The following is a 288,358-nucleotide window of genomic DNA, read 5'->3' as shown; positions in this document are numbered from 1 at the left end:
TGCAAACTCTGGTTTTTGTCTAACACTCTCACATGCATCATTATCCCTAGTTTAGCCAAAATGTGATTGTTATTATTTTGCTGTGGTTGATTCTTGTACTTCACTCAAGCCTAGCACCGATCTGTTTCATATGTTCTCAGTCAATGCCACGAATAGATACTGGTGACAAAGATTTAGCTTTGTTTGGACAGCTTTTGTGCAAGTGCAAACATTCAGAGCATGAAATCTAATGAGATTGGCAGGCCTTGCAAAATTAAAGGCAGATGGCAGGGCTTCAAACAATCACAGTGCAAATCCTTCGCCATGTACCATGATACATAAGACATGTCTCCACCTTCCGCTGCTGTCACTTCAATTGCAGGAAGTGGGAGGAGGGGACATGAGGTCGTTTGTGCCTTGTAACACAGGGATTCTGCAAAACAGGAATTAAGCAGGACGACCCCGTGCCAATTTTGTTGTGGGGGTGGGGGTTCAAGTAGTTCTTGACTGTAGCTCAAGATTTTCCATTGACGTGATCCTGCTACAGGGGCTAAAGTATGTTGAAACTAGGTCCTTCCGGACAGATGGCAACAATATGATTGCACCAGCCAGCTATCACATTTGGTTGCCATCTGGTTCCACCAGCTCGTGTATTCCCTCAAGCAGAAATAGATCAACCCAAAGCCATAGCCAATCCATCATGAAAAACACCTGTACATAAGTATGCTTGCACTGTTTAAATAAACTTAAAATCTGAAAAACATTTTAGGCTTAATTCAGGATTAGGCCCCACCAGACTTCCTAATGGGCCAGGGTTGTCATATTAACTGCATATTATGAACCTAAGTTGATGATGATGATGATATTATTATTATTATTATTATTATTATTATTACACACATGGGAAGGAGACATTCCCTTCCTACTTTCAAAGGCAGGGATTTTTTTTCAGTGGAACTCAGTTCCAACACCTCTCAGATGAGCACCATTTCCATTTTAAGAAAACAAGGGAGGCATTCATGGTGAGTTCTGGCACCCCTTTTTCTATAAAAATAGCACTTGGTGGGAGGGCAAACTTTTCATGGGTGCTGACATAAATTTTCACAAGCACTATTGCACCATTTCACTGATACCACATAGTGAGCAGGTCCAGGTGTCTGAGGGCCATAATTTGCATTTAAAGATGGCCCTGGATTTCTGTGTGATCATGCTTACATTGTATTTTCTTCCCTATGTCCTCTTGAAAAAGGGCCAGGTAGTTACTACCAGCAGATTGTCATAGATCTCAGAAAGATCAGATATAATGGTATCCAAGGCTACCTAATATTTACACACAGCCATGTCTGTTGAGAAACATCATTTAGCAAGAGTGCATCTGCTTCAGCACTCATGATCTAGATAACATACATTCAGCGAAGGTCTCTTGTATAATAGGACTGATTATGTACACCCAGTGGACTTGCATTAAATGTGCTTTACAGCTCAGGAAATGCCATACCTTAGTCCATTATGAGCCTCTCAAAAATTAAATAAGGATTTTCCACCTTTCAAGGCATTTGAGACAATCTGATTATAAATCAAGCAACCTACTGTCATAAATAGGCCTTTATGGAAATATTTCAGTATGTACAGTGCATACTTTGTTATAACAAGCAATTTACACACTCAGAAAGGCTATTATACAAGGGATTAGGATGATAATTAAGTACCTGAGACTATTAAACCTCGTCCTTAACACAGTCTAAAGAACAGGGCACTTTATGTGAAATGTATACCTAGAATATAATGGGGCTCATTGTTGGTAAGTGCCAAGAGATAGCAGTTTTAATTCACTGATATAATCTTACAGCAGCAAACTCTGTTATGAGAGAAGACGTGTTCATGAAATTAGAGGGATCTGAAGAACAAAAAGTATTAGTTTAATGAAATACACTAATTAAAATAAACCATCTTAGCAAGCGGAAGGCACTTTTATACCCTCAGCCTTAAAAGCAGAGAGTGTACTTTGCTTTAGGTAGAAAGAATTGAAGGGTGCAAATTGGCACTCATTAGTGCATACCTTCCAACATTTCTCTGATGAAAATAGGGACATCCCATTCCATAACGACAATTTTACATAATATCCCACCCATCTTACTGGGTTGCCCCAGCTACTCTGGGCAGCTTCCAACATACAGTATATAAAAACATAATTAAACATTTAAGAAAACCTTCCCTATACAGGATTGCCTTCAGGTGGCTCGGAAGTCGGATAACTCCATATCCTCCAACATTTCTCTAATGAAAACAGGGGTGTCATAAGGAAAAGTGGGACATTCTGGAATCAAATCAGAAACCGGGACGGCTTCTCTAAATCAGGGACATCCCTGGGAAATAGGGACACTTGGGGGGTCTGTCAGTGACTTTCTGAACAATATGTAGGCCTATTAAATTCAGAACTAAAGTTGCAGAAGCTTTCCACCAGGTTGGTGAAGAGACAGTATAATTGTAGCAGAGGCAACATTGCAAAGGTCTGTAGCAAACAAATATTTGGTTTAACAGAAAAACAAAGACATATACTGTCTAGAAGCAATGGCTCCTGTCCATCTAGAAGCAAGTCTGCAAGTTAGTGACACAAATGGTGGTGCCATCAGGCCAGGACTTTGGGGTAGATGTCCAATACAATGAGCAGGAAGGCCCTCGATGCAGCAAAGCAGACTTAACACATCAAGGTAAAATCTAAAGACGGGGGTATCCCAGAAGACCATTAAGTCCCAAGTCAAAGGGTGCTTTTGCATTACATAGCTGCAACCACTGACCTCAAATGAGAGACTAGACTACAGGCAGGAGTCAAATGAAGAAATAGCTTCAACCTCATCAGCCTTGTGGATAGTGCCAGATGTGGTTAACATTGACATCAAAACATTCATCCAGTCAATTCAGTAGATGAGTATTGCAATGAAGATAGAGATATGTACATCTGTGTAGACAAAGTGCACAGAAAGCTACTTTCATTCATCAATCTCTCTTGTGGGATCAGGGCAATAGAGTTGGAGGGAAAAAGGAAGCCTTGATGTTTGGCTAATCTTGTTTAATGGGGCTCACTTCCTTACCATATTTAAATTTAAAGATAGGGGGCAGTTCGTGTCTCTCTTTGTCACCATGTCAAAGCAAAACTGCATTCTTTTATGATCTGGTGTATGTCTCCACTCTGTTCCCTTTTATCCTGAATATCATATGACATTAGGGTTGCCACCACTTAGTCATCATTCTTCTGGGCTGTTCATTTTCAGGAGCTGTGTGAATAACTCATTTTAAACTTGCTTTGTATATTTGTTTGCTTCATTTACCAAAATCCATGTACCATTTGATGGCAGTAAAACTTATAAGCAGTGTACAATAAACACAAAAATTGTCAATAAGAAACACTTAACAACAATTTTAAACTTAAAAAAAATAAAATTAACAGTAAAACATATTAAAACCCATCAAGATATACATATAGTCATGTAGATGTTGATGTTCTTTGATGAGGTTATAGTCTTTGGCTAGTACATCAAAAGTTTATGATGATGCTTTTCATTCTTTTTATTGTGCAGAATTTTGCACAAACAGATCTCAATCTACCTTCAGTTTTAGAAATATGTGCTTAACAAGGGAGAGGAAGGATTTGAGAGGAAGAATAAAGCCCCAGTAAGTACGTTTTAATGGGAACATTAATAGTGCATTGTTGATACCTTATCATGTCTGAACTGAAAACAGATATTGTGGTTTAGGATAGTAAGGGTCTGGAGCAGCTACGTAATCTGTTTTCCAATTCCACAATAATTAACTGAAACAATTAAAATAATGCTACTATATATGCATAGTGACAATATGGCCGCAATAAGCCTCTTGGCACCCTCAGTGTTTTTATCCATTCATATGGTGAGCAGCTGGACTGTCCATAAGTTGTCCAATGACAAAGTAGCAAGCAATGCTGACTCACCTGAGAGTACCAGTTCCCCTTGGTTTCACTCACATACCTCCAACTTGTCTCTCAGGTATATATCTTGTCTGTAACAACTGTCAGGAGTTGGCAAGCCAGAACAAGATCTGTTTGGAGGACCAGACACCACCCTCTATTGATAGTGAAAGGTAAGTGTCCTGGCCTTCAGCTAAGGTGCTGTTGGATGTGGGGAAATAAAGTCCTCTGTATCCCAATGTATCAGGACAACCCCTTTCATTTAGTGGCAGCCTTCAGTTTTTCAATGTTCAAATGCTGCTTAAAAATAGCAGAGGTCATATCTGTTACTAATGTATGTCTGTGTGTTTTGTTCATGTATATGTGAGTTTTGTACAATAAGCTACATTGTTTGTTTCAATTAATTTGCACAAGGGTGTACAATGGCAGAGACCTCCACTACAATACCATGAATGGCAAAGACAGCTCCTGCTTGCATTTGATTCCTGCAGCTTGCAGAATCCCTGGGTGTATTGCATTAGGATTTTAACATAATACAAAAATGAGCTCTGGACCATTCATTTGCCTGAGGAAATAAAAATAGGGAAACAGAAAACTACTGCAAGACTTGTAGAGTTTTCACAGAGCTCAAATCATATCACATACCAGTTTCTGCTAAATGTTCACATCAAGGCCTCAGCCACATATACAATCTATGGCTTTTTGTTCCACCCTCAAAAATACCAGATACCCACACCTGACATATGAACATAATTCTAGTTTTTGAGATCCAAGATATACTGGGGAATGGAAGGGGGAGAAGTCTATGCCAAAGAAGTGTGGGTTTGATGCAACTCCAAAGGGTTTGCACCAAATATTGAGAAGGAAAGCAAGCTAATTTTTACAGAGATTTTCAGCTCTGTGGAAGCAAGAGGAAGCCTGTTGTTGAACAAAGCCCAGAATACGGCTGCAGGAGGGTCATTTTTATGGGATGACAAACAAAGGAAAGGTTTTTTTGCCTCTTGTCCTTGGGGACGTCTGCTTTTAGTATGCATTTCCAGAGCAATACTGTTACTCTTCCAAACTGAATTGCAAAACGGCATTTCTAGTCTTGTCGAAGATTTGAAGATGTTTTGAAAGCATTGGCCTTTTTTTTAAAAAAAATCTGCTTTTATGAGGAAGACCACAATTTTGCATTATGTGCGCATGTGCGCATGTGAGTGCATGTGCTGTAATTTAAAGGAAGTCTCACTTTCAGAGAAAAACCACGAGTGGTGTGAATAATATGGTTATGGCTTCCTCCCGTTTGGCAGGGCAATAGGAGTTCAGCAGAAGCCAGCCGCTGTGGTTTGACTCTCTCCCTGATAATGACAGACCTTCCCTCCACCTCAGGAAAACGCAACACTCTAAAAACAAGGAGGAAGAAAAGGAGAGCCATTTCCTTGCCAACACCGGTAGCCGGGAGGCCTGGAATGATGCCATAAGATACCCTGCTATTTATTGCCCATTTCCACACCATAGGAAGCAAGGCAAATGCTTGCCAAAAATAAGAAAAGAAACCCTCCCTGATTCCTGTTTGACTTAACATTTGACAGGACAAAGTCAAGGATAATTCTAGCTCTCTCTGTTTGGAAGTTTCATGCTTCCCTTTCCTTTGCTCCTTAGAAGCAAATGGGATTTTAGGGTATCAGTGCTTTCAAATGAGAAGGTGATCGGTTCGTATTTGGATTTAACTTGCATTCCTTTTGTATTTTGCTCACATTGCTCTCCTGCAAAAATATGTAAAGCACTACATCAATATTAACTATTAACTATGATCTCAATTACTTCTGCATACAACTCCATGCAGTTGCACAGCTTCTGTTACTATATACGTAGATTCTCCCAGGTTCCTACAAGAAACCACTTGCACTGTTCATTGTACATGGCTGATGACCAACTACAACAAATTTGCATGGAATCCCTGCCACAATAAAAGGTCTATTTAATGAACACAATTTTATCCCCTCTTTCTGCAGTTCCACCCTGGATAAGTTAGAGCAGGGGTCCCCAAACTTTTTGACTCTGGAAGCGCATTGGGAAATCTAAGAAACGGTAATGAGCACCACAAAACACCCATTTCACAGAAGAAAAACTGGCAATGCTCACAAGCCCACCCCACACCAAACAACAGGCAAAATAACTACACATAATAATAAATAATAATAATAATAATAATAATAATAATAATAATAAAGCACGCACAAAATATCAGGCAACCCCAACACTACCACCAAGCACTATCATGAGGTGGATTATAGTCTCACTAATAGCCATATTCTGATTGCATCCTGACACATTACATTCTGACACTATCACTTAGTAGTAGCTTCATTTGGCTTTTAGGTAAGGTCAAAGGTAAAGGACCCCTGGACGGTTAAGTCCAGTCAAAGGCAACTATGGGGTTGTGGCGTATATCTTGCTTTCAGGCAGAGGGAGCCGAAGTTTGTCCACAGACAGCTCTCTGGGTCACGTGGCCAGCATGACTAAACCACTTCTGGCGCAACGGTACACCGTGATGGAAACCAGAGCGCATGGAAACGCCGTTTACCTTCCTACTGCAGTGGTACCTATTTATCTACTTGCACTGGCATGCTTTCGAACTGCTAGGTTGGCAGGAGCTGGGACCGAACAACGGGAGCTCACCCCATCACGGGGATTTGAATTGCTGACCTTCTGATCGGCAAGCCCAAGAGGCTCAGTGGCATAGTGTGGGTTGCCAGTGCCTGGGGCCACACAAAAGGAGTGGGTGGGAGGGAGGGAGGAAAATGGATGGAGTATGCATGAGTACTCAATGCCTAACAGCACCCGTGTCACCCAGGAAATCACAGCTGCAGAGATAAGAAAAGTTGTTCCATTGTCTGGAGAGGTCGCTTCCAGAGCTCAGTGACGGAAATGCACAGCTGTATTGAGGCACTACTGGGTGCTGAAATTTTGCACCCCTAATAATTTTGTGCCTCAGCAACCACCCCTGTAGCCCACCTCCCATGCTATGGCACTGCCAAATGTTGAGAATGGAGATTGAGTGGCTATATTAAGCATACACAGAAGAGTTACAGGTAGGTAGCCGTGTTGGTCTGGCATAGTCGAAATAAAATAAAAAGAATTTCCCCTCCTTCCAGTAGCAACTTAGAGACCAACTAAGTTTGTCATAGGTATGAGCTTCCGTGTGTATCTGAAGAAGTGTGCATGCACACAAATGCTCATACCAATGACAAACTTAGTTGGTCTCTAAGGTGCTACTGGAAGGGGGGGATTTTGTTTCGAATACACAGAAGAGGTTATTCCATTATACATCCACCTACTCAACACCACTGGCTCATGCACACTGCAGTATTCAACTCATTTGTGGCGCTCCCAGTCAATCTGCTTTGCGTAAACTGGTGATGATGTGGAATTCATGGGAAAGGAATTGTGACCTGGCTAGATGCTTGGGCACATAACCACTGTACCATACACCAACAGAAATAGAAATACTTTATTGTCACTGTACCACTTGTTTACAGTGAGATTAAACAAGATACCCCTTCCCCCAATCTCTCAGTCCTTGTTACACTCTGTGTGCTGTCGTACGACCACCAACCTTGAACGTCATCTGCAATGTTGCTGTCTTCCATTCAGCAGCCTCACGGCCCATGGGTAGAAACTGTTCTTTAACCTGTATCTTTGTGTGAACAGTTGCATTCTTTTTATTTGGAAGCTTGAGTGGAAACAATGCAAAGGAGCTATCCAGCTCCCTTACTTGCCTTCTGCAAAGTCTAATTTCCTCTATAAACTAGCTAGATTATTCCCAGGGGTGTGTGTGTGTGTGTGTGTGTGTGTGTGTGTGTGTGTGTGTGTTACGGTAAGGAATGACACTAATCAATCAAGCTGACGATTCTTCCTTGCCTGACTATGCAGAAGAAAATGCCATTTATTCACCATAATTCAGGAAGATAAAAGACTGATATGCTTATTTGAAAGCCATGTATGGGATCTTGAGCTCCTTGGAGGGAAGGTGGGATATAAATCAAATAAATAAGCATACCTTGAAAGCAGCTCCTCATCCTTTCTTCTGTCTTTCTCTGGTGCATGGCTGGCCCTGTGCAGGAAGATGTACAACTGCCTAGAAAAAGACCCAAAAGAGATGGAGATTGCATTGGGGCTGGGGAAAGCCATGGCTATAGGATCATTTATTTATTTTTGTCCTTGAGCTGTAAGAAGTGCTTTATATTCCCATGGAGTGCTGTTAGAAAATTCCCTGGACCGGGGGAAACAGAAAACCATTGTGAACACATGTACCTTCTCTTTGAAATTGCTAGGGTTGCAAGCTGGTCTGGTTCTCCAGATGGATATAGCACTGTGCATTTTTACAGTGTTTGAACTTGCCCCGCTTAGAATTCAATTTCCTCTTCTGATAGGCACACAGGTAAATATTGCCAATGGCTCTAATGTATATTTGTCCGTCTTGAACACCCCACGGAAATATTGTTGCTGTGTGCAATTGACACAAAGAACTGTATATATAATGTATAATAATCACCTGGCATCCTCTATCAAACTTTTTAGGAGCCATCAAATTTGATTTCCCCTTCGCACAGTAAAACAGCAAGAGGAAACTTTAATAGAATGCATTATGCAACAGGTTCTATAAAAACAGCAGACCCGGACCGGCACTGCAGCACTTCCTTCCGGAGACCCAATAACTTGTGCTGAAAGGATACTTGCTGGCTACCATGGCAACTGCAAGAGATGACACTAAGGGAAAAACAGCAACAAAAGGATCTCTTTTTTTGTCCTCAGGAAAACAAGGTCTGGCTTCAGACTTGTGATACAGTGTGAATGCAGAGAAAGAGAGAAAAAACCAGTTAGCAATTCCACTCAGGTTCCAGTGACATTGCAAAGCTTCAATGTGTGCTGTGCAGTTTTGCTCTTTAGCTTTGTGCAGGGGGGGGAGGGGGACATTTAGCAAATGTGTTTTTGAAACTGATGTGAGTTTCAGTGCCTGTCTGCATGCAAAATCTCCTTCCAATCCCGCTTTCCCACAAAACATTTTTACTTCTTTTGTCACTTTTAACTGTAAAAGGCTCCTTTGTCTTTCTGAGTCTGTCATGCTCTGCATTTCATTGCCCAGGAGACAGCTGTTTTCAAGGCCTTTCTAAAGTGGGGGAGGAGGTAGTAAACAACTCCAAAGCTTAGACAGGGGCACACAAACATTACCAGGCTGATCATCCTCATCCGCCACAGAGGGAAACAGCCAGAGCCTCCTCAATACACTTTAGGGAAACCAAAGATTTACAAGAATCACAGAACTTGAAGCAGGGAAGAGCCAAAGGACAACAGAATAAACTCTCATTGATTTTAGAAGCAGGGTTGGCCATATATTGACATTCTCTCTTTTTTTTGTAGAGTCATTAATACTCTTTGGCTCATTATTCTCCAATATTGGCTGCTTCTTATGATCAAGAATAAGAAAATTAGATATACAGCTTTTAAAACAACAACATCTAGCTATCTAAAATTGCAATCTGTCAGGATCAGACAGCTCCCCAGATTATTTCCTTCTTTTTCTGGGCACAAGAGAAATAGACATGATGCTTTTGAATCATAGAATTGTAGAGTTGGAAAGGACCACGAGGGTCATCTAGTCCAATGCCTTGCAATGCAGGAATCATTTGCCCCAACGTGGGGCTCAAACTCACAACCCTGAGATTAAGAGGCACATTCTCATTGTCATGAATGTCAAATTATTTCACCTGGAAAACAATCTGCTTTCTTTACCATATCCATTGCATCACTACAGGTTATCAGTGCTGACATGGAAACTTTCATATTGGAGAAAATTAAGTATTGGCATTTCTTATGGTTCCATGCTTTATATGAATGGCCTTTGCAAACAAAATATATTGTTTTTATGACATTTGCTGGTGATACAAAGCTGAGGTACCATATCTTCAATATATATGAAGACCTGGAAGTTTTTAACACATTAACTGGATGACATTATGGACTAATGGAACCGGGGTGCAATGTAGTACTGTTGTCAATTTAAGAACTAGCAATGAGAACTGTTGATATGGAAAGGATCAACAACTGAACCACAGAAAATGAAAGAGTCCTGGAAGTCTCTGGAATACTTTAGATGTTCAAAAGATGGAACAAGAAGAGAATCACATGTGACGTCCACTTCCCAGATATCCAGTTTTATCTTAGGGAAAGGTGCATTTTACCCATTGAGATACATATGTTCTCTTCTTGCATTGGAATAATGCATATGGCTCTAATGCAACTATGGGTGGTGGTGACTATGCTCTGCCTTCACAGTTGGATGCAATGATGCTTCTGAACACCAGTTCCTAGAAGCTTCAGGAGGAGAGAATTGTCTTGTGCTCAGGTTCTGCCTGCAAGTTTCCCACAAGGATCTGTTTAGCTACTGTGAGAACAGGATGCTGGATTAGAAGGGCTGCTGGCCTGATTCAGCAGGCTTTCTTATGTTCTTAGCATTCTAGTAAGAAGAAATGTCCAATCACTAGGGAAGTCATCAGCTTCAAGATCCTCCCCCAAAACATTTGGGAGGACAGACAACTTTATTCAGAGAGCCTCCACATAACAGTTTTATGAAGGGGCCAAGCGGACATGATGCCAAATGTTCAATTCATAATTGCTTGGTTTTTTTTATTAAAAAAACAACAACCTGGTTTGGAACTGTGACAGGAGGAACTTACCGTATTTTTCGCTCCATAAGACACAATTTTTTCCTCCTAAAAAATAAGAGGAAATGTCTGTGCATCTTATAGAGCAAACGCGTGGGCCCTGGAGCCGACTTGCCCAGGGGCAAAAGGCAGATCGTGCTTTTTTTTTTTTTTAGAAAGAGCTAAAGGCTAACAAGAACTAAAGAGAGTGTTGAAAGGAACCCGCTCAGCAGCTGATTGCAAGAGATGGGGAGGGAGATAACGGAGCTAGCTCCCTTCCCGCCCTGCCCGGCCCCTTGCCTAGGCCTCAATTGTTGTCTGCAGAGGGAGACACGTGACTGTCTGATTAGATTATCTGTCTGGAAACTGTAGAAATGGGTCCCTTTCCTTTCCTAGAGAAGCTGCAGAACTGTGAGTTGAACCCCATAAAAACAGGATTTTCCCCTTTGCAAGGAAACTCAACTTTGAGCTGATCCTAAAAAATGTAGCTTTTCCCCTTTGCAAAAAAGATGCACAATTGTGAGCTGACCCCACCCCCCAAAAATGGGGCTTTTCCCATTTGCAAAAAAAGCTGCACAAAAGCTGATCCTAAAAAAAATATATGGAGCTTTCCCCCTTTGCAAAAGAAGCTTCCTCAAATATTTAATGGGGGGGGGGCGGCAAAGGCACCTAGGCCTCTAGGAGATGGCTGCTATGCCTAGGACAATTCAAGAAAGCAAAATATTTTTTTCCTTGCTTTCCTCCTCTAAAAAACTAGGTGCGTCCTATGGTCAGGTGCATCCTATGGAGCGAAAAATACGGTGATGTTTCCCCACCGCCACAGTCCTAATCCACATCAAAGTGCCCCCATAGCTACTATTTGCATCCTGAAAACAGCTCCCATTGGCACCATTGCTTCCTTTCCTTTGATATTCTCATTTTTAAGTTTTTTATGAAGAGGATTCTTAGAAGGATATCTTTTAATCGTTTTATGTGTTTCCACTATTAATGTATGTTGAGTGAATCTCTGGGTGCATTCAGATAGCACTTGATTCCATTTCCCCAACATTTCCTTACTTGATGCTTGCTGTGTTTTATGTGATCTTTTATCAGGCATAAAAGTCACTTCTGGTCATGGCCCGTGGTCCAGTCTTTTTGGATGAACATTCAAATTTCTGAACATCTCAGAAATTGGCACCATTGTCAGAACTGTGATTCAACCCAGTTCTGCCCCATGCCTTTTAACTGGTTTAAAGGGAATAATCAATCTATTTTTCTGAAACCTCTTTTAACGTTCTTGCTGCCTGATTGGTGGCTGATCAAGGAGGGAAGGATACTTTGAATATCACCCCTGGCGATAGGTTTTAGAAAGTTCTTCACAGAGCCCTTCCGAAAAACTCACTCCATATCTCAAAGTTCTTTGAGGAGATGCAGAGCTGGAAGACGTTCACCCTGTTTGGTAGACTTTTTATCATTTATTTGAATAAACAGCTTGAAAGGAACTTTCCTAGGTATGATTTTCCTGGAAACATTTGTGACCCTGAACCCCTTCTTTATATTTCAAAGTCTTGGTACCTTCAATCTTTCTTTAAGGCAGTGTTTCTCAACCTTTTTTGGACCAAGGCACACTTGTTCCATGAAAAAAATCACGAGGCACACCACCATTAAAAAAGTTAAAAAAGTTAACTCTGTGCCGCCCTATATTGACTATATAATTATGACTGTAAGAAACACTTGCCAATTGCTGTGTTGGTTGCAATCTCCTGTAATAAGGCTTCACAAGCCGCTGATTTCTCTGCCAGCACAATCCTTTGCTCAGCAAGTTTCAGGTTGAGCTCATCCAGCCAGCTTCTTTAAGTTTGTCTAAAACCACCCTCCCGTGGTAGTGGCTGTTGAGAGCTGCGCTCGCCCTGCGTCGTGACCCGGCCAGCTTCCTTTCCAGCGGGTCAATGCCATTTATTGGTGGCCACCAGGCACGTGACAATGCAAATCGCCCTTCTCGTCGCCGCACGTCGTGGCACACCAGCCAGCGTCTCGCGGCACACTAGTGTGCCGCGGAACAGCGGTTGAAAAACGCTGCTTTAAGGGACCCTTTATTCTGTTGTAACTGCCTTATGTTGTAACTTTAACCTGTACCAGTGAATTAATTCATGGTTGGTTGGTTTTGTTGTTGTTATACTATAAACATTAATAAAATATAATTTGAAGAGCACAGCTGCTCAGCTGGGGAAATAGTATTTTCCAAGGAACTGTTAATTTCATTTCATTCTTTTAAAACATTTCTCTTTCTAGGTCAGGAAATTGCAAAACCAAACATTGCCTCCATTCTGGAAGATGCCTCCTGATATGTCCTTCCCCCTCACCCACCATCGAAAGAGCTGCAACTCTGAAACAGTATTGTAAAATTGCACTTTAATTAAAAGGAAAGGTAAAATCTCTTAGAAGTTCGTCATAGTTTGTTTTGGGATTAGATGCTCACTATCAAGTTGTGGCACATACTAAACCCTACTAACGCAGAGTTGGGGAAAATTTATAAAACAAAGGATTTGAGAACTCTCTCTTCCTTTGAAAGAAAAAACCTTCCAAGCTTCAAAACTCTTCCTGAGGCCTCTGCATTTGACATGTAGCAATAGATCGCTTGCTCTGAATCCTGTATGTCTGAGCCAATGTCATAAATATAGTATATGCTTCCTCCTTGCAAGTGAAAGAATGAAATCTAATCCATTGCAAATGACTTCACGGGGATATGAGCAGAAGTGTCATTTCAAACAAAAAGTCAGGCCTGTTGCATATTGCATTGGTTCTGAGCACACTGCAGTTTGTCTTTTACCTGCTCATAGCTTTTTCATGCACAGCATTGGTGCAGGGCCAAACGTTTTAGCCAGTTGTCTGGTATCTATCCAGAATAGCTTCACTGAAAGCTAATCAATTAACAGTGGTTTAAGAGGCAGCACAATCTTGCCCATAGACTGCTGATCATTTCAACTCCCAGAACAAATTTGTAAAGGATAGGAAACACATTAGCAGTGCAAAGTAAATAACTAGGGTACAATTCCAGCACAAATAATTACGTTGCCTTCTTACAGCATGTGCACAGCTTGAAGTGGATGCAGTATTTTCTTTATATGTCCATTAAGAGCAAAAAGTTGCTGTGACTGCATTTCAGTTGGCGATGAAGTCATTCCTGTGCAAGGTCTACCTGTTGTGAGGGCAGTTTGGGAAGCCAAGAGTTCCCATGTTGAGAGGAGGAAATCCTTTGACCATTCAAAGATGTTGGCTTACCAACATCTTTTGAGTAACATCCACTTTTGCTGCAATTTAGGGTCCTCGCTTTCTCATGAGGGAAACAATTTGCAAGTACTGTACAGTATTTTACACTCTCATTCATCCTTACAGTGGCATTATGAAATTAGACATTACTCATATCAAAGAACTACAGAGGTCTTTGATAGGAAGGCTGAAACAGATTCTGTGTGCCTCAAGTGCAACTGATCTCCACATGGCTGGATTTAGCGGTAGGTTTGGGGCTGGGCTCAAGGTGTGGCTGTCACAAGCAATGTACCAAATCAGGAGTGGCTAACCTATGGCCCTCCAGATGTTGTAGGACAACAACTCCCATCACTCCTGACCATTGGCCATGCTAGCTAGGGCTGACGGCAGTTGGAGTTCAGTGACACAGGATTGACACCTCTGTACTGAACTATCCACTCAATTGCTGAAATAGTAGAATTGCAAAGGTGGAAGGGATCCTGAGGGTCATTGAGTCCAGCCCCCTGCAACACAGGGATCTTTTCCCAATGTGGGGCTCAATCTCATGACCCTGAGTTTAAGAGTCCCATGCTGTACCAACTTGCCAGATAGGCAACATTAACCTTTGTGGCATGTGCTGTTTTAATGTTCGTCTTCTTTCTTTTTTGCAGGAAAAAATACAATGGGTTGTAGTCAACTAAATTTTACTCAGGGTATAACTATTGAAATTCATGGACCTAAGTTAGTTATGCCCATGAATCTCAAAGGGGCTTCTCTGAGTAAAAGTAAAACACAGGGCTTTTCTGTTGCAGTACTGGCACCTCTTTTTTCTTTTTGCTGCCCATGGTATCAATGTTAGAATGGATATTAAATACCATAAAACTGGCAGATGCAACCCATTTGGTTCATGGATGAGTAAAGAAGTTTAAGCCAAATGATATGATGAGGAGCATGAAGGTGCCATCATCATTCACAAGGACAGTTCCCTGCCCTGAGGAGCTTACAATAGAAAAACCCGGTCAAAACAACAGAGGGAGGGGGAGCAGGGCTAAACAAGAATTGAATTAGTTACAGTTGTCCACACTTAGGCTTTGTTACATGCTGAGTTACAGTATGGCATGAGAACTAGGGTTTGTGCCAAAGGATGAATGAAAAAGTAGGTTTTATGGGGGGTTTCTGATTTGAATCCACTGGACCACACCAGCTGCCTATGATTTATTACTATATTGAAACTCACTTAACAACTTGCTAAAATACAAAAACAGAATAAAACTATTAAGGATAGCTGGGCAGGCAAGAGTTAGTTGACCCAACATCTTCCTCCATCACAGCCCACTGCAATATATTCTACATATATCCAACATGACATTCGGTCAGGCCCAGTAGTTCTGCTTCTAAAAACTGACCACTACTCCTTCATAGTCTCACTTTGTATTTTTATCAGCCCCTTAGATTTCTGCTCACCACACATCTTTAGAGCCCCATGGGAACGTACTGTTCCAAAGTATACTTAACTGAAATCAATGGACATAAACCAGCATAGAAGTCACTAGATATTGAAATCAGCCTCCGCTCATTCTGTATTTTAAAATAAAAAGATGTGAGACGAGCAGTATTTTGATGAGTCAGCCATATAATTAAGAGATTTTGAGGCGGACTTAATAGATCCTGCTACTAATTGCAATAACTCAGCTCAATACCATTGGGTAGTTGAGTTTTACAAAATACTGCTAGTCCAGCAAACTGTTTTGCTGACTACACTGCAGGCTTCATTAACTGAACTGCAAAGCCTTTGACAAGAAACATGTACTCTGCTAATCACGCAGTATAGCCTCGTTCCCTGACCTATAAAAGGAAATTGTTGCTTTTGTGAATATGTGGCGTGTGTGTGTGCACACACACATATAATTCACACTGTCAAGATACTGTACAAAATAAGCCTTCATAAATTTAAAAGTCAATGCATAAGACCTACAATGCAGTCTTTTAGTTCCCTTCAGTACTTGACATGCAAAGTTCCATTTTCTAGATGCAAAAACTGAAGGGAACTAAAATCAGTGCAAAAGAAGAAGAATGCACAGCAACTTTAAGCAAGTTTATGCAGACATAAATTCCACCATGCTCAGATGGTTACAGCTAGAATCCTATACCCACCCACTTATCCTTACTTCAGATTGCACTGTCATTTTTTTCAGACTTTGGTTGCAAGATACTGTGTATACTACCATACAGGCAACCTCATTTGGCCCCCGGTCCTGAAGTTCCCCTACTCCTGACACAGGACATGGGGCTGAGAAGAAGGAAATGGAAGCCTAAACCCAAAGATCCTCAGCCAATGGTTCTTTAGTAGCACCCAGTTATTTTTATCTATTTGTTGGTTTCATTTTTATCCCAACCTTTATCACTAAAAAATGATCCCAGAGTGGTTACATACATAAAATATAATAAAGTGATAACAAACTTATTTATTTATATCCTGCCTTTCCTCCAGGGAACTTAAGGTGGCATACATGGTTTTCCCTCTCAATTCCTCCCCATTTTATCCTCACAGCAACCCTGTGAGGTAAATTAGGCAAAGAGACAGTGACTGGCCCATAGTCACTTCATAGCTATGAGCTTCATAGCTGAGTGGGAATTTGTACCCCTGTCTCCTAGGTCCTAGTCCAGCACTCTAACCACTACACCAGGCATCCCCAAACTTCGGTCCTCCAGATGTTTTGGACTACAATTCCCATCATCCCTGACCACTGGTCCTCTTAGCTAGGGATCATGGGAGTTGTAGGCCAAAACATCTGGAGGGCCGCAGTTTGGGGATGCCTGCACTACAGTATACTGTCTCTCAAACAAGTAGAATATTAAGCAGTCTAAAATTCATAAATATCACAGCCTCACTATCTCCATACAAATATGAGTGGCCTATCTGATTTTATCACAATTGCAAGTCTCTTGGGAAATAATATGCATATGCATCTGACAGCCCCTCCAGACGACCAGCAATACAAACGTTGCCAATTTACTCTAATTGAAGCTATGCTGTGTCATATGTGCTTAAATGGTCGATCTGTCTTGAGGTAATTATACCTCTGTGTAGCCTTCTGTCAGAATTAAACTCAGATGGAACGCTCAGGGAACAGTCCACATTTGTTAACAATTAGACACAATCACATCTCCCCCCCCCCTTATTCAGATAGAGCAAAAGATGGTTGGGTAGAGATGCTGATGAATTTGTAGAAGAAATCAGATGGCACAACCACAACCACTCATCAATATGACTTTTTTCTATTTAGTGGTGCAGCGGCGTAATTTTAGACCCTAGACTTAATGAGCCTAGGACGGCCCCCATTTAGACAGCCATGTGTATTGCTTCAGTTGCGAAGCCCACAACATTTCTCTTCTCCATCCCCCACTGACAATCCATGTTTTACAACTGCTTCTACATTCCTGAGACGTCAAGCTTACAGGTCAACCTTCTACTTCTTTTTTACTTTTTACTACAACTCCAAGACTTACCGACTGGAAACAGGTACAAAAGCCAAACACTTAAATAAAAGAATCCTGTGTTTTCCAGAAACTAGTTTTCTGAACCCAGGAATTTGTCCTGACTATTTACAGGACTGAGAGGTTTATTGGGTTTTCTGCTTCGGGAACTCAAGCGGTAACAAACTTGATGGACTTTTATTTCATATCCATTCTTGAGAATCACTAATTCCATTCAAAAGACCCACCTGATTAAATGAATTACATGAGTAGTCAGAACTGTCAAGGATCCCTGAAGCCTTAGCCAGCATGGCCAATGGTCAAGGCTGAAGGGAGCTGTTCCCAACTTAATAAGCTCCAGGTCCGTGTTCCTTAACAGGTGACCTTTTCGGTTTCTATGGCCAGCCCATTTTGCCCATTCTGATGTCATAGCCTTGTGTGAGCCTTACTAAATCTGGCAGGTGGCTGTTCATGCTTTAGTCACAGCAGCCGTAAATAATTATTCCTTCCAGCAGTAAGTGCACATACATAGTATAGAAAGGCAAGATTATAGCTGACACTGGTTTATGTTAAAATTGATGGCTTTTGTCATAGAGGAGCTGCCCAACCATTTCATTCTTTTTGTACTAATTTAGGAGCTCATTGCTGAGAAGATATTACCTGCATCTTTGTCATTGGAAGGCATAGAAGGCAATGCATATCATCTGGCTTAAAGTCGAGAGACTCAATTTTGGAGTTATCATATACAGTGGTGTCTCGCTAGACGAATTTAATTCGTTCCACGGGTCTTTTCTTATAATGAAAAATTAGTCTAGCGAATCCCATAGGAATGCATTGAATTTTTTTTTTGGATTTTTTTTTTTTTGCCCATAGGAACGCATTAATTGAATTTCAATGCATTCCTATGGGAAACCGCGATTCGCTAGACGAATTTTTCATAAAACAAATTCATCTAGCGAGGCAACCTCCGCTCAAAAAATCCTTTCGTTAAGTGGAAATTTCGTTAAGCAGGGCATTCGTTAAGCGAGGCACCACTGTAAACTGAACATTTTACTTTCCCACACCACTGATACTCCACAATTCGATTGCATTATATATATGGTTGTTTGATTGGCCTTTTTTAGCATTTTAGTCCAGCAACGTACTTAAATTCAGAGTTTGGTACACAGAGCTTGCTAGAGCTGTTGTTGGCATCCGTATGTCTCAACAGACAATGGAGTGTACCTCGGGGATTGAAGTCAAACTGCTATGTTAGCAACACCAAAGTGACCTTCCCAAGGCGCAAGCCTGGGCAGTGTGTATGGAGGCCCTGGGATGCCCAGGTGACAAAATCCCTCTCTCAGCCTTGCTGATGTGGTCCAAAGGAAAGGAAAGCAATACATTCCCCACCAACTTGGCTGCAGGCATACAAGGAACCACCCAACTATCTTAGGGTAAATCCAGCATGTAGGAGATGGTTGTGGTGGTTTTATTTTCTTTTTGACGAAGTGAACTCATTGTTTGAAGGCAGTTCTTTAAGGCAAGTCTGCATTTATGGCAACCACCTGATGTATTGCTTTATTTGATTCAATCAGTTCATTAAATTATCCTGAGTTACCTGCAATAACTACGAGAAGAAGAGAGAAGTATATTTCAGCAGAAAAATCTACAAGTCTGGTAAATGTTATCAGAACTTTTGTTTTCTCTCTCAAAGCATTCTCAACTTTTCTTTTCTTTTGGTTTTCTTTTTTATTATTTATTTATTTATTTCTAAACCAGAAAAAAGAAGAAAAAACCATAATACAAACTTTAAATTCAAAAATACAAACAATGAGTTCATTTTCTAACATAGGTCTATTACATAAATTGCCTCTATTGAAATAAAAATGTGGATCATTACTCTAAACTTCTCTTTACTATATATGAAGTTAGAAAATTTATATTCTAAATAATATTATAAATTCCCACAAACCCCACACTCCCCCTCACCCATGTGTGATGTCAAAGTTTTACTTCTTCCATCTTGTTGTGTTATTTCGATTTAGTAATTGTCCAGTTAATTCTATTATTCTTTTCTTACTTACCCCTGTGCATTTTACGCATTATCTATTATTATTTCAATTCAGGAACAATATTTTTTTCATGTATTCCTTCACTCCATCCCATTCTTTGATTATTTTCTGATTCGTATGGCCTCTAATAATTGCCATCAATTTTGCCATTTCTACAAATTTATTTTGCCATTCTGACACTGATGGGATTTACTCCGTCTTCCAGTTCTTTCCAATCAATATTCTGGCCGCTGCAGTCTCATAAAGGAATACACTTCTCTTATCTCTGAGGGTGTCATTGGCTATGAATCCTAACAAGAAAGCCTCTGTTTTTTTGGTAAATGAAGTCTTAAAAAAATTTCAGCTCATCATATACCTCATTCCAGAATCATTTTATAATTTTGCATCCCCACCATATATGATAAAAAAGTTCACACTTCCCTCTTGTATCTCCAAGCATATATTTGATTGCTTTTTATAAATCATAGCCATTCTTTCCGGGGTGAGATACCAGCGATAAAACATCTTCATCATATTCTCTTTTATCACGTAACAGGCTGTGAAGTTCATATCAACCTTCTGCAACCTTTCCCAGCTTTCCGTTCGTATTGCTTTTCATGCCACATGAATGTTTTCAGTCTGCTCAACAACTATATTACTGGTCGTTCCAGTCAGTTGTTTTCCTACAAAACTGTGCTCCAGTCTTGGTTAATGTTTGCCCAGAAATATGTAATTGCGGACTTCCTCCTCATAAACCGTTCCAGAGTGCAGGCTGCCATCCTCCCATGCTATTATTATCTTTGTGCCTCCCGGCTAATGTAGGGTGTGCTTTCGCACCTAGATGAAAGATAACCCTTTCATTCCCACATCCCCGAGCCCGTAGGATTACTTCCTACCTACTGCAGCTGCATCTAAAGCTGCTGAATTGCAAAGATTAGAAGTGCATTTCTCATACCCTAGAATGAACATGATTCGGTGCTAGCATTACCCACATAAACAGGTGGCTAAATAGCTCAGTTGTGTGGTTCTGTTCTCCCTCTTTGAACTACTTATGACTGGACTTAAGTCCTTCTGCAAGAAGTTGTTGCAACATTTGGCATCGTTCTGGAGGCCAGACTTACCACCACCATTTCCACCTTCCAATATCGGTGCTACTACGGTATTGCAATTGGTGCTGCTTTGCCTCTTCTATTGACCCAGTGTTTGCATTAGTAGCCATGCCACACAAGACATTTGCATTACTCTATAGCAGTCTTCACTAACCTGGTGCTCTCCAGTTCTTTTGGACTTGAATTCTCATCAGTTCAAGCCAGCATGCCAAAGGGCACCAGATTGGCAAAAGAAGCTATAGAGCAGTGTTTTTCAACCTTGGGTTCCCAGAGGTTGTTGGACTATAACTCTGATCACCCTTAACCATTGAGAGGATTCAAAGTTGCAGAACACTACTGTGGAAGACCAAGGTCCTCTCCTGCCTTTTATCTCACAGAGTTTATGGGTGTTACGGATCCATATTACAGCAAAAACTTGAAATTGTTTCTGACAGGAAGGTTTTCTTGTGAAACAGGGCAAAGTCAATACTGCTGTAATACAAGCCGATAAATAGGTTCAATTGGCTTCGGGAACGAACCCAAATATTTTATCTGTTGTAAGGGATCTACTAAGTTTTAAAGTGCATCAAGAACAAGAATTACGTAAAAGGTCCAACAAAAGTTTGGCAATTATAATATGAAAAGATTGTGGTGACGCCTTCCACCTTTAAACATACCTCCTATGTTTTGACCAGCAAGCTGTTTCATCCTTTAAAAAATGTCAGCTTAAAGACGTTGAAATAGGTGTAGAAAAATCATATTAAAGGATTAAGCATCAAATGCTGGTGTGTTGATGTGATAAGAAATTCTTCACTCAAGAAATCATTGACTTTGCATTCCTAAGAGGATCTTTTCCCCTATAATAAAGTGTTCAGTTGTCAACAGCAGTTCTAAGTTTCATACAACTCTTGACCAAAGTCACAATTCAAAGAGAATGTCTCCTAAGCAAGGATTTGTGCAAGGGACGCTCCCTACCCCTTCGCAACGAAGTGGGAAGACTTTGCAGGAAACACTTTCTCATTGGCTATGCTCTCACACAGCTCATGAGGCAAAACTAAGCTCACTTAATAATACACTAGATGAACATAGATACCCATACTTGTAAAACATGGACTGTGTCCATATAATTATACAGGAAATTGTTTTTGAATAACAAATGAGATCATGTCATCAATGGTGATGCAGGTAGTCATCAGTCTACTGCCTTTCTTTAATGTGCATAGTTATTAGAATTTGAAAAACATTGACTTTGAGGTTTTCCCACACCTTAGAACAATATGGCTTATCTGCTCAGTAGCAAAAAAGTTTCACATCAGGTGCTGTCACTAAGTCGCTAAGGTCTAACTGAGTCGATGCAATACACCTGTGTTGGGGCATACAATTCATAATACAGTGGAACCTCAGTTCCTGAACGTCTCTGTTGTCGTATGTTTTGGCTCCTGAATGCCGAAAGCCTGGAAGTAACTGCTCTGGTTTTCGGAAACTGAATGTGCTACGGGGCTTCCGTTTTGAGTTTCCCTATTGTATTAAGGCTTCCGCTTTCAGTTTTTGGACATTTCAGAAGTCGAACGGTCTTCTGGAATGGATTACGTTCGAAAACCAAGGTTCTGCTATATAAGCATTTAATAATATTTTTAAAACATATGAGCTAACTATGCTGAACAAGCAAACCTGAGTAGTGAAGGCTCCCAAAGTTCAGAAAACGGAAACATGACCCTTATTGGCAGGTTTAAATGCCAAGATCCCATCTCATAATCAATGCCTGGGTGGCAGTTGGCTGAAAAGGAGGCAGTTGGCGAGATGGGCCAAGAAGTTACAACAACAGCAAAACAATGGTTCTGTGGGAAACCTTGTAAATAACCGTAAATAAACTTCCATTGTTAATGTTTTAGTAACCCCCTCCCCTTTGCTATTTGGATAGGTGGAGGAATTCAGCAGCAATCTTCTTGTTGTGCGAGACAATTCCTATTTAAGCTGGAGGCAGCACTCTCAAGCCATATGAGGTAATTTTCCTTGCCTAACTAGTCCAGTCTTGCTCAGGTTCTACCAACCTGTGTTTATGGGCTTTTCTGAAGCAAAACCATCAAAGACTCCGTCATATGGGTCCTCGGGCTGGACTGGCACCATGAGAGAGGTGAGATAAGTGCTAACAATCTACCCCTTAATTCAAACAACAGCTTTCTTCTCTTATTAATTACACTTCATGTCCTCTCCAACCTTCCCTCATTGGACTAGTTACTTGCTAGAGGGATCATATGTTATTGGCTGAGCATATGCTCTGTGCAGAAGGTCTCGGATTCATTCCCTGACATACCCAGTTAAAGGGATCCGGTTGCAGGCAGTGTGAAAGATTTCTGCCTGGAAAACCACTGCCAGTCAGAGTCAATACAGGGTTAAGTGTCTAACCTGATAAAAGACAACTTCCTTTGTCCCAGTATGAGCCACTCATAAATCCACAGCAGAGCATTACACATTACAGTTTTGGCCTCAGTGTTCCACCTGCAAAATGGGAACAACAGTGGCATTGTGAGGGGAAATGAGATACAGGTTCTAAAATCCTTGAAAGTTTTTTTTTAAGCACTTTAGGAGAGGTGGAGAACCCGTAACCCTATATATGGTACATGCTTAGCTCTGGATTTTTCTGGTCTCTTGCTACTAGCACACATCAGCTGTTCGGCAGGGAAAAGCTAAGAGGGGGAAAGGTTTTGATATTGTGAAAAGAGTGCAGCTGTAGCTCCTTTCTCTGCAAGAATATCAAAGCAGAGGAGAAAACATTTAAGCAGAGATGTATTAGATTTGAATTTCTTCAAAAAGTGTTGATGTTTTTCCATTGCATGCATGCAGCACTTTGGCGATGCAATTGCATTTGGAAGTTTGAAGCTCTGAAGAACTGCAAGGTGGGGCTTCAGCACAGCTGTGCATTCATGGTATTTGTGTTCTTCTACAGGGATTACCAAATTCTTTCGCACAGTCAGGACTTCACAGTCTATGAAGAAAATGCGTTAAACTCGAGTGGGGTCACGAACGATTGAATATATGCCTTTGTTTCCATGAGAAACAGCTTTCTTTGCATGTATATGTGATTGTGTTTATGTGTCTGGTGTGTCCCACCCACTTTTGGATCTGATCCCACTCACTACAGGAATGTGTCCTCAATACTTTTGCACTTGAGTAAAGCATCACTTGGCCTGAAAAGTTCCTCATCCCTGCACTATAGGAATGGTTGCTACTTATTATCAATCAATGCCAACATCTGCCTTAAAGTACTCTACACAATTGCAAGTGCTTTCATCACTCTGTAGTATTTCTGTTTAATTACTGTATCATGAAAGTCCAGGCAAAATTAAGAAACTCCAATTAAGTTTTAAAATCTGAATTCTCACACTGAGGTCAGCAGATTTCCTTTGACTAGAAGATTATGCCATTTTTTCCTTTTGTTTATGTCCTGTTAGATCTCATGGAACAAAACAAACTCATTCTTCTTGATTGGAGTGCAGTTGGTTCATTACAGCTCAGCTGGCATTGTTGTTGTTGTTGTTGTTGTTGTTGTTGTTGTTGTTATTATTATTATTATTATACCCCGCCCATCTGGCTGTGTTTCCTCAGCCACTCTGGGCGGCTCCCAACAGAGGACTCTAAAAACAGAATAAAACTTCAAACATTAAAAACTTCCCGAAACAGGGCTGCCTTCAGATGTCTTCTAAAAGTCAGATAGTAGTTTTGATACCACAGGAGGTTGTGGTTTAGACAACTTGTACAGTCAGCCTCTGCAGGATGATTCACGCACTAGGTGAAATATTCAACAGGTTGTGGGCTTCAGACCCTATTGACCAGCTCCTAAATTGGTGGTCTCACAACAGATGCAGTATTTTAATGTCCAGTATGAGCCATAAGCCTCTTCTTTCAACACCCGCACTCTCACCACTCGGAGATTGGGGTGGCATGCAACATTATAAATACAGCATTGCTAGTGAAGTACTGCAGCATCTATAGAACATTATACACCTAATGCCCCAACCAGTAAATCAATAAAACTGTTTGCTGGTTGCATAAGAACAGTCACACATTGTTTGCACAGGGAAATAATCAACATGAATTGCATCCAAGTATGAGACTTACAAAGGCACAAGACAGGATGTGAAGGGAGAGCCCGGGGCAGGGCAGAAGGGGGGGAAAGAAAACATCAGTGGCTCTGAGGTAACACCAGTTTTCCAATTCACAAAGTCCCTCAGCAGCTTTCATTCACCTCTTGAGAAATGACAGAAATCAGGAAACATGACTTTGGGTCGAATGCTTTTGTCGTGGTCTATCAAAAACAAAAAACAAAAACCAGAATAATACCAGAAAATTACTGGAAACTGCACATTGAACTTCGCCACTGGCAAGGATCCCAGTCAAACAGAAATGTTAAAGTTCTTTTCCTACATGGGGCCTCCTGTATCGGGGTGTCCCTACAGACCTATAGGTGGTTGCAACAGGTTGGAGTAGGGGCCTTTTGCCAGAAAAACAAGCCTTGGCCAGTATTATTTCCTATTGCCTATCTTGTTTATTAAAGACCTCTTTTAATTTATTTTTTTGTCATGGCATGCCTGGCTTTGTTGAAAGATGCTGAAGTCCCATGGGAGGTGGGGGTGGGACCCTCCATAATTACCACGCTCACCCTTGTTTACTTCCAAGAATTTTGTTAAGTATTTAACCACTTTGAAAGAGGAGTATGTCTCCCTGGCATACGGATGCCTAAATAAATAAATAAACATTAACTATTCATCTGCAGAACAGCATAAAGCATGTAGACAAGAATTAGAAGTGGTCAGCTCCATTGCTAAGCAAAAGGTCTGGTTTCAAATAATAGCTTGTGAATTCTGACACTGTCTCCACCATAGACAAGAGAAAAAGTTTGCCACCCAAACTTTAAAACGTGTTTTCTTAAAGAATAGCAGTCAGAAACAAAGCATGCAGGAGAAGTAACGTAATATTATTAGCCTGTTCTAGAGTGCTCAATGACTGCAGAATGGCAGTGGAGATTTTCCACTTCCAGATGAGAAATGATCAAAAGGCTGGCCTCTTTACAAATTTGTTTTGTTTCTGTCTAAGAAAACACAATTTGCACGCAAGCAAATAAACTGTTTCATTATACAAACTAAAGGATCGATGTGAACCAGATAAACTCCAAGTTAGACTGCTGAGGAAACAAACTTGCAGCTAAGTCGCAACACAGGTTAACCCCCTAGACCGAATCAGTAAATCACTCTAGAATCTGCATCTTCCATGGTGGGAGTGGGAGAGGAAAGATTTGCTTGATACAATTTAAAGGGCTCATGCCATACAGTCTGCCACCTTTAACTGTTAGAACTATTAGGCCAGGCATCCCCAAACTTCGGCCCTCCAGATGTTTTGGACTACAATCCCCATCATCCCTGACCACTGGTCCTGTTAGCTAGGGATCATGGGAGTTGTAGGCCAAAACATCTGGAGGGCCGCAGTTTGGGGATGCCTGTATTAGGCAACTACAGTTGTTGTTGTTGTTGTTGTTGTTGTTTAGTCATTTAGTCGTGTCCGACTCTTTGTGACGCAACTACAGTAGGCTACTCAAAACTATCATCTGAAAACAAGCAAAGCAATACACTATTACCAGTTTTTATTACTCTTTTAAAATTCAAACAATTCAGGGAAAATATGAAATATGAACTGCATAATCTTCCAATATACTTTTTGGCAACGTTAGTTCTGCAGCAGTGCTACCCTATGTCTATTAAAAAGCAGGTCCCATTGAGTTCAGTGGGGTTTCCTTCCAGTAAAGTGTAAAGGATTGCAGTCTAAGAGAGAGCTGAATTTTCCAAGTACTGTAGGAAAGGGGGGGGGGGCTGGAGACAGAAAATAAAACAAAGACCTAAAAGAACATAGGACTATATGTGTGAATGTTTTTACACTATTTATCTACCCTCAAAGCATGGCTGTGACCTTATCCATTTTGCTCCTGCTACTTTCCAGCATCTACCATGATCAATACCACATTTTATTGGAACACAAGTTTTTCCCCCACTCACAATTTCCACATTTGTAAGCATTATCATTTGTCAAGCTTGTGACTGCTTCAAAGACAGTTTCAGCCAAAGTTCTAAAGATGGATCACATTTGTACTATACTAGCATTGCAAGAGGCAGGTAAAAGCAACATAAACAATTAATAGCAGCAATTATTTTTAAGCTTTTTCTACAAAAACTGTGCTTGAACAACCTTTGTGTTTCTGTAGGGAAGTAATAAATACAATTTTGGCAAACATCAGGAATAGTTTTGTGTTTCCAGTATACTTTTAAATGCATTCTGAGGATCTATCCTTTCTTCAATTTGCAAAGGACTATTTTCAGTTTGTTGGATGGAGAGATGGTTCAAAGGCAATAGTTTTGCTGCCTGACCCTGTGCCTGTTTTTGAAATATATCTTTCTGCTTTTGAAATATTGGGGACATCTTATCCAACAACGAGTGAGATTTAAAGCAATATCTTCCATTCTAAATTCTCTCTTTTTCTCCCCTCCCACCCCCCTCACAACCCAATAGCAGGAAATCAGTGCTGTTACCCTATGGGGGGGAAATCCAGCAGAGGCCTAACAGAGGGAACATTCAGGGTTGGTTTTTATCCACTTTGCATGCTACTGGCAAGCCAAAGATTAGATAATGAAAGTACCAAAAGATTAGCTTCATAAGGAAAGGAGAAATATTTGCACGTCTTCTTCCTAACATGCATGCCTATGACGTGAAAGGCATGCCACACGGCACTCTGCAACTTCAAATGTGGTGTCTGACCCAATTGTCCATGCAGGCGGGGAGCAAGCTGGGTACACATGCCCTGGGCCTCGGAGGCCTAAGCTGGCCGGGAGGTTTTGCCAGGAAGTGGCTACTTTTTGGTATGAGGTTCATACCTTTGTTCTAACAAGACTTCTACCCGGGGCTGCAGTCAAGCTCTGCACAAGCTTGATTGCTGTTTCTCTCTCTGAGCAGTTGGATTACAGCTAGCCCCGTTTACAAATTCATGTAATAAAACTTAAAGGGGAATGGGAAGTGATTTAGCTTCCAAAGGCCGGAGAGTAGAAATGCAAACCACTATTAGTAGCAGTATTCTTGTTATTATTTTTATATGTGTAATGGGTGTTCGCTAAACATAATAAATCAAACTGAACTGGACTGGTATCATTGGTAAGCAGTTTTCATGGGCAGGTACCCATCTTCAAGCAGGCAGCCTTACAGAAGGGCCATAGCTCAGTGGTGGAATATTTACTTTGCATGCAGAAGGTTCCAGGTACAATTCCTGGAATCTCCAGGTAGGACTGGGAAGGATTCCTTCCTGAATCCCTGGACAGCTGCTGCCTGTCAGTGTAGACAGTGTTGCTCTAGATGGCCATTGGTCTGACTTTATATAAGGCAGCTTCCTATACTCCTAGTCACAGTAAGTAATATCCTCATTGCTTCTTCCACCGTAATTCATGTGCAATTGCTTCTAATGCATTTATTCAACGAGAACTGCAAAATTGAAATGAAATATACTATCTCCTCCATTATGCGCATATAAGGGGATTTTTGGAAAGACCTTTCCCTTTACGGCATTGGTTATTTTGCCAATATAATTTAGAGGATTTAGCAGATTCTGTAGCCCATCATAACTTTCCATTCCGGATTATCAAAGTGACCCCAAACACATGCAAAATGAGCATTTGGTCAGCATACCTTTTATTTTTTGCCAAAAAGCAATGGAAAATATAAGCATCTCTCACACTTATCTTCCTAATCTCCTGAGTATGATATATATTTCCCCACATTGAGTCACATGGCTGGGCAACCAGGGAATCTCAGTTTCAGGGGCCTGCACTAGCCTGTCAAAAGAATCAAATTACAAGGAATGTTGATGTACTTCTACACTAAGGAGAAATGGAGGGAAGAATGAATAGGTTTTGTAAGACTTTTGTAGAGAGCACTTGCCCCAAACATTGAAAGGAAGCCTTGCTGGCTCTTGTATCACCAGAAACAGAACTAAAATGTTTGATCCATTTTATATGCATGGATCAAAAAATATTTTACTTAGGAAGTTGTCTAAAGTGCATACAGAATCTCATATTTTATTTAGATTGAAAAAACCTACAGCACATGTAGCTAATTTTCTGCATTAACAGCCTGATGTCCTGAAAGACTAATCCAGTATTTAAAGCAATGTCAGAACAGGAAAGGGTAGAAGTAAAAAAAGAATTAATCATAAAGACATAATACGTGTTAAGAAATGTCTCTTGCTGGGAAATACAAAAAAATTCAAGGAATGAAAGGGTGGAAGCCAAATAAGGCATGTTGGAGCATCCTGTCATTAACCCATCTTACATATAACAACTTCAATATACACGTTCTCCTCAAATGCAGAATACTATTTATTTAGCTGCTATCATTTCACTTTAATACATACTGGTAAGTATGGAACATCAATCTTTCAAATAGGTCAAACAATATTATAATGAACTAGGCACAGTTGATACCGTAGGTAAGTTCTAGTGAAAGTGGTCTAAACCACTGAGCCTCTTGGGCTTGCTGATCGGAAGGTCGGCAGTTTGAATCCATGCGACAGGGTGAGCCCCAGTGCTCTGTCCCAGCTCCTGCCAACCTAGCAGTTCAAAAGCACGTATTTAAAAGAGTCATCCCCCCCCCATGTTGATGGGCTTTCTATGTGGGGCTTATCTGCCCCCCCCCGGTATTTTATTAAGGATGGAAGAGGGAGGGAAGGAAGGAAGAAATAGAGAGAGGGATAACTCATATTTGTGGGTGCCTCTTGGTGACGCTGTGATGCTGGAACTCTGCAGTAGGAGGACGGGCGGGTCGGGCAGGTGAGAGGGGGTGGCAGGCCGGGCAAGGGCGAAGCAAGGCATGGCCGCAGTCACGACGGCTCCGAGGCGTTGCTGCATATCAGCATAATATTTCAACCATGTTGTGGGTTCAAGCCCCACCTTAGGAAAAATTCCTGCATTGCAGGGGGTTGGACTAGATGACCCTTGTGGTCCCTTCCGACTACAATTCTATGATTCTATTGATATATAGCCATAGCATATGCATCATTCTGCTTTCTTGAATTGTCCTACTCCTAGGCATAGCAGTCAACTCCTAGAGGCATAGGTGCCTCCCCCCCCCCCAATTACTGGTAAATACTGTATTTGAAAGAGTCATCCCCCCCCATGTTGATGGGCTTTCTATGTGGGGCTTATCTCCCCCCCCCCGTATTTTATTAAGAATGGAAGAGAGAGGGAAGGGAGGGAGTTGCCCCACTAACTGAGTGATAATTTTCAATCTGCATGGAAACAGGCAGTGGCAACTAAAATCTCATCCCTGGACTTCTCTCTAGGTCTTCTACTCAGCATGGGATATGATCAGGCCAAAGCACTCATTAAGCAATGTGTAGCAGACACAGAGCACCAATTGGATCTAGCCAGGACCCCAACTTTTAGTGCCAATGAATCCATCAGGTACCCTGCCTCCCCCGTGGCATATCTAACTAAACTCAAAGTCCCAAAGCATCGGAGGGCCTTTACCCTGGCACGATGTCATGCCCTCCCCTCGGCTGTCATTGAAGGTTGATATAGGAAGATTGCTTACTCGGAAAGACAATGCCCATGTGATTCTGGACAAATAGAAACAACAGAGCACGTGCTTCTCCAGTGCCTATATTATAGAGACATTCATATTAGCCTCATCTCCCCACTACTCCATAAGTATCCAGGGCGCACAAGACTATTCTATACCTCCCTGCTGCTTTCAGATACCAACCCTGCTACAACATACAATGTTGCCAGGTTCTGCATACCGGTAGTAGCGCTCAAAATTCATCAGAAGATGACCTGTGCCACAAAATAGATTTAATGAACACTCATATCAGAATGCTTTGCAAATTGATATCCACAGCCTTTTATATACTAACCTTTTATGCTCTTCCACATCCTTTTAATACTCCTAACCCTTCTTTTAGTTTCTTTTACCGGTAGCTTCTTTTAGATTCTTATAGTATTTTCTATATATCTTCTGTTTTAATCATTTTAGCTTTCCAAAATGTTTTACAGATTTTTAAATGTTTGTACTCCACCCTACTTATGCTAGTCTATGACCGTAATGAAGATTTGATTGCACTGCATTGCATTGCATCTATTCCAAGGTGTGATCCAGACCTCCCAGACAGTGACCAAGCAAGGTGCATTAAACATAGCATCACAGCATCACAGCGGCTGCTCCATGTGGCAAATTTTGGATGTGTTGCAGTTGGGCGACAAGCTGCAAGCAGTCTGCAAGATACTTCAAAGACAAACTTGTTCTGCATTCTAGCAACTTAAGACATCATTATCGTGACCAATTCAGTCAGGCTGTGCAGTGCTACACCTGGCATAGCTACCAAGTCTCCCACTGAAATAATAATAATAATTTAAAAAAATTATTTATACCCCACCCTCCCCAGTCAAAACCGGGCTCAGGGCAGCTAACACCAATAAAAAATGTGGGATCAACAGCGGCGCAGCAGCGGTAGTCGCTTCTACGCATGTCCGGACATGCGTCGAAGCGACTTCCGGTGCCGCGCTACCCATGTCTGGGCACCGGAAATCGGGCGGCACCAGGACCCAAAATGGAGCCTCCCTGGCAGGTAGGAAATCCGGGGGATTTACGAGATTTTTCCCAATCTGGGCTGCCAGCGGGAAACGGTTTAAAATACGGGGGTTTCCCGTGAAAAACGGGAGACTTGGCAGCTATGACATCTGTCCCAGTATTATGGGATCATTTTCCATTGATGAAGCCTGCTAACATGGACAGGATACTTGCAGTAATGTGTCCAACCACATACCCCCCCCGGCTGGTTAAAGGTAGCCGGAGTAGGATCCAATGGTGTGTAATTAACTACTGACCAGTCACTAATACCCATTTTAGTGGGGGAGGTGGGGGTGACAGGGACTGCGGTCCATGAGCTTCATTCAGATGATCCGCAACATGTGTATAAAGAGCACTTAGATGTTGGAATTCTATGGAATTCAAACTGTATTACAATAAAACACAATAATAAATAAATAAACCAATAAAAATACAATTAGAAGTCATATAGCATCTACCACAGTGCATTGCAATGGCTGCAACAAGCTGAAAAATCGTTTTAAAAAAAAAGGTCCATCAAGACAACCAGCAATTTTCAAGTCATCTATAGGAGCAGGGAGTTTTGGAAACACTGGCACGGGTCTTCCTGGTGCCATCTTCACAGAAGAGAAGGCAAATAGCAGCAGTCGACCCTGCAGCCAGGCAACAGCTGATTGGGTTTGATTTTGCTTTGCTTTTTCAGATTTTCCCAGCACTGGCAAAACAGGAAGTCACTCTCAAAAACGGGAGGGGTGCATTCTGGTTGAGGGAAACACCATGTGAATGATGGCCAGAAATTCCTGACTCAAAACTCATACTAAAGCCCAGTGTGAACAAGCCCCTATTTTATATTCTGCTGATCCATGACCAGTAAGTGGAAGGCTGGAAGGAGACTTGAATTAGGAATGTGCCAGGTTGCACCGCACACTCTTAGCAACTATGCCAAACCATGTAGATAGCCATAGTAAGTATAGCTTTAAAATAAAATACAGCACGAAAATGTCCCATATCAATATCATAGATTGAGGGGGAGGGGGAGGGGGGAAAGTAGCTTTACTACTTAATAAATAGGGTCTTTTGTCTTTAGGATGGAAATGTTAGAGAGCCATTTCTAAAGCACAGTTCTATGCACACTTGTTAGCAATTGCCTGTTCCCAACTAGCAATTTGCAATCAATTGTTGCTTAATGGTGATGGAACAAAAGGGGGGGATTTGAAAAGTGTATATATATATATTTTCTTGCTCTCCTATACCCAAATACCTTGAGTTTTTCCATGCCAATGGCATTTGGCAATTATAATCACACAGTAAAATACCTAAGGTTAATGAGTAACCTCAAAAGGAAGTTACTTCACATAATGACAGCAATTTCTCTGAACTAAATGTTAATAATAAGGCCTGTAATACAGTAAGAAGGAAATGGTGGCAACTGGCAACTGGTAAATGGAACCCCGTTGCCTAGTAACAAGTCCTTAAGGTATGAGCTTTTTCCTTTCTTCCTTTCTTTCTTTCTTTCTTTCTTTCTTTCTTTCTTTCTTTCTTTCTCTTTCTTTCTTCTCTCTCTCTCTCTCTCTCTCTCTCTCTCTCTCTCTCTCTCTCTCTCTTAAAAGCAGCAAGGAAAACATTTCCAGCCTGAGCTGATTGTGAAAAGTACACATTTTATAACTCCAACAAAGTTCCCCTAAGCAGGAAAATAGTAGGAATGGCCTTAGTTTTATTAACAACCAGCCCAGACACTTTATTTAAAAAAGTTAACAGTACAGTTAAAAGGCCCGCCTTAGTGTGTGATAATCAGTTGAAAAGAGACATGGTAGAAGACAAAGAAAAATAATAATTAGATCACAAAAGTAGTTTGAATCCACTATTCATGCAGCACCTTTGTGTTAAAAGCATTAAATAACCAAGCAATGATGCAAAGGGCTAGATCGCACCCTTTTCAGAGATATAATAATAATATAATAACAACCCAAAGGGTTGTACAACCACCTGCACTTCAGTAAAATTTCAGGAGGCTGTCTCACTTGAGTCAAACAAACAAGGCCCTCCAGCCACGAGAAGCGTGCGCTAAATAAGAAGCCATGCTTTCCCCAAACTGAGTGCTTTTTAACCCTGCAAGCTACTTAGTAGTGGCAAAATGTTTGGGGTTTCAGGTGATACTGGGTGCTTCCAGATGTGTGGGATCTGTTCTCCCAAATCATTCCATTATTTTGCAGTGTCTCCATGATGTCGTTGGCATCAAGACACAAGCCCATTCCACCACTACCCTCTGCCCATTTCTGGGGGAAGGGGGGGTGAATCTGAGAAGTAAAAAATCAAAAACAAAAACCACCTGCTGGCAATAACCCATTTGCAGTATGTACCAATCAATTCACAAATTTAGCTCTGTCTGGAAGCGACCTAGTCTGAAACCTCATACTAAGGCTTCACATTTTATGGTTTGTTTTTTTCCTTCTATCACATCCTTCTACATTGCCCTAAGTTAGAAGATCTGGCATTTGTGGAAAGACAATGGGTTGCCCATGCAGAAGCCTAGCTCTTGGGAAATGGACCAATGTGCTTCAGAGCCTGGTATATCAGGATGATGGGAGAAAGGTGAGGCTAACAGAATGGATATACTGTATTGCTTGTTTATACCCTAAAGACACAAGCCAGTCAATTCATACTGCAGAAAGGGCTACAAGGGTGTCACACGACAGCAACTGTCCATTCATGCCTCTTTCTCCAAATGACCCTTAGAATGGGACAAGCAAGACCGAATGCAGATAGCCACCTACTGTATGCAACATCTGCTATTCAGAGATATACGGCCTCTGAGCATATGGCTACTGATTGACCTAACCTGCATAAGCATAGGCCAAGCACTGAGCTACATTTTGAAAAGTCACATAATGGTATCCCTTCCTAGGCAGTTATCAGTTAAAACCAAAAGTGGGAGAGGGAAAACATTTTTTTAACCCCCGTAAAAACAAAAATTCCCTGCATGTAGAAAACCAGCACACCAGGAAGAGGACTGTGGCAGTAAGCCCCACTGAAGAGAGTAGGACTTACTTCTGAGTACATAGGATTGCAGGCCCTGGTTTCTATTTCTTAGAGTGAGCAATTATTCCCATTCACTGTCTCCACACTGTCCTTGTTGTTTATTTTATTTATGAGTTGCTTCCCATGAGGCATTCCGACTTGCAAAATAAGAAGAAAACTGCTAGATATGTTTTTAAAAAGTTAAAATAACCGCTTATATAAAACTTTTTTTAAAAAAATTACAGACACACAACACAGTTTAAAACAAGAATAGAACATATACATTCAAATCCAATACAGATAGATATCCCAAATTAGAAGCCTTCTTGAAAGAGGACCCTCTTTAGCAGGCATCCCCTCCCCAAACAAAAACAATAGAGAAGGTGCCTGTCTGATTTGTTACTGCAGAGAATTTCAAAGGTAGGGGTTGTCACACTAAAGGCTCAATTCTGACATCTTGTGGAACGGACCTCTGTATGGGATGGTATCTGCTCTGGCCGAACACAGCGATTGGTTGGCATTGTATGTACAGTGATGCTACGTTTTAAGTGCCTGTTTATATCTTTCAAACATCGTTCCCTTTAATTAACCCGTTTCTAAATTCCATTGACTCCACATCTGCATTCTTCTTCTTCCTACTAAAATAAGATGTTCAAATCCCTTTATCATTTTAGTTGAACTTTTCCAGCTCTTTGATAATCTCTGAAAAACAAGCTGGTATGCACTACAATACACAATTTTCTAAAAGTTGGTGGTGTCTTTTTATCTAATGGCATTATGATACTTGCCCCCCCTCCCTTTTAACCTTCAATCCCTTCCCAATTATTTCTGACAGTGAATTTGGTTCCTGTTTCCCCCCACCCCACCCCCACTGCGGAAGCGCCCCAAGCTGCGAATTTCAGAGAGCTATCATAAGCTGTGCAGTGTTATGTCTACAGGAAGAATGTGTAGTTCTCACATGTCTGTGTTTACAGGAAGTGGTTCAGTGTATAAGGGTTAAAAAATATCACAAGAATACAACATTCTCATTGCTCAGGAATGAAAAGCAATAGAATACTTCCTGGATAAAAGTACACAAGAGTCAAGAAAAGCAGGGCAGATTTCACTCAATCAGCTTCCAGTTGGGGGACTATTATTATCCACCTTGAGGGAACCCAATGGTTTGGGCAGGGGTTCCTAAAATGTGGTTCGTGGACCACCAGCAATCCACAAGCTACATACTGGTGTTCCAACTAATGCGTCTGTGGATTTGTGGTTGAAGACAAAAGATTGCATTAAGTATCCATATTGATATTTAATAGTCTTGCTATTGCTTCTTTTATTTCTTATATTGCATCTTGTATTACAGTCTAAATAATATGGAATTCAACTTGTAATATAATAAAATACAATGTATAAAAATGAAAGGACTAAGAGACAATGAAACACCATACAGCATCCAACACAGGACACCACATTTGCTACGGCGGACCGAAAAATCATTAAGTGGTCTGCCAACACCCTCAGCAATTTTCAGGTGCTCTGTGTACGAGAGAAAATTTGGGAACAACTGGTCTGGGGATCAGAGTTTTGGGATAATCCCCTCTCAGCATTAAGGCACATTGGGTGACCATGGGCCAGGGACACCCTCCCAGCCTAAGCCATCTTATATGGTTCTTGTGAGGATAATGTACAGTAGTAGGAAGACAAAAACACCAAACCTGCCCTGAATAACTGGAGGCGGCTGAGAAATAAATGAAACAAAGTGTTATTAACTTTTAGTTCATCATGTCATAAATATCGCGCCAAGGTAGCTTCATTAAGGGTCTCAGTTCCCATTCCTGTGAGTGACATCATGTTAGCTGCAGAACTTGGGAGCCGCAGAATCTAGAGAAGGTATGAACGTAAATACAGCTTACATGAAAAAACTTCCAATTTAAACGTCTTAAGTAAGTACAGGTGTTTTGTGGTTGCTACTTGCTGATCTGGCAGCAGTTGTTAGTCATTTGATCAGAAGGCCCATCTGCAAAGATCTAAAAGATAAAAGCTTTGATTGTCTGGCCTTTATATTTGTCTGGCTCCTCTTCACTCATTCTTGCGAACTGACAAAGCTTCCAAGCAGTAAGAGAAACCTACCCAAGCCGTGCTGCTTAACAGATGTGCAAAAACTGAGCTGCTGCAATATGTAGTTGATAGTTTGATTAACTGTTCCTAATGGAAATCACAGACTTCATACTCCTTACAGTTACAGGGTATAATTTCAAGAGGGGTTGTTTGGGGTTTTTTTTAAGTTTGTCATAAGCTTTTCTCTGGGTGATACTTGAGTTAGCTTACAAACAAACTAACACACTCCCCTTACACATCTTCCTGGCTGTGTGGAATATTCTTCTCCCTATCTGGGGTGTGTTAAGGGTCTGGATGTGTGCAATGCCAGCTGCTGTCAGAGAAGGTACGGGTGGTCCTAGGACATCCAGGCTGTTTTTCAGGATCTGCACTGATCTCATCCTATCAGAAGGAGGAAAGCGCCTGAGGGGATTTAAACAGGTTTGCACTGCACATACATTAGGATTCATTTTCTGAAAAAGTTAGGGACTCAAGAATCAGGAGTTCAGAACAAACACACAGCCAATGGGGAAGAAAGTAGAAATGGGGAAAGTCAGGAACACATGGTAGGTTGTTCTAAGAATCCATATGTCTGCACAGGTTCAAAAACCATGACCATCCTTGGAGTCCAGAAGGAAACAAGTTAATAAGCTGCATACAATATGGTGCTATCTATAGCAGGTATGTCTAACATTGCACCTCAAAGAATGAATGGCGAGTGTGCTTTTGCAAACAGAGGAAGATGTGTCATTCACTCCTATTTCCCAGACAACTGAGTGGATCAAGAAGTTAGTTCTCCCAATGGAAGGTGTATAAATTGATGTCGCCCAGGGTGTTGGGACCTGCACTTTCATAAACATGTTAAAAAGTCAAATATGTGGGGCGATACCAATGTGGTTAAAAGAAAAAGGAGCTGCAACAGAACTCCAAAAGGATCTTTCTGAACTGAGTGAATGGGCGGTAAAATGGGAAACTGCAAGTCAAAGTATGCAAGTGTAAAGTGATCCACATTGTAGCAATAAATAAACAAATAAATATGTATGTATGTATGTATGCTTGTGAGATTTGAACAGACAGTGACTGACCAGGCAGACACCTCAGGGTCCTAGTGGAGAGACCAATGAAGATGTCAACCCAGTGTTTAGCAGCTATGAACATGGCAAATGCCATAGGAGGGATCGCTAGAAAAGGAGATTGAAAATAAAATTCCCAATATCATAATGCTGTTATACAAATCTGTTGTACGACTTTTCTTCAGATACCGTGTACAGTTCTGGGTGCCTCAGCTCAGAAAGGATTTTGTAGAGTTGGAAAAGGTTCAGAAAAGGGCAACCAGGTCGGACAAGGGATTGGACAACTCCTCTACGAGGAAAGATTATAACCACTTAGACTCTTGGAGAGTTGGAAAATATTATGCAGTTTAGTAATGTAAATAAACAAACCAACAAATATTTGGGGCTTTTCAGATGGGGGGGAGATGAAAAAGGGGAGACATACATGGTAGAGGGTGTGTAAAATTATGCATGTTGTGCAGAAAGAAGGTAAAGGAAAGTCCCACTCCCTGTCTCATAATACCAGAACCCAGGACCATCAACGGAAGTTGAATGTTGGGAGTTTCAGGGCAGACAAAGGAAAGTATTTTATCACTCAGCATGTAGTCAAGTTATGAAATTAACTCCTACTAGATGTAGTGATAGCCTTATATTCTATGAATTTGACTACTGGTAATCCATGGGGTCACGAAGAGTCGGACATGATAAACGACTAAACAACAGCAATCCTATTTTAAGGCCATCCAAATAGATGGTTGTCAATGGCTACTACTGCGCTCATTTCACACGCTAGCAAGGTTATGCTTAGAATTCTACAAGGCAGCAGGCTTAAGCAGAATGTGGACCAAGAACTCCCAGAAGTGCAAGCTGGATTTTGAACGGACAGAGGAACCAGAGACCAAATTGCAAACATGTGCTGGATTATGGAGAAAGCTAGAGAGTTCCAGAAAAACATCTACTTCTGCTTCATTGACTATGCAAAAGCCTTTGACTGTGTCGACCACAGCAAACTATGGTTCTTAAAGAAATGGGAGTGCCTGATCACCTCATCTGTCTCCTGAGAAATCTCTCTGTGGGACAAGAAGCTACAGTTAGAACTGGATATGGAATAATTGATTGGTTCAAAATTGGGAAAGGAGTACGACAAGGCTGTATATTGTTTCCCTGCTTATTTAACATATATGCAGAATTCATCATGCGAAAGGCTGGACTGGAGGAATCCCAAACCGGAATTAAGATTGCCGGAAGAAATATCAACAACCGCAGATATGCTGATGACACAACCTTGATGGCAGAAAGTGAGGAGGAATTAAATAACCTTTTAATGAGGGTGAAAGAGGAGAGTGCAAAATATGGTCTGAAGCTCTACATAAAAAAACTAAGATCATGGCCACTGGTCCCATCACATCCTGGCAAATAGAAGGGGAAGAAATGGAAGCAGTGAGAGATTTTACTTTCCTGGGTTCCATGATCACTGCAGATGGTGACAGCAGTCACGAAATTAAATTTAGCAAAGAGTAAACAAGGGTCTGTTGTCTTTGTCCATGGAGTTTTCTTGGCAAAATACTGGAGTGGTTTGCCAGTTCCTTCTCCAGGACAGTTCCTTCTCCAATGACAAACCTAGACAGCATCTTAAAAAGCAGAGACATCACCTTGCCGACAAAAGTCCGTATAGTTAAAGCTATGGTTTTCCCAGTAGTGATGTATGGAAGTGAGAGCTGGACCATAAAGAAGGCTAATCGCCGAAGAATTGGTGCTTTTGAATTATGGTGCTGGAGGAGACTCTTGAGAGTCCCATGGACTGCAAGAAGATTAAACCTATCCATTCTGAAGGAAATCAGCCCTGAGTGCTCACTGGAAGGACAGATCCTGAAGCTGAGGCTCCAATACTTTGGCCACCTCATGAGAAGAGAAGCCTCCCTGGAAAAGACCCTGATGAGGGCACAAGGAGAAGGGGACAATAGAGATGGTTGGACAGTGTTCTCTAAGCTACCAACATGAGTCTGACCAAAGTGTGGGAGGCAGTGGAAGACATGAGTGCTTGGCGTGCGCTGGTCCATGGGGTCACGAAGAGTCGGACACGACTAAACGACTAAACAACAACTACAACAATGGCTACTAGACACAACAGCTTTGCTCTTGGAGGGAGCATGCCTCTGAATACCAGTTGCTGGGAACTGCCAAGTGAGGAAATAACTAGAGAGCTTGCCATAGGCATCTGGTTGGCGACCGTAAGGAAAGGATGCTACCCTTAGATTGGGCTCTTCTTAGGTTTAGTCCATGGGCATTGAAGTTGCCTGCCTTCATGTGGATTGCAGAAAGAAGATACTGGCCATCCTTGGTGGTACCGTCCAATAATAAAGTACATTTATATAAAAACAGATATACGGACCATCTCTAATGATCTCAAAATGTACAATTTGATCCTATGACAACTCTACTGGGATACTTACAGTGGTGGCTGGTGCCCATTGGGAGTGCTGGAGTGGCAGGCATGGAGGCCAACAGTAGGTGGCACCGGAGGCAGAACTGACTAATTCTACTTTTGCCCCCATCCTCATCTCTGTCAAGCTCCGCAGTGGCAACAATGTGAGAAATGCCACCCCTTGGACTGGATGAAAGTAAGAAGGTAGCAAAGAGCTAATGTGGAACTTGTTAACAGCAGCATGGGTGCTGATAGCATAAAAAGGAGGGATTGTGCTCCATCAACGTTGAAAGAGTGGTTGGAAAAGTTTTGTATTTTTTTAAAGAAATGGCCAAACTCATAAAATTTGTGTGGCTAAGGGATGGAGAATTTCAGGAATAACTGGCTCTCATTTACTAAATTCATAAAAACTAGATACAATCTGGATATTGACAAAGGCATAGGGTATCACTCTGGTAAAAAAAAAAAAAACCACCGGGAGAACTGCAAGCTTTTTATTTAACTTGTTATAAAAAATGAGTATCTATGTTTACATAAATACCATATACTATATACATTGTATTTATTCATTATTCAAAGTTTCATTACTCAGCTACTGTCCAATATTTATGGAATTTGTTTTCAAATACTTTTTTTATTTAATAAAATAGACTATTCTTCAGATTATTTTGCCTTTTAAATAGTATTCTCTTTTAATCACCACCTCTCTTTTGAGTATTGGTGGAAAGTTAATGTTTGACTAGACTAGGCTTGGATTCTATTTTCTCTCTGCATTGCTAACAATTCTTTTGAGTGACATCGAGTCTAAGCATAGTCATGGTTAAATGCATTCAACAACAGCTGGGAAAATGGGTCACTTGTTGACAGCTGACTAACCCCATTTCAGAGTGAAAGCACAGGATGTGTTCCAATGGCTCGACATCCGAAGGGATTTTTTTTCTTTCTTTCTTAAATAACTTACAATGCTTTCTCTAGGGAATGACAAATTTCTCATTTCCAGGACATGGTAAAGCAGCCGAAATAACCACTTCTAGGAAATTCTCATCAGGCTTCAAGAACCAGTGGGCCTGTCTATTTTCACGCGCACACACATACAAATGCAAAAATACTCTTTTTTTTTTTAAAAAAAGAGAGCCCACAATGACTTTGATAAAGTATGCTTGAATAAGAGTCCCTTGTAAGCTGAATCTACACCATTTCTGAATCAGCCCTCAAAAAGAGTCAGCAGAAAGTATTGGGAATCTATCCCTTCCCCTCCACCTTATGTTAAGCATGCAACATCCTTAGTCAGTGACAGAAACAGAAGTGTTTGTTGCGCAACAATAAAACATACCCAGGCTCGAAACACGCATAGAAAGTGATGGAGAGGACCATTTCCTTCTTAGTCTTTGCCCAATAATTGGGGGTCTAGGTGCCAATTTCTTTTCTGGGGGCCTCCTGTGGTCACAGGCCGAAATTTCGCAGGTAACACTACAGCATTCTGAAAACCGCAACTTAATGCCAGGCAAAGCTCCACCAACTTGTTGTGTGTGCAGGTTTGCCAGGTTAAAACACACACTGCAGATTTACTCCCGGTGGGTAGGGGGTGAGGAGCGCAGGGGCAGAATGTGGTCCAGTCCAGAAATAAAACTACTCGCTTATCAAGTTGGCCAATGAATTGTCTTCCCATCTCTCAGACAAAGACGTGAGTAAGGAAAGAATTCAAGAAGAAGGCTACCTTAAATGGTTGAAAGAAGACAAAATACCCCCCTTCCTCATTTAAGACAAAAACAAAGGGGTTTTTTTTTGTTTTGTTTTTTTGCACCATCTGTCCATGTCTTTGCTCCACACTGAGAGGATTTGTGAGGGATTGAAGTGCACCTTATAGACTAAAAAAATCATTGGCGGCTGCTTAAGCCCTGTTGCCCAGACAATGGCAAGGCCCGAGAATCCCCTTCCTCCTTCGTCCCTGCCTTCCTTCCTGTTGAGTGTTCTGCCTGACTAAACAAACTAAATGTGCCTAACTCCCCTCTTGCAGCAAGTGGACTTGACCGGAGCTAAAACCAACAAAGACGGATTCTGATGGGAGCTGCCCAAGCGCTGGGCACAGAGTCAACAAGCAGGTCTCATTGAAATGCTAATGAGGCCATGTACTCCACAGCACCTCCAGTGTCCTTAACTTTTCAACCCCACCCCCACCCCAGCCAACAGCAAGCTTTTCAAGCTGCTCTAATGACTCACTAGGCTAAGCCCAGTGGCCTATACTCAACAGCTGAAAGGGTTTGCAGGGTTATCACGTTCAGCAGGATTTCACGGCAAATCCTCCTCATCTGCCATTATTTTTTTGTTTTTGTTTATTGATATACTGCTATATAATAAAAAAATATACCAAAGCAGGTTACAGAAGGCTTTATTTGCAATCACTTACTGCTATCCCAAAGTGCCTAGATTTACTGAATGGGTAAAAAAGGTAAAGGTAAAGGACCCCTGACAGTTAAGTCCAGTCACGAACGACTCTGGAGTTGCAGCGCTCATCTCGCTTTACAGGCCGAGGGAGCCGACGTTTGTCCCCAGACAGTTTTTCCGTGTCATGTGGCCACTGGCCAGCATGACTAAGCCGCTTCTGGTGACAGCAGAGCAGCACACAGAAACGCAATCTTTTTGCAAACTGCTTCAAGGGTGGGTATTTTTTTTATTAAAAAAAACAAGGTGTGTATACATTATATGAAATAAATAAATATGTTTAAAATTGTGCATTGGAAAAAGAAGACATTCAGACACACAAAACAATCAATTGTTTCTGGTGCCTTTTCATTTACCATCAAATCTCTCTGCAGTTCTTGCAAGATAGTGCAATTTACCTACCAAAGACACTATAAAAAAAAAAAAAGTCCCGTTGCCATTCACAGGGACATTGTAGAGGGATTCACCATATGCATGCAGCCAGATGCCCAGAAGTGCGGATGTGTTGACTTCTTCGTTAAGGCAGTAGTGATACACTGGGCTACAGACTTTGGATATAATATCCAACTTTCATCCTGGGAAAAGTTATGGAAAGAGGAAATAAAATTTACTGCATGCTGTTCATTGAAAGAAAATTATATTAAAATTATGTATTGCTGGTATCTAACACCGATTAAAATTGCTAAAATGTACTGGCTCCCTCAGCCAATAAAGCGAGATGAGCGCCGCAACCCCATAGTCGTCCGCGACTGGACTTAACGGTCAGGGGTTCCTTTACCTTTTTACTAAACAAGTTCTAATCTGTGTTGGAAATGTAAAGAGAAAGAGGGTACTTTTTACCATATGTGGTGGACATGTAAATTGGTAAAGGAAATGATATATAATGAGTTAAAGGAAATGTTTAAAAATACAATTGTTAAAAAACCAGAAGCCTTTTTACTAGGAATTATAGGTGAAGAGTTCCCAAGAGAAGATAAAAGACTTTTTATGTATGCAACAATGGCAGTGAAAGTGATACTAGCCCAGAGATAGAAGGAAGGAGAAATACCAACGAAAGAAGAATGACAGATGAAACTGATGGAAAATGCGGAAATGGCGAAACTGACGAGGAAGATCCGAAACCAGGAAGATCAAGTATTTTCTAAAGACTGGAATAAATACGTAATTCACTTAAAAGACCACTGTAAACAGTTAAAATCTTTGGCAGGGATGTAAATACACTTGTAATGTGGAGTTGATTTAATCATAATTATGGTTTTATAATAGCTAGATAAGGGTAAAAGATGCAGTAAAATTTAATCTTAAAGATGGAACCCATGGAGGGATGGGAGGTCTAAATTTTAAAGAACTCTGTATTTTAATGTTTGAAATCACTATGTTTTATATGTATAAAAACTTCAAAAACTTAATCAAAAATTAAAAAAGAAGAAGTGTGGGTGTGGTTCAGTTGTGGATGCCCAATCATTGTATCTTAAGAAAGTCTTGAACCAAGAAGGTGCTGAATTCAAGACAGTTCAGTCCAGAAGGTACACACTTTGACTTAAAACAGTTATTCAAAAGTTGGTTTCTCATCCTGCCATGATGGGTTTGTTTCATTGTTTGTGCTTAGACATATGGCTGCACTCTATAGCATCAAAGGTTTCATGCATCATTTTGTTTCTACCTCTTCCCCTCCTAAAGCTTGATCTTATGAGCTTTTGCATACTTGGGTTTTTGCTACCGCTCTCAGGGAGGCTACAAAAGACTTAGTTTTGTTTTTTTCCCAGGCAATAAATGGCAGCAGAATTTTTGCCCCACTCCTGCTATAGAACAACTATGTTTGTTTTTAGCTATTGTAAATAAAGGTTTTTTAAAAAATATTGTTTGTATGTGTGTGCTTTTAATAAAGGGAGAGAGGGAGGGAAAGATTTGTTATCTGTCTGGGTGAAAAGCATGGGGCTCATAGTCGGAATAGAGATGGTAAAAAAAAAGTACAAAACTGGATCCTATCCAACAGGACATAAACCCAGAAGAATTGCTTGGTCTTGTGATATAAATAGATGTTATATAATAATTGTTATCTTCTCCAAAGGTTTACAGTCATACACAGCAGCACTGCTCCAAAGTCTGAGTGTAATGAGTTGTTGCTCTGACTTTCAGTGCAGGCTCAGTTGGGTGGCAATTCAATGCTCAAAGAGCCCCACGCTTCATGGAGTACCAATCTTTGTAGTGTCATACCTTGGAAGTCGAACAGAATCCGTTCTGGAAGTCTGTTCGACTTCCAAAGCATTCGGAAACCAAAGTGCGGCTTCTGATTGGCTGCAGGAAGCTCCTGCAGCCAATCAGAAACCTCAGAAGCCCCGTCAGACATTTGGTTTCCAAAGAACGTTCGCAAACAGGAACAATCACTTCCGGGTTTGCAGCGTTCGGGAGCCAAAACGTCCGAGTACCAAGGGGTTTGGAATCCAAGGTATGATTGTATTCCTCAAGGAAAGATGTCAAATGGCTTTACCATTTAAACTTGGAGGCTGCTGCGGTTTCACAGCTATACGAGATTTAAGATGGATATCATCTGACTTTGCAGCACAATGGTATACTTTTGCTTATCATGCATCTGATGACCGGGAGGAGGGGTGGAGAGAGAAAAAATAATCCAGAATAAATCTGTTAGTCTTTAAGGTGCCAACAATTTAAAGTAATAGACCTAAATTAGTTGTAAGTATAACATGTTGGACACAGGTGGCGCTGTGGTTAAACCACTGAGCCTAGGGCTTGCTGATCAGAAGGTCGGTGGTTCGAATCCCTGTGACGGGGTGAGCTCCCGTTGCTTGGTCCCAGCTCCTGCCAACCTAGCAGTTCGAAAGCACGTCAAAATGCAAGTAGATAAATAGGAACCGCTACAGCGGGAAGGTAAACGGTGTTTCCATGTGCTGCTCTGGTTCGCCAGAAGTGGCTTTGTCATGCTGGCCACATGACCTGGAAGCTATACGCTGGCTCCCTCGGCCAATAATGCGAGATGAGCGCGCAACCCCAGAGTCGGTCACGACTGGACCTAATGGTCAGGGGTCCCTTTACCTTTACCTTTATAACATGTTGGATACAACCCTTTGTTGTCGTTTTCTTCTAAGAGACTCTCAGGACTACTCCTCTCAAAACAGTTACCCTTCCGAAAAGAGAAAGAGAAATTCCAGCGTGCTCAAAATAAGGAACAGATTACAGGTATCAGAATAAAGACTGGAAGCTTTATAAAACATTTTAAACAAAGGGAAGATGAGAAAGAAAGAAAGAAAGAAAGAAAGAAAGAAAGAAAGAAAGAAAGAAAGAAAGAAAGAAAGAAAGAAAGAAAGAAAGCACACTTTTCCATTTACAGGTAGGTAGCCGTGTTGGTCTGAGTCGAAGCAAAATAAAAAAATTCCTTCAGTAGCACCTTAAAGACCAACTAAGTTTATATTTTGGTATGAGCTTTCGTGTGCATGCACACTTCTTCAGATACACTTTTCCATGTAAATTACTTCACAACAGTTTTAAACTACAGGACTGCCCTCCCCACCTCCAAAACTGAACCCCCAGGCATTTGAAGGAAATGCCAGGAGAAGAACAAGTGACTCATGTTTCTTCTGACGCTACTTCCGGGTCTCGTTTGAAGGAAGGAGATGCACAAATCCCCTGTGGGGAAAAACATGTGTTCTTTCATCACAGGGAGATACAATCACATCTCCCGGAGATGTCCATCTTTCACTTCCTATGAAACCCAGAAGCAAGGGTCACTTGTTTTTCAACTCTTCCCTCTTTGTTTGAGCATCCAAAGAGGCCCTAAGCTTCTTCCAGAATTGGAATTTACCAATAAATGTTACTGTACAATAGCTTTTACCTGACCCAAAACCCTTTAGATAGGTCAGGCTGTAAATCTCTTTAGCATAAGCAAAGGCAGGAAACAACGCCTCTAGCTGGAGCAATGCAGGAGGAAAAACAGCTCTGCCTCTGGATGTTTTATGGTGTGGCCTCTTATACCTTAACACACCACTATTAGCATATTGCTGCAATCACCAATGGCACTTTCCCCTTTAACTTCCCCTTGAATTGCCATCTAAGCTCATCAAATGCTTCTGATAAATGGAAGCCAGCCTTTGCTTTTACTACAGTGCTCGGCAATGCAGATAAATTCTGGGGCTCAGACACATTCTCTCTGCTGGCCCCACTATCAAGAATGGAAGAAAAGTCAGCTGAGGAACCCAGTGTGATTTTTATAGAAAGTGTACTCTATTGGTAGAAATACAATAAGGTTATCTGTTTGGGGGATTTGTTTGAAATGAATATAATATGAAATCCAGTAATATGTTGGGGGGATTAGGAGGGGAAAGATCATATTTGCCAAGCAAACCAATTTATCTTATATCAAATATCCTGCACTGAAGGGAATTGCACCAAGTCCATCCTAACAAGAATCCCAGCATGGGAAGATCAGCAATGCTTCAACTGGAGATAGATATACAGGTATAGATTATACAGATAAAGATATATGCCAATTAGCAACTGTGCCTTTTGCTCTGGCATGATGAAACTGATCTCCCTGTTATTCTTGCCTTGTGTGTCTTGTCTTTTAAACTGCAGGGACATCTTATATTTATTTATGAACAGGGCCTAGTTAATGCAGGCATTCTAGAAATAATTAACAACTATCACCATGGTGTTTTGCTTTTGTTTCTGTCAATCATATACAAGCAGAAGTGTTGGAAAGGGCCCCACCGCTGCCACCTGAAACTCAGTGTATCTTTGGGCTAGATGAAGAAGGGGCTCAGAGCTACTGGTATAGCCCTTCCCCATGTTTAGGGGGGATGTGCATCCTGTTTTACAAAGGATACTGCTCTGGCAGAGGGCCGTCCTCTTTCTGAAGGCAACCTCTTTTTCAGGTGTGGGAAACCTTCTCCAGATGTTATTGAACTACAACTCCCATCATCCCTGACCATTAGCCATGTAGCTGATGGGAATTATAGTTCAGCAACTTCTGGGTGACCAATGTTTCCCTGTTCCTGTTTTATTTGAAGGGTGGTTTAGTATAACTCCAGTTTAAATATTTTTCAAAAGAAGGGGGGCTTGAAGTTGCCCATACCTGGACCTGGACCGCAGGCTGAGAAAGTATCCATGGTCACTTTCCCACTGTGATGAGATGTATTTAAAAAGAAATTATGCAGCCCACACTTCCTCCCAAGGAGCCCATGGTGGAAAATATGTCAGTACTAAAACAATGTAATTAAAACTTCTAAAACCAGTTTAAAACAACCTCCTAAAAGGAATCACTTATTCTCAAAACTAATGATTTCATGGTTTCCAGGGATAGATCTTTCGGCCATCAAATGCCTGGGTAAACAGGAAAGTTTAAAAAAAGTTCCCTAAATGTTAAGAATGAAGCAGAATGATGGGAGGGCATTCCACAAATGGAGCACCACCACTGATAAGGCCCTGTTACAGGTCAGTCACTACCAACTGGGCCAATGGCAGCACCAGGAGGTGGGAGAGAGGCAACTGGCTGGGAGAGGAAGAGTGGGGCACCCAGCCCCCTGCCCCATTGAAGAAGCTACCATCTCTAAACTCATACTTCTGGGAAGCGTTTACCTCAGGATTAGGTTCAGCTGAGGTTGTAGGCCAGGCACAGGCAAACTCGGCCCTCCAGCTGTTTTGGGACTACAACTTCCATCATCCCTAGCTAACAGGGCCAGTGGCAAGGGATGATGGGAGTTGTAGTCCCAAAACATCTGGAGGGCCGAGTTTGCTTATGCCTGTTGTAGACCATCTGCCTGAGTGGCTGCAGCTGTTCAGGATAGTCCCCGAACCAGTGCACTTTCCACTGGTGCTGGGGAAAGGAGAATATAAAGACACCCTGATGGGGATAGTGGGGGGGGTGAGGTATGTGGGGTAGGATTAAGATCAGGCACCCCCAAACTTCAGCCCTCCAGATGTTTTGGACTACAATTCCCATCTTCCCTGACCACTGGTCCTGTTAGCTAGGGATCATGGGAGTTGTAGGCCAAAACATCTGGAGGGCCACAATTTGGGGATGCCTGATTAAGATTATTAAAATGCCCTTTACTGGGCATGGTTTTGTGTGTGGCATGGTGTCCTTTCGGGGGGGGGCTGTTGTGTTTTCCTTCAGACCGTTTCCAGGGTGAGAGACTGTATGCGGTCCAAGTGAAAAAGTGGTTTCATGTGCCTTGAGTGAGGGTCCAACCCGCCATGGAAAAGTGCCCTTCTTGGGTGGGAGGCAGGAAGGATTGTTTAGCCTGTGTCCCAGGTGAGAGCATTTGTTCTGGTTCAGTCTTGTCTAGTGTAACTCTTTGCCACTGTGCTACATGCAATCCCATAGAGAGGGATTTCCCACAGGGCCAAGCAGACACCCTGCTATGGAAGCGGGGCAGGGGGAGGTGTTTTCTCAAAGGCTGCGTAATCCCCGCAATAATACAAAACACGCTGCCCTGCTCTCAAGCAGCTCCCATACATTCCAGCCAGATTGCACCCGCAGTTAATTATAAACGTGCAAGATGAGGGAAGCCCTGCTCTTTAACTCAGCTTTCTCATAAACACACCACTGTTTCTTAAAGGCTTTTTAATAAAATACAGGGGGGGGGAGAAGCAAATGCGCTCGATGTTGATTATTATTATTCTTGAGCACCCAGATTTTGGCGTTTTTCTTGAATCTCCTGCAGAGGAAGATGAGGCACTGCAGCGGCAGCAGGTGCAGTTTGATTCACAACCGAGCTGACCTTCTGTAGGAGCATGGCAGGAATTTCAAATAGGATTAGCCACCCCAGACAAGAAAAAGGTCACAGGACATTTCCACTGGAAATTCTCATGCAAATAGGCCTTTTGAGACGCATGACGGTTTTTTTCCACACACATCAAATAGCTATGCATACAGAAAAAAGGAAATACTGAAACATGATGGCTAATGTATGTTAATCTTGTGAAGGTGTTGACTTCCCAGAAAATGTCAGGCTGCCAAAGGATAAGGGCATCACAGACCCCGCCTAGAAGAGAGTTCTAGCAATATTAGGACCTTGCAGAGCTGTGCAAAGGAGCGGGGCTTGTGTATTTTGATTCCCCTTCTTATTTCTGGTATTTTCTGTGTTAAGGTTTAAATTATGGGGAGAGGGGGAATCCATTTGCCTCAGTTTGAGCCCTGTTGGAGGTAATGTACTTGCTTTAGATCTCAAACATTGCCGTAGTTACTCGGTGGTAAGGGAAAGCACTCAAAACATGCTCAGAGGCACTATCCTCTTTACTCTTATATTGAAAGTAGAGTCCTGGGCAATGGAAAACAGTTTGGGGAAGTCAGATTCTTGCTATCTTCATCTCCAATAAGAACATGAGCTGTACTGGATCAGGCCAATCAAGTCCAACATCCTGTTCTCACAGTGGCCAGCCAGATGCTTATGGAAAGCCCACAAGCAGGATCTGAGTATAATAGCACTCTCCCTGCTTGTGATTCCCAGAGACTGTTATTCAGAGACAAATGGCTTCCAAAGGTGGAGACAGAGCAGAGCCATCATGGCTACCGGCCCTATTTTCTAATGGGCAATGTTTCTGAGGAGAGCAACTGTGGCATTCTGAAGGCGAGGCAGTTCGTCTTCTTCTCTATCCAGTGACTGAATGGTGCCAAACCAAGCTAGAAGCATGCCACTCCAACAAAATGTCACTGGAATCTATTCTTTTAGATTAATTATAAGGTTGTATTGGAGTCGTGTTTGAGCGAGAGCACAATTACAGACACTTAATGTAAGTTTGAGGGCTTGGCAAGCTGAAGGCCTCAACTCCTATTTGGGGGAATGGGGTGAAATTGGTAGTAGTCCAACCTTTATAGACGTTCATCCTTTACACCCCATTTGCTGTCTAGAACACATCATATCAACTGCCATCATATCAACTGTGTCTCCTTGGGATGAAGTATATTAGGTTTACCATGTTCTTGGGTTTAGGAGAGGACACCTACCCCAGATTGAGATGAAGAATTTCCTTTGAGAAATGCTGTGGGTTGAATCCCAGCTCCTCCCACCGTCTATCCAAGAAAGATCAGTAGTAGGTATGGGATTGGGCATGAGAAAAATGGTAGATACTCTGAACATGTTTAGATAAACTACGTTTCTGAATCCCACCCACCCAGAAAAGTTCATGACTGAAGCTGGAGCTCCCTGAAGAGAGTGCCATATTCTTAGAAGGGTGAACCGATGAGTTTCATTCTTTCAGATAAAGGCCTCACTCTCCCTCATCACAGATGGATGTGTGCCTGAATGAATTACATAGTAATAGTGTGATAGGAAGGCCTTTTTGCCACTTTGCCCTGGTACAAATTAAGCCACGACAGGGATGGTGTTCTACTAAACAAAGACTTTTAAAAAGAAGTTAGGACTACTGTTAAAATTATGTCAGTTTGGAGTAGGTTAGAAATTATTTTAAAAGCTTTGAATTTGAATTTTTCAATTCAAATGCCAGTTAGAAGTAGGTCACATGATGTAGGTTGGGAGGAAGATCTCAGGTATGGAAAGATGAAATAGCATTGATTTAAATGCCATTGGCTTCTTTGCTCTGGCTATCATGAAGGGAGATATGGGGGTGGGGGAGAGGCCTTTTGTCCAGTGTTAATTTGAGGACTTTATTTTTTAGGATACGGTAGAAGGAGGCCCTTCTCAATATGAATGAAAACATCAGCACAGGAAATTTTTTTAGCTCCCTCTGAGAAAAGTCAGCCTTGGAAAGAAATGTGTACCATTTGAATTCACAAAACATTTGAAAGGTAATGATTCTTAAATTAAAACGGCAAATTATGTACCAGGACAAAAAGCTTTTTCCACCCTGATGGGTCTTAACAAGAGCAATAAACCATGTCTAACTGCACCAATATATAGCTACCATCAGCATATTGCTAAGCTACTGCACTTCTTGCTAAATCGGTTTCCTCTTAATTTGCCCTCATTGCTGAAACAGAGGGGGGAAATGTAACATAGTTTTTACAAAGCCTACAAATATGAAAGGGTGAAAAGAGCTGAGAGATGCAAAAGGGCGGGAGCTTATCCCTTATGTACACATTTACTTATTTCACTGCCATATCTGGGACATTCCCTATATTTCAAAATAAGGAAAAGAGCAAGCATTGCAGTAAAAGTTTGCTGCTTAGAGTACTATGTATCTCAGCCGCTCTGCTTACTTAGTTTCCATAGAAGGGTGTTTTTGGCAAAATATAAACTTGCAAGAGATTTCCAAAATCCACAGTTGGGCAATATATTAGGATTATCCAGAATGCAACAATATCATGGCATGCTTTTGCATTTTTCAGAATTTTTCATCAAGCAAGATATGGCACAGGGCAATGCAGTGGGGTTCATTTTCTTAATTTGACAAGGAACAATACGTTTGTTTACGGAGTTTTGTCTTATGTGACAGCTGAATTTCCCAAGCTGGTGCTATTTAATGACACCTCCTGAGTTCACCAAATTACCAAGGATAATGGTTCAGTCTGGACCAGTCATTATTTTTTTATTTAAGTAAGCAGATTGTCATTTAAAAGCCAGCTAATGCTATTTAAGCAGATGGTAATCTGCTTCTAGTTTGTAGAACATTTCTTGAAGGGCAGTGGCACCCCTTTTGGGGGCTTGTTTGTTTGGCATAAACTACACACGATCATTTGATTTGAAATCTGTTTTATAATAAGGCATCTGCTTTCACTTTATAAACACTAAGTCCAGGGGTCGGCAAGGTTTACCGGCCATGGGCCGGATCAGCCCCACGGAGATCATCAGTGGGCCAGACTGGTGCAGTGCGATGCCGGAAATCGCATCTGCACATGTCCGCGGCGCCAGAAATCACTGTGCGCATGCCCAGGTGCTGGAAATTGCACCTGCGCAGAAGCAATTTTCAGTGTCTGGAAATGTGCAGATGCGATTTCCTGCATCTGTGCATGTGCAGACATGATTTCCAGCGCTGCTTGGTGAGTCCCTGCACTGCACTGCACTGGTTTAGCTCAGCGCATGGGGGGACTCAGCGAGCAGGTGGCTCGGTTTGGGGGCAGCTCGTGGGCTGGTAAAACGGCCTTCATGGGCTGCATCCGGCCCATGGGCCGCACATTGCCGACCCCTTACTAAGTCTTTGCTACAAGGACTGCAATAGACCAGGAGGCGCCTTCCCCATCCTAGTACCCTTCCAGATGTTTTGCACTACAACTCCCATAAGTCTTAGCCAGCATGGCCAATGACGGAAGCTGAAATCCAAAATATCTAGAGGGCACCAGGTTGGGGGAGGCTGAACTATACTTATCACTTAAGGCTTGAGAGGACAGTAAAGAGCCTGTAGGCCAGAACTGTGACCCTCCAGATAATGTTGGACTACAACTTCCATCAGCACTAGCTACCATGGCCAGTAGTTAGAGGTGATGGGATTTGTAGTCCAGCAACCTCTGGAAAGACACAGATTCTCCATCCGTGCTGTAGATTTCGCAGTTTGCATTGATTTTTTAAAAAAAAATTATTGAGGATTTTCTTGGTTTACAAAGGTAATGCAGTGTCTCATATTTTTTCCATTGTTATACATCTTGCTTGTTGAGACATTAGGAGGAAGGGGGTAGAGGTGGGTGGGGTGGGTGGGATGCCTGTGTTTCTGTTTTCCTAGATATATGTATGGGTTCAGTGTCAGCGTTGTTTGTGCGGGTTCTCTGTTGTTCGCTTGTACTCCTTTGTTGTTGAGAGAGGTTGGGGGTTGGCGTAGGGTGTGGGTGTTCATTTGTGGATGGCTGTGGTGGTCTTTGGTTTCTTGTGTGAGTGGGGTGGGTGGGTGCGCAGTTTGCATTGATGTGGATGCAGGTATTACTGGTGAGGGGGTTAATGGAAGATAATCCAAATTTGGATTACGGTAAGATAAGAAATTAATCGTTAAGGACGGACTGGGGAAATAGAAGAACAGAAAAAGAGAAGCAGATTTCAGAATGAAATAGTCACGTTGATATTTATGTGTTTGAAGTACTTGTATTCCTGTTCCTGCCTTCTGCCTGGCCCTCTCAGTCCCATGGCAGACCAGCCACCACTGTGTTCCATCTTTACCATTAGTCCATGAAGACACCTCTGCACTCTCATTTTACTTTACGAATTTGTCTTTTTCAAGCAATCCCAAAAGGGAGAGGGGGAGAGAAAAAGGGCTCAACTAAGCCAGATCTTTCCAAAGCACACTTCCTTGGAATATAGATCTACTGAAATCAATGAGACTTGCTTATGAGTAAATATGCATCCTGATTCTAAGCACGTTCTCTTCATTTTTCTTGCAGATTTTTTTTTAATCACAACTCTTCAGAAAGGTGGAAAAGGCCATCTACCAGGAGGTCGTCGTATATCTCCAAGCATGTGATTTTACTTTGCGATGTACCGTTATTTAACTCGCACGCATGATTTATCGTGGCCCACAAAGGCTGCTCTGCAATATTCCAGCATCTCTCTCCGCCCCCTTGCCATCCCACACGGAGCCTTAGCTGAACTAAAAATTTCGCAAACCTTTACATTGTTCTTCCTGACACCGGATCAGCAAAGACAAAAAGCAACTGCCAGCTCAAAAGCAACCCGGTGATAGAGCCTGGTGCTATCTAATCAAGGGCAAAAGGTCACTTCCGAACAACTGGGCAATAAAAGATTATTTCCAGCCACAAAACAGAAAGACTCCATGGTGGATGCTTGAAAGAGGAGGGGTGGAAGGAGGGCAAAAGGGCTCCCGTCTGTGGGAGGAAGTGCATTGAATAAAGCCAGCAGACAGGAACCATCTGGGCTCTGAGCGTGGTCTGTTCTTAAGAAGACAGAGAAAGCCCCCTCAGAGGGGCCAGTGACTCCATGCAATGGTTCAAACTTTTGTTGTAATTTAAAAGCTGCTTTCCCAGGCACCAAGAAATTGGAAAATACAACTTTCCCAACACAGGGTCTGAGGGACGCATCTTATCGCATGCTGACTGCAAGACACATCCCTCATTTTTTATACGGCTCTTATTTAAAAGGTTGGATCCTAAGAAGTCAGTAAATTGGAATTCCTGGCTGTTAAGAATCTGATAAGCATGAATGCACATTATATTTTAAATTCAGGAACGGTCTCTTTGCCTTTCTTGCTAAAATACCCTTCCTAGTTAGGTGGCCTCATCAGGTGAAAGCAAGGAAACGAAAGGAAAGATTAGCTAACTAGTTGCCTACAAAACAGCAGAATGGCAAGTATTTCCACACAAATAGCACTGAAAGTTCATGAGAGACATACATAGTCACTTTACCTTGCTGAACAATCAGGAGGTTCTAAGCAGTTCAGACAGACAAATATTCATTCTTGAGGGCCCAAATATTCACAAGGCAACAAGTAAAAACCTGCACACTGTGATGGATGGCTGTTCCCCCTACCTACTCCTACATGCACAGTTTTGGAAAGGAGATGGAAAGTCATTTAACCATTCTTTACATTAACAGTCACCATTGGTTAGCAACAGAGAAAAGTTCAACTCAGAAGCTCAGCTTGATACACATTCATTTCAACATAGGAACAGCTTCAATGGACGTCATGGTAAGCCTGGAGATTGGTTGGGGCCTAAACAAGAGTTACCTGCTGTCAGCAGGTGGATAATTTCTATATCTTTCTGCTGTGAAGCGGTAAATCACATGGCAATATGGGAGGGCTCCAACCTTAAGCACACACTAAACAAGGCCAGAGAGGAACTGGTGACTCTCCAGATTTGTTAGACTCCAAGACACCATCATCCCAGACCACTGGTCATTCTGGCTGGTGTGGATTTATCCAACAATATCTGGAGAGACACAGGTTCCCCAACCAGGGCCTCTCTCCATGTGAACCTACCCAGACCCTCATATCATCTTCTGAAGCCCTTCTTCAGGGGCCTCCTCCACAAGACATCCAGAGTCAGGGCCGTCTCTAGGCCCGGGTCTGGTGGCGCGGGGCGCCAGGCCACCAAGGGTGCCGCTGCCCCCACTGCGCCCGCGGAGAGGCGCGGCAGAGGCAGCCACAGGCGCGCCTCTCAGCTGTTCAGCGGCTTCAGCCCGCTCTCCGGAGGCGGGCGGGCCTGGGGCCGCCTCCGCCGTGCGCAGGGGTGTCGCAACAGGGGACGGGCAGCGCCTCCTGGCCCAGGGCCGGGCCTATGGCCAGGCTGGGTGGCGCAGGGCGCCAGCCCTCCAGGTGGCAGCTGTGCTGCGCGCTGCGCCCGCCACACTGGGAAACGGGGCGGGGGCGCCGGAGGGATCCGTCGCACCAGGGCGCCAGGTATGCTGAAGACGGCCCTGCAGAGAGTGGCAACATGCAAATATACAGTGGCTCCACATTTGTGGAATGCTCTTCCCAGGGAGGGTCGTCTGGCACCTTCGTTATACACTCTTGGGTGCCAGGCAAAATGGTCCTCTTCAACCAGGCCTTCGGCTGATTGACATCTGATGCCCTTTTAAATGTGTGGTGGTGGTGGTGGGGTTGTTTTTGTTCTTATTTTTATTATGCACTTCATGTTTTTATATTGTAATTTTGTGTTGTGAATTGCTCTGAGATCTATAGATGAAGGGTGGTATACAAGTTTAATAAACAACAACAACAACAGACCAAGTCCTGCTTCTGAGCAAACACATTTACAAAAAAAGCTACAGTAAAAAAATAAACAAAACCCAGTTCCCTATGCACCAAAGGACATAAGCCAGTCACATGAGATCAAAGGGACATGGAAGACTTTCCAAATGTGAAAAGGGGATGTTTTAATCTCTACCAACTTTTGGAAGAGGTGAATCAAAGAAAGGAGTTTTGGTCTCAGTACCTGTGGACAATGCCAGAAAGGATATTCTATCTTCAACTATACTATAATTGTATTGCAACACTTCACAAAAAGTCCCCTTACGCATGGCTACTTATCTGTTGATTCCACTGAAAACCATTCTTTTTGAGGTGTTGTGAGGTCCTATGAAAGTTCTGCCTGTGGCAATGGCACATTCACACATCTGATGCTGCAGTCATCAGGCCATGGACAAGGATGCCACAATGCCACATAAATTGTGAACAACCATACTGCCAGAATAAAGTATGAAGCAGGCTAGACTCATCTCACCAGAAGACGTCACCTTTATTCTTGAGAGCGCAGTTTCCATGGAAGAAGAACTTTGGGGCCTAAAACTCTGACAACATCCTTTCCAATTTTCTTTTCCCCCAGTCAAGCCAAAAACAATTTTGTTGTCATCTTATTTTTGACCAGGTTTTTACTGGGTGCTCTTTAAAAATTATAGATTGCCTAGCCTCTAACTCATTGCTACTTCTTTTCGCCTTTCGGTCCTTGTAAATGGCAACTATTTTCTTATAAAGGGATGTGAGCCCTTGTAAGCTGTGGGACCCAGGCAATTGGCTCAGTGCAGCAGAGCTAAGTTATGAAACAGGAAACTGTGATGTCATGTCTAGTAAAGCATCAAAAAGCACCTTGTTTAAAATAGAAATATCAGATGAGATCATTACTTTTTTTTCTTAACATATTCTATTTTTTGGCATAACACCCACCTATCTAAGAGTCATTGTAAAAAGAACACTGTAAAGACTACCCAGAATCCAACCATGGTGTCAAATATTCCTATGAGCATCACTTGTTTTGGCAAATGAGGTTTCATTGGAAAACATGAAAGGAACATCAGTTTTACGTATAAGGAGCATATGCCACTCTCAGGAAGAACAAATGGTCTGAATTAGGATAGGCATTTGATAGAAACCGAAAATCCTACCATACATTTAGAATTTTATTCAACTCGTATGTGGCCAATTTTATCATTGCCATATTTGAGGGTGGCGTGGGAAGAGAGACTAACAGGCTTGACACTGATGGACCATTATTCTGATCTAGTCAAAGTGAAGCAGCATTGAGTTCAACAGGAAAGAGTCTAGCAAGTGTTTAACTTTCCCAACGCAATCAGCAGACCTTAAATGTTGATTTCATTGGAAAAGTAAAACATTCCGGTTTACACCATTCATTGGACAACTGAAAGTTGTGTCCCTGGCAACCTTGAAATTGTTAGCTTGAGAGTAGATTATTGCTTTTAGGAGTTTTAAACTGCTAAAAGGTTGTTTTAGCCAGTTATCTTTGGAAATGTATTTTGGAATGCGCAGGTTAAAAATCGAATACATAAATAAAATATGGAAAGCTATGGGGTGGATCATAATCATGGTCCATCTGTATTGGTCATGTGATAATCCCCCTCCCTCCGACTCTAACAATGGGCAAATTGTGTCAGCTGGTTGATGAACTGATGTCAGGAAGAACTCAACAGAGCACTGGATACCCAAATTATCCTGATTGGGCCCACAACTCTGCCTCACAAATTCTTCCAACATAGCCCTAAGTGAAAATTTATTCCCTAGTCAAGTGGTCTAAGGGAAACATTACAAGGCAGGCTTTTTTTAAAAAAAAAAAAGAGACTTGAAGTTTAGCTCCAACACCAACAGTCTTTGGAAGTTTGGTCTACACAGTTTGAATCTTGGAATCAAGTAGCTATGTGTGGGCACGTCACTTGCTAAAATATTGGTTTACTCTTTAATGCTATGGCTGAATTCAGCACACAGTTCTCCATTATCCTATGGCTCAGACTATGATAACCATCAATACTTTCTTTACTAAAGAATAATTAAGATAATTTGGAGAAGAAACCTAGTTCATAAATTTGAGAATATTATTTTCTCTCTCTAATGGATTTCATGTAACATTTTAAAAATGTAAAATATTATCTCCTGCTCTTCTGCTAAAGCAACATTCAGAGTTTTATCTGGTTAGAGTATTTTGGGAACTTTGGTTTGGAAAAAAAGAAGAAGTAAGGACAAATCTATAGATTTGTTTTGATAGTATCACTTTAGTTTGTTTGCCTACTGATAAGTTATATGAATAAAAAAGATCACCATAGACCAGATAAAATGTAGGCAACTAGGTTTTCACTTACCAGCACTGTACCATAGATTGCCTAATGTGAAATCAGGTGCACATGCCAAAAAACACCACCTCCAAACTCTCTCTCTCACACACACACACAGGCTCAGGGAAGAAGTTTGCTTTCCCTGCTGAAACTGGAGGATTTATTGCTGTTATGCAGGTGCAGAAGGTCACAGAGTTGTGTCCTAAGAGGGAATAGGCTTCTGGGTGAAAGGACATTTACAGCTGCATATTTGGCACCAGCCTGGTCCCGTTTTCCCCACACCAGAAAAGAGCTCTTGTTTCCAAGAAATGCAGATGTTTTCTGAAGAACCAGTGCAGTCCAGTTCACAAAGTTAGGGCTGATTCATACATTCATGTACATCATTGATTTTTATTTGGGGGGGGTCACTTTTACTACTGCAGAAATGACAGCTGGGGGCTGGCATGTGCTGATGCCATCAGAAAGTACCGTGTTTGAGGTGATGTGCAAATGCTGGGAGGGACCATACACAGGTCAGAACTTGATGCTGCAGTCATTCAATGATGAACACACATGTTAGTGGATCCCCAAACCTGGATCTGGTTGACCACGGTGCCACTTTTGCTGTGGACTCAATATGTAGCTTTGAACAACCCCCTGCCTGTTGTTATAACCTCTGTTGATATTTAAGATGTTTCTCTGAGGAACACAGTGAAGATTTGAAAACACTTTCTAAATAGCTGTCTATAAGAAATGAGTGAAAAACTATTTCTACTGTACATAATTTCAACACCAATTCATAGTGCTGTAAAAGTTTATCTGCTAACATAAAAAAAATAAGTGATAAGATTGTAAAGCACGTAACATTGTTTGTCCTCAGTAGACACAATAGCCAAAGCAACATAATGCTCAGTATCAGTCAATAGATTCTTTAAAAAACCACATACAGTAAATCCAATCCACACTTTGTCTGAAATAAACAATACCCCACACCTCTTCCATCCCACTGTCATTAATACGAATGCTAGATATCATCATGTCTAGAAGTCAACTTCCTCCATTTCAGAAAACAAACGTTTCCCAACCCCTAACAAAAAATGCAACAAACCAAAACCTCATTAAAAAAAACTAATTGAACAAAACTCTCCCCATACACACATGATTTTCTCCCTGAGGAGGTGAAGCAAGAGAAGAAATAAATCACACCTGACAGACGTTAGTTATGCCACAACACATGATAGGAGGGCACTCATAACCTGGTGATGTGAGCGTGGAAAAGAGAGAATTCAGGCATCCCCAAACTTCGGCCCTCCAGATATTTTGGACTACAGTTCCCATCTTCCCTGACCAGTGGTGCTGTTAGCTAGGGATCATGGGAGTTGTGGGCCAAAACATCTGGAGGGCTGCAGTTTGGGGATGCCTGGAATAGATTGGCTGGGGAAACCCAGCTGGATGGACGGGGTACAAATAAATTATTATTATTTCCAGGACTAGTGGCTTTACCATTCAGTTCAACTTCAACAGAGGCAGCTCTACAGGAACTCATACACTCCAGTAGCATAGATGGAAGCCTGGTGTGCTGCAAATCTGAAAAGCCACAGAGGGCTAGAGACTGCTATCAACTCAAGCCGGATCAGTGCTTGAGGGAGCAGGATTCTGGCCACCCTACCTTTTGACAACTTCTCTGCTCCTTTTTTCAGAGGGTTACGAAAGACCACAAGTTGACCACAACTGGTGGATTTCAGAGAGTGAGGCTTCCCCCACCCTAACAATTTGACCACTGATACATTTACAAGTTTTTAGTGTAATACCCAGTTACAGGTAGGTAGCCGTGTTGGTCTGACGTAGCCTAAACAAAATAAAAAAATTCCTTCCAGCAGCACCTTAGAGACCAACAAGTTTGTCATTGGTATGAGCTTTCGTGTGCATGCACACTTCTTCAGATACCCCGTTATTTTGTGATGTTTAACAGTATCCAGCAACTATAAATAAAGTATACGTAAAAACCCCTATTAATGAATATACATACAGTGGTACCTCGACTTACGAACGACTCAACAACCGAATTTTTTGACTTATGAATGGGGCAAATGGCCGCACGCTTACGAATTTCTCGACATCCGAATGGAAACTGTGGCAGTTTTAGATAGAGTTTTTTTTTACTTACGAATTTTTAGATGGGGTTGCTTCGACTTACAAATTTTTCTGTTTCCAATGCATTCCTATGGGAAATCGCGTTTCCAATGGCGCTTTTCAACTTACGGATTTTTCGACCTATGAAGGTGCCTTCGGAACGGATTAAATTCGTAAGTCGAGGCACTACTGTAATAAGTAAATACTTCCTTCCCATACCTGATCAGCAAACAATTAAAAATGGGGAGTGGAATAGCAGAGCACACCTGCAAAAAAAGATACCAGATTGATGAACAAAGTTGGACTGCATATCACTTTCTCTAATAGTGAATGCAGGTGATGAAAGCTGACTGAAATGCAGATCATATAGGGCTAAGGAGAAACAAAAGACAGATATTCGCATGCTTGGGGAATCTCCCCTCCTCCAATGGAGATTCAGCATACCAATGAGAAACAGAAAATTAGAATTTAATATTTTGGTGGAGAGTATGACTGACAGACATTCTGAATAGGAAGACTTCTGTTGAGTAAACACATACTGCAACACCTTGTTGCAGGCCCCAATTGTTTAAGTATAAATTCGCATGTTTCAAGAGGATGAACTTTTAAAAAGCAAACAAGGCAGACTGATCTCGTGCAGTTGTGTTGGTTTTTCCAACAAACTGCTTCACTCTCGCTTTTGCATTTGGGGTGTGTGTGTAAAATTCTCCTCCAGCCAGTTCCCGAGAGCCACATTTACTAATGCAAAGACAGTGACAGCAGGAACTTACTGCAGCTTTTGAACTGGCATATAGAAGAATCTTTCAAGCTTTTATCAGCTCAAAAAAAAAGGAGGGGGAGAAGGGAAGCAAACATTATCTATTGTTAATTACCTGTAAAGTAGGGCTTTAGCCACTTCCCCTGTTCCTAAGAGCTCTGAAGTGAAACCTGAAAGAAGCCACCCATTGTTTTCTATTGTGCAAGAGCCAGAAGCAAATAGGGCTCAGATTGCAGCTCTGAAAAGCAACAGGAAATTGGCGCACAGCTAATCTGCCCCGAACTATTCATAGTAACAAAAGGCTACATTCCTGCTAAAACATTCCCCATTAGAAATCCAAGGCAGATCTTGGAAGAACGACCGCGGAATAAATTTGTGGAAATAAAAGGTTTTTAATTAAAAGACTGGGATCTGGGCATAAGTTGCTGACCATGAAAGTAACACGTATTATGTATTTTTTCCCCTTCAGCAGGGACAGTCTGTTGCAGCAAAAACAACAAAGGAGTCCCGTGGCAACTTAAAGACTAACAAAATTATTTATATGGCATAAGCTTTTGTGGACTAAAGCCCAGGTTGTCAGACACTGGTCGATAACAATTGTTAAAGTCTTCTAAGATGCCACAGAAGGCTTTGATGCATTATGTATGCCTCATCCTCTTTACAACCCACTCCCCAAAAGCCAAATGTTCAGGAGCATTGTTATCTTGCATGAGATTCTGAAGGCCAGACCAGCTGTGGCCCTCATAACTCCACCTTTGGAAGCCATCTAATAGGGCCAAGTACAAGCAATACAGAGAGCAATTAGTGTATTGTTCAATTATTCAATAATGAAACATATAGGTACAGTCTAGGTAGAGTCTTCCTTTCAGGAGCACCTTAGAGGAGCCTGCCACGGTAGGCCTACGCCTCATCTAGGCTAGCATCCTGTTCTCACAGTGGCCAACTTCATTCCCCATATGATGATGTAGCTGTTTTACTCTCTCCCTGTGGGCCTCTAGATGTTGCTGAACTATGACTCCCATCATCTCTGACTACTGGCCATACAGGCTGTTGGGGGCTGGGATTCCAGCAACACCTGAAGGGTCTATAGGATCCCCATCTCTTCTCTACAAGTGGAGTACATAAGGTGAAGCCCAGTCTTCTATTTGCACAAAGGGAAACATTGGTCATAAAACACTCTATGGCAGGGGTGGCCAACTCCCAACAAACTGCGATCTACTCACAGAGTTAAAGACTGGCAGTGATCTACCCCCTTTTGGGGGGTTCAGGTCAAAGTCGTTGAGCTTTTTTTAGGGAAGAGGGAAGCCCATTTCTTGGGTGTTCAGGTCAAAGTTTTTGAGCTTTTTTTATTAGGAAGGAAAGCCCTGTTGTGTGGGGTTCAGGTCAAACTTGTTGAGCTTCTTTTAGGGAAGAGGGAAGGCCCGTTTTTTTGGGGGGGGGTGTGAAGGGCCAAAATGTTGAGTTTTTTTAGGGGAGCCCAAGTTGTTCAGCTTCTTTGGGAGGAGCCACTGATCTACCAGTGATCTACCACAGACGTCCAGTGATCTACCGGTAGATCACGATCTACCTGTTGGACGTGCCTGCTCTATGGGGATGATCAGGAACTCACCTGCCAAGTACTTTTAATGACAAGATGTATTTGCAATTGTAGGGCCAGTGCATTGCTTAATTATCTACTGTAACTTGGACTGCAATCATAAGCACAATGGGACATTTCCCATTGAACGCAATGGAACTTTTGAGTTAGGCATGAATAGGATCAAGCTGCTATCACTTCTAGCAATGCTTAATTGCAGCTGGCTAAACTATGTATCCCAGGTAACTTTGAATCAATGCAGAATGTTTTATTACTTTCTGCAGCATTCCAGCACCTTAACTTTCATCAGGTTCTACTTCTACACATGGAATGAGCAAAGCTTCATGTGTCTCCATTTAATTTTCCTCTGATTTAAAGTGTCTTTGTTTTAGAAGGCTGGGTATATACAGTATATAATCAGTGTTTTGCTAACCATATTTCTTGTTGGCTTCATAACTTCATTAAAAGTAAAATGCATATATTTTACTATTTTAATGTGAATAAAGCTCTAGAAATGTGGCTCTAGAATTCAAAAGAACTAGCCATTATACATCCTTTAGTTCATGTGAGCAAGCAATGTTCTGTTCATGGATAGCCATTTTTATCATTAACTTAGAACCCAGCATCTCATCCCATGATGTGTCCTCTCATAGAGATGATTTATAAGAGAAAAGCATTCATTTATGGAAATACATAATGTGGACCATTCTGTCACTATGATGAAGATGTGGAAAATTAACTGGCAAAAATGAAGTGTCTGATGGGAGAGCCTCTGTAAGCTTCAACTCTTCTCTTGGAGAGATAACTGGTGTCCGCATCTTCAGAACTGTAGCATTTTGGCTCATTAATAATTGTTCCAATGTTCACCACAGATACTTTAGCTGGGCAGTCTTGAATAAGAACTCATCACATCTTGTCAGAGATCTCTAAAGGGATTTTCAAGCCATTTCTGACAGGCCTCTATACACATTTCTTCAATTCCATATTAATACCATTGTTATTTTTTTTAAAAAAAAACAAACCCCACAGCAATTAGCCACACAATTTAAACCAACGCATTGTTGCATGAAGTATATGAAGAAATCAAAAGGAAATGCTTTTTTAAAAAATGAAAAGAACCTAACAGCTTGGTTGCCTTTCATTCAGTGATCACCACAGCTGGAAGGCAGCACCTATAAATCACAGCCAATAAGTTGATTCCTTGCATTATCTTCACTCACTGAGCCTCAGGATGAATTCACACATCAGCTCTGAGAAAGTGATTTAGATGGATCTATGCAGAGTCAAGTACCTCCTGCAGCATTCCTGTTATTGCTTTACCAGATACCCAGAGCGCAGCCACCGTGTTGCAAACTCTCTTAATACGCTCAGACCACATTCTCAACATGCTAACCTGGGTGTGTGAAAAAGCCTACAGTAAAAAGGAAATATATCTGTTCCATGTGGCTATTTCAAATGCCAGTTAATTAAAAAATTGGCTAGGGCAGTTGTTCATTTCAGGAGTGCTATTTTGCAAATCAGAACATTAATCTGTCAACCATATAAAGAGATTTCATTTCCATATCCGGCACCTGTCCTAGCAAGCTCATCTTCCAAGCTCTGTCTTTTCTTCAGACAGACAAAAATGCTAGCATTTAAAGCACCAATGTGGAGAACCTGTAGTCAGGGACGATGGGTCCAGCAACTTTTGGAGAGCCTCAAGTTCCCAATCTCTGATTTAAAGACTAGTGCAGCTAGCAAAACCATAAATTGACAAAAAAAAATAAACAAATAAAAACCTAAATTATTTGCCTTTTGATAGACCTGGAAACCAGTTTGCAACCACCTTTTTAAAAAAACAACATTATAGTAATACCAGTTTTGATTCAAACAAAAAAGAACCAATCCACTGATTTACATAGATGAAAGCATTCCCAATATTGTCAAAATATGAGAACTCACTAGCTTGGTTATTATCCACATTACCAGCATTTCATTTAGCTTAGACCCATTGCAAAGTGTTGAAACAAGCTTCTTAGCAGAAATATCTCTTGCATGGGCTCTCTAAAAAACCTGCAAGTGATCAAGTTACCAAGTTTTGATACTTACTGTTAACATGCTTTCAAACCAAAGTGGGTTTCAGCAGCCCACCACCTCTGTATGGTTGCTGGAAAACCCAAGGAAAGAAGCAGGCGCTCATGCTAGCCTTGCTATTACTTGCTTGGAGGCTACAGACACCCTTTCCTACAGGTGCCATGCATCAGCCTCTCAAAATTGGCTTCTCTCACCCACCTGAATCTATTTACTGATTTTACTTGCAAAGAATGTCTGTACTGTAACAACCAACACTAAGAGGGAGAAAAATATTGAACAGCATAAACCAACAATGGCATTCATAAAACAAGTGCAAAATTTAATCTAACCACTGTGTTATAGGGCTAGAAATCAGGTTTAAGTCCTGTTCACGTGACAGAAGAATCTCTTTCATATCCTTCTTTTAATTTAGCGGGAAAATGCATTGAAGGATTCCCATTCATGGGAACCCACACCAAATATTGTGCTCTTGGCACTGGGAAAGGATTTTGAATACCACCATCACGTAACACCTTGTTTCTTCTTACAAAATGTACCCATGGAGTCTGGTTCAAATTTACATTTGCACACAGGAACCTGACTTCTACAAAAATCAGACCACTTATCCACCCAATTCAGTATTTTCTGCACTACAAGTACCATTCCTGTAGCATCAGAATCTTTGTCATTCAAAAACAAAATTCAATCCAAGACGTAGTTACACACTGTCTCATTACCTACCCTGTCAGAACACTTCAGTCTCAATTTTGTACCTGGTGGCAACATGCTATGGATTCTTTCCTTAATGAGACTTTGGGGCGAAGCCATGCCTGCCTGACATTTTAATATTGACCAGCAGTGCTGTAAATAAACCCAATGGGCTATAGCAGCAAGCTTGATATCCTTCCTCAAATGTCCATATCGTTACCTTGGGAAGTAGTGGTACCTCGGGTTACAAACGCTTCGGGTTACAAACTCCGCTAACCCAGAAATAGTACCTCAGGTTAAGAACTTTGCTTCAGGATGAGAACAGAAACCGTGCGGCGGCAGCGTGGCGGCCCGATTAGCTAAAGTGGTGCTTCAGGTTAAGGACAGTTTCAGGTTAAGAACGGACCTCTGGAACGAATTAAGTTCTTAACCAGAGGTACCACTGTACTGAAAAAGTTTCCAACCAAGTCTAAGGCTGGGGTAGCCAGGGTGACTGCCAAACGCTGTTGAATTACAACACTGGCTACATTTGATCTCAGGCATTCTCAGTATATACACCTTAACTACCACACAGAGCTAAGACCAATAAATTCCCCAGGTAATCAATGGGTATTTCATTACCCTCATGAAAATATGTGGGAGCATGCAAGATCTAAACGAATAGAGAACTCATCATTAGACAGAAGAGCAGCGTAACTGATCCCCCAGCAGTGTGGTTTAGACTAAACATACTGCAATGTTAAAGTATTATATGGTGCATATGAAGAGCTTGTTGAAAATTATATATAGCAACTAGTGTTTGTTTGTTTGTATGTATGTATGTATGTATGTATGTATGTATGTATGTATGTATGACACATAACAGTATCCAATTTGGGAGAAGTGCTAGTTCCCTGCCTATGACAAAACAGCCACGTGCAACTTCAGTCATGTGCTGATTCCACCATTCAGCATACATTACATGTGCCAGCTTCTGATGCTCCTTAAAAGCAGAGGCTGAATTAAGTGCCTGCTTGATTGTAGGCAAAGATCCATGCTACTTAGATTTCTCTAGTTCAGGCATAGGCAACCTTGGCTCTCCAGATGTTTTGGAACTACAACTCCCATGATCCCTGACCACTGGCCCTGTTAGCTAGGGATCATGGGAGTTGTAGTTCCAAAACATCTGGAGAGCCAAGGTTGCCTATACCTGCTTTAGTTGCTTTTCCTGCTGGTTCCCATGTTCAATTGTTGTGAAGTAATAGCCCTAATAATAGATCTAGAAAAATAGCTGCAAACAAACATGCCACTTCAAAAAAACAAAAACAAAAAAACAAAAAAAGGATCGATCATTATAGCACTCTGTAACTTCCTAGATAGAAAAACTGAATGCTAGGAATAAATTACCGGTACCCAATTTTTCTTGGGTTGGTGGTTTGCTTGTTTTTAATAGTCTCAACAGTATTAGTTGTGCAGGAAATAAAAACCAAACAGTCCATTGACCAAGTTACATAATCTGAAAATAATTGTGGCTCAAGTGTTCACATATGAATGTTCTGTTTTAGACTAGCCTGTGCAGTTAAAAAGAAAAAAGCCTGAAAACTAGCAGGTCCAATCCAAATTATAAGCAAATGAATAAAACAGCAATGCTCTTAAAAACTGGTATATCTCATAATTGGCATTGCTCAAAGTTTAGTTCGCAACTACTATCCTAAACGCAACTTTTCACATCTATCATAGCAAACTCAAATGACATTTTACAATGTTCATCATATGCCCAAAGTATGGTATCTTGTGCATTTTGAACAGATACAGGAGCTTGCATTCTAGACAGTAACCACAACAGCAACACAAAAGCAATCTGTATGAAATACTCCCATTTCACAGACAAAACATACTGTGAGTATTGTGAAAATATATTCCCAAATGAGAAGCACAATCACAAGGGGGCATTGAGTGCAACAGTGAAAAACAGATGTGTAAAGAATGGATCATATCAAAAGATACTAAGAAAAAATATCACAACATCCTTCATGTGAAAGAGATGATTTTATGAAAAGCAATTGGAGAATTGGGAAATGAGATGCTGTTTATTAGCCAAGGACCTTGATAAATTATGAGCATTATGGAGATTGTATTATGTTGCTGTTTTCAGAGATCTCTCCTCTTTCTATCCCCACCAAATAGATGATCAGTGCTAAAAGGAAGAGTAGATTCAGTCTCCTATACAAAAACCAAATGTGTTGTGGTAGCTGACTGTGCTTATGTGGTTTTCAATGTTGGGGGTTTTCTCATCACCACAATCTCTTGTACGTGCAGGGTCATATCTGTTTCCGAAACAGAAAACCACACGCAAAATCCTGTATCTGCACTTACACCTGACAAATTAGGTTGCTTGTACAAAATGCCGAGACGACATCAACCCACAACTTTAAGAAAATATCCATACTTTTACTAGATAAACTGTTCTGACTTTTTCCCTTACAAAAGGTGCAACTTTTAAGGTCAAGTAACTGACCTTAGAGTGAGCATTTTTACACAAACATTTTTAATAAACCAACAAAGAAAGAACACACTGAATGTGTCGCTGTTGCTTCAGTCGCAAGAGCTGGACTCACTTGAATCTTCTACAAGACCGAAGAGGAAGATTCTGGAAACCACTGCTTAGCAACATATGCTTTCTTGAGAAACTTAAAATAAGGAAGGTTGTTTGTATGGGCACTGCAGTTCCCACTAAACCTCAAAAGGTACAATACTATGTCCCAACTCCAGCTGTGGACAACAGAGTAGAACAGTGCCAAAAGATAGACTGGCGGAGCAAATTCTGTATTAAATTTTTTGTGGAACCATCTGGCAGGTAATAGCGGTGAACGAACAAAAGCCCCATTGGGTCACAAGAATTAGGAATGCCCAGAAGCTCCTTCAACTACTGGACTTTATTAACACAAAGTACTTTTGTTATTCTGAGTCTTAGTTTTTTATTCAGATGCAAACTTGAAAATAGATGCATTTTCTTCAGCTGATATGCAATTCAATCAACAGACATGTTGCTGCTAATTTGGCACGATTGGCATTTCAGAAAAAGAAAGCACTTTAAACTGCTGATGGTAAATGGAAGTTTCCATAATGCCTCCCGAGGAAGTGAAACAGAAGACTCCAGTTGCCATACCAAAAAAGAGTAGAAAAGAGATTTAGCACCATAGGTCATTTTGGAAACAGGGGTGGGGAACCTGTGGTTCTCCGTAAGTTGTTGGACTCCCCTCTCCTATCAGTCCTAGCCAGTGGTCAAGGATGATGGGAGTGGTAGTCCAACATCATCTTGGGGGGGGCACCGGTTGCCCACTTGTCTTGTAAATACCAATGAGTGGGGTGGATAAGAGTCATTTGCACATTTCATGAAATTAGCAGAGGCCAAATTGTGATTGGTTCGGAAGCTGTTCTTATTTATTTTATTAAGGATTTTCTTGGTTAGCTGTTCTTATTTTGAAGTACGCTTATGGCCTGAAGGTTAAGTCGAACTTTTTTGGGGGGGGGGCAGAATCACGATGGTCCTTCACAGGCATAGGGCAATTTTTGCGGTCCCATTTTACACTTGGAGCCATGAGGACTGCAAACTTTTAAAGACAATGCAAAAATTTGTAAGTAGTCCACAGAAACATCATTGGGGGTCCACATGTTTTCCAGCCCAAACAAAATATATGAATGCTGTGAAATATATCAGTTATACTGCTATTAACAACTTACTGTTATATTAAAAAATAAAGAACCCAAGAGACGTTTTCATTAATTATTATATTTTCTGCATTATAGTTTAACATATGTACTTTCTTCGTGTCACCCTTATTTTCGTTAAGTATTGGTATTTTGTTATATTCAGACAGGAGTACATTTTTGGAACAGTCCTTTGTAATAAATATCATAAAATAATAGAAATTCACATAATAAATATTCTTTACAATAAAAAAGTTTTAACAGACCTTTGTCTTAAAAATAGTCAGAATTCAACTTTGTGTTTTTACATAAAATATACAAAAAGCACCACAATTTGTGGCTAAGGCAATAAAAACAGAGGATTAAAGTTATTGAGCAGAGTAGAGTTAAATGTCATTAAACCACAGAATAGAAGTGTTAAGAGATCCAAGAATGTTTACACAATTTAAACTGTATGATACCTGAACAGTATTACTCAGATGTGCAGAAATCAATAACTTTAGCATCAAAAGAAGAGGGGGGGAAGGGGGGAGTGAAAACTTAGGACCTTGTACAAATCTGAAAGCTATAGAAACCAATGAAGAAAGCTGTAGTCCTAGAATCATAGAATTGTAGTTGGAAGGGTTATCTAGTCCAACCCCCTGCAATTCAGGAATCTAAGCTAAAGCATCACAATATACTCATAGCATTTCTAGTGAATGTGGTGGGTGTGTTTGTGTGTGTTGGAAATCCAAGCTAGATTTTTATTTTATTTTTTTGCAATACGGATCACGGAATTTTAAAAGAACTGTTGAGATGGTAGCAAAAGCCAGGATGGTTACAATCCATAAAGACAGCAGGACTAGGTTTGCTAAATTTTAACCCAACTATTTTTTAAAAAATGCTTTCTTTTCTTCAAAGCTTCATAATTCAGCTCTTTCACACACACAAATACTTTGAAATAATCACTTGGAAGCCACTAAAAATTAAGTTTTAAAAAATTGTTATAGAGGACAAACAAAAACAGCATCTTTGGAAAGTTGCTTGCAGAGCAAACGGCTTCAGAAAAACCCAATTCCCTCATTACTTCTTTCAGGAATGGATTACTCACAAACCTGAATGATGACTTGCCATATTGGGAGATTAGATGCAAGTACCTGGGCTACCCTTACCCAAAGACCAGGGGGGGGGAAAAAACCCCAGATTTGCCTTTTGCTGAGAGAAGCTATGGTGTGAGAAGAGGATCATTTGTGTATGTAAGTAAGGAAAAAAAGATAGGGGGGAAGGTTGGGGGGGGGCAAAGACAGAAAAGCCAGCCACAACCTGAACGACAGTCTGAGGAACTCAACCTTTCCCCGCACCCCCATAAATCAGGAGGGCTTGCCTTGACCCCTCGAGGGGCAACTTTCCAGCTTACAATAAACTGTGTTGGAGTTCTTGCACCTGCAACCTGGGCGATTGATCCGGTCATAACACCCTCGGCACAGTTTCAGGCATCCTTTTGCCGGAGGATAGCAGAGCAGGCAAGGCAATACCAAGGTCATGGCTCCCATGCACAAGTACCTAGTCCAGCAATGTGACTGGGAACAAGAGCAAGGGTTATCTGCGTAGGAGTCCCCTTCATCGTCGTTGGAACAGTGGTAGAAGATCCCTTTGACCAGGCACATGCAGGTGCCGTATTCCACCATGCTCTCAGCCGAGCACAAGCACTGCCTGTTGCAGGCCAAGCAAGAGGGCAAGGCCCTGGGGGCTGTGCACTCCCCACACTTGCACTTCCCGCACTGTTCGCAGATAAACTTGTGCTGGGCCAGGTCCTCTTTCAGAGGACTCTTCAGGTCCTCCACGACCAGAGAGGATGGCTTGGGCTGCGTCCAGATGGGCCTTTCCAACCTGTGGCCTGGCCCTGGCCTGCACGGGGGCGACCTCAGGAGCAGGCCCTGCTCCGAGGAAGCGCTGCTGTTACTTCCAGAACTGGCCGCGCTGCCGGTGCTCGTCGACCTGCTGAGCACAGGAGCCCTCGCGTTGTGTTGGTGCAGCGCATGCCCCGGGTGGCTGGGCCGGTGCTCGTAATTGTTATTCACATTAATCGGTATGTTTTCATGAGTCCTTTCATGCTTCTCTTGCCTGGGAGCTGTCCGTGGGGCAGACTTCTTCACCACAGATGGGCCCTCTGTGTATTCGTTGCTGCCCCTGATCGTCTTGATCTGGTCTAGAGACAAGATAGTAGGGGGCTGAAGCTCTCTTTCATAGTCCACCCTTTGCCGGCTGTCCAAAGGCGGCTGCTGAAGGACCACTAATGAACTGCCACTTCCATGCTGACCTTGGGACTCCATCTGTTGTGTTCTCTATTTCTGGCATTCACCAGGAACCTGGCATGCATCGGAAATCCTAAAAGAGAGGCACAGAGAGAAAAACAAGAGTTGAAAAGGGAGACGTCAGCTGCTTCTCCTGAAACGGAAACACACAACACAACACACACACCAAAAGCAAAAAATAAAACACACCACCCAAACAAATAAAAACATTTTATGGCAAGCCACAAATTGGCCTAACTACCTATTAACAATATCCCAGGATGGAATTACACAGGCTCCAAGCAAAAGGGCACATAGCAGTTTAAAACAAATACGTATGTGTTACTTGAGTAGATATTGTAAAGAAAGCACACAGAAGGTTAACTTACAGTTTAAGGAACGAAACAAAAATCTTTCATGTTTGCATACCTTTGCTTTCCAAGTATGAAGTTATGAGCGTTATGCACGCGCATTTTATTCTTATAGTTATTTCATGCTACATCAAACATAACCTGAAGCTACTTCAGGTACATTCCCACTAATGTCTAACCACTGACTGCAACATAAAATGTGCAGTGGCACACACTGAGCTTCAAGGCCACATTACAGAATCACATTCATGCCCCCAAACTGCAAGACCTGTAAGAAGTTCTTGCCCGTTTTCGCTGTCAAAGCCACATTCCAATACCAAGGCTGATTTTAAACTCAAATTCAGCATAGCTGCCTTTTTAACTGCTATTCCATGACGCCTGAAGCATATTAGCAATGGGGAAAGCATGTGAAGAATTTTTTCTTTTCTGGGAGTAAATATCTCTTTCCAAAAAAATAAAAAATCTAGCACGCTCATTAAAGCAAAACACCAGATGTAAACATCCTGTTACACAATAGGCTTCCAAGTATTCTTGGACCATAAGGCAGGGTGTGAAAGGAGGGAGGTGGAGGCAGGAAAGGGTTGCAGCAGAAAAGATAAGACAAATAAAGTATGGCATTTAATCAGTTGTTTGGGAAGATTATGTGCACCTTCATGTGAAAAGTATGTTATCTGCTGCACAAAATAAAAGGGAGGGGAGGAATAGTTGGGCAGGATTCAAAATGGCGCATATCAGACCAGATAGACATAAATATTTGTTTTGTTTGAACCATCTTGGATCTCTTGGGACCACTATTGCATCCACAGTTGCAAGACACTACTGACGTGGTCATCTGTTAATTTCTGGGGAAGCTTTTTTTTTTTTTAGTGACAAGTGTGCTGTTCAAAATATTTTTTTCAAAAAGAGTGAAACACTTGATTTGAAAAATTTCCCACACATTCCTCCCAAAGCAATAGGTTAATGTAATGTTACATTTTGCTCTATGTAACACACTGGGTATTTTAGCAGCAGTTTTACATAGATCATACCAGCAAGAAAGGTCAGCTGGACGAGTCCATTTTAGGCATAATGCAGCAAAGACTGAGTCTCCTGAAGGAGTTCATAACTGCGGAAATTTTGTGCCAGATAGCAGCTCACATGCTTAAGCGCTGCACACACCAGATGCCTTAGTTTTAAAATGCTGCTTCCATGCCTTTATGGAGGTTCATTAAGGTGGGCCACAAATATAGAACCTTAAATGCGATCTATTCCGACCCCCTGATCAAAATAATAGTGGTGTTTATAAATAAATGTGGGTCTGCCATTCAGTAATTAGACAAAAGGAAGTAAGGAAGGAAGCAACCAACATTTAGTTTCCAACAGCTAATGTCAGGAAAACTGTACTGTCTCACAGCTGAAGGAACACAACATCTCCCCCCCCCCCCCGGTGTTCTTCTCCAAGACATTTTAAAAACACCCCAAAAGAAATCATGCAGTTAACTTAAAAGAGGGAAGAATAAGTTTCTTTAATCAGAACATGTGGGGAGGGGGAAGCAAGGGACCGCACCTCACCTATCACCTGTTCCAGGTGTAGAGAGTGCAAGACAAAGAGCTCTGCTCAACTCAATCACACCTTATCTGCCTCACACAAGTTTTCCTTTTCATAGGCATTTATAAAGAGCACAAGAGAATTCTTTCTATTGTTGTCCTTTATTAAGAGTTAGCAGCTTTGAGCCATTCTTTGAACCAGACAGGGTTCTTGGGGTGTTAACTGCTACAGAGCTTCTTAGAAGAAGGGTGGGATGGAATTGCTTGCAAAAATCACACACACGAAAACCAGCCAGGGATCCTATCAGTATTTCCTCCTAAGCAAATCCCAAAGTGTTCACGGAGCCTTAGAACAAGCCTTTAGGATTGCAGCCTTAATTATTCCAACAAAATAAAAAGGCAGGATGTAGACAACACAAGCAGCAGTTCAGTACAATCCTATAGTTACATAGAAGTAAATGTTACTGTGTTCCACAGGGCTTGCACCCATGTAAAGTATACACAGGACTGCAGTCTGTGACATCTATCATCTATCTAATATTCTTAACTCCCCACCCAAAAAAGGCTTCCTTGTAAGACATCAGCCCTGTGTTTCTAGCAGCAGCCTTCGCATTTGAAAGCGGGGCAGGGGGGGGGAGAGAGAGAGAGAGAGAGAGAGAGAAATGCTGTAAAAACTCAGCACTGAATGGACTCTCAAAGAGAAAATGAGAAGCACCAAGGGCAGCACTGCCCACTCTGCAACCCGATCTCAATGGAGGCGATGAATGCAGAGCTGACAGAGAGGAAGAGGAAAAAGTTATGAATGAAAACAAGGGATTATTCCCCCCCCCCCGCCTACCCACCCACCCCATTTGCAGGAGGAGGGGAAACTGCTGAGGTTACCATTACCTCAGGGGGACGGACTTTCCAGTACTTAAAGCTGAACTGCACACTCCTTTCTCTACCTTTCAAGACCAATATGAAAGTTGTGTGTGCTAGTTTGAGCATGCAGGGATTTTTCCCCCTCTTCCCCCCCCTGCTTTCTGAGGAGGCGGAGTGGAAGGATGGGGGAAGCCTTTTTATCTTTGTCTTACCCACCATTTCCTCCTTGCAGCCTCCACGCCTTTCTACTGACCTGCTAAAATCTCACCCAGACTCAAAAGGGGAAATCCCTCCCTTGCTGACTACATTCAACGAAGCAGCGCACACTCACACCACCAAGCAACAGCAGCAGGGAAAGGAATAATCTCTCTACGCTCTAACCACCAGTTGCAGCTACACAGACAAACAATATTTTTGAACGCTTGCTGAAAAACTACAGATAATACTAAGGATGGCTGGAATTTCCACCTGCCTCTCTAGCACATTAAGAGAGACCATCTCTGCCTTGCAAGCGTGCTAGACCTCAGACTAAACTATTTCACACAGATCCCTGAAAACTCCCATTCTGCCCATGAACCTGCACTGGCTAAATTGCACCAGAGCTCCCTCCAGATACAGGATGTTAAGAGGCACCTAATCCTCATTAAACAACTTGAGAATGGGCAAGCAACCCCAGGTGGAACCCAAGCCCTCTGCGCACTATGCGAAGGTGCAAGCGAGTGTTGATCCCGTGGGATTCAAAACCAAGTATAAATCCCAACCCATGCCTACACAATACTGGAGTTAAGACAATGCAGCCATAATTCAAAAGTCACCCAAGCCACATAATGATCACTTCTTTCGGTGTAAACAAGCCCGCAGATAATGCCAAATAGGTTTCATGTCATTGCAACAAACATCAATGAATGTGTCGGCTGCCTTAGTGGGAGAACGCATGTAAAAAAACAACAACACGCACACACAGGGTCTCACATCTTAAGCCAGAGATTTTGAGGAAGTGCATTAGCTACCGTAGTTCTCCCGCCAGAAGCACCTGGCAGCAGCAGAGGTCGGCCCTCCCCTCTCCCCTGCTTTGATCCACCAGTGTTCCCCCCCCCCGGGCTTTCCCTATTCCTTTCTTGCCCGCAGCAACAAGTTCAGAAATCTCGCCCGGGCGCGTTGCCGAACAGCAGAAAACCAGCCGAGCCCCCCCCCCAAGCGCCTGGGGAAAGAGGACGTGCGTCGTGTGGGAAACAGCCTTGGCCGCCGCCGCCAGCCCCCCACCCCACCTCACCGCGAGGGGAAGGGGAACCAGCAGGACACCTGCTAACCCCTCGGGCTCCCCCGGCGCGAAACCAGGCGGCGGCAGGATCCATATTGCGAAGTGGAGGCAGAAGAGGACGGGCGCAAACTTACGTCTTCCAAGGGCCGATCCGCGCGAAAGCTTTGCCCTGCTAGGTTAGATCCATAGGGCAGCGGGGCTCCGGTAAGTCTCCACGCGCCCAGGCGCCGCAATCCTCGCTCGTGGCCCCCGAGACCAGCTTCTTCGGCGCCCGCCTTTCCTGCTGCCGAGGCTACGGAGCGGCCGCGACGCCCTCGCGCGCAAGGAAATCCGCCTCGCCGGCTCGCCAAACACCTCTCCTGCCGAAGCACGCACATTCAAGGGGGTGCCCTACACGCGCCCCTCCTCGAGCTGGTTGTCCATGAGCCAAGCAGGGTTTTCTCCCAGGAGCAGCGACAAGCAATCCGGTGCGGGAGGGGGGTGGAGGCTGGAGGGGGAAGAAGAGGCGTCTCCGGCTGCCAGGTAAAAAAGGAGACCGAGCTGCTTTTGCAACGGCTGTCGCTCGCTCTGCAGCAATGCAAAGGCACGCAGCTTGGAGAGGGGTCGCCTGGAAGCAGCGGAGGAGGTGGGGAGCGAAGAGTGTTTGCAAAGTGAGCTTGCTTCTGCTGCTGCTGCCGCCCCGGCGGTTCCCTCCTGCTTTCCTCCAAGTTGGAGCGTTCTTCCCCCCTGTTTCTTTCTCCCCCTCCCTCTCTCCTTTGGAGGCGCACGATTTCCCCTCCCAAGTAAAGCGCGCGTGCAGGCGAGCGAGTCCAACTGCTTCCTCGACTCGGAGCTCTTTTTCACATGGTCCTTCGCCCGCAGCTCCCCTCTCCTCTTAGACGGGGAGAGGGAGAGAAGAGAACGTGCAACGGGAACGCCTGGGAGAATAACAATAAAAATAATTTTTTTAAAAAAAAAACACGATCTGAGCAAGGGGTTAAGAAAATAAAGCACTGCAGGCACGAGGAGAGTGAATTCCATATGTAAGGGAAATGGGGAGGGAGGCAATGGATTCTGCAAAGCTGCCATGTGCTTTCTGGTACAGACTGGTTGACAGGCTTGCTACACCACCAGCATGGCGGGGCGGGGGGACAGACCCCGCGGATATAATGCAAATCGGGGGTACACACACACACGATCTTTGCACCAGAGGAGCAAACGATCCACTTGCATGGGGCGGGGTGGGGGGCTGCGGATTGCCGCGTCGTCTTCGCTCGAGGCTACTCGGAAGGCTCGCAATGCACAACGCATTTAAGTCGCTGCATCGGACACCAGATCGCAGTGAAATGATACAAGGACGTATTTTTGAAAGCGCTTTTTAAGCGAGCGGTAGGCTGCACGCCAGTCGTCCGCCTAGCTCAGCCGATATGCACGGGCACCGAGCAGCACCTGAGCTACTTCCGAAATGCCTCGCGCGCAAAAATAGCGGGGGGGGGGAGTCCTCCAGATCACGCTTACCGAACGAACAGGTTCAGAGTCCTTTTGCAAAGCCCAATCGCGGCAGCTGGAGGTAAATCCAAGGACGCAGCCCGTCGCCTGCCGTTGTTGCCGCCGCCTGCTGCTATCCCTTCGCCAACTGCTCTGCGCTTTCGCGTTGCTGTTTCAGAATGAGCCGAGCCGAGTTTCTGGCAGCGCCGAGCCCCCACCTCAGCCTCGCGTCACGCCTCCAATGATGTCAATCTGTCACTCAGGAAGCGGACGGGAAAACCTGGGCTGGATTTCTCCCCCCCTCCCCCGCTTCTGTTTTATACGTCTTGCTTATTCTTTCCCATTCATTCATGCGTTTACCAGTGTTTGTTTACCAACCTTCTGCGTTTCTTTTGCATACCGCGAAAAAAGCAACGCAGACGGCCTTCCCTATGGCGTTAGTCATTCACAGACTGTGGAAGGTTTACGGGTGCAAAACTCAAAAAGTCCTAAAGTACCTATCAAGTTGACTTCACCCCAAACAGTTCTTTTTTTGCTCATTCCAATGACCTGTGTACTCACGAGTTGGGGGGGGGCTGTTCACCCTTTCCGTCAGCAGAGCATACACGCATATATTGAGAAATGTACTCCATTGAATTGAAGCACTTAAATCCAAGTAACTGGGTATAGGATTCCAGCCTTAATTATTGTAATTATAGAACCTGGTCATTCTTTCGAATTAATTTACCTAGAAAGAGCATGCAGTTTATTTATTTTATTTAAATATCTACTCCTTAACTACAACAGTCTCCAAGTGGTTTACAGAGATTGTGCTCTTATAGCACAATTATGCACATGTTTACTTAGAAGTAAATTGTACTATATTCCCTAGTAAATGAGGATTCAGATTTATTGACATTTAATCCTAACCTTAAGCTAAAGGATCAAAATTGATACTGCTAATTTAAACAATAAATGTAAGTCCAATTAAATTATGCGAATATAATTTTGACTCATGAATGCTTTGCATGACAGTGCTTGTTTTATTTATTAACTTTATTTCATCCTCTGGAATTGTACAGTTGTGTAAAATAGAATTTAGTCAATTAAAATTTTCTGCTCACAAATGCAGTAAAAAAAAAAGCCGAGGTAAAAGTAAATTAACTGTCCAGCTTCTAGGTATACAGTATAATGAGAATAAACACCATCTTGTTCTTCTACCCAGATAGCAAAATGTCTTGGGCATGACATAAACAACTAGCAATCCCTCTCAACCTCAATAAAAATCAAGCCCAGATTGGCCTGAATTGGTTTGGAATCGGGGCACTATTAGCTTCCTGCCAAAATTGATTGACATCAATGCAGTTTCAAAAGATAGAATTTTGAATCAAGATTGTGGATTCAGTCTTAAGAGGGGGTCTAAATGTTTGGAACAGTTCAGTGAACCATCTTCATTCAAAATGGCATCTGATGGTATCCAAACAGACTCAGTCGCTGCTCAATCTTCAGAACTGACATGCCAAATTGGGTGACAATATCTTCAAAGGTGTCCCAATCAGTTCAGTTTGGAATGGTTCAGTCTGCCAACTTGATTCAACATGGTGCCCAACAGTATACAGTCATAGACCAAAACCTGCTCCTTCATATTAGCATAGTCTGGGATGTTTCGGTCCACTATCTTGATTCAATATGGGGTCCAATGGTATCCAAACATAAACAAAAACTGGCTCCTCCATCTTGGGAAATGTGATGCCCAATTGGGTGATGATATTACAATAGATTTATGAATGCATAGAGGACAGACGGACAAACAACTTTCCAAAATACAGTAATTGCTGCTACTATCACCACCAAAGTCAGGGGTCACATTTTCTGGGGCTATAGAAATTTGTGACATGTTTAAGGACTGTAGATTTGACAGTACCTGTATTTGCTGGGAGAATGATGAAAGGAGGTGGTTGCTCTAATTGTAGTTGACAAAGGCACCAGAGGAAATCTATCATGACTGATAAATAGCACATCTTTTTTTTATTTTTTAAAAAATCATTTTTATTAAATTTTCTACTTTAACAATCCAATCCAATCATATTAAATATTCCAAATTATACATATACATATCAAATAATCCAAATTATAATTCTGCCAAATTATATTTTTGGGGGGACTTCCCATGCTTCAAGTTCAGAGGGCTCTGATCATCATCATAGTTCTACCACATTTCATAATCATTTCCAGTGGTTCCTCTATTTCTTTCTGTTGTTATCCTTCATTCTTTCGCAGCCTCTGAGTTGTTCCCACAAGCGAGTTAAAACAAACAATGATGTGTTTCTGTGTGGATTTTATGTCTATGATTCCCTTCCATAAGTTTGCAATATCTCCTCACACGCTGGTGTTTCTACCGAATCAATCCAAAAGTCTTTTCACTGCTGGGAGCCGCCATCTTCACATAGTTCCGATAAAATCAAGTTGCAAGGGCCGGTTGCAAGGGCGTAGCCAGGATCAAAACTAGGGGGGGGCAAGCCATGATCATTCAGGGGCGGGGCCACAAAGTGGGAACGTGGGTGGGGCTACAGGGCCAGCTGGCCTGACGACATCGTGGTGGTGGCAGCGGCGGCAGCGGCCACCTTGTGCTTCTGGGGCTGGCAACGGTGGCGGCTACCCTGCTTGGCTGGAGAGGACGGGAGGGTCGGGCAGGCAAGAGGGGGTGACAGGGTGGGCGAGGGCAAGGCAAGGCACGGCCGCAGTCACGACGGCTCCGAGGCGTTGCTGCATATCAGCATAATATTTCAACCATGTTGTGGGTTCAAGCCCCACCTTAGGAAAAAATTCCTGCATTGCAGGGGGTTGGACTAGATGACCCTTGTGGTCCCTTCCGACTACAATTCTATGATTCTATTGATATATTGCCATAGCATATGCATCATTCTGCTTTCTTGAATTGTCCTACTCCTAGGCATAGCAGCCAACTCCTAGAGGCCTAGGTGCCTCCCCCCCCCCAAATACTAGTAAATACCGTATGTGAAAGAGTCATCCCCCCCATGTTGATGGGCTTTCTATGTGGGGCTTATCTGCCCCCCCCCATATTTTATTAAGAATGGAAGAGGGAGGGAAGGAAGGAAGAAATAGAGAGAGGGATAACTCATATTTGTGGGTGCCTCTGGGTGACGCTGTGATGCTGGAACTCTGCAGCAAGAGGACGGGAGGGTCGGGCAGGCGAGAGGGGGTGGCAGGGCGGGTGAGGGCGAGGGAAGGCACGGCCGCAGTCACGACAGCTCCGAGGCGTTGCTGCATATCAGCATAATATTTCAACCATGTTGTGGGTTCAAGCCCCACCTTGGGGGGAAAATCCTGCATTGCAGGGGGTTGGACTAGATGACCCTTGTGGTCCCTTCCGACTACAATTCTATGATTCCATTGATATATTACCATAGCATATGCATCATTCTGCTTTCTTGAATTGTCCTACTCCTAGGCATAGCAGCCAAATCCTAGAGGCCTAGGTGCCTCTCCCCCCCCCCAATTACTGGTAAATACCGTATTTGAAAGAGTCACCCCCCCCCCCATTTTGATGGGCTTTCTATGTGGGGCTTATATGCCCCCCCCAGTATTTTATTAAGGATGGAAGAGGGAGGGAAGGAAGGAATAATAGAGAGAGGGATACCTCATATTTGTGGGTGCCTCTGGGTGATGCTGTGAAGCTGGAACTCTGCAGCAAGAGGATGGGAGGGTCAGGCAGGGGAGAGGGGGTGGCAGGGCAGGCGAGGGCGAGGCAAGACAGGGCCGCAGTCTCGATGGCTCCGAGGCGTTGCTGCATATCAGCATAATATTTCAACCATGTTGTGGGTTCAAGCCCCACATTGGGGAAAAATTCCTGCATTGCAGGGGGTTGGACTAGATGACCCTTGTGGTCCCTTCAGACTACAATTCCATGATTCTATTGATATATTACCATAGCATATGCATCATTCTGCTTTCTTGAATTGTCCTACTCCTAGGCATAGCAGCCAACTCCTAGAGGCCTAGGTGCCTCCCCCCCCCAAATACTAGTAAATACCGTATGTGAAAGAGTCATCCCCCCCATGTTGATGGGCTTTCTATGTGGGGCTTATCTGCCCCCCATATTTTATTAAGAATGGAAGAGGGAGGGAAGGAAGGAAGAAATAGAGAGAGGGATAACTCATATTTGTGGGTGCCTCTGGGTGACGCTGTGATGCTGGAACTCTGCAGCAAGAGGACGGGAGGGTCGGGCAGGCGAGAGGGGGTGGCAGGGCGGGTGAGGGCGAGGGAAGGCACGGCCGCAGTCACGACAGCTCCGAGGCGTTGCTGCATATCAGCATAATATTTCAACCATGTTGTGGGTTCAAGCCCCACCTTGGGGGGAAAATCCTGCATTGCAGGGGGTTGGACTAGATGACCCTTGTGGTCCCTTCCGACTACAATTCTATGATTCCATTGATATATTACCATAGCATATGCATCATTCTGCTTTCTTGAATTGTCCTACTCCTAGGCATAGCAGCCAAATCCTAGAGGCCTAGGTGCCTCTCCCCCCCCCAATTACTGGTAAATACCGTATTTGAAAGAGTCACCCCCCCCCATTTTGATGGGCTTTCTATGTGGGGCTTATATGCCCCCCCCAGTATTTTATTAAGGATGGAAGAGGGAGGGAAGGAAGGAATAATAGAGAGAGGGATACCTCATATTTGTGGGTGCCTCTGGGTGATGCTGTGAAGCTGGAACTCTGCAGCAAGAGGATGGGAGGGTCGGGCAGGGGAGAGGGGGTGGCAGGGCAGGCGAGGGCGAGGCAAGACAGGGCCGCAGTCTCGATGGCTCCGAGGCGTTGCTGCATATCAGCATAATATTTCAACCATGTTGTGGGTTCAAGCCCCACATTGGGGAAAAATTCCTGCATTGCAGGGGGTTGGACTAGATAACCCTTGTGGTCCCTTCCGACTACAATTCCATGATTCTATTGATATATTACCATAGCATATGCATGATTCTGCTTTCTTGAATTGTCCTAGGCATAGCAGCCAACTCCTAGAGGCCTAGGTGCCTCCCCCCCCAAAAGAAATTACTGGTAAATACTGTATTTTAAAGAGTCCTCCCCCCCCATGTTGATGGGCTTTCTATGTGGGGCTTATCTGCCCCCCCCCAGTATTTTATTGAGGATGGAAGAGGGAGGAAAGGAAGGAAGAAATAGAGAGAGGGATAACTCACATTTGTGGGTGCCTCTGGGTGACGCTGTGATGTACAGGAGCCTTGTAAGCAGCTTTCTCTCTGCTTGATTTACAGCAGGCACGTCCAACAGGTAGATTGTGATCTACCAGTAGATCACTGGATGTCTGTGGTAGATCACTGCTAGATCACTGGCACCCCTAAAAAAAGCTCACCCAAATTTTTCCTCCTCCCTAAAAAAAGCTGAACTATGACCTGAAGCCCTAAACAAAAATGGGCCTCCCTCTCTCCTAAAAGAAGCTCAACAAGTTTGACCTAAACCCCCCAAAACAGGGCTTCCCTTCCTTAAAAAAACTCAACAGCTTTGACCTGAACCCCCCAAAAGGGGGTAGATCACTCCCAGTTTTTAACTCTGTGAGTAGATCAGAGTCTCTTGGGAGGTGGCCACCCCTGATTTACAGTATACAGATGCAGGAGGAGGGGCAGACTGGAACACCAATGCTTTTTATAAACATCACTGTGTCTATCAAAGCTACAGCCCCCCCCCTTCTTATTCACTTCCTTTTAGCCTTGCAGGGCCACCTTAGTCAAATTGAATCCTCTGCACCCTCATTAAATCGCCAATAGAACTGTTAATGCGATCCCTGAATGCCCATTAACAACTCCCACTGAATAACAATAGGGTGAATAGGGTGGACCTTGCCTGAAGGGATATTCTGCTCCATTGTCTTAACTGCTTAAGTACTGGTAGCCACTTTGCTTTATTTATTTGATGTGTTTTTGTTACAGCTGTGTTCCCGCCCCCAGCAAGTGGAGAGCTGCTCTTGCTAAAGCAAAGCCCTTTCCACTTCAGTTTTTGGAGGGGCAAAGTATTGGTTATGGTCTGTAAAATACAATAATTTTTTGCTTCTAGGGGGGGGCAGCTGCCCCCTCCTGCCCCCCCCTGTCTACACCCATGACCGGTTGCATCAAACATTAGCCTTTCCAGGGGAGATTTACCAAATCAAACTGGAAATACAAATATAATGACATATTAAAGGCTCACCTCCCCCTATGACTATTTATAATTCTGCAGCCTGGTCTTGACTTCCAATATGGCGGATTTCCAAATTAAAACTGCGACACTACTCCCACAAAGATTCCAGGAAACCGCCCAAGGTTTTTTAACAAGACTCCAGCAGCTAATGAGATCCTGATTCTGTCTGATGTCAACAAATTAGAGAATCTTTTACCCTCTTCCAAGCATATCAAAGATCAAAAGCCTTAATTATACAGTGGACGCTTGGGTTGCAAACGTGGTCCGTGCGAAAGGCACGTTCGCAACCCGCAGTGCGCGGGTTGCAATTCGGCGCGTTTGCGCATGCCGAAACCTGGAAGTAACCCGTTCTGGTATTTCCAGGTTCGGCGCAGAGCGCAACCCAAAAAGATGCAACCTGAAGCAGCTGTAACCCGAGGTATGACTGTATAATATTTTCATTTCCAGAGTTTTTAATTTTAAAGCCCTATTACCGGTATGTCAAGGAATACCAAACTTTCCAGTCTCGCTTGTTATAGATATTGTAAATGGTTCTTCTGGGTTTTTTTTGGCCAAGTAATATAATGAAGCAAAATACAATAATAAGAGAGGCTCGCGCCCCCCCTTCCTTTCCGTTCTAACATACCAACTTAGATGTTAAACCTTCTTCCACTCAGTCTTTTTTGGGACCTCAGTGGCTGGGTTGATTAGCAGACTGATAAATAGCACATCACTTATAAATTGCACAACCGAGGTAGAAATCTTGCCCATTTTTCCTCAAGCAGAAGCCACTCCCTGGGTGTGGAGTAAATTATCAAAGGAAGTGGGAAAGCTTTGCACTAATTTAAATAGATTGCTTTGTGTATGTTTATATTGTCCATTTGCTAGTGAAGACCTGGGATCTTTCTAATGAGGCTGTCTGGAACAAATCAGTTTACGGACTCTTCTAACATGCCCTGCATCTCTTAGAACTGGAATGTCCATTATCCTTTAGGTCAGGGATCCCCAAACTAAGGCCCGGGGGCCGGATGCGGCCCAATCGCCTTCTAAATCTGGCCCACGGAAGGTCCGGGAATCAGCATGTTTTTACATGAGTAGAATGTGTCCTTTTATTTAAAATGCATCTCTGGGTTATTTATGGGGCATAGGAATTCGTTCATCCCCCCCCAAAAAAATATAGTGCGGCCCCCCACAAGGTCTGAGGGACAGTGGTCCGGCCCCCTGCTGAAAAAGTTTGCTGACCCGAGCTTTAGGTGGTGTAATATGTCTCTGTCAGTTGAGCAAAGTCTCAAGGGTACCTCAGTGCTGTGCGTCTGTCTGTTTGAGAGAATCAGGTTTGCTATTTTGGGACACCCCAAATTTGCCAATCCTTCTGCTACTCTTTACTAATCCGAACAGCCAACAGAAGGTTAGCCTGTTCATTGTAGGTGCCACAATCCACAGAATTCTGACTCAATGATAAAGGGTTCAACCAATAGGACAGGAAGCTGCACTTGGAACAAGTCCTCGTCTGATGGTGATATAATAAAATTATTAATCAGGGATAGAAAACCAAGGCTGCCTTCTGTGGGCAAGTCCAGATAGGTGCTTTTTGTTGCAAATGGGTCACTCAGATCACATTTTTTCTGTGTGCATGATTGGCACACCACTCTCCACACACTTTTTCATAGGTATCATTCTGCTGTTTCCCATCCACAACAGTGGGAGGTCCATGATGCAATATTCCCATGCTCTTTCTAGCCCCTCTCCTGTTACTCCTCCTCCACCCCCTGCTACATTTTACCATTCGGAGCATGTGTGCAGGTGTTTCTGCACCTGTGCACACACACCTTTAATTTCCCCCCATCGAAAGAACACTGTCACACATTAACAGCCCCTCATTACGTTCATTTCCATTAGAGGTTTTTTTTAAAGTATTAATATAGAGGTATTGTGCAAGACTGATATTTTGTTATGCCACAGTTCTGATAGCTATCGGTTCCGATAAGGAGATCTTTGGGCAGTTATTATCACCATTCAGATTTATGCACTGTGATTACAGTCTCCAAGCGAGGCTTCCTCAAACTCGGCCCTCCAAATGTTTTGAGACTACAATTCGCATCATCCCTGACCACTGGTCCTGCTAGCTAGGGATCATGAGAGTTGTAGGCCAAAAGCATCTGGAGGGCTGAGTTTGAGGAAGCCTGCTCCAAGGTAATTCCCCACATGTGTTGAAATCTTCACAGAACAGCACTGCCGAACTACGCTGATGAAATCCCAACATGTGCTCAATGTGCAGCATGTGGAAATGGGCATGCTGCTAGGTTATGCTCAGGTAAAAAGCAAATGGAAGTTTGGATGCAGCAATAGGAACCACCCAATGAAACATCACCACACATGTGACAGCCCCCTGCCCTCCAAAACCCCAAAATTGTGCTAATGAGTTTTCACAACAGCAGTGGATGTGTGGATAGATAATGGATCATTTTTGCTTAGCAGATTTTCCAAGTAAAAGGAAATCTGGAATAAAAAGCATTTTGATTATGACAACATTCTATGACGGTACAAAACACCTGCATGCATGAAGTCCACAATAAACCTGCATCTGGAAGCACCTGTTGCCACAGCTTCAAGCTTGAAGAATGGTTGGTTTGTTTATTTAAATTGTTTCTAAACTGCACTTTGTCCAATGGATTCCAGGATGGTGAAAGATAAACATAATCCATGATTCATACAAATACAATAAAAAACAGTACCCATGGGTGAGCAAATCCTACTTCCTTTTCTTTCCTGCTTGTCCCAATCTCCTTGGTTCCTTCTTTCCAGATGACAGTCTCTAGCCCTGACTAATTATGCTTCTACTTCATGTTCCCTCACCATTCTTTATAGCAAAGCAGTGACATCAGAACTGTCCTAACAGCAGCGCTGACAAACCCCCCAGCCTCAGCATATGTGTATGATGCGTCAATTGTGCATAAACACGCAGTATACATTAAACTGACCCATAGATTCTGCCCTTTTGATGCCACAGAAAGTGGGACATGGTGACTGTTTATTGTTTGAACACTTCTGGCCAAATCAATGTAGCACGGAATAGGCAATTGCATTTCCTGCTTTTAGGCATAGCCCTCAGGGAACAAGGCCTCAGCATTTTTCATGGGATCTGAAAGAGACAGTTGCCATGTGCCATATTAACCATATGGCACGCACAAAGGATTGGTTAAAGTTCATTAATGATATCTATTGATATATATATATATATATAATGAAGGAGAAGGCTTTACTGGATTCTCTAATTCTTGTTAGTCAATGCAAATACTTACCAATATAATTCATGGACTGGGATTCACAAATAGCAAATACAGGAATCCAGAACGGTTGGCTTGTTCTATGAATGGCATTCTTATCACTAATGAAATCTGAATTTGCAGTTGACTCCTGAAAGGCAGAAAATCTTACAAGGATTTGGAAGCAAGTGGGAGAACGTTCAAGCTGAGGGCACAGTCTCATGACTGGTCTTTCCCATTCCTTCCATGTGTATGATGTGCAGGGTAAATGAGTTGCTAATTGCTGTAAATAGGGATTCATTTCCCCCAGTTTTCCCAGTAGTGATGTATGGAAGTGAGAGCTGGACCATAAAGAAGGCTGATCACCGAAGAATTGATGCTTTTGAATTATGGTGCTGGAGGAGACTCATGAGAGTCCCATGGACTGCAAGAAGATCAAACCTATCCATTCTTAAGGAAATCAGCCCTGAGTGCTCACTGGAAGGACATATCGTGAAGCTGAGGCTCCAATACTTTGGCCACCTCATGAGAAAAGAAGAATCATTGGAAAAGACCCTGATGTTGGAAAAGATTGAGGGCACTAGGAGAAGGGGACAACAGAGGACGAGATGGTTGGACAGTGTTCTCGAAGCTATGAACATGAGTTTGACCAAACTGCGGGAGGCAGTGCAAGACAGGAGTGCCTGGCGTGCTATGGTCCACGGGGTCACAAAGAGTCGGACACGACTAAACGACTAAACAACAACAAGGGATTCATTGCCATAAGCACACCTGTCAGTTGATCAACACAAGGGCAATGTGGGAACATGCACGTCTGGCGGAAACTACCACTGGAAGTATTTTAGTACCTTATTAACACTCCTTCATTGAAGCAGTTCCTAGAATGAATATACAGATCTTTACTCGTGCAAAGGAGAATACTTAAATATGAGAAGCAGGTTCGCCAGAAATACATTATATGATCACATAGTTATGCTCTAGAAAAAGTTTACAATGCATTTGCATGCATGCACAAAGAAACACAGTCTCTTTATACACACAGGCAAGGAACATGCAGAGACGTACAGTTCCTCTCACACTCATACAGAAAACTCTCCCTCCATCTGATCCTGCTGCAGCTGCTACAGCTATGAATATTGCTGGGCTTCTAATTTTGCATTACACATGGATGCACAGAGGGGAAGCAATGGAAAACTAGGTAGGTGTAAGAAATCTGACTTTTGTCTCCCTCACACAGCAAAAGCACCCAAACCAGTCGGAGAAGTCTGTATGCCTTTATCTAACCAAAGAAGAATTCTGATTATGTACTTCATTCACCAGTTTATATTCCTATAACTTCCATCAAAACCTAACTGTTCATGCCATTTATTTACAAAAAGTTCAGCTGTAACCTGAAGCTTCAAGTGAGAAAACCATGGAAAAACAGACATCTGAAACTGCCCCTTCCCATGTGCTGAAAAAAAGTAACTACCTAGGGGTAAACCTTCCTTCATTTTTTTAATAGTTGGGAAATAATTTACTGCACCAAGGATTTAGCCTCACAATGGTAATATTGTGGTCAAAGAAGTTAAAAGATTTCAAAGCATTTTGTAGATATGAATGCTGAAGGTGGGCTAGGATTTTTCTCCAAATGACAATATACCCATAAACACACGCCACCCCTTCCTTAATCTATCCCTCTCTTCCTTGCTAATTTCTTTCCACCCATGATAATAAGGGGGGGGAATCCTCCTGTTTTAGAGATTTATGCTCATCATAATCAATGTCTTGCAAAATTGGTGCAAAAATAAAAAAAACCACCCCAGCACTTGTGTTGTCTTCCAGTTCTTTCTGGGAAATGAGAAGGCGGGGGGGGGGGGGACCTTAACAAAGCTTTCTGTGATCAATTGTGTTATCAAGGCACTTGGCACTACCAGCTGATTCTGACTTACTATTAATCTCTCAGGAAAATAAAACATTCCTTTGTAGTTAAAAGTCTAACCAGTTACTACAGTGTGTTTTCTCTCAGTAAAAGCAGCTTCCACACACACACACACACAAAATGCACATACTGTAGTGAAATCTTGAATAGAATCAGACGGTGATAACTAGTTGTTTCAGTGTTGCTTAAAGCAAATCAATCTTTTAAAGCAATATTTCTCCTAAGTGCCATAAATGCAATATATATTATTATCAGGTTTAGCAGTTTTTAAATTAGTATTTATTAATTACACAAAAGCAAGATTAGGCTGCATCGAAACAGTGCTTTTGGGTTTTTCCTTTTACTTCTCTTCAAATAAATCCAGTGTTACATGCTCCATTGTCATATTTGGAACAGTAGCTCAATGTCTTTTCATAGGGGAAAATGCAGTTAAGGATGAGGGTGAAGACAGATGAAACGTTTTCGGCATGGTGGAAGTGGTTTTACTGTTTTCAGGGCAGTGAAAGGGGCATTCAAACCACATCCATTTCTGTCTTCACCCTTTACAAAGCTCCTAAGAACACTTACATCAATGCTGGTCTGTCTTTACGAAGCTCCTAAGAACACTTACATCAGTGCTGACCCTATCTTTGGTCTGATAGAGTCATCTTTGTTTTGCTTAAAGGAAGTATTTTGGGTGCTCTCCAAGGTTATACTGTATGGTCAAATGTAATGTCCATGCATTTCCCGCCCACCTCCCACCCACGTAGCCACTATTCCAATCTTGGAGAGAATATAGAAATTTCCAAGGTATGTGATGGAAGTGCTGAAACATTTCAGATGAATAAATTACCTGTTGTGTGTTGGGGGTGGAATTAGATGAACAATTTTGCAACTAAAGACTGTAAATACATTGGGAAGATGTCCCTGGGGAAATGTATGACTTGCAGCCAGATCCTGTGCACGTTTAGTTGGAAGTATACAGTATTTCACTGTTTCCAACAGGCTTAACTTCCAGGGTGTGGGTAAGATTACAGCCTCAGCATACGGTGAAAGTGCTGGAAAGAAGACAAAAGTCTGTATCCAATGCTGCAGGAGCAGTGTTTTCCAGGAGCAATGGGATGACTGCCCCCTCCTCTCTTCCCCTCTGTATAAACCCCAAATCCTCCAACCACCCGGAACTGGTTTTAAGGATGTGCACAGCACTGTTCAGTCTTCCTTTGATGGAAGTTGCTGATATGGCCCACATAACTCTTAAATAGTTTTGTAGAAACTCTTTTTTGCTTTTATTGCACCTTGGTGGTGGTGGTGGTGGGGAAATGATATAAAAGTTTAAAGGTGGAATGAATGAAAGTAAACTCTGAGATAAAATGTAAAGAACAGCACACACACACACACACACACACACACACAACTCTGATATGAATTCCCATAGATGGAAATGTTATAAAATTATGATTAAAATTTTGGCAGCAATAACTCAGGTATGATTGTTTTTTACTTAAGGGCAGGCATGATGCCTCCTGCACTTTCCGCCACTGCTCCAACTCAAGCCAGGTACATTTCAGGTTATCAAGTTTCACAACAGGAATTTGGAAGAAAAAGGCCTAGCAATCTTTGCCAAATGCAATGTCTCTATTGAGTGACTCACTCTGTTGCCCAGATTTTTCCTAATTTGGGTACAACAGTTGGTACCTGAAATAGACCTGATTAGAATGTAGATACTTAAGGCCCAGGATGAGTAATAAATCGAAAATAGCCACCGGAGCAGGACCAGCATGTGGGAGAGAATGAAAAAAGAAGAGGAGGGAAGTGTGCCAGCAAACCTGACAAATTAGCGAGTTCTTCTTCGTGTAAAGCCTGCTGGGCCATCTTAAGGAGTGGCAGCAACAAACTAGGAAGTCTCTCTAAGCACGCACGTGCTCTGGCAAGCATGAGTGCATAAACATCTTTCCTGAGCTTCGTGTTCAGGAAGCGCATTGGGCTTCGTGACAAGTTACCCCCAGAAATAGTGTCCTTTGGTTTATTTGAACACCTCTCATGGAACTAGGGTCCTGAAAAAAATCTGACTTGCTCTTCCCTTTTGTTAGGGGTGGGCTGTGGGTAGTGGTCTTGAGAGAGTCAGGAGTAGGAACTGGGACCCAGGAGAAAAGGGCAGTCAGGTTCTAAGGTTAAACCAGAAGGCAGGAAGAGAGATCACATCAAGCACCAGGATAATACACCATGCCCCTGGCTTGTGCAGCACTATTGCCAACAAACACTTGTTGTGGTTGGGCCAGGTGGACAGAAGACGAGGAGTCAGTGTGGCATGTCCTGTATCGGGAAGTTTTTAATGTTTTATGTTTTAGTATGTTCTGATATGTGCTGTGAGCTGCCCAGAGTGGCTGGGGAAACCCAGCCAGAAGGGTGGGGGTATAAATAATAAAATAATTGTTATTATAACACCAGGTGGGACTAAACTGAGGTTCATGCTGCTTCTGCAGCAGGAAGGTGTGGGAATTAAAAAGGGGTTTAAAGAGATCTGATGAGCACCCTTAGTCTTTGGAGGCCAGCTATGAAGAGTTTAGGGTCCTTAGCCTGGCTATGGAGCATCCTTTTGGATAACCTGCCCAAACTTGTGGGTCCCTGAGCAAGGTTGGGTCAGGTTGGTCTCTTTATTTACCTATCTGTGGGGTGTGGACAGGGAAATTTCTGGGACACAAAAAAGGCATGGAGTGCCACATATGGCACCTGAATTCAAGTTTCCCCAAACTCTGCTTTAAATTACCGATTTGTGTTGGTTCTAAAGCAGATAAGGGGAACCTGTGGCCTCCATACATTATTGGATTACAGCTATTCAGCTTATAAAAGAGCCCATGGAGTCACATTATACAATGTATAATTCTCAAAGTGAATGTAGCCCACTCTGTTGATGATAGCTGTCATAGAACTTCTGCAAAGAATCTGGAATTCGAGGAGTCACAATAGCCAAGGCTTGTTGGAAATGCCGTCCCACAATGCATTTTGCTTGTATATCTTCCTGAAGGGCAAGAAGTGCAGCTTCCCTGCAAACCGCAGTTATCTGAAAAAGAAATATATGTATTTAAATAACAAGATTTATTGCTGGAACATTTTATCTGCTGAGGACTGGTGGCAGAGGACAGACGCAGAATGAAACAGAAGGCCACATTCATAATTTTCTTGAGCATCTATGGAAGCCTCTGCAAAAAATCGTTCCAAGCCTGGCAAAATCCACCAACAACACATTTATGTTCTGATGTTTGTTATTGCATCATACACTGCCCTCTTATATAAATAAAATATGCACATGGCAGATGCTCAATTAAAAATACACCAACTGATGGCAAACAATTCAGTAAGCATTCCAGAAACGAGAGGAAGACTATCAAATCTTTTGTGGCTGCTTTCTTGTCTCAAACTGTAACTTTAAAAAAAAGGTGGAGGGAAGGGGGAAGGAAAAGCATACAATTCAAAAAGAAAAGCAGGAAGGAAGAAAAAGTGTGGAAAAGAAGACTACTAATATCTTAAAGCCTGAGATGGGTTTTTAAGCTCTCTGGACTTCAGACAGCGGAAACAGCCTCATGTTAATGTCATTCTAAAGACACATTACTGTGGTGAAAAGCGCTTGAGGAATGAACAGGGGGACCACGATTTTCAGTGTAAGAGGGAAAACAAGTGATTGATATTGACTGCACCCTTGTGTGTCTAAATGAAAGAGCCAGCTGAAATGCATTTGTCAGCCATTCAGTATATTTTCCTTGTTTGTTCACTTGCTGAAAAGACTTCCACCGCCCATGCAGGACTAATGGCTGCCAAAGTCTTTTAGTAGCTTTTTAGGGGATTTAGCATGTGTTTAGCATGCCTTCAGAGAAGAAGAAGAAAAAGCATGGATTTGGACATCTTTGTCAAGTTACTACAATATTGCTGTTAGTTCTGATCAGTGCTCTGCTGTTCTGCATTTTAATGTTTTAGAGCACAGTGAAGACATTAAAGGAAAGAAGAAAAGAAAGAATCACACACATTGCCACCTCACAGGTTAAAGTCTATGTATGCAAGTTAACGTAGGGAGCACAGTCACAGGAACCCATGTTTATTAGTTCCTAAACTCAGAAAACACCCCACAAAGCCTGATAATTTCTCAAGTAACACATACAGTACCTTGATATGTTTTCATTGTTTGCTCACTTGTTTTTTTTTACACCAAAGAGCAAACATTTCACCGAAAGTCTTATTCATGCCTGTCAGAGGTTGTTGCGACTACTCTAGAGTAACGACTCTCCACATGCTTGTCTTTTAACAGTCTTTATTGGTGCACTCTATTTACAGTGTAACGGGGTGTTGGAAACATGTCTTCTTATTCCGATGCAGAATCCGGCACTGCCCCCCTGCGCGATTTCCCCCAACATAAGAGTTGCGGGACAGTGAATCTCCTCCCCTTTCTTCTCCTCCGTAATTCCGGAACCGGGGGAAAAGGTCTACGCTCCGTGCTTTCCCTTTCCCCCCTTTCCCCTCCTCTCTCTTCCCGCCTGTGGAGCAGGGGCTCTCCCATGCTGCTAGAGACCTGGCACTCTCTCTCCGTTTCCTGACTAGCCTCTTCAGAGCCCGCGCTTCCCTCGCTGCTTGGGGAGGAGCTACTTCTGATGAGAGGGGGAAGTACTCTATACTCTCTTCCCCTTACAATGCCACTGCATTTATAACTCAAAATGAACATGAACATCAAAAATCAGAATTGTGTGTGAGCAATATATTCTTCCAGTGGTCACATGAACTCAAAGGTCACATGAAGCACACTCACGACCAGCTTTTCTGCTACATACTTCATGTTTCCAGTGATTACGTCAGGGGTTGTCAACCTGGTCCCTACCACCCACTAGTGGGCGTTTCAGCATTCTAGGTGGGCAGTAGGGGGTACTATGGCACAAGCTGAATCCTCCTTCCATCGAGCACTGGTAAGGAAATTTTACCATTAAGAAAGATGCATTAGTGGGCGGTAGGTATAAAAAGGTTGACTACCCCTGGGTTACATAAGCAATGTTATATGAAAAACTGGTAACCAAAACTTGGTTGCAACACTGCACCCAGTCTCAGAGCATCTGTAATGGGGTGATGGAGGTCTGCCCAACAATCTAAGTAGGGGCATTTGAGTAACAATGACACATACATATAAAGCATCAAAGTATTTGGATTATTTCTGAGAGTCTGATCCAGTGTGGCCGGTGATGCACAGCCTTCACTGGAGAAGATGCTAATGAGGATAGGTAGTAGAAGAATCTCACATGTAGAACAAGATGTTCAAGAGGGATGAAGCTTCAAAGTATAGAATGGGAACTAACTAAGAATGGAATGGAAATGCAGACAGCAGTGAAGAGAGGACACATCTGTACTATCCTGCACACTAACCCAAAGTACTGTGGATGACATGCAGCAGCTCACGGCTTAGCACATGCAGCTGCCAGTGAGTGGTGAAGGCTCAGCACTGCAGGATGCAGGCAGAACATGCGCTCAAGCAAGACTCTTAACCTCTAAAATTCCCAGCCAGGTCATTCATGCAATTCAGCAAGCCTACTTGCCACAGCTTGTAGCCCTGAGAAAGAGGCGGTTGTGGCCAGCTAGCAGCAGCCACCCCATGTCAGGGTCAGCAGTGAGTGGTGTGTATACATGTGGGTGAGACACAATGTCTGCCTGCCTGTCTCAAGAAAGTCACATCCCACATGTCAGCATGCAAAGAGAGCAAAGACGCTGCTTCCTGCATGTTCAGTTTCTGAAGTGCTTTCTATATGCTCATCTACAGCCTGTAGCTTGGATTACTAGTGATCCCTCAACATGCATTTTCAGCTCTCGATGTCATGTACCAGTATTACCTTACTATCTTTGACACAAGCTAAGCCTCATCTGTAAAATGGGTAATTTTTTTCCCTGGAATGTCTTCAAAATGCTTACGTCTCCAACAAAATTAAGTGTATGTATACAATGGTTGGTGACAGGAACTTTACACACAATCATTAAATGCATAGCTGCCAAGTATCCCGTATCCGCCGGGAAAACCCCTTTTTTCTTACTGTTTCCCGGCGGTCTCCCGTTTGGTGATAAATCCCGGCATTCTCCCTTAAATTCGCTTCTTCCCGGCGGCCATTTTTCTGGTGCCGCTTTGCCCTTCTATGGGCACCAGAAAATGGCGGCGCCGGCGCCGGAAGTCGCTTCCGCGCATGACCGGAAGTTGCGTGGTGCGACTTCCGTTGGAGCTTCGCCCTTTTATCGGCATCAGAAAATGGTGGCGCCGGAAGTCGCTTTTACGTGTTTCCGGTCATGCGCGGAAGCGACTTCCGGCGCTGGCGCCGCCATTTTCTGATGCCCATAGAAGGGCGAAGCGCCACCGGAAGTTGCGTCACGCAACTTCCGGTCATGCGCGCGCTGCCGATCCCGGATCTTTACGACCCGGACTTGGCAGCTATGATTAAATGTGCTTCTTAGATGAGCATCTTCTGCGCATTTTGCCCATTAAAAATGGGATGCCAACCCTAAGCAACACATTGAGCCCTGCTGTTGGGCTCTATTCAGGTGTCAGAATGGTTCATTTAAAGAATCAGCAATCCTGTCTATTAGGATTCAGTCAGTCAACTATTTCGCAGAAGGGAAAACACAACAGTGGTGATACTTGCTTTAAATGGCAAGATCTAATAATAAGAATTATTATTAGATCTTGGAAGGACAGATCCTGTGAGTGGTGAAGGCTCAGCACTGCAGATTGCAGGCAGAACATGCGCTCACTGCAGGATGCAGGCAGCACATCCTGCTCACTGGAAGGACAGATCCTGAAGCGGAGGCTCCAATACTTTGGCCACCTCATGAGAAGAGAAGACTCCCTGGAAAAGACCCTGATGTTGGGAAAGATTGAGGGCAGAAGGAGAAGGGGACGACAGAGGACGAGATGGTTGGACAGTGTTCTCGAAGCTACGAACATGAGTTTGACCAAACTGCGGGAGGCAGTGGAAGACAGGAGTGCCTGGTGTGCTATGGTCCATGGGATCATGAAGAGTCGGACACGACTAAACAACAACAACAACAATATGTTATTAGTGCCTATCTTATTCCTGGGCATGTTTTGCAATACCAATCTTTGTGTGCGTGTGTGCGTGCATGCACACGCACAAAGAACTAGAATATTTGACACTTGACATTTCAACAGGACTAACATGTCCAAGCAAAAATGCCACAGGAACAGGGTGCAGCACACATCCATGCAATAGCAGTATAGCCCTAGTTTATATATGTATCAATGGGAAATTTGTCATTTATTTTAGTGAGGCTTAGAAGACACCCTAGTTGTTTTGATCTCAAATTATTTTCTAAAGTTACTAATGAATAAAAAAGAACACAGAGAATAGAGACCAATAGTAATATTTAGAGAGGGGGTTCTAATTGTGTCGATCATTTTCAGCTTCTAGGTGAAAAATACTCTCAGGTATCAATTATTCTACTCCTGAAGCCATGGACTGATAACCTAACAATTCATCTGCCAGGATGAATCAGATGAGATGAATAGCTGATTCAGCTTGCTTGAGTCAGGTCCATTGTGGTTTTAAGCACTAACTTTTTTTCCAAAGGGCTGAAAGTCCTTTTCAGCTTCTTTGTATTTGAAGTGCTCCAAAAAAACTTTAAAGAATACCAAGAGACGGGGTGGGCAGGGTGGTAGTGGGGAGAAATGAGCTTCTGTGTTTAAAGTCTTAGGTATTTTTTTAAGAGTGGCTTGGTTAATGCATCCTCTGCCGGGAACACCTGTGAACTATTGAATTTAATTGGGCTGCAGCTGGTGCAGATTGTATGTGCAGCGACTGGCAGCCCGATAAACCCGTCTCTTACATTGTGTTGCATTTTCCTTTCCCTTTCATTCAAGCTTGTCATCCCCCCCACCCCGCCCCCCCCAGATGGTTACAACAGACCGTGTGAGAAAGGGATTAGGGACCTGGAGCAGATTGGCATCCTGTGGTGGTTTGTGAATAGTGCAAATTGTGGAGCTTTCCCGGATGACGACTACCTGCAAGAGTGCGGGCTAGCTTGCCGCACACACACTCCTAAGCACGTCTAAAAGTAGGATTAGAGAGTGGGAACATCAGCTTTCCCACTCAGCATGAATGACCGTGAAAAGGCTTCAGAATTAGACCTTTCAAACAATGACGAAACCCCAAGGGTCCAATCTGAAAAGGTACCCCCCCAACTCAAGTCTTTTCTGTGACTGACTCTTACTAAATCAGTCATATGCACCTGCTTACATCACAAAAAAGTCCTCATCACAAATAAACCCCAAATCAGACCCCGAATAAAAAAAGTCAACATAAAGGAGAGGAAGTTTAAGGCTGCCATAGTTTCTCTGGACAAGGAATTAGGAGGTCAAAAATCGTAATTTGTTACTTAAGGTATCTCTCCTACATCCTGCTAAGAAACTCCATATAAGTTTTAAAAAGTCAGGTCTAGCTTCAGTCTTCTTTCATTCACCCCCCCCCCCATTCCTGAGTTCTGGAGTACATTGTATGCGGATGACACACAGCTCTGCTTCTCTTTTACACCTGCAGGTGTGGCAGGAGATGCACTACTAGACCGTTTTCTTGCCTCAGCAACTGACCAGATGAGAATCAACAATACTGAAACTCAAGCCAGATAAGATTGAGGCACTGCTAATCGGTGGTTCCCTAGACCGGATGGATGGATGGAAGGAAGGAAGGTGGCCTGCTCTTGATGGGGTTACACTCCCTCTGAAGGAACAGGTATGAGACATGGGGGTTCTTCTTGATTCATTGCTATTGCTGGATGCTCAGGTGGCCTCAGTGGCACATCCACTTCAGCTGGTGGTCCAGCTGTGGCCCTATATAGACAGCAATACTCTAACTTCTGTTGTCTATGCTCTGGTAACCTCTAGGTTAGACTACTGCAACACGTTTTACATGGGGCTGCCTCTGAAGATGGTTTGGAATCTTCAGCTGGTGCAGAATTCAGTGGCTAGGTTGCTCACTGGGGCGAGATGGTTTGAGCATGTAACTCCAATTCTTCCTTGAATACACTGGCTGCCAATTAATTTGCAGGCCCAATTCAAAGTGCTGGTTATGCCCTATAAGGTCTTAAACAGCTTAGCACAGCAGCTCCCCAAGGACCTCCTTGCTCCATATGAACCAACCTAGACCCTGCAATCATAATCCGAGGCCTTTCTTTATGTGTCTCCTCCGTGAGAGGTCTGGAGAGAAAGGGGAGGCCAATGAATAGCCGCATGTGAAAATTGAGCCCTTCTATTTGATCTTTCGAAACATATTATATTATTAAGCCTAGAGGAAAACACACATATAGGATCTCAGAATTGCATACCAGCTTTGAAGAAATACTGAAATTATCAACAAAATAGTAGTAATTTATGCCCTAGAGCCACAACTGAAGGCTAAGTGACTTTGGGAAAATATTGTCATATGAACTTAAGTTTACAGCTTTTGCAAATATCACATGTACTTTATAAAAATAAGATCCGTTTTGTGTCTATATGTATGCTTATCAAATATCCACATGATACTTGTTTATCTCTACTGATGCTTATCTAGTTGTCATGTGTTTGCACAGACCCAGTAAATGAGAGACAGATGAACTGTGTTCCCAGAATTAACACATGGACCATGCAATAAACAGAGAAGATTATTTGTGTTAGGCTTTTTATGAGGTTATGCCAAATCCTTGTACACTGCATAAAGGGTCTTTTAGAAAGATCATGCTCATTCTCAATCATTCTGATAAGAATTAACACCCACAAGGTATGTTCTGAATGTAGCTACAGGGCTAGTTTCCCTTTCTTCTGTTGTGATTTTTCAACTATACATGAAACCTTTCCAAGCAATATATTAAATGTAAATTCCAATTTAACATTTGTAACTACAAGCTCTAAATGCAGCTGCTTTCCAAAACATACTGATTTGATACAGATCCCATCATTCTGGCAAAGGCATGGCAGGACTGCACCTTTAACAAAAGAATTCTGTAACAAAAACAAGTTTGCACATGCTGGGATGGAATATTTTTAAACAACAAGCCCTGCCAAGTGCTAGTTTCAGCTGTATTTGTGGAACACAACTGCATACATGCACTTCAGAATGAAACTAAGTTTCATTTCTGGAACCCATCTTTGGAATAATTACTTTTTTGAGAAAACCTACAAATTAAGCCACATATTCACTTTAATACCCTTGTGTTATCTCTAGTACAGGCACATTCATATACCTGGATATATAAGCTCTTGTGTGTACTGTATGTAGGGGGTATCACTTTCAAGACCAGGCAGATCATAGGGTCATATATCTCAGCACTCAAAGGATCTCATTGGGAAACACTTGTCAGCTGTGGTCAGTACAGTTCAAGATGATGATGACTGACAGAGTCAAAGGCAAGCTGAAAAGATGACAGACTAGAAGGCAAACCATATTTTGAAACACTGCAGGAACCAAGTATGAGTAAGCCTATGGACAAGAAGATTAAGTGGTGACACTTTAAATAAAAAAGAAAGCAGAAGTTAAAAAATTGAAGTGTCCAGACTATGGGAGAATATATTTATGTTCTCATAAATTCTTATTCTTAAAATAAGGTCATCAATGCAATAAGTTGCTTAAGGAAGCTATGCACTTTCTCAGCTCAAACTTAGAAGTCCTATCACAGATCTCCCACATCTTCTAATTTGGCCATAATTCTTATGTCCATTGATACAATGAGTCAGAAATTAGAGCTAATTTTTATAGATAACATTTCCCTAAATACCAGGTTGTACACATACTATATTGATGGCATTCAGATTTTGGTTAAAGTTTGTGGCCAGAATAGGGACAGAGAAGTGTCTCCAATTTCCAACTTGCTGGAAACCTTGGGTGGTTATAGTGCATGTGTCTTTTCCCAAGAAATTCATAAAAGAGATGCCAGCTGCAGGCAACCATCAAAAACACTTTCTGGAAAGCTGAAGAGCAGGAAGATTGCAAAGCTCTAAAATCATCACTGCCAGAATATATAATGTTCCCTCTAAGAGATGAAAGTTTCTGCATTGGGTTATGAGCAGAAAGATGTGTTTTGGCCACAAGCTTGTATGCCATGATGAAAAGCACAACACTTACCTGCCCCCCAAAATGTGGAATAACAAATACAAGTCCAACTCCAACCCCCTACACCAGGCACCCCCAAACTTCAGCCCTCCAGATGTTTTGGATTACAATTCCAATCTTCCCCGACCACTGGTCCTGTCAGCTAGGGATCATGGGAGTTGTAGGCCAAAACATCTGGAGGGCCGCAGTTTGGGGATGCCTGCCCTACACCATCACTCTAAAGGCAGGAAAGAGATAGCTAAAAGATGGATGACAATGTCAGTTTTTCCTCAGGGTGTAAATCAATGGAAATAAATGTTTTCTGCTATTATGGGAATTAAGAAGTGTGTGTGTGTGTTTTCTTTGCACAGATCTTAGCAATTAAAGAATTCTTATAATACAGCTATTAAAAGAATGAAGAAATATGGAGGTCGGGCGGCGGGGGGCAGCGGCGGCTGAACTACTAGATTGGCATGTGGATTCTAAAAAACTGATGCATCCATGCATGGCTTTGTCAAGAACAAACTCTGTTTATCTTTGTTTTTCAGTCCCCTACCTTGTCCAACATACACAAGTCAGACAGGCATAATACCAGTACATTTCCAAGACTGTATGACGTTTGTGTTATTTTTGTGCTAAAGAGATTTGACAACATCTTTGAAAGGATCAAGGGGATCAAGCTTCAGAGTTTCTGTTGGCTTCCTTCACACAACAGTTCTATATTTACTCAGATAGGAATGTTAAAGATAGGTACATAAAACCACTGGCTTATCTGTATCGTGGATTTTATGAGCAAGGCAGTGCTATGATTCTCCAGATATGAAGTGTAGCCCAGGCCATTAGGACTTCCATGATTTTGAGTTCACATGGCCTTCCCTATGAAGCATGAGTCTCATAAACTCCATCCTTCTCATTAAGCTAGATTCTGTACTTGGAAAATTCTTTGCACAGCTGTATTTCTTGTACTGTGGCTGCCTTGCAGCATCCATCTCCCAAGCTAGAACCTGGAAGAAGTAAGGGAGGAATTGGAGAGAAAGTGAGGGTTCCAGTTCTTTGTGCCTATCCTAATAGCTTAGGTAGGATTAACAGGGAAGGGTTCTGGGTGTTTGCTCTTTTGCCACAACCATTTCCACAGCCCTACCTAAAACCATACAGGGAAGTGTGCAGCTACCCAGGGAGGTAACATAGAGGCAACTCCTTGGAGGTGTGAGGAGATTAATTACTGGATTCCTTCTCCTTAGCTTTACTCATCACAGAAGAAATGTAGAGGAGTTGTCAATGATTATAATAATGCTATTATTGCATGGTTATGATTGTGGAGTTTCTTGTATTGTCTTTTTTACCTTGATTTTTTTGATTGTGATTTGTAAACCACTTAAGATTTCTGTTGAAATATGAAGCGGTTAAGTAAGTTAATGAACTTAAGAATAAAAAGAAGTGACAGCAACATCTACCCTGTTTCATGAAGATGCACTTAGAGAATCATAGAGTTGGAAGAGACCACAAGGGCCATCCAGTCCAACCCCCTGCCAAGCAGGAAGCACCATCAAAGCATTCCTGACAGATGGTTGTCAAGCCTCTGGTTAAAGACCTCCCAAGAAGGAGACCCCGCCACACTCCTTGGCAGCAAATTCCACTGTCGAACAGCTCTTACTGTCAGGAAGTTCTTCCTAATGTTTAGGTGGAATCTTCTTTCTTGTAGTTTGAATCCATTGCTCCGTGTCAGCTTCTCTGGAGCAGCAGAAAACAACCTTTCTCCCTCCTCAATATGGCATCCTTTTATATATTTGAACATGGCTATCATATCACCTGGCATCGTTTCCAGGCCTTTGACCATTTTGGTTGCCCTCTGGACAGGTCCCAGCTTGTCAGTATCCTTCTTGAACTGTGGTGCCCAGAACTGGACACAGAGCATCTGGTATTCTGACCAGAGCAGAATACAGTGGTACTATTACTTCCCTTGATCTAGATGCTATACTCCTATTGATGCAGCCCAGAATTACATTGGCTTTTTTAGCTGCTACATCACACTGTTGACTCATGTCAAGTTTGTGGTCTACCAAGTCTCCTAGACCCTTTTCACATGTACTGCTCTCAAGCCAGGTGTCATCTATCCTGTATTTGTGCCTTTCATTTTTTTTTTTTTGCCCAAGTGTAGTACTTTACATTTCTCCCTGTTAAAATCCATTTTGTTTGCTTTGGCCCAGTTCTCTAATCTGTTAAGGTCATTTTGAAGTGTGACCCTGTCCTCTGGGGTATTAGCCACCCCTCCCAATTTGGTGTCGTCTGCAAACTTGCTCAGGATGCCCTCAAGCCCATCATCCAAGTCATTGATAAAGATGTTGAATAAGACTGGGCCCAAGACAGAACCCTGTGGGACCCCACTAGTCACTTCTCTCCAGGATGAAGAGGAGCCATTGATGAAAAATGTCTGGCTTGTAACTAATATAGGGCTCCTGTGAAAATATCAAAGAATATAAGCAAGTGACCTTGAGAAAGACAGAGCAGATAGGGGAGAGAGCATGACCAACTGAAGGGAAGTTCAACAGCATTAGCATTTAGAAGCGTTTAAGTGTAAACATAAAGATAACTCAGATTTGCAGTCACCAGATTCACACATAGGAATAATTAGAACTTCAGAATGCTAAAATGTTCTGCTAACAAACATGATGCACTGCTATCCATTGCTGGCTTCCTCCAAAGATTTAATGTACTGCATAACATTCCAGATTATTCAAAAACTCCTGAAACTAACATTTTCCAGTTCAGACCATTAAAGAGGAAGAAAGCAGGGGGTTCTTTCACCCCAAAACATATACAATATTAAAATTTCATTGCCAAACATATATGTGATGTGCTTTCCAGAGTTAATTTTTAATTTCCTGACTATACCGCATGTGAAATTTTCAAATACTTTTGGCACTCGTTTCATGACATATGTGCACCTTATTGCAGGAAAGCAGAGTCAGCCCGATATGGAAGACTCCAGACTAATTGAACAATCCGTGTGACTATAAATGTTTCAAACTGAGTTTCAGGAAACAACAAAACGTTACAATCCAAAAAGAATTACAAATGCAGTATAATGGTTGCCACACACTTCTCAAAATCGGCTCCACAGTAAGAGAAGGCAGGTGTTTTAGCCAGCTTACATACAAAACTGATGATTTTCTGTTCATGTTTATAAAAGCCACAATTCATAACTGACAGAAGGCTGTGAAACTTGGCACCTTCCCTCCTACATAAGATTTCCCCCATGTATTCAATTTATTTTGCTTTACTTTAAGTCACCCTAATTATGCCAGCATCTTCAGCTGATGATTGTATTAGTCCTGAAACAGTCCCTAAACAAATGAGAGCTTTGACTTCCATTGTTAAAAGTCCTGCTTCCAATTTTTGGAGTAGGAAATTAAATAACTTACAAATGAAATACTGGGCTTAGGACCAAACATTTGAACATCGCCCTGTCCTTTTCAGAGCAAGGAGGAAGCGGCTGCTGCAGAAGGGACAAGCCAAGAGAAATAATGTTTAACCTCAGACCCATGTGAAAGTGATTTGAGATAATCGAAGGAGTCTGCAAATATGCTAAAAATGGGACCACATATTAACAGAAGAGCTATACCAGGAAGTGAGAAATGCACTGGGCCCTTATCTTCACGAGAGCTATGTGGGGAAAGTGCTGCTATGGCAGGAGTAGTAGTGAAGAAATCTCTTTTTAATTTAAAACTACAAGATCATGATAACCTGTCAAGTCCTTTTCCTGTGTCAAGGCTTGGTATACAAAGGAACATGGATTTCATTTTTTTTAAAATTAATTTTTATTGATTTTGCATATTAACAAAGCAAAAAAAATAAACACATAAACAAAAAAATAACATATTTTCCTCCTTCTTCCGACCCACCCCCCATGAGATCCCTCCTGCCACCAGGTATTCCCATGGACAGTGCGCAGTCGAAGGTGGTGCTTCTTATAGTTGGGCTTGTCCCCACCCCCCTCCTCTCCCCAGAACCCCCCCCTGCCACCGAGAGATCCTAGGGATATAAGAAGAGAGCGGGTGGGTATTCACCCAACTATTTATCTAAACTTGATCAAAAATCATCCAAAAAGAGAAGAAAAAAAAACCACAGGAATAATTAATAGAAAAAAAAAAAAGAAGAAAAAAGAACAGCTGCAAAAAAAGAAAAAACAAAAAAAAACAAAAAAAACAAAAAGGAACAATTATTAATTATTCCTTTCTTTTTCTTTTTTTTTAAATCATTGTCTTATTATGGGCTTCCCCTACCTCCCCCTTTTTCTGATTTTCATTTTTAACTCCATTTTAGCAGTTTTTTTCTCATATTCCCCATTCTATTTCCCAAACTCTCTAAACTTACTTCAATAATATCCTTATTTCTATTAAATTTATTTTCTAACATCTTTTCCCATTCCCTCCCTCCCCTCCTCCCCCCCAGCCCTCCCTCTGCCACCGAGAGCCCCAGAGGAGAGAAAGGGAGAGGCAATGGTTCTTTTTCCAATTGGGACTTCCCTCCCTCCCCGCCCTCCCCACCCCAGGAGCCCCCCCTGCCACCAGGAGCTCCCCGCGCGCAGAGGGCCGACAAGAGGTCCAGAACCCCCAACCGTCCCTTCAATCATTCATCTTACCAAATTCTCTTTTTTGGTACTTCTAAATAACTCCTAAATCTTATTCCTAACTTATCAATTTTCCTTTTTTTTCTTTCCCATGCCCCAATTTCCCCCCCAGAACTCCCATAATTTTAAAAACCTTTTTACATTCCCAATTCTAGATTTTATCTTAATCCTCAATTCTTTCCTCTCTATCCCCTGATCCCGGCCTTCCCCTTCCAGTCCAGCAAGTCTAAAGTCCGTGATCCAGTTTCCAGTCCTTTTATATCCATCCTATTAAACAACAAATATTCCTCCTTCATCCCACCCCCTTCCTGTCTAATTTTTCAATCCAATCTTCTCTGTTCTCTCCCCCCCATAAGTCCCTTCTTCTTTGCATGATGTTTTTCTTGTGAGTTTTTTGTCTCTTCAAAAATTCTTGCTTGTTCCCCTCCTGAGGGGGGTTAATTCCACTCTCAGCTAAGTCTTTATTCATTGGCAAGTCCTGTATTTCATCATCATTTACTTCAATTGTGTTGTAAATCGGTTCATCTGTCTGTTTTTCCTCATGCACCATTTCTTGAAGTATTTCATTCTCCTGTAAATCTTGATCTTGGTTTGTTCCTTCCAATTGTTGTTGAGTCTTATACATATTAATTCTCATTTCCCACAAGATTCTCAAAACTTTCTCCTGGAAGCCAGGTGTGTAATCTTCTGTTGGCATTTTTCTAGCTTTTCAAGGGCAGAGCAAGACTTGGAAAACAGGAAGTGGTTACAAGTTGCAGTTCTTCCACCTAGCCCAAACTGGATCCAGTATATTCTCAAATATCGAACCAAAAGTTTTAAAATGTCAGTTCCTTCCTTTTCACTCACCCCATTATATTCCACTCGCTGTTCTGTTCGGGGTGCCGAATTTCGGGGTACAGAGGGGGTCTCTTCTTCAGCTAAATATGTTTGCAGGGATTCTTATTGTCTATAACAGTTCTCCCCCCTAACCCTGCCTCAGGAGGAGAGTCTTTAGTCAGTCCTTGGAGATATTCAAACAATAAAGTTTTTGGCCCCCGGCACTGGGATTCCTCCTTAAGCTGCTTTCCTTATTAGATCAGTAAGGGGGAGATCGGCTTCCGTTTTTTAAATCTCACCCCCATTCCAAATCTCAAATCCAATTTTAAATCTTTGAGTCCTTTTTACTCACGTTCTCTCAATTTCCTGACTTCTTCTTTGGAAAAATCCAGCGCTCTCCGCCTCCGGCACGGAGCTTCTCCCTGCGAGGGTAGCGATGGTGCTCCAAAATGGCCCCCGCGACTGCGACCCTTCTCGCTCCGGAGCTCTTATTAGAGCCTACCGGAGAGTTGGGGAGTCGGGATTGGGGCGCTGCTTGGCTATTTCTGCCCCCAGAACGCGCGATCTGGGGTTCTTTGGGGTGCAGCGGCGCTCCCGCTGCTTCCCCCTCCCTTGCAGAGACGGGTCGCCTCGGAGCTCGAGACGGACCCCGCCGGACGGCGCTGGCGCTGAACCGGAAGCCCAGGAACATGGATTTCAATTACAGGAACAAAGGCTGCATTCCTAAGCACACATAAAAGCATAAGAACCACCTGCTGGATCAGGCCAATGTACCATATAGTACAGCATCCTGTTCTCACAGGAGCCAACCAGATGCCTATGAGCAATTCTCAAGACAGACCCAAGCACAAAAGTACTCTCCCCTCCCATGGTTTCCAGCAACTGGTATTCAGAAGCATTATCTGACTGACTGTGTAGGCAGAGCACAGCCATTGTGGCTAGTAGCCACTGAGAACCTTACCCTGCATGAATTTGTCTAATCCTCTTTTAAAGCCATCCAAGTTGGTGGCCATTGCTGCCTCCTGCGAGAGTGAGTTCCATAGTGTAACTATGCATTGTATGAAGAAATGCTTTCTTTTATCTGTCTGGTATCTTTCAACATTCAGCTTCATTGGATTTCCATAAGTCCTACTGCTCTCTATCCATTTTATCCATGCCATTACAAACTTCTATCATGTCACCTCTTACTCACCTTTTCTCTAAACAAAAACGTTCCACATACTGGGAAATATAACCCATTAAGTTCCATAGGGCTTGTTTCTGAGCAAACACACACAAGGTTACACTGTAAGCTTATTTTTTTAAACGTTAGACTAATTTCCATTGTTGAAGAAGTGTGCAAGTTTTCAAGTCACACAGGATGTTTTTAAGATGTTTTACAGGTAGGTGAAAGCCACAGAAGCTGATATTCAAATAACACAAGTTCAGTCACCTCATATATACAGGGACGGCTTAATCATTATCTCTAGTGGCGCACGGTGCCACAGCACTGGGCTCCTAGGGGCGCCAAGCTGGCTCTTTTGCTGCAAGCTCTGCATGAGTTCAGGGCCAAGCGAGGCACTGAGGCAGCTGCCCGGCTCCTCCCTGCGCTTCTGGGATTGGCATAGGGCTGCCAAGGGGCCTGCCCAGTGGCTTCATCATGCTGAGAGGGGCTTTCTCCAGCTTCCTCAGGCTTCCAGTGAGGCTCCGAGTCCCCGCCCTGCCCCGAAAGGAGGAGGAGGCAAGGACTGCATCCCTCCCAGCCCCACGTCCCCTTTTGCTGCCTTCCTGGGCAGCTCCTCCTGGATCCAAACTTGTAGGTGCCAAATAACACAACAGATGTGGGGATCCTATTCTAGCTCTATTTTTTTGCCACCTTCAATCAAAGGAAGAGACTATCCTTTCGTAATTTAATATTTGAATAATTTAACAGTTAATATTTTTCCATATGGTACAGAGGACAACTTAAAAACCAAACATAAAAAGTAGCCAAGAAAGAAACCATCTGGGCAGATAACAGGCCTGAATTTTAATGTATTTTGGTCTATGATGGTATCAAGCATGCAGGTCTTACAGGGTGATAAACAATCCCCCCTCCCAAGAATGTTTCCACCATAAATTCATTTACACTAATGCCTATAGATAAGCTGGCCCAATGTTGTTTTAGTATTCAGTTAAGCAGCAAATAATTCAATTTTGCTTGTGGGAAACTATTTCCTAAGTACCTCCTGCTACACACTGTGCTAGCAGTGGTTGTGTAAGAAATTAATTAAAGTGTTCCTGTTGCAAAACATTCTGGAGGATGAACAAAAGCACAGTGAAATGCAAGTAAACAAAGGAGGGTAAAATATGCTTACCAAATGTTCAATTTTTTGGCTGGGCTGTATACTAATTTTTTGCATTAAAGGCTTCCATAATTAAAAACAAAACAGCAGCAGCAGGAAGAGGAGGCAGTACAATCAGCAGAGATAGGCTATCCTCAATTCAAGACCTGGGTCAGGATCCTAAGAGCTACTAGCCTGGGTCCTAGCCTCTCAACAGCCAGGGCATCCTGGCTGGGGTTTTTGACTTTTTGATTTAAGCATCTAACTTTAAGGATGTATCATAAACTAGTTTTTAATAATCCCCTCTATTTGGTAAGGGCTGCTGTTGTCCCAAGTGGGCAGGATAATCTAGTTTATGGAACAACTTGTACAGTTCTTTGGATGTGTACCCCAGTGAACTTAGCTCCACTGAACACGCTTCCCATGTGGAACCTAGACTGTTCTAAGTGTAGTAATGGAGTTTATGGAACAACTTGTACAGTGTAGTAATGGAGACATCAAGCTGTTCACTGTTTAACCGGCCCACAAGCCGCCCCTGAACCAAACCAAACCGAGCTGCCTGCTCGGTGAGTCCCCGCGCAGTGCACTAAACTGGCGCAGCACGGCGCAGGGACTCTCTTCCACGCTTTTAATTAAATTGAACACATTTGTTATATTTTCTCAGAATATTTATTTTCTCAGAAAAATAATGTACACACACACACACGGTTCATCTGGAAGCTGTATCATTTTTCTGGTTTCATAAACATAAGATGACAAGTTTGTACTCATTAGTCAAGGTATTGGAGGGCTACTACTTTTGCATCTGGGCATTATGCAATTCTTTGTTTACATGCTGTTGCTTTGTTTATAAGGTGTAGAAAGAGTACTGACTTATATCAGGGCATTGTAACATTCCCTCCATTACATTCTGTTAAACATTCTGTTTAACCATCTGGTGTGGCGATTTAAAAGAACAAGGATTCCAGCATCCATTTCTTTACTACAGAAATGACACAGTGGGATTCATTTCCAGATAAAGGATTACGGGCAGACTGCTTTCTTACAAACTTATCTAAACTCTGTCTACTCCACAACATCAACACAATATTTGATGAGTAAAGCTGTTGGCAACACTAGGGCAACATCACAAACCATTGTGATACAGTAGGGCTGCAGGCAGTGCCAATTTTGAAATCCATAGTAAAGTTGGGATTAGTACAGATTTCCAAACCAAAGGTGACGTTCACATGCCATTTCATTTGCTGCACTCCCTGCACGATGAAATTCTTATGTAACTTCAATCTACTTTAAAGCTCTTTGGGATGAGACAAAAGATCCATCTAGTCTAGCATCCTGTTCCCCACAGTGGTCCACCAGAAGCTTCTAGGGACATGGAGGCAACCTCAGTTTCCCATTGTTGACAACAGCAAGTGGTACCCAGAGAGGCCTTTGATTCTAGAGGTGCTAATATTATTTATTTGATTTCTTACTTCCGTTTACCACAAGGTCCAAGGGTGGGTTGCAGCAATTTAAAATACAGTATTAAGATCAGTCTAAAACAAATACAGTTGAAGTAATAGGATGGGCCCTAAAATATATGGTAGCATATAGGTATCATGACTTGTAGTCACTGGTAGGCTTATCCTCCATGAATTTGTCTAATCCCGTTTTAAAGCCATCTCAGCCAGTGGCCATTACTACATTTTATGGTATCAGTGTCTTGTATTATACATACATGAACTCGACAAAGCTAAGCACTCAATGGGTAAAGTAGAATATGTTGATAAATCTCTCCCATTGCAATCAATGGTATGTATGTGCAATTTGGGTTGCCTCCTTTCCATAGGCTCTACTGTGCATCAGCATGAGTTGTAAATAGCAACATAAAACAAGCTTTGTTGAAAAGCTCCCCACAACCACACCTAGGGAGGAACTACATATCTTGACAAAGTATGTTCCCAAACTTGTTTCCTGAGATAATGCAAATGGAGGAACATTTGTAGGGAATAAGTGGTAGATGGGGAGCTTAACTTTATCCAAACACGCCAATTTCCTCCCACAAATGCCCTCCAGAAGCCATTATCTCTGGTCTTGAAACCCAGGTGGGGAAATAGGGTTTTTTTTTTAGGGAGTGGGAAGCTGAATGCTAAATTGGTGGGTGCAGGAGAGTTAAGAGCACACACATGCTGTCAATTTTCCCATTACAAGACAAACAAACCCAGAGTTAGCAACCCCAATCCTTGTCTTGAAATGTGCTGTTCTACCTCTGCTTTATTTACCTACTTTGTGTATGGTAGTCATACCATATGCTATTACATAGCTTTATGCAAACAGTGTATGCAAACTGCACTTTAAGTTGTTTGAACTTCATTGTTTATTTCCTTTTACCTACTCTAACCCGCCAAAAAAGACCACTGAAAAATTGTACATGGTTAATAATCTTTCATAACCTTCATATTTTTATCAAACTAATGAAGAAATATACGACTGTGTGAGCCTATGTTGAAGTGGTATTGGTACCCTCTGCTGTGTTAAAGCTTTTAGATGGATATACGGTCTTAATACTTAACAGTGATGTGTCTTGTGGGTTCACTTGGGATGGGAGGATGTTATTTCCACTTACTTTATTCCATCATGCAACTCTTTGGAGATCTATGGGAATGTCCCTTCCACTTTCCTGTCTAGGATGTATGCTCCTTTACTTCTTCCATAGGAGAAATGGTGTTTGGAGCAGCCCATTTTGCAACCAACCACTTTTGTAAACCTGCAGTTCCTTGTTACTGGGTGTTTCATGATCCATGATTAAATTGGGATGATCTGCACAGGAATCTTGGGTGTATTCAGGGAGAGTGTTCAATTTTCACTTCTCACACATTTACATGACCCACCATGTCTGTATTGCACATTCCCTTATTTGCCCAATCAATACTACATGCAAAACAGGATTCAACAAATATACCATTGTGAATACTAGTAATGCTTGCAGTAAGTACAAATCAACACCTGCCATTCTGGTTAAGAAATAAATGTATCTTTAAATGGCATTAGTAGTGCAAAGCATATTTTTAAAAGATTCCTATCAATTGCAATTTTGCAAGTCAGTTCTACAGATCAAGCATACAATTAGTTTCTCTAAAATATTCCCTTTGCTATGTTGGAATGGCCCTTCTTGAAATCAATCACATGTAAGCACTATACCAAGCGGAATTAGGATGGAGAACTATAAATTGCATGAACCAAAAATGTTTCTTATTCTTTCTTATACTGCTGCAGCAACATAAACAAAATAGTCCCAGTACGTTAGCTTGTCAGAAAACAACATGCTTCTTAAACCATATGGCTATTATAATGATGTTTGTAACATGTAGCCAAATCACACAATGTAACTTGAGCAATTGTCTACATTCTATAGACTTCTGGCAACTAAAAATATTTCTCAGTACTATGTTTTTGGGTCAGTTTACACTATACTTTAAATAATTGATTACAATAGGTATGGTTTATTTTAAAGCATTATTCCTCATCATTTCAGAATCGCATCATCAGGTAAGCACACAAAAAGCTGCCATATGATAATTCTTGGCAGAATAATACTGCCATTCATACATTTCTGGCTCTTCTACAATCTCACACCTGAAGATGTACATGGCCAGAATAATTATAAAGGCTTCAGCTTTACTCCTTCTACTGAAGTATTAAGTATTGAATTTAATGCACCTTAACCAGGTTATAGCTTTGACCATGCACAGTTAAACAGATTGAATGAAATATTGAAGAGTTAACAGCCACTTATTAAATACCCAAAATGGGGTTTATTTTTACTGACTTTCATTGATTTTACTGTTGTAGTTGCACTATATATGTGTGACCTTGTAAGCCCCTCCTTAAAAAGGTTGCATAAAAGTATTTTAAATAAATAGTAAGCAGATGTTTTTCCTCTGTATCCACACTCCTTTTGGTTCAAATTGTGAGCTTGGGTACTTTTCTCTCACATGTAATGTCTTTATTCATACAGACAATGGGTAAGAAAAGCTCTAACATGATGAGAATAGCTGCCCCCAAAGTCTATCATGGAAGCTGAGGGTCCCTTCTGCGCAAATTTTTGGGTCATGCAGGGGGCTGGAAGGAGAAGAGAAGAGAAACCGGAAATCTCATTGTGCATGCAGATTTCCATTGTGCAAGCAGTCATAACTGGATGTCACCCAATGTTATTAAATTCTTTTCTGGTTTGTTTTCTTAACAAACAGTGAAGTTATATGGGCAATCACCTGCTTTAGGAAGTGTGCTTTGTGAGCCCAATGTATGAACTCATTCTGTACTGTACCGCAGAACAGGAGGAGAAACAGCAGCAAAACAAAGATGAATGACTGCTACCAAACATCAAACTCAGAACGCAATCCTGTCTGTTATCACAGCTCTAATATTAGTATGTATATTTGCTTCTGCTGCCAAATGTTATCAGTGTTGTTCTGACATGCAGGGAACAACCTGTTCTACACGGATAATAACTGGGTAGGAAATGGCTCCCGTTTATCTTTGTGACACTCATAAGGTAATTTTATCCACCGTGGATATCATAACGTAAATGATGATCATTTGAAAACACTTGGGATACTTGGGTTTCTGACAAAACTAAAGCCCTATCTTCAATCAGAAATGAGCAGGAGGATGTGGTGGTAGATCTCAAAATGCCTTGGGTTATCAAAATATTTGAGGTATGAGACATGCACACCTGTTCTGTTTTGTATATAAGTCTCTCAGAGCTGAGGGCTCAGGCATAATATTGAAAAAGACAAAGTGGAGGAGATCTATGGCTTTCAAATTCACTCAGAATTGTTAGTCAATAGTTTGAACTTGATTTTTTTAAAAAAACCAATGCCTAAAACTACGTAATTGGGTTAAAACTGGGAAATCAATGAAAATAAAATTGGCAAAAAGGAAAAGAAGAAAAGGAGGCAGGGTGTAATGGGCTGTAAAAGGTGCACAGAGGTCAGGAATGTAACCTGGTGCAGAATTGCCATTGTCTGTACCACGTAATACTACTTCTTTTAATTAGTGGTATTTATTTTATGGGATAAAATGAGTAAAGAAATCAAGGCAATTTTTTTTCAAGGGCATTACAATTAATCATATCCTTTCAGACAAGAGGGAAAGCAGTACAGGCTCTAGAAAGGCTTCAGTGTGGATGCCGCGTTGAAATGAATGAAATCTGGCAGAGTAGCTCTTGGTGGATGCTGGCCAATATGCACAACCAGAATGCCTTCACAGTGGGTGAATCAGCAGTAAAAGCTGTGGTTCCACACACCTTCACTATTTCCTAACGCTAAATATCTTCATATCATGACTTTAAAAGCTCTGCAGACATGTTACATTTGGCTACAGCCTCTGTACATGCAGGAACAGCCAAGTCCAGTCAGGAGGTTTCTTAACTTGAAACGCTCAATTAATTACTGCAATATATACAGCACAGATTTATGGCTTATCAGGGAAGAAGTTCAAAACATAACATCTTTTGTGACAACCAGATCTTCATTTTTTTCAGAAAATAATTATATTCTAGAAAGAGTTTATCTGAATAAGACAGATGGCTGATTAAAAGGCAGGCGTTAGAGGATGAACAGATTATAAAAGGCAGTATTAAAAATGAAAGGCCACCCCTCTCTTAACCAACCATCCAAACTATCTGGCGTAGTTTATCATATATCAGAGGATCTCAGGATTTTCCACATACTCATTTAATCTCCACAACAACCCTGTGAGGTAGGTTAGGTTGAGAGGCAGTGACTAGCCCAAGGCCACCCAGTGAGCTTCATGGCTGAGTGAGGATTTGAGCCTTGGTCTCCCAAGTCCTAGTTTAGCACTCTGTACCTAGTTTAGCACACTGCACCGGCTCTTATAATCTCATCCTTTAGGTTAGTGCACTGGTGTTTTAAGGTGTGTGTTTGACTGCACTTTACAGCTTGCCTGTCAACAAATGGTGCCAAAGCAAATTACAAAAAATGTCACAATTAAAACAGGTACAATTGACGTTATAATAATAAAATAAAACCACAGAGCAACCCATAACCATATGGCTTGATCACATGGCTTATTGTTTGATCTTGTTGAAATTTATTGCTTGAATAAAATGACATGATCTGTTTATTTTAATGAAGAGCCATTAATAAATACCTATGTGGCTTTCAGCTGATGGTGTCAACAAATCTGTGAAAGGTAGAAGTATGAGAGCCCAGAACACGTAGAAGTTCCTATCTTATACAAATATACGGTACATGTTTCTTTATATGCAGCACTTGGCCCTTGTGACTGGGAATTTCATTCAAACTAATATACCATGTTTTTTTAAAGCAAGCCAATACATATTTTTAGCTTTGACTATGCAATGAGGCTGATACCCCCAAAGTCCCACCGATTTTATTATTCTTGTTTATTATTTATACATTAGACTACCTCTAATGAGAAAGCCAAAGAGAACCGTTTTGTAATTTGGATGCAGAACAAAGCAACCTGTTTTCTGATAAAGAGTGGTATGTGTATGTGTGGAGAGAGAGAGAGAGTAATGTAAATTGCTTAGAGCAGATTACTAGAGCTTCCTTATAAGCATTTTTTTAATTAAGAAAATGTCTTTTAGCTTATCACTGAAAAGCTTGGGATACCTTCTTTACAACTTCCAATAGCAGGTGCTTGACCAAGTGAATAACATACAAATAATGGTGCCTGTGAAAGATTGAGGGCACTAGGAGAAAGGGACGACAGAGGACAAGATGGTTGGACAGTGTTCTCGAAGCTACGAACATGAGTTTGACCAAACTGCGGGAGGCAGTGCGAGACAGGAGTGCCTGGCGTGCTATGGTCCATGGGGTCACGAAGAGTCGGACACGACTAAACGACTAAACAACAACAATGGTGCCTGTAGTCCAGGGGTCCCCAAACAAAGGCCTGGGGGCCAGATGCAGCCCAATCACCTTCTAAATCCAGCCCACAGATGGTCCGGGAATCAGCATGTTTTTACATGAGTAGAATGTGTCCTTTTATTTAAAATGCATCTCTGGGTTATTTGTGGGGCATAGGAATTTGTTCATATTTTCCCCCAAAATATAGTCCGGCCCCCCACAAGGTCTGAGGGACAGTGGACCGGCCCCCTGCTGAAAAATTTTGCTGACCCCTGCTGTAGTCTATAACACGGAATAGTCCAAGACCAAGCAGTTTCCCAGAAACAAGACTAAGTCTTTGTTTTTGTGGGGGCTTTTGGTTATTGGCTTTAAAGTCAATATAGCATATATGTATGCTCTTGCTTTCTGTCAAGCATATACTCTGCAAAGCTTGTACTTCCAGCACTATAAACTTAAAGAGCGGCAAGTCTTTCTGATTATTTGGGTTACCTGATCTAGCATAACCATGACATATAATCAGGTACCTTGTACCTAAAAAATCCCTGACAGAGGCTAACTACTTAATAATTTATAGCAGACCCTCTTCAAACTACAATACACACCCAGCACTTTGGGGAGGGGATGGACAGACTGATTAACTAGGCCAAACTGGTACCCAGGAACAATCTATTGTAGGACCAACCAACTTAGAAGGCAAAATGAAGGCTACTGTTGTCACTTATAATTTCTAGCTGAAGCCCCTCAAACATTTCACCAATGATCTATCTATAGCACATCCTGAAAAATGATACTTCCCTTTCACGGGGCTTGAGCGGTAGCACCGTACTTGCTTACTGACAGCCCTCAATCTAAAACTGCTGCTCATCACCACCACCAACAGGTCACATAACAGGGATATGGACCCAGGGACTATAGGAGACAAGAGATGTCATCTTTGTCTACCTACTCTGGACCTTATAATATGCTCCACAGCATCAGGCATTCATTCACCTGCTCATCTTCAGTGTAATTTATTATTATTATTATTATTATTATTATTATTAACCTTTTCCCCATACGGGATTCAAGGTGGCTTACATATAAAAATAAGAACTGCTAAGACTAAGAGCATAGAAATAACAATCATTAAAAAACAAACAAATATGTCACCAGAAATGACATCTGAATGGTATCTGAAGATGGTCTCTAAGGTGTTGCTGGAAGGAATTTTTTTCTTTTGTTTCGACTAAGTCAGACCAACACGGCTACCTACATGTAACCAGAAATGACAGTAATCTAAAGCTGATGGGGGGTACATTTCAATCTCTCCTGGCAATGTGTTAAGTGGCTTTAGAGTGGCAATCTTGGCAACTGCAATGTGAAAATGACTGAATTCATGAAGAGGGTCAGTGGACTCATTTGTGGGCTCAACTGAGACAAAGGATTATTAGCACATTGTGTGTGTCAATTGCATTATCAATACCAAACAAATGTTTTGTGAATTACCACTGCTAAGCAGAGGCAGTGATAATTACTCAATTTTCTCCATTTCATTTCCCTCAATTTTCTCCAATTTATTTCCCCATTTACAGTTTCCTCTTATACAGTAAACACAAGCCATATAGATAGATATTGGGGTTGAGATACTGTAATTCCTGATAATACTTCATGCATCTGATGAAATTGGACTGTAGTCTTCAAAAAGCTTATGTTGTAATAAATATGTTACCAAAAAGCTCTTTGTAGCTTTCCCGACAGTTATGTATCCTAGAAAATGTTCAATGAATGAGGCTCTAGTTTACAAACTTTTGTATGATGCTTGTGCCACTGCAGATGACTTTACAGTTTTTCCTATTGATTAAATTTCAGCAAGGTAGACTGTTAAATTCATTGCATTTCAGTAGGTACAATGTACACTTTTCTCTCTTTTTTCTTTTGTCTTTTTAAAGTTTGAAAGTTTAGTACAAACAGATATGTACTAAGAGGTAGGGAGAACAAAGAGGTCTGGGTGAGCACCTCAGCCTCTTTTCTTTTGGCTCTGACCCCCCCCCCCCCCCGGCCGGCCTGACCATTGACCTGGCCAGAGGGTGGGTCAGAGGCCAACCAGAGCCGGTGGGTGCCCCCCCGCCCAGGTGAGCCCCGCCTGGTGATGCAAACACCGCCCATCTGTGGGAATGGGAGGGTGGATATCTGAACTCTCTATCAAATACTCTATTACCTTCCACATAAAAATAAATTTGGTTACAGCAAAACCATCTCAATTACCACACTGCCTTCAAGAGAAAAAATAGATTTCTATTGAAAATGTTTGTGTTCTGATTTGAATTGTTTTTACACATCAAATATAGCATGATTAGACACCGAAGTCCGAAGCAGATCATTTTAAATCAAGTATCTATAATGATAATCTATAAAGGCAGATTGTGGGAAAGACCCCTGGTGCTATCAAGCTGGGCCTGATGGAAGCAGCTAAATGGCTGACTAGGGTGTTAGTTCAGCATAAACATCCTATCTTAATTAGCCTTCCAACCTTCAGGTAGTTATATAACCTAATGCCAACAAGAGTAAGAATGCAAATCTCAGTAGTAACTGGATGTCAAGGAAGTGGTAGAGTCCACATAAAATTGCTCCTTTAAAAAGGGGGAGGATCTTTTTCTAAAAACCTTGAATTTAATAATGAATAATGCATGATTAAAAAAATTAATTTAAAATAGTGTAAAATAACTGATGGGAAATTTTTTTCAAAATGAAGTCCCAAGAACTACTGTTCCCACCACACTCATTTTTACACCTTGGCCATGCCCACTTTGACATGAGGACCCTGCAGAGTTGATCATGGGTTAATGTGGCTCTCAGTCTGAAAAAGGTTAGCCACCCCACCTACCCCCACAACATAAAAGTGCTGCATGCAGAAAACACCAGGCATTTCACTATTTGCTACAAGAACTAAGATTATGATAGTACGGTAACTATTTCTTGAAGAGAGTAAAACTGCTCCCAAGGAGCATGAAAAATTCTCAAGGCTCGCCAGTGTAATTTGATTTGTATTTTTTTTAATGAACTTGATAAAAATAGCCAAATAAATATTAAATATGAAACTTACTTAAAAACAATTAAAAAGCCAGCCTGTAAAAACAAACAATAGCAACTTCCGAAAGAGACCATTTCCTTCTAGAAATAAATTCCCAACAGCTTATAAACAGCAACATGTTTTTCCTTTACTGGGAACCACTGCTAAGTCAGAGGACAATAAAGAAGCATGCCCCCAGGGAAGACTGGGATGGGGGGGGAGGGGAAGCACAGCTGGATGATAGATTGCTACTTTCCGACTTTCTTTTGTAGCCTCTACTAAGTGACAGCAGCCCCCGTGGTGCTGGCGACACACTTCCTTCTCCTGCATTCTACACAGAAGAGTTTTTGAGAACTTTATGTGAACAAATGGAGGACGGTGGGGAAGATGGAGGAGATATAAAATTAGTAAACAGCAAGTGAAGACCTGTGAAAATCCACTAACGTGTATTTCCTCCTTTGCAGTATAGTATTCATACCGATTCCATATTCTCAAGCACATGCATATAGATGCCTACCTGGTGGCTAAGCATATTCCCCAATAGGTTTCTTGACCGGGGGGGGGGGGTAGGGCATCCAGTTTTTAAATAATATGGAGTTTAATCAAAAAATCTTATAGGGAAATCCCTCACCTTCTGGCCTGATTCTGCTAACTCAGAATCTGGACCAGGATACAAGGATGTGGTCTCATTTTGCCAGTTGTGGGCTATTCCCCCTCCAGGGCAAAGAATTCAATCCAGTGTTTCTCTTGTCTCCAGGACGGGGGGGGGGGGGGGAAGAGACAAGTGTATCCCCTCTCTCCTCCTTCCTGGATAGCTGACTGCTGCCTCCTTCGACAATATTTGGAAGAGGTTCACATAATTCCATTATTACTTGACACTAGTGGTGGGGCGGTCTGGGGGGCAGGAAAGAAAAGTGGCGAGGCAGTCTCAGTTCTCTGCTGGCATCATACAGGCATTCTACAGATACACATCAAGCAAGTTTATCAAGCTTCCTATCAATTTCTTTATAGTACAGCTACAGAAATTTGAGCTATTGAATGAAAGTGCAACAAGGCCCACACATTTCTTTAAGGCTTCGTGTGTGAGAGAGGCTGATATAATGGATTATAATAAGTACTGTTATACTACATTTTTCCTGTGCTACATTTTTCCTGTGTATGAACAGTCAAGGTTGTGTTGCAAATGTAATTGAGAGTGAGAGAGTCTGATGTTTACTTGGAAGTATGTTTACTTGGAAACTCAATGGGGCTTTTCCCGAAAAAGATTGTAAGCGACTCCTGAACCAGAATGGAAATGTAATACAGGAATACCTCTTGGGATGTTTGGGGGCGGGGGTTGTAGTTTCCAAAATAAAATGATCCCCAGTGCTCAGCAACAGGCATGTTTGCCTATGAATTTTGCAAACAGGTTTTATGTTTTCCTTGATTTTTATGAAACAAACAGACGAAATACTGTATAGTAGAACTCGGTGCAGAGTCATTTCCAGTAATAAAACTGTCTACGTTTTCTTTACTGAATGTAAGAGGTGGTTGAAATCAGCAGCATCCTTCCTCTGGACTTACATTTAATCAGATGTGCTTTAAGATTGAGGTGAGAGTTGAGCTCTACAATATATGACTTCATGGCAACACAAAGATGCCTTCCTGACATCAAATAAGCACCATTGGTGCAGCATGAGTGAAAGTTGATCAGCATTTTGTTGTGCATGCTGTGTGCCACCCTTGTGAGTTATTGCTCGGCAAGGAAGATAGAATTTACACCAAGTCCTCTAGGTATAAGTGATAGATTTATAGTTTCTACTTTGGTAGGCATGGTTATATGATATGCCATATAACATGATGCCAGCCTTGGCTCTCACACTATAAACTGTCTGCCATAAAGTTAAGACTGTCTCACATCTTAATTTTCCATAAACATATGTACCTCAAAGAGATGCACTATACTATAAAGCAGGATGTTTCAGTTTTTATTGTTCTCAGCAGAATGTTTCACACACATGCTTGACCAGCTCACGAGAGTTGTGTTTATAACTACTTCTGAATTTTAAAAGGAATTTGCTTCAGAATTGGAAGGAGGAGATGATAACTAGGCTCTGGTTTTCAGAAATGTTTAAATGCTATTTTCTTTCATAGAAATCTTATAATTTATTCTATATATTTCCTCCATAGTTCGGAGAGAAGAGATTTAGGACAAAGCAGATCAGTCGTCCTTTTAATTTGAAAAGAAAAATGATGTAATAAACTTCTTTTAAAAGTCATAGTTAGAATAAGGATCAGCATACGTGCTTATTAAAAGAAGGAATCAAGTCTCTATTCTGCCAAGACATGTTTCATCTAAACTCACCCTTTTATTGTAGATAATGTATGATAATTACAATTATATTATCCTTTCCGGATAAGAGTGTTTCCGAATGACAGAATTAGCAACCTGACATCTGTCAGGATTCACATGATTTCATTTTTACTTGCAACAAACAGTTCTTTAGGGCTTCGTGTGCAATTTTAATTACAACACCAGAAAGCAAATTAAGAAAGCCTATGCTGAGCTTTATAGAATAAGCAGCACTAGTTTTATTGAGACAAAATGTGTGCAATTTAAAGCTGGAAATTACTAAGATGAAGCGATCCCTAAGAAACTTACACCACTTTCCCTAAAATATCCATTTTTAAAATGATAATTTTGAAGTAGTGAATCAAAGCTTTTATTTTATAAGAAATGACGTAACATAGCAGCTACTGAACTCCTATAAGTAAACTAGCTTGGTGCCTAAATAACCCTAAAAAAGATGAATTTTAGAAATCATGGCTGAGTTTAAAGGGCTGCATAGGGAACATTATTATTATTATTATTATTATTATTATTATTATTATTATTAAGTTTAATGCAGTCTCCATGCAAACAAACAAACAAACAAACAATTATGGCATTAAGATTATAGCATCATTTTACATAATCTTAAGGCATTAATGGTCAATATAAGCTCTCCACAAACATGGTTGCAAAATTGGTGGGATAAATTTGCTATCTATTTCCCTTATGTATGAAAAGAAGGGGGAACCAGACTTCATCAAACGTGTTTCTCTTTATAACACCTTTTGCTAACACTTCTACCGGTAAGCCCAGTTAGGGGATAGGGAGCTTTTTATAGGCATTAAGACCCTTCTGATGCACCAGCTTCCTACCACAATTCCCTATACTACCCTGAAAGTCATGAAACCCCTTAGAATGGCATGTGATGCAGTTGTGTATAAAAAAGAGGAAATCCAAGAAATGCATGCACAAAAATATTTGGTTACTCGGGACTTCTGGACCCTGAACCTTGTGATTAAGCAAAGAACTACCCAACATAATACTGTATCATTAACACTACTTCAAATCTCATTTGCAAGAATCTTTAGAAATTCTGAAGGCTGAAAGTAAGCTTAAAACTTCTGTTCATTGGCATAAGAACTATTACTTCATTTCAATTGCTGTTTCTGTGGACTGATGAAAGGGAGAGGAATGTAAAAATTAAACACTATAAGGTGATTTATGCTTTCTACCTTTTCATTAGCTCATCATCTTCTCTAACTCTTGTTCCTTCAGTGGAAAGAAAAGGGGAACATTTGTGCTCAATATCCTGCTGCAGACTTGTTACATCAAAAGGCATGCAATCAGAAATGTTCATCGCAAAGTTGATCAGAATAGAAGAAAAAGGTTTCTCTCCCAAATGAAACTAGAGATTACAGGTAGCAAGGAAACTAATAACAAACACACTATGAGATACAGCTACCAGTGCTCCTTTATTTGGAGGACTGAGGGTGGAATTGCCTCTGCCTCTCACTTCTATGGCAAGTTATTTCTTGTACATGGGCTTTCTTGTCTAAGCTATGCAGCTATTACTTTTAAAAACTACTTTCAAAGCTAGTCAACGAGAAATCTAAACATGAGGCACAACTAGGATTTTCTTCTTTTTCTGGGATAGATGGCAGTCTGCTTTGGAAACTACGGTGTGTTTCCTCACAATCTTTTCAGAAGAAAGCAACCTAAGTACAATATTGGACAGACTGTTTATTTTGGATGTCAGTTTATTGGTTGTTGTTTTTTTTATAAAAAAAAAACCTGTTAAGCAAACAAATTCATTTCCAGCAAGTTCATGCTAATTTAATATATAATTCTTTTTTTAAAAAAAACCACAATCACCTGTTTACTAATTCCATAATATTTTATAATTCTGGAAAACTGCTTTCACTGAGCAAAATCTGGTAACTATTTCAGATAAATATTGACTGATTATACTCTCTTACTTACATGGATGTATCTATGGAAGATGTTGTTTGTTGTTATATGGAAAATGAAAACCAGTAAGGTGCGTTAAAAAATAATAATTCAGCACTACGTGAATAGTAAAGTATTTGCACTGCTTACAGCCCTGATAACTGGGGTTGCAATAATTCTGCTTTTTGCTATAAGCGGTTGCCATAAATCAAGTATCCTGAAGTTATCAACTAAAGTGATTCCTTTTTGGTGTAAAATGTAAAATGGTAAGGCAGGGAACTAGAGATATAATGAGATAACGCTTGTTAATGAAACAATGGTCTGAAAAGCTCCTCTAAAAGGCTCTAAGAAATGGCTATTGTGGTTTTCATATAAACATACACACACATATAAATGTAGTGTTATATATAAATTTAGTGAGACAATTTCTGGGTGTTAGTTGCAGTTCTATTGGCCTCTACCACCAATTCTGAACAACAAATGGTAAGGTCAATCAGTACATATATACCATATGCAGACACATTATATATAGATCTACACACTCACTGTGATTACCAGATAAAGCCCTCTTGGTTGTGCTTTGTCCTGTGAATATTCATATTATGACCCCCTGATGACAGGCTTTCTTTGTGGTGGCCCCCTTATGGAATGGTCTCTCCTGGATAGCTGGCAGGTGCCAAATAGTACAGATATTATATTTGCTAGTAAAAAAAACACCTATCTGTTCACTCTGTCCTTCCTGGATCTTTTATATGTTATAGTCATTTTTATTGTTCATTACATAAGGCAGGTGTAAATCTTTATACTCTAATGATGTTTAATGTGTTTTAGTGGATTATATTATTTTTATATTATCTTGGTGACACCTGGTTTAAAGATGGATTTTACAATTTAAATAAAGAAATATGAAATCACTACAACGAGTAGGGATTTAATAATGGTAACTCATCCGTTACTGCTGCACTGGTCAACTTTTCATTTTGTACATCATTGTAATCCAACAGACAGCTGTTCTCTCAGAGCACATCTACATATGACTGTCTCATGTTCTCAATTCAGTGGACAACCAGAAATATACAAAGCAGTTCTTGATAATACACATACCACAAGTGGGGTGCCACAGGGTTCTGTCCTGGGCCTGTTGTTGTTCAACGTCTTTATAAACAACTTGGATTAAGGAATTGAGGGGATGCTCATCAAATTTGCAGATGACACCAAACTGGGAGGGGTAGCCAAGTGTTTTCTTGATTAGGTCAAAATTATTATCTACTTGCATGACAGAAATTAACATGAAACTCATGTGGCGCTGTGGGTTAAACAACAGAGCCTAGGGCTTGCCAATCAGAAGGTCAGCGGTTCGAATCCCTGCGACGGGGTGAGCTCCATTGCTCGGTCCCAGCTCCTGCCAACCTAGCAGTTCGAAAGCATGTCAAAGTGCAAGTAGATAATTAAGTACCGCTACAGTGGGAAGGTAAACGGCGTTTCCGTGTGCTGCTCTGGTTCACCAGAAGCGGCTTTGTCATGCTGGCCACATGACCTGGAAGCTGTACGCTGGCTCCCTCGGCCAATAACGTGAGATGAGCGCTGCTACCCCAAAGTCAGTCACGACTGGACCTAATGGTCAGGGGTCCCTTTACCTTTACCATGTAGAAATCATCATTTGCTATGGGCCTTGATCTTTCAGCGCAAATCACAGCATGCACACATTATTTATGTAATCTGCACACAGGTTTCACATTAAGTGCTACACAGAAATGCTTTCACTATAGTTTTTGGTTCTTGTTTTTTAAATGTGTGAAGAATTTCCACAAGTGTACCTAGGGTCCTTGTACCACTGGCAAGGAGCTGTATTGGCACTGTCACCCCAGAAAAAATCACTTTACCGCAATAGCCACATTAGAAATTACTATTTTATGTGACCCAACTACTCAAAGTGTCTGCAATGCAGACAAGGTGAAGAGGAACGGCAAAAGAATTTGCATGTCTTTGTGCCACAGTGGAAGATTGGGAAGCTTCTCCCGTCCCGCATTTGATCTCGCCCTGATAGCGGTGGCACAATACCACACACATACTGTATACATCCTACATGCCATAGTCTGATAGGTAATTTTTGCATGCCATTACCCCCCCCCCCCCCCCCGGCCACCAGTTCCACCAACTACTAGGTATGCTTCTGATATGGATTAGAAAGACAGATCTGACCAACGGACTGCACGGCCTTGACAGCAATTTGTTCCTCAATGTGTAAAATGCCATTTCACTTATGATGTTATGAGGAGGAACACAAACAAGATGGTAAAATACAAATACAGGAAATCAAACATATAGTAATAATTATTAGGATTTCACACTTTCATATGTTCTTACCTCTGCTCCTGAATACTTCTGTGTTTGTTGGACAAGCTCATCCATGTGGACCTCCTCAGACACAGGCATGGCGGAAAACTGGATTTTAAATATTTCTTTACGAGTGGCTGCATCAGGCAAAGGCACGTATATGATTCTGTCAATTCGACCAGGTCGCATCAAAGCCTAAGGTGATTAAAAAAATCAGTTTCTTGGATCAGAAGGAAGCTGACAAAGAAAATGACTTACATAATTATTTTCCTCTGATTAATTGTTACAGCAGCTTTTTGACATAGGAATTAAATCTCCATCACAAAAGTTACATAAGATATAATGCGCAAGTGGCCACTGAGTTTCTGAAATGTGTAACAGGAAGGTGATTTGCACAGCGGCTTTCTAATAGGCATACTGAGAGCAAAACAGACACCTCATCTTTATGTGCCTTTTCTAATATTTGCATCAGGTAAGTAAAACAGGAGGAAGTAGTAAGTGTAACACCTAACGCAGGGTTCCTGCTAAAAAATGCAGCCCATGCCACATTCTCCACAACATATAGGCCAAATTATTTGTTTGTTTGTTAAAAATTATCTGAGCCAGTTTTCAGAGGTAAAGAAAAATGTAAACAAACAAGAATTTAACTGCATACAGTAAAAAACAATAAAGAATAAAATACTACCATAAGTAAAAACAAAAGAGGCAATCAAAATACCGAAGAGACTACCTACTGATCAACCTTAAAACTTGCCTAGGTAAATAAATGAGTTTTGACATGGTGTCACCACAAGGTGAACATCACTGACCCTACTTAACATTACTGACTGCTGCTAGCTGGAAGTGCACAAAGCATGATGGATGTTTCCCATGCAGTGACTTCTTACGAACACCAATCCTCATTGAACCAAGACCTAGTACTAATGAACTCCCAGTGACACAAGAGTTGCTGCGACACTGTTCCTTCCTTGGAAACCCCAGACAGGTGATGCTCACACAAGGAGGAATTGCCGCACCATCATATCCAGCATTCTTGTGTTCACAGGATACAACCCTGTTGCGGTAGCTCTCTTGTTGCTGTAATGAAATGAATAGGGGGCCTTAGGTCACACACACACCATGTATTTAAAGTACTCTTATGCCACTCTTAAAACAGTCATGGCTTCCCATGCTGAAAGTTGATAGATCCCTCCCAAAACTACTATTCCATGCACCATTAACCAACTACAGCTCCCAGGTTGTTGTTTTTTGTGGGGGGAGCCAAGACTCTTGTAAGAGTAGTACAAGTGTGGTTTAAAGGTATGGTTTGAATATGGCCTTAGTTGTCAAAAGGATTGCAGCTTATGGGCCATCATGTATTGGACAATGCACATCGGACAATGCGCACAAAGCGAATGCGGCAGAGTCCAGTACACATGATATCCTTTTAACTATGTTCAACCTTGTGGAATTGGCCCCATGGTGATGGCACAATTGGGTGTGGGTAGAATTCCAGTTGTCTGAATCCTTCCTTATTAGACTTTATAAATACAAAAAAATACATTTTAATTTGCTGATAAACATTGCCATCTTGTTAAAAAACAAACAAACAACCCCACATCCACAACAGCTTGCATGCAAATTCAGAATTTTAAACACATTTTCAGCTGGATATGTTTAAGGCACAGCACGTAACCCAAGTTGTTTTTTATGTTATAGTTCTCCCTTGGGCAGTGTAGTTTGAGTTCCAGTTGACTAGAGATATTGCACGGTTGTCCTGGGCTCTCAGCCAATAAGACTTTTCCCAGCCTGATCATGTCAGTGAAAGTCACGCTGAAAAATAGTAGGAAGAAGCTTTCCTTCCTGCACAGCATTGATCAAGTTAACACCCTTCCTAGAGTTTCTTTAAAAAGACTATTGTGAGTACTCTGGGGTGGAAAAAATGTATTGTGCATGCTAAGAGATGTCCTGTTATTTTTAAAAGAAAAGCGCACATATTCTCAGCTAAGGAAACTATACAGTAAGTTCAGTGCAGCCGCCCAAAGGATCATCAGAGTGTTTCCTTAAAGTCTCAACAAGCTAGGAGATATAACTGCCAGCTCATTGTTCAGTCAAGTCACATTTATATCAGGATGCCGCTTTGGAATTTTTAACATTTTGGCACCTTTCCAGTATCCCTTTAGGTGCACGCAGTAGGCATGCATGCTTTTTTTAAAGCAGCAGCAGCAGCAATTCAGCATGGCTTATGGCAAAGGCAATTACACCCTCCTGCTTCATTCTCTTAGGATTTCTGAATATAATTGTGAGGGGGGGGCAGGTTTGTGTGTGCGCATTTTGTTTTGCATAGCATCTAAACTTGAAGGATTGGGGGGAGGGTCACTGAATAGCTTTTATTTTCCTTTTCAGGGGGAAAATTGTTATCTTTCCTTTTCCAAATACTTACAAAAGGATGTGGCAAGAAGCAGCAGTGCCCACTGAGTAGAAATCAGGGTGAGCCACAGTAGGTGGAGCCTGATCTAATGAGAGGCCGAGCCAACTAATTCTAGTCTTCTCCCCAAGACTTTTTAAGGTTGGGGCAGTGCCTCCCCCCCCCCAATGGATAAGCCTCTATTGGAAGAGAAGGGAAGAGACAGAGCATTCCAATTCCAAATCCAGTACAGTACAGATACTAACTGGAATAAAAAGAAAATCCACCTTGAAGGCTTGTTGAAAGAGCAACAGGCACGGAAAAGACAAGAGAGATAAATGGCACCCGTCTTAAATCTAATGGGAGGGAGCTCCAATGATACTGCCACACCCTGATGCTGACATAGTGCAGAACAGACCTCTTGATAAAATGTTATCTACAGGATTCCCTCTCCTTTAGAAGGCAGTGATCAATTGGGTATATAAGGGATGAGATAAAAGTATCTTTTATACTGAGCAGTAGAAAATAAGAAAACATATTTTTGGCCTTCCAACTACCGGTATGTTCCAGATTTAGAAGCTAGTTTATTTTCTTCCAGAGAACCCAATAGGAGTAGCTGAGAACTGAGTTGGCTCCTTTTTTTTTAAATCCCATTTTTTCATCTGCTTAAGAGCCAAACACCACACCGTGTTGGGGTTCCACAGTTAATATATTAAATGCAATTTTGATATGCTAATTAACAAGTGCTAATTTTGACCAGGGCCATGATGTGATTGGCGGGTGTGTGAGAGCTTTTTGCTCCCACCATGATTACTTTACTTCAGTTCCCCACTCAGCTGCTATTAGGCACAGAGAGGAAGATGCAAGAGCTGTAGCGCATCTGTCCTGCATGCAGAAGGTTTCAAGTTCAATTCCCAGCATGTCTAGGTAGAGTTGAGAGCATCCCGTTTCTGAAACTCTGGAGAAGCTGCTGCCAGTCAGTGTGGATAAGTATGAGCTCGATCTACCAGTGCTCTGACTCTGTATAAGGCAGCTTCCTGTGTTTCTAACCCAGCTATGTCTTTCGCTTCACAGCTGATAGCAGCTCCAGAATGTGTATGCGATTCACAATCTCTCTCTCTCTCTCTCTCTCTCTCTCTGTGTGTGTGTGTGTGTGTGTGTGTGTGTGATTCAGATCAGGGCCATGGCATGGGAAGAACTGCCCTCATCATATACCCCTGGGGTGGCTTTTACGTTGCAAATCCCAAACAAGTAGTTTGTATGATGAGAATGTTAGGCGATTATGACCAATAGAGAAATGTTGGGAACTGACTATTTTAGACAGAGACAGGAATAGAATTATTTTAAAGAATCAGGCTGTACAACATTTCTGTCATGTCAGCCTTGCTCAAGACCTGAAGCATTGTGCAAACTGACAAGAAAAGACTTGATGTGTTTGACAGCAGGTGTTCAGGAAGAATCTGCAGTATCAAGTGGCAGTAAGGCACAGTCAACAAAGCAGAAACATTTTACATGGCTATTACCCAAAAGTATTAATAAAAGTTGGGGGGGGGGAGAAAAACAGGTGACTTGATGTTCCTAGCAAGATTCGACAACTCAGGAGGAGTGGATATTTATCTGAAAGGAGTCCAAGGAGGGCAGATTGATGAGATCAATGTAAACAAATAAACACATCAATTAGCAAAGAGTAAACAAGGGTCTGTTGTCTTTGTCCATGGAGTTTTCTTGGCAAAATACTGGAGTGGTTTGCCAGTTCCTTCTCCAGGACAGTTCCTTCTCCAATGACAAACCTAGACAGCATCTTAAAAAGCAGGGACATCACCTTGCCGACAAAGGTTCGTACTGTATAGTTAAAGCTATGGTTTTCCCAGTAGTGATGTATGGAAGTGAGAGCTGGAGCATAAAGAAGGCTGATCACCGAAGAATTGATGCTTTTGAATTATGGTGCTGGAGGAGACTCTTGAGAGTCCCATGGACTGCAAGAAGATTAAACCTATCCATTCTGAAGGAAATCAGCCCTGAGTGCTCCCTGGAAGGACAGATCGTGAAGCTGAGGCTCCAATACTTTGGCCACCTCATGAGAAGAGAAGACTCCCTGGAAAAGACCCTGATGCTGGGAAAGATTGAGGGCACAAGGAGAAGGGGACGACAGAGGACAAGATGGTTGGACAGTGTTCTCGAAGCGACCAACATGAGTTTGACCAAACTGTGGGAGGCAGTTGAAGACAGGAGTGCCTGGCGTGCTCTGGTCCATGGGGTCACAAAGAGTCGGACACAACTAAACGACTAAACAACAAACAAGGGTCTATGCTGGATTTATGTGCATCCAATAGTTAAATGTGATTTGTTAATACTGTATTATATTGCAAAGCAGGTTATCACAGTGGACGAGAAGAGTAAGGGTCACAAATCATGCATTTAGGAAAGGTTTCCAAGAGCTGGGTTGAAAGAAATAAACAGAGCTGGGGAAGAGACAACAGAGTGCTATTTAAAACCTTAATGAAATTTGTCTGCAATCCTATGCACAGCTACCTAGGAGTAAGCCCTACTGAAAACAGAAGACTTATAGATATGTCTAGGATTGTGACGTTATGTTAATGGTGTGCTACTGCTGCCTCTCCTCTCCTGTAGAGTTATTTTGAAGGAGGAATGGTGAAGCACCTCTAACATAAAATAATGGATGAGTGAGGACTTATTATTTACTGATCTGGTATTAAGCAACAGCACACACAGGCTGGTGAAGCACAGCAGTCGGGCAACAATGAACACAGCCATGGGAAGGGTGAGAGCAAGAAAGAAGGTACACATATCAAGGGACATATTAGACCAGGGGTAGGAACCTAAGGCCCATGGGCCTCAAACGCTGCCCTAAACAGGCACAGCACGGCACGGGGACTCGTTCCGCGGCACCAGAAATTGCATCTGTGCATATGCAGACACTGAAAATCGCGGGTGCACGTGCTCACACACATGCACACACCGGCCCACAGAGGGATCTCTGCTGTAGTGAACCAGCCCAGGCGAGGTGAACCTTGCTGACAACTGTACAGTGGTACCTCGACGTACGAACGACTCAACAACCGAATTTTTCGACTTACGAATGGGGGTAATGGCTGCACGCTTACGAATGTCTCGACATCCGGAAAAAACTGCGGCCGTTTTAGATAGGGATTTTTCAACTTACCGATTTTTAGATAGGATTTTTTTCAACTTACGAATTTTTCCGTTTTCAATGCATTCCCATGGGAAATCGCGTTTCCAATGGCGTTTTTCGACTTACAAATTTTTCAACTTATGAAGGTGCCTTCGGAATGGATTAAATTCGTAAGTCGAGGCACCACTGTATTAGACAGATGACTTCTTCTTTTGCCCTTTCAGTGCCTGTTGAAGACATTCCTCTTTCAAAGAGCTGTTCTAAGTGGAGATTTTTTAAATACTATTGAGTATCTGTATTGGATTTGAACTGATTATATATGTGTATTTTGCTGTTGTTTTAAATTGTGTGTTTGTGTGCGTAATTGTTTCAACTGTCTTTACAGACTCAAATGTTTTAACAATGCAATCATTCTATGTATTGTAAATGTGTATTATAAATTGCTTTGGGACGGGACAGCTCATAGGAAGAAATTAATAAATCATATAAATAATAACATTCAAACAGAGGTGGTGGTGATGTCACTGAATCAACATGGCAAACTGGGAGCTTTCCTCCAAGCTCTGCAAAAAACCTTTTGAAATGGCCTGAAAATGATGACGAAACCTGCCACAAGATTTAATACTGATTTGTTATAACCCAGAGCACTCAAGGTGCAAAGAAAATAGATATTATCAACTACTCAAACATTAATTTAGTGGACAGGGCCTGGCAGCCCAATGTGACTCTAACAACCTGATAATGGCACCAAAACTCCCTAGGTTGTGGAAAGAAGATCTGGTGCTTTTCAAATGTATTTTTGAACAATTTAAGGAGGAAATGTCTGCTGACGCTCCATCCATTAAAAGAAAAGGTAGAAAGCATGAAGGATTCCATTATAGACACACACTAATGTTTCCTTTTTGAGTCAGCTTAGGGTAGCCACCCCAACCTTAAGCCCCAGATGTTGTTTGACTACAACTGAAATCACCCTTTGAAGAGTCAATTTAACTAGAACAGGGCAGTTTTAATCATTTTAAGATAATACCAAGTGTGGAACAGTTTTCATAATTTAAAATAATAATATTTTAATAGTGAATTTTATGTGTTTTATTTATTCATAAAATATGCTGCTTAATACAACGAAATCCAAGTTTACATAAAAATATTCAATCAACTTGAATTGAATGTTGAAAACAACATTAAATAAAGCTGACTAAAAACAAGATAAAAACAAAACACAACTATAAATCACACAAAAAAAAACCTGAACAGTGCACAAAACAAGTCCAAGTAATCTTAAATGTTTTAATAAGACATTTAAAGGTCACTGCAGTCTCCATCTCACAAATTACCCAACAAAGGGGATTCCAGATTGTGGGTTCTATTACCAAGAAGGCCTACTTCCATGTTGTCACCAAGTGTTGATCAAATGGCCGTGGAATGATTGGCAGAGTCTCCTCGTAAGTTCTTAAAGATCAGCTTGGTCTGTACCAGTGGGGGGGGGTGTCGTTTGTATTTAGCGTGTTTTTAAAAACTTGCATTAGTTATTGTACCGTATTATTTCAGAAAACATCTGAAGCCAGCCCTGTTCAGAAGTTTTAATGTCTGACTTTTTTATTTTTTATATTTTGCTGGAAGCTGCTTAGAGTGGCTGGGGAAACCCAGCCAGATGGGTGGGGTATAAACATAAACATAACAGTAGTAATTCCACTAGTGCAACCCCCACCCATTGCCCCATTCCTAGCATAGCAGAACAGCAAAATAAAATAGACACCTTGAACCAGCAGAAGTGTTGCATACTGTTGTGCACTGGTATACTGGTATCCATGTGTGCTATTGCTTGCTCAACACCAATAGCCTGCACAATAATCTTTCCTTCTTACATTAACATAGTTACACCCTGAGTACAGGTAACTCACAACCTACATGCATTTAACTTGTCCATGTTCAGCTTTATGTGCTTGGCTAAATAAATAAATAAATAAATAAATAAATGGGTGTGTGTAGAAAGGGGGTGGGTAAAAACCACATTGGCACCCACCCACCATTGAACCCAATGTGTTTTGACTATTCGTGATTTTGGCTTTAGACGCAATCCCCATAATCTCCAGAACATAAACCCAGAATAATTTGAGAGTCGCTTGTATAGTAATGATGCAATCCTTTATCCATGTATTTGAGAGTAACTTGATTACTCTCAAATAAATGTGGCGCTGTGGGTTAAACCACTGAGCCTAGCGCTTGCTGATCAGAAGGTCGGCGGTTCAAATCCCTGTGACGGGGTGAGCTCCCATTGCTCGGTCCCAGCTCCTGCCAACCTAGCAGTTCAAAAGCACGTCAAAAATGCAAGTAAATAGGAACCGCTACAGCGGGAAGGTAAAGGGCGTTTCCTTCTGCTGTTCTGGCTCGCCAGAAGTGGTTTTGTCATGCTGGCCACATGACCTGGAAGCTATACGCCGGCTCCCTCGGCCAATAATGCGAGATGAGCGCGCAACCCCAGAGTCGGTCACGACTGGACCTAATGGTCAGGGGTCCCTTTACCTTTACCTTTAACTGCATTAAACTTCATTAGACTTACTTCTGAGAACATCTAAATAGGATTTCAATGTAAATTTCACTTCCTAGCCCTTGACTGCAGTTGTTGGCCAGGTAACGAATCTATCCCTGATTTCTAGTAGAATTATTTTCAGTAAAGTTAAAATTAGCTGAAAGGGGGCCAGGGGAGGACTCTATTAACAGGTAATGCCCTTTAAAAAATTGTACATTTACATATGAGAGTCCTCTGGTCTCCCAGAAAAGAACCGCTAAGCCTCAGCAATGCTTTATTATTATTATTATTATTATTATTATTATTATTATTATTATTATTATTATTATTATTATTTTAAAAAGCAACTTTTGAGGTGGGGGTTTAAAAGAACCCCTTTAAGAAAAGATAACAATTATATGTAATGAAACCTGGAACCAGACTCTTCTGGCAATTAATCACCCAGGAGCCGTTGCAATCCTGCAGGCTGTTTCTGACAGATTCCGAGTTCTTTACAGGAATCACCAGGGATAAGATGTGCCTGGGCTGGCTTCTGACAGCGACTGCTCATATATAAAGTGCTCAAATTTTAATAATAGGGGAAAAGATACACAGACACGCAATATGCATATGTGTGTGTGCATGATCATGCACGAAACATGTTATCCAAAATCCAGAACAACTGTTTAACTCATATTGGGCAAGATTTAATTTTTTTAAAAGAAATCTTTTCTTAGCAAAATACAGCTCTCCATCACTTAACAAAGATACTTCCTGTTTTCAAGCAGTTTGGAAGGCATGACTTCCAACCCAAATACTTAGTTTGGCAAGCTCTTACTGTGTTGATAGATGCTTTTATAACCGCTTCATTCCACCTGAAGTTTCAGTACAAAAGCAGAGTCCTTCCACACACCCACTTTCTCCTTCTTGGGGTGGGGCAAGGGGAAAGAAGGAAATTGAAGGAATATTATCACAGCAGTGCAATAATAGCAGTTACCTTAACACCAGCAATATGTGGACATGTGCCTTCACAAAATGACACATTTGAAAGAGAAAAATGACATTATTTGCAAGGAAAGAATGAACAGCAGATCCCAGAGAAAATACAAGTATTCAAAGCAGAACTTGTGCACAAGCCAATGACTTTAGACTTGTAAATTAAGATGAGTTCACTGCATACAAACCAGTCTCATGCTCAAACACTGCTAGAACACAGGACTGTCTCCTCAAAGAAGCAGAAATCATCTTTAATTAACCCTTCTCTTTTCACAAATCATTTTCTAATAAACACAGACACAGTCAGAAACAAGCACCCTTCTTTCACTGATCATCTGCATCTCTCTGTTTTCCCCCAATCTGAAATCAATGGGTTTGTGCCAGTAAATGAAGATGGGAATCAAAATGTGGTTTTAAAATCCCAGCTATAAACATATGACTAACTCATGTAAGTTTAAAAAACAAAACAGACAGCAGCCATTCTTGGCAATCCACTTGACTTGCTTTGTTTGGCTTCCCTTGTTCTCATTCTCTTTCCCCACAACAAAGGAAGGAGAAAATATGTGATTCCTGCTTTTCTGAAGGAAAACAGAGTAACCTTAGCTGAAGAACACAAAGAAGAGGAGGAAATACCAAGCAGATTACAGGGAAAGGCAGGTGATTTACAAGACGGAATAGCACTACAGGACAGAACCAAAATATGCAGAGAACTGTAAAGGTAAAGGACCCCTGACAGTTAAGTCCAGTCGCAAATTACTCTGGGGTTATGACGCTCATCTCACTTTACAGGCTGAGGGAGCTGGTGTTCGCCTGCATGTGGCCAGCATGACTAAGCCGCTTCTGGTGAAACCAGAGCAGTGCACGGAAACGCCGTTTACCTTCCTATTTATCTACTTGCACTTTGACGTGCTTTTGAACTGCTAGGTTAGCAGGAGCTGGGACCGAACAACAGGAGCTCACCCCGTAACAGGGATTCGAACCACCGACCTTCCAATCGGCAAGCCCACTGTTTACACCACAGCGCCCCCTGCGCCCCATGCAGAGAACTGTAGAAGGGGACCAACATTTGGAGTCTCACTACAGTGTGTCATCCAGGAGAATTAGCCATCACTTGGTTACTGTTTACTCCTTGTACAGATTGGTAAAGGGGCAACCCCAAGTTCCTCTACTCCTGGTCTTCAAAAACAGTACTTTAGTTATGTCCTAACTCAGGCACCCCCAAACTGCGGCCCTCCAGATGTTTTGGCCTACAACTCCCATGATCCCTAGATAACAGTACCAGTGGTTGGGGAAGATGGGAATTGTAGTCCAAAACATCTGGAGGGCCGAAGTTTGGGGATGCCTGTCCTAACTAGATACATCCATCAAAAGGGTGAACATTCAGGGGGTTGGCCCTAAAGTGGCTGTGGGAGAAAGGGAGCCCAATAAATTGGCATAGACACAGCCAATGCATGCTTGGACTACACATTGCTGTGTTGTTGGACTACAACTTCCCTTATCCTTGATCACGCTACTTTAGGATGATAGGAATTGTAATCCAAAAACATCTGGAGTCAACCATATGTTGCCTATCTCTGCATACACTCTTAAATCAAACTCCTTTAATGTTCAGCGCCCAGACTAAATTCCAGAGAGACTTAATTTCCGCGATCCAACACATACATAACACACCACAGGGATTATTAATAAATGTGCTTGTACCTAGGCAATCAGGGAACTCCTATCACATCTCCAAATGACTTGAAGTGGCACATTTTTACAAGTCAACAGGGCCACTACTTGGGGGTAGCTAAGTATAAAAAAAGACCCAGTTCTAACACTCATTTTCATTCTGTAAAGTAATTCTTCTGGGAATGGTACAAACACAGGAGCTGCATGTCAACTGTTCCCTTAATCGCTGATTGATTCCAACAATGCTTTGCATGAGAATTGTCAATAAAACTACCTTGTGAATCAACCATAAGGTACACAGGGATAACATCATTTATAACTCGAAAGCCAAACATAGGGATGGCAACTGGCAGCCTTGAGACAAAGCTGTCCCCCAAAGGGGGTTAGTCACTTGGACTCACAGTTGTTCAACACAAAAGTGAAAGTAGAGCAACTTTGGTGGAATCTTGTCTACCACTTTTTACCTGCTTGTAAAAGTGGCTCTCTGACAAAGCTGGACACTTACAGAAGTCCCAACAAGTGTGTAAAACAGACACCGTTATCAGATTCCTGAAATACTTTTGGACAGGTGAGAATAAAAATGCTTTTAAATAGCAACTTCATCTCTTTCAGAGTATGGTTTTAGTTACAGGTAGGTAGCCGTGTTGGTCTGAGTCGAAACAAAATAAAAAAATTCCTTCAGTAGCACCTTAAAGACCAACTAAGTTTTTATTTTGGTATGAGCTTTCGTGTGCATGCACACTTCGTCAGATACCTATGTATGGTTTGTGAAGGACAAACACTTTCCAAATGGAAGCCTTGAACGTTACTGATGTCCAGTCCAGACAGTACATTTTTTGTTCATGAGAACATTCTCACTGTCCCTGGGTATGGACTCCCATGGACAAATGTGATGAATAGACACAACGATCAGAGACAAAGTCAGCAAGTTTTTCTAGTTGCCAGGATCAGAGTGGTTACAGCTGATCACTCTGTTCACATATCTATGCTTGTCTACATTAGTTGAGTTTTTTGGGACAATGAGAACTGTTTGCAGGGGCAAAAAGTGTACTGTGAAAGCCCTGAGATTTCTTCCAAGTCTCAATTATTTTCAAAGGCTATTTTGCACATGTGGGGAAATATTCCTACTCCAGGAAAAATGTGACTTAAAAATGTAGTTTGTATACATTGACTCCATTGACATTATAAGTTTTACAAATTAAAAGTATTAATAACATAGGTCATCAAGACCTAAAATAAATGGAAGAGGAAGGAAATCAATTCCCGCAGAAACAATTACTACTAGATCAGTGCTACCAAAGTTCTTCCCACAATAGCAATACATCTGCAGAACAGAAACCTCCCGATTCTGATATCTGCTCTCAGCACAGCTGTGTGCAATTCTGCATAACAGCTCAAGAATTTCACAATTCAGCTGGTTTCATAATTTTTGCAAGATTTACTATCCCACTTGACAGCCATGGGATTCTCTGCGAGTAGAGAAATTCCCAAGACAAAAACATTGGCACAAACACCCAAATGCTGCATTTTGTCCTGCTCGCCTTCCTCCCTGCGCATACCAACTCCCTGTGCACAATTCCAGCCTGTCATTGGCCACACAGTACGTCATATTTTATTTCAAAGGTGGAAGTCTTGGTGACATCAATTCAATCATATACTCAGGCCAAGCGGAACTGCTGACACTACAGCTGTGCATAATTATGGGGTTCTGCCTTGCAAATAAATCTGGACTTTGCTTATTGTCCTTACTCTGTTTGGCAAAAGAGAAAAATTAGATCTAAACATGCATAGCACTGTGCAACATGCCTACACCTTTAGGGTTCCCCTATTTTCAAAATTATTTCAACTGCCTCAAAAGAGATGACAAATTTTTAATTGCATGGTCCAGAAGAAAAGAAAAACAACTCGCTCCATGTGAAAGAGTTGGTTAGCATATGGTAATTATTCACAGCATTCCCCTTACACACACACTGTTCACTAACACCACAACCTTGTTTCATCTGCAGCTGTGGAATTTCATTTTCATTTTCTTTTTTTTCTTTTCCTAAAGAGAACTCTTCCCTCCACTTCATAAGCCATAAATCTGTTGAAACAGACCACTTGGGAAAAATCTGCATTCCAGACAAAAGGGAAAGAGGTATGATTGGAAAAGGGATTGGTGAGCGTATTTACAGCTCGCTCTGTAGGGCTATTAACCAAATCTTTAATGGCAATCACAAAACATACTATAAAACAAAGTTAACACCACTATTCCAAGTATATGCCTACTATGCAACCGTATATTTTATCCTGCACAAGGAGAGAAGCATGAGAAATCATACACTACACAAAATATAAAGTATGCAACTTATAACCATTAAAATCAATGAGTGTTTTAGGGTAGACTCCAAGCAGGATGTGGCTTGCATCCAAATTGTAACAAAGTCATTGTTATGATACTAGGCACTTTGTAACTTCCATCCACAAAGACCAGAGCACTTCCAAAAGCATCAATTATACCTCCTCTAAATAGCTGCACTTTTTTATGCAGACGGAGATGTAAGATGGCTTAAAATGTGATCCTAAGCAGCATATAAGCAGTTCGACTGAAATCAATAGGACAGTCAGTGACATAATGACTATGATCCAAAAAGCATGTTGCATGCTACAGAAAGGCTTCTGCTAATGGCCACTGCTGATAAAGTGATCCAGACTACTGTGTGCTTCTCTGGCTCACAACCAATGCCTTTAGGATCAGGGCAGTAGTAATGATGTACTTGAGAATTTACACTGTGTAATGGCTTCAGGCTGAATACATTCAAGATGAAAATTTGTTTTGATACAGGGTGGCTCGTTGTTGTTGTTGTTGTTAATAGCATTATCATTGCTTTTACAAGCAATAATGCTTTTGTTAATAGCATTATCATAGCTTTTACAAGAACTGACTTTTTATAAGGGTCTAAAAATATGTCTCTTATTAACATTCAAATCAATATACACCAACACTTAGGAGATTATTATCCACTTCCATTTCTTTCAGTTATACAACCTGATCTGACGAAGTGGCAACAAAATGTTTATAGTAGCTACAAACTGTAATAAAGGCAGACTACATTTTAATAACATTTTTGTTTTTGCTCTAATTTTGACTGGCAATAAAAATATGCAAAACATAGTCTTCTGCCACTTCCTAACTTCTAAAATTAACAAAAAGTACAATATTAAGGTGATGTTGTTGTTGTTTTTTTAAAAAAAGAGAGTTAGCATAATTCATTTCTGGAATTGTTTCCCAAATTTATAGTTTACTTCATTAAATTTCAATAAAACAGGTTTAAGAGATAATAAATACAGCAAAAGCATTTAATCTCTAAGCATTAATTTAAACAATACCTGTGGCCCCACATACTCTTAATGTGAAGTAACTTAAAAGCAAATCCCCAGGAATTATTGTCAAACAATGGCATGATTATCAAAGCAAATCATTTTACATTAATTGCAAGTTGTAGAAGGCAAAACACATGCAATTTATTCTGCCCTTCTTCCAAAACAGTTTTCATTCAGGAATGCCAAATAAATGGACTTAAAACACGGCACGTGGCTATACAATTACATAGGCTCTTTACAGGTGCCAAGTACAGTACAGTATGTTGAATCACACCTATACTGAAATCCCCAAAGGCTCCTGTCTTGAAGGAATTAACTGGTCTGTTAATCTAAAGAAAATCTTTTACATGAATCCAGGAGCTGCATTAAAAAACAACAACTGTAGGAGTATAAATCATGGAATTTAAAATCAGTATTATTTTTAATACTACCTTTTCATTTCAATTCCAAAAGCATATCCAGACATTCAAAATAAAGGCGAGGAAGAAATTTCAAATCTTTGACCAAACAAGATGTGATAGCAGAACTGCCAAAATCGTGTCAAAAGGGAGAACACAGTTACACATGAAGTTAGACCACTGGTCTATTAGCACATAATTTTTTACAGCAAACCTCCTGACCTAGTGCACTCCAGATATTTTGAGCAACTTCCACCAACTGTAGCCTGCATGACTGGATTGTGGGAGCTGTCAAGGATTATGAGAGATGTAGCCCAAAACATCAGGACACCAGTTTAGGAGTCTACACTGCCTGAAAGTAACTTTCTAGGGCTTCACACAAGGAGTCTTTCCTATTTCAATGTTAGGGACTGAAACTGTCTTGTACAAACTGCTAAGCAGACCCACCCTACAAAAGCAACTACAGTATCCCAAAGACACAGATGTTGAACTACTACTAACACTTTTCTGAAGGGGACTGATTGCCTGATCCCTCCTCCTATTTAAATGTGATTCTTGGCTAATAGAGCTTTTATTCTGCAGTGGAACTAATGCCTACACAATCCTCCAAATAAAGTTTAACCTGCATTCCTGCAACTAGAGCTAAAGAGTGATTAATAAATGCATTCACAGTCAGAAAGTTAAACCCTATCCTAAACAAACAGAAATGGGAAGTTCATGTGGAAGATGAATTGACAGAACAATGCATATCCTTTTCAATTTCTTTTATAAGCACCTTACTTAGTCCCTCAAGGCAAGCTGCCCAGCCTTTCTTATTGTCTGAACATGTTACCGTGAACACTTCAGTATCTTCCATATATAACACAATGAGAGGTTGTCCTTGGCTAGTCTAACACAATTTTAGAAGCAGAGACTGGGATATAAGCCAAACACTTAAGGCAGAATCCTGAACACATTAAAGCTATTCCCACTGCTGCTTGAAAACAGCAGTTTTAGATATGAAAAACTTTTTAAAAAAAATCTACACACTGCTTCTCCTTCAGACCAGTAAGGCTGAATACCTTCCTGCGCTGGAAATTAAGCGCAGTATAGACCATTCCAAAGGAAACTCTATGGCAAGCGTCCAAAGTGAAGGTATAAACTTTCTCCCCTAGAGTTTATTGGAGAACAGTGATGGAGAGTAGGCTAATTTGGTCAGTGCAAAATTATTGGGTCACTGGCAAGGGATGGAAATGGGAAGTTGTTTAGGAAGCAGTGCTCAATACAGAAGAACAAAAAAAGTAGTATGGTTTGATGTAGTGTGATCTAAAGGCAAAAACCTTGGTGTAAAAAGTTGGGGGGGGCCCTCATTTTGTTGCCCTAGTAGAATTTGTTCCTTAAGAAAACATAAAAACGAGACACACCCCTTAAACTCCAATCAACTTAGGGTTCTGAACATTTCCATATCACCCACATCATGTTTGATCAAATTCATCTCATTACCTTCTGCACCAACATTTGCAATTTTTTTTTGCACTTTTACAACAATAAACACTACAAATCCCATGGTTTTGTGTCAGGAAATACAGAATATCCATGTTCAATAAGCATAATGTGCAATATCTTTATTCTTCTATTAATATTTATAATTATTACAGTGGGACCTCGGTTTTCAAACGTCTCCATTGACGAACGTTTCAGAACTCGAACGCCGTAAACCTGGAAGTAAATGCTTTGGTTTTTGAACGTGCCTCAGAAGTCTAACATGAAACGTGGCTTCCATATTAAGATTTCTATTTTGAGGTTTCTGTTTTGAGTTTTCGGTTTTCGAATGTTTCGGAATGGTCTTCCGGAATGGATTACGTTCGAAAACCGAGGTACCACTATATTACATTTATATCCCACCTGGATCTTCAAGGAGTTCAAGGTGGCATATATGGTTCTCCCTCTACCCATTCAATCCTAACACCTTGTGAGGTTAGGTGAAGAGGCAGTGACTGGCCCAAGTGAGCTCCATGACCAAGTGGGGATTTGAACCCTGATCTCCCAGAGTTCTGATACAGATTTTAACATTCCAGAGAAAACAAACTTCATGTTTCCAGTTCTGACAGTGGGTGCTTGGTACAGGGAAATGTAACCTGTAAAATTTATTTACACTATTTCAGAACTGCCTTTCAGCAACCCCTGGGTGGCTTTAAAATAGGATTAGACAAGTTCATGGAAAATAAGGCTACCTCCACTATTGGAGATTGTACGCTTCTGAACACCAGTTGCTCTGGAGCAGAAGTGCAGAGAGTGCTGCTGCACTCGGATTCTGCTTACGAGCTTCCCAGAGGCATATCGTTGGCTACTGAGAGAACAAGACAGTGGGCTAGATGGGCTTGATCCAGGAGGGCTCTCCTTATACTATTATAGGAAAAGCAGTAGCAATCAGCGAAGAGCAACTATGCCTCCAGTAACTGAGCCACAGCTGCATACTGGGACAGAGAAGGGGAGGGGATGAGGCATTTTCGCCATGACAGCAGGAGCACTGGGTTGGCTCTGCCAGCACATTTGCACCCCTCCATCCCATGCATTATGTAGCAGCGGATCAGCCAGGAGGTGGTCAGGTGAGCAGCCTCACTGCACTGCCTGATATGGAAGGAAAGCAATACCTCTGCAACTGAATGGTTCCATATAATCCAAGCCAACAAAACAAATAGAAAATACAGATACACCACAGATGAACAAGGAGATGATCATTAGCAGGAAAAAATGCACTCTGGAAGGAAATATTTAAACTGCTATTTCTTAACAGATTTTCCTGACATATATGGACCCAGAAATAGAGCTCACTAGCAGATTTCCCATGCCAAATTCTGGACGGTTGGGATGAATCATTCTGATTCTTAAAAGAACACGACGTTCAAGCTTTATAACGGTAGGATACTGCTTTTACCCTCCACCTTAACTACAGAGGTGCTCCCATTCCTGTATAATTTTAATTTGAATAGCTTAAATCCTTAAGGCACTCCTACGATAGCAGAGTTTATAAAGAAATCTAATCCAATGAAATGCATGCAGTTTGACACAAAAAACTTTGAGACTTTAGTATTCATTTCCAGGAGAAAACTTAACCCTCACTTGTATTTAACTCTTAATGTGATGTACAGGGGTTAACACAGTTCAGTACTTTTCCTGGTAACTTTGGAAGAATGTCAACATCCAGCTACCTTTGCATAAGCATCAAAACCGAAAAAAGTTAGCTGAAGGGAAGAGATAGTGGGTGTGGATTAACAATGGTGAGTCATATGAACATCCCAAGCAAAAAAGCGTTGAGCCTTTGATGAGGTATGTGAAGAATGAGCCACAAAGTAAAACATTTCTCAGTGGCCAGCATCCTAAGAGGTGGAAAGGACATGCACTCATTTTTGCATTATGCTAATGAAAAATAGCATGCGAAAGTAAACAAAGTTCCCTTATAAGCTACAACCCAATGCATGCTTTCTTGACAGAAAGTTCTAGTGAACTTTCAGGACTAAACATGCATTGTACTGAAAATGATCTACAAGCTCTTAAGCCTGTGCATTAAACATAAAGTTCTCTTATAAGCTACAACCCAATGCATGCTTTCTTGACAGAAAGTTCTAGGAACTTCTAGGACTAAGCTTGAGCATTAAAAAAAAAGTCCATGAGCAAACGTTGTCAAAATTTAGAATATTCTTTAAACCCAGCCTTGGTGTTTCCTCCTCAAACACTGTAAACACGATGGAAAAAGCACGATGGAAAGATTTTCTACCATAATAAAAATTCAGAATAAGCTTATTTGCCTAAAAGGTGAAGGCAAAAACATCACATAAAATGACAAAAAGGCACAGAATAAAAGAACAAAACCACATTCTACTGAACATGCAAGCATTTGTTGGAATTGAAGTGGAATTTGCTGCTGCATTTTAGCTTCATTAATGCCACCAGAAGAGACAGCAATGAAAGAATAAACCTCTTTGCATGGAGCTTTGCATATGCAGCAGAGATTCTGGATCAGAACTATATTCTACCCTGCTTTAAATTAAATTATTTCAAACATGGAACCATGCTTGTCTTGCTCAGAAACATCTAAAGCTTTCAAAATGATGCATGATTGGAGCACTGAACAAACTGCAAGAGATCCTAAAAGTTTTAGGTGAAAATTTGTACACCAGTTGACCCAGGGGTCGGCAACCTAAGGCCCATGGGCCGGAGGCGGCCCACAGAGGCTGTTTAACCGGCCCACAAGCCGCCCCCGAACCAAACCAAACCGAGCTGCCTGCTCGGTGAGTCCCCGCGCAGTGCGCTAAACTGGCGCAGCACGGCGCAGGGACTCTCTTCCACAGCTCCGGAAATCGCTTCTGCGTGTGTTCAGACACAGGAACATATGCAGCGCCAAAAATTGCTTCTGCACATGCCCAGTCGCCGAAAATTGCTTCTGCACAGGCACGATTTTCTGCATCTGGGCATGTGCAGACGCAAATTCCGGCATCGCACTGTGCCAGTCCGGCCCACGGAGGATCTCTGCGGGAGTGAACTGGCCCATGCCCGGTAAGCCTTGCTGACCCCTGAGTTGACCTCTTGTAAGGAATTGCAATTGAGGCTCGGTAAGCTCAAGGCTAACACCAATGCTATCTCCATTATTATTATTATGTGTACAAAACATATATGATTTTATGTACATGAATTATTACAAGGTTAAAAAGCCCCAAACTAATTAAGACCAGAGCATGACTAAAACACACCAAAAAAGCCATCAAAAGGAATTGCAATACTGTTTGATGCTTCTCTATTGGCAATGTGCCTCGCCCAATTTCTTAGAGGAAAAACAAATGTTTCTAACTACATGTGCATATTTAAACACTGAAGCTCAGCAAGGCCAAACCCAGTTCCATGAATAAATGTCAACAAGCTTAAGTTATGCACTGAACATTTCTTCCAAAATAATTTACATTTTTATCTCTGATAATTTACCCATAAAATGAAGCCAGATTACATGTATCATCTTCCAAGGAATGAGTAATTGGATACACCACATAACAGAAAATCCGTACACAAGAGTAAATCCACTGAAATCTTCAGTTATTTATGTCAATTGATTTCAGTGGGCCAGCTCTTGAGTCTGACTAACAGCGGATATCACCCTAGGTCAGGAGTGGGAATCTGCTGGGAGTGGAACTCAAGCATCATCTGAAGGTACACAAGTTTCCCTTCCCTGTCCTAGGTGCTTTGCTTTGCACGTGAAAAGGGTTTCTGGTCTTCAGCTCAACAGAAATGCAAAGCACTTCTGGTCCATTTCTGTATTCATGAAGAACTGTAACAATTCTAAAAAAAAAATCATAGGCAATATTATGAGACAGAAGAAAGCAATTCATCAGGCTCTACTATGAATCCATTTGCATTATGTAACTAGGACTTATGAGCATATTTCTCTTTGTCTCCTTAGCCAGAACTCTGTAGATTTCTTTCTTTAATTTGCTCTAAATTTTCTTAAGGTATCCAAAGAACTGATTTGAGGAAGGGTGGTTCTTTATTTAGATTTTCTAGTTCTCTCACTGCTGCATTTCAAAAAAACATTAGCCATTGAAGGCAGTCCATACATGAATCCATATGAAGGTGGGGGGAAAAAAACTTATCTAGATTTTAATTCAAAACATAGCATCATAGACAAATTGATGGATTATTGGACTAACAATGGCTATTAGCTATTATTACACATGGAGCAGAAGTTAGTAAGACACTGGAGTCCAACAACTTCTAGATGTATCGTAAGAGCAATTTAGCATGAACCAGCAGGGTCCCTATGCTCACCTGTGGATCAGAGTGGCTGGGGAAACACAGCCAAATGGGCGGGAAATAAATAAATGAATTATTATTATTATTATTATTATTATTATTATTATTATTATTATTACCTTCAGATGCCCATTCCCATCAGCCAGTATGGCCAATAATCAGGGATTATGGGAGTTGTAGTCTGGGAACATCTGGAGGGCCACAGGTTCCCCAACCATGATTTAGAATAAATGCAACTCTGAAAACCATATGCTACAATGTAAACTTCCCGTGAACTCTGTTTGGCTGCTGTTGCTGCACAACAGCAATTTTGGAATTACCCACCATGGCAATTCCCATTTACGCCTAGGTACGTGTTTTAGATATGAATTAAGAGGCTTCCAAAAATTGCTATTAATGGGTAAACATGTATTTTGTGAACCTATAACATTTATGTGTACATGTATACAGGGACACATGTTCATAGCTCCTGTTTTCCAAGCCTCAACAGGAACTGAACTCCCTTCTCCATCCCCCCGCCCTTTATTTTTTACATAGCAGAAAACCTCACTAACCTCTCCCATCTCTGCATACAAGGGAACATGAATTCTCAGGTGCCTGGAAGCCACAGAAGTTTGGCAAACTATTTGGCTCCATTTTAAATATTATGCTGATTATACAAAGCATAGAGAACAAGTTCTACTTTGTAAATACAATTAACAATTGTTAAATACATGCCATTGACACTCAAATGTCTTATTTTAACAATTTAATCTCTGAGCTGTTTTTGGATTCTCTCTCTCTCTTTTAACCTAATAAGGAAATAAATGATGAATCTGCTGCCTTATCTTCTGCCTGCTCTCAAAACACACATAACAAAGTTCCCAAAAGGAGGCCAAGGCTTTGAGAAGTGGAAGCTCACATGTGGGCTCAAAACATGTGTTAAAACATCTGAACAGGTAACTATTTTCTGAAAAGAGAGCCAGGGTTTCTTAGTAGATCCCAACTTGGATATTTCAGTCAAAGAGCTTATCACCATGATCCTTCCTGTGGCTCCAAGTTACTCCATAGCAGGCATGTCCAACAGGTAGATCGTGATCTACCGGTAGATCACTGGACGTCTGTGGTAGATCACCGGTAGATCAGTGGCTCCCCCCAAAAAAGCTAAAAAACTTTGGCTTACCTAAAAAAGCTCAACATCTTTGCCCTGCACCCCTAAAATGACTTGAACCACCCAAAATAGGGCTTTCCTTCCTTTTTTTTTTTAAAAAAAGCTCAATGTCGCTTTTACGTGAATCCCCCAAAACAGGGCTTTCCTTCCTAAAAAAAACTCAACAACTTTGACCTGAACCCACAAAAAGGGGGTAGATCACTGCCAGTTTTTAACTCTGTGAGTAGATCACAGTCTCTTGGAAGTTGGCCACCCCTGCTCCATAGTAACCAGGTTCACAGAGAGAAGTCTTCCTTTGACTTTGACAGAGCAAATCTAAAGGCAGAAGTCCATGCTACAGGTAAGATCCAGGAATGCAATTTGTGAGTGACTCTGGGCATAAGGCAAAGGAAGGAGATGAAAATGGAGTTGGTGTGAGCATTGATAATGTGTTTGGAGAGATCTAAGAGCTATGATACATTGCTATAAATAAGCAAAAGGGATGGATACTGGTAGCAGAGAAAAAAGAATAATAACAATAGCAGTCAACAGATAAAGGCAAGGCAAGATATGAGGCAGCTACTCATAGCAATACTCTGTTACACAGAAAGAATCACATTCATATGTCAGGAACAAAAAAAAAGTGTACTTATTGCTGCCCTATCCAAAATAGTATCTCCTGAGGCTAAAGAGTGAGGAGACAAAAAAGGACTTAGGCAGGCAGTCTATTGCACTTGTGGCTCATTCTGAAGGCAAGGTGGAGGGCTAAGCCAAAGCACACCAGAATTCAAGATGGGAGGCAATCACACCTCCATGGGGCAGTGCTTGTGGGTCTATCTCCTGGCAAGTGGAAGATAGCTGCTTTAACCCAAAATTATCCTCATGCTCCTGCTGCCAAAAGATAGTTTTAAAGTCATATTTTGGTTTCAGTGTTGTTTCCAAATGCATGCTCAGATGAACATCCAAATGACCATTCTCAAATGTGTGACCTTAGTAGCACAGTTATGCCCTTGAATGGGGGTCTCCACAAAAACTGCCAATGAGACCCCCCTGATCAGGCCTGTTATCTTAGCATGGGTGGGGTGTTAGGGTACTTTAACCTTTTGTTGTTATAGTCCTAATCTGCATCAAGGGAGGTGGGGGATTTGCATTACAAAAAAGAGGTCCCATTCATTTTAATGGAACTTTTTTTGCAACAAAAATTACCTCCATGCAGGCCCCATTGAGGACCACAGAACAGCGAATGGTTTGAGGCCCCCAATGCATGCATCTTGGGATCCAAATCCAAACCAGAAGGTGTGTATGGAGGAAATCCTGCACTCAAGAACTAAACAATTAAGGTGCTGTATAGCCTGACCATGCATTACTTTTTAAAAATAACTTCCATAATGCTGTACCTATACTTAAAGGTTAACTATAATTTATTTATGGATGGCCTATTTTTCTGGTATTTCTTTTTGTTCCCTGACAGTGCTCCTGCCCAGTCTCACCCCTGGACCATTAATTCTTACTGAAGAGCTATAGATGAGCCATCTTCAATCTAGTGCAACTCCCACTATACCTGATCATTGGCCATGTTGGCTGTGGCTGATGGAAGTTGAACCTGGAAAGTGCCAGGTTTCTGAAGGCTGCTTCATATGTATGGAAATCTAGCTCTGGTGGTGGAACTTAACTCAATGACTTGTAGGAACCTTCTACTTTGCTATCAATCCAGCCCATTTTATGAAGTGCAAACCAAAGTTTTATAACAAAGGAATAGCTATGCTACAGAGCACAGCTGTATTATTTCCTGCTGACAAAATATGAACATGGGATCTGGCGTTTATAAAAATGAAACCCCAATTAGCTGCAGGCACTTTACATGAGCCCTAAGCTATCTTCTGGCAATACAGCCAGGTGAAACAGATACTACACCCCCTAGATAAATAGAGCTGAGTGAGGGAGTGAAGTGAATTGCTGACACTTCCGGGTTTGAAAGGAGACAGCCACTGTGTTCAGCTCCTTTCCAGGTCAGACTGGCTGTCGCCACTAATACTGACAGGAAAAGTGAGCAAGATGTAACTTGGGGAATGCTTACAGAGGATGATAGGGCCAGAAAAAAGGGGAAAGACCAATGTATCAGACCTGCTGCACCCACTTTTTGCTCCTGTTTTCGATGAAAAACAAAAGTTCTTCTATAAAGCCATTCACTTACGAGTTCAACATTAGCATAGGTTTCAGATAAGATTGTCAGGTCTTCTGGAGTAACTCAGGAGGTAAAGCTTTGGTGTTTAGTGGTGGTGCTTTTTAGAACTGAGGGTAAAAACTGACAGTGCCTAAAATATATATTTTTCAAAGAATTCTGAGGTCTCTTCTAATTTATCACAGAATTCCAAAAAAAAATATTTTAGCAGGTTTATTGCAATCAAGCAGTATATTCATTTCATTAAATCAACATCCAGCCTAATTTTAATTTATCTTTTAAAAATTCCCACCCATGTTATTTTGTATAACATCTAGCATGATAAAGAGTTCTGGAGAACCAGAAATACTGCCACTGTTTTGCGATGTTTCGATTGCTGAACTGAGGATTTCAAAATACTTTAATGACACTTCTCTTGGTGTGCACACCTAGGTTACTTTCTACCCCCAGAGAGACACAGCTGAGCACAGAAAAACATTCTGGACAAAGAAGTTAAACTCTGGAATGAGAAAGAAGGCTGGGGGTGGGCTCTCTGGGGGAAGAAAGCTTGCCTGAGTTTTGGCTTCCTGCCCTGACATTTCAACCTTTCCCCTTGAGATCCTGAGAATTAAACTCCTAAACTTTTTAGTCAGATCCTATCTGCTGAGGCCATTAAGCTTTTCTATATGCCACTTGTAGGGAGGGCCATGATTTGCACACAGAAGGTTCCAAGTTCATCTCCTGATAGGCTTGAGAATGACCCCCATCGGAAACCCTGGTGATCTGTTGCCTCTCACTGTAGCGAATACTGAGCTAGAGGGACAGCTTCCTACGTTATCTTCAACATTTGCTAGGTGTGTCAGATCATCTAGGCCATCCAAGGTAGTGGTGATGATTGGCTGCAAAGAGATAGGATCCCTGAATCAATCAATAGAAAAGCAATGTGGCTCAGAAGGCTGTTGTAGAGCAAACTGGTGCCTTCTAGATGTTGTTGGAAAACAACTCCCATCAAAACAATTACAGATGATATGATAAGATCACACCACCACATGTGGTGGACCTGCAAAAAAGTGGCCATGTTCCGGGAGTCAGTATTTGGGGAAGTTCATGCCAGAACAGGACAAAACAGTGTTAAATCACATGGGGGATAACATGAACCTTCATTTCAAACATACTATTGGTCAGTTATTGATGACAGCTAAGCTAGTAGCAACAGGCTATTGAGAATTTCTGGAAGGAGCACCAATTGTCATATAGTACAAGAAAGCATAGCAGTTAGTTTTGGTAGAAAAATTGACTAACAAATTAAAACTTGTGAGGATTTTGAAATGAAATAGTCCATAGCTACAAACATTTGAATTGGAAACATCAGTTGATGAATTTGTTACCAAGAATGGATTGTGAAGCCTGTACAGTTTATAGTCTCTCTCATAAGAACCTTGAGACAGCAGAAGGAGGTCAGTCATTACTATGTATCTTCCTGGATTTTAAAAATATTTTTATAGTTTTCTCATGCTACAGATAATCAAAGAACAGTAAAACAAACAAACCATTCCCTGCCCTCAGCAGGAAATGAGATGATAGATTACCATGAGGTCAGCAACCCTTAGAACGACACAATTCCAGTCATTTTTCCAAATGAATAAGCAAATTATAATTTAAAATTACACTAGTCAGAAATTTTGCACTGTGAGGGAGGTTCCTTCACATTGTCTTTTGCTGTATGTATAATAAAGATATACCAGTTTATTGTAAATGTGTCATTCTCTGCAGATATGGATCCAAATTTGCAATTTACTTATTTCATTCCTATCCTACCTTTCCTCCAAGGAGCTCCTCCTCCTATTTTATCCTTCCAATAACCATCCGAGGAAATCTAGGCTGAGAGATAGCATGAAGCTCAAGGTCACCCAGCTAGCTTCATGGCTGAGTAGAGATCTAAACCTGATTCTCCCTGGTCCTAGTATGAGACTGTGACTACAATACACACACACCCTTTTGCTAAGGTCTCATTAGCTGGATTTGAGCAACCAATTTAAATGAATTTATTTTCTCCTTAACTTCCAATGAGATCAGGAACATTGATTTTGTCCCCCCCCCCCCCCTCATGTTATTCTCACAACTCTGCAAATTAGGATGAAGAACAGTGACTGGCCCAAAGCCATTCAGTTAACTTCACAACAGAGTGCTAATTTGTTACCAGTCTACCTTTCTTCTATCCACTATATATCATACTCTCCAACATTTCTCCAATGAAAATAGGGACGTCCCATTCCATAATGATAATTTTACTGTTTATACCCCACACATCTTACTGGGTTGCCCCAGCCACCCTGGGCAGCTTCCAACATATATAAAAACATAATAAAAGATTAAACATTAAAAAACTTCCCTATACAGGATTGCCTTCAGACAGCTCTAGAGTTGGATAGCTTTATAACCTCTAACATTTCTCCAATGAAAAAAATGGCTTCTCTAAATCAGGGACACCCCTGGAAAATAAGGATACTTGGAGGGTTTGCTGTATCACACTGACAACATCACATTTGTAAATTACATACGGAATACTGTGACACACCTCACATGACATTGGACACTTGTAATTCTATAGAAATACACATATTTAAGGGGGGGAAATTGATGCTGAGATTTGAGAAATGGTTACACCACTTTCATCAACCTCAGATAAGTGCGATTTCCAGTACAACAGGTTCTTTCTAAATTGATGTGAAGCGAGTTCACATCAATTTTGCACTGTGTAAGAGGAAACTACACTTCATGGGGTGTAGAATCTGGCTCTTAATCATATTTATTTAGCATCTTGAGAATTAGGGTCACAAGAAAATGGTGAGCCTTTGCCAGCTTCTGAAATAGATGCCTTAAAAATAATCTCACCAAGTATACAGAACACGGACAACTACTTGATGTTGGCTTTAGTCTGACATTCTTATATTTCAATAGCCTAGGATCAAAATGCTATTAGTTTAAGACGCTTTAAAGCTCTAACAAATTCACTTGTTCTCAAAACTCATGTAAATGCTAAATTAAGGTTTGTGCCTTAACTGACATACCATATAATGTTTGTTTATATCCCACCTTTTTGCCAGAACTGAGAATCAAAGTGGCTCGCAAAATTTAAACCAACGTGTATAAAACACAGATTATTATTTTTCACTAAAAACATATAAAAAATAATAGTTAAAATGTAACAAAACTTTAATAGAATTAAAACAATGTAAAAACAAATAATGCAGATAGTAATAACAGCACAACAGTACTAAAAGCCCTTTCCTTAAAAACAGTCAGTTCCCAAAAGACTGCTAGGATAAAACCATCTTCACCTCCCAGTGGAAGGACAATGAGGGAGCCAGTCAAGCCTCTCTAGATAGGGAGATCCAAAGTCTGGGAGAAGGCTGAGCGAGAAAGAGAAATAGAGAGAGAGAGTGGTCTTGCATTCATGGACAGATATAGTACTGTTCCTCTTCAAAATTACTCTTCAAACTACTTGCTGGGCAAGCCATAGCTCCCTATGACATTTACTGTGGACAAGTGCAGGGTTGAAGTGGATGCACCTAGTCCAGTGATGGGCAACCTTTTGAGCTTGGTGTGTCAAAATTCGCCAAAAAAACTGAGCTTAACTCGGGTGGTGTGTCACTTCAAGAAAAAAACCATAATTCTGCGATATTTATAGTTTAAAAAACAAAAATGTATAATTGTAATATATAACTGTATTTAATAAACCGAAATCTATTTGACCAAACCAAACCAAAAACCACTTATTTATCACAAAATGCCCAGAGTTGTTGAGCTTTTTGGGGGAGCTGCTAACCAAAGTTTTGGAGGTTTTTTGGGGGGTGCAAAAATTGCTTTGCTTTTGGGGGGGATGCCTCAAAGCTGCTGAGCTTTTTTGGGGTGAAAGAGAAGAGAAATAAATGACAAATAATACCTTCACTGGAACTAACATGCAGCACCGACATAGTTTGCCAAAGTGCCAAAAAAAGCACAGAACGGGTTAAAAAACGAATGCTGTTACACCCAATCATAATCTGCCAAAGCGCCAGAAAAAACAGCACAGAAAGGGTTAAAAAACCAATCTTTGGCTACTAGCAACAGCGGAGACAAGCTGTAACAAAGACAATCTGGAGGAGCGGGAGAACAAATGGGGGAAAACCACAACAACAATGTGAATGGGCCGATGGGACACGTGCCAGCAGTGAGGGCTCTGCGTGTCACGTCTGACACGCGTGTCATAGGTTCGCCATCACTGACCTAGTTAGTGCCTGTACTAAACACACCCACAAATCTGTGTAGGCCCACTAAAAGGTGCATGAATATGAAGAGTGGCAAAGATTTCCACTAAAGCCGAATGAAATGCAAATATGTGTAGACCAAAAGCCAGAATTCAACTGCTGTGTGTCCTGACTCTAAGATGACTGGATCTTTTTCCCCCTTATGTTTGTCTACTGTGCCCAGCTCAAAAGCCTATCTAGATTGGCCTCTTTCCCATCAGGCCTGCGAGGCAGTTGGTTGCAATTACAGGCATCCCCACACTTAAGAGTAATACTATTAAGCCTAGTTGCTAATTGTGAAACCTATGCGTAGTCTACTTTAATAGTCTAAGGAAAACATTTTTACATCACATCTCTTAATGGCAAGTGACAGCATTCTGTATTTATTAGTTTATTTTAAAATGAATTAAAAGTGACTGATTGCTGTTTATGAGAAAAAGCTACCACTATAATTTATTGATTTTAAAAGTAGTTGTAGAGATTTTTAAAATCCCGAAATATTAACTTTGTTCTGCACACGAGCTCTCTCTCTATCTGACCCAATGAACCTCTACTTGTAACACTATACCAGAATATGCCTCCACTCTGTGTTTCAGTCATATTAAATGCTTTACAGATTTTAATCATCTATTCATTGGCTGCAAAGTAAATATTATATCCCTTTCCTGTAGGCAATCAGATACCACAGTGATTTAATGGAAAAACATGTTGGTGCTTCATGCAAAAGGTATCCTTGCTGAAAATGGATTCTTGCTTGAATGAGACTTAGCACACCACTCAATAATACTGCATGGCTTTTGGAAACATCTTTCTGAACCGAATTAATTAAACTTATGTGAAAAGTAATTGTCCAATAGGAAATCAGGATCAATGATAAGTCAGGAACTTCCTGCCTGTAGCTACAAAGGATTCTATGTTCATTTTTAATGGCAGTTCTAGTGGCGCTGTGGTGTAAACCACTGAGCCTTGGGTTTGCCGATTGGAAGGCTGGCGGTTCGAATGCGATGGGGTGAGCTCCTGTTGTTCGGTCCCAGCTCCTGCCAACCTAACAGTTCAAAAGCACGTCAAAGTGCAAGTAGATAAATAGGTACCGTCCTGGCAGGAAGGTAAACTCCGTTTCCATGCGCTGCTCTGGTTTCGCCAGAAGCGGTTTAGTCATGCTGGCCACATGACCTGGAAAAACTGTCTGCAGACAAATGTCGGCTCCCTCAGCCAGTAAAGCGCTGCAACCCCAGATTCGACTGGACTTAATTGTCAGGGGTCCTTTACCTTTACTGTACCTTTTACTGCTACTACTCATAAGTATTAACACCTTAAAAAATTATGAAACTGTTTAGAACTTTTACAAATGTCTGGAACTGTTCAGAACGTTCTAGGAGAATGCAGATATTGGTCTATATCAGGGGTCCCCAAACTAAGAACTAAGGCCCAGGGGCCGGATGTGGCCCAATCGCCTTCTCAATCTGGCCCGCGGATGGTCCGGGAATCAGCATGTTTTTACATGAGTAGAATGTGTGCTTTTATTTAAAATGCATCTCTGGGTTATTTGTGGGGCATAGGAATTTGTTTATATATTTTTCCAAAATATAGTCCGGCCCCCCACAAGGTCTGAGGGACAGTGGACCAGCCCCCTGCTGGAAAAGTTTGCTGATCCCTGGTCTATATAAAGAACACGCAATCAAAGTGATGTGGGAACTTTATGGTGCTTGGAGCAGAAACAAATACAAACGGCGACCTCGATTTATTCTAAGCTATAAGAAGTGATGTACAATGTACAAAAGATTGTACAAGTATTAGCAAACTGTATTTTTCCTTTACTGTAATACATGCTATGCATATTACATAAAGAAAAGAGTTTTGCTCCTTAAATTTCTGCAGAATTCTGGATGAGTGATCTGATGCGTAATCAGCAATTGTGCTACTTATTGCTAAGCTCAACTTGTATATTTGTGAATGAAATGGATATTACTAAAATCTCCATTTCTGCCTCATTCAAAGGAAACTAAAAGTTTCAAAAGGAAACGAAAACTAAAGTCCCTGAACTTCTCACCTGGAAGAGGTGACGAAACACTCGGCTTGAGTAAATTCACACAAGGTAGAATTTAGATTTACTCAGAGTAGACCCATTTAAGTTAATTAAACTTAAGTTAATTAACTTTTAAGTTAATTGGCCTTGGTGCAGTATACCTGAAGGAGCGTCTCCACCCCCATCGTTCTGCCCGGACACTGAGGTCCAGTACTGAGGGCCTTCTGACGGTTCCCTCATTGCGAGAAGCCAAGTTGCAGGGAACCAGGCAGAGGGCCTTCTCGGTGGTGGCGCCTGCCCTGTGGAACGCCCTCCCATCAGATGTCAAAGAGAAAAACAGCTACCAGATTTTTAGAAGACATCAGAAGGCAGCCCTGTTTAGGGAGGCTTTTAATGTTTAATTATTTTATTTCATTTTTCTGTTGTAAGCTGCCCAGAGTGGCTGGGAAAACCCAGCCAGATGGGCGGGGTAAAAATAATAAATTATTATTATTAAACCTAACTTAGTCATGCTCATTAATATCAATGAATATAACATGGTTGAATGCCACTCAATATGATTTAAATAACAAATTTCAGCAGATTTTTAATATGGATGTAGGGAATGAGGAAAGATAGCTGCACTCTGCTGGTCAGACTATGTTTGCTCACCTAGAATTTAGGTCCTAGATAAACAATATTCTACCATTTGAATTCATGGTGACTAATGCAAAATGGCAGGTTTCTGCTATCCATATATATCAGCTTACTCCCCACCCTCACCTCTACTTTTAGACTAAAAAAATAGCAGCTGTAACATTTAGTCCAGATATTTCAACCTTTGGATAACAGTTCTACTGGGAAAGTATCAAGAAAATAAGTAACCTTCCTAATATTTTATTTTAGGATCACCAGCTTTCTCTCACCCCTTCCTCAGTGATCATGGAAGAATTTTTCTGCATTTCTCCTTTTCGTTACAGACTAGCAGCTCTATTACACTATAGTGAATAGACTACTTTGTTGTATCGTTTTTCTATCCAGATCTGAATCTTTCCTGCGTATGTTTAACAGGCAAAGTAAAGGGTTTGAAGGCTACCTCTAGTCTTCCCTTTCCTCCCCCACTGGCCAGACTTCCTTCCTCTGATTAATAGAGGTGGGCTAATAATACCTTCATTCACATTGATAAAAAGAGATCCCGTGACAGCAGACATTATTCAGATATCCTTACAAATGTAAAAACACACCCAAGTACCATGCCTTTTGCAGCTAGATTGTCTCTATTTTTCACACAATCCCCATAAAATTCTATGCATTATAGTGATAATTATGCAGGATGAATATAAAATAAGGAAATGGAGGAAATTCTCAGTCCCAAAATTCTTTCATGTGAGATCATGTAACCTCCCCCCTCCCAGGATTAGAATTTACTTTTCTGCTTTAGACAGTCTACTCCTTCTTAGTTGAATACAGAGAATCCACAGCTTACAAAATGTTTCATCTTCCTGGGAAGCATGCTACTGTGTCATGATGCTAGAAATTATTCCAGAAGTGACTAGATTCCTAGACTTCCTAGATTCACAAAAAGCCTCTAGACAATACACTGCAGAACCTGGGCTTGCTGAACTCTACTACCATGCCCTCAGGTAAGTAATATAATTTATTTTAAAATGAAACAAGTCTTAAAGAGCTTATCTCAGTTTCAGAGTTAAAGGCAACAGCCTTTCCACCATGTAGGAGTGGAAAGGGCTTCTGTGTAGGTGGTTTTCACCTCTGACTGCAACCTCATGGCACACAGTGAATCCCACTACACACACACCCACCTGTGCCAGCCTTTTTGCTGAGCTATTTTTCAGCAGCACAAGAGAGTGCAGTTGGAAAAGGGAAAACTAGAAAAGCACCAGCGCTCACATAGTATCCCTTTGGACCCCAGTCACCACCTCCACCATAGTAGAAAACAATTGTATGGAAAAGCCCTCAATAGAACAACCAAAAACACAGACATCCATTAGACTGCTACAGACAAGAGAACAGAAGGGATGCAGGGCCACTGTAAGAGAACAACAACTTTGGGTTTCTCTTCTTCTTGAACTTTTCCACATTGGCTGGTCGTTAGAAGCACTTGTATTAAAATTTGCTTATTTCCTTGCCACCACCCCACACATATGTTCCTTTTTTCCAATGTCTTCATAGATTATAAGCCTGGGGGCAGGAACTGTTGTGTTTGTCATGTTAAGGAACATGCTTTGTGAGCCTTCTTTGGCTGAAGATCAGGATAAATAAAGTAAATACAGTAAATAAAAATAATAGTAGCAGTATGCACACTAATATCTACATTGTTAACTCATATCATCAATAAATGTTACTATTTTCTACAATATGCTACTATTTTCTACAATAACATTCTACAAATGTTACTATTTTCTACAACTGAATGTAGCAGATATTTTTAAAATAAATTGCTTAAAATAAGACAGCAGTTCTCACCCTACAGTCGCTTAAGAGCAGGTCAACTGCATTTAATTTAGAATTACAGCCTCAGACAGGATCTATTGTTACTTCCAGTTCTGATAAGCACAAATCAGTGATAAGCAAACTAGCAATGTCCTGGCTAAAATTAAGGCTCATTGAGTATTGGAATGTGTGAGGTCCTCCTTTTAACATCCTGATTTACTTGGGACATTTGAGGATGACATTCTTGTGTCATTTGACCCATATGGGAGGAAGCAAGGGTAGGTCATTAGAAGCTACTTGTATTTACAACCCTCTGTAAAAGACAATGAAGACAGGAAGCTTCCCACTGAGATAAAGGCTCACAATTTCCAGCTAAAAATAAACAAGCAGCAACAGTCTCATCTGCTGGCAACTATAAAGGGAGACTGCAAGTGCCAAACTGACAGTAAAAGAATGCTCTGCTACATCCAGAAGCAACTGGGCCATAAAGCAGTAATCCTAGGATCAGGGTTGTCGTGCCATTAATGTTGGGGACTAGAGCAGAATGCACAACAGAAAAGAGCTAGAGTTGTATCCAATGCTAGCTATATTCAGAGCAGGCCTACTGAAATTAACGAACATGACTAATCTCAAAGAGATTATTCTAAGTAAAATTTAGCTAGACAAAACCCCTAGTTCACAAAGCAGATTTAAAATGACTATACTATACTTACTATAAAGGTAAAGGTAAAGGGACCCCTGACCATTAGGTCCAGTCGTGACCGACTATGGGGTTGCGCGCTCATCTCGCATTATTGGCCTAGGGAGCCGGCGTCCAGCTTCCAGGTCATGTGGCCAGCATGACAAAGCCGCTTCTGGCAAACCAGAGCAGCACATGGAAACGCCGTTTACCTTCCCGCTGTAGCGGTTCCTATTTATCTACTTGCATTTTGACGTGCTTTCAAACTGCTAGGTTGGCAGGAGCTGGGACCAAGCAACGGGAGCTCACCCGTCACAGGGATTCGAACCGCCAACCTTCTGATCAGCAAGCCCTAGGCCAGTGATGGCGAACCTATGACACGCATGTCAGACGTGACACGCTGAGCCCTCACTGCTGGCACGCGCCCCATCGGCCCATTCGTGCTGTTGTTGTCCCCCCCCCCCATTTGTTCTCCCGCTCCTCCTCACGCTACAGCTTGTCTTTTTAAACCCTTTCTGTGCTGTTTTTTCTGGCACTTTGGCAGACTATGTTGGTGCTGCATGTTAGTTCCAGTGAAGGTATTATTCGTCATTTATTTCTGTTCTCTCCCCCCCCCCAAAAAAGCACAGGAGCTTTGGGGCACCCCCCCCAAAAAAGCAAAGCAACTTTTGCACCCCCAAAAAAAACCTCCCAAACTTTGGTCAGCAGCTCCCCCCAAAAAGCTCAACAACTCTGGGCACTTTGTGATAAATAAGGGGTTTTTGGTTTGATTTGGTTAAATAATTAGTTTTTGGTTTATTAAATACAGTTATATATTACAATTATACATTTTTGTTATTTAAACTATAAATATCACAAAATTATGGTTTTTTTCTCGAAGTGACACACCACCTGAGTTATGCTCGTTTTTTGGTGAATTTTGACACACCAAGCTCAAAAGGTTGCCCATCACTGCCCTAGGCTCAGTGGTTTAACCACAGCGCCACCTGGGTCCCTAGCGCCACCTGGGTCCCTTACTATACTTGTTGCTAAATCCTTTCTTTCTTTCTTTCTTTCTTTCTTTCTTTCTTTCTTTCTTTCTTTCTTTAAAAAAAACCCCAAGAAATTATTATTTTTGACCTGGGGCAAGATTTTCAAACATTTATTTTTCCATATGGCCAATTAACCCAACTTCGGCAAATGCAACCAAAATGTATGTGCATTCATTAGTGCTTTGTGACGTCTACATGTTGACTCTGCCTGCTTATATATGCTGTTCTTGGATGCTCTTCCAATATGCCTGGAACTGTCCTTCAATGTGCAGTGCTTCATTATGTGCCCTTATCGCTCTCCCACTGGCTAGCTGAAAGTAAGAGGGGCATAAGAACATGCTGTCCTCTTCAGCAACACTTCTCAGTTGATTTGTTACTGTCTGTCTCCTGACACTGCGGTGTAATTTACAATTAGCAGTATCATAATCAAAGGAAAGCACATGCATATATAAACAGAAAATGCATTTCAAAACTGCATATCAAATAGTGTATACTGAATAGCAGCTATATTACCAAATAGGGAATTATTATGTTGAGGCGAAACCCCAAACAAAATCCTGACCCCCACCATAAAGCAAGATGTCAGCTTTGTTAACTGATTCTTGTTTCTTATTCATACCGTCCCTAGATTACAAACGACACAAACTAACGAAGCAGCTGTTGCAACTAACAGCAGTGCCACATCTGTCCCTTCGTGCTTGCCATTATCTCTATTTGTGGACCAAAACTAAACATCATCTACTGCCATAAGCAATATGCTGCTAGAGACTTCTGGCCATTTATACACACTAAATTCAGGGTTACAGTACTGAAGCAGGCATCCTAGGACAGCATCCAAATGATCACACAATTATTTTCATACCCAAGAGGAAATTTGGGCTTCTACTTCTTGAACTGCAGCTCCCCACACCAAAGAGCACATTACTTCTGAAACTGAAATCTTTGTGATGCAACATGGGGAGAAAAGAAAAAGTGAAACAGCCCACTTGCTGTGTTTAAACCAGCTGTTTACAAAAATGCATTTGGCACCTAGTCCATTTCAAAATACCTGCTATAATTTTTAGAAAATCTATAGTTGAGGCACAATGCTTTCTCTTGCAAAATGATTCCCATGCTTAGATCTTTGCCAAAAGCTGTTTGCCTGTCTTTGTTCCTGAAACTTCCCATAAATTTAAACCATTTAACAATTTTAAGATAAAGGAAACACATACCGTACCTTTCTAAATGTTTCTAAAGCAGTTTAAAAATAGTAGTTGAAGACACAGGGATCATGCCCTAAGGTCAGGAAGACATCAGACTTTTGCTTTTATAGTGAAAACTCACACTTGACTAAATTATGCTGATGTCTGAGGCTGACAGAAGTGGTAGTCTAAAACATTTGGAGGGCATGCAGTTGGTGAAGGCCGGCATAGAGTCACTGATAACATTTGCATGTCACAGTAAGCCATAGTTAAGGGCTTACTGTGCATGGGCCAACTGAATCCACCTTACTTCTCACTGCTGCTAACACAGGAGAGAAACAAAGCACAATCCCCAGCTTCCATCCCTCTTACACTAATTCATTCATCTTCTCTGCAATCTCATCCTTCTTTAGCACACCAAGAAAAATAGGTTGGATGCACAGTGAGCTCTTCTACATCCAACCCAAGATTTCTAATATTCATGCCAAAACACATTTTGGTTTCAGGTTTGGAGTTTTGTTTGGTTTCTTACACAAGTTGACCTTTTTGACATACAGCATGCATTTCTATCCCCTTTTGAAGAGAAAAAACTACCTCAAAATATCACACTGCAATGATATTGTCCATATAAAGGTAAAGGGACCCCTCTGACCATTAAGTCCAGTTGCGGATGACTCTGGGGTTGCGGCGCTCATCTCGCTTTACTGGCCAAGGGAGTCGGTGTTTGTCCACAGACAGCTTCCAGGTCATGTGGCCAGCATGACTAAGCCGCTTCTGGCGAACCAGAGCAGTGCACGGAGCACCGTTTACCTATTTATTTACTTGCACTATAAATAGTGGTACCTATTTATTTACTCACCCTCACCCTTTCACCCTCTTTCACCTTTTCACCCCCTTTTTTAATGAGGGTGAAAGAGGAGAGCGCAAAATATGGTCTGAAGCTCAACATCAAAAAAACCAAGATCATGGCCACTGGTCCCATCACCTCCTGGCAAATAGAAGGGGAAGAAATGGAGGCAGTGAGAGATTTTACTTTCTTGGGCTCCTTGATCACTGCAGATGGTGACAGCAGTCACGAAATTAAAAGACGCCTGCTTCTTGGGAGAAAAGCAATGACAAACCTAGACAGCATCTTAAAAAGCAGAGACATCACCTTGCCGACAAAGGTCCGTATAGTTAAAGCTATGGTTTTCCCAGTAGTGATGTATGGAAGTGAGAGTTGGACCATAAAGAAGGCTGATCGCCGAAGAATTGATGCTTTTGAATTATGGTGCTGGAGGAGACTCTTGAGAGTCCCATGGACTGCAAGAAGATCAAACCTATCCATTCTTAAGGAAATCAGCCCTGAGTGCTCCCTGGAAGGACAGATCGTGAAGCTGAGGCTCCAATACTTTGGCCACCTCATGAGAAGAGAAGAATCCTTGGAAAAGACCCTGATGTTGGGAAAGATTGAGGGCACTAGGAGAAGGGGACGACAGAGGACAAGATGGTTGGACAGTGTTCTCGAAGCTACGAACATGAGTTTGACCAAACTGCGGGAGGCAGTGTGAGACAGGAGTGCCTGGCGTGCTATGGTCCATGGGGTCACGAAGAGTCGGACACGACTAAACGACTAAACAACAACAACATTTATTTACTTGCACTATGACGTGCTTTCGAACTGCTAGATTGGCAGGAGCAAGGACCGAGCAACAGGAGCTCACCCCGTCACGGGGATTCGAACCGCCGACCTTTTGATCAGCAAGCCCTAGGCTCTGTAGTTTAGACCACAGTGCCACCCGCATCCCTTATTGTCCATATACACAGCAGTTAAAGGCCCCAAATCCCAAAACAAACAGCATTGTCTTGCTAAGCATTACCAAGATCGCTCTTCAGAATGGTGCCTGTATTGCACATGACTGTCATGAGATGTGCGGACGCGATCAACTCTCTTTCTAAAGATGGGTTACAGTAGATTCATTTCAATTTAATAAAACAAATGCCCAAAGGAAACCATTCAGACAAAAAATCATTTAGAAAAGGTTGTAAAAGAAAGTTATAGGGGGATGGGTTAGTGTCAAGCTTATAATTAACTGCCAGACTGAGCTAGGGGAAAATGGTGAAATATACAGCTTATAAGTTTTCACTAGGGACAAAGAGACTTAACTGCAGTCTGAGATAATAACAGATGCCTGTATCATAAATCACAGGCACTTCAGATGATCCTATGCAAAGTCCACCAGAAGACTTAAATGACTGACATCCAGTATAAAATTATGAGCAAGTACTATTTATTACTATAAATTCAGCTTGTATTCCAACTACTCTACTGGAGATGTAGGCACAGCGCACTGGCAACAAGCCCTTAACAATGCTGTATTGCATTTTAATAAATGTCAACAAGCCAAAATTAAGATACAATTTCCAAACAAAATAAAAAAAATTCCTTCCAGTAGCACCTTAGAGACCAACTAAGTTTGTCATTGGTGTGAGCTTTCGTGTGCATGATACCTGAAGGTATCTGAAGAAGTGTGCATGCACACGAAAGCTCATACGAATGACAAACTTAGTGGGTCTCTAAGGTGCTACTGGAAGGAATTTTTTTTTAATTTTGTTTCGACTACAGCAGACCAACATGGCTACCTACCTGTAAATACAATTTCCAGTAAGTACAATTTCTCTACTTACGAATAACTCTACTTACGAATGGAGCTCTGTCCGCCATCTTGGATGCAGTTTAGATAGGTTTTTTTTTCTACTTACGAATTTTTTCTCCCAATGCATTCCTATGGGATTCGACTTACAAATTTTTTCTACTAACAAATGTGCATTTGGAACGCATTAAATTCGTAAGTAGAGGTACCACTGTATTCCATTGTTTTTAGGAGATGCCAAGTTGGTAGAGCACGAGACTCCTAATCATTTGGGAGAAAGATTCCTGCATTGCAGAGGGTTGGACTAGATGACCCTCGTAGTCACTTCCAGCTCTAGAATAAAACCCAATCTAAAATCTTGATATAATTACATTTATGATAAAACACACGAATTGAATTGCTGGATAGGCCAAGATTTATCAAGTGCCAAAACGCTTTGCAGCCATTTGTTCCTCAATCTTTGTAGTGATGTAGCCATTCTCTAGTTTCTCCTCATTATGTAGTAATCAGACATCTATTCCCTCTGAATGCAGGCATTCCATTTCCAGCCATTTAATAACTTCCTATAAGTCTTGGGTGAAAGCCATATGGACCTAGAGTCTTGTTCCTTTTTTAATTTCCCAATTATTTCTAAAGTGCCCTTTCCTGCCTCTCTATGACAATATACCTGATGTGCTACCAGTGGGGAGGGGGAAACTGTTTTGATACAAATATTCCTCCAACACCTACTGGTTTTAGATTAGATTAGATTTCTTTATTGTTATTGTGTAATTACAATGAAATTGCATGCTATCCCATAAAAACAAAAACAAGAAACAAACAAACAAAAAACACATTTTCAGCCACACATTCACTGTAAAGGAGCATGAGGTGAGACAGGTATTGAGGATGGAGAATCCGAGGAAGGCTGCTGGACCTGATGGTATCACAGGAAGGGTGTTGAGGGACTGTGCAGATCAACTGGCGAAGGTCTTTACTAAGATCTTCAACAAGTCACATTTAACATGCTGATAGAACATTGGGAGCACAGTCTTAAGTTTAGCATGGTTGAAATCCCCAGCAATGATGTGCACACAGCTTTTAGTGTGTAGCAGTGAGTTATAAACTTTCTTGACTTCCTTAAACCTATTTGATCACAATTTGATCTGCTTAAAAATTGTTTCCAGTACCCTAACATGTAAAATTCTAAGGAGAGATGTTAGAAAACCTGTTGCAACTAGCTTTGATCCAGTGGTACCTAGAATGAATGGAAAAGATTTCTGCTCAGACAAGATGAAAGATCTTCACTTCCCACCATTTCCCCCTCCTCTATCTTAAACACCCAGCCCCATATCCCACGAGATCCCTAGGGTTTCCCAATTCTTAAGATTCACTTTTTGGGAGCCACAAGGGTCTGCAGCACTGGCATAGGGAGAGAGAAGCCTTAGTTACAACTATAAATCCATTACCCCATAGTTCTAATCCTTTGGATCCAAGCCATTGTAAGAAAGAGCATGGTAGTAATGAACGAAGAAATACAAGACATTTCAAAACCAACTCCTAGGGGATGGGAATAAAACAATCCTGCACCTGTTTAATTCTCTTAAAAATTAAAATCCTGAAATCTGGACAAAAGGAGGGAAAGCACCAAGCTTTAACTATTTTATAGAGCTAAGTGAAATTCAACAGACTCCAATTTGAATAAATCAATAATAATAATAAAGGTACTCTAGGTGGAAATGGCAAATTAAGATATTGTTCCCCTTAGGTATGGTTAATTGGTTTACTATTCTGATATATCATCCAAGTAGTAAGGGGGGGGGGAGAGAGAATAGACTCCATTTTTTAAAAGAACATTTTTGGTAAACTTTTTTTTATAGCTAGCAGAACTTATTAAAATAGAATTTTGCTGGGGCTTGTTGGAGTTCTAGGTTGTTTTTAAATTGCAAAGATCTTGTCAGTTTAAAGACAAGTCAAGTTCCCACATGAAATATTAATGTTCTCATTTTACATTGGTGGGCAAGTTTTATTCCAACAAGCCACAACATGCTGCCCAGAGCGCTTTGCTCTGCTGGAGAAATGCTTGATTTTTTTTTAGATCAAGATTTGAAAGCAAAAGAAAAATTCTCACTCGTGTAGGCTACTGGACAGTAGGAACTAGATTCTCGATATATTTTAAAAGATCTGGTAGAGTCATTATTCAGTGCACTGTGAAAACTTCATTCAGAACACATGGTCCTGGGGAACAGCCTATTAAATGGACTAGCACAGTAGCTGTGTTGTCAGCAGATTATTGGACACAGAAGGCAGGATAAGAGAAAAAAAATGGTATTATTTCAGTTTTCACCCAACAATATCTCAAATGATTAGGGAGGGAGTTATAATTTTAGAACAGTAAGACTGTTTATCCCCCAAAATCACATACTCTGAGAAAACTAATATTAAAATGTATGAGCTAGTGAGCATACAAAAACTGTCTGGCTAACTGTAACCAGCAAAAAAATTGCAGTAATACAAGCCACACAGTTCTTACACATCAGTGCTTCTTGTATCGAAAGGCAACTGGAAAACTATCATACTAAGTATCTACAGACTGTTGCAATACTTTGCAATGTACAAAAGCAGAAGGTCTCACATGCACCAAATCATACACACCAGACACGCAAGATATAGAATACTGTAGAAAATGCAGAACTAACTGAATAAACTCAAATATCTAGGACTATGCAAGAAACACATACCTGGGCCAGGGCCACTGAGCAGATTCGGATCCTGGTGGGGGGGGAAATCCTAAGATCTTAATGACGAATACCCATAAGCACCCACACAATCGTTGCTAAACTTGTATGTATAATACAACTAGGGTTGCCAGACTCAATAGAGGACAGGACTTCTGTGCCTTTAATTGCCCTGCTCTCTTTTGAGTCTGGAAACCTTAAAGAGAAACCAGCAGACCCTTTGTTTAATTTCCAAACAAAGGGTCTGCTGGTTCCTCTTTAAGGTTTCCAGACTCAAAAGAGAGCAGGGCAATTAAAGGCACAGAAGTCCTGTCCTCTATTGAGTCTGGCAACCCTATATAACACATTCAGATAAACAAGATAATTCTGAATTAAAATTCAAGATGTAGAGTCATTTATGTCCTAGTGTCAGATTGTTAATCTGAAGAGCTAATGATCTCAAGTAAAATATCAATAGGGTGCAATTGTTGTTGTTTAGTCGTTTAGTCGTTTAGTCGTGTCCGACTCTTCGTGACCCCATGGACCATAGCACGCCAGGCACTCCTGTCTTGCACTGCCTCTCGCAGTTTGGTCAAACTCATGTTTGTAGCTTCGAGAACACTGTCCAACCACCTCGTCCTCTGTCGTCCCCTTCTTCTAGTGCCCTCAATCTTTCCCAACATCAGGGTCTTTTCCAAGGATTCTTCTCTTCTCATGAGGTGGCCAAAGTATTGGAGCCTCAGCTTCACGATCTGTCCTTCCAGGGAGCACTCAGGGCTGATTTCCTTAAGAATGGATAGGTTTGATCTTCTTGCAGTCCATGGGACTCTCAAGAGTCTCCTCCAGCACCATAACTCAAAAGCATCAATTCTTCGGCGATCAGCCTTCTTTAGGGTGCAATTATGCATTTTAAATCAAATCTAAAACAAATAGATGGTCCTACATACATGGGAGCAGAATAGCGCCATGTGAAATTATACCTTTTAATATGGCTGGTTTCACCTGCTCTGATTGTTTATTGGTATCTGATGTGAGGTTTTGAAATGCCTTTTTTGGTCTTAAAAGACAAGATACCAATATGCATCATACTTTTGCTCATGGAAGCGGGGCCGAATGGCTCCAATTTGAGATCTTTGCTATATACTGTTTATGGACTAATTAGCCTATTCCCTAAACCAAATGTTCCATGAAGTACACATGGAAAATTGCCATTGAATGGCTAATCCTAAAATCTAGCATTGCAGCCAGAAAGAACAGAGCTTGACCAGGAGCTGCCCTAGCACAGCAGTGTCATGAAAACTTGTGCTTTGAATCCAATACAACCTGCCAATCAATACAGCATGCAAATGACACACATCAGCATTAAGCATGAAACTGCATATACCTTTGGAGCTACATTAAAGGCCTGAATGAAAAGATGTGGAGCTGTGGTTTCATCAGAACGCTCTCAAAGCACGTGGTTGCGAAGGTGAGAACAGGGAGTCCACAAATTCTCACCATACAAAGTACATGGCACCAACTGGCCCAGTTTAGATAAGCATCCAAACCAGTTTAGAATATTGGAAACGTGCCATTCCTAGAAGTCATTCCCTTCCCCTCCCATCTTAGCCTCCTTCATGAGAAAGAGAGGATAGTGAAAGCTTCTGCTTTCACTTTAAAACAAACCAGTGTCACGTTACATCTGAGATCAGGAAACCATGGGTTTGTTCTCACTAAAGGTAGGGGAAAGTATTAGTTAATTTCAGTTTCACATTTCTCCCAATATTGTATACACTTTAGTATACAATTTCCCCTGATATCATGTACTTTCATGTTACTTCACTAATAATATAGCATTTTTGCACCCACTTTACCTCCTGCTTTACTTACTTACGATGAACCTGTACACATTTTTAGGCTCATTATACTTTTTAGTATTATAAAGTCCTATTATATAAGGGCCCCTTTTATACATTTCCAGTGTTTAATTTTAAAATCAAACGTTGAGAGAAATAATTGCAGCCATTACTGTTTACAGCTTTGTTTAGTCTTGCTTATGTCAGGAGATAAACACAACATGTTATACTTCCTGGGAAATATAAGCAACACAGGCAAAACAGTACAAATAATCTAAATATAAACCAACATTAGAATCCTTCATTAAAATTATTCCATTACTTAATTAAAATGTCACAAAACATCATCAAGTGCTGCCAACCAAGAAGTTACAATATGCTACAAGCATTATTTACGGAAGCAATCGTATAGCACTAGCCCCAAGAGCTTTAGGAAATGAAGTTAAACCAAATACATTCCACAGTGTACTCTTGTTTGTCCCAGCTCACTGAATCTACAAAGTGTCAGCCAGCACAGGATTAGTGCAGGCTCTGTAGTCCACAGAGCAGATACAACTGACACAAGCTCAAAAGCCATGGTTTACAAACCGGATGCCACCTCCATGCCCTTCTTTTATCCTTTTTCTGGTTTTTTCCTGCATCTCACAGCACTTCTCCCCAATCACACCAGCACAGCTTCTTTAGTGTTATGTTTGTTTTTTATTGTGTACATACTAGGGGACATTGATGGGGGCAGAGGTGGCTTTATCACATAGAAAGGTGTTCACACCTTGACTGGAGACCGAATTAGGAATGATTTAAGGACTCCAATCAGTGTGAAGTTGGTTTGAGAAACAATGCATGAAACAGTAGGGTTAAAAGAAAAAGCACAGGATACACATGCATTTTGGATAACCGCATGTCAATTAAAAACCCAACATTGGAAATGAAGTGAGCGCACAGTAAATGGGAGTATGAATGCAGCCCATCTCTCTCTCTCTCTCTCTCTCTCTCTCTGAAGAATATTCTCCACTCTTTGGCAGCTGCTAAACTTACTTGTTTTGAAGTAAGCCTTGTAATTTTGTTGGAACTGATTTTCATGTGATAGCAGCCTTATTTGAATTTCCAGTTTACAAATTCAGTCATAATCTGTATGTGAAAAGTGGTTTTCATTCAAGTAATCACAAGAGTTCTGCAACAAGCAGGGGCACTTGCCCCACCTATGGCTGCTATTGGGTTAGACAGGCTCTCTCAGAGAAAGCTTAACACTCTCTCTGTCAGAATTCTAGAACCAAGGGTCATGCAATGAAGCTGAATGGCGGAAGATTCAGGACAGACAAAACAAAGCGCTTATTCACACAGCACATAGCTAAACTATAGAATTTGCCACTACATATAATGATTTAAAAAACTTGGACAGCTTTAGGAGGAAATTAGAAAAAATCAGAGGACAAGGCTATCAATTGCTTCCAATAATGATGGTTATATATTGCCTTCAGGTTCAGAGTCAACATGCCTCTGAATACTAGTTGCTGAGAAACAGCAGTAGGAGGAGGGCTGTTGCAGTTTTTGGGCTTCCCATAGGTATCAGCTGGAAAATAAGATGCTAAATTAAATACAATCTGATCCCAAAGGCTGCTTTTAGCTTCTTTTTAATAATGTTGATTTTGTTCAGGAAGCCCAAGACTCAAGTCACTGCTCATCTATGAAGCTTTCTGGGTTGACAGTGGGCCACTCAGTCACCATTCCCCAGCCTAACAAACCTAAAGAAATAATTCCATCAAAGCTGCCCTTTGTCCCTTTGAAAGCAACCGGCGGTACAGGTGTACGAAATAATAAAATTATCTCCATTTTAGTTATTCTGCCAATCACATCCATTGCAACAGTATGCAGCAATGTATTTCATTCAGTTCTACCATGTGCAATGTTTTAAAGGTCATTATATTTGAAACCCTCAGGCCGCATTTAATCAGCTAAAATGAAAAGACCAGAAGACTGTAGATTACTGCATCTTGCCTTAGTTTCCTCCTTTTCAAACTACATGATGGAGTGTAAAGCAATGCACACATCTTGCTCTACTGAAAGAGAAGTGAACTCTGGTTCTTCCAACAGCTGACAAGTTATGTATCCTCTCTCATCACTACCACATTAAGGTTGAAGTTGTCACATCCATCAGGGTCCTTCTGCAACATCTGTCAAAAAGCAAGGCATTTATTAACACTGAACAGGATCAGCTTAGCTGGGCCTTAAGCTAATGGAAGTACTGAATTGTAAACAGGTAGTGCTCTAGGACACAATGTGTCAAAACAGCAGAATTTAAACAATGATATGTAAAAGAAAATGAAAACCTAATCACCTGGAATTAGACTCTAAACCATTTCAGAGCATCAACCCACCCCTGCCCCCAATAGAAGGAGCAATGCTGAAAATTTATAGCCTGACACAATTGACTGAAGAAGCAATGGTTGCTAATACTTATCCATACCCCCAGATGCTGAATTCTTTTAGGGGAATGAAGGGTTTATCACAAACATGTGTTTGTAGACATGAGAGGGTTAATGGGACATTCTGGGTTACGTGCTATAGAAACTGGAATACCTGAGAAATATATTGTGCAAGCGTGGAAAGAATTTCCCTGTAAGTGGAAGTGTGCTAATCAAGGCTGTAATGCAGGTAAAAACTTGGGCAGCAGGGAAAGTGTCAAACCAAATGGTAGCGACCTGTACTGGTTATGCTGCTGGATGCAGGTGAAGCAAAGTGAATTTGTATACAACTGATGTATGGAGATGTAGAGATAGGCTTCAGGCAGGTCCACTGAAGCCAGAAAGATGTCGTCCTTGCTGACAGATGCTAAAATTGACTTTAGAATTTACAATCAGAAGTGTCACTTCTTCACACCCTGGGTTAGCCATGTGAGGTCTAGTATGGCCCACACATCCCTTTTTTGGGGGGGGGTAACTATAAAATAATACTGAGTAAACCTTGATTGATGCAGTTTATTGGGGTCGAGTTTTATGAAACCTATTTGGATCAGATGCTAGACTGATTAACAAATTGTAGTATGCTTGGCTGAGTTCTTTGACTAAAGCGAGCTAGTGAATCTGATTGCTGGTACAGTCTTCCACAACATAACCATTGGATACTGTTTCCAGTAAGCAGTGATCTGAATTGGACCTTTGCCACCCTATGGTGAGCTGGAGAAGGCATCCTTCAGCCATGGTGGGATGGCAGGCTAATGCGCCATCACATACACTGGAGTCTGGGGAAGTAGTTGAGCGTTAAGGGTTACAGATTGTGAGACTGTTGAGGTTCTGCCAGCCAGCCTGTCATGGAATCATAGAATCGGAAGAGACCACAAGGGCCATCCAGTCCAACCCCCTGCCAAGCAGGAAACACCATCAAAGCATTCCTGATATATGGCTGTCAAACCTCTGCTTAAAGACCTCCAAAGAAGGAGACTCCACCACACTCCTTGGCAGCAAATTCCACTGCCAAACAGCTCTTACTGTCAGGAAGTTCTGTCCTGTCCCTGCACTCTACAGTTGGCTGGAGGGCTTCTAATAACCAAAGGAATATAGGATTCTGGTCATCTTCTCTCACTTCTTGTGCAAAGAGGTACATTTTCTTGTTATCCTTTGTCTCCATTAGGTTTGCTTCTAGAGGCTCTAGAAACACTTTAGTTCTGATTAATGGAACTCTTGCAAGGTGAGCCTGTGGACCAGACTCTTAGCCCCTTCTCCAATAGCACAGTCAGGTGTTCTTGCATGATTGTGTTTGGCACCATCATTCTAGCAGATTACCGCACAGCATCCAATGATGAGCCTGCTAGCAATGCTGCTGAGATGATGATATTGTACAACTGATCCTTGGTTACCATACACGTCAGCTTCAGCAGATGCCATGTCTTTTCCAGGTTAAAAAAAATGTTGGTTGTAGCTGCTCAAATAGCAGCTGAAGAAGCAGGCTATCTGTATGAGAAAGCAGGACAGCAGAGTATATTCATGGCTTCCTGACATTCCAGCTAGGATTTTGAGGCAAATATACAGGAAGCTCTGCTGCAAGCCAGTGTTGCCAATTCTGCTTGAATCACTTCATCAAATACTGCCACAAAGGGGCATAATGGATGGTTTATTGCTCCCTTGTGGGAAAGCTGCTTTTGCACCCTTTGACAGAGGAACTGAATGGCTCTCTCTTTCTTTCTAATTATCTGCCTCATTCTACCCGGACACTGAGGTCCAATGCTGAGGGCCTTCTGATGGTTCCCTCGCTGCGAAAAGCCAAGTTACAGTGAACCGGGCAGAGGGCCTTCTTGGTAGTGGCACTCGCCCTGTGGAACACCCTCCCACCAGATGTCAAAGAGAACAACAACTACCAGACTTTTAGAAGACATCTGAAGGCAGCCCTGTTTAGGGAAGCTTTTAATGTTTGATGGATTACTGTATTTTAATATTTTGTTGGAAGCCACCCAGAGTGGCTGGGGAAGCCCAGCCAGATGGGCGGGGTATAAATAATAATAATAATAATATATTATTATTATTATTATTATTATTATTATTATTATTATTATCATGCAGCTCCAGAAAAAGGGAAGATGAGAAAGCTTTATAATACTCCAGTACAAAAATAACAATCTTACCAATTTCTCTTCTAATTAGGGGGAGGGGGAGGGAGATACTTTAAGTGCATGCTTTGATGTTATTAATGTATGAAAATGATTTATCAGAGAGGAAGCCAAAAAGTAAAATCAAGTCACCAAGAATACTTGAGGGCAGAATGCAATAGTAAAAAAGAGCCACGAGCAACAAAGGAAGCTATAATAAGAACTTTTCAGATGAATTCTAATTAATAGTTTTATTTTCTTTTGTGAACTTCAGTGTGGCACCAGAACTACACTTGAATTACAACTTGCTCCCATCTGAAAGTTTTTTGGGGGCTTTCATCCTTGGAAGCTCTATTGCAGACACAAAGCCCATGCAGGATTTCATTTCACTATGAATTAGTGTCTAACATTGAGAACGCCTTTCATCATCGGCTTGTATTGCCTTCAGGTGCCTACGGTATAAATTCCTTTCTGTCTTTGTGTAGCACTTGTCTATCAGGATGTGTCATCAGTTTTACTGCAGGCAAGAGACAGACACACCTCTTCCTGAGACACAGACAACACAATTACCACAGCCACTTCGCCTTTGCCTTTATCATATCAGTTCATCACCAGCTGCTAGTCACCCAAACCTTGCTATGAAAGTTACAAACTTTCCAGGATCTCAGCTTAAGTGATGCTGCAAACTCTGTGGCTCAACATGAAGCTACTGACTGATGAACCTGCAACAGTATCAGCTGTCAAAACATAGAATGGATGGAAAATGTAATATGGCTCCAGTGTCAAGTTCCTACAGTAAGCAATTAATATAATCGAAAGCTCAATGCAAGCAGAGGCTTCCCATTGACTCCTAGAAAGGGCAAGTGCAGATATTCCCCACTGCATATCAGGACATGCCACTGCGGAAGACAACACTGTAGAAGTAACTACATTTGTTTGAGTGCTGTATTTGGTCAGATTAAGAAAACCAGTTAGTTCCCACCAACTCTTTAAAAATGTGGTAGTCATAGAATTGTAGAGTTGGAAGGGACCCCAAGGATCATCTAGTCCAACCTCCAGCAATGCAGGAATCTCAACTAGAACATACATGGCAGATGACCATACAACCTTTGCTTAAAAACCTCCAAGGAAGGAGAGTCCACCACCTCTTGTGGGAACTGTCATCATTGGGAATTTCATTTGCACAGCTCCCATGAGTTCCAATGGAGTTCATGCAAGAAAGACTCCCAGCAGATTGTTCCCTGTTCAATAGTTTTCAAGCAGCATTGTGCTTTTAAGAGACCAGTTTAACCACAAAAATCCCTGGCCAGTTTAAGGTTTCCATGAGGCTGTTTCACAGCGTTATTTGAAGCTTCAGTTTAGATTATTGCATCTTGGTACAATTTCACATCAAGCAGAGGCAGGAAGCACAACAAAGGGCATCAAATGTATATGTAAGAAAAGCTTAAGGGATGCTCAGTAGAAAAATGCAGTTCCACAGTACTGAGAAAACTAGATGCTCTAGGCCTTCTAGTATGCTGCCAGAGCATTCCAGGTTTTTTTACCATGCATCTTGACCCAATTACAGCAAGGCAGAGAAAACAATAATGTACTCAGGCAATAGAGCCAGCTAACGAAGAAAATTGGTGCAAGGGGGCAGGTAGGCAATGACTGAAATGTTCGCCTTAGCACTTTAAGCTCCTCAAACCAACGACTCAGCTGCCACCTAGCATGCCCTTTTCACAGCAGCAGTGGAATTTTCCTATAGTGCAACAGGAATAATGCAGCAAGTCCGCCTGAGCCACACAAACACCCACACTGAATGCAGTTGGCACTCTAGAAACTGGGTTTTTCCTGCCTTCTCTACTGCATAAATAAACTAACCTACAGCATCAAATGATTTTCTTTTCTAAACCCATTCAGCCTCCAAGCCGTTAAATCCCACCCAAATGTGTATTTTGCCTTTGCTTTGTTTTGTTTTTTCACCAGAGCTTTGATTCTGTTTCATAGGAAGGAAGTGATGATAAACAAATCAGAGCACAAAGCTTGCTAGCGCTGGCAGGCACTTTCAAAGCTATTGACAAAAAAAAGCTTATTAAGCACAAGTCGTCTTCCTTTTACAGTCTGCCTCCCTAATCAGGATGCAAGGAAGAACTAACTCAGTAGTTCCTCACAGGGGAAAAAAAATACTATAGGCATGTTTGATTACCAGACACAATATAGTCTGTCACACAGGCTGCTTGCCTGCCACTACCTCTCATTTCTTTTTAAAGCACTGAATGAGTCACACTGAAACAGTGCAACGGTAATAGCTAAAGGAAGGCGTGCTGCTTCCTTTACATTTCTTTAAAGCTTCATTCAGGCACATTTCTAAACTCAGGATTATGCTAAATGTGGTGAACGTATAAACTAAGGAATATACAGAGACTTGACTTCTATATTCTAAGGAAGAAGGATACACACATGGCAACAAACACAACTTTGTAAAACAGCGAAGGAATTTGCTTTATGCATAATCAGATCATTGGCCCAACTGTCTCAGTACGGTCTACACCAGGCATCCCCAAACTGTGGCCCTCCATATGTTTTTGCCTACAACTCCCATGATCCCTAGCTAACAGGACCAGTCGTTGGGGAAGTTGGGAATTGTAGTCCAAAACATCTGGAGGGCCGAAGTTTGGGGATGCCTGGTCTACACTGAATGGCAGAAGCTCTCCAGGGTTTCAGAACTCCACACAATTTTAATGTAGCTACAGCATGGGTAGCTACGGTAGCTGAAGCCCGTCAAATCTGGTTGGGCTCTAATTCCCATTATTCCTGATCACTGGCTATACTGACTGGCTCAGTCCTACTTATAAAGAACATCACAATGTGAAAAAGCCTTTCCTATTCAATGAATAGTAACATAATTTCTAGTAACTCTAATATGCCTACATACCGGTAGGTCTTTCCAGGTGTAAATTAAGTATCAGTAATCATGAAAATTCTGGCATGTCACTGGAGGAGAGTAACTCAGATTATTGAGTCACTGCCAGTTGCAATGCATTGATTGGGCACAAGAAGAATATGATTGGCAACACTCCTGTGCAGGTGCACTAAAAGCTCCACCAGCTCTTCTGATGTACAGAACTGACTGGAGAAACTGAATCTCATCATGTAATCTAGATCCTCCATAGGCTACTAATGCAATATGGAGCCCAAGCAGAGGCTAAAGTTTTTTTTCCACTGGCTAGTGCAATATCATAGCTATATTGCTGAGGCTGCACTTTTAAAGGTTCAAGTGAAATCATAATAATACACTAAGTCTGGTCCTATTTGGAAAGAGAAAGAGCAGGGGAAATGAAACATGAATGAATGCATATCATGACAGTGAACTTGTGTGGTGGTTAAAAGATTACATTTTCCGATAAGGAGGCCATATGAAGAGCTAATTGAAGCAATTTCCCCCCTACCAACTGTGTACCCTGAATAGAAATTTCACAGAGAAATTATGAGTAGTGCCGTATTATAAAACTTCACAACTTGGATTGTGTGAAGTTTTGTGGTTCAGCAGAGAAAATGTAGGCTTGGAACCTTGGTGTAAATCTCTGCTCAGTCACAAAGTCATTAGCAGCCTTGGGCAAGCTTCACACCAGTAAAAATCGGAATAAGAGTGACCTACTTTTTCAAGATTGTTTTAGGGATTAATATTAAACAGATTATAAAGCCCTTGAAGACTGCAATTCAGTGCATAGTTACTAGCATTAAGACATCAGGCCTTAGTATACCGGTATTTTGCTGATCACTTAAATGTAGTCTAGAAATCCTACTGAAAATGTAAAAAGTAAGAGTAATGATATAAATTGTAGAAAGTAATAATGATAACTACCAGCAACAGTAAAACGATAGGGTTTAGCCAAAACCTAAAACACTGACAAAAATAAATAAATCTGGCAGTGCCAGGACTGCCACATGCAGGTAATTCCAGCAGAAACAGTCATTTTTCAGAAATATATCCTGCAAAGTTTCAGACCTCATGTAGCTCAAAACATGTATGTGTGGTTATACAGTACATCTCATTATGGAGATAATACAAAACAAGCAGAAATTGATCAGTTTATTACACATTACGATTTTTAATGGTTTTATTTACTTTTCAAATTACTATTACACATTATGTTGAGCCACTGAAGACCTTCTTAATTTACTTAAAATAGTCTGTTTCTCTATTTTGAAGCCAGTAACCAAATATGAAGCTCTGAGGACTGTACATTGTCTGACTTGCATACACAACATTCTGCACACGATTTTCAGTGAGCACTTAAATTGTCTTGTCATCTGGTCCTTACCCATTTACACAGTTGCAAAGTTTGTAAACAGATGCTTTAACATACATTGGCGGAAAGAGGGGAATCAACAGTTAATAGAAAGAACAACACAGAGGAAGCAGCAGCTTACAAATTTAGCTGTCTTTATTAGAGATGCTCAGAAAAGGCATATTAGAAGGGATGAAGTCTAATTTGAAATTTAACACATTTTAATTATTTTAATAAGGAGGGTGTTCAAATTACAGGGGGGGCAGAGGGTGCCTAGATTTTATGAGGGCCCCATTAGCTGCCGTCTTTAAACAGATTATAGGAGGTCCATGATCAGGAGGATTCAGCTGGTGAAGTGTGGAAATTTCATTATGGCACAACCTACTTTCTCCTCAACAATTCAAGCTGAATAGGGAACTTAAAAGCAAAAACCAAGTGCATAACTAGATGACCTCTTTGCCATTAAAGCTATGAATCTGAGGCACGCTTCCCAGAGAGTAAACTTCTATATTAAATTTATATTATGCCTTTCTTCCTGACTGCTCAAGGCAACATATAGAATTCTCCTTCTAACTGTATCCTTGCCTCATCTGTGTGACGTATATTAGGCTGAGAAGCAGGAACTACACAAAGTCACCTGGTGAGTTTCACAGACCAGCTGGAATTTGAACATTTGTGCCCGCCATCAGGCAATGGCTTTTTCCGCCTGCCTTGCCCTACCCTCCAGCCTTAGGAGTCTTTCTCAGATGTAGCTTGGAAGAGAAGTCCAGAGATTTATTTATAATAATTTCATAAATTGTAGGTCTTTATCAATTTGATCCTTTTACATAGTTTTGTATGTATTGTGGTACTTTATGCATTGTGACTTGCTATTATTTTTATTGATTATAGTTTAGTAATTATGTATTGTAATTGTTAAGTGTGAATTTCTTTTTAATTATTCTTCGCTGATATTTAATTTCATTGTGTGATGCTATATTTTATGTTTTGTTATGTTATAATGGATTATTGACTATTACTTTACTTGATGTGTTGTTTATTTTAAAGTTATGTTTTTATTATGACTTTTTCTGTATTGGATCAGACTATTATAAAGTGTGTGATCTTTATTGTTTCTTCAGCATGTAAACTGCCTTGCATATAGTAATACAGAAAGGCAGTATACAAAATAAAAGTGAAATTAAAAATGAAATGAACACGGGTCTCATTAGCCTAAGTTCAACCCTCAACTCACTTCGCTATGTTGACCCTCATTGAAAAAAGCGGACTTAATTTCTCTGTGTGTACATGTGTGCGCATGCAGTTGTCTGTCTGAAAACAACCTCCTTCTCCAAATCTGAATTCTAATGAGGCTTCTGCAGGCACTGGACATTCATTCATTCATTTTATTTGTATACCACCCTATACCTGCACATGAAAGATGTGGGTATGTGCTGGTGTGCGTGCATTGATGTAATTATGTTGGCCGTGCTTGCTTTCCTTCAGCCAATACAAAGGTTTGTTGGGTCACGCTGGGTAGCGGAAACCTAGAATGAGCTCCTGGGATGCAGCACAAATCTTCCCAAGCACCTCTTGCTTGGTGATTACCTGGAGCAGAGATGGTGAATCTGTGGGAATTCAGATATTGTCAGACTCCCATCAGCAACAGCCCACAGAGCCAATGGTCAGGGATGATGGGAGATGTAGTCTAAAAACATCTGCAGGACTGCAAGTTCCCCATCCCTGTTCTAAAATAAACAAGAGGCAGGATTCCTTTAGGTAGCAAAGGAAGTTTCAACCAACCTGCAGCACTGAAAGGGATTTTTATTTTCTGAAAACAAAAGGGTTGGATTGGGATTTGGTGGGCTTCTACTTTTGCATTTCTAATTTAAAAGAAGATGATTGCTGAAAAATACTAATTGGTAGGTATCAGATAGCAGCTCACAAAAAAAATGCATCATCAGCCCTATGTAACAGCTACTTTACTTAGAAATTAGCTTGCTGTTGGGAATATATCATGATTTTGGAGTGCCTTTAATACCTTTACCTTTTTGCTACAAAACCTAGAAAAGAACAGACTGTTTATATGAGGGGTGGGGGTAACCAATCTGCTCTTAATCACATCTATCATTTAAAAACAGACATGAGAAAGAAGGCTACCCCTTTATAATTATGGACTTCGATAATTACCTGGTGGTTAGCAGCAGATCCATTCTCAATGCATCTTCCTGTGTCTTTCCCTTTATAATGTAATCTAATCTCCTGGCTATGCTTTCATCTGGCACCCAGTACTGCACACTGTTTATAAAACAACAATCTCATCCTGGGTAATGACAGAACAAAGGCAAAGAAAAGCAGCTTTTGTAATAATGCAGCACTTACCACTTCAAAAGTGGCTAAGTTGGTATAATTTAGGTTGCCTTCCCCTCCCCGCCACTTTTTGTTTTAAACAATTATTCTCAATGGGAGACCTGTTCTAAAGTCAGCCCTGTGCTGGACAGGATTTTCAACATAGTGGTACAATATATTGATTACGCTAATTAAGAAGTTCAGGAAAATAAAAAGCTAGCATACATAGGAAATACATAATATGTTGGTTTGCTAGCAGTTGTCTAACATTGCATCCCACTGTAATTTTTAAAATCCGTATTCTATATCACTTACTCACTTTCCAAGGTTGCAGGAGCATAACTAGTGGTTAGAATTCACATATGCCAAGATATAAATTATGTACAAACTATGATTTTAATTTATACTCTTTAATTTATGGTCTCTTCCTATTACTTTTCCCAACTTCTACTTCACTCCTCTTGAGCTGAATTTCTTCACATCCCACTGCTACTTTCCCTCATCATAGTGTTTTCTAATTTGATAACGCACTGCCTGATTAAATATTATAAGATAGGAGCACGAGAAGGTGAGACAGAAAGGCCCACTCCAATTCCTCAGCTGAGACTCCAACTGACAGTTTGCTCCTTGCCTACCTGATCTGTCTCCATTGCAGCTTATCATTATTGGGACAGTAATATACTGGAGCCCGAGCTTGCTTGTTTTGTTCATCCTACACTTCCCTCTTTCCTTTTATGCTTTGTCTGTTAGATAGTAAATATGCAAGAAGGGGCTGTTTTATTTTTATTATTTATATAGAATCTACAACATTCAAGTAAATGAACAACATCTATAAACAGCAGTCCTACTGAAAATAATGCAAGTACTTTATTGTTGTTCTGCAAGTTCATTTACTTTCCATGGGATTAGCAAAAGATACATTTCCAAGAGGATGATGCTTACAGCTAAAGAACTATAATAAATATATTGCCTTGATTTTTCTGCTTTACGCCAGTCTTTATTAATATAAAAAGTTAAAATTTAGTTTTTCAAGGGTATTTAAAGTTAACCCAGCCTATGTGTGAACAAGTTCCAACGATTTCTGACCCGTCTCTATTAAAATACAAGTGAATGAGTGGTCCGACCCAAAGCACGTGGAAATCTTGTGCGATAATGGGAAAAAAAGTATTTTTGATCTTTATATATATATATATATATATATATAAAATTTGCAGAAAAGGTCCATGAACAGCAAAACAGTCAGAAAACCTATTCGCTCAACTTCTTAAAAGTGTGTGCATATTTCAGACCAAAATTGGGTTTTGTGTTTTTGTTTTGTTCCACAAGAATAATTTACAAGCTCTTCTATTGAGGTAAATCTATACATGAAATTGGCCCCAGGTTTCAGACCTTGACAAAAACAACCGAGAAGCTTAACAGCAAGTAAAAACACTTTTGTACTATGGTAAGTTATCAAGCCATGGCGTTAGCATCTGTTTTGAAATCACTGCAGCTCATAATTCCCTTAGGCACTCTTGCAGAAAAAGTAAGCCAGTTCATTTCTCCTCCCTTTTCTTTCCCCCTCAGCCAAGTTCCGTGAGGAAGTTGTCATGACACAGAACAGATGTGAAACGTTGACTCAATTAAAACGCACGACTTCCCATGAAATGCTCATCACAGAGAAGACCGTTTACATTGTCTTCTGTCATGAAGATTGGCAGGAGGTTAAAGGAGCCGTGCCACATTCTATCAATCGAGCGCTTAGCACCAAATATTCTCTCTGTTCCTCTAATGCAAAGAGAACACATACACACATTGTTCTGCCACAAGTTCCCCCCTTTAATCCATTTCCGACATCAGAGATGACTTCAGAGATGAAAATAGTGATTAGTGAAATGCCTTTTACAGAACAAAAGCAGGTACCAAAGAGAGATAACTGCCTCACAAATATGTAGCTGACAAATTGTATTTGCAATAAATAATGCTCCAAATCAATAAAACTTTTTTTAGTTTCTGTGAATTATGCACCAACAGAAATTTATTGAAGCATTTATAAACTGCCTCCAAACAAAAATGTTCCCAAAGTCATGTACAATGCAGGATTTTAAAAGCAATATGTATAATAGCAAAAAAAATGTGAACACACCAAATCCTACAAATCCTACAAGTTACATATTTTCAGTATGCATTATAACATAATACACACCAAGGAAAATTGACTTAAGGTAAGTTTTCAATTGCAACCTAAAAGCAATATGGATACGCACTTGTCTAATTTCTATTGGAACATGATTCCAGAGAGGTGGAGCTACAGCACTGAAAACTTAGGGTTGTATCCAATGCTCTATGAGCAGAGCTCTGCTAATGCAACAGGACTTCCTATCAAGAGTACGGTACCTTTAGAGAGCAAACAGTACCGTGTTTCCCCTTTTTTAAGACACCGTCTTATAACTTTTTTTCCTCAAAAAAACACACGGTGGCTTATTTTCAGGGGGTGTCTTTTTTTTTAAGTGCTGGTACAACTGGGTCCCACTGGCTCAGGACACTCGGTGCTCTCTTCCGCGCACATTATAAACACCACACTCTAGCCTACTGTGCTATCCAGGTTTTACTGTCAACCAGGCTGGCAGCAGCTCTCCAGAATTTCAAACTTGGGGGTACCTGGGGGTTAAACCTGGGATCCTTCTGCTCCCCGGGCTCTCTCACGCCGGCCGAGGAATGAGGAGGGAGGCCGTGACCCGTCCCGCTCTGAGATGCTTGTGAGGGAAGCGCGAGGGGGACGAGGCTTGGGCCCATGCCCCTGGCGCGCGGCTGAATGACGAGCCGAAGCGGAACCTTTTCTCTGTGGGGGGGGGAGACGCGCGCGCGCGCAAACACACACACACACACACACACACACACACACACTGAGAGAGAGACACGCACAGGGAGAGAAAGAAAGAGACGCGCGCACACACACACACACACACACACACACAGAGACGCACGGGGGAGAGAGAGAAAGAGACGCGCGCACACACACACAGAGAGAGACGGACGCACGGGGGAGAGAAAGAAAGAGACGCGCACAAACACACACACAGAGAGAGACGGATGCACGGGGAGAGAAAGAAAGAGACGCGCACAAACACACACACAGAGAGAGACGGATGCACGGGGAGAGAAAGAAAGAGACGCGCACAAACACACACACAGAGAGAGACGGACGCACGGGGGAGAGAAAGAAAGAGACGCGCACAAACACACACACAGAGAGAGACGGATGCACGGGGAGAGAAAGAAAGAGACGCGCACAAACACACACACAGAGAGAGACGGATGCACGGGGAGAGAAAGAAAGAGACGCGCACAAACACACACACAGAGAGAGACGGATGCACGTGGAGAGAAAGAAAGAGACGCGCACAAACACACACACACAGAGAGACGGATGCACGGGGAGAGAAAGAAAGAGACGCGCACAAACACACACACAGAGAGAGACGGATGCACGGGGAGAGAAAGAAAGAGACGCGCACAAACACACACACAGAGAGAGACGGATGCACGGGGAGAGAAAGAAAGAGACGCGCACAAACACACACACAGAGAGAGACGGATGCACGGGGAGAGAAAGAAAGAGACGCGCACAAACACACACACAGAGAGACGCACGGGGGGGAGAGAGAGAGACGCGCGCGCACACACACACACACACACACAGAGAGAGAGACGGACGCACAGGAAGAGAAAGAAAGAGACGCGCGCACACAGAGAGAGAGACGCACGGGGGAGAGAGAGAAAGAGACGCGCGCACACACACACACAGAGAGAGACGGACGCACGGGGGAGAGAAAGAAAGAGACGCGCGCACACACACACACACACAGAGACGCACGGGGGAGAGAGAGAAAGAGACGCGCGCGCGCACACACACACACAGAGACGGATGCACGGGGAGAGAAAGAAAGAGACGCGCACAAACACACACACAGAGAGAGACGGACGCACAGGGAGAGAAAGAAAGAGACACGCGCACACACAGAGAGCGTGCGGCTGCAGCACACACAGAGAGCGTGCGGCTGCAGCGCTCACGAAGCAGCGCTGCACTTAGGGGAAGATGGCCAGGGAGGGGGGCTGCGGGGTCAAGGCAATGCGTGAAAGGGAGGGATGGCGAGGAAGAAGTGGGGAGTTAAGTGATCGGGGCTTTAACATGCCCGCACGCGCAAAAGGGAGGCTCGGAATGTGGAGATCGGTTCTGGCTGCTTCTCTTAAAGTGCCGCAAGTAACGAGCCTCTCTCTCTTTCCTCCTGCCGCTCGTGCCCTTGGTGCTTCGTGCGGCGCTGCTTCACGCTTTGTCAGCGCTGCAGCCGCCACCGCTTCTGGGCACCCACCCGACCCCGCAGGCTTCCTCCTCCTGCCGCGGCCGGCATTGCAGGAGCTGGGTCCTGCTGGCTGGTGCTCCGTGCGGCACTGCTGCACGCTTTATTGGCACTAAAGCAGCCACCGCCGCTTCCGGGCACTGACCCGACCCGGCAGGCTTCCTCCTCCTGTCGCGGCCGGCATGCTGGGTCCTGCTAGCTGGTGCGGAAGTATGGCTTATTTTCGGGGTATGTCTTATAGCTCTCAAATGGTTAAAAACCCTGCCATGGCTTACTTTCTGACTACGTATTAAAAAAGGGGAAACACGGTATTATTAGCAATGCCTTCTATGAGGAATGGAGTTGCCAAGCAGGGATAGATGGGGCAAGGATATTTCCTGCTATTTGAGACCTAAGTCCTAAAGCTTTTAAGAAGCAGAATCTCTCACATTACAAAACCATCCAAGTCCAAATTAAACTTGTCCTGGCAAAAATTCTCCCCGTGCAAGTGGGTCAGCACTTAGTGAAATCCACAAATGAAATTACAGTTTTCTCAGGAAAAGGTTCATGAACATACCAAAAGTCTGTGCTATATCCGTGACTCCAAAATTAATGAATATATGATGATAGTCTGAGCAAGTTTGTTCTCTCCTGCTCTGGAGGGTTAGGACCTGAACCAAAGGAGATTCTGACTAAACATCAGGAAAAGCTTTATGACAGTAGGAGCTATTCAACAGGACACAGAAGATACTTTTATTCCACCCACAACGCAAGGATCTCTGGGGAGAGGATACTTGAATTGACAATGCACAAATAAATGTATTGCGACGAATCCCCGCGACGAGGTGAGCTCCCGTTGCTCAGTCCCAGCTCCTGCCAACCTAGCAGTTCGAAAGCAAGTCAAAGTGCAAGTAGATAAATAGGTACCGCTCCGGCGGGAAGGTAAACAGTGTTTCCGTGCGCTGCTCTGGTTCACCAGAAGTGGCTTAGTCATGCTGGCCACAACCCGGAAGCTGTTCGCCGGCTCCCTCGGCCAATAAAGTGAGATGAGCACTGCAACCCCAGAGTCGTCCGCGACTGGACCTAACGGTCAGGGGTCCCTTCACCTTTATGTGTCTTTGACGCTTTAGCTGAGATTCCTGCATTGCAGGGGGTTGGACTAGAGGATCCTCGGGGTCGTTTCCAACTCTACAGTAATATGATTCTAAATGGTTTTAATAGCCACCCATACTGAATTTAGCTCAGGAAGTTCTATACATGGTTATCCATCCTTGTGAACCACAAGGGGACAATGACAATAAAGATTTATTCTATTCTATTCTTGATTTGTAATTTTATTTAAAGGTAAAGGTAAAGGGACCCTTGACCATTAGGTCCAGAGTCGTGACCTAATAATAATGCGCTCATCTCGCATTATTGGCCAAAGGAGCTGGCGTACAGCTTCCAGGTCATGTGGCCAGCATGACAGAGCCGCTTCTGGCGAACCAGAGGAGCACACGGAAACGCCGTTTACCTTCCCGCTGTAGCGGTACTTAATTATCTACTTCCACTTTGACGTGTTTTCGAACTGCTAGGTTGGCAGGAGCTGGGACCGAGCAACAGGAGCTCACCCCGTCGCAGGGATTCGAACCGCTGACTTTCTGACCAGCAAGCCCTAGGCTGTGTGGTTTAACCCACAGCACCACCTGTGTCCCACAATTAATGAATGGAAGATTTAACAAAGACCAAAGGCCAACCTTTGGATACAATCACAGTTAAAATATGGAAAAGCAAAGCATTTTTAGAGCACTTGTCAATTATCAGTTTCATTCTTCATATGATATAGCAATATGGGCAATGCAGGAAAAAGCAACCTTTCAAAAACAAAGGGATTAATGTCTCCCAAGCACCCCCAGTCTACAGGCACAATAAATATTTTATCAAAAGTATTTGTTAGCTTCCCATGGCAAAGTAGTATCAGAGAGGGGCAGATAAAATTAAAAATACAATAAAGAACACACACATCTCATATTAAAACCAGGTATAAATCTAAATGCGTTCATTTATCCTCTCTAGTATGCTAAATTTAACGACCTTGAACTTTATTTCACTCTGGAATGATTTGAAGATTTCAGGTACATTTCCTATAAAAATATTTTCCCATATTGCCTTTTACTTGTAAAACAAGTCTTTTCACCTCAACATTTGTCTAGACTAGTGCAAGAAAGGCTAAGACACTTGAGTCCTGGTCTAGATTGGGAAGGGCCTGTTTATAATGAATACATTCCTGTGCTTCACTGATATCTAACTGACCACTAACTGCTAGTTTTGTTCAACGGAAACAATAAACTATTATTGGAACAGTCAGGAAAGAAAGAAAATGAATAAGGAAACGGAAGCATGCCAAATTTAGAGACATTTCAAATAGTGCAGCTGTAGTGCTCATTGATAATCTGCTCTGCCAGCTGAAAGATGTCCAACCCATATTCTGTTCTCCTCTCCCAGCTCCGCTGCCCTATTGTGCTCAAATGAAGCAGATTATATCGAACGTGAAAAAAGTTTCCATCAGCTTTTACAAAGATAGAACAATTATATCTATAAAATATTTGTAATAAAAGTTCACTGTTTCCGTAATATAAATTGCTCATTACATATTGCTACTGGAAAGGGGGGGGGGTTTACAGAGTTGGGCTAGGGACTGCAGGTGTTGTGTTGCAGCCAAGGGAGTAGGAATAGTGCATCAAACAATATTCAACAAAGTTTCTAGGCCTTGGAACACAGGTGATTGGGCAAGTTTAGAGGGGGCACAAATCTCCACCATTAATCATGGGCAGTTTGCCATCAATAATCAGAACAAAATTTTCAGAGGAAGAAGATGCCACTGAACAGGCCCGTAGCTGGAGGCCAAAGTTAGCAAGACATCTAGGAACAGCCTAAAGACAAGCCAATATCCAAGCTGGGTGGCAGCTGAGTTAAGGAATCTATATCATGGCTCAGGGCTGGTTCACCAGTTTTGCAATCAAAGGGTTGCAGGTTTAAACACCTGCCTGAAACTTTGGAGAGCTACTTCCAGCGTATCTGCTAGGGCTCCTGAAACCCCTCACTTCTTCAAGATTGGGGTGAGCATAACAATATCTTTACCATAAAATACCACGGGTATTTTAGGAACATAAAAGTAAACTTGCAGGCCCACTTTTATATGAAAAGAAAGATTGATTTAAGTAACTAATTAAATCAATGAATTCCAAGCACATTCCTCATTTATCTTGCAGCCATTTATTGTTAGCCTTCTCCAGCTAACCTCATTCTAGGAAACAGTTACCTTTAGACAGCTACCATAAATGAAATGTTTATTATCTTTAGAGGAATTTATTTATACTTTTCTTCCAAAAATGATAAAAGAGGCTATGGATAATTTCAATGATTCAATTTACATTTTCCTCAGAATACAATAAAACTAATGTCCATCGAAAGCAAGTAAGTCTCTACAGCTAAGAATGTTCTTTTAAAACTAAGAATGTTTTTTAAAAGGCATTAACATCTGGATGAGCTGGATTAGCTCAGTCAGTAGAGCATCTCAGGATCATGAGTTCAAGCCCCATGTTGGGCAAAAGACTCCTGCATTGCAGGGGATTGGACTAGATGACCCTTGTGATCCCTTCCAACTCTACTATTCTACGTTCTTTGTCTTACATATATCAAAATAAAATTCTCAACTGACCCAACGCCTGACAGCTATTCTGAAAGGTTTTATCAACAAAATTTAGACGTGACTTTCGTTTAAAACACAGACCTCAAAAACTGGTTTATAGCCTGCACGTATTCAGAGGCTCTGATCATATTATATTGGTTACATATGTCAGTTCACACTGAGGAAGATGCCAAGCTGGGGATTGTATCTGGTGAATAGCTGAGATTCCCACTGAGGTTTTATTTGTTCTTTGCTTTTTAAACACAGAGGATAAAAATTAACATTCAACTAACACTGGATGTTCAGTGTTGGATACCGGAGGACAGGTTAGATGTTGTGGGCTACAGTTTCCACCCCTCCTGACCATGGGCCATTGGTGGCTGGGGCTGATGGGAGTTGGAGTCTGAAGAATCTGAAGAAGTATCTGAAGAAGTGTGCATGCACACGAAAGCTCATACCTATGGCAAACTTAAGTTGGTCTCTAAGGTGTTGCTGGAAGGAATTTTTTTATTTTGTTTCGACTATGTCAAACCAACACGGCTACCTACCTGCAACTAGAAAAAAAATCTGTTGAAAATAGAACAATTTTTGATAAAGCGCAAAAGCAGACTGTACCATAATAGGCATGAAAAGACTTTCTATCGCTACATGAACTTGCCTAAATGTTGAACTTGTCTTCCAAGGCCCTTCTTTGAGTTCCTTCTGCGACGAAAGTCCTTTACTTTCCGTCTTTTTAACTCTGACCTCTCAATTATTAAAAGCACTAATAGGGATTTCTGAGGTAAATCAAACCTCCCACTTATCCCTCTAGCCTTTCTTTAAACCCTCTGCACTTGTGGGTTTTCAAAAATAAAAGAAAGTCCTCTTCCAGCCTAAACGTGACCAGGTACCTATATAGACTTGGGGCTATAAATAAGACTGTTCCTATGTGCACTCAGATAAGGGTTTCCCTTCACTAGAAACTCCCTTACTGTAAAGCTAGCCTCCTTCCTGAGGTAACTTTATTATCACTCAGAACCTGTCTCCTCCTTTAGCCCCCCCCTTTCTTGGTGCACTCTCAGCCACAAACTAACCTTTCTCCTCTAAAAGGCAGTTTTGACAGTTTAAAAGAGTTCCTCACCACCTGGGTTCCTGGGTACCTTAGCTGGAAAATGAAATAGACGATTACTAATGTGACACTTTAAAGATGGATATTTATTGGCTTGAATCTTAATGGTTGCTTTCTGGTAACATTGGTACAAACTTAACTTCACAGGTAACGTTCTTGGTAATCAAATAACAGAATACCTATCCACTACTTCATCTACTCTAAAGTCTACCTTCTCCACAACCACCCAAGCTCCCACACAAAAGAACCCCAACCGCCAACTGACATAACAGTTCCCCTTTCCATTTAAACCCCATGCAGGCCACGCCTCCCATGGAATGTTGCTGCCAGTTAACCAGGAGTCTGGGTTAACCCTTCGATAGGTTGGTTGTGAAACAAAAACATGACATAACAGTTTCAAATTCGCCACACCTTCACCCAGAGAAAGTGTCTTCGCAGTCATGATGGCCCATCTGTAACACGCTCTCCCCAGGAAGGCTTGCCTAGCACTAAATCTCATGTCTTTCGAGCTCCAGGAAATTACCATTTTTATTTCACCAGGCTTTTGAACTACATTAGATTGGTGAAACCAGGGGTGGAAACCTGCAGCCCTCCACTTGGACTTGGACTCCCAACTCCCAGCCCCAGTCAGCATAGCCAGTGATCAAGGATGATGAGGTTACTGTAGTCCATCCCCAATACTCAGCTACACCACAATGATTTGCTCCGATATTTTGCTGGGTCAGTATTCTTATTTATTTTGTATTGTTTAGTTTAGTTTAGTTTTTGTTGTCAAACAATGATCATAAGTCACCTCAGGAGGTGCTATGTTGAAGAGTGGAATCCTGAACAAATAAAACTGACTGATGAATGCATGTGCTGTGCTAAAAAATATTTTTGATGCTCTGTGCATACTTGACTCACTAGCTTGTTTAATCACTCTGATCTTAGAAACAGTGGCCAAAATGATGCATCATCTTATTCAATGGAAGGGGATAATAATAATGCTGCATTAAAATAGATGCCAGACATTTTTAAACCCCTTAAGACAATTAATAAATGTTTAGAACACTTCTTTTTACATTTTTAATGCACATATTCAATTTGAAATACGCAGGTATGTTACAAAAATCCAGCCAATTCTTTTCAAAATGTGGACAAAAATGACTGATGAACAGTAAACATTTTCTTCACCCCACTCCATCCACCACTTTCAAACCAGTAAAATAAAAGAAAACAAATATACAAATGATATTTCCAAATCATATTCTTATACGGTTTCAAGGGTATCATTTATGAAGCACAAAGATTTCTTTCTTTAGCAGTGTTCCAAACATCACTCTATTCGTGTTTAGCTCAAGACGTGAATATACTTGCCTAGAATGTAAGTGAAGTATTTACACAAAGGCAGCTCTTTAGAAACCTTTTATTGTGAACACAAAACAGGAAGTACAGTAATACCGCCAGTAGATGTTAAATAACTCTTAGTGTAAACTGTGCTGTTAGTTTAATATGCATAACGTTAACCCCTTAAGGTATAATGAGATGAAACATGCGCAGTAAATACCTTGACTCAAAAGGAAAATCTACATTATTTCCCACAGTTTTTTTCATTTTAAGTAGCATACATGACCCAGCTAGCAGAATGGAAGTCTGCTGAGCATAAGGACTAGCAAACAGTTTGAGCAAGCTTGAGATGGTGTTGCTTCTGACAGGATTAATTTCCAGAACAGAAAAAAACAAGAAGCTTCTTTGACTACCGTAGTTAACTTAGAAAGCAGCATTTGATATCAAGACCTCAGACAGAAAACCACAATATCGGGACCCTAGTGGACTATACCACTATTTGTGTTGTATTTTACAGAAGAGCAAAATAAATACGACAAGGTGAATTTGCATCTATGAATTTTTGTGGTACTTCAACTCTTCAGAAGTATTATGTAGGTTTCTCACTTTTTTCAAGTTTGTTTCTGGGGAGAACACTTGCATAAACTATAAGCTGCTGTCAGTACTGAGTTTATGTCTTGCAAGCACGCAAATCATACAAGTCAAGGCCGATGGGAGTTGGAATCTAAAACATCTGAACATAGGAATGCAGAAAGCTGCCTTGTTCCAAGTCAGACCACTGGTCCACCTGGCTCAGTACTGCTTGCACTGAGTGTCCATGGGACCATGCAAGAATTTCCGCCCTCCCTTCCCCACAGGTGGGCAGGGTTTGCGGCACTGAGCGGGGCTTACCTGGGCAGGTGCCTCCCACCTTCTTGGGTTGGCCTTTGACCCACCCTCGGCCAGGGAGGGCAGGCCGGGGGTGGGGCTAAGGCCAAAGAAAGAGGCTGACCCTTCCGTCCAAGCCTCACTTGGTTTTCTTTCCTCCTTCCAGGATCACCCACCCATCCTCTCTCAAATTAATAATTTCTTTCCTCCAAATAATTTCATCCCAGGTCAGTGGTCATCAAGTAAACGGTACTTTTACTTACAGACTAATATTTTGCGTTCCAGGTCAGCAGGCGCTGCTGCAGTTGTAAGATTGTTGATGTATTCAGAACCAGGAAGTAATTTCCCCTGCATTGGCAGGTTCCACCTTCCCCGTAGCATTTCGTCACAACTTTGGCAGTTTAGGCCTTGGCAAGGTATCCTTTAGTCTATCATCAGGTTGGGGGGGGTGCATTCATGCTCCCTTCCCATGCGGTGGTGCTTGCAGGGCCCGTTAAAGGGCAAACCGGGAGTCCCTGGCCCTAGAGCGGCGGCATATAGGTCAAACTCCTGGGCCAAGGTTAATGGAAGGGCATGCTGTGTAAGTTTGTGCTTTACTCCCACTGTACCTCATCAGCCCGCATATCCTCAGCCAGACGAGCTGCAAGGGTTACCTGCCAAGGCCAAGGCCAAGTTTCCCACTTCTGAAGCCCAATAAAGTTATGGCCAATTTGAACCCATGCTCTGGTCTCTTGTCTCATTCTTTGGGGGAAGGGGTAAGCACCACAGACAGGGTTTAGCATGTGTCCCCGCAATATCTCCTAGCCCTTTCTAGACATACCTGGGACCTTCTGCACCCAAAGCAGATGCTCTACCACTGAGCTATGGCCCTTCCCCATCTAGAAGGCACCTCATTGTTTATATCCTTTGTTTGCTGGACTGGGATTATCCCCAAACAGAAATATCTACCAGGATATAGCGCTGAAGGTCTCCTCTGTTCCCATGTACAGCTTTTAAAGTTCCATGTCTCCCAAAGACATACCTAAGGCCATTTTATTCTCAAGTAGAAAGAATTGGCAATGGAGCTCCATACTTCTACAGCTCAACCAACTGCCTTAAAATTGCATTACTGTAAAGAGCAAAGCATTCTGTAATCGTAGCTATATAGGAGCCAAATTTCCTCTCCAGTGTAAAAGTATATCCATGTATCAGCTTACAGAGCCCAATGTGTTTCAACCCAACAAAGATCCCCATCTGCCTTACCTGACAGAATATCACTCAAAAGTTCTAGATGCACTATATCTCCTAAACTTCTAAACTCTAGCTGCTTAAACTGAAGCTTGGCTTGACTGCCACCTGCTGATACTTTGAGAACTGCTTCGACGCCCAAAACACCGGAATGGTATGTCCTTTCTGTAATTACCATCAGTGGTAACTGAAGCAAAAAAAGCCCACATTTTATCACTTAACATTTCGCATAGAGTAGAACAAAACTGTTGAATGGGGAAGACCATGTTTAAGTGCGGCTTTAAACCCACAGAATTGCATTCTGCTACTTGCTTTCCCCTCAATGAAACATTTTGTAAATATTAACAATAATAATTTCTGTTTCATGTCTTTCCCAGACTCTTTTTAAAAAAACAGGAAAGGCGGGGGTGGCATGGGGGGGGGGGAGAGGCCAAACATCACAGTCTGCCTAAATTCCAGTTTCAGCCATTAGCACAAACATGTCTTAACTAGTATTTCTTTGTAGTTATTTTCTGTTAAAAATAAACTAGTTTAAGCTATATAGGTCCACAGATACTGGCAAAAGACTACTCTACAAATAAATGAAAGCCTGCGGCTTACCTCCTTCACTGCAGTTATGGGGCCCTCTCACTTAGAAACATGTGCTACAGCATCAATGTTTGCTTTTCATGGTGTTAGACTGTCCTTCAAGATCACTTGGGGTACTAAGACCTTTTTCACCCCAAGGGTATGATTTGAGACGGAAAAGCATTCGGAAATGAAAAAGTTGCTTGCCAACAAAATGTTTCTGCATAAGTGACACGGAAAAATTATTTGAGAGAAAATGCAACTAAGCTACATAACATTGTTTGAAGAAGTTAGCATTTTGAGAACTAGGCACACTTTGTATCTACACGCTTTTAATAAAAGTTAAATGACCATTTTTATAAGTGCAGTAACATGTTCCAGGGTGTGTGCTTGCCAATTACGCACACCTCGCGTGTTGACTGATGAACACACACCCTGGCGTGTGTTCTTGCTTACATAGCCCACGTGCTGGCTTGTTAAGTAATGGAATAAGGCTTGCCTCACCAACTGGCTGAAGCTACCTCTGCTTACTCTGTAGACTTCCACAGAACATGTCCTGGTGCTGCGGAGCACTTCATCTGAAAAAGGCTCAAGGGACAAATTGCTTCCTTAAACCTTCCTGTGCGTGCCCTGAATCTGGCAAAGAAACAGTCAAAACCCATTGATAGCTCCTAATGTTTTTGAGCATCAGATGAAAATGGTAAACTATTACTACTTTGCAATGTGAATAAAATGCCTTTTTTTGTCACACTTGGCAACAGGGTTTTATAGCAAGATAAAACTATTAATCTCTACACTATCGTACAGAGGAAGATAATATAACCCACTTAAGACAGAAGTACAGATGGTTCGGGGAACTAACCTGAGATTGGGGAGTCAACCTATCTTGGCTAGGTTTGCCTTAAAGCAACACTTGCCTACCATGAGCACTCATAGGACCTTGGTTTGGAAACATCCTTAGCTGACCTCTGCCATGTAAACATTTTTCAGGAGCTTCAGTTGACCTTGGGAGAGAGCAGGTGGTTATCAGCTCTCCAGCCTAGACCATTCAACTGCTGGATTACTTAACTGTCCTCATGTGAGCTACAGATTACAGATTAATTTACATTTATACAGAGAGCTCTGTTTTGGGTGCCAACCCTCTTCTGCAATATCTATTCCTAGCACTTCCCCTATTTGATCACATGATATGATTTTCTTATTCCAGGAACAACATCTGGAAACAGCCCTGTATTCACTAAGTCAGCCTCTTGAAACAAGCATTCAAAGGTTGTGTGTCCAAGTAACTTACAATTTTAATATATCATTTTTTTCACAACACTTTGTTTTTGCTAGTATTCTAACCATGTTAGAGGGGTTCCTGGTGACAACTTCTATAGTCCCTCCAGTGGTAGTCTCTCCAGTGGTTATGGTATAGGCTTAGATGGCAATACAAGAACAGGCCTTTTCTGTGATGGATTCCTGACTGTGGAATGCTGTCCCCAGAGAGGCTCACCTGGCACCATCATTGCATTTCTTTAGGTGCCAGGTAAAAACATTCCTCTTTACCCAGGCCTTTGACCATTAAATAATCTATGGCCTGTTAAAGCGGGGAGGGTGTGTGTGTGTGTGTGTGTTATTATGATTATTTTATTATTATGCTGTCTGTTATTGTGCTTTTTATTATGTTTTTATTATGATGCTCTGTAAAATGTGTTCTTAATGTAGTATTCTGCCCTGGGATCTTTTGATAAAGGGCGGTATAGAAATAAATTAACAACAACAACAACAGGCGTATAAGATCCCTCTTAATTCAAGGTAAAGATTGATTAAAGAAAGTTTGCACTGACAAACTGAACTTGTTTCAGTATTTGCCCAGCTAGTGTCACAGGGACACCTCCTCTGAGGAAAAGGTGTGAGACCTTGTGCAGACCTCCAGTCCAACTGAGGACATGGAAGAGCCCACAGCAGCCCTAAGGCAGCCTGAGACCTTGATAAACTCTCTGAGCATTTCCTACCCTTAAGTAAAAGTATGCAAAGAAGGTCAATGCACAGCTAAACTGCAAGTTTTGCCTTACAGCTGTTTAAAGCATCCAAAGTGCAATAGGGTCCCAAAAAACTTCATACATGCAACTGCAAATTTCATGAATTATTTCCCGCATATTTGCAAGGAACACAACTCTTCTGACATATTTCCTCCTCTGCCTTGTTCTTCTTGCAGCATATCATAACTTGCTGTTTATCTGCATTACGTTCTATTATTTTTATTTTCAGTCCTTCTTATGAATTATTACTGGATTATTTAATTTATTGTATATTTATTAATATGAGATGTTTCCATTACACAACTGTTTATTCCTGGGTAAATTTTATTATGCTAGTGAACATAAACTTGAAACATAAACATAAACTTTTGAAGTTGTGAGTGGCCTTGAGCATGGTTTACAGCAAGAAAGGTAGCATATAACTAACTAACTGATGATGATGATGCCAGCTAATTAGCAAGGCTGGCAGAAGACCTGGTGGGGAACCCAGAGTCTACGCAGAAGCACTCATTTGGTTGCCAGTCTCCTCAAAAGGGAGGGTCTCTCAGGAGGAGGGAAAAAAGATAGAGCCAATTCAGCTGTGAGCAATGACTCAGCAGATGGATAGGAAGGGGAGAACTTATGTTGCTGCTGGAACTATACTGGAATAATAGCTCCCTACCTCAGTTCCAACTGTTTAAAGCAGGTATCCTCAAACTGCGGCCCTCCAGATGTTTTGGCCTACAACTCCCATGATCCCTAGCTAAGAGGACCAGTGGTCAGGGATGATGGGAAGTGTAGTCCAAAACATCTGGAGGGCCGAAGTTTGGGGATGCCTGGTTTAAAGGCTCAAACGGTTTTTAAAAATGCTGACAAATAAAGGTGAAATTCACCTGTTAGCAAAGGCAACCTCACTCACATCCTCATTGAGACTTGAATTCCTATGCACAATTTCACTGCTGAGTAGCGACCAGTGTGAGATAAAGCAAAATCCATACAAGTGCATTCTGCCATCATTATTTTGCCTTTGCACTGCTCCAGATGGAAGAACTTGTTCCGTTAGGAAAAGCCTGATATCTCGAACAGAAATTCACAGTGGAGCAGAGATTGGAAAGCTGTAGCCCACAGATGTTGGAGGACTACAATTCTCATCGTCCCCAACCATCACCTAACTCCCATCATCCTATGCTGGCTGGGGCTGATGCGAGTTGTAGTCTCTCATCTGGAGTCTTGTGGGTTGCCCACCCTTTTAGCAAGGTCACCAGAATCAGAGAAGAGTAGGACTAAAAGAGGCAGATTTCATCAGGTTCCTTGACTTCATAACAAGCTCCACCTGATAAAATTCCTTTCTTTTGTACAACTATTAATAGTGTAAATGTTTCATGACACTTTGCATCCAGTCACCTTAGAAGGCTTAGAAGCAACATAAATCAATCGGCCTTTTCAGAAAGATTCATGTGGACTGCAACAAAATACTTTAAAAGTAAGCATTTACCTGAAAAGCACATTGATGTGTTGCTGTGAGAGGTGCTTTCTGCTATGGTTTACTATGCTTGATTTTAATTTCATATAATCTCACTCACAAATAAATTCATTTATCAGTATATGCTTTTATGGAGAAAAGCAGCCACATTTATCCAAGTCTTATGGTATGGCTGTGAAAGCTTACAAATGCAGCCCAACAAGTTCTTCTACCACCTTGCTTGGTCTGGCAGATAATAAATCTAAAGTGAAAAAGTCACTGTGCTCTTCAGCTGTCACCACAAAGAAGGGGGGGGGGAGAGAGAGAGACAACAACTCAGCAGCCTCAAGGCTGATTTACCACACTCTCTATACCTTCGCAATTGAAGGGTTGGAAGGGGGGGGGGAGTTACTTCTGCACACCTGGAAATATTTATTTACTATGCTTAAAGAAAGCACCCTGAAAATTCCACTGGAAACAATTCAGACACCTTTATGAATGTCAGCATACAATCAATAAATAAGGAACACCCTACAGGCAAAATGGTTGCTGGTGTCAATAACACAGTGCTGACAGAGTTCAGTGGGGCCATATCACAACCAATAATATTTCTTGTCTCCTAGCACACTCCTTATTTAAATTAAGGAATTATCTGAAACCTGCCTCAACTCTGCCCTATTATTTCATTAGACAATTCTTAGTCTATCAAGATGCTGGACCTCATTGTTCCTGGAAAGCTTCCAATCCCAGTTCAAAAACAGGTGTTGATTTTGCTATTTAAGACTGCAAGTGTCAAAGACCTGATTACCCCCCACACCAGTTTCTAGTACGAACCTGACTCCTCACAGAGGTAATTTACAAAGGCCCTGCTCCATGTTCCCCCCTCAATCAGCCCTACTGATGGAGGGTGACATGAGACACATCCCCCACAGTGGTAGCATCAAGGTTGTGATATTTGCTCAGTTTTTAGTGTCATGTGAAAATATTTTAATTCAGAGATCATGTCAGAATCAATGAATTTGTGTTGTTGTCGTCGTCCCCCCCCTAAGTTTAACAGGGTTTCTAAAACATTCTAAACTACCGTAGTTTTCTGACGTTCAAATAAAGCCAGGCTGGGTTTGTTTGTTTTTTAAGCAAGCCCATAAACATAAAGGAAACTAATACTAAATAAGAAAAATATGAGAAAAATATTTAGTACTTAAAAACGACAGCAACCCAGTAAGAACAAAGATTCTTAGACTTTGTGAACTGCATAATACTTTTAAACACAGCAATGACCTCTGATTCTTCAGAAAAACAACACTGCAATTAGAAGTAATGATGTACTGCTCTTTGTGCTGAAAATTGTGATGCACACACATTATAACAAACTTCCAGCTCTAAAGTCCTTAGATCAATATTCCCAAATACTCAAAAGGGTGAGATGTATTCCAATATTACCAAAAAAAGGAAGCCATCACTTCAGGGAAAAGACAGAGGTCCTCAGGCCCTAACTTCACAAGCTTATCACATAGCCTGTGGCATCACACTTATATCATGTGCCAGGTACAGTGCAGCACTGGAACAATGAAGTGAAGATACTGTGGCAGAAACAATCACCGCTGTCACATGCAGTTAGTGGCGCCATTTTACAACGCTGTTGCACGGCCCAGAAGTTTAAAGGCAGAAAGCAGGTGGCAGCCAACAGACAGCTCACACAGATGGGTATCACAAAAAATTACCAACCATAATGGTATACAAATCCAAATTGCACTCTCTTAGAACAGTAGTGCCACTCCTATTCCCCGTCAAACACTTAGTTTAAGTGTTACACATGTTACTTTAATTCTCCCAACAATTGCTTTGCTGTCAGAAGGATACCTTCTATATAAGTCACTCTCATGACTAAAGGAGTGAAAAGGGAGTGAAACAATTTCTTAATGGGTCTGCCTGGGAGGTTCATAGTAATATGTTTTTGATTCTGGAGTGGCATGCGCATATTCAGTCTATATCTCTGTTGTGAAGCCAATTTCATTGCTATATTCAACTTACAGGACCACTACCATGACAGAAAATTATAAGAATTGAATTATTCCTCACATCTCATGTAAATCTGATGATAAAATTGCCCTGCAACCTACAGCTTAATACTGCATTTACCAATCAGATGCAAGACTGAAAAACCCAATAGAAATACATAAATGAGCATCATACAATAACCACAATTTGTTCCAGACGAAACAAATGCTGAACATGTTTACAGCTGAAGATTACCTGATTTATGACAACTTCAACATGTTGCCAGATGATAACTTATGTATTGAAATTCTTTCCCTTTCCCTTTACTAGTTCACCCATAAAACTTGAATATTTGAATTTCTTTCATAAGCCTCCAGACGGGCAGAACTTTGATGTTTCTCAAAAGGAAAGATTGCTTTTTCGCTGGAGGCCAAAACTTAAAAACTTGTTACTGATGCTGCCAAATCACTCACTTTTTATTTTTCATCAAAACTAAACTACTTTTAATTAACACTAAACTCCACTAACACAGCTCTACTGTCTTTTGGACATTGGATCAGCACCAGATAAGAGTCTTCCAAGTAAAATCTAACAGGCCTTTTTCAGAGAGAGGTTTTTAATTTCACTTCCAACCTGTGAATGGCCTCTGCAGAGAGAGAGTATGAGATGTAGCTTTGATCTTGTAGCAGAAGTAGTAAGAGAAGTTACAAGAACTTTCTCAAAAAAAATTGTGTTGGTAAAAAAAAAAGAGAAACATTTGTTATGGGTAAAGAGTATAAATAAATGTAAAATACACTCCAAGACAAGAACCATTCACTTATGTGATATTGGAAGTTGCTTCTCTTGCTTCCATCTAGTGGTATAGTTTGTATTGTATGCACACCTTTAAAACCCAGTATTTTTAAACATGCCAATAATGTTGCTATACTGGTTCCAAGAGAAAGAGGAATAAATAGACATGAAAACATAATGGTCCACGTTGGTGACTTCAATTACTCAGAACACATCATTCAGAAGTGTTACAGATACCAATATTTTTAGCCTATTTGAATTCAGCCGTTTACCACAAAAAAATTAGTAACTCAAATATGAAAGGGAAATTAACTAGCAGCAGTTGATAGGCTGATGTAATTAACCCTTGAGGTTTATATGTATTGTAAAGTTTCATCTATCTTTTCACCGAATATCTCTTAGGGTGTAAAAGCAAGCCAAATACAACACATACTGGAATATTAAATTTCATAACATAACAAGAGGCAACAACTTTTCTTTGAACCAACTAGAAGAAGCAACCTTTCTATATTTGATCCAATTGGCAGGGCAGCAGAATGAGAATTTTCAACTCCTGGTTCAACAAATTAATACCAAAGCAGGCACTAAGGAAGAATTTCCCCAAAATGTAGGTACAGTACACTGTGAGAGAATTTTTTGATAATGCTATTAGCGTGTGCACAGCATCACCCTGATTCTAGAGGAGTCTATTCTGCTATGCAGATGACAGAAAAACCAACATGATGCCCCTAATTTATGAAGCTTGGGTGCATGAACACAGTCAGATGTAGATATTCACTGTTTTACATGCAAGTACATATATTTTGCATTTTATTTCAGGATGAATATGGTTTGGTTTTATGAAACCAGATCTAAACTCTGGTCATATTTTTCATTCACTATATCTCCCCCAGTTTCTGTTCCATGCTACACTGAAGTTCCTCATTGGTAATGAAACAAAGAGCATCATGAATCTAAAGACAATATAGCACACTGACACTACTCTCTCTCATTAATCTTCATTTGTCCAATCACATCCTGTCATTCTCATGCAAATAGGGCACTTGAGGATGCAACTGCTGCACACTGCTGGGATGAGCTGTCAGAAACACCAGGGTGCCATCACAAACCACAAACTATCACTTCATTCTCAGCCCTTATGCTCTAGGCATCCCAGCTAATGTGTTTGACACTCAGATCTCACCCAGCAGGAGCTAAAGCAATCCAATTCTTCAGCTACACACACATTACTTCCTGTTGTGAAACAATCACAGAGTTCCCTGGGGTTGTAACAGCTTCTTCTGTTCTAGCCTGCCATTACAAATAGATGCCAGAGGTATTATGGATGATGGAAACCAAGAAAAGGACATTCTTGCTGGTAAATCTCTGTTTCTGTCTTACAGAGAAAGGCACTCAATTCAGGGAGGGCTAACAAGCTATCATCCTGGGTGTCTATGAAGGTTCAAAGTTAGGAGATTGGATGCAATTCTGATCAAAAACACATTTGGGAGAACAAAGACACAATGCACAATTTGCTTAAACAATCTCTGAATGATTACCTACAATTTTATCTATCGGAGGAAAGAAACAGTGTTATCACAGGCTAGGTAACTGACTGGTGTGGGGGAATTCCCTCCTGCCTATGGAAAGAAACTTTTCCTTCCACCCCACATAGGCTGGAGATATGTATTTAGTTCTGAGATTTCAAGATACAGTACTTCCAAGGCTGGCCAACTCTACAAAATGGTCCATTAATCCTGAAACAAAAGGACCCCAAGATCCCAAGCAGACCAACTTGCTCAAAGCTGCAGCAAACATCTCTAACTTACTGCCTTGTGAATGCATACAGGTCTTAGTGGTCAGTTTACATATTGCTTTCAAAAACTGCTGAAGAAGCAGCACTGGTGAAGCGAACCATGGTTTCTTCTGAAAACCAGGAGAACAACTGTTTTTGTTGAGCCTTATACAAAACCCCCCTTTAAAAAAATCCAGGACTTTACAAATACGTTTGACTACAATTGACTGCAATCTTAAAACATTTCACTTCCAATAAAGTAGTTTTAACAAAAGTAGGGGCAAGTACCCAAACCTCTTACCTTGTCTATCATATCTGGTCGGTTTGTCGCAGCCAAAACAGTCACATCCTTTAGCTGTTCAATCCCGTCCATTTCTGTCAGCAGCTGTGCCAAGACGCGGTCTGCCACATTCCCAGAACTTGAAGAGCTAATGGAAACACAAAACGAAAACCATAGTAGTGGGTGCTCATTTCTAAAACACTACTTCAGCTTCCCTCATAAGCAACTTTCCAGGGGCTGCATGGCACTGGTGAGCGTGGACTAGAGGAAAAACTGGGCAGAGCAATGGTGTGTCTCTTAACCTTTGTACAGGAGAATTAATTCCAGGCATGCAAAAGTCAAATGTTTCTACAAACGCCATATCCATCCTCCTTTCAAGCAAGTAAAAGGCATTGCCACTGTTCAAGGACACGTTTGGCTAGGCAAAAGCACTAAAGCGAGTGGCCTAGACAGCATCCAAATGGCCAAATAGAGATGCCTAGAAGTTCTATTTGGTCCCTGGGCCCAAGGCTCTCCATCCCTGTGCTACATTAATCTGATGAATCAGCTTTTCCCTATTTGCTATGATTAAGTTGAGGATAGCCTAGTTCCTTTCCACATTCTGAAAGAGGAAGTTATTGGCAAGATAGGTTATGAATTTGTTGGTGGTTTATTTTTCAGCAAAATATCAGTGAAATTTACTCCCCCCCCCACTTTGCCCATTATCACTAATGGCTAGCATGTAGTTAAACAGTGCATACCAACAAGAACACAAACATGAAAACGATTTCTTAAAAACTGAAGCTATTGTTTTGGAACCAGTATCCTTTTCCTGCAACTCCCACCAACTTGGCTACCAAACACCAACAAAACAAGGTACCGTATGTCAGAACTTGGCAAGTGATTTATTGTGGCATTTGCACGGGTTGATTTTGTAAAGATGTACTGGCAACATTAAAACGCTGCTCAGACAGTGCTTTAGTTTCTGCCACCAATGCAGGTCATCCAACACTAAGTGAAATGAAGGCCTTTTACAGATTCATTTCTTCCACCTTCCCCAAGTAAGACCAAACTGAGCACTGGCCAGCTAGCCCATAAAACCACCTTCTTCTTAATTTTGCACATCTGTTGCTCCAGATGTTAAATACATATGTTGTTTTGAAATCTCAAAAATGTTATGTCTCAAAAAGAAAAGACATTTTTTTCTCCTGGAAGAGATTTCAGAAGTTAGCCTATTTGTGTTTTTTGTGTTGTTGTTTTTATTAACTTCATGTGAAAAGACGAGTTCAAAAATGCAGTTGGGTATTTAATTATAACTTCCACATTTATTACTTTAAATATGTAATAGGTACAAAATGGGAGATGCAAAGCTTGTTTTACAAGATTGATCCTGCTGACATATGAGCTTTTTATATTTGCTTTCACAAGAGTCTGTTCCATTTTATGAGCCCTGCCCTCAGTAGCATTTACAATTGGGTCTTGTGCAATAATTGTCCTAATTTTGATTTATGGCATAACTAATGTGGGGTGCAAATGGGGCAAAACCAGGGAAGTGACTAGCGCAGCTAAGATACACTCTTGTGTTCTCATATTAGCTGTCTCTTATCTACAAGTACAAACTCAGGCAATGACACCTGACAAAATAAAACCTTCTTGAAACATAATCCCAAGCATGCTCACTCAAAAATAAGTCTCATTGAGCTCAATGGGACTTGCTCCCTAATGTGTGTGCAGTCTTAATTCCCACTGGTTTCAGAGGAGACACATGTTTAACTTGCCTACAGAACAGAGAATTAAGTCATCAACTTTAGCTGGATTGCTCTCTAACTTTATTCAGTTGGTGTTATCTACATGGATCACCAACCCCAAGAAATGCCCCGGAAGAGTGCAGTTTGTTCCAAAAGTTCCCTTGAACAACTGTTGCTAAGTGGAGCTGAAAATTTGGAACAGGTGGAAAGTGGGAATGAAGGAAAGATGACAAATACTTAGTCACAGGATTTAGTATCCAGATACTTGCACATGTCAAAACTCCCAATTGGAAATGAATCAACTAAGGACCAGAAAGGAAAGGAAACAGAAAAAGTAGAATTACTTTCGTTTTGCATATGCTTCCGGAACCTACAATGCAATGTTTCATCATAGCTGCCAAGTTATCCCTTTTTTTAAGGGAAATTCCCTTATGCTGAATAGGCTTCCTCGCGAGAAAAGGGAAAACTTGGCAGCTATGGTTTCATGTGTATTTTGGTTGTTTTCCAAATAAGCATTTACCCTGTACTCCTTTGCTGTACAAGACCCCCGCCCACACTGATATTAATATAGATTTAAGTCCTCCATGTAGCCCAAAGCTGCCGTGCTTTCCTTTATGCATGGATCTCAGCTGTCAGATTACACACCATATTTAGCATGACTCCTACAAGTAAACAAGCCCTTTTGGCTTAACAGGCTATCCTATAAAAATGCAGACAGACAGACATTTATAGCAGGAGATTTCTCCACCAGCTGCTCCAGAACTGCGTCAGCAGCATGTGTGCTCAGATGTTTGAGCTCTGCATAAACTGTTAATCTGAAGGGTGACATACAAGCATGTATTTTTTCCATTTTCCCATGATTTCCCAACAAGAATTTCAAATTAAAGCAGGCAATGCTCATTAAGGCTGTCTCGGTTTTTGACGCAAGCACAACTCAGATACACAAATTATGCTTAAACTTTCAGACCAATTTATAAAACCAGCATCCAGCCAATAAGCGTTTCTTCCCAACCACCACCAGCTGACCTGTGAACAATGATGTCATCACCCCAGCACTACAGAAATAGTAATCAGGCAAAAACCGATGCAAAATAAGTTTCCTGTCAACAAACCCAACTGTATGCCAAACAGAATGCCAGTGTTTGTGAGGTGTGCACGTGTGCCTGTTCACCTGTCCAATGGCAACTGTCTGAAGTTTAGGGAATCAACAGCAATGACAGAAACAAGCTTTTTATAAAGGTTACTATTGAAGAATGGTCAGGAGTGAAAGACTTAAGAGTGAAATGATATGAGCTTCCTACAGTGCCTTTAAGATAAAATATCAACTTCAACTGCTGTCTATCTTGTACATTCAACTTTGTGATTTCACAGTGTTTAAAAAGGCAAAGTTGTAAAACTTTCATGGCACCTATTTCCACCCAGTTTTGAATAAAGAGTGATTTTCCATACTGCCACTTTCTATAGAATTCACAATAAAAACAGGTGTAATAAACTGAGCCAAAATCATTAAATAATCACATTGGCACCCATGCTTAATGAAAACAGCGGTTGCTATCTGGAAAATGCAACAAGCTGACCACCTCTTGGAACTGTTTACAAGCAGCAACATTTATACAACAGCATGCTCTTGCATTCTAGATTAACCTGGATTTCTAGATTAACCTGCTTCTGTCACCAGTCACTAAGAAAATTCAAACCATCTATAAAAGTGCACTGCAAGACTGGGGGGAAATCCATTACTGCAAAAAGTAATGACGGGGAACCCCATTCCCAGGGGCAATGTGGCACTCCAGGTCTCTGTCTGGCCGTCAGAACTCTCCTTAAGACACACCCAACCCACTAGTTCTGCTTTGCACCTTGAATATTTTTGCTTGGGTGGAATGTACCACTGAATGTTGATAATGCCTCGTTTGTCTAGATGGAGAACAATGCTGTTGGAATGTAGAAACTAACCTACTGTACAGAGGTAACATTTATGTCCACTGCTCCACTCACTTTTGCCACTGTCCTCATCCACTAGGAGCAAGTGGCCTTTGGAAGGCTCCTCAAAGGGAAATGTGGTTTGAAAAGGTTCCCCACCCCGGCATACCGAATTGTTCAGGTATGCCAACTTAACATGTTATACTTAACAAGTGGGTTGTTACCCCCAGGAGACTGAAGGTTGGATTTAAGGAGGGAGTAATTTAGAAGCAAAACAGGGCCAACAAAAAAGTGTGATCTTTACAAAATTCATACATGAGAGACAAAATGTTAACGTCTCAACTACTCAGAAGATAAATTTTTAACTACCCATCCCCACAGAATCTGTTTCTCAAGTTATATGTATAATTTCTTTGAAGACCACCCACAACAGCTAAGAGCATAAACTGAAACCTTAGTAGACTCAGGGCCCTTCAAACAGAGTACTTAGCAAGGCCTACTAAGGGAGCTTATATACTTTTGATTAAACTGAATTCTTGTAACACCATGGGGGCTACTTTAATCTCTGGAAATTTAATAGATTAAACTAAACCTGAACATCTTCCACTCTATTTCTAATTGCTCCCTAAGCTACACCCAAGGAAGTTTATGAAACACAGGCGGAAGAGGAGTATCCAATTTGCACTGTGTGAATGTTCCCTAAACCCAAGGATATCTGCTTGTGCAGTGTACTGTCCTTTTCCATCCTTCTGTGGGACTCCTAGATCTGTTTTCGGGTTCCCTCTGGGGCAGATTTGGAGGTAGCACAGGGCATGTGCAGGGCAAGAAGGAAGTCCCACAGCACAAGCAGAAATCCTTGCGTTTAGTTGAATACCACCCATTATGTTACCATCGTGAAGTATGTCTCACAAAATACCCCACAGGTGCCCGCAATACACAGTGTCACAGTTGCAAAGATGATGCTATCTGGGGTAAAAGCTAAGAAAATGTAGTAACAAAATACTATAATCTGTAGCACTGAGAATATATGACATCCTAGCAGCACAAATGCAACCATGTGAGAAGCTGTGCAGGTTGTGTGCAGAAAAAATAAATAAAGCACACCTTAATTTTATCACACAGAGGCCACACCTGCACTATACATTTAAAACAGTATCATTCCAGTATCATTCCACTTTAAACCACCATGGCTTCCCACAAAGAATCCTGAAAGTTGTCAGGAAAGACCTCTAGTTCCCGCACAGAGCTACAGTTTCCAGAGTGGTTTAGTGGAACTCTGGAAATTGTAGTTCTGTATGGAGAAATAAGAGTCTCCTAACCATTCTCAGCTCCCTTTAAAAAACAACAACTACAGTTCCCATGGCTCTCTGGGGAAGCCACACCTGTTTGAAGTAGTATGATACTGCTTTAAATGTATAGTGCAGAAGGGGCCACACACAAGTAAATAATGACTGCAACACTGTTTTATTTCCTTCATTTTACAAATCCAAGTCAAAACGGGTCTTGGAAAAAACAGCTTTCCAGAGCATTGTTTTTTTTTAAAAAAACAACACACCTAACTTTACCCTTTTAAAACAAGCTTATCCTCTACAGCAGGCATCCCCAAACTGCGGCCCTCCAGATGTTTTGGCCTACAACTCCCATGATCCCTAGCTAACAGGACCAGTGGTCGGGGATGATGGGGATTGTAGTCCAAAACATCTGGAGGGCCAAAGTTTGGGGATGCCTGCTCTACAGTTTATACCTTAAAAAATCTAGAGAAATAAGAACAGTAGAGAGAAATTTGGCTTGCTCCACTTCTTATACACATTGTACATTGTCCTTGAAAATTATGTGCATTTTATGGTTACCTGAAAATGATTTTTAAAAACCTCAAGCAACTTACCTCCAGAAAAATTATAACTCCAACACACATCTTTTGACTAGTATTCCTAACTTCTTTAGAAGTTTCTGAGGTAAAACATTCCTAAAATACCAAACCCCCTGCCTGCCAACACACTCCCACACTAAAATCACCACAATCACACAGTATGAAGAATGTATTGAGTCTGACATTTCTGTCAGGCTTTCACAGGAGGAAAGCTGTCAGCAAAGCACACCTGCCAGGTCAGACTTTTCAGTCCAGCTACCATGGTTGTAATTAACTGTCACACTGTTTTATTTCATTCCTCTCACAAGTTCTGGTGAAATATGTTTTTGGCAGGACAAGGCCTTCCAGAGTGCTTATGTTCAATAAAAGCAACAATCAAGATTACCAATTGCTATTATGGGCATCTGCCAAGTCAGTTTCTAAAAAGCTGCTATTTTGGCCTTGATTGTAACATAAACTCACACTTTTATGAATGACCATTTCCTCAGGTAAAGACCACAGGACTAACCAACTCTACTCAACAATAAATTCCTGGTCTGTTTTTAAAGATATAACAACTCACACTTTTCAAGTAATAGTATACATGTTTTATTCCAGATATGTACTAAACACACAATACATACGGCATGAGTAATATTCCGTGGAGCTAGGTAAGACAGACCTATAAATTGCTTCAGAAACATGGAAGGGGCTCCTCAGAGTTATCTTCTATACAAAATGTTTTCATACGCAAATTATATTTTGGTGTCATTGTAGTGTGTTGTATGTAGTGTGTGATTTGGGGGCATGGGGATTTTTTTTACTGTTTTAATTGTTGTTTTATATGTTGTTAGTTATGCATTTCAGCAGTATTTTTTTACTGTAAGATTTGCATACTCCTAAAACCTACATCCTGTGTACATGTAAGTAACATGCATTTAACTTCATTCACTTTAAGTATCAATAAAGAAAACAAATGCATTAATGAAACAAGTGCATTAATGGTAAAATGTGAGGTTGCTTAAACAATAGCTTCATTAGGGGTGTTGACATATTACATTCAATGATCATACAACCTGTCTACGTAACAGTTGAGTTGTACAGTTATTCATATGTGACATTCAAAAGAATGTAGAATGTAGAGTGGTTACAATAACTGAGCTGTACAAATAATAAAATATTTACTGTTTCACAAAAATAATGTTTACATCCATAGGCAGTTTGCACCTGTGTTCAGTGTAACATGTAAACAAGCCTTATAGCACCATTCTGCAAAGGGATATAAGCTTTGTATTTATAGTGCAGTGCTTATGCACAGTGAAAAAGATGACCAGTTTTAATATTCCAATATTATATTCAGCTTGCAGCACCTGTCTTTTAGAAAGAAGCTTGACAGCACTTTTCCATTTCCTTTCTTTATTTCCCCCCTTCAGCATTTCTCCTTCTGTGCATTCCTGGAAGTTAATCAAGCTGAAAACTGTAATCAATCATGCCGACTGTAGAATCAACTGAAGTTTAATCTGGACGTACTACAGACTACAATGTGGACACAAGCTGGATTCCTCTTACAGCAGAACATTATATCAATATTTAAATACAATACCAGGGATTGATGGTTGGAATTTTAAACAAAATCTAAAATATTTTTCCAGTCCTATACCCAGCAAGAACTGGTTTCTCCCTCTCTCTCTCTCTGGGTCTAGGGAGTGATCAATGCTTCACTGGAAGAGGCGAAGTACCACCTGTCTTGAAGAGGCTATGGAGTGCCCCTCCTTAAGAAGGCCTTCACGGACCCAGAAATGGCTAATATCCAGTGGCTAATATCCGCTTTGGAGGCAAGCTTCATTCATAGTTGGAGGAAACTGAGAATCTGGATGTATTGCAGTGATGCCACTGAAACTAAATTGGCCACCCTGGATATGACATTTGTCAGAAGAGAGAGAGATGGAGAGAGTGCAACCCTGCTCATTCTTTTTGACTTTTCAGCAACTTTCTATATACCATTGACCGTTGTATCCTTTTGGAGGCAGTGGGGGTTGGCGCGCTGTACTGCAGTGGTACTGCTCAAACTTGCAGAAAGTCGGTAAGGGAGGCCACTGTTTGACACCACAAGTTTTCCTGTGGTGCCCCACAGAGTTCTATCTTGTCACCCATGCTATTTAACACCTCTATGAAGATACTGGAACCTGAGATATTGGAGTAAAGTGCCACCAATATGCAGATGACAGCCATCTCTTATTTCCATCTCAATCAGGAGAGGTGGCTAAGATGCTAGACTGTTTGGAGGCAGTGATGGGCTGGATGTGGGCCAACAAACTGAAGCTGAATTCTGAAAAGACAGGTGTTTATGCGTTCTACATTATTGAGTCAGAACCTCACTTATCCAGCACTAGGGCTTACCAGTAAGTTTCACTGTAGCTGCAACGTTTGAGTTTAAGTCACAAAATTGATACTTACTACATATTGTTTTCTGGTGCCGATTACTTAAAGCTAAACCTGTAGATTTTGGCCTTTGATTTTTCTTTCACCATTCAGTCACTTCATTTTGCATGACCAGAGTACCAGATAAATGTCCATGGGCATTTAAAATATAATCAAAAGTTGTTCCCTAAATGGCTACATTTTTGAGAGCACAGTGGTTACCTTCTGTTCACACGCTTCCCCTTCTTGGCCTGAGAAAGCAAACTAGTGCCTTATATAGTTCTCTTCCTTCAATAATGTACAGCAAAGCACTGGCTTTTTAGAAAGGAATTTCACAGTAGTGTTCTCTCCAACCCACAATTTTTCATGCCTGAAACTGCTTATAAAAAACAAAAAGGAACAAACATGTCTATTGCCTAAAACTCCCCACAATCCTACATGTATAAACAGCATCCTATTTCCAAAGCACGTAGATATCCCAAGTTCAGCAAACAGACTGTCTGGACTGCATTTACACAGAACCATGTTCATTCATCACCTTCAAGTTTAATTACCAAGCCATTTCCTCTTGGCAAAGTTTGCCGGTCAGTGGAATTAGGTTTTACATGGTCAGGATACCAAGGAATTACAAGTACCCATAATTCTCTGCAGCTGCACAATTTGTTAAGAATCTGAAGCTTTGAAAAGGAAAGGATTATTTAGGAACAAACATTCCTTCTCGCATACAGTTGTATCTGGAACATTCATGTGGACATGACCTCAATGCACACATCTTTTATGAAATAATGCCAAGAAAACGCAGCTAACTAAAAGAAACCCAATATTAGTCAGAACCACAGAGAAATAGGGAAGGCATCCATTTCTTCAGTAGTACAGATTGTTCCTTATTGTATATTTGGACTGAGAATTGGCCAGTTTCATTTAATATATGCCAAATTCACCACTACTTTCAGAAGGTTTATAAAATACTGTAACAAAGACTGCCAAACTGGTTCTACGATAGTCAGCAGGAACAACCACAATGTCTCAAAACAAAACCTCTCATTTTATTTGCTCAATTCCACTTCGGAAATCAGTGACACAGCCTTCACCATTCTTTATTATTAAACTTGGCAAATAACATACAGTACAAATCTTCATACAGTACAAATTCTTTAGTCCTCCCACCGCCATAGCAATTTCCTTCACTTTCCACCCCATCCCCCTTAGCTGTGGTTTCACCAAATAAGAGGTACGTAGCTACTATGATGGAGATACAACCAATTCTTACAGAAACCGCAAGTTAGTCCTACCACTACCCACAGCCTCCAACAACTGTTTTAATGTTTTGTATTTTGTGGATATTCAGGGCACTATCCAACTAAACAGTTCCACTACCACAAGCACTTTTGGCTGTACAGTGGAACTTCCCCTTCCTGCTCTCTCCCTATGTGGCCTCACCACCCTTAATCTGTTCCGGGTGCTTGGGATATTCCCCAGAATATATTTGGGGGGCATGCAGATGAGAGGAAGTTCTGTTGTGCAGTCAAAGGTGTTTGTGCTAGTAGAAATGTTTAGCTGCTCTGTTATGCATTATGTTATGCACTATGTTGTTTATGCTAGTATACTGAAACCATCCCGTGGCCTTAGGACAAAGGGTGGTATACATTTAATTAACAAACAAACAAAGCGAGCACTTCAGGGGTGCATGGGGTTACTTTAGGGTCAGGTAACAATCTTCTAGGTAAAGATAAAGGGACCCCTAACCGTTAGGTCCAGTCGTGGACGACTCTGGGGTTGCAGCGCTCATCTCGCTTTACTAGCGGAGGGAGCTGGCGTACAGCTTCCAGGTCATGTGGCCAGCATGACCAAGCCGCTTCTGGCGAACCAGAGCAGTGCACGTAAACGCCATTTACCTTCCTGCCGGAGCGGTACCTATTTATCTACTTGCACTTTGACGTGCTTTCGAACTGCTAGGATGGCAGGAGCAGGGACCAAGCAATGGGAGCTCACCCCGTCGCAGGGATTCAAACCGCCAACCTTCCGATCGGCAAGCCCAAGGCTCTGTGGCTTAGACCACAGCACCACCCACTGCAAATAAGGGCCAAGCCAGTAGCAGCATTAGGCTGTATGCATATTTCTTTCTTCTGTTTCAATTATACATGAAGCGTATGTAGCTGCTTCTTGATTTACATTTTTCTGCTCTGTATATATGCAAAGGCAGCTGATATACAAATGCTATTCTGCACACAAAAGCCACCTTTAGTATCTTTCATTCCAATATTTTTACACAAACACTGCCAATTAATAGGGTAAATTATAACCAGAAGTAGTTATCTGTAGGGAAAGGGCACAGGGCGTTTAACGACAGCAATATGTTCTGTAGAAAAAACACAGGGGGACTAGGGAGACAATATCAACAGGTGTTTCCTTGAAAACCTCATTCTGGTTATAGAAGAGGAAATGGATCTCTGGAGCCTGCAAATCGTTAGCATCTCAAATGCATTTGCAAATTCCTACTGTGGAAAACCAGCCTGTAAAAACAGGTCATTTCCAATAAGTGCCTTGTCTGGTTTCCTACACCATTTAATTCCAGATGAATTTTATGAGAACTATGTTACATATTTTACCTCCCATATGGTTCACATTTGACAATAAAATATTTGTGTCCTGCTCTGCTCTTTTCTATGCTCCAAAAAGCAGATGTCTTCAATGGAACACTGAAGGTCACACCTCCTATCTCCAATGGACAAGACAAGGCTGTGTTTTCTCCTTCTCCATCTATCTCCAGATAAAATGGTGGTTTGGGAAGTGCACCTAGCTAGAATGGGAACATTCTAAATTAAGGCTCCAATGAACATACTGGACATAACTGGCCATTTTCATTTTTTCCTTATAACAGCCTTTTCATGACATTACACAGCTTCAAAATCTTTATTAAGAAATATGTATTTGGCATGTTTATTCCTGTTTGTAATTTCTTTAATAATTAGTTTAGACGTTTAATAGTGCCCTGGAGAATGGCTAAAAGTTTATATAAGTGTCATAATAAAAAAGGGCAGGAAACGAATATAGCAACATATAACGAGACACCACAGTTAGAATGCATCAAAAGGCAGAAATTACAGCAACTGGCTAGTGTTCTGTTTCAGTTCTATGTTCACGTCAGATCTGACAATTTAGCTTGAAAATTTTGCTACTGCTAACGAAAGAGACTACTGTTCTGGTAACTCTACATCCCTGTCACACAAACAAATTACAGCTGGAGATGTACAAAACAGAAAGCTCTTATTGTTGGGTGAAATCCAACATTAGTCATATTCAGAGCACATTGACTTAGTAACTTAAGTCCATTGATTTCATTGGGTATACTCCGTGTGACCTAGTTGGATATCACATTATCATCATCATTATCAAATGGTTATGGAAATGCCATTCCTTTACTTTAAACAGGGGTATTGAGCATAGTATTCTTCAGATGCTATGGACTCCTACTTCCATTAGCCACACCCAGCCAGCATGTCCAATGGATGGAAGTGACTAGCATGTTAAAACATTACATCACTACATCTAGAGGCACTATGATAGACAGGCCCTGGGTCTGCCTCCTGGTGATCCAACAACCAGTGAGAAACATAGCTGCCAACCCTCCCTTTTTTGTGGGAAACTCCCTTAATCTAAGCCACAGCTGTCTCCCTTTTTTTGCTGGAAATTCCCTTATTCCAGCGCCGTTTCCTGCTGCTATCTTGGATTGCTAGATATACCCTAGACTGTCCCCAGGACAGGTGAGGCTGCTGATCCCTTATTTTCAAATCCGAAAGTTGACAGCTATGGAATGGTGAGACCAACAACCAATCAGGAGAGAATGTGTGGAATTTAAGTTAGACCTAGCAGTTTAACAGTCAGATAGACTTTCCATCTGGGTGAGCAAATGGGGTCTCTGCCTATCTGAGTGGGCTCAGATAGCGATTATCCGTCAGTAGGCACAGAGAGCAAATAGGCTCTCACTTAGATACAAGAATTGTCTATGGGCAGACTATGCTGGACTATATGAGAGGGCTTAGCTAAGCATCTTGGCTTTGATTCCCTGTGGGGAAGTTAAATCCTAGAAGGGGCTGGGTGGGTGTGTTGCTGCTTGGGACACTGATATCCATGCTAGGTGTGAAAAGTCTACCTGAGACTTTGATGGTGTTTCCTGCTTGGCAGGGGGTTGGACTGGATGGCCCTTGTGGTCTCTTCCAACTCTATGATTCTATGAGACTTGTTTTGACAAGAGTGTTGTTCAAAATTTTCTCTGTAAACAGTGTCTTTAACAAACTTTTGTGCCTCATGCGTGAAACCATCAAACATTAAATGCTCGTGGAGTGTAATTAAACAAACATACAGTTTGGGATTCTGGTCTATGGCCATTTCCTATTCTAATGAAAGTTCAAGGCAACATCCTCATGATGTGCTATGACTCCAAGCCTAGGATCTTGAAAATCACATTTCCATCGCCAACACATGCACACTTGCATGTAATGCATGATCAAGGATGTATGCTTGGTTACAATGGAGCAGAAGTATGGGTAGCCTTCACCTGTGACATTTGCCTAATCCAATTTCCCCCACAGATGCTATTACCCCAATGGAAGGCAGTCAGGGAAACAGTCTTCTCCCGAGTGGGGTTAACAGTCATTTCATGGGGGAATGTCAATCAGGAAAAGAACACCAGGGTGGTGGGGTGGCAGGAGTGGGGTGGTCTCCACCAGCATCACTGTTTTATTAAAAATCAATAAAATTAGGACCCTTCTCTTAGCAGTCTTTAAAAGCAGGGGAGTTTTAAAATGTTTACTGAAAAGGAAAAAAAGTCACTTGCTTGAATTACTGCCAGGTCTTGCAGAACACTTATATCCCTAATAAAAGGAACCAACCAATTTCCATCTAAATTTTCAAGGCAAACAGATACAAAAGTCAACTTCTTGTTTGTGTGAAAGTACAAACCAGTAACAGATCCAGAACTTTGTACAATATTTTTCTTACCTCCCCCTTTCTACTGCCAGGGCATCGATTTCATCGAAGAACAATATTGAGGGTGAAACAGCTCTGGCTTTCCTAAAGATCTGACAAAACAAAAACAAAATAATTGTCAGATTGTTCAAAGAAGTTGTCCAAATAAAGTTGTTACCCTTGTTTTGCCTCTAATATCCAGGATAGGTTGCAATATCAAGATAAAACCATAATGACACAACCTTGGATCATCTAGAATGTCCAACTGATGGACTGCGCTTTTGTAGACTGCAGAGTTAACCCTTTCAAATAGCATTGCTGGCATCCCTCCAATTATTCTCTAAACAGCAAAAAAAAATGTGTAAAAATGTCTTTTAACTTTTTAATACTATCAGTTGGCAAAACCTTTTAAGAATTAGCCAAAGGATGTTCCATGCTCACCTGGTAAAAACAAAATAGCTACCAGCTGCTACAGAATTAACAGGATAATTCCTATCATTTTAAAATTGTCAAACAAAAGCTAAAACAAAATAAAAACATTCCTTCCAGTAGCACCTTAGAGACCAACTAAGTTTCTCATTGGTATGAGCTTTTGTGTGCATGCACACTTCTTCAGATACCTTCAGGTATCATGCACACGAAAGCTCATACCTATGACAAACTTAGTTGGTCTCTAAGGTGCTACTGGAAGGAATGTTCTTATTTTGTTTAGACTACGGCAGACCAACACGGCTACCTACCTGTAACTAACACAAAAGCTAAGCTATTTAAATATTTCTCCATTCCATGAATGCAACTCATTGAACACAAAATACTGAAATGATTTATTAGGGCAGGATTCACCTAATGATCCCCATCAGAAGAAGCCGTTCCACTTCTGCAATGGGGCTTTCCCCCCCTTTCCTCACCTCCATATTGGCTCAGGAAGGTCAAGAGAACCCTCAAGACAGCACATGGGGGGGGGTGAGGATTGTTCCATCTGGCAAGCTGATATTCTTGTGCAGATGGTCGTAATAGTGCAATGTTGAATTCTACGCTTAGTACCGATTACAGCTTATAAAATCCTTTTGTTGCCAAATAATAATTTTGACTATACAGTCTGCAGATATCAGTTTTAATTAAACAAGCAGAGTATACAAACAATATGTATGTATACTGTAAGTAATATATTGTAGCTTTGATATATAATGTACTAAAAATATTTAATGAGAGCAACATAATCAGGTCAACAATTACAGCAGCATCCCCCCCCCCAATCAGCTTGAAGAATCACTGTGGTCACAGCTGGCAGCTGCTGTCACTATCTGCCTCCTTTCTCCATGCATGTGACCCCAGTGGTAGCTTGGCCTCTCATATATAGAGGGGGAAGCCCTGTGTGATGTAGGCCATTCTGCAAATTACATCTTTCAACTCTACAATTCCCTCCTGTGAAATGACATTTTTGCTGTTAAGAAAAAGAAGACTGTAAAAAACACCTTTCAAATTACAATTAAAGTCCTGATCACAGTAAACACACGAGTTAATTTAACCAAAACCAGCGTTTCCCTACTGCCACTGTGGAACTGTGCCACCATGCTCTAACACACCATTTCCTCAAACTTACCTGGCAGCAGTGAGGTCTCACTCTGGGAGTCTCCAACAGACCCTTCAGTGCTTTAGTAGCATCCTGGGCACAATGCTCCATTGGAGGCATGTATCCATTCAAGCAACATCCTAGTAAGATAATATAGAAGCAAAGATTTCCCATAGATCATTGTGCCAAGGATAGTGCTATGAAAGTGCCAAAGGTCTTCAGTGACCCCATGGCAAAACCATTCTGCTGCAGGCCCCTAATAAGTTTGGATAGGAAAAAAGAAGGGGGGCAGAGATACCAGGTTGAGCTTCCAAGAACACCCTCCACTCTTAGCAAATACGTACACAAGCTGACTTCATCATATCAACCGTATGGTAGTACGCAGTGAAGACTGCTACAATTCAAAGCCTGTGAAAAGTAGTTACTGCAAAGCAATGACTGCATGATGCAACAAAAAACTGACTATAATGTAGCAAAACAGACAGGAAGTAGTATTATACATCCCTGTACACGTGCATTTAAAATTCTAGTTAAATTAATAACACCTTACCTCTCTGACTGCACGTTCAGATTCTCCAACGTATTTGTTCAACAATTCAGGGCCCTGCAGGAAAAGAGTCACATACATTTTCCTTATGCCATACACAGCTTTAAAGAAATCTGTCACGCCACATAGAATTCGACCTTGAAGAACTTTTGAATATCTACTTAATCAGAGACAAACCCTATAATACAGGATCTTCCAAGGAGACCCTGCTGGATGTTCCATGATTAGCAAGGCCACTGGCTTCTGGGTTGCATGGCGCCACACACAAGCTCCCTCAATCCTGATGACTAGTGACTGCCACTTGCGTGACCACATGGAAACGGGTCTTCTCAGTGATAGCACCCACCCCCTGGAACGCCCCTACCTTCAGTAAATTAATGAGTCAGAGGCAGTAATGGCCTTCCTTTTTTTTGAAATCATTTTTATTTGATTTTACAAATATAAATTTATAAGCATACCAAATACACATCCATATAGAGAGATTACTCTGAATCTCGAGACACAGAGATGCAGACAGTAATGACCTTCCAATGCCTCTTAAAAAATATACATGTTTACCCAACCTTTCCTGGACTCTGACTCTTAATTTTTAATTTTCCTGTTTTGTGCATGGCTGCTTTAATGTGAAATGCAGTTGCATTTTGTTTTTATCAAGCTTTCAGGAGACTTTATTAAAATGTTGTTGCATTTTTATTATTTTTATGTAAACCACTAAGAGATTATATTAAGTAGTGCAACATTTGAAATAAATCATTGTGACTGTGGAAGCGAGGAATGAAACACCAACTCAGGTCTGCATTTTTGGTGCAGCTCATTGGATAGCTAAAGCTACATGCCCTATTCCTGTTCTCTTGCACTCTGCTTAATAAATGAGTTGGCAGCATGTAGTTCAATATGTGCTAAATTTTTAAGTCTATTACTCAATCAGCACAGATCATAGAGTGACATTTCGTACTTCTGCTTACTAAACAATAGCTAAAGGAGGATCTGCCAAAAAAAAAAACCTCATCAGAACACTAACCAGTTTTCTTCTGGGGATTCAGTGATAGTTGCTCATGAAGCAGAGCAGCAAGATTTCCAAGCCTCATTAATCTATTTTAACTGCTGCAGCCAGGAGGAAGGAGAAAAACGGCGGAGGAAATTTCAACTGGAAAATATTTTGACGTACTTGACCCAGATGACAAACCAAACTTAAGCACATGTCAAGGGCAGAGAGCCACAGAAAGGCATCCGAAGAAGGATACAGGACATTAGAAAATGCCAAGATGAAGTCAGAACTCTGACAACATTGTATATTTTTGTAATTATTGCTAATCGGAAAAAAGGAGAAGCTAACACTGAAAGGATCTTATTTAAAACAGAAAATAAGACACCAAGAACATTTTCTACCAAAAAACCCCTTCCACCGCAATTGGACACATTTACTAAATACAAATAATACGTTGGAGTCGCTGGCTCTCTTCTGCCTGCATAAATGTTGTTCTTGCTCTTTTGAGGCACTACAAGTTTTGCCAGCTAGTTTCTAAAGTATTCTTAAAATCCAGAGAGTGCTAGATCATTTGGCACTCCTGTACATTTAGAACATTAGAAAGGCCTAATTATTTAACACTTCTCTTTTATGGATTGTTAGCCCGAGGTCAAGCAACACATTACACACAGTTTTCATATCTTGTAACTTGTTTTTAAACAAAAGCAGTTTGGCAGTGGGTGTTCTTGGATGGAGAAATAGCAAAGGAGTGCTTTCACCTTCTTCCTGTGCACTGTTTTTTCCACCCCAACTCCCTGCCTCCCAACCAACTGCCAAGGTTTCCAATTATCTTTACACCCCATATGCACCTGGAATCCTATCAGAGGAGGAAAAACAGGGCGAATTCCAGCAGAAAAGTAGAGGACAGGAAAGGGTTGAGGATCCTCCCCACTTCTTTGCACAAAAACACTTGCTTATAAAAACTGGCAATTAATGGGTTGTTACTCAGATTTGCACGTAGCCTAGTATAACCTATGAGTGGAAATGATTAATCCCATCTAAGAACACAAGACCTCTGCTGGTTCAGACTGAAGCCGTATCTAGTCCAGCATCTTGTCCTCCTAGTGGACAACCATTAGTCTACATGAAGTCACAAGCACAACAGAACTCTGCACCACTCCTGTTCCCCAGCAACTGGGGGGCATCCATTGACAGCCTCAACCTCCATGAATCTGTATAATCCCCGTTTAAAGCCACGCAGCCATGTGGGCTGCCATCCCTACATCTTGTTTGTAGCCAGTTCTACAGTCTAACTATGTGCTGCAGGCATCCCCAAACTTCAGCCCTCCCGATGTTTTGGACTACAATTCCCATCTTCCCCGACCACTGGTCCTGTTAGCTAGGGATCATGGGAGTTGTAGGCCAAAACATCTGGAGGGCCGCAGTTTGGGGATGCCTGATGTACTGTGTAAAATAGTTAAAGGGGGACGAAGTCAAGTTTCTGCAATTATAGTCAACATGTCATCTCATTTAATTAAGTACATAAATCAGTTTTTAGCTTACTGTACTGCTAATTTTAATTATTAGTTGAATGTTTTAAATAGCTGTTTTAAACAGCCTTTACTGATAGCTTTACAGCTTCTGTGAGATGCCTTGAGGTTTTTTTTCTTCACAATCAAATGGTATAATAAATTTTGTGAAATAAAATAAATTAATAAACAATCGAAGGCTGTTCACACACCGAGTTGATGTATTCAACTATGTTCTCATCAGAGCAGACCCACGAAAATTAACGGACCTAAATTAGTCATGCCCATTCATTTCAATAGGTCTACTCTGAATAGAAGGAACACTGGATACAAGTATTGCTTCGGAGTGCATCATTTAAACAGGAAGGTGCAAGTGACTTGCTTTTCTTTGCCCAAAGTAGGACAAAGGAGGGGTGCCATGTGTTTCCAATGCAGAAAGAGCTCCCCCATCTCACTTCAGACACAGGCCAACACAAAGTTACCAAGAAGTGCTGGTATATCATCATTCCTTGTTCCACACACATCCTATAATGTCCTGCCTTAAGACTAGAATTGCCATTTACCTTCACTGCCAAGAAATTCAGCCCACTTTCATGGGCCAGTGCCTTTGCAATCATGGTTTTTGAGCACCCTGGAGGTCCATAAAGTAATACTCCCTTTGGTGGCTGAATCCCCATTCGAATGAAAGACTCGGGATGCTTCAGCGGCCATTCCACCGCTTGTTTCAATTTCAGTTTGACATCTTCTAGCCCTCCTATGTCTGACCAGGATACCTGTAAAACAAACAAACCTGTCATGAATCAGGAGGAAGTTGGGGCATTTTTTTTTAGAGTACCAGAATAGAAGTATTCCACTCTCACTCTCTCTCTCTCTCTCTCTCTCTCTCTCTCTCTCTCTCTCTCTCTCTCTCTCACACACACACACACACACACACACACACAAATAGTAGCTGTTACAAATACACACATGATTTAAAATCACATTCTACCAGTGCTGCACTAAAAGGCTTCCACTGTATTTAAAGAGATGATGGGGGAATATGGCTTGATGCCTTAAAGCTGCTCAAAACTCAAAACTATTTTTGCACTGTTGGGTGGAAAGCAGACATAACTGAGAGAAAGAAGGGAGGTGCTAACTGGTTAGGAGTTCAGGATGGACATGGTTGATCTGAATAACACGAGGTGAACTTTTAAAATACGGTAACTAGACTCAGGTAGGTAGCCGTGTTGGACTGACGCAGACAAAATAAATAAATAAATGTAAAAAATTGTCCAGTAGCACCTTAGAGACCAACTAAGTTTGTTCCGGGTATAAGCTTTTGTGTGCATGCACACTTCGCAACGGGAGCTCACCCCGTTGCGGGGATTTGAACCACTGATTGGCAAGCCCAAGAGGCAGGCACTTACCAGAGCACTGCTGCCATTGCTACGTCAGCCTGTCATGGAAAACTAATATCAGCATCTGTGAGAAGCCACATCAAACCTGGAGCCAACCCTAAAATTAACAGCCAACCAGGGCAGAAGAATCCTGAGGTAAAAATGGCTTTGCAGCAGCAATAAATCTCTGCCCTTCGTCAGTAGATCTCAGGGCAGTTCACAATGCAGAATTGCAACATTAAAAACCACAAAATACATAATAAACTCAAGAACAACAACAAACCAATAACACCCCCCCTCCCACAACACATGTAAAAGGGCATCGGGTGTCTCCCTTGAGCTACTATTGTCATCAGGCGGTGACTGCTATCAAGTATGTGGCTTTCCTATGTTTGAAAAATTATTTAAGAATATTGTACTGGGCAAAACTTACTTTTGGTACATCAACTGCCACTTCTCTCATGGCACTGGGCCTGACATTGTTCATTGCCTGCAGGAAGTCGCTGCGAGTAATCATCACTGATCCAGACACATCCTCATCCAAGAGGTTTGCTTTCTCCCCAAGTACTCTCCGTAAAGCATACAAGCCTGTACAAGGCACAGAATATGAAAACACGGCATCATATTATCGTTCCCCACAAATATATTGCGTGCCACGTATGGCATAAAATAAATACACCTAGGGATAAAGAGAATTCATTTGAAGTAATCAAGCAGGGAAAGAATATGACAAGTTTACTATATCTCAATAATATAAAATTACATTCATATGAGAGAATTGTTCCTCTGTGGGACGAAAACATTAAGGAGGAAACAGATGAATACTGGCAGAATTTCTTAAAGATCTTGTAAGCTGGGCCCTGTAAAAAAAAAACACACACACACACAGCCTCATATCAGCCTTTGCTCACAAGCTCACATAGTAAAGGGAGAGAGAGAGAATATATGTGGGGCAACTGGTAATATTTTGACTTGGTAAGGCGGCAAATTTAAACCTTGCTGTTTTCATCGTAATAGGATTTGCATAGCATTTATTTAGAAAAAGTGCCACTGTCACCTCTTTTAAAAAACAAAACAAAAACAAACTTCAATTATTCATTGCACAGCTATGGGCAATGGAAGAATCTCCATGTAAGATGGCCCAAGTATGATTTTCAGAAAAATATTAGCTCCATACCTCTTATGGAGCCATGCCACATAACGTTAAGTGTTTGAATTCATGTGTTGATTATGCCTACACAAGCATTGGGGGGTGGGTGGGAGCTAAACAAACACAAACCTATAAAATGTGGGAACACACATCTAGTTGCATGTGATTTTCCTGCCGTCAAAAATCGATATAACTTTTTTTATTATCCGAAACATTTACTGCTCTAAATTAAAAGAACAAAATTCACGAAGTAATAGACAAAAAATGATTGCTTCAGTTGAAGTACATATCAAAACATAATTTGCAATGTATGGTTTGGTCCTGAAAATGTGTAATAATAATCTCTGCGCACATGCAGAGTATATCAAACTAGCAAGTAATCATAATCAAGTCTCTTATGTCTGGAAGGAGCTGGAGGGAAAGAAGAGAAGTCAAACAGGCATCATTAGATGTCGCTCTTAATATGGAACATTCAACAATATGCCATATGAACTGTTAACTGCAAAATACACCAATGCCCTTTAGCCTCTAGCGTTGTCATGCATTTTCTTCATATAAAGCAATATATTATTTTCAAATTAAATATACTGTAATGTGGTTATACTGTAATGTGCTGTTCCTAGGTTCAAGCACACCAACGCTTCCAAATAAAATAATAAACCAGTTATTTCACTGAGAAAGTTAGCCCGTGCATATCCTAGATTTTTGTTAGAGATAATGTACCACATTGTAAGAGAATTTAAAAGGTAATCTGTTTGTTTGAAGAAGCAAAATATTTACTTGTGATCAAAAATAATGACCTCTTTTGGTCTTCATCAAGTATACCCTCCTTATTTCCAACCCAAAACCTTTCAATAAAATATGGTATGCAGAAAAGTAGCATTTAACAACTTGTCCCATTTCCCATTACATGACGTATCTTTAAAAAGGAGTTCTTGTTTTTTATCTGTAACTACTCCATTAAAAAATATCCAGGAAAAACACAGTTCCTATTAAGCACCGTCACTGCAAGGGTCAAGCAAGAACTCTGCCTTCCCCTGTTGTCGTAGTTTTACAAATCAGCAATAAAGAATTGCAATCTTAAAACAGAAAAAAAGATAAGCAATGACAGAACTGTCCAAAATAAAGCTTGAATCCATTAAGCGTCCTAATGATTAAGATATGGGTGCGCACACACCATGCTACAGGTCAGCCTTTAATTGAAAGAATATTTTACAATAAAGGAATAATGAAAGACAGATTGAAAGCAAGACCTCGGTTCTTCCTGTTTCCTCTTGTTAGCATCATTTGTTCCTGCCCTCCCCGCTGATCCTTGACCCTAGAAATTGGTTGCATTATGGCCAGGAAAGGATAAAGTCAGTACCTTGCCAGGAAGATAAATATATAACCCTTTCCTTAAAGGCACGTTAAAAAAGAAAAAAAAGACGTCCAGATTAGGCTTCTAATTTGTAAGATTGCACAAGCCCTGAGTAATGAACTCAAAACACACGTTTTGTTTAAACTGCAGCCCAGAAAATAGTGAACATCTGGCCAACACAAACGAGGTTTTTCAGATAGGGTTTGTTGGAGCACGTTTTGGATCAGATGCATCCTTTACCTTCTATTGTAAGTTGGCTTTGAGCACATACGGTACTTATGTATCAGATGGCACCTATTTCCAGTGGCTTAGTAAACAATCATGTTCTCTTACCACCAACTAATTATTTGACCTCTCTTGCAACTCTTATTCAAAACAAGTAATCATTCTGAAAGAAGAGACTACCTAAACAAAACAAAAATATCTACAGCATTTGCTTTAAGGCGTTTTTTGTTTTTGTTTTAATGTGCTTCATGTAGCCTTTGTAAAAGCAAATCGCTGCCAGTTGCTGCATTTACCCACATTCTTCCACTTGTGTGACCTGCAACAAAATGTTGCAGCGTGAAATATTCTTGGTGTCCTCCATGACACTCCATTGCACAGTCAACATTCCATAGCTACTAAATACTTTCAGGTCTCACTGGTTGTTTGGGGGGGAGGGTTCTGTGCCCCCTTACCCACATGCCCAGTTTACATTTTTATATACAGTATATAGATATTTCCTATTTCTGCAAACTATCAAGTTATTGATACCTCCCTCTTGTGCATGGGTGAAGCCATTTTGGTTACATAAGTAACACTCCCAAGCCTAAACATCAGAAATAGACGAATGACCTAAAATTATTGCTACCTAGCAAGAGTGGAAGGCTTTAACGGTGTAGCATAAGAGACCCTTGTGCCATCACCGCTCCTAAGACAGCACCCAAATGACAACGGGGCCAGAGGCACCTCATGTTGGAGATGTTTTGCCTGCTAAAATATGAGAGAGAGCCCCCCCCTGTCAGTTATGGCACCCCAACTAGCTCTTGAGAATACACTTATCTGGACAAATATCCCCCTGATCTCCTGTTTTAATTAACTGTTATGTTGTTTTGATGAGATTGTTTATTGTAGATTGTTTAGTTGTGGGTGGATGCTTATTTTTTATCTTTTGATGAATTGTTTATTGTGTATTTTAATTATGCGTGACTATATTCTTTATCATCTGTTTTTTTACTTGTAAACCACTTACAGGACACTTTGAAAAGGAACATATTAATTAAATACCGTATTGGCCTGAATATAAGCCACAACCAAATATAAGTCACTCCCTTAAAATTCCGCAGGCACTCACACCCGTTCCATTTTACCGTATGTCTGTTTCAGCAGCAATATCGTAAAAGCCAATTTCTATTTAAGTTTAAGCCGCACTTTAAATTTTCACGGTCAGAATTGGGGGGGGGGAGTGAGGCTTATATTCAGGCCAATATGGTAATCAACAACAACAACAACAATCGTTTCTAACCATCCCCTTTTTTTAAAAGAATGATCCCACAATTTGACTAAAATGGTGGGGAGTAAAATGTGGTGCTTCAGAATTGCGTATCAGAACCCCTTATAAGTCATACATTCTAAACTCATAAAGAATCTTGCTGGATCAGATCAATGGCTCAACTAGCCCAGCATCCTATTCTTATGGCGGCTGACCAGGAACGATAGGAAGCCCACAACCAAGACCTGAACACAACAGCAAGAACCACATCACGGCATTCACCACCTACAAAACAAGAAAAGGGGAAGCCTACTTTGTCAGGCATATGCCACCAAGGGAGAAGCACGGGATTCAGGAATTTGGTAGTGAGGAATATCTCCTGAGTATTAACATGAATGGTTAGGTGCCTGAAAATTGTTCTCTTTTATTTATCAACATCAGATGAACCTTCGAAATTACAAATCTGTAATTCAGATTTAACAGAAGACAGAAAACTCAGCAGGATCTTCTAGCCTGGCCATCTATTCTGCTCTAACATTCTATTAGTTCAAATATCTGTATCCAAAATGGCATACAACAATAGCATTTTAAACCACACAAACAAGGGAAGGGGTTGTCAAACTTCTTCCCCCTAAACAATATGAATTTTTTATTATTAAATTAAATTTGCATATCTGAATATCTCAGGGCAGTTCACAGCAAAAAAAAACAACACAAACTGAGAATACAAAATGCGTAATAAAAGCAAAACAATACCCCCCTCCCAAAAACACATTTAGAATGTTAATCAGCCCAACACCTGGTTGAAGAGAAACATTTTCACCTGGCACCTAAAGATATGTATCAAAGCAGCCTGGAAAGGCTCCCTGGGGAGTGCATTCCAAAAATGGGGAGCCACTGCAGAAAAGGCCCATTCTCATGGTGCCACCATCCTCCAGACCTCTCGTGGAGGAGGCACACAAAATTAGAGTTGTTCCTAGAGAATTCTGTGTATAAAAATGAACTTGGAAATGTTGGCTATATTGACTTGTTATAGAAATGTCAGAATTACAAACCCATTGAATGAGAGCATGCCATGCGCCACCCCCTGGGTTCCAGGTTCATTTCCTACCTTCTCAATGAAGGCACTTCAGGTAACGGGGATTAGAGCTATAAGCAAATACTACCCTATAGTGGGGCAGAGCATAGGAAGATGAATGTTAGGCAGTGTGGTTCATTTTATGTATGATCTCTAAAGGCATGAAACATAAGTATTCCTTGTCTATATGCCAAGTTTATTAAGTAAAAGCCTGTTGAGAATGTGTGCATTACTCACGACATTTTAAACACGGGGAAGGGATGTGTGTAATGTTACGAATTAGCTGTGAAAGCAATACAAGATTTATCCTGTTCATACAAGTATAACCCTCAGGTCCTTTGCAACCTATACACTGCAGGTTCACTTGGCTAAACTGCTACATGGAGGCACATGTAATTTACAGTCCTTCATGAACAACCTAGAATTTGCTGAAACATGCCTGTTGGCCTAAACAGATGTTATGGCAAGGCATAGAAGGGGAAAGCAGATTAATTTCAATTCCAAGAGTTTTATTACACAGGAATTCTTTTCCACAACGATGACTGTACACACTTGCTTTATTTGCCAAGGCAGAGTGTCAGGAGAATTATTATTCTCAAGTCTAAAACTATTCACAGCTGGAAATAATTGTAGTGAGAAGAACCAATTCATTAACAGAACACTAGTTCTAAAAGTTACCTAAATAAAAATTAGATTTAGACTTAATATATAAAAGTGCAATTTTCTCATTCAGTGGGTTTGTAATTATGATAGAAAGTATTCTTATAAAAGGCCAGCCACATAACTTTCCCCCGCAGGAGGATTTTGACAAACCTGTCAATCACCTGACATCATAACATCATCAGGTGACTGATGACTGTCAAAAGTCCCCTTCTGCAGAACTTCTGAAATGCCAGACAACCAGCTGGCCGTCAGGAATTTCAGAAGAACTATACAAAGCGCTTCTCGCAGAAAGCTAACTGACAGGGGCAGATATGAAGAGGGAAAAAGTTATCAGCCAAGATTCAAACAAACATGACTCAAAATATATAATTAGATGTGTGTGAGTCTAATTAAATACAACATTTGAAAACATATGTGGAACAAATGAATGAAATGGAGAGTCGAGAGTTCCACTGAGGAGCTTATATTGACTAGCAAAGTATATTTAGCATTGCAGCCCAAGTTTGACTTCCCTTAGTTCCATCACAGTGTTCATTTAAGAACAGGAAACAAAGGGTTGGGGGGATTGTTTCTGGATGAAAGTAGAAGATCAGCATGTTCCATCTTGTTTTACACATGTTCCCTCAAGCATCAACATCCAGATGTAACTACTTCTACATGAAAGCAATTACTCCGAACCGATGTTCTTAAAAATAACCCACAAGCATATGTTACAGCTTTGGTCAACAAAAGCCATTATGCCTTGCATGTGGACACACAGGCAGTGGTGTATCAGGATGTTACCTCCTAGGAGAGAGAGAGAGAGAAGTCAATTCTTCACTTCATTTTCAAGATTTAGCAGGTCTTTGCCAGACTGCGAACAGACCACCAATACTTTGTAGAAGTCATTTCTATGCTTGTGGTTTTAAGTTTACTTGCAAGTTATGCAAGCACTCATGTTCCTTGCAGCCAGGATGAAGATTTATAAACATCATGAAGGACAAAAAAATTATCTTTTAAGCCCACCCCAAGTAATTGCCTAGAAACAACTTGGCAGCTTCCAGAAATACTTACCGGTACTTTCAAGGGTCTAAAACTTGTTTTGTGCTTGTTTACTTATAAGTTAAGACCTACAAAGCTCAGTGGGACTGGCTACCCAGTGAGGCTGCCTAGGATTTTAACCTTGGGGGGATCTACACTCATGGTTTTTAACATTAAGGGGGAGGGTTAAGGAATGGTTTTGATAACATATATGGACACATAACATCCTAGTTTTAACGTTCATAATACAGTACATCATTAAAATGTGACACCAGAGGGCGCTGCAGAGCAACCAGCAGCAGGAAGACAGCATTTTGATGGGGATAAAACAGGATAAAAAACACAGGGGCATAGGGAGGGAGGGGCAATAGGGGCGCCCCGCCCCGGGCAGCGCGATCCTAAGGGCACCATCGCGGCTGCTTTCCCCACCCACACTGGGCGCCCCGCCCCCAGAACGCATGCCACACAGAATGTGCATCACACCCCCAGAATGTGCACCAGCCCCACCCCCGCCTGCTCTCCGCCCCCGGTGCCGGAGCATGAAGCTCCGCCACTGAAAAAATACTTTAATTTACAAGCAGGCCCTGTGATGTTTTAGAATGACATATCTACTATTGGTCAATTAATGTTGAACAGGTCGGTATAGATCCAGCCCTTGATTTCCGTTTTAAAATTTCTACGTCTTAAAATAAGGGAAACAGGGTCACTATTTAAATCATGTGCAATTCCTTTCAGCATTTGAATCTGTAACTTTTTAAGAAGTCTGCACAGTGTAGCCAACAATATCTTTTAAGATAAGCGTTAGCATTTTTCAAGCCAGCCTTTCCATTCACTGTAAACAAGATGACCCTTCTCAGTTCCTGAAAAATAAATTTACATTCATAATCAATCCTGCCTGAAACTTACAGGCAGCCTTAGAAGGATAAATTTATAAGGAATTGCTATATCTGGAAGCCTATGTTGCTAGGCACTTTATAACATTCAGCACTGTTTATTCCACTTACATCCTCATTGCCCAGTTAACATGCCATTTGTTATGCTGTTTTTGAAATACAGCGGAGGTCTCCCTTTGTATCATTATAAAGATTTAGAGAAATAAAACTCTCATCAGCTTCTACCAGAATGGCCAGTGGTCAGGGATGAAGGGTGTTGTAGCCCAAGAACATCTAGAGGGCACCGTGTTGGGTACCGCTTCCTAAGAAGAGCATAGACATATTTCTACATAGTGGTGGCAACCATTTAGACAGTAAAAATCAGAGCACTCTGTGCCGCATTCTGAAAATATTCCAACCCATTAACTTTTCAGACTTTTCAGAACAAGTCAAAAAAGAAAACGGTGGAAAGCTAGGAAACAATTAATTCCAAGAATATTCTCCCATAATGCTGTTTTGTGGACTACCCATCATTTAAAAAAACAAACCCAAGCCTAAGAAAGGAAACAGCATTCTTTTTAGGTAAGGATATAATCTCAATCTTTTGGAATACTTGCCTTTCAACAATAGATTGTACTCAAGGCGTTCAGAGCTCAGAGAAATGCTTTGGAGAAGAGAATACTCTGTTTATGGTGAGACATGCTTCCTGTAAAGGACCCAGAAAATTAAGTTTCCCAGAGGGCAATGGCATAAGGTAGAAGAGGTAGAGGAAATGTCTTCATTGACAGTACAGTATGTTTCCTTGCAATGCACAAGTTTTCATTCAGTAAAAGATTTTATTTGGGCATGGTTTACTGTAGTCTTGCCTTTTACAGGGATTTAAGGGGGGGCTACAGAATCAGGGGGGGTGCAATTAAGTGAAAGTGAGCTATTCCTGTCCCAAAAGGCCAAGTAAGGGAGCATCAACAAAAATTATACCTGGATACAAAACCACTGCAGTGGTATATATAAACAGCTCTTATCAATCTTATGGATACAAATGGTGAGAAGGATTTTGTATAGAGGGAAGCTCATTTTATTTAAAGAAAAAACGTTTTGGTTTTTTTAAGACATTATACTGAGATATATCATCACCTAGTTATGCAGACAATGATGCTTTGCTCCATAAATTTTATATTATAAAGCAAATCTGGACAACTCTATCCAATGACTAAACTGGTTTTTGATGGAAGCGTATTTTACCCTTGTGAGATTTCAAAAGAAAGAAGAGCACTTTCATGAAGAAAACATTCTACAACAAGCTCTATTAAGAAACTTTACCATATGTAAAAAAAAATTAAAAATGGCAGGAGACTTCATATTCTATAACAGAATACACCAATAGCCTAGGTTTACAAAACAGTGAAGCAAGCTGTACCTACTTACAATTATTTAAGGTTCTTTGTTATTGTAGACTCTTAAATCTAAAGAATCTGTTCACTGTCGCAGAGTTGTAAGCAATTTCTTTCAGCTAGTGGATGTGTTTAGATTGGTTGAAACCATTCTCCCACCACTAGATGTCGCCCCAGTATAACAACTGATGAAGAAAGCTCACAACAGAAGGGCTCGCTTTTTAATACCATTTACTTTGCAAATATGCCACTGAAATTATTGAAGTTATTGCCATTTGTAATAAAATACTGTTCACTTTACACAAAATAAGCAGTGAAATCTTATGCACATTCAATCTGAAGTCAGTTCCACTGAGCTCAATGCGACTTACTCCTAATTTTCTCATTCAGTTATCTATAAGCTTACACACTCTTCAAATCAGCATAGTACTGTAGTGCCCAAAATAAATATAGCCACACCTATTTTTCTATTTGTAGCACAGGTTTACCCTAGCAGTCGGCTGGACAGAAAACACCATGCTCAGAAAAGTCACCTGAATTAAATGTCCCCTAAACAGAATTCAAATGTTAAGAAGGTTGTCAATCATTTTTTTAGTAGATGATCTGCTGTTTAAACAATCAGTTAAATTTAAATACACTTGCAAAAACCAGACAACAAATGCCTTTTTTGCAATATTAAGGAAGTATGAGCAAATGCACAATTGAACAAAGTTTACATTCCTTAAAAGTAAAGGTCATATTTAATATATAGTATTTTTTCCCACTGGCTATTAAACACAACCAAAATGACCTCAACAATGAATAATGAACAACCGTTCCTTCTTTTCAGCCCTGCTTATTAAAATTTGTCTTCACTGACAAGAACCACACACTTATTCAGTTATTGATATAGAAGTGTTTATAGCTCACCTGCTTCTTTGCACACTGCAGCTAGGTCTGCTCCTACATATCCATGGGTGCTGTCAGCCAACTGAACCAGCTCTGTTGCTGTCAGTGAATGAGGAACTTTGTTAAGAAGCTTATTGAAAATGTCCAGTCGGTCCTGAGCGTTGGGAACCCCAATTTCTATCTCCTTATCAAAGCGGCCAGGTCTGCGTAGGGCTGAATCCAAAGCATGGGGACGATTCGTGGCTCCAAGTACTAAGAGTTGCCCTTCATTGCCCTCCTGAATGACCAACACAAAACAGGTTCACTGTAATTCAAGAACAATGCTGTGCTTTGGGATTGGAGATTGAGGTTTATATCTCCACTCAACCATGAGACTTGCTGTCTTTAAGCAAAGTCTCTCCGGCTAAGGCTGAAATTCTATGCATGCTATCTTGGAACTAAGCACAACTGAATGCAGTGCTTTTCACACTATTTACAGAATGCCATTACCTTATAACAATTACAGATGAGGACACATAGGAAGATTTATGAGCCCAATCCCAGTGAAAAGAGGCCTTATTTCTGTAATATGGAAATTTACCAACTCATCGCCAAAGAATTCCACAGGAAGGTAAGTTGTATGAACACAACCATTTTTTCAGGCCCACCAAAGAGCCAGTAACTCCATCGTAGTTGACTTACTGATCCAATGCCATCCATCAGTGTCAATAAGGATGCTACAATTCTCTTCTCAACTTCATTCTGTGCCCCTTCTCTCTTAGGGCAGAGTGCATCGATTTCATCAATAAATATGATGGATGGGCAGCTGAAAAGGAAATAATGGAAAGCAACACATCTCTTGAAACAGGCACATTAGGAAGACACAGCCAGATAGATCTCATCAACTTAAGCACTGAAATGGTTATTGAAATTCTGCATCGGCTAGTTTAAAACAATCCTGGTCTAAAAATACAGTCTGAGGCATTGCTTAACACCTGAACAAAGAGGATTCGGGTATTTTTAACTCCTCTAGTACACAGTCTTATGCAACAATAGTGGGGAACGTCAGGCCCAGGGTGTGTGGCATGTGGCCCTCTGTGACTCTCTATCTGGCCCCTGGGGTATGTGGTCCTTCTTCTGGCCACACTTCCTCTCCCCTTAGGCCATGCCCCTAATCAGCCTAACTGTGAACCCTCCTTGAGTGTTTCTGCCTGGCTGGAATGTATTCTTGGGCTCTGATAATGCCCCTTCACTGCCTGGAGAGTGGTGTGTGAGAGTGTGTAGAAATTCACCTAGTGCACAAAGGTAACATTCACCTGCTTTGTTCTGCTTTTGCCTCCGGCCCTGGTCACCAGACAAAATTTTACAAGCCTCTAAGAATTCACAGGCTGTAACAGAGACTCTGGGGCTCGTACCAGGAATCTCATGTCCTGGGCTTGGAAGCTAACAAACTGAACTATTTAGAATAAAATAACTTCCCCCCAAGAGCACAGGCATACCGTGAGGAAGCTTCGGCAAATATCTGTCGCAACTTGGCTTCACTTTCTCCGTAAAACCTGCAACAAAATCGAAAACCATTTAGCAGCTTATTTTTGTCTGTTTACAAAAACTTGGGCATTTCATCCTCGCAGTTCTCCCCACGGGCACATATACTTAAACGCTGTATAAACAGTTTCCTATAAACAGATCATTAATCATTCCTTCACTTCTCTTGACGGATGTAGAAGTGACCTATTTTCCAAAAAATACTGCCGCTCTAAAGTGGGTCTTTGTTTTGTTTTAAGCAGGTACAAAACAGCAGCTGGAGAGCAGGAAAAAGCAAAGCACGGATAAATAAATGAGGAAGACTTACTTGCTTATTATTTCTGGGCCGTTAATGGTGGAGACATGAGCCCCAACCTCATTTGCAATTGCTCTGGCTATCAGGGTCTTCCCTGTTCCTGGAGGACCATAAAGCAGCACCCCTCGTGGAGGTGGGATTCCTTTAACGAGTCAGATAGAAGAAGAAGAGATCACATTTCATGGACTGGCAGAGATTTTAAAATTAATAATGATAAGGATGCAACTACTCCTGCAGTGACAAATCTGAAAAATACCATTAACTGTATATGAAGACACTAGCATCTTGCAACTTTTTGCAATGAGATCTCTCACACGGCAATATTTCCAAGTACATACAGTGGTACCTTGACTTACGAATGACTTGACAACCAAATTTTTCGACTTACGAGTGGGGCAAATGGCCGCACGCTTACAAATTTCTCGACATCCAAACAGAAACCGTGGCGGTTTTAGATAGCGTTGCTTCGACTTACCATTTTTTTCGTTTCCAATGCATTCCTATGGGAAATCGCGTTTCCAATGTCGCTTTTCAAATTAGGAATTTTTCGACCTACGAAGGTGCCTTCGGAACAGATTAAATTCGTAAGTTGAGGCACCACTGTATATCAACAGCACATTTCTATGAACAATTTTAAACAACAGCTGTACATTTGTGCCTTTTGAAAACTGTCATTTAAAAGCAGGTCTGCCTGCCTCAACTTTTAAAAACCCCTCTAAGATATCAAATCTGCTCTCTCACTATTTCTGGTACAATGGACCTTCTAGTTATGTACCGCTCTGGATATGTAACTTTCAGGTTACGAACGCGGCAAACCTGAAAGTGTATACTTCTGGGTTTCGCCCCACGCACATGCGCAGAAGCACTCTGCACACAGAAGCGCTCCATCGCACCGCACGCATGCGCAGGAGCAGCACCCCTGCCTACGGACTTTTCGGGTTGTGGACAGACCCCCGGAACAAATTTAATTTAATCTAAAAGCAAGGTTAGAGTGTTAGGGCTCCAGTCGAAAAGACAGTTCATAGAATCATAGAATTAGTAGAGTTGGAAGGGACTATGAGGGTCATCTAGTCAAACCCCCTGCAAGGCAGGAATATTTTGCCCAATGTGGGGCTAGAACCCATAACCCTGAGATTAAGAGTTTCATGCTCTACCAACTGAACTATCCCAGCTGCTAGGGAGTAAGTGCTTCGGCACACAGTGAAACTTAAACAGAAATAAAATTGCTACAACACAGCTACAATCTTATGCACACTTACTTGACAGTGATACCTGTTGAACTCAATGAGACAGGCTTCCAAGAGAACAGGGACATAGGATTGCATTGCAAATGTTCTGAACCCTTACAAGCTTCCGACAGAATGCAGCCAAAGTTCAAACTGGAGTCCCATGGATTTCAACGGGACAGAGCCAGGCACATATTTAATTCTTCTGCTGATATTGACAGTGCGGTCCTAACTCTGCCTACTCAGAATTAAGTTTTATTTACTTCCGGTGCTGGGCAAAACTTTAGTACTTACAGCCTACATATCAATGTTAGCTTACAATGCTGTACAATACAGATTTTTTTTAAAGTAAACTACAGTAAGTATAGTTTACTGAAGCCCACTGAAACCATAATAAAAACGTAATAGAAAGTGAACTGCAATCCTGATCTTACAAAATAATAAAGGTGCTAAAACACATTAATTATGACAACAAAATGCATTGGCATCCACCCACCCACCACATTCTTAAGCCAGAGAACAAACACTCTGCAAAACCATGAACAGATATTCCACTACCTTACATGCCTAAGAAGGTATAACAGAACAGCGAGTAAAATCAGTTATAGGCAGCAGCAAAAGATCTATCATCAGGGCAGAAAGAATGCTGCTCTTTGCAGGGGAAAGATATGCAAATATTTAATAGCAAGTTGTTAACAAAGCATCTAATTCACATCTATCCTACCATAACTTCTAAACAGGCCAGGCTGCTTCAAGGGAAGTTCAATCATTTCTCTTATGGTTTTTAGCTGGTTATCGAGTCCACCTATAGAACTGTAAGTAACCTTCGTTTCCAGATTACATTCTTCTGCTTCTTTAGTTCGTGATTCAACGAAACTTATCCTAGTCCTTGAAGAAATGAAGTAAAATGGCTGAGAGCTCAACGATGCTCCTGTTTGACTAGTCTGCAGTAACCCTTCATCAGGAATGCAGGCCTCACCACCTTTTAACTTGGTAGATTCAGGTGCCGGAGTGGAGGCTGCGACATGGTCACCAAATAACTGCGTCTCTGTTGAACCAGAAATCTCTTCCTCACACACCATGGTATCTATGGAAGCATTAACTGATAAACTGAGATCCACCTGCTTGCATGGAGTGCTGGTAGACGTTCCTTCTTGGCTGTCTTCAATGAGCAGTTTGTCAAGTTGCACAGATAAGTCAAAATCACTGGTATCAACTGACAATTTCTGTTCTAGCTTAGAAACGGGACTGCCCTGCATTTCCTGCAGAACCCCATCTGTTCCTTTCACCTTTGTAACCATCAGGTTGCAAGATCGGCCATAGAAAGTGATTTGCAGGAGGTTTCCTGGTAAAACCACCTTTCCATCTATAAGAAACAAAACAGGAGATCTTAAAAACATAATCCTTTACCCCCCCCCAGCTGTTCATGTTTAAAAGATACTGTGTAAATAAATGTTTCATTCCAGCTTTGGGCCAGAAATTCAGGAGAGACTCCCGCTGGAGGAAAACATTATTTCCCCTAATTCTACCTTCCCACCAGCACTGCCTTCCACTCTGTTCTATAAGACTCCCGGCCTTCCAGAACAACTTTTCAGGTACCACATGAGGAAACTGGTAAAAGCTACACCCCCCCTGCACCAAGGTTGTATAGTGGACAGAGTTCCCCCCATAGGTAGTCTAGATCAAACACAATGTCTTACTTTGGTGCAATATGTAATTTATTTCTGTATTTTTATATTAGTTTTGGCTTCTCACAGTATGTGGCTATCAGATGGAATGGTGATAATATTGTTTTTTTAATTGTATATCCTCTTGCTATTTTTCTTATTCTTCTAAATAAATAAAAGCTTTTTTAAAGAAAATCGGGGAATGGAAAAATAAAGGAAGGTGGAGGAATATAAAAATAAAAATAAAGGAATTTGAAATATAGGCAATGGTGTGGCTGAAGCGTGAAGTTTCAAATCCTCTGAATTCTCCCATTCTTTTTATTACCATTAAACCAGAGTCATGTATTGACTATTTGAAGACTCAATCCTTACCTACAGAACTTTTCACATGCTGGGTGACAATATGGGAGAAGAAAGGAAATGCAGTATTTTCTGTCACTTTTTACAATTATAAACTTTAGCACAGAATGTGTTATTTAGCATTCCAAAGAAAGAAAGAAAGAAAAGGTGATTAGAAAGGCATAATACACCAAGAACAAACAGATTAAAACCCATACCTAGATTTCTTAGGAGACTGGCAGTCAACTCATCCACATTAAGGCAAGCATCTTCGCTCCTGGAAATGTGTCAGAAAATTACAACATGGAACTATATTACCTACATCAATAATAACTGATGAATAGAAAGTTTTTGCTAAAGCAAGTGTAATTCAGGAACAGGCATCCCCAAACTGGGGCCATCCAGATGTTTTGGCCTACAACTCCCATGATCCCTAGCTAACAGGACCCAGTGGTCAGGGATTATGGGAATTGTAGTCGAAAACATCTGGAGGGCCGAAGTTTGGGGATGCCTGTTCAAGAACAACCACATGTAGCCTAGCTTAAGAAACTAACAGTACAATCATACACATCTACTCAAAAGAAAGTCTCACTGACTTTACTGTGACTTGCTCCCAGGTCAGTGAGCAGAGGACTGCAGCCTAAGGAAATTTTCTGTTTCCGTTATATATATATATATATATATATATATATATATATATATATATGGTAGTTATATCGATCTTTCTTTTGCAGAACATGGGAAATGCTGGTTCCAATCATATACTATAGGGTGGGTTCAACTTCCTGCATTCTGACTGTATGATAGGATTTGGTGCTGTCAGAAATGCAGTACCACCATGAAAGAGATGAAAAGTTGCAGAGGTGACACCAAAATGCTGCATTCCAACTCCAGTAACTCCCTTGTGTCGCCCATTAACAAAGTCACCTTGCACCCTATGCGTGTCAGGTATATTAAATCAATACGCCCAACTCTACAAATCTGCCTTCGGGAAATACCTCTTGGACCAGTTCCCACCCTACATTAAGCCATAGTTTAAAATAGACAGTGGGTTGGTCCAACTCACATGTCCCACTAGCAGACACTCATAAGAGGACTTTCACTAGTGTCATGGGGTTCCCCCTGCATGCGCCCCCCCCCCAGGTGGCTCTCGAAAGCCGGAGAAACCATAGGGAGGGGTGGTGTGTGTGTGTTCTGTCTTGGCCATTGGAAGACAGGAGAAAAATGCATATATTTTCAACATACCTCAGCTTCAAATGTACGTCCTCTGCCTGCATAACAGCACCAGTCACAGGCTCAACAATGACTGTTTCGCCAAGTCCCACTTTCAGATTTTTTTGTGTAATTCCACTTAAGCCAATTTTTCCACCAGGAAAGCCTGCAACAGGCCATGCAGTACAAACCTATCCAAAATATAACACACAGAACCAGCAATTAACAAATCTTAAACTGCTCCTCTCAATCCTCAGGGTTTTTTTTTTGGGGGGGGGGGCAGTGAGCACAGGAGAGGGACAAGCAATGGCAGAGCATCTCCCTTCCACACAAAATGTCCCAGGTTCAATCTCCAGATAGGACTGGGAATGTCCCATATGAAACCCTGGAGAGCAGCTGATAATCAAATTAGACCATCCTTAGCTACATGGAGGGACATGTAGGCACATTGTAGGGACACGGGTGGTGCTGTGGGTTAAACCACAGAGCCTAGGGCTTGCCGATCAGAAGGTCGGTGGCTCGAATCCCTGCGACGGGCTGAGCTCCCGTTGCTCGGTCCCAGCTCCTGCCAACCTAGCAGTTCGAAAGCACCTCAAAGTGCAAGTAGATAAATAGGTACCGCTACAGCGGGAAGGTAAACAGTGTTTCTGTGTGCTGCTCTGGTTCGCCAGAAGCGGCTTTGTCGTGCTGGCCACATGACCCGGAAGCTGTACGCCGGCTCCCTCGGCCAATAGAGCGAGATGAGCGCTGCAACCCCAGAGTCGGTCACGACTGGACCTAACGGTCAGGAGTCCCTTTACCTTTTAGCTACATGGACCAGTGGTGTCACTCGTTAAAAGGCAGCTTTTGACATTCAGAAGCAACATGCGAAAAGACAAGAAGCATTTGGTATATTATTCGGGTCTCTCTCTCTCTCTCGGACCAGAAGCCGTAAAGATGCAGAAACAGCACAGCGCTCCTTCCCTTACTTGTGGGTAGCAGGTGCAAGGGCTGTGCGATTCCATTCTGGATGCAATGGAAAATTGCAGTTCACCAGAAAGGCCACAACACTTCCAAGAAATTGCTTCAGAGACTGTGTTCCATCATATCTTCCCTTCCTTGCTTCTCCTCCCTGTACCATCACTTTCCACAAGCTCCAGGAAATCATAGCCCTGGAGAAAATAGCAAAGCCTTGGTTGCCTTTAGTACAGGAGAGGGCAGGATCTATTTACAAATATCTGGTAGTCTGCAATAGGCTCCTATTTGTTTAACAACAAATTCTGTGTCAATTGGTAGAACTGGCAGGATTACACATGCCACATAATGCCTGATCCACATTTGTGAGAACTCGGTTGTTTAGTGTGGCAGTACCTCAACTTTGGAACTCCCAGCCTATTGAGATCAAGCAGGTGCCTTCAATTTACCCTTTTTAGTGCCTCCTAAAACATTCTTCTTTAGACTAGCCTGCCCAGAAAGTTGAGATCCTTTTAATCTATTGTAGCGTTTTAGCTTCTGTAGGCTTGAAAGTAGGGCTGCAAATATTTTTATTTTATTTTAATGCCTTATCTTTTTGTAAACTGCTTTGAGGGGTTTTTATAATCTAGCAATGTATAGAATAGATTATAGGAAATAAATGAATAACAGCAATGACTAGACTACTGCAATCTGCTCTTCGTGGGATTTCCCTTGGGATTGTTCTGGAAGCTGCAGCTGGTGCAGAACGCTGCAGTGAGGTTTGTTTGTTTAAATTTATACACAGATTGTAAACAACAACCACCCTCAAAGTGGTTTACGAAAGTTAAAACAGTAAACTCAAGCTGACTTCTAAGATCACTTAACTCAGCCCTAGTTGATGGAAATGAAGTTCAACAACATCTGGAGGGCCAAAGGTTGCCCACACCTAGAGAACTTCATAAGTTCTGAGGACCTGATCATTTGCTTAAAAGCACCACACCCCAATATCAGAAATTTCTTTCTCAACGTAAAGCTTAGAAATCAGCCAAGCCTTCTCCCAGGAAATCCCATGGAGGGCTGTACCATGTCAAGAAACGCAGGTTTGAATTGCTTCCCACTGATTCAGCATAACCATTCTTCCACCATCACTACCGCATGCCAACAATTCAACATGAAAAGAATCATCACCTCTTGTTTTCCATTTTTACTGGTGAGCAACACTGGTCGGCCTATGCATATATTTGCCAGTTTCATGTTGTTGAGGGCCAGCTGCACAAGAGATGTTCTGTAACTTTTGGGGACTTTGTCATCTGCTAAAATGAAAGAAGAAACAATGTGTGCTGTGATTTATCATTTGTTCAAGCAACGATTTCTAGCAATGTAAACCCACCCACCCCCCAAAAGAAAAACATTACAGTGGAACCTCTGTTTACGCCTACCTCCGTTTATGAACGCCTCCGTTTACGAACGCCGCAGACCCCGAAATGTTTACATCCGGGTTCCGCGGCGCTCGGATGCGCAGAAGCGATCTTCGCACACACGCAGAAGCGTGCCTTCGGCGAGCGAACGCCTCGGCGAGCAAACTGCTCCGCAGAACGGATTGTGTTTGCAAACCGAGGTACCACTGTACTATGAGTAACCAACTGCATTGTCACAGAAATTATTGTGTCTAATTTCGTATCAGAAGTTGTTTACACTATTGGCCCTCGCAATCAGCCATAACAGAATATGAAAGTGCAAAAATGTTTATTTATGGAAATAATATCTAAAGCAATTGACCAGAAAAACTCTAGGACACCATCCTAAAAATTTCCATGCTGGATACATGGTAAGATTTTGCTACAGATGTTTGTTTTAAATAGACCTTGGCTGTGTTCCTACGAACACATGCAGAATAGCCTTGAGATTCTTGGAGGAAAGGAGGACATCAATCTGGGGGGCAGGGGGGGGGATAAGCAAACTGCCTCTCCCTCACTTGTCTCCTCTGAACCACTTTGCAGTTACCTAACTCCTATGAAGACTGACAACAGAGAATTGGATATTTATGGGTCATAGCGAGTAGAGAACTTGCATGTGGAGTTTTCCATGCACACACATCTGACACACACCAAAGTTGGGGGGGGGGGTGTTTTCAAGATTCCAATTGAAGAAAGACGCCTGCATGTCAAACCGACACATTGCAATCACCGCATAAACTTGTGTCGGAGGCAACACAAAACTCAAGTTGCACTTTGGGAACTATAGAGCGGCATAGGAACTTACAACTCACTCGACTTAAATGAAGGAAGTTCTGCTTCCCCATTAAAGGAAAGGAGGGTCGAGGACAAAACTGCAAGACAGAAGAGTTCGGGAGGGAAAGCGCGGCATAGTTGCGAAAGCAATGATGGGTGAGTGCGTGCCCAAGGTTCATTTGCATGGAGCTCAGGGAGTGATCGTGGGCCAGTCCCACTTTCCCGGGAGGGGGGGCTGTGAACGGGAACAGGGAGGGGCGTCGAGGACGCAAGCAAACCATGCTTGCTTGGCTAATCGTAGTTGTTTTAAACAAGCTCCACATGATGCAGGACTACAACATCATTGAGAAAAAGCGGCTCCAGCTGAGTCGCTTAGCTCTGCCAGCCGAGGCTCAGGGCTGCCAGCCTTACCTTTGCTCAGGAACTCTGCAGCAGCCAAGCGCAGCCTGCCGGGAACCTCGGGAACCTCCTGCCGCAAGGCAAGCGGGGATGAAGCGGCGTCCGGGTGGGGAGGCCGCCCCTTGCTTTTCCTCTTGGAGGAGGAGGAGGACATGGCACCGGGCAGGAGGGGAGCACGCGGGAGGCGGCGCAACGGAGCCGGAGATGCTTCTTTCCCGAGGAAGGCCGGCGCCGCCCAAAGAGGAGCTCTGCTTGCAACGCGGCCGAGCGGCGCTCCGCGCAACCTCCCACTTCCGGACCCGATCGCGATCCTTGGTCTCCTCCATATGCGGGGCACGAATGGTGGAAGCACATAGGCGCCAATAGTAAATGCGAAACCAGAAGCGCCCCTTTCCCCGAGACGCTTTGAAAGAGCAACATTTTATAAAAAAATGTTTGGGTTTTTTGTTTGTTTTTTTAAAAAAAGTTAGCGCCAGGAATCAGCACATCTTTTAAGATGCGCAAATAGGAATCTTAGGGAACCATTCAGTTGAATCCTCTCGACTCCGTCTCAGAGGAAAGCTACCTTGCATCTCAGAGTTACAGAAATCCTACACAGCCCAACAACAAAAAGAACGCACCGACAGCACAGGACTCAATATGGCTAACCTGACCCAACAATACCACCCATCCCACGCAAGCAAATCTCACTGCCACCGGCGTAGCAACCCTCGATGACGCCTGGGCCGCCCAAAGTGGTTTGAGGTTTTTTCTACGCGCGAAGATATTGTCCCTCTATCGCTGTAACTCGGACCGCTTTGTCAACCGAATTCGATGCCATACCGGAATTGCCATTCGGAACTGCTTTGGGACTAAAGAGACCCGGCTCTTGAGCCACGTTCCCCGAAGAGGAAGGTAAGGCTCCCATGCCGCATCTGTGGCCAACACTTCCGGCCTCAAACTGAATTTGGGTTTTCATTTTAATTTAAAGCGGCGCTGTTGTTTTTAGCCAGCGATCTACAAACTAGAAAGCAAGTCCCGTTAAACTTCACTTTCAAGTCAAACACGCATAGCGTTAAACTGATAGTTGTCGTGGAGCGCAATTCTGTTTCTGTGCCTAACTCGGAATTCAATAGGGCTTATTCGCAGTTAGGTATGAATATGAGTGCACCCTTTTAATGTGTCCACTTAAAATTAAGTCCCATCGGTTTCAAGGTAAGAGGGTGCAGGACTACCGCTTTAGAGCGGTTTCACCTCCGCCTTCATCGCTTCACTGTTATTCTCACGTTACTTCGCCACTGCGGTTAGGCGTGACCGACTGGGACCTGGGAGACCCGAGCTCAAATCTCCACTCGAGCTATGAAGCTCAACGAATGACCTTGACCCAGTCACTGTATCTCAGCCTACCCCACAAGGCTGTTGTGGGTATTAGGAAGAGGAGAACCATGTTCGCCACCATGAGTTCCTTGGATGAAAAGGGGGGATAGAAATGCAATAAATTAAATAACTAAATAAATGTTAACAACATCCACCTCTCTCTCTCTCTTTTTTTGTAACAACAGGTGCAATCAATTAAATAAGTAAATAAAAAAATTCCTTCCAGCAGCACCTTAGAGACCAACTAAGTTTGTCATTCGTATGAGCTTTCGTGTGCATGCACACTTCTTCAGATACACACGAAATGCACACGAAAGCTCATACCAATGACAAACTTAGCTGGTCTCTAAGGTGCTGCTGGAAGGAATTTTTTTTAATTTTGTTTCGACTACGTCAGACCAACACGGCTACTTACCTGTAACTATAACTAAATAAAGTTTAACATCATTCATCCATCCACCACCACCCTCTCTCTTTAACAGCAGACATGCCGTGAGGCAAAGCGAACCGCCCCTACTTCGCTTTCCAGGAGGACGTGAGCAAAGCTTTACCCATGACTACCGGAAGTCTGCACCATTAGCCTTTCCCCCGTTTCCTATCTCTGAGGCGTTCGCTTGTTGCTGTTGCCGGAGCTGCCGCCATGTTAGGGGCCGGGTGGACGGCGCGGGGCCGGCGGCTCTTGCCGTTGGCTTGGCGGCTCTTGCAGCCTCGTCCTCAGCGCCGCGTTTGCTCGAGTGGGCGCCTTCGAGGAGACGCCGCCGCCGCCTCTGGCCTGGCGGAGACCGGGCTGCAGCCGCTGCGGGATAAGTTTGGCGGGGTGAGCGTGCGCCTGTCCCAGCTGCGTTCCCCGGAGAGCCTGGAGCCAGAAACCTTCCGGAGGTTCCTGCAGGGCAAGTGCATTTTGCTGAGCCTCTGGGGAGACTGGCGCTTCTTTGCAGGGTCTGCGCTCGAGCACCTGCCTGGCAGACCAAAGCTCGCTCATTTATTCCGCGTTTTCCCAACACTTTTTTTCCTGGTGGGCCATCAGCTTGCTGGTTGCGCAACACCGTCCAGTCAAATTTAACGATGATGCAACCTGGATTTCCCGATACAGTATAGGATTTAGAATCCCACCATCCGAATCATAGCTTCATATCCTGGCTTCTTACCCGGTTAGAATGGAATTAATTGAATCCATATTTAGTTTTCTTGCACAACGAAGGAGAAAAGCAACTGTATCTTGCAGCCAAATTGCCTGTTTTTTGTATCTCTCTACGAATACAGCCAGTGTGATTAATGCCAGCAGTTAGCTTTCAGATACAGTGGATCATTCAAAATGATAATTCACTTTAGCTTCTGCACATATTTTATCACTGAAGCAACCATAGCTACCCCACATGGTATAGAGGGCTTGATGTGACCTTCACTTGTTCCAAGCCTCCTAGAGCTAGCGAGCCCCACCTGGCCAGCAATAGACATCAGTGTTTTCTGCTGTGCTTCTCTCCTCCCAGATTCTATCAGGCAATGGAGAACAGAAGGCCACGTAGCAGTCTGGCTGCATGTTCCTATTCTACAAAGCAGATTTATAGCTGTGGCTGCAGAGCAAGGCTTTGCCTTCCACCATGCAGAATCGGACTCTGCTACACTCACCCTTTGGCTAGCAGAAGGACGCAGCAGGTTACCCCATTATGCTACTCATCAAGTAGGAGTTGCAGGTGAGCTTCAGAGAGAGAGAGAGAGAGAATTGTGTATTGTTGTCTGTGTTGGTGCTAACAGTGGCTTATAACTAGAGTTGTGGATCCTGCCTCAAATCACAAAATTTTCCAGACCACAAAAAGTTGGTTTAGGATTATAGCATAGCTAAAACAGTAGAGGGCAGCAAAGACAAAAAATAGTTTTTGATTTGTTTTTAAGGGCATGTTTGAGCATGTTTTCGAGCTTATGGGAAAAAACAATACCTTGGAAGTCGAACGGAATCTGTTCCGGAAGTGCGTTCGACTTTCAAAACGTTCAAAAACCAAATTGCGGATTCTGATTGGCTGCAGGAAGCTCATGGAACAAACTGGAACAGTCACTGTTCGGGACTGTTTGGGTTGGCAACATTCGGAAGCCAAAATGTTTGAGAACTAAGCTGTTCGAAAAACCAAGGTACGAATGTACAGTAATTAAAACATGGCTCGCCCACCCAAGTCTCAGTGATACAAACCAGATCCGCCTCCTCATCTACAGTCATGACTGAGGGAGGTCTTATTCAAAGTCAACCTGGTATTCAACAGGCGCTGCCGCCACAGACCTGAGAGGTAGCTAAAAGGACAAGCACAATTTCCCAAGTTGGACAAGGAGCTGGCACATGGCATAGTCACTGGCTGCTTGTGCTGTGTGCCTGTTATCTGGCCTCTCCTCACCCTACTTCTCCTTACCTAGAACCACCACAAATGAACATTTTTTGTATCAGTACCTCACTCCTGCAGGCTATTTCCATCTCCAGTGAAAATATAATCCTGCCTCTGTCAAGTGAAAACATACTGTAATCCTGAAAGCAGTGTCAGGGTGCATCTCAGTTTCTTAAAGAAACCCTGTTGTCTTCAGCGATTTTTGAAATATAATGGTAGTTAGATTTGCCCTAAAGCACTTATATTTCAAACAAACACTACTTCCTGCCTATTTCTGTGGTAACTCAATGCACAGGAAGATTTTAATAATAACATACTGTATGGTTATTATTTTTCGCGCAAACTTTTTTACAAGACAAAAGTAAAAAGGACATTATGATTGAAACAAAATTAAAATGTCCACTGAGCCATACACTTCATTATGTTGTTAAAAATAGCATAATGCTTTCAATATGTTCTGGTAACCTCTAGGTTAAATTACTGCAACGTGTTATACGTAGGGCTGCCTCTGAAGACAGTTCAGAAACTCCTGCCGGTGCAGAATTCGCTGGCCAGATTGCTCATTCACACTTTGTGCCATAGAAATCTGAGACTCCTTTTGTAAGACAAAAGTCAAGCACATTCTTAGCAGGTAGCTTCCAAATTAATCTGAGCTTTTGCTTTGCATCCTACATAAGATTCCACACCAACTAGAACACTGCCAACCATGTACCAGAAGGACAAAGTCATATCATTGTATGGAAGACTTATGACTAATTTCCTAAGGAATGTCCTTTCAGAATGTTACATCAGGGTTCCTCTTTCATTTATAAACCATTCCTCCCACACATAAAAGTGTGATTAGTTTATTAAGCGTGCATATGGAAATACTTTTGCTTTGGAGTCTATATGCCTTCATAAATGTAATCTCGTTGTCCTCCAAGAATGCAGGATGAAATGGAACATGCAGGCAGCCCACAAGAAGTCAGTAGCTAAACATGCATTCAGAAGCCACTGCCTGTCCATAAGAGGCTTTGAATTTTGGGTAAGGTGGGCAGAGAGACAGGGGGCAAAACTGATGCAGAGCAGAAAGATCAGGTGCACGCAAGGCACATTTTGACAGGGTTGTGGATCATCAGCCTCATAACTAAGAAACACCTGAGCCACTTGTTTCAAATTTGGGGAAGTGATTGCTATATTGGTCTCGTCACGAGAGATGGCATTTCCAATGGTATCTTTTCTCTAAAGAATCATCCTTAATTTCCCCCTCTCCCCTTAAAAGACATCCAATGCTTTGAATATAACATTCTATCATTGGTTCTTCATTAAAAATCAGAGGATACAGAAAATACTCTTTCTCCAACAGGTGCTGTATTAGATGTCCACACCGGGAAAGTATTGGTCGTACAGGACAGGAATAAAGTAAGTCTTTCACATTATCTAGAAGAAATTATTTGGTGCCGGAGACATACTTCCGCTTGCAGGAAGGTTTTGGCACAAGATCCATTGCATGGATTGCATTGCACGGTCTTGTGCATAAGATCTTGCACACCATCTCAATATGTGTCCTTGCTCAATGCCTGCAGTCTTCCACTTGCTCTTGCGCAGCATTTCACAGAACAGTGCCACCACCAGAATTTCTTCCTCTGGCCTATATCAAGATCCAGCCCATTGGCTTGAATGTAGTGAATTGTATTAACAAGCCTGTTTGACTTTTATATCATGTAACGGTTAAAAGTTAACTTTATTCGCTTCCATCTGTAGTGACAAAATGACAAAGGCCAATACTTTTGAGTGTAGATCATCTCTCTGATCATTGTTTTTGTCAATGATTAGTTGGGATAGCAATGGTCTGAAGTAATACTTTTTCATCAGCAAACTATATTTAGAAAGGGCAATTCTGTTCTGGAAGTTGCTAAACAATCTGTACAAAAGCTCACTGTGAGTTTTACTGGATTTTGATGCTGGCATTTTGCTTTTGCTTTTAGGTCATTGATGCTATCTTCATAATCTTTTGTTTAAACTTAAGGCTTGAGTGGGTTTTGTTTTTTCTGTTTGTGGAGCCTTGACACACTCTTTATTTGGTGGGTTGAAATTCAGCCATTTGTTAAATTAATAATTAGCAAGTGTACATTAAAAGTGAAGTGCTATGTATTCTCACTCCCCAGTGTCCCATTGACCACCACAGTGGAACACTTCTGAGTAAGAATGCCTTGGATCAAGCTGAACATGTCTTGTTTGTGCCTTTAAATGTTTCATAGCCATTACGGGATGTTGCAGACAGAATTACAGGGAGTAGATGGGTTTGGTAGAATCTAGGATGGAAACTGGAAGAAAAATTTAAAACATTAAGCTGCGAGGAGCAGCCTAATTTCTCTTGGTATTTTGGAAAAAAAGCAAGCTACATTTGAGGTTTTAAAAATAAGCTACTGGGCGTCTGCTGTAATTTGCTTGAAGAGAATTTATTAAAAGTTTTAGCAGAGACAGCAAGGCAGCCAAAACTGGCAGAGTAACTCTACTCTGTACAATTCACTCTGTAAGCAGTAACCCATGCTGAATTGTACATGACTTAAAGCTACAATGCATGAATCAATTCCATTGGCATACATGTGTTAAATCTAAATTAGACCTATGGACTTGAATAAGATAATAATAATAATAATAATAATAATAATAATAATAATATATTTATACCCCACCCATCTGGCTGGGTTTCCCCAGTCACTCTGGGCAGTTTACAACACATAAAAATTTGTAAAACATTAGTCATTAAAAACTTCCCTAAACAGGCTGCCTTCAGATATCTTCTAAATGTCATATAGTTGTTTATTTCTTTGACATCTGATGATAGGGCATTCCACAGGGTGGGCATAACTACCGAGAAGGACCTCTCTCTGGTTCCATGTAACTTTGCTTCTTGCAGTGAGGGTACCGCCAGAAGGCCCTCAGCACTGGACCGCAGTGTCCGGACTGAATGATGGAGGTGGAGACGCTCCTTCAGGTATACTGAAGTCCTATCAGTCTTATGGCCCCTACAATATTACTATGTTGGGTTATACTGGGGTTGAAGACAATGTAACGTAGTCATTGTAACCCACGCTCAAACATCATGACGTCGTTTGATGACGTACTCACATGAGTCATGCAGAGAAGGCACCAGTCGGTGGATAGCAGTGGCTGAACCACCCGTTTGCTAGGAAAAGGGGGCCAAAGAGGAAAAGGATTGGATTGACATTGCAATCACAACTGCCAGCACCATAGCCAAGCAGAGAGGGTTTTCTGCTATGCAACCAGGATAGTTGTAATTGAAACCAGGTAAGGCCAATAGCCATGATCTAGCGGGGCAAATACTAGGACCCCAGAGGCGCCCATCACATGCTTATATGGCCTGGCACTAAAAAGGTTCTGGGTCAGACAGCTACATCTACCACTGCTTCTCTTACCCCCAAAGCTTCTGATTGTTGTCCCCAACACACACATCGGAGGTGGAGCCAAGGAGTGTTGGGCATTGGATAGATAATAGTGGCTGTGGATGCCTCAAGCCTGTACTTCTCTTAATAGCGTGGGACCGAGGAGGTGCAAGAGCATGATGCTTTCAGCGCTGCCACCCATTCCCACCTCCCAGTAAGCTTTGAGGGGGCCCTACCTGAGTGAGGGTATCTTGTCTAAGGCTCCATCAAACCGGGTGTCAGCACCAGCCATGATTCAGCAGTGTTAGGCACCCTGGCCCTTTGGGATTGTCAATCATGGGGTTTAAACCCACTTATCTCCATGTTATACTGTGACCACTGTGGGTTCTTTTTCAAACAGAGGCGTGTTTTGTCTGTGACATCATGATGCATTTATAGCCCCAGCACAGCAATAAATTACGCATCTGAGCTGATAACCAGAATAGACCACTATTCATGGGGCTTGCCAGATTATTTAAACTGCACATATACACTTCACTGCTTGGCCTCATAGCTGAACCTGCCAAAGCACAAGTGTTAGTTGTGGTCGGGGTGGTTTCTGTAATGTGGAATTGGAAGGCAGCCACCGAATATCCATCACACGATAATTGCCTCCACTCACTACAAATCTAAGGTAGATATGAATCAATAACTTGGTTAATTAAACCTCCATCCTCTTAACAGTTTCAGGATCCAGCTATGTATCTTAAATTCAGTGGCAAGTATAGTTGATGAAAGATATGTTAAGAATGGCATAGAAATAATAAATTGAAATATAAAACCCTTAAGAATTTCATATCATATCTTAAAACCATTTATTACCTATACTAAAAAAATGCTGGGATAGTTAAAAATTCTCAGTCAGCAATCAAATTATATATACCAGGAAGCAGTTATTTATATTGTTTTCTATAAGGTCTTGCTTATTTTCAGTTACCTTCTGGTCGAATAATTGTTTTTTCTTCTTCTTAGCTGTACGATTAATTTTCAACTCACGCTAGCTATACAGCACATTTAATTAATGGAAAGGCAGGCATTATATGTTTCATTTGTAATTCAAAAACTCAAGGACAAATCCTCCAATGTAGCAAGTAATGTAAAACTGCCTGCATTTTGACAAATTGCCAGGTTAATGTTTAAGTTTGGCACACAAATTGTAAGCTGTTAACTGGCTACAGTTATATAGTTTGCAGCACAGGAAAATTCACATATCCCAATTTGGAAAAAATAACACATTTTTTTCTGGGTATCTGATGGGTGATGGGGAATATAATATTAATAGATTCAAGAACTAACAATTCCTCCAAAAAATATGTTTTAAAACACACTTTTAAGCAAGGGAGAGTGAGTTTTTGAAGAACCATATTGTACTTGTTAAGGATTTGGCTTTCTGCCTTTAAAAAAAAAGTTGCTTGAAATTTGCCAGCAGCTACTTTTAGATTCAGAAACAGTGTTACTGATTCCAGTGGTGTGGCCAAATGTATTGAAAGTTCAAAGCCTATGTATTTGTGTAACGGTGACCTGCACTGTGTTAAGAGCTGCACATGTGACGTCATGGCTGAAGAGCATTAAAATGCAAAACAGTTCCCAGTGATGAAAAGCAAAGTCTAAAGGCCCTTAGAACAAAATAGGTTACCCGCCAATTGGTTTTATATGTAAATGAGTGAAGAACCCATTAATATGCTATGAAGCAGGGGTGGGAGAGTCTGTCTGCACTCTGCTTTCATACCTTCATCTTTTTCCTTCTGATGGGACAGGCAATTTTCTGTAGTATGGCCCCTGTTGCATTATGGAAGCAGGTCACTCTCTCACACACACAAACACACTCTTGCTTAAGTAGAAGCAAAAGTGACCAAGATGCATTGCCGAGAGCTGAGGAGCGGAACCCTTTTGAGCGCCAGGGTTAATCCCCCCCTTGGGCAACCTCCTCCTCCTCCATACCCTACCCATCTGGCTGGGTTTCCCCAGCCACTCTGGGGGCTCCCAACAGAATACTGTATTAAAAACACAATAAAGGATCAAACATTAAAAAACTTCCCTAAACAGGGCTGCCTTCAGATGTCTTCTAAATGTCATATAGTTGTTTATTTCTTTGACATCTGATGGGAGGGCATTCCACAGGGCGGGCACCACTACCGGGAAGGCCCTCTGGCTGGTTCCCTGTAACCTCACTTCCCTCACAGAAGGCCCTCAGTGCTGGACCTCAGCTGAATGGTGGGGGTGGAGACTCTCCTTCAGGTATACTGAGCTGTTTAGGGCTTTAAAGGTCAGCACCAACACTTTGAATTGTGCTCGGAAATGTACTGGGGCCAATGTAGGTCTTTCAGGACTGGTGTCCTTCAGGACCTTCCAGGGGTCACATGTAGTTGGGGGCAGAGGCAAAAGAAAGGGATGCAACTCCTATTTTTATCCAGTAGGCTACATTCTACCCATGCATGAGCAGGGGCAGGGTGAATCAGAAACCTCTCCCCATGCACAGTGTCAGTGAAATAGCTAAGCATGCTCCTCTCCCCCAAAACCCTTGCTCATACTTCATGGCAGGAGCCTTCACCATGACAGGGAGAGAGCATACAAAACAATGGAAATTAGCTGCACTTAGATCCCATTGAAATCAATTGGGCATGCCATTCACAACTAAACAATGGTTGGTTTCAGTGTGGGCTGTGTGCAACAAATTGTGGATCCAACTAATTGACTACAGAAAGTTTTCCTTCTGTTACTGTGCACCGACCAAGTGAGTTGGAAGGATACTACTGCTTTAGGAAACACTCAGCGCCCCCCCTCCCCCAATAACCACACATTAATCTGAAGCTGGTCTAACAAAAATGGGAAAGAACCAGAAATATGCAATGCATTATCCCTGGGGTGCAAATCAAAGCAATGCATTCAATATACCTCTCCTTCTTTGTGACAAATGTCATTAGCAGTAGGTATCACACCATGCTGGTAAAAACCTTTATCCATTTGGTCTTTAAAAATTACACAAACACATGATTCATCAGATGGCACACAAGAACTTCAGCTTTATTTTTCAGCTTCATAACCAAAAATAATGTGGTACACATTGGTTATTACAGACACAAAAGAAAAATTCATAGCCAGTGCAGTATAGAACAGTACTATAATCAATCACTGTTTAGAAAATGTACTGATGTTTGCAAACATTGAAGTAGAGTATACATGATTAAATATTAGATTACATAGGCTCCAGTCCAACAGAGAGTTAGGTGCACTTAAGGCCATAGGCTTAAACTTTCCTGACTCAGCATTGGATTGTGGCTATAGAATATAACTACCTTTAGCAGCTTTTAAAAACTGTTAATGAGCAGCAATGTTGCAAGTATAAACCATCTAACAGTCATTAGACAAATCAGTGTATGTTTTCTTGCAATATAATAGACATCTACTATATGTCTATTATATTGCAAAACATGTAGATACCTAATTGTATTTTGATGCTCACATTTGCAAAAACAAAAGAAAGGACCAGTCAAGAGAGGCAGCAATTTATTTCTAGTGTCTTGTCAAACGAAACAGATTAACCACATGGTTGTTTTTACTCCCCTTTAAGACAACAAATGCATGGAAATTTCCAGGAGGATTGTCTGAACCAGGTGAAGACATTGGTAAGTACTTGGCTATTTCGGTAATTACATTAAGGTTGGTCCTTCCTCACCTCCCAAGTCGTCATGCCTGCAATTTCTTTGAAACTTGTTGATGGCAAATGGGAACTTCTGGCTGAAAGTAGGTAAAATGACGGATCCTATAGCACATTAAAATTGTTTGCAACCTTATTCCTAATAAGTAATTTTTCTTAATTTATATACACAAGGCATGGCATGATTTTATATCTAAAAGAATAACTCAATGAAAACTGTCTTAATTTACTAATCTAGTCATGACATACTTAACTTAGTATTTAGTTACACTGGAAGCATATGTTGATTTTATGAAACTGCTTTTTTGGTTAAGTGAGCATACTTTGTAGCCTACCAACCTAGGCTACACCCTTACCTGGGAGTAAGTCCCACTGAACTCAACAGGACCTATTTCTGAATAGATATCATAGCTGCCAAGTTATCCCTTTTTTTTAAGGGAAATTCCCTTATGCTGAATAGGCTTCCTCGTGAGAAAAGGGAAAACTTGGCAGCTATGTAGATATGTTAATCTCACAAAATATAATTTGTCTGCAAGGTGGAAAACAATGGTATGAATCAACATACCAAAGACAGAATAGCAATTTGGTAGCACAGCAAAGCAGTTAGCCAACATTTTGCTAACGCATCAACAATCAGCATGTACTGTGCAACTCACATTGTACTACATGGCATGGATTATGTGCAGGAGCAACTCCTATTTAAAATTTACTATGTTGTTTCTCAAGGTTTGTGGTGTCTTTGTATCGGATGATGTTCAAGGCAGGCTGTTGCAAATTTTGTTAAATGATACAAACGTTATTATGTCATTATTTTAAAATAAATGTGGCTGCCCTGACATTTTTGTAGGCCAAACCATGGTTTGCAAACCTGCTTCTAACCCAGCCAAAACCAAGATTCTGAAATGGTTTCATGCTAAATACAGCTAGGAAAAACGTTTGTACGTAAATTAATGCTAACCTTAGATATCCCCAGACTTGAAAGAGAGGGGAAACAGCATACATAGGAAGGGAAGAGTGTCATGATCACTAATCTTTTTGAGGGAATTAAGCAGCCCCTGTAAGGCAGGCTAGAGGAATTGATTTAGAATCTTACATTTTAATATCTGCCGACTTCCTTGGCCTCAGATGAAGGAAACTCAGAACAGGGAACAAACTCAGAACAAATGGGGAGCCCACTTGAACATTTGAATGGGAGACATAACTCTAGGGCCATAAATTATCTTATACAGTCATACCTTGGTTGTCAAATGGAATCTGTTCCGAAAGCCCTTTTGGCTTCCGAAAACGTTCTAAAACCAAAGCGCGGCTTCCGATTGGCTGCAGGAGCTGCCTGCACTCAATCGGAAGCTGCTGAAGCCGTGTCGGACATTCATGTTCCAAAGAACATTTGCAAACCGGAACACTCACTCCCGGGTTTGCAGAGTTCGGGAGCCAAAATGTTCGAGTCGCAAGGCGTCCAGGATCCAAGGTACGATTGTAATGTCAGTAACGCCCATTGCTTGATCACCCTTAAATCCACAATGAACTCTTGCAATAACAGGCTACTTATTACTTGGAAGGCGTGGCTCTGTCTTCCACATGTGCTTCTAATTCTAAGTGCCACTGTATAACCCAGGGGTCCCCAGACTTACGCGCAGCGAGCCGGAGGGCAGGGGAGTGCGCGCCCGTGCGCATGCGCACACACACTGGCGCACTGGCACGCTTCCCGGTCGGAAAAAATCGCCGAAAATCGCTTGTGCGCATGCGTATGGGCCTCCCCCGCCCCGGAAGTGCACCGGAAATGACCTCTTCTGGGTCGGGAGAGGCCCATACGCATGCGCACAAAGGATTTTCGGCGATTTTTTCCGATTTGGAAGATCGCCGCCGCGCTGCGTGCTGTAAGAGCGGGCGGCGGCAGCGGGCGGCGGGGGTCGTCGCGGGCCGGATTGAGAGGCCAATTGGGCCACATCCGGCTGGGGGCCGTAGTCTGGGGACCCCTGGTATAACCCATTTTTTTAGTTTACTTATGGGCATTGATACTGTGTATCACCCATGATTAAAACCACAGAGTGATCAATAATTACACATCAGACATATACCTAATTTCATAATTCCTAAATATGCATTTGCTGGACTGGGCTTTTAAAAATTATTTTTAGGGCCACAAACACATTTCCAAAATTTTTAAGTTTTACATATCAGAAATTAATTAATGCCGCCTATATACAAGGCCAAGGTTGTGTTTTCTAGCTCTGCAGTCTTGTGTTTTGAAGCCCAGGGATAGCTCAGTCGGTAGAGCAGGGGACTCTTAATCTCAGGGTTGTGGGTTTGAGCCCCACGGTGGGCAAACTATTCCTGCATTGCAGGGGGCTGGACTAGGATGTTTCTAGTAGTCCCTTCCAACTCTACAGTTTTATGATTCGGGTCGTACCTATGATTAATCATGAATGTGGAGCTCAGTTTTTAAAAAGCACAGAAAACTTTGCCAGCAATTGCTTTGTTTGGTGTAAGGTGGTTTCATATACATTGCATTTCAAATTAAAAACACCTGCAGTAGTGTTTTTATAATATCTACAACCAAAGTATTTTGTGGAGAGGTTTTTTTTTGGGGGGGGGGATATATTTTTCACTCAGCCTAACAGAGGGAGGGGTGGTGCTGTTGAATGCAATCTAATGGCAAAGCGAGAGAGATGGAGGAGAGAATTATAGTTAATGTTTTTTTAAAAAGGGAATTCCTTCTTTTCCTCCTCCTTAGGGAACACAGCAGTTCGAGAAGTTTTCGAGGAGACTGGCATTAAGTCAGAATTCAAGTCCCTCCTAAGCATACGGCAGCAACACAGACACCCGGGAGCCTTTGGCAAGTCGGATATGTACATCATCTGCCGAATGGAGCCTTCCTCTTTCACAATCAGTTTATGCCAACAGGAATGCCTGAGGTGTGAGTGGAAGGATCTAGCTGAGCTTGCCAAGACACCAGACACTACTCCAGTCACCAGCAACATTGCTAGATTGCTTCTTTATGGGTATAGGGAAGGGTTTGATAAAATTGATTTAACCGTGAGAGAATTTCCATCTGTGTACACAGGCCTTTTCTATCAGCTGTACCACAGGGAGCTGCCAGAGAATTATAGAAACATGACAAGTTAGCAACACATTTTAGTGTTATTTTTTTGGCTTAGAAAAAAAATCCCTTGTACTAAAATATACGTATATCCTGTTCCAAATTAAATTCCTTTTTCTACCTTCTAAAAGGATAATATATATTATTTCATTTGAAATGCTACTGTTTCTCTAGCTATGCACATTTTTAATCCCCTTTCATCTGAATGGCCCAAATAATAATTATTTTTTAACTCTACCCCCAAACCATCAAGTTGGAAACAAGCGTAATATTCAGTTGGTGCCTTGGTGTTCCAGCCTGACACATTCACATACACACATATATGGTTCCAGGAATAAAAACAGTTAGAAGGCTTAAAACAGACACAGTTCTACAATCGATCTGCAAGTGCCAGCTGATCCTGGCAAATATTTGGTCACATTTTTCTGTATTGTGGCAAAGCAGAAGTTTACCACTGTTGTAGTATATTTTATAGACTCTTGCCACTAAAATCAACTCTTGGCAGACATCGGAAGGAAAAGGATAGCTTTCTGTCCTCGTCCAGTTTTTGGTCCGAGTTTATACTGCCCAGTTCGTTTCAGTGCAACATACCAATCACTATGTTTACGAGATCGATATGTATTGTAGTTATTAGATTCCAAGCGTTCAAAAAAGAAGCATTCATCTGTTATGTATTTCTGAAAATGAAGGAAGAAAACATTATTCATAGTCTGCTACCGTCATGAAAAAGTCTAATCAGAAGGATTTAAGACTTGATCAGTGTTCACACCCATTTAGCAAAAGGATAATATGTGTATACAATCAGAACACTATTTGTTTTATCTTTGAAGCTCCCATAGATAACATGCTCCCACACACCCACATAAATGAAAACTTCCAAATACTACTTCCAAATTAAAGAGCTAGTTAACAAAAAAGATTTAACAGAACGGCTTTTTGTAAACTAGCTGTCTAATTTCCTGATCAAAGGTCAACACTGCCTTATGTAACAAGGAATGGAAAATATTTAGTATTTATACACGTTAAGCGCCCACCCTTAATAGAGATAAGGTATGTGCAAACTTAAACACACTTCCTTAAGTGTAAATTCCACTGAAATCATCAGCTGCATTTACATGGAATGCTAAGCCAAAAATCCTAGTTCAATATGACAGGATATTTATTTTATTAAATTTTGTTTACTGCCCTTCATCCGTAGATCTTACGGTAGTTCACAGATACGCACTGTGTGCCCCTACAGGAAGCCCTCCTCTAGTCTCTTCACACAAGCAACTAAACAAGCCAGGATTCAGCACTCCATAATATGTAACCCTCAGCGCTAAAAGCTTCAAAACAGACCAGGATATGATGCCATGTTTTAAAGTGGCTTAATATCCTGGCTTGTTTTGAAGCCGTTAACAATACTTTCTGGTTTGCATGTAACAGTAAACTACGGTAAGCGTTGAATCCTGGTTTGTTTTATGAATAGGGCTGCCTGCAAATGCACATCCCTTGTCTAATCCTGGATTAGTATTACATGCAAAGGTAATGGTAAATACTTCTGAGTGGACATGTATACTGTTGTGCTGTCAGTCCCATTGAAATTAATTGGGCACAAACTACAAATTGCCCATTTCCATCAGGGATATGGGGTGGAATTTTTTTCCCAGAAAAAGTGTCAATAAATTCATTAACAATAATGAAGAGATGATACAAATACATTATTAGGCAAGTTTTGCAGTTTCAAAGTTTTTAACTTTGTTTACTCAAAACAAGGCAAATAAGCATGCTAAATCAGATTATCCTTGAGGGCACCAGAATTTTTTTGATGCAAACTAAAAAATTTCTAATACAAAATGTCCTGGAAAATGCACATTACTGATTTTGATTAGACTTAAGCACAATTATCTCTGGATTCCGCCAGTGTATTTACTACCATATTTTTATTTACTGACATCCATTACTAACCCACACTAATGGTAATGTGAATGCTAAAATATACTTAAAGAAAATATTGCTTAACCCCGGCCATCAAAGATAGCCCCAAAATGGAAGTACAGTCAAACTTCAGAACTCGAATGGCTCTGTACTCGAATGTTTTGGCTCCCAAACACCGAAAACCCGGAAGTAAGTGCTCCGTTTTTTGAACATTCCTCAAAAGTCAAACGGCTTCCGAGGTGTGTTTTTCATTTTTTTCCATTTACTTTGCAGCCAGCCCATCGATCCTCAGTTTTCGAACGTTTCAGAAGCTGAACGGTCTTCTGGAATGGATTACGTTCGAAAGCCGAGGTTCCACTGTACCACAGTGGAAGTCCAAGAAAGGTATTAATGAATGCCTACAGGTGGAGCTGTGTTCTCCTGTAACTGCACCAAATTCTGAGAATCTTTAAAAAGCATTAAAGGCATTCCATTACATCTAGCTCCACCCTAATATGAGAGGGAGAAAGAAACAATAGCATTTGCTTACCAGTGCTAACAACCGGCCATCTTCATTCATAGAAAGGAAACGGTTTGCACACACACCTTTGATTGACACGACTCCTCTCTCTTCTGCCTGAAGCAGCAATTTGACTGGATAGGAAGAAAGACAATGTCAATGTTCAAGTAATTCCCACAAAGTGTGAGCTGTCATCCATGGGTCACTCTCAAGGGCAGATCCAACAGCTTTGAATTACCCCAACCATCTGATCCAGCCTATTGCACTACAGAATTTATAGGTTCTTCCTCCACATTTGGAACTTCAAAACTGCAAACTTAGTAAACTATAACATGATTCATACTAATTTGTACAAAGTCTTGACCTAACAGAAATATACAGGGCATTTACATTTTACCTCCAAAACAGTTCAAAATGGCACTAGGATGCAAACGCCTGTTAAAAACATTTTTGTGGGTTAAACCACAGAGCCTAGGGCTTGCCGCTCAGAAGGTCAGCGGATCAAATCCCCACGACGGGGTGAGCTCCCGTTGCTCGGTCCCAGCTCCTGCCAACCTAGCAGTTCGAAAGCACCTCAAAGTGCAAGTAGATAAATAGGTACCACTTCGGCGGGAAGGTAAACGGTGTTTCCATGTGCTACTCTGGTTCGCCAGAAGTGGCTTAGTCATGCTGGCCACATGACCCGGAAGCTGTATGCCGGCTCCCTCAGCCAGTAAAGTGAGATGAGCGCCGCAATCGCAGAGTCGGTTCACAACTGGACCTAATGGTCAGGGGTCCCTTTACCTTTATTCAAATGTTTAAGAAAGTTGATGTGAGTTCTGATCTGCTTTCAGTCTACTGCTGTTATTTCAACTTTTCAAATGTCTTAAATTATTATTGTTAATCCTTCTAAGTGATAATTCTATTGCTTTATCTTTTCGTAAACCACTATGAGGTTTTCTGCAATTAAGCTGTTTGAGAATTTTATGAAATAAATATAATCATACAGCAAACAAAAAGCATTAAATGATTCCTGTCTCACTGCATTTTCCTCCCAAATTAGTTTAATGTATTTTTTTCTGTATGCTTTTCAAAACCTGCCAGTATTTGATGGAGAAGATCCTAATCATTTATCCTGGAAAACAAAGCTCAGAACTAATCTACTTCATTTCACCAATGTTTAAATTGCCAAGGACACTTAACGGAAGCAAGGAAAGAAACCATCTTACGGTTGTGTATCACTTAATATAAAACAGAAACACTACTCTGAAATATCTTTATAGCCCATTTTCCATTTTTTCCCATGTACTACCAAAGCCTGTTTAGTCATAAACAGACTCTTAAAAGTGATTCATATAAATTGCTTTCAGACCATTATAATGGATTTGATCTTAAGAACTATACCAAAACTTACTAGACATAAAATATTTGTTGATGCTACTTAAACTGAATGCGCTCCAGAAATTTGAAATGCAATCTTTGCTACTGACAAAACTGAAGATGCAGTGCACTTTTCCAAGGAGTAAACCATAATTAGGTAAGTGTACCTGCATCTTTCCCCCCTGCAGTGGGAATGCGATTTTGATCTGGACAATAGTCAATGGACAAGCACTATTTTCTGTTCAGCACTGCAGCATCCCCAGGCTGTCCCCCCACCCCATGCCCTTAGCAAACAAAACCATCCGTTCTTTGTTATACCCATCTGTGTATAATGTATTGTTTGCCCCGCGGATACTGGTTTGGGAATTGATTGCACTTTATACCTTATATAAGGACCCATGTGGCGCTGTGGGTTAAACCACAGAGTCTAGGGCTTGCTTATCAGAAGGTCGGCGGTTCGAATTCCTGCGACGGGGTGAGCTCCCGTTGCTCGGTCCCAGCTCCTGCCCACCTAGCAGTTCGAAAGCACATCAAAGTGCAAGTAGATAAATAGGGAACGCTCCGGCGGGAAGGTAAACTCCGTTTCCGTGTGCTGCTCTGGATCGCCAGAAGCAGCTTTGTCATGCTGGCCACATGACCTGGAAGCTGTCTGCGGACAAACGCCGGCTCTCTCGGCCTATAGAGCGAGATGAGCGCCGCAACCCCAGAGTCAGACACGACTGGACCTGATGGCCAGGGGCCCCTTTACCTTTACCTACCTTATATAAGATAAGGATGTTATGAAGGCATAGATACATCTTTAATACCAATCTGAAAACCTGTGCCCAATCAATAAAATTGTGATGGAGGAGGGAATGGGAAAATTTTCTTTTAGATAAGCCCTGACACTTCCTTATATCTATTTAAAGGGGAGGGGTGTACGTCTATCAGTCCTAGCATCTGCCTGGACCAGGGGGGGGGGTTTCAGGGGGAAGCAGAACGCATTGCCCTCCCCTGATTTTACTCCAAAACATTCTGCTGCTGTACATCCTTGGGCTGTGAGGGTAGGGAGGAAATGGTGCTCATCTACCCCTCGGGAGATTCACGATACTCTTAAAAAACCACTTGCCAACAAAGATGTGAAGAAGACACAGTATCAGTACTTTCATGGACATTTAAGATGATACTAACCTAAATGGGCTGGACATATATGATAAACTTTATGTGGTTTAAATAACACTCTAACTTGGCTAATGGGAAATGACTTTGGTAAAGGTGTGTTGCATCCTCTTCAGCTAAACAACAGTACTATTGAGAGACAACCAAACCTCAAAACAGTATTATGAAACATAAGACTTGCAAATTAAAATTTCACTGCATCCTCAGATGAAGTTATTTACAGAGATGGTATTAAATCGTAGAACCAAAAAGCAGATGTTGAGTTTGGAAACCGAAACCCATTCAACACATAGGATAACATTTTGAAACTCAAGTTTGTATTAACTGTTTAACTCAAAAAACCATTACTTTTGACAATGTGAAAGAATTATAGCTATTTGTTTACTGGCAGCATAAACAGTACCATGTAGTTGCCAAATTTTTCAGAGGAAAAACAAATACATGACCAATTGAAAAAGCAAGCTATTTAAACAGTGGAGAGAAAAAGGTGAAACTCTAACTTCTACCTTTGCTAAGAAGTTAAAACGATGCCCTGTATTCTGCAAACAACATTCTACAGAAGTGTGATGACCAACTTTATTCCGAAAAGTCAGAAGCAATATTATTACACTTAACTGGGGGAAATATTATATTTGGCCTACATTTTCTTCCTTTCTGCCTTCTTTAAAATTCTCAGAGTCTTATGGCAGGAATCCCTTCTCATATCTGACCAGATGTATTATCCAAATGGATATATTGAACGCTCAAAAGTATGAGATAGCTTTCAACGTGGTTTAAAGTGGAGTGCTTTTAAGTTTGTCTGGCCAATCTAAAAATGTCCATCAGAGAATAAAACCATTCTTTTATACCCACTTCCCAGAGTCTTAGTTTTGTAGAGCAACATGTTATTTCATTCCGTTTTCAAAAAATAGGATTTTTAACATACAGTCTGAATGCCAAATGGAAAATATATGTCAGCATTATAATGTATTAAAATGAGAATAAATAGATGGTCAATGAAAGCTACTAATCATCAGGTGAGAGAATAACAAGAGGACCGTTCACACATACAGTAAAACTAAGGCATGCTTTGTTCAACTTAACTTATTATTATTTATTAAATTTATATACGTACCACCTTTCATACAAAGATCACAAACTATTATTAGTTTGTTTCCTCCCACCAAACAATGAAGCCATGGATTTCTTGTTGGTTTACAAACCATGGCTGATACTAAGTGTAACTAAAACTTGGTGTTCTGTTTGAACCCAACAACCTTGCTTAATCATTCTTTGTTTGACCACCCCATTCCATGGGACAAGGGCAGAAGGCAACAGCAGCAGAAAAACAAGCCAAGCTTTGGAGAAACAAGCCACAGCTTGCTTGCTAATCTGTAAGATGGCACATGGTTTGTCAAACTAATGAAGGTTAAACTAAGTCACCACTGGAGCTAAGTGTTTTGTTGAGCTAGGGCTCCAGCATATATTAGATCAGGCTTCCTCAATCTTGGCCCTCCAGATGTTTTTGGCCTACAACTCCCATGATCCCTTGTAGTCTCTAAACATCTGGAGGGCCGAGGTTGAGGAAGCCTGTATTAGAACAAAGCAGAACATGTTTGGAGTTTGGATTTGATATCCCGCTTTATCACTACCCGAAGGAGTCTCAAAGCGGCTAACAATCTCCTTTCCCCTCCTCCCCCACAACAGACACCCTGTGAGGTGGGTGGGGCTGAGAGACTTCAAAGAAGTGTGACTAGCCCAAGGTCACCCTGCAGCTGCATGTGGAGGAGCGGAGACACGAACCCGGTTCCCCAGATTACGAGTCTACCGCTCTTAACCACTACACCACACTGGCTCTCAGTTATATTAATGAGCCAAAGATTAGAACGACTTTGAAGCAGATGTGACGGGGACATAAGAAGTGGAAGGGGAGAAAGAGAGACATCATAAATATTCTGTGGAAATAGAGAATTGGATGGTTGAGGTGGACGGGCTGCAGCGGTAGAGCACTTGCTTTGCATGCAGACGATCCCAGGTTCAATCCCAGTTGGTGTAGACAAGACTGCACTAGATGGACCAATGTCCAAATCAGCAGCTTCTTCTGGGTGAATTGCAGAAAAGGCCTCCCACAGTAAGTGCCCCAATGCCCTTAAAGATGGGCATACTGGGCTACTGGTCACCTGGGGACTGAACAGCAATAGGTGCTTGGATACATGTTTTACATTCAAACTATGAAGGGATCACTCAGAAGGAGTGTGACTATACTATGTATTTACTTCAGTGCATCTTTTCTTGAAAGATGAATGCTGCGTCTCTTAAATTAAAGGAAGCCCGAAGTTATTTGATTTTGCATCAGCTTTCCAAGTTATAAAAAACCTTCTATTGTCCATGCTTTCCTATATACAAAAAAGATGTACAAGGATACAGGTGCAACAGACTTTGTACTTTCATTATACAACAGAATTTCTGTGAAAGGCCTCATTTCAGGGGAATGCTAACAGATAATTTGGGATTAGCTGGCATATCCTGCAAATATCCTTCTGAATGAAAAATGGGAGCTGTTCAGTTGTGGTTATTTTCTGCTCATTGCCAGCTTTAATTTTTATGCATTACATAACAGTGGGAAACACTTCTTCTAGCTAGTACAAATGACATAATGCATGTAACAAATGCATTTATGCTTTAGAGTAGCTATTTCTTCTAAAAAGCGTTTACAACTTAGCTGCAACAAGTTGTCCCCCGTGTTATAGAGGCCGTGTTACAGAGGCAACGAGTTAGTTGTCCCCCGTGTTTCAGAGGCCTGACTGGCCTCAACCAGAAGTCGGGTGCTTCGTTTCATGCTGTGGAACATAGTCATACCTCGGGTTAAGTACACTTCAGGTTGCGTACTTTCAGGTTAAGTATGCAGCGGACCCGGAAGTGTTTACTTCCGGGTTCCGCCGTGTGCACATGCATGCTATCGCCACTCGGGTTAAATACTTTCAGGGTCCGAATGGCACCCCGGAACCAATTAAATACTTAACCCGAGGTACCACTGTACTTTCATCAGAGATTCGGAAGTGACCTTTGCTTTTCACATTTTAGGTGACTCTTAAAGATATAGATATAAATATTTGCCAACAGGCCTATGTAGTTGTTAAGAAATTTTGTGGAGAAGCCAGTCATTTTAATGGTGGTTTTGTAGTGCTTTTAATAACTTTTCTATGTATAAAAACACACTCTGAATTGTATATTGGTTATTTCTGTAACGGTTCTAACAGCACAATCCTATGAATGTTCAGTTATAAATGAATTCCATTGTGTAGAATGAGGCTAACTCTTTAGTAAGTGTGTGGAGGACTTTGGCCTCATAGCACAATTCTACACCTACCTACTCAGAAATAAGTCTTACTGAGTTTAATGGAGCATATTCCCAGGTAAATGGGTATAACATATGGGATTGGGTGCATACTTTTTCCTGGAAGGAAGCCTTATCAAACACAACAAAACAAACAGGCATAGGATTGTTTTGTAAATCTGGTAAAAGCAATCAGTACATATTTTGTTTCCAAAGCACCTGGTTTATGAATAATGTTTAAGGTGGTGGCACTGAAAACACTGTCTCTGGGCTGAGAACCAAAATGCCTGTGACATTTATACTGAGAATGAGTTTCCATACAACTCCTACTTCCAGAGGCGAGGAATTAATGAATTGTCAAAAACACGAACAACTTACACATTGTTTTTAATGGCACTCAAATATGCCTCCCTAGGAATCCTTCCCTTTTCATTCAGTTTTGCTAGTTCTGCCCTTCAAAACCTAATGCATATTATGGCACATAAGGAGGACAGGCACCTAAGACTGCAATGAATTCAATGACACTTACTTCTGAGTAGACATGCCTAAAATTACACAGCGAGATTCACACCACTACCAGAATCCTTAGCCACAGCTATGTCTCCGTGATGGATTTCTTGTTTTGATAAGCACGGTTATTTATTCATTTCAATGTATATCCTGCCCTTCCCCGCCAAATAAGGCATACAAAATAATTTCAAAAACATAATTAAAAATAAAATAAAGCATATTTTAAACTTCTAAAAAATAATTTCTTGGTTGCCAGTAACCATATCTTTCAGCCACCAAATGGTAAACAGGAATGTTTTTAGATTCTTCCTGAATGCTAATAGTAAGGGATACAGCTGCACAATGGGAACTCAATGGGAAATCAGAACATCAGAATCCCAGCAATATAAACTGGAGTCCAATATAAACACAATCCCTGTACAGCTAGTTCTTCATTCTCCCACCCAAACCCCACACAGCTAAAATATTTTTATATAAGCTGCTACAAAAACTTAGCCCGTCTTAACACAGTTTTAAACCCATTATCAGCACTTAATATTGTCAAGCCTAGCTGCCTCCCTGCCTCCCCATCCCTTGTCTTTTTTTAGTAACTTCTGTGATCATCCTGTCTCCCAAATATCTGCATATCAAATAAAATGACCAAATAAGAGATTATTATACACAACAAATCAAAATCCAGGTAATGTGAGAAAGCAAGTAAAAAAGTGTTTGAATCTTACAAGGAGAGCAAAGAAGGTAAAGAAAAATCATATACACAATCTGAACTCTCTCTAGCGTGCAACTAATTTACATCAACTGACAAAATAATCAGCAAAACACTTCAGTTTACAAGAAGGGAGTTTGTGTACTCACTGAAAAAACCCAGGCTGCACGTCCCTGGATCAATGACTACCATTACTACCATCTCTGCTACGGAAAAGGCAGTTCCAAGCCAAGAGTTCGAGGCCCATCTCCAACATATTTGCAGAGGCCCTCTAAGGAAAATCCTTTCATGAGGCCCCTGCGTGACATACACTGCGGTTAAGTAACTGGGCCAAATGCATATAAGTTAAATCTTGCTCCTGCACATTCAACTAAAGAGCACAGGAACAATTAATTGGGAGTCTTCTTTGCCTGGTACTAGAAAGCAGCTAAACATACCTCCAAGAACTAATATACTCAGGGAAGGATGCTAAAAGATGTGAAATCTGGAACCGAACTCAATGAGACTCACCTCCAAATAGACACACATAGGATTATACTGGAAAAGTCACTTCACACAATATAAACATACACAAATAGGCAAAAGGGCTCGCCAACCATAGTCTATGTAGGGCTTCCAGATGGAGCTTTCAACGCAACCCAGTGGCTACTCTCCCACTGTAAGTAACAGCAGCTGACTTTCTACACTTCAGCAGCGACAGCATTTTTTTACATATGCATCCTGCTATGGTCTGTTCATACTGGTGGCTGTAATACAGCCAACATGGGTAAGTAAGAGGCAGGGTGTCAAATCACATCATTTCAACATGTTGGTTTAAAAAAAAAATCAATTGCTTCATTTGTGCTAAAGCTTTTTTGTTTGTTTAAGAACTACTATTATATTACTACTTTAATCATGTTTAAAGCAAAGGGGGGAAGTGCATTTTAGTGGATATATATATATATATATATATATATATATATATACACCAGTATATAAACATCCTGCTAAAATGTTGCTTACTAGAAGGGTAATTGGGGAATCTAAGGTGTGACAATTGGGTTCACAACCTAACCTGTCCCCAGAACAAGTCAAAATCAGACCTTTTCAAAAGGATGGGGACAGTGGCGGAGGAACCCTCTCTGTCACCCGGGGTGGGACGCCGAGGGGTGGGGCAAACTGCCCAGTGACACATGCACAATGTCCGTACAGACTGCGCATGCGCAGCATCCCGTACAGTCGCCATGCAAGCAGCAGCCCATGCAGTCGCCCATATGGGCACCATGTGGACGTGGCATGAGCGGCGCCCACACTGACTGCGTGCGCGCCTCTGCCGCTCTACAGCTGGGGGGAGGCAGCGAGCCACTTTGTCACACCCCCCCCCCAGGCAGTGCCCGGGGCAGAGCACCCCCTCCAACCCCCATACGTCCCTGGATGGGGAAAAGCAGCACAAATGCCATCTATACCTACAGTTTGCTTTGCTGTTCCATTCCTTCGATAATGTATTTTGCAAGCTCTCGCAACAATCAGAAGAACAGGGTAAAAGGTAAGAGACTGCGGTGAGCGGGGCAGGGAGTCTCCAAAGCCATTTACAGGTTCCAAAATCAATGCAACACCGAAATATGCTCCCCAAAGCAGCAAGAAGTCACCAGAAAATTTGGAGCACCAGTATGCTTCCAGCAACCAACTCCTGCCGAGAGGCTATCACATTCTCAATCAGCTACAGCCTTCTAACACGTTTCAAGGGAAATGTTAAGACTATGATTCTGTTATATAATCTGAGAGACATTTAATATTCTAATTTTCTGAGATTGTGAATTTGGGGTATTCTTCAGCTGTACGCCATGATCATCACACAACAAATAAAGGCTTGACATGTCTCACTTTGCATGTCATGAGTCTATCTCCTATATTGGTTTCACCTTTTAAGTTATTACTGAAATAAATGAACTTTTCAATGATATTCTATTTTTTTTAGTTTCACCTGTAATCACCTTTTTGATTGCAAGGAACAGCAGGAGAGTGGGGAGCCTTAGCGGGGGAAAATGATCAGAGTAGAACAGGTTAAGCAGTCTTTCTGCCTCACTATTCATTCTTCCAGAATCCAGTCAAACTGGCAGCCTCCCACAATTGCTTTCCTTTAAAAAGAGAGAAAAAGAGGCATCTGCTGTGTAACATCAAGCAAGCAGCTAAGGATGACATTTTCCTGGGAATCTTACAAGGACTGGGGGGGGGGATGACAAGAATTGTAAAAAGGGTTAATATAAGAACTGGAGAAAAAATGAGGTAGAAAGGAGATGGTAGCTGGAGAGAAAGAGTAACTTCTAGCTGCTGCTTCTTTTTACAAAAACAGGGTGGGAATAAATGGAAGAAGGCAAGATGGACAATGAAAAAAGGCAATTTAAAATGAGAGGGGAAAGAAGAAAGAGCGAAAATTAGCAAAAGGGAAGGAAATTATTCCAACAGAACATGCTTTGGCACTGAAAATGGTGAGGGGAAAAAGGAGAGTTTATAGTGAGAGAAAGAACAGGAAGTTGAGGGTGCAGGATGAGAGAGAAAATGAGTTTTTATTCATCACCTGGTAAGGGTTTGGGCTGCAAATGTTGAGCATTAGAAAGTCAAAGATGGAACAGACATTATGGAAGCCTAAAAGTGGCCAGCATGGTACCCTTGAGATATTGTTAGACTACAGCTCCCATCATCCCCAGATGACACAGGCAGTGGCTAAGGATGATGGGAGCTGTAGTCCAACAACATCTGGAGGGCACCACATTGAGTAGCCCTGACCTAGATAGCGATACAACATTCACTTGAGAAAGCAGAGTAGAGAATACTGTAGAAAATGTGAGTGATCAATAACCTTTAGCCTTGGGCCCTCAGAAGAACAAAAAGAAGGATTGTAAGGAAGGGATAGAATAGGAAGAAAGTGGGACCATAAGAAATTATGAACCCCAGTTTAGGCGCAACCAAATAGCTTGATAATGAAGTCAATGAACTAACCTGGTTAGAGTATCAGGCTTTTTGTCAGAAAAAAGGACTCTGAGAGAAATGTGAGCATGAGGCAGAATTACAGGTTACCTAACTTTTGGTTACCTAACTTTTCCTTAAGAAAAAAGACATCCTTTCCTGAGCAGGTAATCAGCACTGTCAAACCGGACAGCACCAACCATATGTTCCACACTGCACAGGGCCCTAATCCATAAACAAGCATCATGTAAATGGTTCCAGTTGCTGAACACAGGAATCAAGCCATGTTTGTGCACGTGAAGCTTCTATGATGTTAATGTATTATCTTCTATTAATTTTTTGCATTGAAATTTTTATTTCTGAACTATGTGTTGACACATTGAGTATGTGCAGCTTTTGGAGTAGACAATTAGTGAGCTGGCAACAAGCCAAGTTAAACAGAGTATGTTAGGAAGTCTGCTTGGAGACAGGGAAGCATAGCAACAGGTGGTGATTGGCTAAGTTCTCCCTTATAAGCAGTATGACACAGCAGTTTGTCGTTGGAGTTTAGAGTTTGGAATAGGAGTTTGAATCTTGTCTATGTATATAGTAACTTGTACAAAAGCTGTGCTTTATTCTGCTGTATATAATAAAACTAAACAAAAATCAAGTTACTAGTCAGCAAGTTCTGTTCCTGGTCGTCCTCCTGGAATTCACTGACTTGGCAGCTGGTAGCAAGAGTTATGGTTAAGATCCATCAACACTATGTTGCAATTTTAAATGAAAAGTGGCAAATAAATGGCATAAATAAATAAATGGCAACACAAGTCCAAGTCCAGAAAAAGCCCGTGCAGGACAGTTGAATTCCAAATATGAACTATTGTTGCTGAGCACAAGTAATCTGTCATATATGAAAAACCACAATGTTTACTGTCGGTCTCAAAACAAGGTTCATTGACTGTGCCGCATTATTAGTTTTGTTTGGGGTTTTTTAAATGCACTCTCAAATATATATTAATTGGATATTAATGCAAACTATTTAAGTGACATACATGCTGTTGGTATCTGTCTGTCTTGAGAGACAATGGAATGCACCTCTGGGGGTGAAGTCAAACCGCTGTGTCTGCAGCACAGAAGCAACCTCCCTGGGGCACAAGCCTGCGCAGTGTATATAGAAGTCCTAAGCTACCCATATGACAAGACCCCAACCTCGGACTCACTGATGTGGTCCAAAGAAAAACAAAGCAATATGTTTGACACCAGCTTGGCTGCAGGGGTTGCCAGAAAGAGGCACACAAGGCACCATCCAACTGTCTTAGGGACTCCACTCCGGACTTATGTGTTTGCTCCTTAGCCTTTTCTTCTCACAAAGATATCCCGCAAGGCAGCGGAGGTTTAGGACCAGAGTTTTCCTTCTCCTAGATGGGCTACCTTCCCAGGTTGATGAGCCCCATTCTCACCCACCCACCCATGATGTACATGCAGAAACCGCCTTCTTGACCATTGGACCCACTATTGGTCTCATCCACTCAATTGGCCGTCTTCACATGCAGGAACGTCCCAAACTCACTGAGGGTTTGAGACCCATCAGCAAACCTCACCTGCTTTAGAACACTTCTGCTTTAGGGAGGCTTTTAATCTTTAATCGGTTATTTTATTCTTCTGTTGGAAGCCGCCAAGAGTGGCTGGGGAAACCCAGCCAGATGGGCGGGGTAAAAATAATAATATATTATTATTATTATTATTATTATTATTATTATTATTATTATTATTATATTCTAGGTTGCCATTATTTCTAGGGGGCATGCAGTCTCCTACCAGCAAAGTCAGGTTGTGTAATTAAAATTGATTTTGAGTTCTTGAGGAATAAACTTGCTTCCTCCCAAAATTAGATTTTTTTTGCAATTTTTTTAAAGTAAAGGTGAAACCACTGGAAAGTATGGGGTAACATTTGTTTGACACACAACGTTGTTTAACCTTCCTGCAAAAACAAATCAGAATGAATGCCTGATATTGCAGTCTAACCTCCCCATAAATTTTGTGCAAACAAATCAAAATGAATGCTCAATAAACAGGTCACTGGAAATCAACACTAGTTTCCCTTAGGCTGTACTTTATTGTTCTTTTAACACATGGACACCTTGCCTCCTATCCCTTGCTGGGGGTGAAATCTAGCTAAGTCATATTTTCTGATAACCACCTAGAATTCTCAGTTCTTTAGCATACACAGACAATATAAACTTTGTCCAACGCAAGTATTGCCTCAGGGCAACCTATACGGATAGCCCAACACACAGGAATCTGATAGGAAAAAGATAAAAATATATTTAACACAGAATACTGTTACCTTGTTGTAGATAACTCAAGCAGACTTGTGATGGAAAAATATATTATTAAGCCTCATGCCACTCTGCATACATTTTACCAAGTTTCAATGATGCTCCTTACAAGAGATCCCTCAATATTTCAGAACATGTTTGGTGATGGACACATACAAAGCAGAAAAAACTTGAAAAGGGTAAATGTGGAAGTGAGGGCAGAGTAGGGAAATGGGCTGGGATATTTTTGTGTGTGTTTCTTGTATTGTATGTGCAAGTACCACAGAACCCTGTGCTTCCACTTTTTGGTCAAAAACAACAGCTTTGAGGACAAAGTAATATATCAACTTTCTGAGAAAAACTCTTGCTTACAAAGGAATGAACAATTAGGTCAATCTGTGCTTTTAATCTTTAGCACATACTAACTTGCAGTGATGCAAGTTACTGTAAGCACATCTCTTCAAAGAACTAATCCACTAATGAATTCTTATCTCCCGGAGATCTCTTGTTTCCGATATACAGCTGAAGTGCATCTAAAATTACAAATAAATATTTACCGGCCCTGCAATGGGGTGAAAAGATTGTGAATAAATTATATATTTCACACACTCAAAAATACAAGTGTTATCCTTTATCATAAACATGAGCAGTGTAAAAAAAAGTATTATGCTTTGTTCTGTAATCCATTTTATGTGACCAGTGTAGGGGGAAATGTAGTGAGGAAATGAAGTTAACACACATGAAGGCATGGAATCAGCATGGGTGTTTTAGCACTGCTCTGTATTTTAATACTTTTAATGTTTCTTTGTATGGTTGAATATAGATTCGGCTTAAATCAGCTGAATCTTTGCCCAGACTTGTTTCTGATAGCAGGGAAAAAAACTTTCCAGAACCACAGTTTCTGTTCATGGGAATTAAACTGCAACAATTGTAATGTCTGAAGGACTTAACACCCCGATCTCCTCAGAATCCCAGGCTGAAGCTAGCAAATTCATATATGACTCACAAAGATACATAGATCTTTCCAACCTTATCCTTTTGTCACAGAAGCACCCTACAACTATACTTAATATGAACAAAACTGATATTATTAGTAAAAGAGAAACACCCAGGAGTATTTTCACATGCAATACAAGAAATACAGTATTCACCCACCTGACTACCAACACCTCCAAATCCACATTAGCTGTTTGTGGCCACAGTGATGCTAATAACTGTTCGCCCAGCTTCCATTCCCTAGGAGCTGACAGATGACTTACTTACCATCGAGTCTCAATGCACAATCTAAGGAAAGACTGCTGCCCAATACTCTGATAGTATCCCATCTCTTCCCCACTGACCTACTAATTGCTTCCTCCTCTAGCCCCCCAAAGGAGTTATGCCCGCAATCCTGGCTACAAGCAACTCCCGTGATTGGCTGCTCACGAGGCCCCTGTCAACCAGAGCCCAGCTGAGTCAAGAGCCCTTGCCAACATTCCTTTGTTCCCGATCCTGGAACCACCTCCAGAGGCTATGAATTTCAGAGTACATGGTGCTGTACTAATCTACTTAATGCAAAATTAGATAGATCAATACTCTGCCTTAGATTTAGACTTTCCTTTGGATTGTATCTACTCACTGTTTCTTCCATGGTCCTAAATAAACTTCCATTGAATTTCTGGGCTATACTGGTTTCTGGGCACACTCAAAGGCTGTTTACTTCCCACCAACACCAACACCATTACTCTGCTCCTGATTTAAAGTGCTTGGGAGGTCAGGACAGTTAGAATAGAATCATAAAGGTGGAAGGGTCATCTAGTCCAACTCTGTGCAGTGCAGGAATATTATTTGCACAACAGCAAAAAGGGCTTGAATTCACAACCCTGAAAATAATTGGCTCATGCTCTACCGACTGAGAGACTTGGAATACGGCTCACTCAAATACACCCCCTTAACGCAACTAAGAATCCTGAACCCCTTACCCAAGATAACAAATAATCAGGTGGCAGCAAGAAGGGAGAGGTGTAGGATGGGACACCCATTGTTTGTGAGCTGCACCAGTGTATGGGGTGTTAAGAAAGGTATGGGACACGGGTGGTGGTGTGGTCTAAACCACAGAGCCTAGGGCTTGCCGATCAGAAGGTCAGAGGTTTGAATCCCCGCGACGGGGTGAGCTCCCATTGCTCGGTCCCAGCTCCTGCCAACCTAGAAGTTTGAAAGCACGTCAAAGTGCAAGTACGGTAGCTAAATAGGCACCACTCCGGCGGGAAGGTAAACTGCATTTTCGTGCACTGCTCTGGTTCACCAGAAGTGGCTTAGTCATGCTGGCCACATGACCCAGAAGCTGTCTGCGGACAAACGCTGGCTCCCTCGGCCTATAGAGCGAGATGAGCACCGCAACCCCAGAGTCATCCGCGACTGGACCTAATGGTCAGGGGTACCTTTACCTTTTTAGTACCTCTAGTGGGGAACACGTCATGCTCCTTCTGTGATAGTTTGTCCACCTTTGGTCCCCATGCTCTGCTCTACTCAGCTCATCTGTGGCTCCTAGAAGCTGTCAACATGCAATGGCAGCCACACTCTGGGAATCGGCTTTGACTAGCTTGCTAAACCAGATGAGGGTAGCCAGTGGGACTCAAACCCATGGTGAGTTAGGGACTTCCCCTGCATGCAAAGACAGGCTCCAGTGAAATAAGCAGACAAGCCCAATGGTCAAGAAGGTGGCTTCTGCACAAGCTGCAGAGAGAAGCGATTCTGACCTAAACCTCTGCTGCCTTGGAAGAAGAAGAGGCTACGGAGTAAACCCTACACAAATCAGGAGTGGAGTCCCTAAGATGGTTGGATGGCGCCCTGTAGGCCTCCTTCTGGCAGCTCCTGCAGCCAAGCTGGTGCCAAATGTATTCTTTTGGACCACATCAGTGAGACCAACATTGGGAGGGCCTTGTCACCCCCAGAGATGCATGTCATTGTCTTTTGAGATAAAGGTAAAGGGTAAAGGGGCCCCTGACCATCAGGTCCAGTCGTGTCCGACTCTGGGGTTGCGGCACTCATCTCGCTCTATAGGCCAAGAGAGCCGGCGTTTGTCCGCAGACAGCTTCCGGGTCATGTGGCCAGCATGACAAAGCTGCTTCTGGCGAACCAGAGCAGCGCACGGAAACGCCGTTTACCTTCCCCGCCGGAGCGGTCCCTATTTATCTACTTGCACTTTGATGTGCTTTCGAACTGCTAGGTGGGCAGGAGCTGGGACCGAGCAACGGGAGCTCACCCCATTGCAGGGATTCGAACCGCCGACCTTCTGATCAGCAAGCCCTAGACTCTGTGCTTTATCCCACAGCGCCACCTGGGTCCCTTTTGAGATAGATGGATGCAAAAAACACAGGAGCAAGTTCACCAACATTACCTGACACATTTAGAAAGTCTAAAGAATCTATTAAAAGGAGTTTCACTAATTCCTAATAAAATGTAAGCAGACTAGCAAGAGAGTTGATACCATATTTTACAAGCCACAAGTCTTCTTGTGTTACCTACATTAATCCCACAATAACTCTGTGTTAAATGTACCAATAAGTCATTTGCAAATACAGTATGAGAACACTGAGGCAGACGGAATCTCCATAACATTAAAAATTACTGTATTCCAATACAGTTCTAAAATTACAGGATTCTGTGTTAAAAGCAGATTCTGCAGTCTGAACATTCCAATACATATTATGTTCCTCAACTAATATTATTATCATTATGAATGCCAATTCATAATTGGCATTCATCACCCTGAAATTCAAGTGCACCTAATAAATTTAACATTATATCTGCATAGAACAATGTTGCAACAAAAAATATTTTACAAGTCACCCAATAAATCAAAGGAGGAATAATCTACAAACACCAGAATCCAAAAACTAGCTTTCTTCTTTTCTGTTCTTTTTAGGTACAGCCTTCTTTCCTCCAGTTTCATGAGTTTGTCACCTCTTTTAATCAGTTTCCTTTATTTCTGAAAAAGCTTAACATAAAACCTTCTCATTCTCAAAGCAACAATTGTGTCCATGACCAACAAGCCTCTCTGCAATAATGCTCATGGAATGGAATAAAGTATTAGGAGCCAGGGCGGGAGCGAAAAGTTATACAAGCCTTGGGATGAAAGAGATTCTGTGCTTTGAGGAGCATGTCTGGGATTGTTGGGAATCCTAGGACTGGTGCCCATGGCATGAAAGGCAAAGGTAAATGATACACAGATGCTACAGGAGTGTGCATAATGCAATGCCGAAATAAAAATATAGAGGCTGGGGCAAGTGAAAAGATGAGGTGGAGTTACACCACATGAGGAACAAAAATGGTTCAATGAAGAAGGGACAGAACTAGGACTGGTTATGTAGGAAGGACCTCAGGTGGTGGCAACAGCTGAAGGTGAAAACAGGGAAGTCCATCTCTGCTGGATGTAACAGTTTCTGAAAGCAGTGGACATAGCAATTATTTCCAGCAATTAGGGGGAAACTGGGAGAAAGTGGGCGATGGGTGATGTTAAACAATGTTAGTGCTAGGTAAGAGCAGGGAACCTCCTATGGATGGGGTGCATTCCTATACACAGCTGGGAGACAGATACATTGAACTCAATGGGACTTCACCTAGAGATTTGTTATACAGGTATCTGCTCATCTGCCTTTTGCCCACGGGTGGCCTTTGTAATAAACTAGAGGTGAGGAATCTGTGAGCCTCCAGGTGTGAGCCTCCAGCACCACTGACCATTGGCCTTGGTTGGGGCTGATGGAAGTTGGGAGTCCAAAATCTAGCCTGCCACAGGTCCCCAATCCCTGCTTTACTGGAGGGAAGCAGTGCATTTTAAGAATATTTGTCATAGTTATTGTGCGGTGGTTTGGGGGGGGGTGGTTGATTTTTTTGAACCTTCATAATACCCAAAGATAACCTTAGGAGAAATCACCTGCGCGAAACCACAGCCAATGTTCTTTAAATTAATTGACCCTCGGGGAGTTCTAAAACATGGAGGCGCCTCACTCACTCTGGTTTGGGACTGAGGGTGAGGCCAGCGGGTTTGAGGGCAGAGACGGCGGGCCGGTCGGTACTTACTGTAAGGGTCGCTCTTCTCCCGGACTCCATCCACTCTGCCGTCGGGGTTGATCCTCAGGAAGAAGCCGCCGTTTTTGCAGTAGAGCCGCTTGGGATCCTTAAAGTGTCCGGGCGCGAAGGTGCCGCCACTGCCTCCGCCGCCGTCGTCGGGCATCGCGGGGAGGGTGGTGATGCCCGCCGCAGCCATCCCCGCCGAGGCCGCCGCTGCCGACGACGGCTCCCCGCGGGGTGCCCTCCCGCGAGCTCCCGCCGCCCCTGCGCCTCGCCGACGGCCGCCTCGGCCGCGTCCCCCCAGCCTCGCGCCCCGACAGCGGCTTCTCCCTCGCCCGCCCAACCTCGCCGCCCGACGGCCACCTCCGCGGGGAGGGCCGGGGCTGACGGAGAGGCGAAGGCGCCCTCTCGCCCGCCTTCCCTCGGGGCTCCCTTCCCAAGTTCTCTCAAGTTCGTTGCTGGAGCTGCGCAACGCGGAGCCTGGCCCCTCCAAGAGACCTTTCACCGGAGCCAGCCAGCCAGCCAGCCAGCCAAGCCTCTCCGGCCCAGCACGCCGGGGAGTCCTCTGGCTGAAAACTTGCTGCTGCCGCCCAGTGCGCGGAGAGAGAGGGCGCAAGGAGGCAGGCGAGGCGCTGTTGCAGCTTCTGGGCTCACCAATGTGCGGCCCCTCGACCAGGACTTATTATTTACTTGTTTGTTCCCTCCCCTCTGTCCCTCCTCCGGCCTCCCCCCACATCCCACCCCTCCGTGTCTCTTTGCTGGGCCGCTTCTCTGCCTGCTGTCCGGTGCGACGGGGAAAGGAGGTGGTTGGTTCTGCTGCTTTTGGAAACTGGCAGGGATGGGGAAGGGGGGAGAGCCTTCCCTCCTCCGCATCCCTCCGTGTAACTCTAGCCTGCCTGGCGAGCGCTTGCACAATGCAGCCGCCACTTCACCCCGGGCCAAGTGCTGCTCGGCTCACACACAACAGCGCTCTCCTTTTCCCGCCGTACCGGCCTATGCAGTTGCAAAGCGGCACAAATTGCTGCGCATTTCCCAAGCTTTGCAGCCGCTGCTCCAAGAAGGCGCGCAGCAAGGCAGCGGGGCCGTTGTAAAGGTGAATGTGCCAAAGGGACATTCAGGCGCCCCACCACCACCCAAAAAACCCTCCTGCCCTGGAAAGCCAGCAACCTCCCTCCCTCCCCTCCTGTCCACACGCGAAAAGCGAAGCAGCAGCAGCCGTTCGCTGGATCTACTGTACCAGCCGGAAGCAGGTGCGTGCAAAAAAAAAGCGCAAATCGCTCAGTGGACTCAAACAAGTGAGCTAATCGCACTCTCCGCGCTAAAGGCAACGCACATAGATTGCTAGCTCATTTTGTGCTTCGAACGGAATATGAACCACTAGTCTCAAGATGGTAACGCATGGGAAGAAGAGTCTTTCTGAATTTCCCAAGTGATGCAGCCCGGAGTGAGTGAGGCCTGCGGATAATTCAAGAAAGGGAAAAGGGTGGGCGTGTGTTGGATATGGCGAAAGCCTGGCTAGCACCCCCGTAGCTTCGGCTCTGCGAAAAGCCCAAGTGGGAGTCAGAATTAAAGTTCAAAAGTGTGTAGAACTCTTTTTAACTCTTGCATGAGCATGGAATTCCCTTACCAAGGAAGTTCATCTGTCCGACTCCCACTGTAATACTTCAAAGAGTATTTGCGTTGCATTGTTTAAATAGATTGGAGAGCTGGCTGGTGGCTGTCTCTCTAGCTGGAGAACTGAGGAATGGACTGGCATTGCATACGCTTGAATTTTCTTATTTTGATCACTGTATATTTATAGTCAATTATTGTTTTTTATTATTGTGCCTATTAACTTTATTGCTCACCGCTTGGAGTGCAGCGGGTTGTAAAGCAATTTATAAACGTGACGTGGTTAGATGGATGTCATGGCTCCTTCCTTCCCTCCCCCCTTCCTTCCTTGCTTCAATTCCTGAGATGAGGAAGTAGGAAAATCCATAAAGAGGATCCAGCCGAGTCATTCTTTGTCTATTCCAAGTTGATAAACATTCAAGTAACACTGAAACATGCCCGGGCAAGATCTAGCTATCCCACATTCCCTTAGTGGGGAAAGGAATCTCACTTCAGACAGTTGGAATCATTGGGTTAGAAAGGATCGCCACCTTTACACTACCTATCCAAATTTCACCAAATAATGGTCCAACCATGACAAGGGAGTGCATACCATAACTTCAAATTCTGTTTGGAAATGAACCAGCATATAATGTAGCTATTTATTCATTGGTGTTCATGTAGCTGGCCTTACCCTAACCTACAGCCAACAACCTAGCAGCAGGATTTTGATCAAAATGACATTTTTGAGAGGTAGCTTTGAAGCAGCATTGTGCAGGGGTCAGAGTGTTGGACTAGGACTAGCTACTCCCAGGTTCAAATTTCCACTCATCCATGAAGCTCGTTGAGTGACCTTGGGCCAGTCACAAACTATTCTCAGCTTTATACATGCACACTGCCTGAGAGCCTGGCAGGAAAGATGTACCTAATAAAGTAAATGTACCTAATAAATAAATGCTCAGTCACATAGAAACACTGGTAGCAGTAGGGCATGGTGCCTTATAAATTCACGGTATGCTGGTATGCTAGTTATCCTTCACCCTCCTGTAACCAGTTTTATATAGTACTGTACATGAAAATACACACCATTTCTCACTCATAATTCTCAAAACTCATGTCTCAAAGATGGTGAGCTTACTGGGCAATCACAAGGCCAGGTTTTGTACTGGACAGAAAATGTCCAATAGACTTCCAGAATGCTGTGCCAGTCGAGAATTTGGCGTGTATTCCTATGAAATGGACAAAGGCCAAATATGCAGTCATAGTTGCTTGCAAGAAATTAAGGCTCTGCTGGAACATGGGAAGAGCTTGTATCGCCAGAGAATGTTATGATCCAGAAACAATGGATTCTCCTGTAGATTGGTTCAAACCCAAGACTATATTAAAACTGCATGTTTCTAAAACCAGCAACAGAGGTTCATACAGAAATGTAACCTGGCTTGAATTTGAACATTCTAATAATAAAATATATTGCCAAACAGCAACAGTATACATGGAAGCCACAATATTCTCTCGTTTTAAAGAGCTCTTTAAAAAGAGTGTTGTGAATTTCATTAGAGTGCCTACTGCTTAAGATGGACATGTAAGGACATATTTCTGGCCCTGGCCTGGTATCCATTAAAGACAAGACAATGTTTTCTTCCTGGAAGTGGCATCTTCTTGTGCAATGTTCAGACCAATATGGAATGCGCTATATACTATAGAAGAGTGGTTCCGTTGTTTGCATATGCTATGATATGTGGAGATATACTGTAGCCTAAGTATCTATGGGATAATATTCTTATTTAGTTATTTATTTATTTATTTATTGGCAGAAAGTAACCAGTGTTGCATGGGAATTCTAAGAAACCAAAATATACTAAGATTCATAAATTGATAATGTACCGTAATTTGTTAGCGTCTAGTAACGGTATTGTAGAAGCCCTTGTAACCCAAGTCAAACTGGAACATACCCAATCGCTGTTGTGGTTGGAACCTGAAAGAAACAAAACAGAGAGGCAAACTGCTTTTTATGTAGAGGAGGAGGAGAAATAAGACAGAAGATACATAGAAGGAATATATTATGTTTCAGGGGGGGAAACCCAACTTCAAGTCCTTTTTTATAAATAGCAGAAGAACCTTAGACACTTGGGCTTTCCAAGAGAAACAAGGATAGTACAAGAATTCAACATTTCTGCCAAGTAATAATATTCTAAGTTTTCATCAACACTTAGGAAAATACATCTCTATGCTAGCATGACACATGGTATTCTGATGATGTGCCTTCTTTTCTTCTTTCTTTCTTCAGCGCTGGAAAAATAAGCGGAAACGAAGATGTTGCCATGGTTAAAAAGGAGAAGCCAGAACAGCATTTCAAGCTGGAAAGCTGCTGCCAGTTGGTCTACGGGGCAAATGGTGCCTCTGGGAGACACCTCTCTGGGGCGAGGTGGGGTGGGGGGCAGCTCTGAGATCAGGGGCAGCAGCAACTGCTGCCCTGAGGACTCCCAAGGAGAGGGGAGAGGAGAGGAGGCGGCTGAGGGAACACTCCACAAGGGAAGGTGTTCGAAAAAGGGTGAGAGGCTGCAGGCAAGGAGAGACATAACTTGGATCCTGAGCCCCACAGGGGTGCAGCAGAAATAATGTAGTTGGTTAAGGGAGCCATGAACTCAAAAAGGTTGAAAACCTCTGTCCTATGAATTAAATGTATTCTAGAAAGAGAGGATCCCTCCACTCAATATATTGTGATATCTAGTCTTAGACTAACCCTTGGCGCAACAGGACTCAAACTCATAATGATGGCTGAGCACATCACAGTCTGTGGTTGTACTTGGTGACACTTGCGGTATTAACATATGCATACTTGTTTTACATTATATGTGAGAGCTTTTCATCATGGCGGGGGAGCATGAGCAAGCCAGGCAGTTATGTGTGTTCTGGTGTTCAGCACAACTAATAAAAGGAAATTAACTGTGATAGATATAAGGAGGTGATTGGTTGCTTGAACCAACTTTTTAATATTCAATGCTAGGTATTGTGCTGAGGGAGAGAGAAATGGCAGCTGCTTGATGCTGAGAGCAGCTGCTCGGTTCAGTATTGCTGTCACTGGAGAAGCCTATGCAGTGGAGAGGGATTGCTGGAAGCTGTAGCACTGCATAATTTGACTGCTGTACATCTGTTTGTTTGTTTGTTTGTTTGTTTTAATCATTTTTATTAGTTTTCCGATAAGAACATCCATTTAACAAATCCATCAAATTATAATCATAATCCAATTAAAAATAATAAAATAAAAAACAGCCAAATTACAATCCTAATTATTTTTTCCAGGCTTCCCATAGTCTGGACTTCTGAAGTATATCTATATTTTCAATTCTGCCTTCTTCTTGTTGTTCTCATATTTTCCACATTTCGATCTTGATGCTTTAAAGTTAACCGTCCCTTGCTGTGGGATTCTCAATCATGTCAAAAATCATATATCCTTTCATCCATCGGGTACAGCTTTATTTGTGTATATATATTTTTTCAACAGTCTATTTGCCAGTGCAGCTTTTCCTGACTTCATTCCAATCTTCCAATCCGGACTGTTGTCCAAGCCTGTCGTTTGAAGTTTAATGATGCAGTAACTCCCAAGTTGTTAAATTGTTACTGTTCATGATAATTTCCCAGTGTTAAATTGTTAAGCATATTGTTTGCAATATTGCAATGCAAATGAACTGTATTCCACAGATATAAGTCATTTGGCAATCAATCAGCTTTCCTGGAGACCACACACACCCCGCGAGCTCTAGAAGGGGGGTTGCTAGACATCCATTTAGCCTTCTCTCTCGCTCATGATGAGGAAATTCTGCAAACAGGTGCACTGAATGTTGTCCCAAATTGTTATTTCAAGTCATTATAAAGTCAGCTAGCAAGTATTTCCCACTTCCCTCAAAAAAGGGAGGAATTCTCATTTTTCCATGCTGCGTCATACTAACAAGCACCATCTTGATAAAGATAAAAGAAGAAACAAGATGGCGCTTGTTAGTATGATGCAGCACAGAAAAATGAGAATTCCTCCCTTTTTCGAGGGAAGTGGGAAATGCTAGCTGACTTCATAATGACTTGAGATAACAATTTGGGACAACATACAGTGCATCTGTTTGCACTGTAAGTAAAGTAAGGTAAAATCTGTTTGCACTGTCTAAGTCTAAGTAAAGCTGTGCAGTTGAATACTTAATTATAAATAGAACTCCATCTGTACTCCTTTTTTAAAAAAAGTTACTTAATGAGGCTTGGCATAGAAAAACAATTGTAGGTATAGAAAGAAGAAAAAAGAACATACCAATCACCTCCATAAATTCAAACACCATGATGAGAATCTCTTTGAAGTCTGATCTTAAACACCATGGACTGTGCAATTCTGCAGATTTTTTTCTCAGTCTTCTTCGGCCCAGACTATGTCTGTTTATTGTCCAAATAAAATTATTTTATCAAACAGATATTTCCGGCTTGTGAGAATGACTTCGGGGAGTGCCAGCTGTGTCGTGCTCTGGGACCCAGGGTCCTGCTGCTTGCACCTTGATGCCAGCTGACAATCTCGGACGATCTGCCAATCTATGAGACAGTCCTCCCCCACCCTGGGGAGTCTGCCAGGACTAATTACCCCCATATCAACTCTGAATTACTGTCACGGCTGAGGTCCGATCGTGTGGGAGTTAGCCATTTCTCACCGCCTGAAACAGGAAGCCGGGAGACTGCTGTACATCTGGAACCACAAACTATGCTGTGGAGTTATTAACTACAGGTAGCACAAACTATGTTTTTGTGTATTAAGTCTGAACCAAGGCAATAAAGGTTTACCTTTACAGCTACATTATTGCCTTTGGTTTGCATAAGAAAAAGAATACTGTATACATAAAATGCTGTATGCACCTAAACCTAAACTGAAAAGAAATGCAAGCTCAAAAGTTTAATGATATGCTTATAAAGCACTATGCAGCAAAGGAGGTTCATGACCAACAGGCAGGCTTTTTACTGGCCTATACCTACAAAACAAATATGCAGAGATATAGCTGGCAGATTGCCAGCCTATCAGGAATTGGTTAGAGTGCCTTGTCTGCTGATCAATCAGCTTCATAAGCTGACCCACATCTCCATAGTGCAGCAACCTTTTGAGGTGGAGCAATGTCCTTAGCTGGTTTGTCAATGATCTGTGAACTCAGACATAACAACAAACCACAGTTAGCATAAACTATGGTTTGCAAATCAGCTTCAAGCTGTGGTTTCCAGTCCTGGTTTGTTAGCTCAAAACAAACCACAGTTTGTTGGCACCATTTGGAATTCAAATATTAAAACAAATCATGTCTGAATCCAGCTATTATGTCTCATAAAGGTGACCAAATACCTGGGAAATTAAATTTGTGAATATGGTTATGAATTTGTGAATAAGGCTTCTCGATTGCTTGCCCCTGCTCTTTTTAAAAAGGCAACCAAAATGTTTTATTAAATGTGTTCACAATTATAAAGGTGCTTTGTGTCAAGAACTAAGGCCATTAGGAGGGCATTTGCTCATTTCTGCACATCTTTGTATTCATCTGATAAATTGCCGGAGTCATCTATTGATGATTTCCCATCTAAAGTACATCTCGACAAATTGTCAGACAAACACAGGGATCTTTTAAATTGCTTGGTGACAGAGGAGGAGGTAAAAGGCTAAATAAGGGAAAGGCTCTGGTTTCTGATAGGTTTTGGTGGGACTAAACCACTGAGCCTAGGGCTTGCCGATCAGAAGGTCAACAGTTTGAATCCCCGCGACAGGGGGAGCTTCCGTTGCTCGGTCTCTGCTCCTGCCAACCTAGCAGTTCGAAAGCACGTCAAAGTGCAAGTAGATAAATAGGTACCACTTCGGCGGGAAGGTAAACGGTGTTTCCATGTGCTACTCTGGTTCGCCAGAAGTGGCTTAGTCATGCTGGCCACATGACCCGGAAGCTGTACGCCAGCTCCCTTGGCCAGTAAAGCGAGATGAGCGCCGAAACCCCAGAGTCGTCCGCAACTGGACCTAACGGTCAGAGATCCCTTTACCTTTTTTACATTTCCCAACAACATTCTCAATGGAGACCCTATATTCCAAGGGGAAATACAAAGTTAAATCAGAAATTGTGGATAATGAATGTTTGGATGGGAAATGCATGAAGATCAAGGCAGCAAAGAACAAACTGAAATTAAATGAGATTTGACAAGAGTGCTGGTTGATACACCCTTCAGGCTCTGTATCCAGCAGGCCTCTTTAAAAATAAGAACTATCTGAGCAAACGAAATACTCTTTCTCTAAAAGCAGTCAAGACAGCCCTGGAATTTTTATAGAAAACTGAATGACTCTTTTGTGTGGTTGCCAAATGTGTTAAGTCTAAAGCTTTACTCCAAAAGAAATTAGGTTGGTGAGGAGAGAAAGCCCCCAATTAAATATTAGGTTTATAGTATATTTTGCTATAGAGTGGTGTACAGTGGCACCTCAGTTTGTGGCCGCAATCCATTCCGTGGAGGCGGTCGCTCCCCGAATCAGTCGCTTGCCGAAGGCATGCTTCTGTGCGTGCGCGAAGCGCCAATAGAGCACTTCTGCGCCTCCGAGCGCCGCAGAACCCGGATGTAAACACTTCTGGGTCCGCGGTGGTCGGAAACGGAAGTGGTCGCTCCCCGAGGCGGTCACAAACCGAGGTTTGACTGTATAAGGCTGGACAGATTTTGCTGCTAAAGCTAGCCGATTTGCTTCTTTTCTTAACCAACGCTCATGCAAATAGCTCGGGTTTAAAACTGCTCTTTGAGTGTGTATTTGTTTTGGTTTTTTTATACTGGGGCTGCATGAGTACTGCTTTTTTATTATATACTCTAGTATTATGCTTGGATTATGGACATACAGAATAATTGAAAGCACACTTCCATGGCCTCATGAACATATGGCTCTTTGCAGCAGGGTTAACACAGAGAAGGCAAATAATAACGTAGAAAGCCCAAGGAGAGGAAAAGCCTGGAACCAAAATGTTTGCAATTAGCATCATTGACTGCACATGCTGGCTACAGTTCAGTTCTTGTGTAAGGGGGTACAACAAAAGGGTCGCAGCTGTTTAATTCAGTCCCAAAGCTAATCGTTTGTGATTCTTCAATACGTACTGGCATTGTCAACACCTCCGTTTGCCAGGCCGCTTTCCCCTGGGGAAACCAGCACTTTACCACTGAATCAAACCAAATGGCAATTGGGTTTTCCATGGATTGCAATTTGTTCTGATTCAGCAGTAAAGAGCATGTTTTCCAGGGGAAAGCTGTGGGACAAGTGAAAAACCACTCGGACCCTTGTAAAGCACGGGACAAATAGAAAACCACTTGAATCCATTATTTCTAGGCACGGGGCAAGTGGAAGTGTGGAGGAACCCTCAATCTTAATTAAGGCTCAATATTAATTAATTAACCCTAAATACTAATTAATTAGCTCCCCTGGCAGGAAACAACACTCACCTCGAGCTAGGGTTGCCAGACTCAATAGAGGACAGGACTTCTGGGCCTTTAATTGCCCTGCTCTCTTTTGAGTCTGGAAACCTTAAAGAGAAACCAGCAGACCCTTTGTTTAATTTCCAAGCAAAGGGTCTGCTGGTTTCTCTTTAAGGTTTCCAAACTCAAAAGAGAGCAGGGCAATTAAAGGCACAGAGGTCCTGTCCTCTATTGAGTCTGACAACCCTACCTCGAGCTGTCGGTTCTGTAGACAACAGAGCTGAAGGCCAACACACCCTGGCCTCAGACATTGGCCAAGAGAACATAGGAATCTGCCTCATAAGGAATCACTGGTCCATCTAGCTCTGTATTGTCTAAACCAGGCGTGTCCAAAGTCCGACCCAGGGGCCACTTGCGGCCTCTGGGCTGGTTTCAAACGGCCCCTAGGCAATTTTGAAAAAGCAATCTCTTGTGGCCCCCGAGCGCCTGACCACCAAAGCCATTTCCTTTTTGTGGGCTCGCCACGAGCTCTTCCCTCTGCGTGGGGGGCATGGCTAGCCCCCATGCCATTAGGGAGTCCCTGGCTGCATCACTCCTTGGTCAACCAATCTGGTCAGCCGGGGGCGTGGCTAAATAAATACTATAGTACATGTTTGGGACGTTGACGCTGCAGCAATGGCGGTGGCAGAGGGGTGGTCACCACCTTGACCCAGTGCCGGATTTATGTATAGGCTAAGTAGGCTGAAGCCCAGGGCCTCTAAATCTAGGGGGCCTCGCCAGCCTGCCCTCTCCCCAGTGCTGCAGTATCCCCTCTCCCAAAATTTTAAACCCAAGACTTCATGCAAGGGCGGAGCAACTCAGGCCCAGCAACTATGAGATTCAGGGCTAGCCAGTGGGGCCCAAATTGAAGCAGTGGGGCGCAACTTGAAATTTGGGGGGGTAGGGCCCCACTTCACAGCCAAATCTGCAAAATCTTATAGATACAGTGGTACCTCTACTTACGAATAACTCTACTTATGAATGTTTCTACGTACGAACGGAGCTCCGTCCGCCATCTTGGATGCAGTTTAGATAGGATTTTTTCTACTTACGAATTTTTAGATAGGGTTGCTTCGACTTATGAATTTTTTCTCCCAATGCATTCCTATGGGATTCGACTTACAAATTTTTTCAACTTACGAATGTGCATTCAGAACGCATTAAATTCAAAAGTAGAGGTTCCACTGTATAAATAAAATCCATCTAGATTGCCCTGGTGTGGGGGACCCCTTAGGAGCTGCACGTGGGACCCAATTTGGCCAAATTTCTCCAATTGCCTTAAGGTCAGCCCTGATGAGACTGTGCAGGAGTTGGACTGACAAGCCCTGCACCTTCTAGGTCCCTGGTGTCACTTTTCAGAGTACAGACTCAAGGACTTGTTATGGAAATAAAGGGGGGGGAGAGACACTTATTGGAAATCAGTTTTGTCACCTCTTCCCCACCAGACCCAAGACAATGAGCCCAGCCACCTTTCATTCACAGTCGCATAAGCACTACACTACAGCATGGCCATAAACCTGTATGTTTAACCGCTAAAATATACACCCAATATGTAGCAATGGAGATTTATGTTACTGCTTTATGAATGAATGGAAGCTGTCTGCAGACAAATGCCGGCTCCCTCGGCCAGTAAAGCGAGATGAGCGCTGCAACCCCAGAGTAATCCACAACTGGACATAATGGTCAGGGTACCTTTACCTTTACATGCACATTTAAGAACTTGCAGTTTCCTTCTTCTTTTTGTCAAAATCAACTCATTAGCCATTAACTACTTCTTAGCATAAGTGGGTGTGGAAGTTGGCTCCAAATTTCAACAATTACAAATGCTGAGGTAGTGAATCCAATGGAGAATAGTTTGGGGAAATTCCAGCAACACCACCCATTAATGTATTATCTGGGACAGAAAAAAACTATTCTTCTGTTGCTTCAGTAAGACTGGACCACAGCAAGACATAAGGTCATACATAGAGTCACATTGAAGAATTAACAAGGGATTGGGTTCACCTCTTGTAATGGAAATAGAACTAGGAAACACAGATTAGTGTTGAGTGGTGACTGTTCAATGTGGATGGGCCCACCCAAGTGGTGTGAATGACTTAACTCTGCTCCCTGTGTTCTTGCACAACCCACATGTAGATAAGAAGCTAACACGGCTGCGGAATCTTTTCATTGCATGGAACAAAATAATAGGGAAATACATGAGGCAATAAAATATTTATTAGTTTGAGAACCAGCATGGTAAGGTATCGAACCAAGGCCAGGTAAACAAGGCTCTGGTCTCTGCTTATGTGCACATTAGTGACTCTATTAAATGGGAATAATATTGATTTCTAGCGGGCAATGCTTTGGGGGAAAGATCTTGGTGCTGCGACAGTAAATGTATCAATATAGGCTCTGTATTTGTTTTGTTTTTATTTATTTATTGCATTTCTATCCCACCTTTTCACTAAAGCACTCAAGGCGGCATACACAATCCCTTCCTCCCCACTTTATCCTCAAAACAACCCTGTGAGATAGGTTAGGTTGAGAGACTGTGACTGGCCCAAGGCCACCCAATAAGTTTCATTGCTGAGCAGAAGTTTGAACCCTGGCCTTCCAGGTCCTAGGCCCACGCTCTAACCACTACACCACACTGCTGCATTATGCACACTCCCGTTTACACTACATCCATTGCACTCCCACTACTAGTTTGGGAAGCAGTATCCACACGGTGTTAACCACAGTCCATATCTATCCCATACAAGGAACAAGGTTAATTTCTTTAAGCTTGAGGGCGTGTTCAGCAGGGCAGTTGGTTGCAGTTTGGCTGCGATGGAGGATTGCGGTTTGGTCGCCCCCCCCCAATTGCCCTACCTTGGAGGTCGTCTTCCCAACAAAAGCTCAACAACTTCCAAGGTCGTTTGCCTCCCCCCAAACGCGATTTCTTAATTTTGGGTTTTAAAAAGCAGTGGTCATCTCATACATGGGGGCATCATATACATACGGTATTTCTTACACCCTTGCAACATCACCGTTATTATTATTTCGGGTCAGTTTTGTGTTGAGGCTTGGCTGGACAATTCAGATAAGTAATATTTGCCAGCATGCAGGCTGTACTTGGCCCATGGCCCGCCGATGACACAGGAAAACTGACGCAACATTCCCCTCCAAGAAATAAACAAGCCTTGTCCACAGCTAAGTGTCTTGAACAGTCTGAAGGACTGTATCTGAGGGAGCATAAACTAAACCTTCCCACAATCTGTGAAGTAGATCAATATAATTATCCCCATTTAACAGACCAAAAGTTAAAACTGAGGGACTGTCTGTGAAACCTGGCATGATGACTTTGTGTTAATTTTAAAGGTTGAATGAAGATGAGTCTGGAGGGGCTGTGGCAGGTGTTATGTACAGTGCTGCTAGACGAATTTTTTGCTAGACGAATGGGTTTTGCGATCGGAGGTTGCCTCGCGAGACAAATTCGTTTTGTGAAAAATCCGTCTAGCAAATCGCGGTTTCTCATAGGAATGCATTGAAATTCAATTAATGCGTTCCTATGGGCAAGATAAAAATAAAAATCAATGCATTCCTATGGGATTCGCAAGACGAATTTTTCACAAAACGAATTGACTTACAGAACGAATTGAATTCGTCTTGCGAGGCACCACTGTATTATGTATTAGGTTTGACTGCAGTACTCATTCTGGCCACCGTGGCTGCAGTTCTTACCCTGCCCACAGTCGCTGCAGTTCTCACTCAGGTCCACAACATGCAAATGAAGGATTGAGACTGTTGTTCACGGATTGGGTAGCTAGGGGAAGTTTGTTACTGTTGCAAGTCACTGAGTACTATATAAGCCAGCCGGCTAAGCTATTGTGCAGTCCAGGACTCAGAGCTGAAATAAAGAGCTGGTTGTTTTAAGAGCTGTGTCTTCATCCAATCTTTCCCACGATTCAACAGCAACACACATATCTAACCAACATACAGACCTCTCGACCTGGTTCTCTATAAATGTTTAGGACTACAACTTCCATCAGTTTCAGCCAGGGTTGTTGGGTGTTGTAGTCCAAAACATCTAGACCAGGCATGTCCAACAGGTAGATCGTGATCTACCGGTTCATCAAAGAAGCTAAAAAACTTTGGCTCCCCTAAAAAAAACTCAGCATCTTTGCCCTGCATCCCAAAAATGACCTGAACCACCAAAAACAGGGCTTTCCTTCCTAAAAAAAAGCTCAATGTCGCTTTCCTCCTCCCTAAAGAAGCTCAACAACTTTTACGTGAACCCCAAAAAACAGAGCTTTCCTTCCTAAAAAAGCTCAACAACTTTGACCTGAACCCCCCAAAAGGGGGTAGATCACTGCCAGTTTTAAACTCTGTGAGTAGATTGCAGTCTCTTGGAAGTTGGCCACCCCTGATCTAGACTGAACGAGATTGGGAAAGGTGGCTTTAAGGCTATAATACAATAGCTTGTAGTAGTATTTTGTGAAATAAACTGTTTTTATTTTGCTGTCTGTTTAATTATTGTATCACTTCTAATTCCTGGCAATCAAAGGTCTTGTAACAGGCAACTCTCTTTGCAGTTTGGTTTAAAACAAGATAACTTCGAAAACTGAAATACTTAAAGCTCTGGGAAGTGTTGATAAATATTCTGGTATGCTATCCTCTCAACAGTAAATTGATAACCTTCCTCTTTATTTAATTAGATTTGTTACCACACCACACCAAAGGTTTGTTACACTTTGAAAATCAAAGTGTCTGTAAAAGTTCAGAAAACGAAGATAAAGCATCTTGTCTATAAGTTTTAGCTGTTTCTTTCTTGAAAGAGGATGGTTTTTAAAAATGAAACAACAACAAAAATACAACTGTGTGTCTGGTGCCACTGGAAAGATTTTGGGCAGATAATTAATTACACAACAGGCTGTAATTTTGTCCAGGTTTCTTGAGGTCTCTCTGTACTAGTGGCACTTGCTTTGCAACATCTTGGAACATGCTGGGGATCCCTTTATTGGGCCCCAGATTGTGCGGATTCATGGAAACAATTCTGAAATAAAGTGAAAACAAACTGGAATGTTGTGACGTTTTCACTTATGTACTCTATTGTGAGGGCAAAACTAGTTACCAAGGAAGAAGATACTTTTTCTCTTCTTCCACAACCTCTATCTGCCATTTGAACACACTGACCATTATTTTAATCTTAGCAATCATTGCCAGCTTAGCCAACTAAAAAAGAAGGAAGTTTTGCTGTGCTACATCAAAGGTTAAACCTCAGGCTATCTGTTTCGCTTCTTTTCCTGTGTGTTAAATCCAATTAGAAAAGCTGTGCAATGTGGGCTTAGATGTCGGAGAGACTGTCAGCCCCTCATCCCTGCTCAGGGATCGTCTTCTTCCTTTTCCCCTATTGTTTTGATAATAGCAGGAAAAATTAATAAAAATATATTTTGTAATAATAATAATAATAATGTGGTGGGGATACTATGCCCGCTGGCCACCACCACCCATGTTGGGCCCTGAACCCCATCCCCATATTAGAAGGTAACTTGCTGTATACTAGGAGTCTACCTGGGAGGTGGAATCTTGATTGTGCAACCCCACTCATCCCAAACATGCAGATGAGTGGGTGAATGACCCAATAGCATTTTGGTGCTATCCCTATGTGAATGCTGACAGATTAAAAAATAGAAAAATGGCCCAAACCAAATGTCTATTTCATTACATTCACCAGTGGGTTTTGACAATTTTGCTTATGGAACTGTAAACATTCATCAGGTTCTCTCTGAAATTTTAGGCACTCTCAAATTTTGTTTCGGATTGTCAGCATTCACATGTGAATGTTGGCCTTCACCAAATTTCAGAAAGTCACTGTAACACATGTGCTAATAATTATGACTCAACCAAGGACAAGTTATATACCATGAACACATGACACTCATATGGAAATTGTGAACGGAACACACTTTTCCTGAACATGTGTTTTAACAATCTTTCAGACCCCATTTCCCTTGAGTGGAAGTGACTCTCTGTTCATCATTTAACCAAAGCACAGACATTTTTAAAACAGATGCAGTCAGGTGAAAAGAGAAGAGATTTGAAAGCAAAACTTTTTTGGCAGAAGATGGGACACGCAATCAGAATCCTTCTCTGAGCCCTTGAGCATATCAGCTGTACTGTTCAGCTTGCTCTACTGCGTCAAGAAGTATAGCCATCTCTTTTGATCACATGGACCCAACCCAAATTATTTTTATTCTATTCCTATTTATATCACACAAGGTCTGCTGGATTGAGCCAAAGGCCCATCCAGTCCAACACTGTTCTCATAGTGGCCAACCAGATGATATGGAAAGCCCACAAGCTTCAGGAAAGCAGTGAAACAGAATTGTTATGTTAGTCCAGAAACTATAGTGTTCTGTGGTCCTCTTGTGAACTGCACAGTGATACGAAATCTCCATCCACACTATCCCACACAACCCACATGAAAGCAAGCTGGCCATGCATGAAAACATTCAGAGGACTTCTTTCCCACATGCTGAACTTGGCCCAGATCCACTCAAGCCACACATTCATCGTGCCAACTGGATAAGTTATACCCTGGAGCCAGCATAATGCCCTCTAAATGTTGTTGGACTACAATTTCCTGCCATCCATCAGTGCCAATGCTCAGAGATGATGGGAATTATAGTCCAACAACTTATGGAGGGCATCGTGTCATCTAACCTTGCTCTATGTGAAGAAAATTAATGCATCCCTATCCACAACACATTTTCCTGGCCAATCGAGTTGAAAAGGTAGCAGGTTTTTGCATCACACTATGGCCAACACTCAGAGGATTTAGTAATGAATAACTGGAAGCAGAAATATTTTGGGCATTATTTTCTGGAGAACACAAGGGACATTTATTTGTGGGGCAGAATTTGAAATCTTCCAAGTTCATTGACATTCAGTGGGATTAAAAGTTTTCTTAAAGACTACTTGGTGTCCTTGGAGAGAGAGAGAGAGAGAGAGAGAGAGAGAGAGAGAGAGAGAGAGAGAGAGAAATCACACACGACACTAGAAACTGCCAGAGTTGGTGTGCTTAAAAATAGTTACAAGTCATTGGAATTCAGTGAGAAGATGTTGGAGAGAATTACCAGAAAAGACTGTCCCAAAAACATGCTAGTGGTGCTGTTCAGGAAAGATGTAAAGAAAATATTAAAGAATAATACACAGTCGTGTAGAGACAACCAAGCATGGAATTTACTGTTCTTTCACTGGTCAGCAGAGGAGTATGAAGGACATTTATTATTATTATTATTATTATTATTATTATTATTATTATTATTATTATTATTATGGCCTTAATTTACTGCCCGTCACCACAGTAGTTACAGGGTGGTGTCCAATAAAATGCAACAATACATAATAAAATCATTAAAACTAATTCATATCAAATACACACATAACTAGTATAGTGTCAGTATCAAGGCAGAACTGACCACCAATTTATGGAATTTAACACAAGATTGTTTTTCATCATAGAAATCTCAGTAACTGACCAGTTAAATGTTGCATGTATTAGTTCTGACACTGCTTTTATGATTTAAAAAATTAGGTGCCAGTACATATATCTTAATAAAAGTCCTGTGGGTGCCAGCACAAACTGGATGCCATGGGCAGGAAAAGAGAGAGAGACAGAGAGAGATGATGGTGCAGTCACCAAAAAAGCACTGAGCTGTAGCAGACTAAGCAAAAGCAAGAAAAGAGTTTATTTATCTTTACTTGTGCCCTTATTTACTTTTTCAATTGGTCCACCACTGGTCTTTTCACTTGCTTCTTTGTCGGTACATCCAGTGCTAGTATTTATTTTCCTTTTAGCATCATTGGGCTTGATATGTTTGGTAATTGCATGCCTTTTTAAAAAAACAACAACAACAACCCACTTCTCTATTTCCTGTATTATTGATTTTGAGCTGTCTATAGCTATTTTGCATGTATAACAGCATGATGATTAAAGCCCATTTGGGAGGTTGCAGACAAGAGAACTCATGCTCATGCATCCTAAGGTACAAGCTATAGAAAAGCCCTGACCTACTGGTCCCCTGTGAGAGTAGAAGCTCTAATGCAGGGGTCAGCAAACTTTTTCAGCAGGGGGCCGGTCCACTGTCCCTCAGACCTTGTGGGGGGGCGGACTATATTTTGGAAAAATATATATGAATGAATTCCTATGCCCCACAAATAACCCAGAGATGCATTTTAAATAAAAGAACACATTCTACTCATGTAAAAACATGCTGATTCCCGGACCATCCGCAGGCCGGATTTAGAAGGCAATTGGGCCGCATCCGACCCCTGGGCCTTAGTTTGGAGACCCCTGCTCTAATGGGTACAAGGAATACTGTGACGGAAAGGGTAAAGCCATGCATGTAAATTAGGAGCACAAAGCTGCCTCCTTCATTAAAGTGAGCTAGTAAGCCCTGACAAGCACTAGGGGCAGGGCTTTCTCAACCCATATGCTATGGAACCCCGTGCCAAGCTTTGAAAACCCACAGGTTTGAATGGATTTTCATATATATGCTTTCTTTGGTTAAGCTGCTGTTTTGTTTACTTTTTTACTTCTGTAGCTTTGGGAATGTAAATATCCCTATTGATGCCAACACGTGTTGTGGGTGGAGAAATCTCCACTCTGATCACAGTGCGGGCAGAGGTGGATTTAGGGTTACCATTTGGGCGCACTGGGCGCAGAGCCTTGTGTGCACTGCAGGGGACGCCACGACTGTGATTTAGAGTGGAGCGCA

General features: G+C 41.7%; 4 protein-coding genes and 1 long non-coding RNA gene across 15 annotated transcripts; 2 read left to right on the top strand and 3 right to left on the bottom strand.

Moving 5' to 3' along the window:
• The first annotated feature begins 3,857 nt into the window (after positions 1-3,857).
• LOC118083596 (uncharacterized) lies at positions 3,858-22,565 on the top strand. The gene is made up of 3 exons (XR_004692404.2): positions 3,858-4,095; positions 12,883-13,018; positions 22,356-22,565. It is a non-coding gene; the product is annotated as an uncharacterized LOC118083596 (long non-coding RNA).
• A 34,945-nt stretch (positions 22,566-57,510) lies between these two features.
• SPRY1 (sprouty RTK signaling antagonist 1) lies at positions 57,511-76,863 on the bottom strand. Of its 6 annotated transcripts, XM_035113125.2 has the most exons (3): positions 76,691-76,863; positions 75,328-76,110; positions 57,511-71,267 (listed from the first exon to the last, which is right to left on the bottom strand). In XM_035113125.2, exon 3 carries the CDS (start codon positions 71,210-71,212, stop codon positions 70,250-70,252), a length of 963 nt encoding a protein of 320 aa, XP_034969016.1. In that variant the 5' UTR covers positions 71,213-71,267; positions 75,328-76,110; positions 76,691-76,863; the 3' UTR covers positions 57,511-70,249. The 6 variants fall into 6 exon arrangements, with proteins under 6 accessions (XP_034969016.1, XP_060134561.1, XP_060134563.1 ...); XM_060278578.1 differs by lacking the exons at positions 75,328-76,110; positions 76,691-76,863 and adding an exon at positions 73,960-75,109; XM_060278580.1 differs by lacking the exons at positions 75,328-76,110; positions 76,691-76,863 and adding an exon at positions 72,573-73,893.
• Positions 76,864-85,276: 8,413 nt separating this feature from the next.
• Positions 85,277-238,430, bottom strand: AFG2A (AFG2 AAA ATPase homolog A). 3 transcript variants are annotated; one of them, XM_035112917.2, is made up of 16 exons: positions 236,890-238,428; positions 235,436-235,560; positions 233,348-233,505; positions 232,321-232,379; positions 230,821-231,462; positions 228,883-229,012; positions 228,530-228,586; positions 227,733-227,856; positions 227,073-227,328; positions 217,595-217,749; positions 216,349-216,558; positions 213,293-213,346; positions 211,203-211,282; positions 198,306-198,432; positions 123,393-123,557; positions 85,277-91,059 (listed from the first exon to the last, which is right to left on the bottom strand). In XM_035112917.2, exons 1-16 carry the CDS (start codon positions 237,029-237,031, stop codon positions 90,883-90,885), a joined length of 2,661 nt encoding a protein of 886 aa, XP_034968808.2. In that variant the 5' UTR covers positions 237,032-238,428; the 3' UTR covers positions 85,277-90,882. The 3 variants fall into 3 exon arrangements, 2 of the variants coding, with proteins under 2 accessions (XP_034968808.2, XP_060134559.1); XM_060278576.1 differs by lacking the exons at positions 85,277-91,059; positions 123,393-123,557 and adding an exon at positions 164,209-167,881 and having other exon boundaries at positions 236,890-238,430; XR_009558125.1 differs by lacking the exons at positions 85,277-91,059; positions 123,393-123,557 and adding an exon at positions 182,870-185,579 and having other exon boundaries at positions 186,400-198,432; positions 236,890-238,427.
• Positions 238,431-238,817: 387 nt separating this feature from the next.
• NUDT6 (nudix hydrolase 6) lies at positions 238,818-250,817 on the top strand. 4 transcript variants are annotated; one of them, XM_035112918.2, is made up of 5 exons: positions 238,819-239,123; positions 239,724-239,927; positions 241,951-242,006; positions 247,605-247,659; positions 250,426-250,817. In XM_035112918.2, exons 1-5 carry the CDS (start codon positions 238,874-238,876, stop codon positions 250,815-250,817), a joined length of 957 nt encoding a protein of 318 aa, XP_034968809.2. In that variant the 5' UTR covers positions 238,819-238,873. The 4 variants fall into 4 exon arrangements, with proteins under 4 accessions (XP_034968810.2, XP_034968809.2, XP_060134565.1 ...); XM_060278582.1 differs by lacking the exon at positions 239,724-239,927 and adding an exon at positions 243,508-243,585 and having other exon boundaries at positions 238,944-239,050; XM_060278583.1 differs by lacking the exon at positions 238,819-239,123 and adding an exon at positions 243,508-243,585 and having other exon boundaries at positions 239,864-239,927.
• Positions 250,818-251,282: 465 nt separating this feature from the next.
• Positions 251,283-271,213, bottom strand: FGF2 (fibroblast growth factor 2). Its single transcript, XM_035112016.2, has 3 exons — positions 270,558-271,213; positions 253,238-253,341; positions 251,283-251,468 (listed from the first exon to the last, which is right to left on the bottom strand). Exons 1-3 carry the CDS (start codon positions 270,742-270,744, stop codon positions 251,283-251,285), a joined length of 477 nt encoding a protein of 158 aa, XP_034967907.2. The 5' UTR covers positions 270,745-271,213.
• Positions 271,214-288,358: the final 17,145 nt, after the last annotated feature.

Source organism: Zootoca vivipara, chromosome 9, assembly GCF_963506605.1.
Source record: "Zootoca vivipara chromosome 9, rZooViv1.1, whole genome shotgun sequence".
Lineage (NCBI taxonomy): Eukaryota > Metazoa > Chordata > Lepidosauria > Squamata > Lacertidae > Zootoca > Zootoca vivipara.
This window is presented reverse-complemented; position numbering and strand designations above follow the sequence as displayed.

Bases quoted from the DNA above. Each gene is read 5' to 3' on its own strand.
- SPRY1 (XM_035113125.2), bottom strand. From the start codon at position 71,212: ATGGAGTCCCAAGGTCAGCATGGAAGTGGCAGTTCATTAGTGGTCCTT.
- AFG2A (XM_035112917.2), bottom strand. From the start codon at position 237,031: ATGTCCTCCTCCTCCTCCAAGAGGAAAAGCAAGGGGCGGCCTCCCCAC. The intron at 228,587-228,882 runs GTAAGTCTTCCT...ATTTTGTTGCAG, and splicing joins GGCCCAGAAATAATAAGCAA to GTTTTACGGAGAAAGTGAAG. The intron at 198,433-211,202 runs GTAAGAAAAATA...TGTTTCCATTAG, and splicing joins CTGGCAGTAGAAAGGGGGAG to CTCTTCAAGTTCTGGGAATG.
- NUDT6 (XM_035112918.2), top strand. From the start codon at position 238,874: ATGTTAGGGGCCGGGTGGACGGCGCGGGGCCGGCGGCTCTTGCCGTTG. The intron at 239,124-239,723 runs GCAAGTGCATTT...CTCTCCTCCCAG, and splicing joins CTTCCGGAGGTTCCTGCAGG to ATTCTATCAGGCAATGGAGA. The intron at 242,007-247,604 runs GTAAGTCTTTCA...CTCCCCTTTAAG, and splicing joins TCGTACAGGACAGGAATAAA to ACAACAAATGCATGGAAATT.
- FGF2 (XM_035112016.2), bottom strand. From the start codon at position 270,744: ATGGCTGCGGCGGGCATCACCACCCTCCCCGCGATGCCCGACGACGGC. The intron at 253,342-270,557 runs GTAAGTACCGAC...CTTCCTATCCAG, and splicing joins GGAGAAGAGCGACCCTTACA to TCAAATTGCTGCTTCAGGCA. The intron at 251,469-253,237 runs GTAAGCAAATGC...CTTCATTTTCAG, and splicing joins ATGGCCGGTTGTTAGCACTG to AAATACATAACAGATGAATG.